Source organism: Mauremys mutica, chromosome 1, assembly GCF_020497125.1.
Source record: "Mauremys mutica isolate MM-2020 ecotype Southern chromosome 1, ASM2049712v1, whole genome shotgun sequence".
NCBI lineage: Eukaryota > Metazoa > Chordata > Testudines > Geoemydidae > Mauremys > Mauremys mutica.
Window position 1 is genome coordinate 254,621,033 of NC_059072.1, and position 288,358 is coordinate 254,909,390.

Here is a 288,358-nt window from a genome sequence, read left to right on the forward strand (position 1 = left end):
GAAATACCTTTAAGGAGGACCAGGCCTGACAGAAGAGAAGACTGTGGATAAGGCAGAGTGAAAATATGCTCCAGCAAGATCAGGGATTCAGTCCTTCCTGGAGCTTGCAGAGGATCCCACTCAGAGAGTGTGCTGGGACCACTGAATGGGGGTCCAACATGGAGCTCCCAGATGGGACTGGTGGGCACTGATCTTTTGGCCTGCGGGATGCAGCTAGAACTATGGGCTCCTTCTTCATCCGCACCTTACCTTTTTAGACAGGTGGTTTATCCAGATCTAATTCCTTAGGACCTGTGCACGAGGATTCACCTGACTTGGACCAAAATGAGGAAGGATCCTTTTCATTTATTTATTTTACAGGCAGATCTGTACTGGGATCTGCCCTTATTGCTATGGTCACCCCCCTACTCTCATGAGAAAGTTTCTTAGACTTAACTGTTTTGGTGTCTACTCCAGAGCTTGTGCTCAGAAGGGTACTACTCACAGTCTGAGGCCACTGTACTGGGTAATCTCTCTGGCCTGGTTCCAACTGGGGTCTTGGGGCTTTCTTCATGAGATGCTTCTGCAGGTGGAGCTCTCATCCCTCAAGGGTTTGAGGCAAGAAGGAGTGGCAGATGCTGCACTTGGTGGCAGTGTGAGCTCTCCAAGGCAGTAAAGGCAGCGGTGGTGTTCATCACAGATGGAGAAGGAACAGGGGCAGGAGATACAGTCTTGGCATGATCCTCCATGGGGAGAGGCTCCCTGAGGCAGGGAGAACTAACTATACTAACTATAAAAACACAAAGTTTAAACTTACTAAAAACTATTTACAGGTATTAAAAGCAGAGGAAGATCGAAATGGACACACAGAATCCTCGGACCAGGTGGTGGTAAGAAGGGACTGAAGAGGCATCAGTCTGTGCCACTGTTTATGCCCTTGGTTCAGAGAGCAACTGCAGATGCACAGACCAACAGACACTATTTGCTACAAATCTCTGGTCTCAGGTGCATGAAGCACATGCGTACCAACGTGTGGAATACATGACCAGCAGTCCAACAAACCACATTTTGAAGGATGAAGTTATAATTCCATCTAGCTTATGCACGAGTCTTTACTGAAGCCCCCAACATCCCTATTTGCTGCAGTTTGTTATATCCTTATACAACCATTTTTAGTTTGTGATACCTGCAGGAGGAGGAGTTAATATTTTGCTCTTTCCTCTTGAGCTTCTATGTTAAACATACTCCAGCAAAGCACAAAATGTATCTATTCTGGAGTGCAGTTATGTAGCAGTGGAAGCTCCTTCATTTACACACTGTGATGATCTCTTCCCTCTTCCTATGGAGTAAACCCCTTTGGTTAGAGGTTTAAAAGCAATTGAACCGCTAAGTAGATATACCTCATCATCCCCAATAGTCAGAACACTATCAAAGCAGTAAAATGCATTTCAGATGTCTGGCAGAAACAAATACAGGTTGTAGCCAAGTAATTTAGCACATGGATGGCAGAAAATGCTGATCTGTTGAAACTTTTCATAGAAAATGTTGGTGGCAGGTTTCTTAGGTCCAGGATGGAACTTCTGGTCAGAGAAAAATTATCTGCCACCAGGGGCCCCAGTGCTCAAGGGGAAAAATTTTGAAATCTCAAAAATATTCATGGGACAGGAAAACCACATGTATCTTAACTAAGCATACCATACCTTTATATTTTTTTTAATAATTTCTTTCAGGTTTAACCTTAACTCTGAATTTCCTAGGCTTCTAATGCTTTGTTATGGGATAATTAAAATACTCTACTCTGGTGTTGTATTCTAAAATATGAACATGTGCCCTCAACCATAACTCTATCTTAACATACTTTTTGTCTGGGACTCCAGTGTTATGTTTATGAATTTAAATACACAGAAATGTGGAAATGAAGAAATTCTCATAGTAATGTTACCTCTGCTGTATTCTGCATCCTATAATTTAGGGATTTAAAATATAAACAATATATTAAGATACATATGTAAGAACTATCGGCCTATAAAATACCACAAATTAGCCAAAGTAACATTACAAAGAAAATTTTAACTTTTTGTATTTCAATTTCCAACTTCCCCTAGCTCAGTGTGCATAAATACTGAAACAAAGACTAGGCAGATTAGACATTATTAAACAATATTGTATCTTATGCAATATTAATACTTATGGAAAATTTAGGTATTGTTTTGAGAATTACAGTTTTTAGACAGCTCTTCTACTTCTTTTCTGTTGTTCTGATATTAAATATTGATCTTTAGAATGTTTCAGTAAGAATTCTGTTTAGCTGGGTATTTAATTAATTCTTACCAAGATTTCATTTTGAAGAAAGGAGTGGGATATCTATAATCTAAAGTACCGTCAGATGAAGTCTTATGATGTAGCTTTTCTTTAAAACTTGGGTCAGCAACAGAAACAGTTCAGTTAAACTAATGAATATTTCTGAATGATTGTGTCTTACAATAAAACTTTTATGGGATTTCTTGACCTCACATTTTCTGATGGGGTTGAGGGAAATCTTCAGCTTTCATAAAAATCTCTAATTTTTACTGTCCAGGATTATGACTAAATGTTATGCAGAAGTAAAATCTGATCAAAAGAGAAAAAATGGTCCTAACAATATCCTCTGACATGATAAATAAATCAATAAAAATAAGTTTTCCTGAACACAGGATGTGACCCATACATTCTGCTATGGGCTCATTAATCATTGTCTTTCAGACTTCCAATGAGCTATTTTGACGTCATGGCTATAATAATAATATACCTATTTTAACACTAGCAGTCTACAAACATATTATCTACCTTACACTACGATGGTGCATACAAATATTTGGTGGTCCTGGGTAGGAACTTCAAGTCCCTGCTGTTGTCTGCCCTAGGAGCATTTTGCAGAGGAGTCCTTGACAAGCCAGACAATGGCCTGGGACTTCAGGGGTTAATTCCCAACCATAGTTCAGAAACAGCTCAGGGAGGAACTATTATTTGAGAGTTAATTAAGTGCAGCTGATCTAGGGCCCTACCAAATTCCATGCCATGAAAAACGCCTCACGGACCATGAAATCTGGTGGTGTGTGCGCTTTTACCCTATACTATACAGATTTCACGGAGGAGACCAGCGTTTCTCAAACTGGGGGTCCTGACCCAAAAGAGGGTTGTGGGGGTTCACAAGATTATTTTAGGGGGGAGTCAGTATTACCACCCTTACTTCTGCACTGTTTTTGGAGCTGGGCAGCTGGAGAGTGGCAGCTGTTAGCTGGGTACCCAGGTCTGAAGGCAGCCTCTGCCAGCAGCAGCACAGAAGTAAAGGTGGCATTACCATACCATGCCACTCTTACTTCTGCGCTCCTGCCTTCAGAGTTGGGTCAGGACCCCTACACTTATAACACAGTGAAATTTCAGATTTAAATATCTAAAATCATGAAATTTATGATTTTTAAAATCCTATGACTGTGAAATTGACCAAAATGGACCATGAATTTGGTAGTACCCTACCTATCTTAAAAGAAGGGTTTTACTCATGGGGTAGAAAACTGGCGTTTTCCAGGGCAAGGAATTCTAGGGAAAAATATATGCTACATGGTGTGGGGTTTATAGTTTTTGTTGGTTTCAAATATTTTTTAAGCTTGCTGGCTGTAAAACTGCATGGAAGGAACGAAGCTTTGCCAAACTGGTGCCAATTTGTATTAACCCAGAACCTCTCCAATAAAACCAATCCAGAGTGAGTGATTTTGTGTTTAAACCTAAGCCTCGAGTGAACTCTCACTTTTATCACTCTGCTCCTCCTCTGGCTACATACACTTCCTAAAAATGTAACACCTTTTTCAAACTACTGTGAAAGAAAAAAGTCTTGGTCGTGATGAACAAAGCTCACTGAAGCTGGCACAATCAGACGACTAAAATAAAATGTGAGTACAAACATATCAGTAACAGATTCAAACACTACTTTATTATTCTATTATCTACTTACAGTTTATTACAGGTTAATAAGAAATCATTTCATATTGACCCTTAAATGATTTTAATTGCTTATCAACAAGCTAAACCAGTCTTTAATTTTTATTTTATTGCAAACAGATTTGTATCTCCTGCTTATATAGTCTATGGAAATGTCCAAAATATGAATGAGTATACATAAACAAGTTATGTGTCGGTATCTATAGAAATGAAAGTTAAAAATAGCATTGAAAATAAACTTTACAGTAATGTATGATTATTTGACTGTTTAGGTCAGGTGAATGAAGTGTTATAGGATAATCTAAACGTTAGATTTGAAGGTTGATTTATTTTCAGATAAATGCACCTATCGTTGTACAATTAAAAATAAATGTCAGTATTTGGTGCAGATAACTACAGACATCTTTAATGTTTAATGCACTGATAACTCCCCCCATTCCCAACAGCACTTTTGCAGATTCTACTTTACATTATATAATGAGGACATTTTAAGTGACAGTATATGCATACAATATAACAAGTCAGAACACCACATTTTAAAGTCTGTATATTTTCATATGGTAAAAAAATTAAAGCTACATAAACTGATTTTTAGATTATTCTGCAAAGTAGAATTCTGTATACTTACACTTTCATAATACTTTGACAAATTTCCATTAAAGCTTTGTTAACAGACAATAGCATGATCACAATGATCCCACTGGCTTTCCAAAATAGTGCAGTTCCTCAATTTAACTTGTTTCCTTTTATACTTGCAGCCAGTGGGATCAAGACAAACAGGCTAATGCAAGCAAGAAAGTAAACTGCAAGCTTTTATGTTAAGCGGTTGAACAAACAATATTAATTATTGTGTGCCATACAATGAAAATGATTCCAGTATTTTGCTACTACTCACTGCAGGAATACATGAACTTCAGTAGCTAAGAAGCTTGAAATACTTTCTTTAAGTCTTCACAAACATTTGATTGGTGCCTACCAATTCCAATACATTTATAAAAGCAGTTATGGAGATATTTTGTTGTTAAAGCTGCAACAATTTAAACAAGGCAAGTGAAGAAGTTATATAGATTGTTCTTATTTTCTTCCTGAAATTTCTTTCATCATACAAAAGTCCATAAAATGACCATGTCCCATTAATAATACAACTTTCTAATGTTATTTAGATATAACTTACATTTACATGTGTGTGTCCTATCTGATCCATTTACAATGAAACTCTTGAGTTTAACATCTGCTGCACTGGAGTAGGTTGGCAATAGTAACAAGGGACTGAAGCAAAGATGTATCAAGTGTCAATTAATTTTGAGAACATGCCTTTTTCATTTAGATGGCTTATTTTTGCAGATAAATATAGTACAATTATTTAATTAAAAGTTTTAAATAGATATTTCTGCTTTGACTTAGTAAATGCAAAACATCTCTCTCTCTCCTGAAAATGACATATTTAAATAAAACTATTTTGTCCTTTAAACAACTCCCCAAACACAACGTGTTTCAGCCTATATAAAATCTCTGTCAATGATTTCTAGGTAAGATTTGGGCTGTAAGAAGGTTGCTAAACTGTTTTGTTAGTAGGCAGTGCAGGAATGAAGCATTTTCAAGATCAAGCAAGAGTCTTCTTATTTAAGGCTGAAGGATGGAAATGAGAAAAATATCAAAAAGGATGAGGCTTTACAGAATAAAAAAAGTGAGAGTAATAGTATATAAGCAGAAAATGTATCACACTAATCACTACTATAATAAATAGCATCAGTAGTTTGGGTGAGACTGATAGAGCAAGAGACCTAAATTTCTAATTTAAACATTCTTTAGAATTTTAACATTCAGTCACAATTCCTCTGTCAGTTAAAATTTAAGTGGCCAAAACTCATAAATATAAAAGATCCTTCAAAACAGATATTTAAAAATAATAAAAATGGTGTGTTAACAGATGTATGCATAAACCAGATCTATAAATAGCTACAGTATGAAAAATATTTCAGTGCAAAGGCAATTTTAAGATTTCTAAAAAATACATTACAAATAATTTGTTAACTGCACACAGGAAATTTGTCACTACTACTGGTATAAAACTTATACCCATATAAGATTATTTAAAAATATATATACACCAGTGTTTTATGTAGGGGACAGTTCTAACTGACCGACATTCAAGAATGCAATGGCAAATATAAATATATTTATATTTATTAATATTACAGTATGTGACCAATATGATGGCATTGTTTGAAACCGAAAACTGCTACATATTAAATGGTAAAGATGCCCTAATATCATTCTTTAGGACAATGAATGAGGTTGTCAGACTTTTCTCTAATCTTTGGTATAATGAAGTTTTCACAATTCACTTTTTAAAAATTCTAGCTGTTTTTCCTAGTGTTTCTTAACAGTAGGTAACTGGTTCTTATGAAGAGTTCATTGGAAATGTTTGTGTGAAACGTTTCCTAGTGAATTGATTTTATTTTTATTTTAAAAAACATGTACTTCTAAGTTATTTTACAGAAAAATGAAAGCCTCCCCTTTCCCCCCATACCTACAGCATTACAAAGTCTGCAAACAATGCCTTGGCCAAGTTTTCTAATAAAGGCAGCAGCTCTCATCCCACAAACTTAGTTTCCATTTAGAAATAAACTTTTAACTAATGGCCTGCCAGAAGCATTCATGGAAATGCTTATTAATCTGTTATTAACTATGGGTACATTAAAATTTATCAGTGTTAGATTAAACCTTGAGGCATTTTTACACCCCAAATAAAACACTGGACAAAAAACAAGCAAGTACATATCTAAGTAAAACCAGTGCAAGGTAAAATTAATGCTGCAGAGAAACTGGAAGCACAAGCTGGCTGTAATGCTTTAAATAATTCATACATCTTGTAGTCAGACTCATTTCTACCAGAAATATGTTTTAACCCACAGTAATAGACACATGCCATCTAGTGGTTATGTCTCAAAAGACTAACAAACGTATACTGGCTTCTTCATAATAAGATACATATAGTGGATCTATTAGCCATTAAGTTAAAATAAGAATCAAAGACCAAAAATGGAGATATTAAAAAAAATCCTATTTGAGTAGCATAAAAGATTGGTTATGAACAACTATTTCCTATCATTGACAGGAAAAAGCTTAACCCATCAATCCTTTCTAATATTTATACTTTAGAATCATGCACATACACTTTTCCGGAGAGGTAGCTAGGTGATAGGAGCACTGGTTAATTTATTCTTAAATTCAGACATTTTAGGCTAACTTCTTAAATTCAGTAACTGAGTAAATATCAATAATGATGGTTTTATGTATTTGACAGCCAGCTTGACTCCATATGGTGTGTATCTAGTCTAAGTAAAATGTATTTTGTCTACCTTTCTACAGGGGAAACTAACTTAAAACCATATTAGCCCTGATTTGGCCACTTACAAGGAAGTGAATAGTAGAGTGTGTTTCTTGAAAGCAGATTTGCGCAGATTTGCTCAGTTTGTTCTACAGAAAGAGCAAAGAAAGAAAAAAGTACAGAGGAAAATCAGAAGCAGCACTTGTTAAATATTCTTTAAGTGACTGTCACTGGAGTTATCTGAGGTCATTGCTTCTGGCTGAAAATTGAAACTGTTGATCTCAAAATGTAGGTCATTGACTTAAACTATACACTTCAAGTAATACAAAAAATGACTAATGACAACAGAAGCAACAAACGTACAAACATCTTGACACAGCATGAAGAGAATTTCTAGAGCTATCAGTCTCACAGTACCAGACTGTGCGGATTGTTCATTGCTGCAGCAGTTCAAAACATAAAAAAGGGGCCAACAGGCCTGGAAAGATTCATACTTATAGCTCTTGAACCTATTTGTCTGAACATTATTTCAGACAGGAAAACCCAAGTGTATTGTAGTACAGTTCTGTGACATGTTTCCTGTTTTTGCAAAAAAGAAAGAAAAATGCAGTTCTTAAAGGCTTGAATTGGTGATCTGTCATACGGATGTTTCCAAACCTGACCCACTGTAGCAGTATCTTGCACTGGAATTGCAACGGTTATTTGAATAGCCAAAGATAGATGGAAGTATTGAATAATCATTGCCTCTCCAGTGCGTAAACATCCTTTTTTTAGAATGAGAATTAGACCTCCTGGCTGGGGAACTGCTGCAGTCATTGCTCCTATATCTTGGGTTTTTCAGAGAGGCAAGAGGTGTGAATTCTGAAGTGTGGTCCTGACAGTGCCTGGACATAATCTGTCAAGAAAACAAAGAAATAATACACAGTAAGTGGACAATAAAATAGCTAAATATCCTAAAAAAAATTTCAGAGAGGCACTATGCCTTTGGCACACACATACTGCTCACGAGAGCACCATTGTCTGGCTTGTTTGTTTCAATCAAAGAGGCAATCCCAAAGTGATGAGCAATTAGCCAATTTCTACATGATTAATTTTACATTAGATTTAGAGATTAGAGAGCCAGCTATTCTTCATACATTAAGTTGATAATGTGTTCATTAAAGAACAGAGTATGGATTAGAAGGATCATTTTCATTTTGAGAATTATTACCAGTTTACATTATATTTTGCTATATTGCTTTAAATATCTTTTAATCCTTGGCCTTTTATCAGTGTAGCAGGAATTTTAAAAAGGCCAGAATAATTTCATATATTTTGTCCAGCATTTTCCAAAGAGAGAGAATTCTCCTCAACTAGTTTATGTTAATTGATGAGAATGCACAGTGGGGTTAAATGCACTAGCTCTTTACTTCTGCAGATCTAAATTCAGATCTTGCTTGGGTTACATATGGATCTATTAAGGCAATTTATACCACACATCACAATATTATCTTAGTCTAATCTTCCATTAACATTTATCTATGCTACAAAATCACCCCAAAACCTAGCACAATGGGTAATATCTACCCAGGAAATACTCAGGACTACAATAGCAGTATCGCATGACGAGACTGAAGTACATGTGCCCTGACTGAGGAGAAATTTGCTTTGGGCCTTCCCAAAGCAGTGATCTGTTCTCCTCTGCAAATACACATATAACTAATATTTATGGGTTAAAGAAGCTATATGATAGAGAGGAAAATAAACCTTAAGTATTATTCAAGCCAATGCGATCAGTCACTTTCTAATGAGTAACGAATAAATCATTAATAAATTAATAAACCATTAATAAAACCTACCTCTGGCAAAAGGAGGTAAAAAACATCAATGTTAGTCAGTTCAGCCCCTTTCTGTTTATAAATGCTGCCTGAGACATTATTTCTTTCATAACAATCACATCCCTCAAATACTACTTGTATAGGCTCAAGGGCAGCAATAAGGGTCTCTTTTTAACTCCACAGTATAATCACTCTCTGAAGACAAACGGTGAGATAAATACAGGGAATTATTCAGCAGAGGGGTATTTAATATAGCCCAGAATCTTTTTAACATATATAGACCAAATACAGGCACTAATTAAGAAGGAAAAAAAACCAGATAAGTATACATTGCATCTTATGGGAAAGCATTTTATAAATGTTTTTAAAGGATTAAAAAAAAAAAATGTGTACAGGAACTATATTTTATATCCCTCAACCCGCAAAGCCAGTTACCCTAAATACCTCTAAAAATGATGGGTTCTTCTATACATAAAATGTCATGAGCTCAAGGTCTATTTTGGGATTGTCCAGGGCTAGAAACAAGTTGTGTGTGTCCACAGTGCAAAACTGGGAAACTCTGCAGGCCTACAAGATATCTAAACACACAGCTGACTCCCTCTCCCCCCCCAGCCCACTTCCCTGCATCCTTCCCCTTGGCTCACCCACACCCCTATCACTCTCTTCACACACTGTCACTCTGATCTCCCCTTGATTACCCATACTGTTGTTTTCTGGTGTCAGGAAATGGTGAGGTGACCATGGGAAGAGGTAAAGTGGGAAGCAAGGTGTATTCATGGGTCCAGGTGGGAGTTTGTTTGGATAAGACAGCGGGTATCAATGAGAATGGAGATACTGGAGACCCAGGTGCTGAGTCTCAATGTCTTTGTACTTGAAGAGCTCATGACCTTATGCTGCTTTTTCAGTAGTACCATGGGAAAAAACACTGGCCCTGAGCACACAGGAATTCTGTCCCCACTCCAGGTTCCTGCTTGATACATAGCCCTGGTCTCCTCAAAACAAGATCCTGTATCCCTCCTGGGGGGACGGATAGCTCAGTGGTTTGAGCATTGGCCTGCTAAACCCAAAGTTGTGAGTTCAATCCTTGAGGGGGCCACTTAGGGATCTGGGGAAAACTCAGTACTTGGTCCTGCTAGTGAAGGCAGGAGGCTGGACTTGATGACCTTTCAAAGTCCCTTCCAGTTCTAGGAGATAGGGTATCTCCATTAATAAAAAATTAAAAAAATCCTTCTCATACATAACACTCTCTCCCACAACTATCTTTGAAGACCAGTGAACACCCCAGCACCCTCTATATTTCCACTCAGCCTTCCTGACCCCCCTCACAGGTTTCACATGGTGACTTCTGTAGTGACACAGGGAAAGAAAAAAACCTGAAAAGCAGTTTAATCTAATTAGGGACCCCAGACACTAGAATAATGCATTAATTGTAACTATATCATTATTGCATAGTGTCACCACAGGGTAGAATTAAGGTTCTTCCCATGCTTTAACTATGCTTTTCTGTACCTTAACCTTAAAAGAAATCGAAACATGTTAAATTCCAAATTTTCTGGGTTCATAATGCCTGTTTTCAAGATAATTACAAAATCCCTGTGTGAATTTTTTTACCATAAAATTACTGCTATGTACTTTCAGTCTTAATGCCATTCTAATGCAGTTTTTCATCCAAGAATAAATATCACACAAGAGACATAATACATGGAACTCCATGTTTGAGTTTTCAGTAATACCTAGAGCATTTTAAGACTCTGTATGTCTAACATCTTGTTTTGTCTGCATTTGGTCTATACATGTGTTTGAGAAGAACCTGGACTATGACGAATAAACTGCTAATGGATTAGTATTGTTTCTCTGTATACTATGTATTCAGCACCCAAGATATAGCCTGAGAACAAGTAGTTTATAAATATAAAAGCAACTGTCATACAATACTTAATCTCTTAAACCCAATCCTCTTCAATGGGACCCCCTGTGGGTGTATGGATCCATGCAGGCAGATTGCTTTGCAGGATCAGGGCCTTTTACTGTTATGTGTCTGACACAAAAAGTCCTTATCTGTGATATGACATACATCATACAAAAACTTGGATCTCCAAGAAAATGGCCATGATATTACATCTCAAAACTGGTAAGGCACAACAAAAACTCTGGAGGAAATAGTTTTAGTTGTAAATAGCACAGCACACCAATAGAAATGACTCCAAACTGGCAACATGTGCAATACTGTTACCTAGCATTGATCTAATTATGCCTCGGAAGCTGAAAGAGTTCCTTCAAGAAGTGGCCCATCGCTGTTCGCCAGTGCATTTAGAGTTGTTTTATGTCTCATACTCTTCTGCAAGGATGAGGAAAAACACTGAGACTACTACTGAATACATGAGGGAATTTCTCAAGATACAAAGAATAAAAATCTGACTGTTGTATCAAGGTCATATAATGCAACAAATTTTCCAATATAGATTTTTTTAAAAGTTAGGTTTAAATCAAAATGTATATTCCTAATCCTGGGGTTAATTCCTTGAGCCATACTGCCCACTCAGAATGGCTTTAATCCCATTCTGAACTCCATTGATAGAATACTAATCACTCTCTCAGAGATCTATACAGTGTACCATAACTAACTAGTAATGTGTATATGTTCTGCCACACTCTTTTGACTATTAGTTACAGCAGAAAAAGTTCTTTGTATTAACAAATGACTTGAGAGCACAGTGCCTATAAGAATGTCAAAACTGTCCTGGAACAAGGCTATTAGCTATGCTGGTAGAATGTTTATTTATGAGTAAGGCTAAGATTTTGTCATGGATATTTTTAGAAAAAGTCACGGACAGGTCACGGGCAATAAAGACAAATTCACGGAAACCAATAATCTGTCCATGACTTTTACTAAAAACATCGGTGACAAAATGGGGAGCTGCGGAGTCCCCACACCATCTGTGGCAGCTGGACAACTGCAGGGGCTCTGGCTGGAGCTGCGGGGGTCTCCCCACCACCCATGGTGACCAGGAGCTGAGGGGGTTCCCCCGCCACCCGTGGCTCTGATGGCCAGGAGCTCCCAAGGGCTCCCGCTGCTCAGGAGCTGCAGGATACCCCAACCACCTGCAGTGGCTCAGCACTCAGACAAATCCCGTAGCTCCCAGCTGCCGCACGCTGAAGTCATGGAGGCCCCTGGAAGTCATGGATTCTGTGACTTCCATGACCTCTGTGACAAAAAGCGTAGCCTTATTTATGAGATGTCAGCTCAAAGTGCTCAGCCACCAAAATTAAGGAGCAAATGGTCCCCTTTACTAATTTGCAGAATGATTCTGTACTGAAGAAGTAGGCAGTTGCACTTGAAACTGATGAGGGTTGGTGCTACAGGAGGTCAACTTGAAGACTACTCATTACAACACAGGGAAAGGGTCAGTAGTTGTCATGGGATTCAAGTTCTTCAAAAGCAGAATCCTGTCCTCTTTTTTTTCCAAAAGAGAAGAAGCCAACGACTCGACAAAGATAATAGTTTATTGGTCATTGACGTAATAAAAACACTCTAGTTCAACAGGCTCTACTCATAGGAAAGTGGAAGTATGCAGAGTCCCTATTATTCCTTTCTAAAGCAAAGTACCATTTTTGGCTCCTTTAGAAACAACAAAGGACAAAGATTTCATAACAAGGTGGATGACCTGAGATTGGGACTGAGGCAAAATACTAAAGAGAAAATATCTGTAGCAACCAAATGGAAGGGAAAAGGTGTTTTTTTAAATGGGTTAAAAATGTAAAATTACAGAGCGAATAAAAAGTGGGAAGAAGATCATTTGAAGTGCTTTTGCATTTTTCAAATGAATGTTGCCAGATATTAGACGTCTCTGCTGTTAGTTAGAGAGAAGGAGGAATAATGGTAGTGGAAATGTAATAAATTAATGCAATTTGGGTATAACACAGGACTACAGTGTATGACAGATAACAGAGAAAACACCATACACGTGTAACTTCAAATTAAAGGGCCAAATTCAGCTTGCCTCACACTGGCAATAGTCTCACTGTAATTATTGAGCCTACTTGTCTGAGAGGTGCATGACGGTTTTGGCCTAAAGTTACTCATAGCAATAGATTCCTCCAAAGCTTTTGCAGAAGTATTGATTGTTTTATCCCAACGAAGGAAGGTAGCTTGAATAAACAACACCCCTCTGGTACTGAACTTCAAATGGTGACAGACTTTAAATTATGTTTTTTAATGGCAATGGATGGTAAATAGCTGTTCACCCACACAAATAATCTCTAGGTTAGAAATACAAAGTTCTGTAGAGCCAGAACTGGTTCAGTATATTTTCAGCTGTTGCAGAAGCCCTCTAAACTATATTCTAAAGAAGGCTTTATCATTTTAAGGGATGCAAAAACTAAAAATCACTGCTGTTCAAGCTGCTAGTTCAAACCAATTCTAGCATATTTAGAAGAGAATTTTAGCCAAAAATTTGAACTTCGACATTAATTTCATATGTCCTCCCTGTGACTTATGCAACAACTCATTTTTAAATGACAACACTTTTTTTTAAAAAAAAAAAAGAAAAATTCTATTTATTATGTTGGTCAGTCAGAAAATATGAATATGAAATCTGCAATAGAGACTGGCCCCACTGAAGTTAATTAGAACTTTGCTATTGACTTTAATGGGGATATGATTTCACCTTAAATTGTTCTATAAAAGGGCATCTCTCACTAATCTATTTCCTACATTTTTGTTAATTTAAATATTTTTAATTCAACAGTTATTTCTGATCTTATAGATTTTTTTTCTCTCTAGAAAGCAGCATAAGATTTCATGAAATAGAATACAAGGAAAATTTCCTTTAAAAAATGAAATATGTTTGCTGGAAATAATGGCTGCAAAACAAATGATCAGAATTGCAGCATTTTCCCCCACGGTAGTGGAGTAGACACATTACAAAAGAGCCATTAAATGGCTTAATACCATCATTTCTGTATTAAGTTAGAAATAATGGTAAAACCACTATCATCTTGCTTAAGGGCTTTATCACTTCTTTGTGTGGTGAGCAGTCAACTTAGTCAGTTACAATGCAAGCACTATGTGCATTCATCTACAGAAACATCGGTGCTTCAAAAAGGAGGGAAACAGTCACAGATCTTTGATTCCTGAAGCAGAAATATTACTGCATAAAATTTGAATGACTGTGACAAAGATCGGTTTCAGAGTAGCAGCCGTGTTAGTCTGTATCCGCAAAAAGAACAGGAGTACTTGTGGCACCTTAGAGACTAACAAATTTATTTGAGCATAAGCTTTTTTGGGCTACAGCACACTTCATCGGATGCATGCAGTGGAAAATACAGTAGGAGGATATATATACACACAGAGAACATAAAACAATGGGTGTAACCATACACACTCTAATGAGAGTGATCAGTTAAGGTGAGCTATTACCAGCAGGAGAGAAAAAAACGTTTTGTAGTGGTAATCAAAATGGTCCATTTGCAGCAGTTGACAAGAAGTTGTGAGGAACAGTGGGGTGGTGGTGGGAGGGGATAAACATGGGGAAATAGTTTTACTTTGTGTAATGACCCATCCACTCCCAATCTTTATTCAAGCCTAATTTAATGGTGTCCATTTTGCAAATTGATTCCAATTCAGCAGTCTCTCATTGTAGTCTGTTTTTGAAGGTTTTTTTGGTTGTAATATTGCTATAGTCCACAAAAGCTTATACTCAAATAAATTTATTAGTCTCTAAGGTGCCACAAGTACTTCTGTTCTTTTTGTGACAAAGATGACTCAGATAACCACTAATGATATGTAAACACTTTAGGATAAACATGAGGAGGAAAAAGCTATTCTGAAAAGTATTTTTCTCTAAAGTATAGTAGTTTATATGTGAGTCAGAAGTGGAGACAATGATAACAGTAAACAGGTTTTGATGATAATTAAGCTTTCTACTGTCTTTTGAATGAAATGGCCAAGCATGCAGAAAGGCAGAAAAAAAATATCACCTTTTATTCCATTAGAAACTTAGACTGCTTGAAGTCTGAGAAAGCATAAAGATGGTGGACTGCTCAACAGAAAGGCACTGATGTTTAGTCTGATTTCCCCAGAAGATTGTAGGAAGTAATCGTGTACATCATGTATGTTTAAAGCAAGGTAGTGGTTATTTAGGCAAAAGCAGGTTGGAAGATAGGAGGAAAGAGAGAGAGAGAGAGAGAGAGAGAAGAAAGAAATAAAAGGGATAAATCTGGTTAAAAGCTAAAGATTTTCTAGTGATATTAGAGCTTATTAAAAATGAACATTACCAGTGTTAAGCCCACATTCTGCTTTCCAGCTGGTTCATTTTCCAACATTAACACAAAATGGCACTGAGAAATGGCACTAATGCCATTAGATATACATCCTCCCCCCACCCTCTTTTTATTTTTTTGTTTTATAACCCATCCTCATTCTCTCTCTTTAGAGTTTTTAGCCCGAGCACCCACAGCCTACATAGAGATCAGAGAATTGATGATATAGTGAGCTTCTGTAAGTAGCAGTCATGTACCGAAGAGTCCTATCTTCAAAGGTCCAAATGGAAAAATTCTACAATCTGATCTGTGCAGAAATCTTGTTCCAATATTCTGCTATTCCTACAAGCTTGGTTTTCCTATTGAAATGGGTCAGTTATAGTTTTATACATACAGGGAATGCAGAATAATGGCACTGAGAGTTGCCTTACAGATATGAGAGTTTTAAGGTTGGAACTGGCCTGATGGCCCTCGGCAGTAGTGCTGTGGGCTACCATCCAAACAACCTGAGTTTGGCTCCATTCTCATTCATCAGTAAGGGAATTTTGTACTGACACTATACAGTAGTTTCTCCTGTTGGCTGATCAAAGGAATGGGGAAATTAGAAATCTGAAAACAGGCTTGTCTTTCAATGATGTGACTACAGTGCATGTCAGTGTGTTTGTAATTTAGTATGTTGTGAATATATGCATCTCATATATGTGACTATTAATTCTAGAAAGAGTATTGAAAGAAACAAAAATAAAGATAAGTTTAACTATAGATGAAAAGAGCTAACAGCATTATGAATTAGTAATATTTAAATCAGTGGTTCTCAACCCATGGCCCGCAGGCCACTTGCAGCCCAATTATCACACAGCTGCGGCCCATGTGATATTCTCTGCATTATATGGGTAGTATATATATTGTATGGATGCAGCCCACATAACAGAGAGAGCTGAATATGGTAAATACGTTGAGAACAACTGGTTTAAATGCATGAATTTTTGTAAAAGCCACAGCCTCACCAGAGACAGCAAACAAGAGTAATATAATTTCCTAGGAAATGATTAGATTACATGGGTCACGTAACATGATATTTTAGCAGTATTAAACTACTTAGTCATCATATGCATATTAATTTTTAAATTTACAAATCCTGGATTAAACAAACAAACATTCATATAGTCTTCTCTTGATATTGGAGTGGAACTGCTTTTGCCAAGAGTTACTTTGGATTTGGTTACAAAAAACTTGCCTTCTTGCTATTGGCTTTATTTTGTGCTCAGGAAATGCCTTTACATGGTTTTCCACTGTATACAGCTGTAATGAACTGCCTGGATCAGTACCATCAACTATTTCTTAACAGTCTTATAATTTATGAAGAGTTGATCAAAAAGCGCTCTCAGTGAAATTTCAACACTGCAGAAAATGACTAACACAAACTTATCACTAAACATAAACATGATTTCTATTCTCTCCATTTATTGTTTCTAAAATGCTAGAGGGCTCTAACTTTTAAGGATTCATAGTAAATATCACTAAATCTACTAAGGAAGATATTTTTACCTGGGTTCTTTCTGTTGCTGTGGGCCACAACTGTCTGCATAAAACCTTCTTGAGTACATCTGGAAGAAGGCTGACAGTTATGAGCAAAATGATACCCAGCCATGCAGGACCACTAGACAGCATCTGCATGAAAACATAGTACATCCTCTGATAATTGAGAAAAGGCCTAGTGGGAAAAAGAAAAAAGAAATTAAACCTCAATGGACCATCTAAGAAAAAAATTCCCAACATTGTTAAATATAAAAACTGGAGTAGCGGAGTTGTGTGAAACGGTTTCCAATTTGCACAGAGTTCACTTTTCAGTTTGTGAGAGTTCATCCATTGGCGTTTCACTTCGTATTTCACATTCATACAAACCAGAAAACTCAGACGAGCTTAGTTCGAATGGCCTCCACCTTTTGCCTGGCTTAGGCCTTGTCTACACTACCGGGAAAAGTGGATCTAAGCTACGCAATTTGAGTTACGTGAATAGCGTAACTCAAGTTGACATAGCTTAGATCTACTTACCGTGGGGTCCACACTACATGATGTCGATGGGAGATGCTCTCCTGTTGACTCCACTTACTCTTCTCGATGTGGTGGAGTACAGGAGTCAACAGGAGAGCAATCTGTGGTCGATTTAGCGGGTCCCCCCGTAAGTGTAGACAAGCCCTTAGTGTCAAAACCACTGTAGTTTGTACAATATTTTAGCCTAAATCATTCTTCCTCTGGACATTGAAGGAGAATGATTATCAGCAACTCCAGCCCCCAAATTAACCACAGAATAGACTTCAGCCTGGTCTGGGATACTCAACAGGTCTCCCTTCCCCCTCCAAATGTTCCAGACTCATCCTCAATATTGCCAACTCCAAATGTTCAAGAATCATGAGTCAGACCCCTAATGCCCCCAAAACACCCCACTCATGATTGGCTTAAACATTAGGATATAAAAACATATAACATTTTCACATGCCTTTTGATTTTTTTCATCTCTAGGGGGAAGAACACCTCCCCTCCACGACTTGTATGTTATCTCAGGGTCAAAATTCAACCTCCCTGTTCACTAATCGGAGAGAGCTCCACTTACCCTCGTCTATCTGCTGGTGCATGGAGAACTTGCCTTTCTATCCCCTTCCCTCCTTTGAAAGGCTAGGGAACAGTCCCATTCTTATTCTCCCTGTATGCTCCTGTACCCTATCTATTCCCTACATTCATTTGCCTCCCATATTTCCCTCTTTCTCCTCACAGTCTCCTCATCACATTCTCCTGCATTCCTTTGCAGTCTGCCTGCTGCCTCCCACATTCCCCCCAAATCCATCTCATGCCTTCTACATCCCCAGACTTGACATATTTCCTTGTCCAGCTCCCCAATACATTCATTTTCTCTGCTGCCCTCAGAGACCCATTCTTTGTACCTCCACATTTTCCTGTCTCGAGCATGGCCATGATTATATGGTGACTAAGGAACAATTGTCACTTTTATCAACAAAGGTTTGTGAGAGTTCATCCATTGGCGTTTCACTTCGTATTTCACATTCATACAAACCAGAAAACTCAGACGAGCTTAGTTTGAATGGCCTCCACCTTTTGCCTGGCTTAGGCCTTGTCTACACTACCGGGAAAAGTGGATCTAAGCTACGCAATTTGAGTTACGTGAATAGCATAACTCAAGTTGACATAGCTTAGATCTACTTACCGTGGGGTCCACACTACATGATGTCGATGGGAGATGCTCTCCTGTTGACTCCACTTACTCTTCTCGATGTGGTGGAGATGGCGATCCAGCCCCCTTTTGAAAACCTCCAGTGAAGGAGCTTCCACTACGTCCCTAGGCAGCCCGTTCCATTGCCCTACCGTTCTTACAGTTAGAAAGTTCCCCCTGAGATTTACTCAAAATCTGCTATGCTGTAGTTTGAACCCATTGCCTCTTGTCCTGCCCTCTGGGGTAAGAAAGAACAGCTTTTTCCTGTCTTTTTTATGGCAGCCTTTCCAGTATTTGAAGACCGCTATCATGTCTCCTCCCACAATCTCCTCTTTTCCAAACAGAATATTCCCAGTCCCTTCAGCCTTTGCTCATATGGCTTGCATTTCATCCCTTTGATCATCTTTGTCGCTCGCCTCTGGATCCTTTCCAGTTTCTCTATATCCTTTCTGTACACTGGTGACCAAAATCAGACACAGTACTCCAGCTGAGGCATAATCTCCCATGACTTGCAAGCTATGCCTCTGTTAATGCAATCTAAAATTGCATTTGCTTTTTTTGCAACAGCAACACATTGCGGACTCATGTTGAGGTTGTGATCCACCACAACTCCCAGATCCTTCTCAGCAGTGCTGATGCCAAGCCAGTTATCCCCTATTCTGCATATTTTTTCTTCCCTAAGTGTAGCACCTTACATTTATCTTTTTTGAATTTCATTTTGTTGTCTATTGCCCAGTTCTTCAATTTATCAAGATCCCTCTGAATTTTAGCTCTATTCACCAAAGTGTTGGCAACCCCCCTCCCAGCTTTGTATCATCTGCAAATATACCTTATATTTCTACATCCAGGTCATTAACCTGGGGAACCTCAGTCAGGGCGGCTCCAGGCACCAGTGCAGCAAGCAGGTGCTTGGGGCGGCCAACGGAAAGGGGCGGCATACCCAGCTCTTTGGCGGTGGGTCCCTCAGTCCCTCTTGGAGGGAAGGACCTGCTGCCAAATTGCCGCTGAAGAACAAAGCTGCCGCCGAGCGCGGCTTTTTTTTTTTTTTTTTTGCTGCTTGGGGCGGCAAAAACGGTGGAGCTGGCCCTGACCTCAGTCATATAGACCCAGTTCAAAAGGGAGGAACAGGGTCAACGGGAACCTTGAGCTCTGCTTTTGCAGAAATGAGAACTGGATAGGCTGCCTCCCAGAAGATTCTTCCTGATCTGCGGGGAGAGGGGAGCAGGCCTCCCTTCCCAGCTTTTCCAGCCCCAAACTGGTATGCAAGATGCAAGCTAGCAACAGTTCCCTTCTCTACTTATAGATTGCAACGGGAACCAGCTGGCTCACTCAGTTAAGAAAACAAAGGAATAAGAGGGTCAGAATGTGCATGTGTTGGAGATAAATGACACAGGTCTCCTGTCCAGAAGGTAGTCAAAAGTTCATTGGGCATGGGAATCCCATGGGATGTATGTGGGTGGAAAATGAGAAAAGACGGTTACTCACCATTGTAACTGTTGTTCTTCGAGATGTGTTGCTCCTATCCATTCCAGTTAGGTGTGTGCGCGCCGCGTGCACGTTCGTCGGAAGATTTTTACCCTAGCAACACTCGGTGGGTCGGCTGGGCGCCCCCTGGAGTGGCGCTGCTATGGCGCCGGATATATACCCCTGCCGACCCATCCGCCCCTCAGTTCCTTCTTGCCGGCTACTCCGACATTGGGGAAGGAGGGCGGGTCTGGAATGGATAGGAGCAACACATCTCGAAGAACAACAGTTACAACGGTGAGTAACCGTCTTTTCTTCGAGTGATTGCTCCTATGCATTCCAGTTAGGTGATTCCCAAGCCTTACGTAGGCGGTGGGGTCGGAGTGAGATGTTGCAGAATGCAAAACTGCTGAGCCAAAGGCTGCATCATCTCTGGACAGTAGACCAAAGAAGCAGAGGTCCAGATCGAGGACCAGGTAGTAGCACGACATAGCCCCTGGAAGGGTATGAGAGTCGGAAAGGCAGCAGAAGAAGCCTGAGCCCTGGTGAAACGAGCAGTAAGGTGGCTTGACGGAACATGGGCCAAGTCACAGGAGGTGCAAATGCATGACGTCATCCAAGATGAAAAGCCTTGGGAGGAGACAGGTAGGCCCTTTATTCGGTCTGCCAATACAACGAAGAGTTGGGGGCGTACAAAAAGGCTTGTCCGCTCGACATAAAAAGCGAGCACCCTACGGACGTCTAGGGAGGGCAAATGCGCTCCCGTCGGAATGAATGGGGCTTCGGAAAGAAGACCGGAAGGAAGATATCCCGGATGATATGAAAGGTCAACAGCACCTTAGGGAGGAAGGCCGGACATGGTCCCAACCGCCCCTTGTCCTCACGCAACATAGTGCACCATGGGTCCACTGTGAGAGCCCGAAGCTCGGAGACTTGTCCAGCCGATGCAAAGGCTACAAGGAAAAAACTGTCCCTCAGGACAGGTATCTCAACGAGCATGTTGTCAGTGGCTCGAATGGAGCAGGCATAAGTCTGCTTATAACCAGGTTGAAGACCCAGGAGTTGGTGGGGCGGCGAACCTGGGGGCATAAATGCCCCAAGCCCTTGAGGAACCTAGAAACCACAGAGTGTGAGAACATGAAGCGACCACTCTCCCTTGGGAGGGAGGTAGAGACGGCTGGCAAGTGCACCCTTAATGATGAACTGCGCCAGGCGCTGCTGTTAGAAGATCATGGGCAATCCAAGAGGAAATGGATCGGAACCTCTGTGGGGGAAACCTTGTGTTTCGTAGCAGCAAAAGAAAAAACTGCCAGTTGGGCAGATGCGTTAACCGAGTGGAAGGCTTCCTACCACCCAGGAGAATCCTGTAGAACCGAGGCAGAACAACGTAACTCGGCTCGGTTTAGGCCCGCAGCAGGCATGCGGCGATGTGCAGGGATTGCAGGTCTAGGTGGTAAAGTTTGCCGTGATCCAGCGTTATGAGGTCTGGGCAAAGAGGCAGGGGAATCGGTTGGCTACCGACCGGTCTAGTAACATGGTGTATCAGTGCTGCCTGGACCATACTGGAGCGATCATGATCAGATACGCTCTGTCCCTGCGGAGTGTTAGCAGGACCTTGCGAACCAGCGGGAGCGGTGGGAAAGCGGACAGCAGACGGCTCGTCCACGGCATCAGAAAAGCAGCCAAGATCGAGCCCGGGGAGAGGCCTTGGCATGAGCAGAACTTCTCTCTCGTTCTGTTCCCGCGAGAGCGAAGTTCCGGAAACGTAATGGATAACATCCGGAGGAATCAACCACTTGAGAGACAGGAAGGAACTGCTGAGGCGATTCGCCAGAGTGTTCCGGACCCCTAGGAGAAAGGACGCTACCAGGTCCGTCGATTGAGCTGTGCAGGAGTCCCGGCGCTGGATAGCTCCCTGGAAAGAGAGGAAGACCATGCTCCTGCGTGCTTGTTTATGCAACGGGTGTCCGTTGTGTTGTCTGTGAACACCGAGACACAACAGCCTTGTAGGTGCTGCTGAAACGCCTGGCATACAAGGCAGACTGCTCCCAACTCCCGGACATTGATGTGCAAGGGCAGCTGTTGAGCCAACCAAAGGTCTGGAGTGGGAAACTGACCCAAGTAAGCACCCCAGCCAAGAGATGGGGGTGTCCATCATGAGGGACACCGAGGGTGAGGTGGATGGAACAGCACCCCTGCACACATCAGGGAGGGCGTCGACTCCCAGTCAGGGGAGCCTAGGACGCTCGGGGGGATCGAGGCGACCATGACCATGCTGTCTCTGGCCGGGTGGTACACCGATGTGAGTCCCGATTAAAGTGTATGGAGGCGAAGCCTGGCATGTTCGGTTACGCACGTGCAGGCAGCCATGTGGCTCAGGAAACCTAGGCCAGTTCAACGCAAAGTTGCCGGGAAGGTCTGTAGACCTTGTACAATGGTTACCCTCGCGTGAAATCAAGGCGTAGGTAAGCAGGCTGTGCGATACTGAAGTCCGGGGTTGCCTCAGTTAAGCCTACTCCCTGAGTGGGAATCAGGGTGGATTTCGCTATATGGATCATGAGGCCTAAACGCAGGAATAGGACCTAGTCGACGCCCACACGAGAGGTAACTTGGGCCCCGGTGGCCCCTGGAATGAGCCAATCATCCAGATACGGAGCAGGTGTATCCGACGGTGGCGGAGAGGGCGGCGATTACAGCTAGACACTATGAATACACAGGGGGCTGCATAGAGGCCGACCGGGAGGACCGTAAACTGGAATGACAGTTACATCATTACTTGTTGAGCTCCCGCAGGTGTAGGATAGATCTGAGACCTCCCTTCACCTTGGGGATCAGAAACTAGTGGGCTAGAACCTTTTGTCCCTTCGTCCTTGGAACCTCCTCTATAGCTCCGATGGTGAGGGGCACCCGCACCTCTTGCAAGAGGAATTGCTCGTGAGAGGGGTCCCTAAGATGGATGAGGAGGGATAGGCTTTTGCCCGATTGGTATTAGGAGGACCCTGATTTTGGCCCCTTGGGGTCCCGACCAATGCCTAAGACTGCCTCAGCGTCGCCTGCTGGCAAAGCCCTGTTCTTGTCTAGGCGCAGGGTAAGGGCGGTGAGGGTGGCGCAGAGGTCAGCAGTGAGACATCGGCATGTAGATGCCGAGAGGGAGTAGTGACATCGCTGTCCTTTGGGCCTTGCAGCCTAGAGTCAGTTTGAGAACAGGCCTTTGTCATTGAAGGACAAGTCCTGTATAGTGTGCAGCAGCTGCGAGGGAAGGCTCGATAACTGGAGCCATGAAATGCGCCTCATGGCAACACCCGCGGCCAGAGTCGTGGCTGTGGAGACCGCTACATCCAACAAGGTCTGGAGGTAAGCTTTCGCCACTTCGGCCCTTTTTCCAGGAGGGCATCAAACTCTTGACGGGAGATTTGAGAAACTGATTCCGTAAATTCTCTCACCGCCGCCCATAGTAACGGCTAAGCAGGGCTTGCTGGTTCGCTACGCGAAGTTGCAGGGTGCCTGCCGAGTACATCTTATGGCCCAGGAAGTTCATTTGCCTAGCCCCCTTGGACTTAGGGGCTGGTACCTGTAGGCCATGGCGTTGCGTCTGATTGATGGACTAGATAACAAGGGAGCAGGGGGAAAGACGTACATATAGGAGCCCGTCGCCCCTGGAGGATACCATGCACATGCATTCGACTCCCGTGCCTACGGGCGGGATAGTGGCCACTTGGAGATTCATAGTGAATGCCACCCCTCTCGGGAGGTCCTCAGGAGTACGCTTCTGCCACCGCCTCATCTGGGGAGGAGGCCGGGGGGCAAGTGGGTCCTGTGTGGGCTCACGCTCCTGGTGATCCGGTGGGATGTGGGAATCCGGTGGCAGAACCGGACTTCCTCCGTACCGGTCGGAGGGGGACGGCTAACTGTCGCCCCGGTACCCAGTGCTCTGACGGAACAGAGCGGGATGGGATCACAGGTAGGCCTTTGGCCTGATGGCATGCCCAAGATGTACAGTGCAGCCACTGATGGGGGTCAGGGTCCTGGCCTGGAGCACCCGGAAGACTCTGGTGTGCACATCCGAATGGATGGCCATGGAGAAGTTAAAGCCCTGGGCAGAGTCTCCCTCTCCAGCTCATGGCGCTGGACGCGGCACCGGGGATCGGTACCGTGAGGCCTACCGGTACCGGGAGCGAGAATGGGACCTGCGACCGGAGCGATGCCGGGAGGCTGACCGAGATCTCGAGCTGGATCGGCACCGAGTGTACCAGGTCGGGGAACGGGACGCTGATCGGTGCTGCGGGTACGACCGGTACCGATATGGGGAACGGTGCCAGGACCGTGAACGGTGCCGGCACCGGGCTTGGCGACAGGACTGAGAACATCTGCGGGACTGCGATCGTGAACGTTGCCGCTCTGTGGTGCCGACGCAGGGTGGTGAGCAAGACAGGCTCGCCGATAGACAATATAACCCGCACTGGCGGTGCCGGGGGTTAAAGCAGCGCAGGCTCTGCCCTTGCTATCAACTCCCTCGCTGTGGAAATGTTTCCGGCGTGGAGGGAATAGTGAGCTCAACCACAGCTCGCACCGGGGAGCGTTCAGGTGCTGGACTCGACGGCTCTTGCGTGGCCGGAGTCGACGGTGCTGATACTGTCGGTGCCGCAGCAGGTACAGGTGCTGGGCAGTGCGACGTAGTAGAGCGGTCGGGCTGCGGAGCAGGCGGCTCAGACGCAGCTTAATAGCGAGCTCGACCACGGTTCGTACCGGGGAGCTTTCCAGCACCGGACTCAACGGCTCTTGCCTGGCCGGAGTTAACGGTGCGGATATTGTCGGTGCCGCGGCAGACATTGGTGCCGGGCGATCCGACTGAGCATAGCGCTCGGCTGCGGAGCAGGCGGCTCGGACGCAGCAAGGATATTGTGCCTCTTCATCCTCCAGGAGAGGGATCCATGCCGAGTGGACGTTGGAGCCAGCGACGGCCGGTGCCAGGAGGCCTTGGCAGTACCGGCGATCCGGTGCCGAGGGAGCGCTCCTTGAAGACTAACCAGCGCTCGGTGCCGAGAGCGGAGGAGCAAGAGCTGCCTCCCTCGGGAGGTGTTTGAGACGAAAGTCCCGCTCCCCTTTGTTCTCGGATTAAAGGCCTCACAAATGCAGCACTTATCTGTGAGGTGAGATTCCTCGAGGCACTTAGGAGAGGATCTCTTGTCGGCATCGGCTTGTGGCCGGCCGAGCATTATAAAACCCTGTGGACCGGGCATCGGACCCGGCACCGGGTGGGGGGAAGGGGATAAACCCCGAACCCCTGTGAAATAAATACACTATACTATACTACAAACAAATAAAGTTAACTACAACTATAAACATCTGAACTATATACTTAACGAGAGAAACTACGAGTAGCTAGGGAAGTGGAGGCCAGCTAAGCCGCGCTCCACTGTTCCAACGACCGACACGGGCAGTAAGAAGGAACTGAGGGGCGGATGGGTCGGCAGGGGTATATATCCTGCGCCATAGCGGCGCCACTCCAGGGGGCGCCCAGCCGACCCACCGCGTGTTGCTAGGGTAAAAATCTTCCGACGAACGTGCACGCGGCGCGCACACCCCTAACTGGAATGCATAGGAGCAATCACTCGAAGAAGAATCAAGATATTTATAACATGCATGTTTATTCTCCTCCCCACAAACTTTAATAATGTAATTAAGTTTATAATGATTTTTCAATTATATAAAAACTGATTTAATCCTGTTAAAATTTAAAGGTGGATAAAGCTTAAGCCACTTTATAGCTTTTAAAAATGTATTTAATCTAAAGCCATACGCCTTTCTAGTCTGTTTGCAGCCAAAAGCCTGAAACCAGACAAGTCTCTTGACAAACAGTCTCTCCTATATACATCCAATAGTTTTGTAATATGAATTTTCCTTTCCATTTTCCTTGCCGGGATGGATACTAAATCTTGCCAGAATGTATTTATAAAAATACACAAATAAGGTAACAAAAGTCCCAGTAGGTGGCGCACAAATTCTGCAATAATAATATATATATTTTAAGAAAAGAAGACGGAAAGGAAAAACATTTACTAAAATGTTATTCACATCTGGTGAATAGCAGGAATATTTAGCTATCATAACAAATGTAGTACTCACTAACACATTTAGCTAGTGTCAGAAATTCAGCATAACTCCTTACCTTTTAACATGAACTCATTTTACAAATGAGTAGAAAATGTACTGCAGTATGCATATTAACACAATAGGGGACCTCTTCAATATGTACTTAAGCCTTTATTAAAAATAGAGTTTTTGGTTTCTTAAAACAATAGAAGCACCAAAAACTCAGGTGCTTACTGACTCAGTCTGAGTGCTATTACTCTTCTCTTCTTTAAGAACATTTTTAGCAGCTATTAACCTAAAGAAAAGCCAACTATTCATTAATCGCCATGACTGACATGTTTAAGTTGGTAACTTATATTGTAAATTATAGTACAGATAAAAGCTGAAATGAATTTTATTTAGAAAAAAAACCAGTTGAACATATAAACTTATTTTAAGCTTGTGAAAATAACATTTGCAATACAATTCACACTAGGTTCCTACCAGATAATTCCTCCCCAGAGGAGGGAAAAGATAATGTAGAACAGCAGCGATCCCCAGATCACAAAGTGGTTTATCCATGTCCAGTAGTGTGTATCTAGTGCAAGCTGAAAGAAAACAGGTCATCTTGGTGTTTATATTATTTTTTAGAAGTGATAAAAGACTCAACAGGAGATGAGGTACACAGAAAATCAATGAACTATTTAAAGAATTAATCTGAGAACTCTATGCAGAACTGTAGGGAACAATGATACCTTTCTATTTCTATCATAGTTAAGAAAGTTCCCATACCTAAGCACTAATCTTTGTATTCTGTATTGAGATCTAGTATATGTCATGACAAAGGCTTGACTATTCATTAGGAAATTATAACATTGCAATATTACTAGCGCAGCCCCAGACGATTGTTTCACCGTCCTCCCTCTTGTTCCTCTTTATAATTAGGCTGTAACTGTCCTAGTTTATAACAGTTACAAACTTACGTATATAATTACTGAAAATTGGCAATAATAAACTGCTTCAACCATTAAAAGAAGTCTCTCCCCCCTTATAACAAATAATTACATAGCGATGCTCATTATTGATGCTCTCTTTTAATCTAATAGGCTATACTTATCGAATGATAGAAATACAAGTCATGAACTCCCAACGCTTCTCTCTTTTGACAGTGAAAATCTACTGGAGAAAGTATTCCAACAATGAACTCAGTAAAACTAGCTATTTTGAATACCCTGGCTAAAATGTCACGTAAAAGGAATCCAAACAAACTATAAGCATATGTGCATTTCTGTACAGAAATTTCCATTTCATTATACAGAATATGTAAGAAATCAGTGTATTTAAACATAAACCAACTTTGATAAGGCATCTGAAAAGGGATACATCACCATACCAACCTAAAAAGCTGAACTTAAAAAAACAAAACAAAACAAAACAAAACAAACCACAAACAGGAAAAATCTGGCAATTCATTGGTAACAATGTGATATCATGTCAAGATCCAACTTTGGAACTCCAGCTAAATCCTTCACTCTTGAGCTGACAGTAACCCTGCACAGATTCAATCAATGTACAGAGTTTTTTATAGCTTCACATGCCAACAGCTCTGGACAGGAGCAGAATCGACAAACTCCAACGGAAACCGTGTTTAGTTCTCCGTAAGTAGAAGGATTATATCAAAATACCACATGGGGAGAGTTGGTTTTAGTAAACAGGATAGGGGAGAACTGTAGTTATTGATGGGGATCCCAAAGAGTCTCAGTAGATGAAATATTAATATAGAATATCTTACCTTCAATGTAACTGTAAATACTAGCACAGTAAACACCAGTGTTCCAAAGGTCCAGTTTCCAAACATCTATAAAAAAAGGTCAAAAGTCATTATAGGTAATGTACTTCATTGTATCATGATCCATCTAGAACAAACTATTTGGATATCAGTTCATTTTGCTCATGAGCACATATTTCAGACTGCACACAAGCAAAATACACATAATCAGAACACTCAGCCCAAAAGCTCATTAGTACTTTTCTTTGTGTAAAGAAAAACTGCAGCACAGTTAGTGTGTCACTGTACTGTTTCCCATGAGAGCATTGATGCTATCTTCAGAGTCTTCTCAATTGCCATCTTTCTGACCTCCCTCCTCTCTAGTTCTTGGAGTCATATGTCTTCAGGGAGACTGATGAATGCATCAGGTTGGTAATAGGACAAGTAAGAATGGGATATCCATCATGGAAACGTAGGTATGTATAAACTTCACTGATTTTTTTTTAAAATAATACCTTTGAGTAGTTGATACTAGATTTTTTTCCTTTGATTCCTCACTACATGCACCTTGAAATAAAATCACCTCAACTACCCTAAATGAACATTGCTTTATGTAGCATACAATATTTATGGTTCAGGATACCAACATCATACCTTTTAATACCTACACATATATCCATTTTAAAAGCTGTGGTAATGATGCAATATCTGAAGTATCTCATGCTCTTGAGATTTTTCAGATAGATGGCACAGAGAAGAGAACTGGAAAATGATGTGAAGGGGATCTGAGAGATGAACACAGACAAAACACGAGAGAGCAGCTGCTGCTTACTCAGTAAGAGACAGCATACAGCTCAGGAGCAGATGAGCTGAAGTTTCTTATTCAAATGTAGTGACAATAGACTTCCAGAATGCTGCACCAGAGGCTGCTGGTTGGTTGCATGAGGGAAGGGCAGACATGCAAAGATTAAATGAGCTACAATATGGATATATGGATACCTTCAACCATATATTATCCCACAGTGTTGATTTCTCATTTAGCTTAAGTTAATTCCATTGAAATGAAGATCACCTGCTGCTGTATTTTTAACTTCTTGGTATTACATTTAAATACATTTCAACAGTTCATCCAAATTTATCTGTGTGCAAGAAACATTAAACCAATGAATGATTGAAATATTAAAGTGATTGTTCCTCCATAATCAGGACTTTCACATCCATCTAATTTCTTTATATAAACCTGTGAGAAACTTTTCATTCACTAGTCAGATCTTCTGCATTTAATCCTCTTACCTGTACAATCTGAAGGATTTTGATTTACTGAGGTTTTGTTTTGGTGATCAACTTGATTGTGATATAGCCCTGGTCATGGCTGTGTGCCACTTCTGAAAAATTCAGTTCACTTCTTGATTAGAGAGGCTAGGCTGGACTCTGAAACCCAGGACTTGGGGGTCATGCCAACACATGCTGACTTTCTTCCAGCAATTAGATCTTCAAGTAATTAGAAGACTTTATGGGATGGCAAGTCCAGATTCCCAGTAAAAGCAAACCCAGATGGTGAACATTTTACTTGAAATTCTGGGTATTGTGTTTTGTTTGCTGATTTGCTATGATATGCTCCTACCGTCTTGGCCCTCACTTTCATTCTGCTTCTGACCTCATTGTCCCTGTCCTCCATTATCCTCTCCAACTTTCCCTCCTACCTCCCCCATCTCTTCTTCTCCTCTTTTCTTTCAATGTCCCTATTCCCTTCTTCTGGCTTTCCCACACCCTTGCTCCTATTAACCCAGCCTCCCTCCTGCCTTTTTCCCACTTTTCTGACCCCAATAATACAACTTAAAAAAATCTTACAACAAAACACCAAATCAAGCACACACAAAACACACTGTGAAAGTTATATGACATTTACCACCTGCAATCACTCTGCTTCTATGTTGCATTCCTTTCCTTACTCTTGGCCTTCTCTGTTTAGATTGCAAACTCTTTGGGGAACATCCCTACTCTGTGTTTGTACAGTGCCTAACACAACGGGGTCCACAATTCAGTTGGGACATCTAGGAACTGCTGTAGTAAATTGACTACTATTATTATTGACAGATCTTGGACACCTGAATTTTACTTGTCAGGCAATTGCTCTGGGCCAGCCATTTTGTGGTCCGCTGGCCAAGAGAAATGAAAGACGATGGTTGATAAAGATCACCCAAAATTCTAACAGTATATCACTTTAGAGATTGTAGTGGACCTTCAATAAGATTTCTAAATAAAGTTAGATGCTTTGGGTTTCTGATTTATTTTTAAGCTGAATGTCATGCCATACTCTGGCCTGTCATGTTGGAGTTTTTCACTACAGTAAAGGACATTAGCTTGCCTCGCATTTTTAATAGCCTTGGCAGCAGCAGAGATTTGAGGTGAAAAGCTGAAGAAAAAAAAAGAAAAGAATACTCTCTTGATGCAATAACCTAGAAGTTGTCTGTTTTAACAACTTGGAACCTAAGGTGGATCATCTAGTGTAGCTTCATGAGACTGTCACACTTGTCTCTCCTCACCCCTTCACTTGTTTTTGACTGACTTGTTGTGAGATACTGAATAGATATTGTAAGCCATTCAAAGCTTTCTTTTGTGAGGCACTTAGCACATACTGGATACTCAGTCATTGTTTAGAGTTGATGCTGGTGTCCACGTTTCAGTTGATAACTTATCCCTGACAGCCAACATTTTCAGGCACCCAAAATCCATGCTGAACACTGAAATAAAAGGTCAGAGTTTCAAAAGGTGCTGAACTTCCCTTAAATTTTGACTTTAAATGGAATTCAGGATACTCAGCATCTCTGTCATTAGGCTACTTATTTAGGTACCTAAACATTAATATAGGTACCTAACTGTAAGCACCTAACTTTGAACATTTTGGGATGAGGCTTTAATGTGATTTGGGAACATGGTTAAAAACAATCTGGTTGATCTACACAAGAAGACTCAACTAAAAGCTTAAAATGGACTCTGAATCAATGCATCTGGCAACAACAAGGGGCTATGCGACTCCCACAGCTGTGAAAGAGACAATTTTATGATTACGAAAAACTGAAACTATATAGAGTTTTCAATATCAGATTGAAAACATAATTACAGGAGAAACAGAACTACTGTAGCATACTGCACTGCCCAAAAGCAATTCTTTCAATGTACAGGCAAACTTAAAAAGAAGATTTCTGTCTTTTTCACACAGTGATTTAGTTTATTACATTCCATGATGTCACAATATCCATTCTACTCAAATATTACTTCTCTAGTAAACATAGAATTACATCTGACATTTCTGGACAGATATGTTTCACTTAAAATTGGGTAAAAAATTACACTGTTGTATTCTCACAGTAATTCAATGAATCTTTTCTAAAGTTGTGGAAATGTCAGATATTATAAATCACCTAGAGTAGAGATTTTCAATAAGACAAAAGAGCTGAGTGGGAAGCACTGATGAAAACACAACAAAATGCAAAGGAAAGCAGAACATTAATATTGTCAAAAATTATGGTCTTTCTAATACAACTTCCTGGCCGTAACAATTTTTAAAGAAACTAATAAGGCAGCAATTGCTAATATTTCTATAAAAGGACAGAAGTCATGAAAATATTTGTAGGAAATATTTTAACTGTTCTTTAGTTCAAGAACAGGGAAAGAGAAAATGCACATCATGACAAAACCACAATAGTCTTACCATATGAGTGTTGGTTGTCATTAGCTGAGGTTAGGAAGAGAAGCAAGTAGCAAAAAAGAAAAAAAAGCAAGACACAAATAAAATAGACCAAAAAATGTTAATGTGTAAATAACTAAAATGCAAAAGGCCCTTAAAAATTTATATTCATGTCACTGTACCGTAAGTAGAAACAGAATGTTTTAAATGATGTAAAATATATAAATGTTAAACATGTAATTCTAGTCTGTTCTATTTAGGCTCTTGCATGGTGCCCATCACAAGGCTATCCAGGTGTCTATCTTTTTAAAATACGCACAAAAGAATTAAATGACTCAAATTATCAATATATTGATGCCGTAGGTGTTAATTATGAAATAGCAAAGTTATAATGTAAATTCTTACCGGATATTTGGAGTTCAGGTTATAAACTCCCTCCCCTAAACTCCGAACCTCAAAGTAGCATGCAGCCACATGCTGATTACTGATACATGGTATTTTAGCTAAATAATTTTGTTTCTGTTAAACACAGTGTTACATATCACTCCTATCTCACTGCCACCCATAAAACAGTTCTCTCTACAGGAAGCCTTTATGACAATCGTTGGTTATTTTTAATGAATTACGCCTCTGTAAATGATAATTGAACATGTGGGATTTTAAAAGTTACAATTTCTTCATTTCCCAAGTCTAACTTTGATCAAACTAAATACTAACCTGTCCATTGCTGGTCACAGTTGTGTTGTCAAACAAGAAATAGGCACCAAAAAAAAATACCACAGCATCAAACAGTCCCAAGAACGTCCAATAAATAAATACACGCCAGCGCAGAAGAGCATTCTTGGCAATATCCCTGAATAAAACAAGACATATGCACTCAGACTAGCATGCTAAAAAGATCCAAGAAATATGAACTCAACAAATTATTTTGTGAGAAGAAATATTAAAAAATATTGTATTTGGAACAGTTAAACATTTCCCAGGTGACAAGTGTCTACCAGATCCACATTCATGTCTTTCCATAAGATCTACAACTTTTGTCTAGCCTTCTCCACTACTCATTGACTATAATTCTACCAGTTCCCACTCTGATGGTAAATTCTGTATTTGTACTGTACCAGTCCAAGTTAGATTTCAATCTCTTCAGGGAAGGGACCTAAAAGATATGTAATAAATTGAAATACTAGAGGTCTCTGGAGACTTTGCTTTCTTTTCCAGGCGGTGCTCTTTGTAAACAAAAAGAGCACAAGACAAACTTATTACTACGATATGGAATGTTAACAACATAGGTGGAGTCACACTTACCAGAATCGAAGAGTATATTAACATAAAGAGTATTACTACAGTGCTTTCCTTTAGAAAATGTGATTGATTGTTTGCTGGACAAAAGTGTTTGGCTATAGTAAATTTTCCACAGTACATATGAATCTGAATGGTACTGGTTTAATTCTCATACATGGAAAATTGGGACATAGCCTATCATAAAATGGGTCAGAGCAAAACTGAAATGAAAAATGTGAATTATAAAGATGTAAACAGTATTTGGAAACAAAAGCACTTATACACAGTCTTCCTTTCCAACACTGATCATATCAATCAATATTTTCACACAAATATCTTTTTAAAAAAACTGGGCTCAGGACTGTCTTAAATTATTTTTCATTGTGAGTAAATTACCCCATTCATTTAACAGCAATTTGTTCAAAAGAATACATCACTATAAATGGCTAAAATAGCATCATGTCTCATGTGGCCTACAATAATTTTGTGCTATTGACTGACAAAATAAGTTCAGAAAATCAGTGGGCATTAAATATGCTATGCTCTCAAAAGCCAAACAAAAATGTCACTCTCCAAAATGAGCATTTTTAACATATATTTTTTTAAATTGTAAGGTGTAATAAAAATGAGTTTTCAATAGCAGTATGTAATATTGCCCTTAGGATCTAAGAGTTCACCCAACTGTGAAATAAATACCTGGAGCCATATCACACTTTTCAAGTTTATGCTTTGGGCATCTATGATTACTCTAAAAATAAGGCACTGGTTTTGCAGCTACAGCAATCCAAACCAGGAACTCATCCTAATGTGGACTGCCAAATGCAGTTTATTGGCAGAGACAGTCATCCAACTGGCAGCAAAGAGTAATCTAAAATAGTTTTAGCATTATTGACCTGCAAGCTAGTCAACATTTTGCCATTGACTATTTTGGTTTCCCATGCAAAAGGATCTTGGGACATGTAAAACTGATGGATGTTTCAGGGAAACACTATGGCAGATTGCAAGCAGGCTTGAGGTATTAACAAGCAGCAACAATATGCTTATGGGGCTTCAAAGAAACTTCTTCACATGGTGTCAAGTATCAGAGGGGTAGCCGTGTTAGTCTGGATCTGTAAAAGCAGCAAAGAATCCTGTGGCACCTTATAGACTAACAGACGTTTTAGAGCATGAGCTTTAGTGGGTGAATACCCACTTCGTCAGATGCAAGACCCACAAAAGCTCATGCTCTAAAACGTCTGTTAGTCTATAAGGTACCACAGGATTCTTTGCTGCTTCTTCACATGGTGTCTATTTTGAAAAACATGTTGCTGCATAAAAGATACCTTTGACTATACCAACATCACTCACCTCTGCAAGAAGCAAGGAACTCTGATGGAATTAGATCCAGCAAAGAAAAGATTTAAGGAAAAAGGAGGGAGAAACTGCAGCTTTCAGTCTCTCTTTCCCCTCAAAAGAAAATATTATACATAGATATATAGTGTGTTTTGTTTCTAGGAATCGGCTGTCCTCCACAGATGGAGGCATTAAACGATACTAAATGAATACATTTTTTTCACTCTGTAGGGCAATAATTTTCTATTATAATTCTGAACTTTTGTCTAAGATTGTACACGATCTATAGAGTTTATACAGCTATTGAAATTATTCAATCACGTGATTAAAAATATTCATCACAATTAATCACACTGTTAAACAATAATAGAATACCATTTATTTAAATATTTTTGGATGTTTTCCACATTTTCAAATATATTGATTTCAATTATAACACAGAATACAAAGTGTACAGTGCTCACTTTATATTTGTTTTTATTAAAAACATTTGTACTGTAAAAAAAACAAAAAAATGGTATTTTTAAATTCACCTAATAGAAGTACTGTAGTGCAATCTCTTTATCATGACAACTGAACTTACAAATGTAGAATTATGTACAAAAAATAACTGCTTTCAAAAATAAAACAATGTAAAACTTTAGAGACTACAAGTCCACTCAGTCCTACATCTTGTTCAATTGCTCAAACAAGTTTGTTTACATTTGCAGGCGATAACGCTGCCCACTTCTTATTCACAATGTTGTCTGAAAGTGAGAACAGGTGTTCACATGGCACTGTTGTAGCTGGAGTTGCAAGGTATTTACATGCCAGATGCGCTAAAGATTTCCTTCATGCTTCAACCACCATTCCAGAGGACATGCGTCCATGCTGATGACGGGTTCTGCTCGATAACAATCCAAAGTAGTGTGGACCAACACATGTTCATTTTGATCATCAGAGTCAAATGCCACCCATAAAAGTTTGATTTTCTTTTTTGGTGGTTCGGGTTCTGTAGTTTCCGCGTTAGAGTGCTGCTCTTTTAAGACTTCTGAAAGCATGCTCCACACCTCATCCCTCTCAGATTTTGGAAAGCACTTCAGATTCTTAAACCTTGGGTCGAGTGCTGCAGCTATTTTTAGAAATCTCATATTGGTACTTTCTTTGCATTTTGTAATGTCTGCAGTAAAAGTGTTCTTAAAATGAACATGTGCTGAGTCATCATCCAAGACTACTATAACATGAAATATGTGGCAGAATGTGGGTAAAACAGAACAGGAGACATACAATTCTCCCCCAAGGAGTTCAGTCCCAAATTTAATTAACACATTTTTTTAATGAGCGCCATCAGCATGGAAGCATGTCCTCTGGAATGGTGGTCAAAGCATAAGGGGGCATATGAATGTTTAGCATATCTGGCACGTACATATCTTGCAATCCTGGCTACAAAAGTGCTATGCGAATGCCCGTTCTCACTTTCTGATGACATTATAAATAAGAAGTGGGCAGCATTATCTCCCATAAATGTAAACAAACTTGTTTGTCTTAGCGATTGGCTGAACGAGAAGTAGGACCGAGTGGATTTGTATGCAGTAAAGTTTCACAGTTTTGTTTTTGTGTGCAGTTACGTAACAAAAAAAAATCTACATTTGTAAGTTGTACTTTCACAATAAAGAGATTGCACTACAGTATTATATGAGGTAAATTGAAAAATACTGTTTCTTTTGTTTATCATTTTTATAGTGCAAATATCTGTAATAAAAATAATATAAAGTGAGCAGTGTATACTTTGTGTTGTAATTGAAATCAATATATTTGAAAAACATCTAGAATATTTAATAAATTTCAATTGGTATTCTGTTTAACGGTGCAATTAAAACTGCGATTAATCATGATTAATTTTTTTGAGTTAATTGCATGAGTTAACTGCAATTAATCGACAGCCATAGTATGCTATATACATCTGGTCATTTCCAAACTATTTCCAGAAGTACCATCTCAGGTGCAGTGCATCTAATTGCTAGAGGATGTTGCACTTCTTATATCGTGCACAATGAGTCACTAATGGTATTTTAGAGGAACATTCCAAAAAAGACTGTCTACAAATGGATAGCCAAACATTTTGGGCTAAATGATTACCTTTACCTGTACAGTGAAGGTTCTCTCTTGAGCATCTCTGTACTGACATGTTGTTCCATTAAACTGTACAAGAGGATAGGAAGAGATGTGAAGCTGATATTGTATAGTGTTAGATACGCAGTATCATATAAAGGCTGCAGATGGAAAAAAAGAGTTATATTATCCAGTTATATTTTCAAACGCAATACACCATACTATGCTTGATTTAACAGGAGAATGTCGTCTTGTTTAGAGACACAAAAGCACATTCTTTAAAACGAAGACAAATTCCACACAGCATCCTTGGATGACTGTTTTTGAGATAGGATAAAAGTCAGTTTTCACCCAGGTTCCTCTGGGCAAACAAGTCAATCAAAATTTGACTTGACAATAGTCCGTGGCCCCCTCACAACGTTTCAGCTGTGCAAAGGGGCTGTAAAGCTGCCCTAGCTGGGCAACTGATTCCCCTGGTGGGGGAAATCTCTGTCAGGCATAGCCAGCTCCACTCCACCCCCTTTTCACCCACCCAGCGTAGGGCAGCGTTCAGGTGTAATAGCTGGAGTGTTGCTACAGTCCAGTAACCCTCAGATGACATAGTGGTCACGTGTGGGGCTATAGCTAGCATGTTTAAGCTAAAGCAGCTCTAGAGAACAGCTTGAATAGGGGGATCAAATCAGCTGCTTGACAGCACAAGGGACTGGGCATAAACCAATCTTTTTCTCCCCTTCTCCCTGTTCTGGGTCTTATTCTAGATACATAATGTTTATCATCATTAACGAACCTATTCCTTACCCCTATAAAGTGAGGGTTTTTTCCAGATCCTGCCTCATGATCAGCCTATGCCTTGAAACACGTGTCATGAAAATCCTTACTACAAAGGCTTCTCTCTTTTTTCTTTTTCTTTCTTTCTTTTTTTTTTTTTAAGTAGTGTTATTTTTCATGAAAAAAAGAGTGGCAAATTTTGCAGCCAAAGCTCATCAACACATGCTTTAACATCTAGCATTAGCCAGAGAGTGCTTCACAAAATGCTAGATAGGTTTCAGTGCATCCCTAAAATTGAAAATAGTTTCACACTCAATTTTTTAAACTCATTGGAGCTTTACTGTGAAAATCTTTTCTTCCAAGTTCCTGAATTTGTTTTTATCTCCCTCACTTCATGGGAGGAGTGACAAGGAGCCTTCCATACAACTTAGATAGCTGAGAACAGCTGAGGAAGAGCAAAGAAACAAGAACTTAAAAGAAAGAGGACCTGGCCCTCCCCCAAGAATGCCTTTCCTTTTTCCTTTTGGAGTGTGTTTATTTTCCCTTCTCCCAGCCCTGATTTCCATGCAGGGGCGGCTCCAGGCACCAGCACGCCAAGCTGGGGCACTCTGCTGGTCACCGCGAGGGCGACAGGCAGGCTGCCGTGCTTGGGATGGCAAAATACCTAGAGCCGCCCCTGTTTCCATGGTATGGGCATCTGCATGCTCAGCCTTAGAGAGCCCCAGATCAGGCCAGCTGCCTTCTGCACTTTCACCCCTGCCTCAAAAGACAAACTGCTTATTCACACCCACACCTTTTAGATTTTCTTCTATCCATGCTCTGTGAGCAAAAAATCAATGGAAAGATTGAACTGCATGTTTTCCATGGAGATTTTGCTTTCCACAGCTAACTCTCAGTTTTGTGTTTTCCATTAAGTCTTTGACTCAGAAAATAATGTGGCTTTTCTGATAATTCATCAAATTCATTTCAGTAACAGTCATGAGAGCTCTTGAAAGCCACACTAACCAAAGGTAATAGCCTTCTTTAGAGAGAGCTGTAAGCTAAACGAATCGCTTTTTCAGCCTACCGGGTCCAGTAAGATTATACAGCATCCCAAAGCTTTTAGTTAAAAAAGGTTGAAGAGAAGGTTTTACAATAAGCAGAAAAATTAAAATGCCTGACTAACCTGTTGTGAAAACCCACAGAAGAACTGGTATAAAAACTGAGGAAAAATGAAGCAGACATTCTGGAAGACAAAGTAAGAGTTATCAAGTGATGCACAATCAATAACATGTATCACGCATTATTATAACCATGTATATTATAATATCGTATAATACCAATTGTACTGTACACAGAATACAGAAAAGGCTGTGATAGATTTATAGAAATAGGGCATTCACATTCTCATTTTACATTAGCACAGACGAACACAATTTTGAAATAAAAATTATAACTACTCTGTCAAGTTGGAGGGAAATGAGATACTACCCAGGAGTGGGTAGGCACAGAAGACAGAAAGAGGAAAGTAAGGTCATATCAACAATGGGATTCAAGTAAACTAGTTTCTGATATACTGTGGCCAGTCAGTGTGAACATAAATAGTAAAATGGGTTTCTCCATCCACATTGGTCAACTGAACTTAGAAACTGATTTAAGTTAGAATTACGTTAACTTTTAAACCACTGTTCCTCAGACTTGATTTAAAAGGCACTGTAGATGGAGCCTAGAACTTGGGTGTGTGGGGGGCACGGGAGGAGGGAGCTGCTGGAATACATAAAGGAATAAAGATTAAAGACAAAATGAAAATTTTATTTTGAACCATATTAACGATCACACACTGCATACAAATAAAAGCTGTCCTGCCTCAGAGTTTGGTGACAACGATACTCCTGAGAGCATTCTGCACAAAAAAATTAAAAATCCTGTGTCAAAATAATTAAAATTCTGCAAAATTTTGCGAATTTTATTTGACAAATAAACGTGGATGCTCCAGCATGGCATTGGGGCGCACAGACCACTGGCTGCACTTACGTGGGAGATGACTCTGCAGCCTCCCCTGCCTGGGACACAGACTCAGCGGTGAGGCTGCACCCAATCCTGACACAGCCTGCCCCAGAAACATCCTAGGGCCCTGCCCCTCCATGCCAGGTACACCAGGTGTGGGTGGGCAGGCAGGCTCAGCAAGGCAGGATCCAAGAGTGGAGGGGCTTAATGTGGGGGAATCCAGGTATAGGTTGAGAGGGTTGTGTGTGCGGATGGCTCAGTGGGGGATCCGGCTGCTGGGAGCGAGGGGGAGAGATCTGGATGCACAGGGGCTTGTTGGGGGGGTGGGTATGGGTACAATGGTAATCGGACTCTGCAGGGGGTCCAGGTGAAGGTGGTTGGGACTCAGTGGGGCAGGGTGTCATCTGGGTGTGGGGGTACAAATGCTGGGGGAATGGGGCTCAGTTAGATGAGGATCCAGGTACAACTGGTTGGGGCTTGGTGGGGTGAAGATCCGAGTGGCTTATCGGGGTGATCCAGGTGCAGGGGAGTGGGGCTCATCAGTGGGGGTTCTGAGTGTGTGGAGGCTCGGTGGGAGGGTCTGGGTACGAGGGGGTCTGGATACATGGGGGTTGGGTGGACGAAGGAGCAGCTCCCTGTACAGAGATCCCTCCCCTTGCAGCTGAGGAGTGAAGGGTGCACGAAGTGGGGTGGTGGTGGGAGGAGGGGGAGTTTGCAGCACTTCCTGCAGCCAGGAAAGAAATCTGTGAGTTGGTCTGACCCAGCCCTGGATGCCATGCAGGGGAAGAGGAAGTCCTGTTCTCCCCAGCCCAGCCGGGACTAGCACCTGAGTCCAGTGCAGGGTAGGAGCCACCCATTGGGTCTTCCCCAGTCCCACCTCTTGCCCCACAGTGATTTACCTCTCTGCTGGCTGCTCTGGGCACCAGAAACACTGCTGAGGAGGGTCGCATGACCGCATGTGGCTTCCCTTTGCTTCCCCATCAGAAAGTCATTTTTCTGCGGGGAAGCAAAGAAATATGCGGGGGACATAAATTCTGCGCATGTGCAGTGGCACAGAATTCCCCCAGGAGTACAATGAGCAAACCCACCTGGGGATTTGTATCTAGGAGTCAACAGCATTTTCTACAGTTGAGGGTATCTATTATATATAGTTAGTTAATACTATATGCATATTCACAGATTACATGATGCTATCCTACCTTATAAAAGAAGTATTGCACAAGCTCTGATATTCTAACATAATAAAAATGCCCATGAACAAGCAACATTTTTTTCAAATGTTTAAATTTAGGTATTGCATAGTCACTATTTCTTGCAGCTTGACGGCCTTCTTTTCCAGTGATTCCTAGAAGAAAGAGTTGTTAGAAGCTGTTCAGAAAGCTACCGAATTATTTAAAGCATATAAACAAACACTGGAAAAGTTGCAGGGCATGCGGTGATGTTAATTTATCATTATTAGATTTCACTATGTCTTATAATTAGCTGGAGTGTATAAAATATAAACATTATCTAAGAAAACGGGTAATTAATTCTTTGAAACAACCTCTTTTTAAAAAAAATATATTTGTTATTTCCTTTTAAATTAAAATCTAGACCGCATACTTACCTATACCAACGTGTGCTTCTAGAATCATACTGACATCATTTGCTCCATCACCAATTGCTAATGTGATAGGGTGTTCCTTTGATAATTTAATCAATTTTACGATCTGAAAAAGAATGAGCATTTTCAGTAAAATCCTTAAAAATAAGTTTTTACTTTCTCAAATGCTTCCAAAGCCAGTAAAGTTGCTTTTCTTTTCTTATTGCTCAAGGAGAATAGTTTTCTTGAATATTAATCTCATGATCTATTCCATGACTGGTAAAATGAATATCAAACTTGGCAATGAACAAAGATAATAGGGTCCTGTATGTCTTTCTGAATATAGAAGACCAAATATGGGAGAACAGATCCATCCACTTTAACTAGCAAGCATTATAATTTTAATAAACTGATATTCAAACTAAATACTTATACAAACTTCCCCAAGATGAAAAGAAGAGTGACTAAATAGATTAATTAGACTAAATGAATGTGCATGTGTACTGTACATGAGCACTAAAACAAAGATATGGGGATTCAAGATATTTATGTTCCCATGTTTTATGTCTTAAATATTAACATACTTTAAAATTTCCTCCCCTGGAGTTATTAATATTGTTTACAACTTAACTCCAGGTAAAAGAGAGTTTTTAATCTGGGAATATCTACAGCAAATTTATATGTTTATGTTAATATCAATGAGAAAACAGGAGTCAGACAGTATTTCAAACAATTTACACCATCTATCTAGTCTATCTGGATTTTATTTGTATTTAAAAAACAAGAACTAACACCCCACAATAATAGGTAACTCATTCTTCCAATAGTATCATGTAGTATGAATAGAAGATGAAGCAATTAGTTCATTAAATACGTTTCATTTACCAGTATGTATCAACCATAAAAGTTAATCATATACATAAATCAAAATCAGGTGCACAGCAGGGTTCTCTTTTAATGTGCCATTACCTAATTGCTTTCTAGCAAAAATTCTCCTCTCATTCTTTTTCTAATTTTTTGCTTCCATTTTATAGGATAGAAAAGTGAAAGACAACATTTTAAATTACCATAATATGTCACAAACAGTAATGACTTTCAATATTTACACAGATGCGTAGTTAACAAGTAATTGATCATGAAACACAAACCTGTGCTTTCTGCAAAGGTGCCATTCGACAGCATAACACTGCACTGCAGTTCCTGCAAATTTCAAGAAAGCGCTCTCTATAGTTACCAGAGCTCCCATCTTCTCTAGGTTTCATTATTAATGATAATGCTGCTCCATCAATAATTAAACCATAATCTTGCATATCAGTTGAAAGTCTGTTGAGGAAGAAAATGCAAGTGAAGAGCTACTGTAAAAAAAAAAGATAGATAGATATGAGAGAGAGAGAGAGAGAGAGAGAGAGAGAGAGTTTTGATTTGGAAAGAGAAGGCGAGAAATTTATTTACCAAAAAGCAACATTAAAAGGGACGTTACCAAGGTAAATATATTTGAAGTGAAAATCCTTCTATGCTGTTCCTAGCAAAATATTTTTAAATTCTAGTTTACTTTTGACTCATTCTGCTTATGTACTTTTGCATTTCACCACCTAGCTTGGACAATGAAACTAGATTGATTCCGTTTCATTTATGCTTTGACTTCCATGCACTAGTATAATGCTATTGTGTTTGGATTTCCAACACTGCTGGGGAATGTTTACAACAAAAATGGAAAAAGAAATGCAGCATTTTTCAAAACTCTGTAAACGTTTACATTTCATAGAATCATAGAATCATAGAATCTCAGGGTTGGAAGGGACCTCAGGAGGTCATCTAGTCCAACCCCCTGCTCAAAGCAGGACCAAACCCAACTAAATCATCCCAGCCAGGGCTTTGTCAAGCCTGACCTTAAAAACCTCTAAGGAAGGAGATTCCACTACCTCCCTAGGTAACCCATTCCAGTTCTTCACCACCCTACTAGTGAAAAAGTTTTTCCTAATATCCAACCTAAACCTCCCCCTCTGCAACTTGAGACCATTACTCCTTGTTCTGTCATCTTCTACCACTGAGAACAGTCTAGATCCATCCTCTTTGGAACCCCCTTTCAGGTAGTTGAAAGCATCTATCAAATCCCCCCTCATTCTTCTCTTCTGCAGACTAAACAATCCCAGTTCCCTCAGCCTCTCCTCATAAGTCATGTGCTCCAGCCCCCTAATCATTTTTGTTGCCCTCCGCTGGACTCTCTCCAATTTATCCACATCCTTCTTGTAGTGTGGGGCCCAAAACTGGACACAGTACTCCAAATGAGGCCTCACCAGTGCTGAGTAGAGGGGGATGATCACATCCCTTGATCTGCTGGAAATGCCCCTACTTATACAACCCAAAATGCCATTAGCCTTCTTGGCAACAAGGGCACACTGTTGACTCATATTCAGCTTTTCGTCCACCGTAACCCCTAGGTCCTTTTCTGCAGAACTGCTACCCAGCCATTCGGTCCCTAGTCTGTAGCAGTGCATGGGATTCTTCCGTCCTAAGTGCAGGACTCTGCACTTGTCCTTGTTGAACCTCATCATATTTCTTTTGGCCCAATCCTCTAATTTGTCTAGGTCCCTCTGTATCCTATCCCTACCCTCCAGCGTATCAACCACTCCTCCCAGTTTAGTGTCATCTGCAAACTTGCTAAGGGTGCAGTCCACACCATCCTCCAGATCGTTAATGAAGATATTGAACAAAACCGGCCCCAGCACCGACCCTTGGGGCACTCCACTTGATACCGGCTGCCATCTAGACATGGAACCATTGATCACTACCCGTTGAGCCCGACCATCTAGCCAGTTTTCTATCCACCTTACCGTCCATTCATCCAGCCCAGACTTCTTTAACTTGCTGGCAAGAATACTGTGGGAGACTGTATCAAAAGCTTTGCTAAAATCCAGAAATAGTACATCCACTGCTTTCCCCTCATCCACAGAGCCGGTTATCTCGTCATAGAAGGCAATTAGGTTAGTCAGGCATGACTTGCCCTTGGTGAATCCATGCTGACTGTTCCTGATCACTTTCCCCTCCTTTAAGTGGTTCAGGATTGATTCCTTGAGGACCTGTTCCATGATTTTTCCAGGGACTGAGGTGAGACTGACTGGCCTGTAGTTCCCTGGATCTTCCTTCTTCCCTTTTTTAAAGATGGGCACTACATTAGCTTTTTTCCAGTCATCCGGGACCTCCCCCGATCGCCATGATTTTTCAAAGATAATGGCCAATGGCTCTGCAATCTCATCGGCCAACTCCTTTAGCACCCTCGGATGCAGCGCATCCGGCCCCATGGACTTGTGCTCGTCCAGCTTTCCTAAATAGCCCCGAACTACTTCTTTCTCCACAGAGAGCTGGTCACCTCCTCCCCATACCGTGCTGCAGAGTGCAGCTGTCTGGGAGCTGACCTTGTCTGTGAAGACAGAGGCAAAAAAAGCATTGAGTACACTAGCTTTCTCCACATCCTCTGTCACTAGGTTCCCTCCCTCATTCAGCAAGGGGCCCACACTTTCCTTGACTTTCTTCCTGTTGCTAACATACCTGAAGAAACCCTTTTTGTTACTCCTAACATCTCCGGCTAGCTGCAACTCCAAGTGTGATTTGGCCTTCCTGATTTCACACCTGCATGCCTGAACAATACTTTTATACTCCTCCCTGGTTATTTGTCCAATCTTCCACTTCTTGTAAGCTGTTCTTTTGTGTTTAAGACGAGCAAGGATTTCACCGTTAAGCCAAGCTGGTCGCCTGCCATATTTACTTCTCTTCCTACACATCGGGATGGTTTGTTCCTGCAACCTCAATAAGGTTTCTTTGAAATACAGCCAGCTTTCCTCGACTCCTTTCCCCGTCATGTTATTCTCCCAGGGGACCTTGCCCATCAGTTCCCTGAGGGAGTCAAAGTCTGCTTTTCTGAAGTCCAGGGTCTCTGTTCTACTGCTTTCCCTTTTTCCTTGTGTCAGGATCCTGAACTCGACCATCTCATGGTCACTGCCCCCCAGGTTCCCATCCACTATTGCTTCCTCTACTATTTCTTCCCTGTTTGTGAGCAGCAGGTCAAGAAGAGCTTTTCCCCTAGTTGGTTCCTCCAGCACTTGCACCATTTATAATAGTTTTTTCCCCCAACACCTCCTTCTGTCTCCACTGCCAACACACAACCTTTTGTTTATTTTTGACAAAAATAGACTGCCTAACTACCCCATGATAATGATACATTATTGACATATTAAAAATTTCCCTCACAGGTGTAGCACCTTGCTACAAGTGACACCTTGAAAACGGCAGCAGCATTAAAGTAGCACGCTATTAAGTCAGAATTAACTAGAAAATGAGGTACGCTATTTATTAAGAGCTGACAATGAGCTTGAATGGACAATTAAATATATTTATTCTAGTCTTACACACACAGAATCCCTACAACTAAAATAAAATAAAAAAATAATGTATTTGATTCATATTCATTGCAAAGGTCTTCGTATATTGGACAAGGTTAAAAAGATATACGTAACTGAACACACCCAAACTCTTGACAAGAGAGACAGAGAGAGAATTAATATCTAGAAAGTGAGAGCCAGGGAAAACCACTGACCATCAACTCCAAGCAACAAGACCTACATCTGTGCAATACTCTGCCAAAACATAACAATGCTTGCTAACTGATGCTGTTCCTTTATTGCAAACTTATCACTAGGGTGAAATTGCTATTTGTTTTCATATTAACAAAAAGAACAAAGCAAATACACATACTACTAAGTCCAAAAATCCCAGAAACTGATTTTCCCCCCAAATTTTCAGACAAAAAATCTTTTAGTTTTAACCTTTTGAAGTTTTATTCAGACTTTTACACCTATTTTCTGATTCCAAATCTCATTTTTCTTTCTAACCATCCTCTCCCTCCATGCCACATTCTAAACTGATGAAATCAACTACTTTTCCCCAGTTCATCTGCAGCTGCCACTCAACAAGCATAACTCATTATTCTCTGGTTCTTAGTATCTTTTAAAAATAAAAATATGTTTTTCATAACCATGATCTTTGTCCATGATCTATTTTTTAGCAGTGGAATGCTTAAAATAATGCAAGTCATATGACAAGCCAGAGGATGAAGAGTGTAAAGATTTTTTGCACGTAACAAGCCTACATGAGGTATTAGTTGCTATAGAGTAATCCACACTCTGGCAACATAAATTGAGCTACAGTATATTGCTGCCATTGCTGTTCTAACAAGCATTTAATTAATTGTGAAATGCCCACCAATTCTTTTCTTGGCTTGAAAGCTGAACTTTCTACATACCCGGAGAAGTTGTCCCTGGTTAAGCTGCCACTGTGCTTTAGTACAGTTTTGCTTAGGTCAAACAATACATCATGTAAACTCTGTTCCTCAATTTTCTTTGTGGTTAGCTCAAGTAGCTGGGTGTTTCTTCTGAAGAGTTTGCAGGCATAGCATGTGGCAGCAGCAGTCTCCATTTTGTCTCCAGTCAGAACCCAAACTTTAATGCCAGCTTTCTGGAGTGCTTCAATCGTGTCAGCAGCTTTTTCTTGCAGCCTGTAGATATCAATTGACAATAAATATTGATAGACTGACTGGAAATGAGAAATTCAGGGTCCTTACTAAAAGGTTTCCATGACACTAACAGTATTTCAGTAAAAGGTTTTAGACACAAGACGTTTCTAATGTGATGAAAATCATAGCTGGGAATCTGAAAATGCTTAAAGACAAAGATCAGCATGTTATAAGTAATGTGTCTTGCCATTTTCAAGCTACTCAAAGGTTTCTGCTTTCATCTTTATTACTTAAAGACTAGGATGTTTCATCTCACCAGCTCCAGGGCACGTACAGACACAAAACATATCCAGTATCTTCAATTAGTTGTGTTAAAAAAATGAAATATCTAAGTTGCTGGGTGATAAAAGTCAGACACACACATGCCCCTCACAGCACCCAGTAAGTGTATCTTTTGCTCCCCTCACAAACCCTAAAGATTCTCCCTTCATTTCCTCAGACTGCCCATCTCAGAGACTTGCTTCTCCATGATCTTCCCTCCAGCAGATGAAGGGTACAGAGGAATACCACCGAGCCCCATCACACATCAGTGCTGTCCCCAGAAGTGTGAGATTGGCTTTTTTGTTCCCCTGGGGCTCCACAGCCGTCACAACCAGAACTAGTGACAAATGAAGACGTCCAAGCAATGTTTTCTGAGCAGACCTAATCTTGCTGAGTTTTGTATGCGCTTTTCTGCATGGAGTGAGAGATTTTATATAAACTCCATAAAAAGCAAATTAAAAGAACATTATTATTGCAAAGCTAAGCACTCCAAACTCAGGAAATGCCAGAATTAAGGTAGATCATGCAACCTTAATTATGGTCTGTGTGTGAATATATAGTACAGTCTGATTAAACAATTCTAGGAATATGCTGACTTTGATATAAACCAAAATGTTCATTACCATTTGTGACTCAAATAAAATGACTATAGAAATACTTGGGTAATATTCACGACATGTTATTCTTCTAAGTTTTAGTTTAGTATGGTGTCTATGACTGAAGAAATAAGCCATACTTAACATTTTTATTTGTAGTAGGTCTTAGTCAGAAACATAGTAGTAAAAATAATAATTTGCAACAATGATTATCTGAAAATACTGATTTCTGTGTATTTATTATGCATAACTGAGAATGTAGTTAGCTAATTTGTAGGAGATTGATACAAATGAAGAGATTTGTGCCTAATACAAAAAAGGAGGTATAATTATTGCACCTCTGGTTCAATGCCTCTGATAATAGGCACATCTTCCCATTTATCACATCATTCAACATAGTCAAAGCAACATACTTACTGGTCCTCAACAGCTGTAGCACCAAGCAAAATCAGATCTTTCTCTATCTGCTCATATGCCTCTGCCAGTTTCTTTTCCCGATCATGAAGGGCTAGCTTTGCATTCTGAAGCAGCTTGCACACACTATCATACTCTTTGCGTGTGAACTTTTTATATGCAACACACAATGTTCGCAGTCCCTCCTAAAAAATATGATAAAAACAAAGAATGTTTATATTATAAAAGTCTTAAACACCATTAAGAAAATTTCTGAAAATAGAAGCAATTAATATTATCTAATATTTATGATTAATGTGAAGAGTCCCTCTTTGGTTCCTCTATATCAGTTTAGGGCTCTATTATGACTATATGATCTGCCAGAGCAAGAGGCATCAGAATGTTATGCTGCCCTGAGAGCAGCCTGGGAGAGACACAGTGACCCTCCAAGTAGGGAGTAAATTGTACTGGGTCTATATTGACTGCAGCACATGCTGCCTGACGTGCTAAGGCAGCTATCCTGCTGAGTCCGTAGGATAGGTGGGTGGAAAAGCGTGGGAAACCAAGGCTATATGTTCCCCTCTCTGACCTCTCCTACCTACCTGCACGGAGTGGGAAACGTACTTGCTTTGCGGAGCCTGCTGCCCCTTCTCAGCTGCTACCAGCAACAAAGGGGTGCTTCTCACTCTTAATCCCTTGTGCTGCTGCACAAGCAGGGCTAGAATTTGGCTCTTTGCTGGTCCTTACATTATATGCACAAATATTTAATTTATAGGCAAGCATTTTTGGTCTGTTAGAAATGTCAATTTAAAAGGAATTCAAGTTTATAATTTTTTCAGCTGATTTTACTCATATATTTTCCATATTAAAAAGATCAGTTTTAAAATTTGATTGATTTGTATAAATTATCTTTAAATATGTACAAATGAAAAAAATACTAAAACTGTACAAAAACAGACCTCACTTTTGAGAGCTATAAACAATTGTATAATCTAAAACAATGCATGTTTCTCGGTAACTCCTTATACACGGAAAGGGCAGGCATCATCCAATTTTGAGATAACTAAATATTACAGTTATATTATTTTGTGAAGTTAAGCCCAAAATAACTCAATGTCATGATAATCTCAATCCTATATTTACTGCACATATCATTTCTTAATTTATAATAGTTTAATTCTAACAGAAGAAGAGAAAGCAAGCACATACGAAATAAAGCAGGATGTCAAGTATCGCATTAACAAAAGGAAACCAAATAAGAAGGTACTTTCTTTCTTGTATGCACTGGTCTGGTGAACGATCTAGTTCAGTATCTTTTTCACCATAATGTTACACTTCAGCAAATGCACCAAAGTAACTGGACTGAAAGTCAGGTGGAATGACAAGTCAGAAGGCTATACAACAAGAACATTTTCCTTTGATCATTTTCGATGCGAGTATGATCAATTATTTTCTTGCTGGTGTCAGATATTGTTAAATATTTATGTAGTACCAAAACTTTGACTGGTACTTTACTGAAAATCATAAATGGCACAGTCCTCAAGGAGTTTGCATACTTATTTAGAGAAACAAAGAAAATGAAGATAAAGGAAGAAGCAGTGAAAGCAGGGCCAAGGATTAAGACCAAATGATAACATGAGCCATGTTATGTTGTGGTTGAATTATATAACCGGTGATTTTTTAAATGAGACTGATTTAGTGAAAGAAGGATGGAGTGGATAGAACAGGAGTGGAAGTCAGTGACAGAAATCAGGGTGAAAGAAATGGGTTTTGAGGAGGCATTTGAAGATGACTGAAGGTGCTTGATACATTACAGAGGGACGTCATTTTAGTTTGAGGAATGAGTGGGTAGGAACAATCAGCAGTTACGAGTAGGCAGATTGCAAAGTACAAGGTGGAGAGGGTCAAGAAGATAAGTAAGTTCTCAGGAGTTCTCTCAAGCTTTCAGTGACAAAAGTTTTTAACTTTACACAGAAAGAGACAAAGAACAATTAAGGGACATGGTAAAAATAGCAAGAAAAGTTAATTACAGTTGTAGATTGCTGGACAGTCTGAGAGTTGAAGAGAGAAATAAGGAAGTGCCAAAAAACCGCCAACATTTCCAGTTAGAGAGATGGGGAGGACAGTGGAGTTATAATGGAAACAGAGAAAGGTGGGAAGTGTTGAGGGAATGATGAAAAATTCAGTTTTTGCCATACTTAATTTAAAATAAGTACTACAACATTCAAGAGAAGATATCAGGATGAGAGGAAAAAATATATGAACCTAGACAAAGGGGTGAGGTCTGGAATAAACAGGTAGATCTGACAGTCATCAGCATAGAGGTGATAAGACATCATAGGAGTCAACAAGATCACTGAGAGAGTAAGGGTAGAAGGAGAAAAGGAGGGAACCTATGGCAGATTCTGGTCAGCACTTATAGAAATGGAGAGGGAAGGGAAGATGATCCTCTGAAAAAAACATCAGTGAGGCAGGAGAGCCAAGAAAGGACAGAATAACAGAAGCCCATGTTAGAGAGGGTGGTGATCACAGAGTGAAAAGGCAGGAGAGAGAGCGAGAGCATTCCATTTTAATTTCAATTCAGTATTGGAACTTGAAAAGAGCCCTGCTGCAATGCCACAATTGAATTTCAGGACTAGCAGTAAAGCATTTCACTGTGTGTAAATATCATGCATTCACCTTCATACTGCACTACTACAGGGGTTGGGTACTACTTTATTTTTGTATTGGCTCACAATGGCTTGTGGCTTCTATTGCTGATGTATAGTACTGTAAGCATCCTGATGACTGCCCACAACACCTAGATCAATGGTTCTCAACTGCGGGTCTGTAGACCCCTGGGGGATCGCGAGGCAGTTTCAGGGGGTCCATGAAGCAAAGCTGGCATTAGACTGACCGGGGCCTATGGTTGAAGCTTGGAGCCCTGAGTCCTGGCACCCACTGGGGTGGAAGTTCTGAACCCCCCCTGGCTCAGTGGCCGAAGCCCGGAGCTCAGAGGTCCCCCTCTGCCCCCAGCTGGGCCTTGGAGTTTTTGCATGTTGGTGGGGGCCTCCGAAAGAAAAAGGTTGACAACCCCGACCTAGATCACATCCTCCCACTCCCTGAAATAGCAGAGCACAGTGCCAAGGATAAAAACAAGCAACAATCACCAAAAATGAGTTGGAAATTTTAAGGCAACAGGATTTCACTTGATCACCAACACTTCCAGTCTTGAGATATGGATATTGCTCTCCACAGAACAGTACTGCAAGAGTAGTAATTATCATACTCCTAGTAATTTGGTGTTTCCACTTTCTATCTTGATCACTTTCTATCTTGATCATCAGGAAGCACAGATTTGAGTATATTATTTTGGTCTGGATTACTTTGGATTTGATCTGAACTGGTTTACATATCCTTAGAAACAATAGTGCTATTTATGACAAACTATCATTGTAAGTTCCCTTTGTACTGTTAAATAGTACCTTTAATGTAACCTGAACATTTAAAGGAATTTCCCATGAATCTAACTGACAAATAAATACAAACAAGTCTCTTACAGTTTGATAGGCATTACCGGACGATTCTGCTCTATAACATAACCTACCACTGTTACCATTTTGGCTTTATATATTTAATCCATGAGTAGAATTTACTGAAACAGAAGGTAGGTAGCCTATGTATAAATCAGAAGGGCAATGTGCTCTTTTTAAATTATGACCATAAGGAGCCATGAGGAACAAAGCCAAGAATGTTTATTAATAAAGTGATTAACTCATCTGAGCCAGTGCCCAGAACCCAGTTGCCAAAGATGACTGAATTCAGTTCTTGAAGAGGAAACAACATTATTCCATTTTTGGAAGGGAACATATACATAAGAGGATGAAATTCCTCCCTGTGAAGATGATCAGAACAAGGCCAATGCATTACATGCCACATAACCCATGTACAGGTCTTGATGCTGGCTCTCTGCACAAAGGTGAATTTTACCTAAAAATGAACATAATGCATAAACAGAAGAAAATGAATTTTATTTTTTGCTTTGTTAGATCAACAGGACTGTCTTGTTTGGACAGAAGAGCAAGTCAGTTAATTGGAAATGGAAGGACAGCAGGTCTTGCCCTTGGTGTTACTGTACTTTGCTTTAGTAAATCAGAAAATCCTAGCTCCTAATCTGAATGTTTTAGGCTAATCTTCCCCTGGCTAAAGCCTGGGCAGTTTGTGGGCTGTAGCGCTTTGCCCATCAACTTAGATTATAAATTTGTACTGATCATAGAATCCTCTTTATTTTTTGTACTTTTGGTATTTAGCAATTGACAACTACAACCAACTCTCAATTTAGTTCTCCACTTTGAGACAGAACACATTAATAGACGCTGCTTGAAGAAGTTAGCTTTAGACGAGGCTCTAATAATTTTACTCCTTCCAGTCACAACAATTTGGGCAACTAATTTTGTGATTATATTGATAAATTGCTCTTGCTTCTTGTAAAAAGTGAATTCCATTTTCCCTAGCAGTATATTGTCCTGGACACAGAATCTGAAGTGTTAGTCAGTAAAGTCTACATGACAAAATGAATAATATAGTTTTAGTAATCTTTCAAAAGAGAGGGAAAGGACCAGATCAATATTGAAAACATGATTCAATCTAACTGTTCCAGTTTAGTTGACTGCTAAGACTAGATTCTAGCAATGACCTTTCATGTTGGTTCAAACTTTTGTACTATGGACTATATTAGAATAAGGAAGCGTTTTATTTCCCAGTTAAATGATGTTGTCAGAGGGAATATATTTTAAGTGGCATTTAATGTTATTATGGAAGATTAATCAAGCAAAATAAAGATAGACCCCAGCTCTCTACAAAGTTACTTATACACAATCCAAAAAGGACAATCATCAGGACATCTATGAGATACCTATCATTTATCATAGCATGTGAGCCAATTTGCTGCCTGTATGCTCTTGCAGAAGCTTCTATATTTAAGAATTTGGCATAAATGCAATTATCCAGGATGAAGAAATATTGAGGCTGAGGGTCTTGATTCTCTCTCAGACTCTGCCAGAATTTGGATGGATATAGTATATTAAATTGCTCTTTCAGTTCTATTAGCTTCTTCTACCTCCAAACAACCATCCTCTCACAGAGGAGAAAGCTATTTTATATAGTAAAGCTTAGTAATGTGCTCTGGGAAAGAGTTTTAAAGAGGAAATCCAGTTTTCCTCTAAAACAGCAGATAACATTGATGTACATTTCTTCACTTTCTGTAGTAATACCTGTTTTCAGTCTGAGTATTTGATGCCAATCGATGCTATCTTATTTTAAAAGAGATAATAATATTTCATTTAAATGGCTTTTGTTGTTTTTTTAATGGCATATGAGACAAGTATTTATAACCCCTAATCCTATCTTTCAAGTAACCAAGTTAGATATTTTCCCCAAAGGAATCAAGCAAGCTCATACTTCCTTTTTAGTGAGCAAAAAATGTATGTTGTTGTATTGCTTCCTCATAACAAGAACATTTACAGCTAAATTATGTTCTAATGGTTTCTCTCTCAGGAGATCTTGTGAAGTAATCTAAAGCCAGTAAAACTATCAGATGCCAAGGCTGGAGACTGAAAGTGGGGGTGGGATTTTCAATAGGAGTTTTACCACTGACTTCAATGGGGAAGAGTTAGGCCAAAGCTCAGAACTTTTTAAAAACCTCACCTTACACTGCTAATTAACTAGTTCTAGATAACTACTAGTTAGATTAGCCTCACCACATCAGGGCCGCCCAGAGGATTCCGGGGGCCCGGGGTCTTCGGCGGCGGGGGGCCCTTCCGTTCCGGGACCCGCCGCCAAAGTGCCCCGAAGACCCGCGGCGGGAGCCCCCCGCCGCCGAATTACCACCGAAGCCGGACCCGCCGCCCGGTCTTCGGCGGTAATTCGGTGGCGGGGGGGGGGGTCCCCGCCGCGGGCCTTCGGGGCACTTTGGCGGCGGGTCCCGGAACAGAAGGGGCCCCCCGCCGCCGAAGACCGGGCTGCGCTTCGACGGCGGCGGGTCCCGCTTCTCCCCCCCCGCCCGGCCCCGGCCGCCGCTTCTCGCCCGCCCGCCCGCCGCTTCTCCCGGCCCCGGCCCCGGCTTCTCCCCCCGGCCCCGGCCTCGGCCTCTTACCGAGCGCGTAGCCAGCAGGGCCTGAGCTCCGTCCCGCTCAGAGCCGCGTGGTGAGGGGGCGGGGCTGTGAGCTCCACGCCTAGCGGAGCCGTTGGAGCTCCCAGCCCCGCCCCCTCACCACGCGGCTCAGATCGGGGCGGAGCTCAGGGGTTCGGCCGGAGTCTCGGCGCTTGATGCGCCGAGGCTCCAGGAGAGGGGCGGAGACGGGAGCCTCCGCTCTTCTCTTGGGGGCCCCTGCGGAGCCCGGGGCAAATTGCCCCCTTTGCCCCCCCCTCTGGGCGGCCCTGCACCACATAATTAGCTTGAAAACATCCTTCAGAATAGGGGTTCCTAGTGTTTATTAGGCATTGGGGCAAAATCACCTCTCAGAGGAAAGGGGGCAGAGGAGAGAGGGGGCTCACTTTTGTCGGCAGCTACTGCTACAGGGGCTATGATGAAGAGTAATCCTTGCACTCAGAAGGGCAAAAGGACTGTAGCTGCGTCCAGGTCTGGCACAGCGGTGGAGGCTCCCTTGAGCCCTCCTCCCCATTTTGCTACACAACGCAGGACCAGGAAATACCATTTAATATTTAATCTTACCACTGCATTGCGCTCAACTCTTGATCGTATTTGGTCTATTTTGCCTTCTGTAACTCTAGGAAATATAGACGAATCTGCTCCCTTACAAAAGAGAAAAATTTCACCTAAAAGAGACAAAATACAAAGTTTAAAATGGTTACAATGTATTTTCTCAATTTTTTTTTAAAAACAGGTTAAATATCTTTAAAGACAGTTTCTTCAGACATACATTGTTCTGAGAGTGCTAATTACCACCGTAAAATTCCAAAGCATCACTGAAAGAACAGAAAAGAGCAAAGCATAAAGAAAAGAACACTCTGGTGAGACCCAGTTGAATTCAAAATCAAGACAAAGATCACAAACCACTAACCCCCTCTCCCAAAAGCAAACCAAATTCAGGATATAATATTTCTACCTGCCACTGATCGGACAATCACACTCATTCGCCTCCTTACAGAATCAAAACTCAACATCTCTAACAATTCAAACCTGAAAGAGAAAAAAAAAACCTTTTTAAGTAAGCCTATTTTTTCACATAGCTAAACTGATCCTAGATAATAATTTGTAAGTTCTGCCACATGGAACAAAGTAAGATGCAGTCAGTTAAGGAAAAACGGGTGAGCCCCCTGGCAACTAGACCAGGAGTTTTGGCTGGATAATGACTGCATAATGGAGTCCAGTATCCAGTCACTGACAGCAGCCAGTACCAGAGGAAGATGAAAGAAATCCTGTAACACAGGGATATGGAATATACTACTCACAGGGTAAGTTTCCTTCTAGTCTTCAATAGCTAGAGGTCGTCTTATGCCTTGAAGTATGAGGGTTTATATCCATCAGATGTTTTAGGATTTTTAAAATTTATTATAACACTGAATATTCTTCTTTTCCCCAAAGGGAAATGACACTCCTACCCCTAATAAATCCCCATCCAACACCAATATTCCCCTCGACCCAATGATTCCCCTCTACCTTCTTCATACCATTCATTTAATTTATTTTATCAGGTCCCTTCTTACTATTTTTTTTATAAAGTAAAGAGTCCCAATTTTTTTTCAATATAAACATATCTTTAACCCAAGTTCTGATCTCTGAAAGGCCCTTCTCCGTAAATATTTTACTCAAGAAAAATGCTCTAATCATTAGACAGACCACATCATATTGTTTTCACTTGTTTAATCAGAGAATTTACTCAGCTCTATGTTATTACAGTCTGGACTTTAAAAAAATCATCTACATAAGGCCACAATACTACTTTTGTTTGAAGTCAATGGTACAAATCTAGCAAGAAATTGAATCAGGCTTATGATTGCAAAATGCAATGAAAATTGGAGTAAGTTCCAAGTATTTTTTAGTACTTCCATACTTCAGCTGCCAAATTATTACTGTGCCTCCATTTGCTTATGAATTTAGCTATAAATATCAGAGTCCTATATTACTTAACAGGAATGAAACCAATGGGGTACTATACAAATATAGATTAACATTTTCAAAAGCACTTAAATCCCACAGAAAGTTAATAGGATGTAAGTGCTTTTGAAAATTTTACTCAAAAAAAAGGTTCTACAGAATTTACTCTATAGTCCCAGAGAATTTAACAAAGTAGAGTATCCTTTCTGTAAATTACTTGAACCATCTAAATGATTTTCCAACAGGGATATAATTCTCAGTTAAATTAAATAGGATTGTTTAAAAAAAAATGGAAACAGATGAAGCCATATTAATTTTCTATACCACAGAAATACCATTTTGCCTTGGACTATCTTGTTATACCTTTGCTGTTTTCCCATTTTTCTCATTACATAGTTTCTCAAACTGTCAGAGTAAGTGAAAACAGAAAACGAGAATTCCTGTAAATTATAACTATCAGTAAAGCATTAACCTTCTTCAACTAAGTGGTTTATTATTTCTCACAGTTTTTGGTTTACAAATGAATATACTTAAGGAAAGAAAAAATTGCTGTATACACTATTGATAAAATTCATTTCCTCAGTCACAACCAGTTCACATTTCCACAACCACTCACCTCTCAATATCATTTTTTGGATTTAAAATTTCCATAAAGTTGTCCTTCAGCCTTAAATATGTGTAACCAAGCCTGCAAATTTAAATGCAAATTCAGACAAGAAGAGATTACAAGTAATACATTTATAATTACGCAGCTTAGCATGTTGTAAGTACTTAAGAATTAACTTTAGCTTCTGAAATAGAAATATCCTGTTTTGATTTCATTCATGGCTAAGGAATTACTACTGTATGCTGAGAAGATACTAAACATCACATTTATATGATTCTGTAAATTTGCCTATTAACAATATTTCTCTGCTGAAATATATTTTCAGCTTTAATTAACTGAATATCCATATTCAAAATTATTTTGGAGACCTAAAAACTATCAAATTACACACATACCTCTGTATTCCTTCAACTAACGCAACTTCATCAGGTGATGATGATATATACACACAAGATCTTCCGGACAATTGGGCTTTCTTTAATCCATCTATATTGTCATCCTCTTTCACTTGAACAGTGTGACAAAGACAAAGAGCCCGAAAAAATAGCTCCTCTCTCTCCTAACAAATAAAAAGGAAAGTATTGTCATTATATAGTATTACTCTGAAAAGGGATAAGAAAAATGAAAACAAAAACAAAAGAAAACCCAATCTTCCTTCTAAATTATTCTGTTTTGTAGGAGATTGGAACCACTTATTTGATTTGGGCTTGTACCTAAAACCAATTATGAATATTTTTGATAGGTAATACAGTCTCACATGGCGGCTTAATTCTTTACTGGGAATTGGAAGCTAGCCCTACCTGTGACTAATCAAGCTTCCTCCTAAATGATGTTATAAAGCCAGGATCAGGTGACAGCTTGAAGATTACCTGGTCCTCCTAAAAGCCAGCAAGCAGCTCAGGAGAGCAGCAGGGAGTAAGGCAATTCCTGTAAGAATCCTTGGATCAAGGGAAATGGCCCATTTCATATGCAACTCTCAGTTAGAAGTGTAATCTTAAAAGGAGCAGGATGAATAGGTGCAGGTTGTAGGAAGGTTCCTGCGGGAGTCCCTGGGACAGGGGAAGGAACACAGATTATATATGATTCTCAGGGTAATGGCCTGCAGGCAGCAAGCTAAAGGTAAGGGGAGTAGAGAGAGGCTCACCCTGATTCTCAGGCAGATGCCTGTGGAATATAATCCTGTAGGGAGTAGACAGGCTCTTGCAGAAGGCCCTGGGTTACAGAGAAAGGACATGAGTGACATGATAAACTTTCTCTCAGCACCCAGGTCTTTCTGAGGGGTGAGTTTCTGACTGTTCTGTTGCAACTCTGACAGGTGTTTACTGCACAATAGTAGAGCATGTTTTTAGGGGCCTTAAATCCAAGCTGAGAGCCAGAAAAGCATTAGGTCTGGACCTTTGATGTTGTCAGATGGGTGTGTGGACTTCAGTGTCCTGCATAGCTTGAAACAGCCCCTTTCTGGTTGCTCATACAAAGGATGCTTTGGTAGGGGATTTTGGGAGCTGGGGCTAAACCTTTAAAGCCAGTTGCAGGGATTGACTAAAGACAGCCTCTCTTTATGTATGTCAGGCCTCTCTGAGAGCAGCTTGGAAACCACACCAAAGAGGTAACTGCTAGTTCCTGGGCAGTTGGTTGGGGTTCTGTTTTATCCCAATGAAGGTTGCTAAGTTAAGCCAAAGAAGAATTGCAGCCTGTGCTCTAATCACACTTTGGCGTCTGTCTCTCTTTCCTGCAAAGCAAAAACTGCAGCTGTGCAGAGAATTGAGTCGCCCAGAAAAAAGCATCACAACCAACAGTGAGGTCACAACTTCAAGGATGAAAACCTCTAGGCTACAGAATTACAGCAAATAAAACTTAAAAAGGCATCATTTTGCACTACTTTAAATTTATGAAGGCTATATAATATGCTTTTAGCACCCATTTTTCCCTTTTGTCATAGTTTTTGTCTTATACTATCATGACTGATTTCTACTTTAATCAGTCAACTAACTTATTATAGATGTTTAGCTATTAACTTGGTAAAGTTTCATATTTTAGTTTTCATTTAATGATATTTTACAATTTTATAAAGTGGATTCTCTTGGACATTACTTGGTAAGCAAATAAATCCCTTAGGGCTTGTCTACATTTACATTTTATAGTCCTCTACCTTGCTGGCTCGGGGGGTGAAAAATCACCCCCCCTTAGCACAGCAAGTCTGAGCGCTTTAAAGCGCTAGTGTAGACAGGCTCCGAGTGCTGGGAGACACGCTCCCAGCACTCGAAGCTAATCCCCTCATGGGGGTGGATTACCAGGAGCGCTGAGAGATCTCTCTCCTAGTGCTCACGCGCGACCACACTTGCACTTTAAAGTGCTGCCGGGGGAGCGTTCCCCCAGCAGTGCTTTGAAGTTTCCAGTTTCCTTAGAGTAAACTACAAGAGGAAAATATTTATGCTGTGATACAATTCCACCAGAAACCCACTTAGTTTACTAAAATCTCTGGGACATTATATTTATAGCTTTCTTTCCAACATAAAGATCAGTTCATTTTCATATTTTTTTTTAAAGGAGCATCGTACTTTCCCGCTTCCTCCTGGAGAAGAGTCGATCATATCAATGCCTGTACAATCATGGAGGATTTGCCCATTACAGATGACATGAGGTATATAAACATGCCCTTCAATGCAGCATTCTATGAATTCCATATTGTTCTCAGTTAATGTTCCCGTTTTATCTGTGAAGACATACTCAACCTGAAAAGAAATAAATTAATTAAAGAGAACTGGATATATTGTCAGACACTGAGAATGTCTCTGTTCATAACTCAAGTTGTATAATTTTCAAGCCCTAAGCTGCTGGTCCTCAACAAAGAAGAACACAATAGCGTCCTCTGGGGTGTCAACTTTTGTCAAAATACAGGCAGCACCTGAAAGGTTCTGCAGTACACGAGATAGCTGCAGAACTAAGTTTCACCTGACAAAGAATGTATGTGAGACAGCAGTGAAGCACTTAATCCATTTTTCTCACTTCCATCCTCCTCCTTTCCCGTGTTAAATCCCTTATCTGCAAGAGCTATTTCTGGAAACAGGTTGCACATGGCTTACACCTGTCAATGACTTGATATCTGATGCATAAGCCCAGGTTTTGATTATAGTTATACCAATGTAAATCCAGAGTGACTACAATGATGTCAACAGAATTACTCAAGCATTACATACTAACGTGTATGTAAGTGACTAGTAAGATCAGAATCTGGACCATAGCAATTATGCAAAAACAGACAAAACATAGTTACAGTGTAGGTCTAGCAACTGCACTCTTCACCTGAACATTAGTTTTTATTTCACCTTCCATAGAGCTTCATGGAATTCAAAACCCACAGTGGTAAAAAGAAAATGAAATGTGACCTCTAGCAGGGACAACTGATATGTCAGACTACTATAACAGCTCAAAATTGGGGTTTTTTTTTTTTTTTTTTGAGTAACTGACAGCAAGCCATGCCAAATACATCATTTAAACTAATGATGTTAATAATTTGTAAAGCAATACTTCTCCCAATTACTATTAATCATAATGTTTAAAAGCCTTTGAAATTATCACACACGTTAAAAGAAATAAGTTGATCCAATAGAAGGTATTACCTCACCCACCTTGTCTCTCTAATACCCTGGAACCGACATGGCTACAACAACACTGCATACAACTAAGTCCACTAAGTTTGGATGCACAACTTGACAAACCTCAGGCCTGATCTTCAGAGGCTCTGAGCACCTACAATTCTCACCAACTTCCCACTGACTTGGGTGGTCAGCACCTCTGAAAATCGAGCCTTATGGGTATCAAGTTGGACATCTAAAACTGAAGAACACTTTTGAAAATCCAGACCAAATCTTGAACAGCACATTTTGAAGTGACAAAAATTAATTATAAAAGCCAAAAATGACCATAATTAGGTTATTTTTCTTGAAGTGTTAGAAACTATTGATACATTTTTATCATAAATTAGAACTTCTATGAGGAATTTACCTGTCCTAATTCCTCATTGAGGTCAGAAGTATTCACCAGAGGTCCTTCACCTGTGTCCTCATCAAACATTTCTTCATCCCAAGTGAGGAAATAAGAACCAAGAAACTTCTGCATTTCCACTGTGACATACATTGATACAGGAATAATGTAGTTGAAAAGAACCATGAACGCAAGGAAGTCTGTAAATGCTCTAAGTATCTGCCAAAGAAACAAAACCAAAACATTGATTTTTCATTAATCAGTGGAAATTAAAAGATTAAAATGGTTATTTACGCGTTTATCTTTCAAATGTCTTTCAAACATTAAGTGGAACCATTTAAAAGAAAAATCTTCTCAGTTACTGTCAACCCTAAGCTTACATTTCTGCATTTCTCCATCACCGTCATTTTCTCTCCATGCTTCACTATACAGTGAAGTCAGAAACTGGCACATTTGTATACATCTGTTATGATTCCAACTTCACTACTAATCAAGCATGAGGAAGAAAGAGCTTTGAAGGAGAAACAAACTTTGTAATTCTCATAATTAAGTTACATATCAATGTATTACAAAGTTCTAGAGTTTCGAATGAATGACTACCTATGAATGATGAAAAATTAATATTCACAGAATATCATAAAAGAAAAACCAAAACAGCAAGAAAAGGTGGCAAGGTTTGCTGATTTGTACAGATTACAGGCATTTCCCATATTTCAAATAAAGGGCCTCCCTGTCTCAATGAAATAGCAAGGTATTCACATGTATATATTATTACTTTAATGTTTTCTCCATAGATAATAAATTACAGATTTTAAGCAATTTAGAAATAAAGGACTGAATTGTGCAACCTTTACTCCCATTAGTAAGCCTAGAAATCACAGTTACTAAGATCATACAAGTATTACTTGTGGGAGTAAAGGTTGCAAAATCCAATCTTATTGGTAAGAAAAATTATTTATGTGAAGAAAGGCTGCAAAATGATGCCCAAAATTAAGAGCTAAGAGTTTAATACTGATTTCTCAATAACTAATACCAGCAACAAGAAAACATAAACTTTCAATTTAGGTGGATTTTTAATACTGTACCAACTGAATACTAAACACTATTACTATATAGTCTCTTTAAGCTGGATGTTCGTTCAAACATAATTTTAAAGTGCAGAAAGACAAAATACAAGCTTTTCCAAACTGCACTGCCAGTAGTCTCAGCAAGGACCAGGAGAAATAATTCATGACTGATAATCACTCTTCACTAGGGGATCACTGGAAACATATGTGAATTTAGGGTGTTCTGAAACTATTTTGGTATTTCAAGTGTTTTCTTCACAAGATAAATTTTCATTAAAATATTCTGCAAATTATGGTTGCACAGATCTACTTCTGAAAGAACAATGACAGTGTTGTATTTATCAATCTACAGGAACAGATAAGACAGACATGGTGGGGCATGATATAAAAGTCCCACTTATGGTACATTTTTACAGCATGAGGGGCTAACAGGTGTAAACTGCCTCATTCACCTCGGGGTCATTAACTTTGTATATGATCATACCAATTTAAAATGTCAATACTGTTTACTATTTTACTGCTGTTCATTTTAGTATAAAAACTTAGCTAATGTGCTTTATGCAGTATAGTTGGATTAATTCAAAAGGACATGCTCCACGAAGCAGGTTCCATTGGAATGTGGTATCAAATATTTGAATTTTGTTTTGGTCCTTATGGGGGAATAGAAGGGAGAAGAGAGAGACAGGTGATGATATGGGAAGACCTCTGGAAAGAGATTGTGGTGAGAAGTCACAAAGAAAGGACTCCAAAAAAATATCCAACAAGTTCATTTGATTTGTTCTAAATGCCATTGAATTTTATAAATTTTCCTGTAGATATCCAGTGGCTCTAGTAATCCCCTAAGTGATTCTCAAAAGTCCTGAAATGGTTTCCCCTCAGACAGTCAAAATTACTTCTAATCAATAGAAGCTCATCCCCAACTTCAGAGACCTATTCATAAGCTACCATATAAAAATATATCATATCCCACACTTTGCCAATAGCTTCTAACATTCCATCATCTATTTTATTAATATGTTTACTTTAGACAAACATCTACAATTTATTCAATATTTATTTTTTAAAGTAATTAGATACCATGCCAAGGGGATTTGCTTTCCTTTAAATGATATAGAAATTTTAGCCTCTCAACTTTTCAGTTTTACTATTATCTATATACTATTTAAAAATCACTACTTAAAAGGTTTTCATGAAACAAGTGTTAACGAAACAGAAAATGTATAAAGCCAAAAAGATTGCAGGATACCTCCATTTGAATTTAGGATAGTATGGAAATATGTTATCCAAAGACTTAAAATTAAAAAAACAAACAAACAGAACAAAAACAACAGATCAGCATAGTATGGTTAAGTGTTGTATCTGCACTTAAAATTCAGAAATATATTTTAACTAGTGTGTGCTAAATGCAAAAAGAACAAGGGGGCAAAGAGACGTTCAAAAAGTAACAGAGTGACTTCTTAAAGTCATGTCAGCCAGTTTGTCTCCATTGTGATGTCACACATACCATGAAGCATCATTAACTAATAGAGCCAGTCAATATCGGTCTGGTAAGTGACACTGTTTCAGTAATATGGTGTCCTTTTGAAAAAATATTTCATATACTTTTTAAAAAATAGCTTTTAAAAATGTTATAGAATAGCTTTTAAAAATATTTTAAAAATAAAACATTTCTCTAACTCTACACCAACTCATCATACACTTCAACAGCAGGGCTTCCTGTTATCCGTAACGTCATACAATCATGTATTCTGGGATTACAGTGGAATGGAACTGTAACAATCTCAGGGGGACTAAAATAAAAACGGTAAGTTTACACTTTCCTAGTTACTATATGTCCCGCCACACTTTTCTATTTAGAACACTATAAAGAAAATGTTTTACATGTGTCACTTCTGAATATCTTGAGAGAAAATTAAATGTTACACAAACACACAGTAATTTTCCATACCAGGTTTCTTTTCCTTTCTGACTCTGTTTTCTGATTATACCACGGTTCATCACGAAATGGATCACTCTGCCAGACATACTTCAGGGTAGTATTTATTATTGCTTTACTGATTAGAATACAGAGGTATACAATAAGGAATACATTCATTGATCTAAAACAAACAAAAGAAAACAACTCTTTCATTAGTATATAAAAATGTACAGAGTTTATGAAAACTTTATACTGAAGCTCCTTAAATCTAATTAGTATTAATTAACAAATCTAATAATGTTATGATGTTAAATCAGTTCTCTACAGTATTTCTCCAGCGGAGAATAATATCACTAAAACCTGGTCTAAACTTAAAAATTTACCAGCATAACTTGATCACAGATTTTATACAAAAAGAACAGGAGTACTTGTGGCACTTTAGAGAGTCTCTAAGGTGCCACAAGTACTCCTGTTCCTTTTGCAGATACAGACTAACACAGCTGCTACTCTGAAACCAGATTTTATACACATATTTTACCAACATTACTATGCTGGTAAATGCACTAGTGTAGATGCAATTACATTGGCATAACTATCCTTATACCAGGAGAGCTTATATTAGTTCCCTGAACCAGCACAAACTACACTGGTATAAGCACTTTTATACTGATATAACTGCATCCATACTCAAGATTTTGCTCGTATAACTATATCAATATAATGGCAAAAACCTCCTCGTGCAGATGAGGCCTAACTTTCATCACAAAGCGTAAGAAAACAAAAATATTGTTATTAACATCAGTGATAGGCATGAACTGAAAGCTCTGACCTGTACACCTTTAACAATAAGAAGAGCTCCTTCACCACTTCCCAGCAGTTGTGAAAGGAAACAGGAGGTACACAGGCTGATCACCATAGCTTGCTTAAGCAATGGCATCCTATCTGCCACTCAGACACCAGGGTAAGGTTTGGGGCTGATAGTACGAGACTATATAATAATCCCCGATATCTCTGATAACTGACAACCAGTATCAGCCCACTAGCTGCTACTCCCCTTATAGATGACAGTGTGTTCAGAAAGCAACAGGCTTCCTTTTCAATCAAAATGGTTACTCACCTTTCTGTAACTGTTGTTCTTCGAGATGTGTTGCTCATATCTATTCCAGTTAGGTGTGTGCGCGCGCCGTGTGCACGGACGTCGGAAACTTTTTCCCTAGCAGCTACCCGTTGGGCTGGCTGGGGAGCCCCCTGGAGTGGCGCCGATATCGCATTCTATATAAGACCCTGCCGGCCCGACCCCACTTCAGTTCCTTCTTACCGGCTACTCCGACAGAGGGGAAGGTGCGGGGGAATGGAAGAGATATGAGCAACACATCTTGAAGAACAACAGTTGCAGAAAAGGTAGGTAACCATTTTTTCTTCGAGTGATTGCTCATATCAATTCCAGTTAGGTGACTCCCAAGCCTTACCTTGGAGGTGGGGTCAGAGTCAAGGAACTGCAGATTGAAGAATCGTTCTGCCAAAGGCCACATCATCCCTAGAGTGCTGAACGATGGCATAGTGGGATGTGCACCGAGGCCCACACGGCAGCCCTGCAGATTTCCTGGAGGGGAACGCATGCTAGAAAGGCTGCTGACGATGCCTGAGCTCTCGTGGAGTGAGCCGTGACCGCAGGCAGAGGGACGTTTGCCAAGTTGTAGCAGGTACGAATGCACTCGGTGATCCACGAAGATATTCACTGAGAGGAAACCGGAGTGCCTTTCATCCGCTCCGCGATGGCGACAAATAACTGGGTTGTTTTATGGAATGGCTTTGTTTGGTCTATATAGAAGGTGAGCGCCCTTCTAACAGAGAATGGAGGCGCTATTCCCGAAGGTCAGCATGCGGTTTTGGGTAGAAAACCGGCAGGAAGATATCCTGACTCACATGAAACGGGACACCACTTTTGGCAGAAAAGCTCGATGAGGTCTTAGTTGAACTTTATCTTTATGAAAAATGGTATAGGGCAGTTCACACGTGAGAGCCTGTAGTTTGGACACCCGATGTGCGGAAGTGATGGCCACTAGGAAGGCGACCTTCCAGGACAGAGAGAGGAGTGAGCAGGAGGCCAGCGGCTTGAAAGGGAGGCCCATAAGGCAGGAGAGGCCCAAGTTAAGGTCCCATGCAGGCACGGGCGGCTTAGTTGGAGGATGAATTTTTTCCAAACCTTTGAGGAAACGCTGCATGACTGGGTGTGCAAACACCGAGCGCCCGGCCATGCCTGGGTGGAACGCAGAGATGGCCGCGAGGTGAACCCTAAGGGATCCAAAGACTAGGTGCTGGTCCTTCAAGAACATCAGGTAGTCCAAGATGCACGGGATCGAAACATAGAGCGGGGGCACCTGCTGCTGAGTGCACCAGCTGTAAAATCTCTTCCACTTAGCCTCGTAGGTAAGCCTAGTTGACGGCTTGCGATATTCCAGGAGCACCCACCTTACCGAGTCTGAACAGGAACGATCAGCCTGGTTCAGCCACGGATCCTCCAGGCCGTGAGGTGGAGCGACTGAAGGTCCAGGTGTAGCAGATGACTGTGGTTCTCTGAGATGAGGTCGGGGCTGAGAGGTAGGTGTAGGGGAGCCCGAATTGACAGGTCCAGCAGGACCCGGTACCAACACTTGCGCGGCCAGGCAGGGGCCACCAGTATGACGTCTGTCTTCTCCCAGCGGACCTTGAGGACCTTGTGGACCAGCGGGAATGGTGGGACGGCATAAAGCAGTTAGTCCGACCACGTGATCAGGAAGGCGTCAGCTATCAAGCCCGGGCTGTGACCCCGGAAGGAACAGAAGGCTGGGCACTTCCTGTTGGTCCGTGAAGTGAACAAGTCAACTCGGGGAAACCCCTAGATGTGGAAAACAGAGTGAATGATGTCCGAGCAGATCGACCATTTGTGTGTGAGAAAACGCCTGCTCAAGCTGTCCGCCAGTACGTTCTGGACACATGGCAGGTACGAGGCTTGAAGGGTGATTGAGTGGGCTAAACAGAATTCCCACAGAAGGATGGCTTCTTGGCCTTGTTTGTTCAGATAGAACATGGCCGTGGTGTTGTCCGTTAGGACTGCTACGCAGTGGCCTTGTAAGTGGGGAAGGAACGCTTGGCATGCAAGGCGAATCGCCCTGAGCTCTTTGATGTTGACGTGTAATGACAGCTTGCTTTCGTGCCATAAGCCCTACATTATCAGGCTCCCGAGGTGGGCCCCCCATCCCAGGGCAGATGTGTCTGTAACCAGGGTCAGGCTGGGTTGAGGGGGATGGAATGGGACCCCGGCACCCACCATACGGGGATCCAGCCACCAACGTAGGGAGTCGAGTGTGCACTTTGGGATCGTGAGCGCCATATCTAGACTGTCGATAAGCTGACGCCAACCACATCTGTAGAATCCTGAGTCTTAGCCTGGCGTGTTGCACCATGTAGGTACAGGATGCCATTTGACCCAGCAACCTGAGACACTGTCTTGCTGTGGTGGTGGTAAACTTGCAGAAGCTGGTAATTATGCTTGCTATGGCCAGGCGCCGGGCCTCTGGGAGGAAAGCCCTCGCTTGGTTTGCATCCAGGACTGCACCAATGAACTCTATTGTTTGAGTAGGGGAGAGGACAGATTTGCTGACATTCAGCATGATGCCCAAGCGACTGAACCTGTCCATGACCAGTTGTACTCGAGACTGGACTTGTTGGTGAGACTGGCCCGTATAAGGCAGTTGTCGAAGTACGGGAAGATGTGCACGTGGTGTCAGCGAAGAAAAGCTGCCACGACCGCCATGAACTTGGTAAAGACGCGAGGGGCTGTGCACAAGCCAAACAGGAGGGCTGTGAACTGATAGTGCGTCTTGTTCACCACGAAACGGAGGAAATGTCTGTGAGGCGGAGTAACTGAAATGTGAAAGTACGCGTCTTTCATACTGAGGGCGGCATACCAGTCTCCTGGATCCAGTGAGGGAATAATTGTGGCTAAGGAGACCATGCGGAACTTCAGGTTGACGATGTACTTGTTGAGCTCCCTGAGGTCCAGAATAGGTCTTAGGCCTCCCTTTGCCTTGGGGACAAGGAAATAACAGGAGTAGAAACCCTTGCCCCTGAGCTCCTGAGGCACTTCCTCCACTGCCCCTAGGGCAAGGAGGGATTGTACCTCCTGGACGAGGAGCTGCTCGTGAGAAGGGTCCCTGAAGAGGGAAAGGGGGGTGGGAGGGCAGGATGGAATGGAAATGGATAGAATATCCCGTCTGCACCATGCGGAGGACCCAATGGTCAAATGTAATAAGGGACCAGGCATGGTAGAAACGGGATAGACGGTTCAGAAAGGGATAATTGTCCGGGGTGTGAGTTGATAGTCCGTCCTTCAGCGCACCTTCAAAATGGGCGCTTAGGGCCTGGAGGTGGCTTGGATTGTCCTTGAACCTGTCCGCAGGGGGGACGTAATGGCCTACGTCGAGAGTACCTGCTTCTCCGACGGGAGAAGTCCTGCCTGGGTCTAGGTGGGAAGGGGCGTTGTTGGGTGGTCTGGGGCTTAAACGGCTTTCTTTGGGTAGCCAGGGTATGCATGCCCAAGGATTTAATAGTGTTTCTTGTGTCCTTTAAGGTATGCAGATGGGAATCTATTTGCTCTGCAAACAGGCCCTGACCATCAAAAAGGAGGATCACCTCAGGAGGCCGGGTCTCTGACCGTGATGATGGCCGGGCAACCGGGGGGGCGCCTTGGGCCTAATGATATGCCTAGGGAGTCCAAAATTGCCACTGGGTTTGCCAGTTGGGCGCCAGGGGGTCATGACCGAGGCTTCCCAGGCCAGACTGGGGAATGTCAGAAACCCCTGAAGCTCTCCCCAATCTGCTGGATGGGGACTGGGATCGCGTCGGCCAAGGAGGAGCGGTGCATGAAAGGAGCAAGGGGGACACTGAGTCCCTTGACAGACAAGGGTCATACAGAGATCGGCATCATAGAGCTTTTTGTGACCATGACCTGGTGACCGGTGCCGCGATGGAGAGCGGTGCCACGAAGAGGATTGGCAACGAGTTGCGGGCCGGTGCCGTGACGACAGCCAGCGTGGGGATCGGCGCTCTGAACGGCGTCAGTCCGAACGGTGCCGTGAGGTTGCCGAATGTGACCTGGACCTCGAGCGAGACCATGTTCCAGCAGTCGGCAGAGACCTCGAGTGTGAACGGCTCCGAGGGTCGTGGCTGCGGGATCAGCGCCGTGAGTCTAACTGATGCCGTGAGTCAGACTTAACACTAAGATAAACTATCAACAATTAACTAAGGCCTGGTCTATACTACGAGTTTAGGTTGAATTTAGCAGCGCTAAATTGAATTAACCCTGCACCTGTCCACACAACGAAGCCATTTACTTCGACATAAAGGGCTCTTAAAATCAATTTCAGTACTCCTCGATGAGGGGAGCAGCACTGAAATCGACATTGCTGGTTCGAATTAGGGTTAGTGTGGACGCAATTCGATGTTATTGGCCGGGAGCTATCCCACAGTGCACCATTGTGACCGCCCTGGACAGCAATTTGAACTCGGATGCACTGGTCAAGTAGACAGGAAAAGCCCCGTGAACTTTTGAATTTCATTTCCTGTTTGCCCAGCGTGGAGAGCTGATCAGCACAGGTAACCATGCAGTCCGAGAATTGAAAAAGAGTTCCAGCATGGACTGTATGGGAGATACTTGATCTGATCGCTGTATGGGGAGAGGATTCCGTGCTAGCAGAACTACATTCCAAAAGATGAAATGCCAAAACATTTGAAAAAGTCTCCAAGGGCATGATGGAGAGAGGACACAATAGGGACTCACTACAGTGCCGCGTGAAAGTTAAGGAGCTCAGGCAAGCGTACCCGAAAACCAAAGCAGCAAACAGATGGTCCGGTGCAAAGCTGCAGACATGCTGCTTCTACGCTTAGCTGCATGCAATTCTAGGGGGGGCTGCCACCACTACCCCACCCCTGACTGTGGATTCCAAGGAGGGGGTACTCTCAGCCATGCCTGAGGATTTTGCGGACGGGGAAGATGATGATGAGGAGAGGACGAGCTTGCGGAGAGCACACAGCACACCATTCTCCCCAACAGCCAGGATCTTTTTCTCAGCTTGACTGAAGTAGCCTCCCAACCCTCCCAAGGTGGTATCCCGGACCATGAAGCCATAGAAGGCACCTCTGGTGAGTGTACCTTTGTAAATATTACACATGGTTTAAAAGCAAGCGTTTTTTAATGATTAATTTGCCCTGAGGACTTGGGATGCATTCGCGGCCAGTATAGCTAGTGGAAAAGTCTGTTAACGTGTCTGGGGGTGGAGCGGAAATCCTCTAGGGACATCTCCATGAAGCTCTCCTGGAGGTACTCCAAAAGCCTTTGCAGAAGGTTTCTGGGCAGAGCAGCCTTATTCCGTCCTCCATGGTAGGACACTTTACCACGTCATGCTAGTAGCAAGTAATCTGGTATCATTGCATGACAAAGCCTAGCAGCGTATGGTCCCGGTGTTTGCTGGCATTCAAGCAACATCCATTCTTTATCTCGCTGTGTTATCCTCAGGAGAGTGATATCATTCATGGTAAGCTGGTTGAAATACGGGAATTTAATTAAAGGGACAGAGGTGGCCGGTCCTACGGGGCTGTTTGCCTGTGGCTGAAAAGAAATCCTTCCCTGCAGTTAGCCAAGTGGTGCGGGGGATGGGGGGCACTGGTGCTGAGCTGTTTGCATTTGGCTAGCAGGGATCTTCCCTGATACCAGCCTCGCAGTGGGGGGAGGGGTAAAGTGATCATCCCAGATAATTGGATGAGGGGGCGGGAAGTTTGGTTTCTGCTGCTGCACGTTAACACAAAAAACGCAGCACTCAATGGGCTTTGCTTGGTATGGGAAAGGAGGGCGCTGCTTTTATGAAGGTTGCAGAAGCCGAAAGACAATGGCTTACCATGGCCGTATGCAAGCTGAATTCTGTTGCCCGTCCCTGCGTCTGTGATCTCTAACACCAAAGCCGCAGGCACTCAATATTAAGATGCAAAATGCGACCTTGTACTGAAATCACATGTGCTGTGTAATGTGAATAGTGTTGTTCACCATGAAAGAGTACACATTGTTCTGCAAAATGTATCTTTTTAAATACTTCTCTCCCTTTTTTCCCTCCCGCAGCTGCAATTTTTTCAAGCCTCCCTCCTTCGTCCCGAAGGCTATCTCAGATAAGGCGGCGAAAAAAACGCACGCAAGATGAAATGTTCTCTGAAATCATGCATTCAACCCACAGTGAAAGAGCTCATTTGAATGAGTGGAAGGACACAGTATCACAGTACAGGAAAGCGGCCAATGAACATGAGGACAGGAGGAACTCTCGAGATGAGAGGTGGCGGCAGGAAGATCAGAGGAGGCAGGATGCAACGCTGCAGCTACTGCAGGATCAAACGGACATGCTCCAGCGTCTAGTGGAATTTCAGGAACTGCAGCAGGATCACAGAGTGCCACTGCAGCCCCTGTATAACCGCCCTCCCCATGTTCCATAGCCCCCTCACCCAGATGCCCAAGAACGCGGGGGGAGGGGGGAGGGGAGGGAGGCTCCATGCACCCTGCCACTCCACCCCAGTGGAAAGCCCAAGCAAAAGGTTGTCATTCAACAAGATTTGAAGTGGCCTTTTCCTTCCTTCCCTCTTCCCACACCCCACCCGGGCTACCTTCTCAGTTCTCTCCCTATTTTTATAATCAATTAATAAAGATTACATGGGTTTTAAACTATAGTGACTTTATTTCCTTTGAAAGCAAGCTGTGATTGAAGGGGGGAGGGTGGGTGGCTTACAGGGAATGAGTCAATCAAGGGGGCAGGTTTTCATCAAGGAAAAACAAACAGAACTCTCACACCATAGCCTGGCCAGTCATGAAACTGGTTTTCAAAGCTTCTCTGATGCGTAGCACTTCCTGGTGTGCTCTTCTAACTGCCCTTGTGTCTGGCTGCGTGTAATCAGCAGCCAGGCGATTTGCCTCAACCTCCCACCCCACCATAAATGTCTCCCACTTACTCTCACAGAGATTGTGGAGCACACAGCAAGCAGCAATAATAATGGGAATATTTATTTGGCTGAGGTCTGAGTGTGTCAGTAAAGTGGGCCAGCCAGGGGCGGCTCTAGGTATTTTGCCGCCCCAAGCATGGCAGGCAGGCTGCCTTCGGTGGCTTGCCTGCGGGAGGCCCCCGGGCCTGCAGATTTGGCGGCACGCCTGCGGGAGGTCCGCCAAAGCCGTGGGACCAGAGGACCCTCCGCAGGCATGCCACCGAAGGCAACCTGCCTGCCGCCCTCACGGCGACCGGCAGAGCGCCCCCCCGTGGCTTGCTGCCCCAGGTACCCGCTTGGTGTGCTTGGAGCCGCCCCTGGCGCCAGCAACCCTTTAAACGTCCAAATGCACATTCTACCACCATTCTGCACTTGATCAGCCTATAGTTTAGCAACTCCTTACTACTGTCCAAGGCTGCCTGTGTATGGCTTCATGAGCCATGGCATTAAGGGGTAGGCTGGGTCCCCAAGGATAACTATAGGCATTTCAACATCCCCAACGGTTATTTTCTGGTCTGGGAAGTAAATCCCTTGCTGCAGCCATTTAAACAGATTAGTGTTCCTGAAGACGCAAACAATATTCTCATTGTTATTAGTGTTCCTGAACCCTTCCCGACCATCCCACTTTGATGTTGGTGAACCGTCCCTTGTGATCCACCAGTGCTTGAAGCACCATGGAAAAGTACCCCTTGCGGTTTATGTACTGGCTGCCCTGGCGCTCCGGTGCCAAGATAGGGATATGGGTTCCATCTATTGCCCCAACACAGTTAGGGAACCCCATTGCAGCAAAGCCATCACACATGTCCCAGAGTCACTACCTTTGGTAGCAGCAGCTCAGTGATTGCTTTGGCTACTTGCATCACAGCAGCCCCCATAGTAGATTTGCCCACTCCAAATTGATTTCCGACCGACCAGTAGCTGTCTGGCGTTGCAAGTTTCCTCAGGGCTATCACCACTCGCTTCTCAACTGTGAGGGCTGCTCTCATTTTGTTGTCTTTGTGCTTCAGGGCAGGGGAAAGCAAGTCACAAAGTTCCATGAAAGTGGCCCTACGCATATGAAAGTTTCGCAGCCACGGCGAATCGTCCCACACCTGCAACACTATGCGGTCCCACAAGTCTGTGCTTGTTTCCCGGGCCCAAAATTGGCGTTCCACGGCATGGACCTGCCCCATTAACACCATGTTCTCCAATGCGCTGGGGCCCGCAGTTTGAGAGAATTCTGTGTCCATGTCCTCCTCACTCTCGTCGCCGCGCTGCTGCCTCCACCTCGCCTGGTTTTGCAGGTTCTGGTTCAGCATAAAGTACACAATAATGTGCAAGGTGTTTACAACGTTCATGGCTGCTGCGTTGAGCTGAGCGGGCTCCATGCTTGCCGTGGTATGGCATCCGCACAGGTAACCCAGGAAAAAAGGCGCGAAACAGTTGTCTGCTGTTGCTTTCACAGAGGGAGGGAGGGAGAAGGGGGCCTGACGACATGTACCCAGAACCACCCGCGACAATGTTTTTTGCCCCATCAGGTATTGGGATTTTAACCTAGAATTCCAATGGGCGGGGGAGACTGCGGGAACTATGGGATAGCTACCCACAGTGCAACGCTCTGGAAGTCGATGCTAGCCTCGGTACTATGGATGCACACCGCCGAATTAATGTGTTTAGTGTGGCCGCATGCACACGACTTTATACAATCTGTTTCCAAAAATCGATTTCTGTAAAATTGGAGTAATCCCGTAGTGTAGACATACCCTAACAAAGGTAACTACTAAGAGAAAGCTAGAGATTAGTGGAGCACTTGAGAAACAAGACACCACTGTTCCAACAACCGACACAGGCGGTAAGAAGGAACTGAAGTGGGGTTGGACTGGCAGGGTCTTATCTAGAACGCCATATTGGCGCCACTCCAGGGGGCTCCCCAGTCGGCCCGAAAGGTAGCTGCTAGGGAAAAAGTTTCCGACCTCCGTGTACATGGCGCGCACACACACCTAACTGGAATTGATATGAGCAATCACTCGAAGAAGAACCATTCATTTTGCTTGTGTAGACCATCATTCATTTTAGATAAAACACAGAAACCCTGCCAGAGACAGACTGGTAGTACAATGTTTCTGCAGTTTGGTTCCATTTTACTGTATTTTAGTATGCTGTTCCAGACTGAAGTGCCTCAAAGGAGTTTTGTCTATTGAACTCAACATTTAAATGCTAAAAATGTGGAATTGTAAGGGTACTGGAACATGGCATAATCTGGTGATTCTGTCAGTGGATCTATTCTAAGCAGCAAAAGTTACGATACTCTAGAATGGTAAAGTACAGCTGATTTCTAAAAGGTATCTAGCATTAAGAAGTGTTGTTGTTTCTAAAATATAGTCATCTGTTCAATAAGAGGAACAAACATCTAACAGGAGCCCATAGTGACACACAGAAAGATGCAACTTTTACTAAGACTTTCTTCCACTTATATTCTAGTTAATGAAATGTATAGTTTTAGCATAAACAAAAATGTGTCTGATTATTTTTTTAAATCCAAACATTCTTTTTGCCCCAAAATAAATATTAAAAAAGGATAATAGAAGCTTTACTTTTCAACAGCAGATCGTTTCTGTGATTTTGACTGGTAATTTAATGCCATCTTAGTTTCCATGCCAGTGTATATAGCAACACCTGAAATAAGAAAAACTATTTTAGTAAAGATTGTGATTGAAGATTGTGAATGCAAGTGTTCTTGATCTTGTGCTGTTCACTGAGGATATACAATCCTGACATGAATAAAAAACATCTCTGATTGCCCTGCTATTTACATACCCTACCATTACATCCTGCCTTGGCCATATGAAGAAAAAAATACTGGTTCAGATGATATTCAGAAATTACAAACAGTTGTAACATCATGGTTAGTACAGGCAAACTTTAAGAAAGAGAGGTTGTTCACTTTGTATAATAACTGGAGGTTCTTTGAGATGTGTGGTCCTATCTGTATTCCACTGTGGGTACACATGCACTTCATGCGCCTGAGATTGAAATTTTTTTGCTAGTAGTGTCCATTGGTCTCCACCTGTGGTCCAGATGAAAAGCATAAGGGGTAGTGAAGACTGACTACTTCTCCTGTCCCTTCCCTACCACAAATCATGTGAGAACCCAAGCAGAGGGCAAGATGGACAGATAGGGGAATACAGCTAGAGACTACACATCTCAAAGAACTCCAGTTACTATACAAGATAATTAGCCTCTCTTTCTTCAGGTAATAGTCCTTATGTGTATTCCACTGCACATTGATGAGGAAGGAAGAGTATGCGAGGACCTACACAGTATGGATAACTGAAGGACTGCAGATCCAAATGAAGCATCAGCTGCAGAGGCTTGTATTAGAGCATAATGTCTTGTGAAGGTATGTATAGAACTCCATCTTGCGCTTTGCAGATGTCTGTCAGTGGCAGATGAAGTGATGCTTGATGGGCCCTCACATTTTGCAGAGGAGGATATCAACTAACTGATAAAACAGGATACAGCCTGAAATCCACTTGGAAAGCCTCTGAGAAGATATCACTTTGTCCCTTCATCCATTCTGCCAACAAACAAAACAAACGACGTAGGTGATTTCCTAAAAGTCAACATGTTCTTTGTTGGAGGAGTGCCAGTGCCTGGCATATATCCAGGGAATAAAGTCTCCTCTCCTCATTAGCAGCATGCAGCTTCAGAAAAAACAAACAGGTAGATGTATAGTCTGTTTTAGGCAAAAGCCCCAGAGGACTTTGGGGGTGAATTCTGGGTGTAGCCTCAGCATAACTATCGTTATGGAAAATTGCATAAGGTGGATAATCCATAATGGCACCTAGTTCACCAACCCTTCTTGCTGATGGGATGGCCATTAACATGGCAACCTTCACAGAGAGATGGGAGGAGCATGTCACTAAAACAGTCATCAAAATGGTCATCAAAATGGTGTGAAGACGACCAGATTAAGGTCTCATGCTGGAGTGGGTTTAGTTACTGGAGGGAAGGTTCTAACTAGACCGGGGTCGGCAACCTTCGGCACGCAGCCCATCAGGGTAATCCGCTGGTAGGCTGTGAGACATTTTATTTGCATTGACGGTCCACACACATGCCCCCACACAGCTCCCAGTGGCCGCAGTTCACCGTTCCTAGCCAATGGGAGCTGCGGGAAGTGGCAGCCAGAGAATGGTGAACCATGGCCACTGGGAGCTGCGGGGAGCTGTGCCTATGGACGATCAGTGTAAACAAAATGTCTCGCGGCCTGCCAGCGGATTACCCTGATGGGCCGTGAGCCAAAGGTTGCCGACCCCTGAACTAGACCTTTTAGAAAATGTAATTACTGGATGGGTGAAAATAGAGTGGTCATTGACTGGAGGGTGGCAGGCACTAATTGCCACCATGTGAACTCATAGGGAGCTGAGGACTTCAGGGTGAGCAGATAATATAAAATAATGGGCATGTCCGGTAATTTGTGGCCATATGGCAATGTCAGGCCCAAATAGAAAATCTCTTCCACTTAGCCACTTTCTGATGGATTCCTTCCTGCTCTTGTTAAGGATGGCTTGAACTGCTAACAAACATGTCTGTTCTAGATTTGATGTCCATCCAAATACCAGGCTGTGAGGTGGAGACACTCTGGATTGGGATGTCCAATCTTACCATTGTCCTATATCAGAAGGTCCAGAAAGATCAGAGGCTGATGGGGTCAAGCTGACAGCTGGAGAATGTTGGGCAACCAAAACTGTCTAGGCCATCGGGAAGCAATGAGGATGATCACCACTCTATCTTGCTGGACCTTCCTGAGGACTCGAGGTAAGAGAGGAATGCAGAGAAAGGGGTACACAAGGGATTAGGATGGTATCTCCTTTGGAGTCCTGACCTTTAATTCCTCTGGAGCAGTATGTCTTGCATTTACTGTTTTCTTGTCCTACTAATAGATCCCAAGAAGGGAATCCCAATTGCCTGAATATGCTCTGCACCACAGGGTCATGTAGCTCTCATCTGTGGTTGATCATGACATCTATGCTGTGCCACTAATGTTCTGTGTATCCTGGGAGATGTACTGATGATAGGGTGATTTTATGACTAATACACCAATTCCATAGGTTGACCATGTCTATGTACAGGGATATGCACCTCGCGCCCCCTTTCTTCTTGTTGTAGCACACTATTGTGATACTGTTTGATATCACCTCAATACACTGGGATTGTACAAGCAGTAAGAATTGCTTGCAGGCCTCTCAGACAGCTCTCTGTGCCAGTACATTCATGTGCATCCTGGACTCTCAGGGAGTCCACGTCCCTTGTGCTGTGTGTTTGTCCAGATGGGAGCCCCATCCTAGGAGGGAGGTGTCTAATAATCCTCTTCTGGGAGGTGGAACAAAGAAAACTCCTGTGCACATCTACTTGTTGCACTGCCACTGCCTGCTTGGCACAGATACCATCTGAAGCCAGGCTTGTGGGCAGCGAAGCCGAAGTCTCACAAATGGTATCAAGTAGGTAGAATGCCATGTGACACAGGAGAATAAAACATGTACAACTCAATGACTGAGGGCTCTGAGTTGATTGATTAAATTATTCAGTGACTGAAATCTGTCCAGAGGTGCGCCGATAAATTCTGTGGTCTACAATGGAACTAAAATGGACTTTTCTGTGTTCATGCAGATTTCCCAGTGGCACTAGAAAACTGAGGAGAGATGAGGTTGATGTCAGTGCCTCCTCCTGATGAGCTCTCTCTCTCAATAGCTAATCATCCAGGTAAGGAAAGACTATTGAGCTGTGGTGTCAGACATGCTGCCATGACAGAAAGTACCTTTGTAAACACTCTGGACACTGTTGCTAGTCCAAAAGGGAGCACCCTGAACTGATAATGATTGGACCTACAGTGAATCTCAGCAATCTTCAGTTAGAGGGTTAGATGTTGATATGAAAATAGATATCCTTCATGCTGAGACCCATGATCCATTTGTCTCTGTTTAGGGACATAATTATTGATGCCAGGATAACCATCCACAATTAGGGTTGCCAACCCCCCAGGATTGGCCTGGAATCTCCTGGAATTGGCATTGATCTCCCAGTGACTATTGAAAGCAATCCAGGACATTTTAATAGGATATTTTAAGAAAATTACATTACGCCATGTTGGGGAAAAAATATTCCTGGAACAGCTACAGTCAGACTTGGCAACCCTATCCACAGTCTCAATTTGCAGATAAAGACATTGAGTTATTGGAGGTCTAAAATGGATCTCCACCCTCCTTTTCTTGGATATGAGGAAATATTTGGATAAAATCCTCCCCCCTCATATTGAGATGGTACCAGCTCTACAGTTCCCTGCTGAAGTAGGAGTCTACCTCCTGAATTAGTATCTTCTTATGAAAGTGGCCCCTAAAAGGGAATAGGGTTTTGAATGGGGAGGATAGAGGAACTCTTTGTGTATCTGAACTGGATGATGTTAAGAACCCATTTGTCTGTTATCTACTAGGCATGGAAAAATTCGGCTATTCAGCCACCAAAATGGATGTCTGGGTCAGAAGGAAATGGCGTCTCAGTTGGTTAGCAGCTCTTGACGGTCTTGTCAAATTACCTCTTGATATGAAGTTGTTGCTGAAAAGAGGAGGAAGGAGGATGAGTGTTGTGTTTAGTTTTCTGGATCCTCTATTGCTTCTGTGGTGGTTTGTATCCCCTTTGGGGGTTGTGGTCTTGGTTCATAAGGCTGTTTAGGACACTTCCTCTTCAGTGCTAGTGTATATAAAGTTAGGGACCATACTGTTGCCTTGGAATTCTTCAGTGAGTGTAAAACTCATCTGTCTTTTCACTAAATAAATTATTCCCATCAAATGGCAAATCCTCTACAGCTGATTGAACCTCCCTGAGAAATCTCAAGAAGTGCTGCCAGGATTTGTAACACAACGGCAGTTGCTATTAACCTTGAGGACATGTCAGCTGCATCAACTGCAGCCTGTAGAGATGTTCTAGCCACTAATCTACCCTCCTCAATAAGGACCTCAAATTATGTCCCATTCGCTGGAGGGAACTTATCTCTGAATTCAGAAATTGTTGAATAGTTGACAAATTGTATTTCGATAGCAAGACCTGGTAGTTGGCTATTCGGAATCGCATGCTGGTGGACGTAAATACCTTTTTTCCAAAGAGGTCTAAACTTTTGGTTTCTTTACCTGGGGGGGACGGACCTTGGGTGCTGTTACCTACTTGTTCAGTGGCTGCCCGAACCCCCAAAAAATTCAGGCAGGATGAGTAAATAAAAATGCTGTTACCTTGTCTGGGAATAAGTACCTCTTTTCTACCCTCTGAGGAGCAAGGTGCACTTGTAGCTGGAGCATGCCACACAAGCCTGGCATGCTCAAGGATGGCACTGTTAATGGAGAGTGCCACTCTGCTAGGTCCTGCACTCTAAACTATCCAAGAGTCAGTAAGGTGTCTCCTGAATTTGCTCCAGAAGAATCTGGAGCTTATCCATAACGTCAACAGATCTTGAAACCGTTTTTGGTCATCTGGTGCAGACCAATGGACACTACTAGCAAAAAATTTCCAGACTCAAGCACACTGACAGCGAAATGCACATAGGGACCTGCATTAGAAGCAGTAATATTCACATTCCATTTCTAATTCACATTTTTTCATCTTGAATCTACACCATGTTCTTCACAATTCTTGCGTTGAAGTGCCTTTTGACATGTTGTTACCCAATGCAACTGAACAAAGTATTTGTGAATAGTCCACATTGTAATTCTAGGTTATTTGTCCAGCTTCAATTTTAGAAACTAAATGATAGGTTATAAGAAATATTCTAAACAAGCCTAAACTACATGATGTATCCAAGAATAAAAGAAATCCACAGATTTTGCTCTCTTCAGCAGAACCTACTCATTCATTAAAAAAACTATTATAGTTTTGCACAGCCCCATTAATAACAGCTTCAGAGACTAAAAAAATAGATTAAATACAGCAATTATAATCAGCTGTAAACAAAAAAAAATGTATCCAAGGTACACATTAAATCAGATCTAATGTATCCTGGGTCATAACTCATTACTAAAAATAAGACACACAGGCATGTGTGCTGTGCTGGGATAATTCCATATGTTGGGTATGTTATTAACAAGGTCAACAGCAACTGCTCAAGAAGTGGCAGTATCTCAGCTTGACACACATCTTCATTGAGTTTATAAAATAGTCCTATGAAATTTAAAATAGTAATAAAAATACATATTAATTATACTAATTACATTGTTCTTTATTCCAAGTAAGGAAGGGAAATTTGACAACATCTCTCCTCTAGTCATTTCCTGCTGGGTTCTTCTGGAGAGAAAAGGTTGCAAATTTTTTCTAGATATCTTGCCATTCATAGTCTCCCCTCTTGGAAAGAGAAGGTGGTGCATCATGGGACATGTAGTCTAGTCAAGGAGCCTGACCCATAGAGGAGAATGGGGACATGAAGCAACTGAACTACAACTTCCATGATGCACCGTGGCAGCATTTCCAAATAAAAATATTTCAATTTTTTGGTGATTGGTTTGTAAACATAAAACTGAAATTTTCTGCAGAAAGCAGACCCTTTATGGAGGGGAAAAAATGTTGAGATGAAAATCCAACTCTCTGCTGAAGAACAGTTTTAAGAGAAAATGTTGGCCAGCCCTACGTATATTAGGTTGGGGTAACAATTCATTTGCCCTAATGATTCAGCAACAGAGACTCAACATTTTCCAATGGCTCATTAACAGCTAACACAATTGAGCATTTGAGCACACACTGCTAGCCTGCCACATCCACACCAAACCAACAAATTTGTGGATTAAAATCACACATTTATGTGCAGAATTTAAGGAACATTTCCTTCCAAGGTCTATTGTTGATAGCTAGTACTTATTGATTACTACATACTAAATCAATTGTTATTTAAAAAAAAAAAGGGGGGGTGTCATTGCTACTGTATGTCAGTTGTGATTATCTCAGTTCTCTTAATAATGACAAAAATGCACTCTGTGGTGCAGATGTAGTTCAGGCAATGCAAGGGAAGATTTATGCTCAAGTGATTGTAATTATAGATTTTTAACTTGATTTAACGTTTACATTTTAACTGAAAATGCATTTTCATCATTTATTAATTTAAATATTTACCAAAGATTCTCTCTGTGTTCTTTAAAGTAGCTCCTCTAAGAAGCAGATTTTCAGATCCTAATGGCCTACAAAAGATAAAGGATTATCAAAAATATATTAAGTGTTCAGAAATAGAAAACAGATTGTTATGAAAGTCACATGAAACATAACAGGCAGTATTAGCTACAGAAAATAAAGTATTGCTCATTTGGTTAAGTGAAAGTCTACATTTAACAAGCAACCAACATTTACAGTTTGCATTTGGGATTTTTTATTAAAGTATTATGGTCAAGATTTTTAGATATAGGAATACCTAAAGTTAAGCTCTTAAATTCATACTTAGACACCTGTAACCTGATTTACAGAAGCACTGAGAATCCAACAGCTACCACTGACTTCAGATTGAATTTGGACCATAAACCTCAATATACAAAGATAACTGAAAAATGCATTACGGAGTTTGTCCCACCAGCATTGTCCAAGACATACATGCCATATCGTAACCAACTTATCTTGCTTTAGTTCTCACCCCTGAAAATTGTACAGTCTAATTTTGTTCACTGATTAGGATGGGAAACTCATTAGGATGGGAAAGATGGCTGCTTTCCAGCTCTCTTTCTCCCTCCCTTTTCAAGTTAGCTGTAAAGAAATTTGATGGAACAAAAGTTTTAGACTCAGATTGGTATAAACTAAGCTTTAAGTCATCCAAAGTTTTGAGAATGTATACAGTACTTCAAATATATCTTATGAGAAGCAAGTATTTTTATACAGCATGCTGGGAATATGTGTGCTAAATATCAGCAATGAATTGAAAACTATTTTGCAATCTTGTTGAATTTAAAGATATGTTTTGCTTGGTCCTTCATGGAAAGGAAGTTTGGATATCAAAAAAGTAGTGTTTTTAATTTGAGTCAGCACTGAACTAGAAGAGTGCTTCAGCACTGTGCTAAAAGGTGCTGTGTTTTAGAAAAGATGTAAAGCCTGGACCTGACCACTTGTAGACATTTCATGACACTGTAAGGTATCGGCTGTTAATGCCAATTTGTATAAGGGAAGGTTATTCCCAGTAATCTTGTTTATCATCTTTCTCTTTTCTCCTATCCTTCCTGGCCACAAGTCTTATGGACAGCATTCAGACTCCACCAAATCAGGAAGCAGGAGGAAAATGTGTCAGTCATAGTCTGTACATAAGGCCCAATCCATCCCTAAATAGCCTGAGGGGAGGTGGGGGAGATGTAGAATGGGAGAAGACTATAAAAATAGGATTACTAATGTCATATGTCCCTCTTCTCCCATCCCAATTGGCAAAAGCCCTTAGAGATAGTGGATGTAGTATATGGTGTCATCCCAAAGGACGGTTCACGTGTAGTGAAGCTTGGAAAACCAACTAGCCAAACTAAGTGTCAGTGGCAAAAGACAACCAGCTGGTAGTGACAATTGAAAGTATACAGCTATGAACAGATGAAATATAGAAGAGGCAAATAGAAGAGGCAGATATCTCAACTCTGTATGCACCAGAGTTTGCTATACCATACCATACCATACCACACCACAAGAACAGCGACACTTACGATGCAAGGACAAGCTTTTCATAGTTTGGCTATAGACACAAAATACAGTCTTTCATCTATAGTATTTTTACTGGTGGCCTTGCTTTTATTGCAACTCTCAAAACAAAGAGAATAGTTGCTTAGAGTCTGAATTTTAGCCATGAACTTTATTGGAGAAATATTACTGAATTAGGACCTTCTTGAAATCTGCCTGTAAAATGCTGAGGATGCACTAAAAGAAGCATCGTTATACATCCTCCCCTTTCTCCAATATCCAGTGAATGAAGATACACTAACCTAAGAGAATGCTGTCATGCTCACAAAGGCTTCAGCTCACAAAGGCCACTCAGCAATTTCCTCCAAGAAATCAAAGTTAAATAGCTCTACTCAATCTCCAGGCCATCCCTCAAGGCTAGGTGTTGTAAGTTGGGGAAGCTGGCTGGTCTCAGTTAGCAGTTCTGGCCTATTAGATAGTATCTACGGAGAAGTATACAGTGATGCTCTTGAGGTCAGAAAACCAAAGACGATGGGGCCACCAAGAAGCCAGCAGGATCATTTATATATAGCCTAATTTCTCTTGCAGCTCTACAGAACAGGATTAGGCCAGGGAAACAATATCCCAGTTCCTTGCTTCAGTCTCAGGCCAATGTATCTTCCCCATGGTTTGGGGACAGAAGTACTTTCCAAAATGTGGTTAGTGTAGCTTGTTGGAGTCAAGCCAATTGACTGTTCTGGACTCAGCTGCTGGCACACCTCCTGGAAGAATTGAGGTGCAGGCTCCACTTTCCCACTGTCCTGGACAGGAGCTCCCCAGCTTAAGAGAGAGACTGTTCTGAGGGGGCAGGGAAAGGCTAAATCCAAACACAGATGGGGCAAGTGGGGAAGGAAAAGAACATGGAGCTACATGTTCCTATTGCCTGTTCATATATACTACTGCAGTCTGGCTGTTATTTCCCTAGGGCCCCACTGTGCTCAGCGCTGTATACAGAGAGCAAGAGGCAGTCCTTGCCCCAAAGGTGCTTATAATCTAAATAAACAAAACAAACACACACAAAAAGGACAGGGGAACAGCAATAACATCCAAGCAGAGTGAACTGAGTTTTCATTTGCAAACATCAAGCTAGTTCCGTGATCTGGCGGTATTGGGGGGAGGGGTCAGGTGAGGTGTTCTGGTGGGAAAGGATTAGCTAAATGGAAAGGACAGGGGCTATTGAAGGAAGGAATAGAGAGAAGAAAAAATGGAAGGCACGTAGCGTTAAACTGAGGTGAAGAGATTATGCGTAAAGGGATTTAAGCAAATAGCCAGTCAGCTCAGGGGAGAGAATGTCCCCCATAAGAGCCATAGAAATTAGCCAACAGTGCTTGCAGGAGCTACCTGAGTTTGCTCGAGGGTAACTGTTTGGTTGGCTCCACCCAGGAATTTTTCTTCTTCCTCAACCCCACATAGTACAGAGAGGTATGGAAGCAGGATGTTCCCCAGGTCACAAATGATAATACCAACATGCTGGAGCTTTGGGTTGAGACAACAAGGAAAGTCTCATTTCCTAGACTCAAAAGAAGTCTGAGTGCAAGAGGCAAGTATCATGGCAAGAATGAGGATGGTGCAGTACATACCTCAGACCCAGTGTATGCAGAGAGGAGGAAGCACCATATAGGACTGACTCCTTGACAGACAGAGTGAGGGGAGAAAAGGTCAGTGCCACTAAAGGAGTGGGAACCTCTGAAGATGGAAATGAGCCCAGAGTGGTGGGGAAGGCCAGGGTCTGCCTTGGAATCTACGCTATGTTTGAAGGGATTACCCTCCGAAGCAAGCAAACGGTAAAATGGGGTCATAAGTGGAGGACAGACCTTGGTCTTACAGCACTATACTGCCTTTATTAAAATGGCATTGCAAGGTTCTATAATTCACTGACTCACTGATTTGCATTTCAAATTTGCTCAAGTTGCAATGGTTTGCTCTGCTGCCTGAATTAGGCTTCTCAGATATACCTGTGCAATCCTGTTTTCAGATGTTATCAGTTAGACCTGTGCAAGCACTTACAGCTAATGGGGTACACAGGTTTCCTGAGGGAGCCAGAACACCTTGACAAACTAAGCAGGGAGGGCCAGGAAGATCTGGAATAGCAGGAATTCTCCTCACCGACTGGGCTCACTGGTAAGAGAACTGACACCCTGCAGTCTCTTACTGAGGTTAAGCAGAGGCTTAACAGGAGCCACTCTGAGAATGCAGAGCCCTGGCTGGCTCCTTGGTTACTGGGCCCCTGCAAGTAGCTACAAAAGGAAAAGCTTGAGCCCAGTGCTTTTCTTCTCTTTGGGTTGAGACCTGGACAGAAGCACATACAGGAGGGGGATCTTCTTTCCCTCTGTAGATGAGGTCCTTGATAGTGCAGACAGGAGAAATGGTGCCTCCTTGTGCTTCTTTGTTCATCTTTGCTTTTCCTCTCTAGCTTTGCTTCTGTGGTTCTTCATTCTCTTCTCTTGCAGAAGAATAGTAACAAATAAGAAAGTACACAGAAAAAGAGAGAATTGCTCTTCCATGCTTCCAATGTGCAGGCGACAACAAACAGAGGAAGTGGGCAAATTAGAGTTTATAATCTGCAGATAAATTGATCTGTGGAAAATGAATGCTGTGTATATGGGCTCTTGCCAGACAGAACAGGAGATGTACTGCCAGTATATTTTGTTTCTCCAAGTTTCCCCAATAGTTTCAGTTGAAAATTTCTTCACTTCCTGTTCCAAACTGTTGAGTGGTATTGCTGTGCACAATTATATGCTGCCACGTTTCACTCTAGTGGCGAGTTGTCTCTCTCTCTCTGGAATTTTTCATTCTATATTTTAAGAAGCCTTATTATAAGAAACACTAAATTTGTGACTGCTCAGTGTTGTCTGCAATGTTAGACCCCTATCCTGCAAAGCAATCTGCCTGCCTGTGTGGAGTCTTGTGAACTCTGACAGCACTCTGTCTATGAGGCAGGATCACAGCCCTCAGCTGTGCACCCTGCATATTGTTTGCAATACACTGAAGTATGAAGGATAAGAGCATATGACTACTGTTCTCTCAGGTTCCTCAGAATAGTGAGTCACATTCAAGGTTGAGGTCCTGATCTTCAAGGCGTTCAATGGCCTAGGCCCAGTATATCTAAAAACTCCTTAGATGAGGACCGTGGTTGACAACTCAATTCCTCAGGCAGAATGGAACTTTCTACCATATGGTTGAAGCTTGTCTGAGCAGGAGACAGACTGGAATGAACTCAGTACCATTACCTTCTATTCCATGAAGAAGTTGTACTTCTTTGACTTGCCTTCTCTAACAAACACAGCAATATGTATATTTAAAACAAACACACACACCCCCAAACCGCTATCAAAACAAAAAACACTACACTGCACACACAATTCTTCCCCTGCAGAGAAGATGAGAAAGAATTAACTACATGTGACAGACAGTCATGTTGCTTAATGTACTACTGGAAAGTGCTGAGATCCTACAGTGAGAAGGGTAGCGTAAGAACCTATGTAGAACAATACAAGTAGAACAGAATGAAGCTATTCAAGGAAGCAATGTCTGAAATAGCTATATACTGTGCATGCAAAGCAATTTGGGATTGTAAACAATACTATATAAATGTAGTAAATCAATTGTTAACCCTTACATTCAGACATCTATGATACAGACAACCACAAAGTGCTATCAAAACAGATCACAAACCTAATATTAAAAACAAAATGTAACATAAAAAAAGCTGATTTAATAGATGAAGCATAAAATATTCGCTATACACAAACCTGAATTTTGTAAACTTTTAAAACAAAAATTCCTACTATAAAACCAAGACAACATACTTCTCCCTCAAGATCACCACATATTCAGGGACAAAAGAAACCTAGGTATTGTACATTAAAAACCCTCTCTCTGATTTACCTTGCAATAGGTTCATTCCTATCATGGTAAACATTTATTCGACCAGCAAATCTGTAAGAGGAAAAGTACTTTAGTATTAATGCCAGATATTAATTTTTTTTATATAGAACATATGCACACAAACATAACTTGAGAAATATTTGTTAAACATTTTTAATATCTGAATTATGACTATCTGAAATTTTATATACTCAGACACTGCATCTCACTTCTAAAAAAACTTGCAAAAATACATTAAGATGAAGATTATTTTTTAAATTATCTATGAAGGTTCTATATGGTATAAAAGTTCATTAAATATTATATGGACTACATATAATCAAAATAATAGAGAAGGAAGCCTGAAAATTTGGATTTATTTAAAACATATTAAACTTTTTATAAACTTCACTTTTATAAGCCAGCATTTGAAGACATCAGTTATAACAGTGAGTCAATAAAAGGTTGTGTGTAACAAAGGCGAATGTGGTTCTAAGGTTACTTGCAGACCTCCTAATTAGAGCACATTTATCCACTCATTTTCAATTCCTAAAAGATATGGTTACTTACCATAACTGTCGTTCTTCAAGAAGTGATGCAGCTGTGTATTCCATTTAGATGTGTGCATGCCCAGAACACCAGAGCTGAACAATTTTGCCTAGCAGTACCCATAGCAGGCGGCGCTTGTGCCTCATGGCCATAGCCCTCCCCTGGCTACAATGAGGCGGCGCTACCACCACCCCCGGTGAGTTCCTTCTTACTAATGGTGGCTGGAGTCAGAACTGTGTGTGGTTCTTAACCTTGCAGTCCCTTGGTTTTAGACTTAATTGTTCTAGTTGCATACAGTTAGTACGTACCCTTAATATTAATATTAGTTAGCTTAGTTAAGTATTTTCCCTGGTGATGCCCTCACCAGGGCTCTAACATTGTGTGTCAGGGGTGGAGGCAGGCAATCTCTAGTAACAACCTTCACACAAGAGCTTGCTCTGCTTAGGCAAGGCTCACATCAAAGAGGTGTTCGTTCACAAAATGGACTCAGGTGGCTAGACACCTTTGCCTAAAGCAGCATCTTCTCAAGCAGGCCAGGAAGTCTGTCTCAGCACCAAGGCCTACAGAGGATCGGAAGTCGTCCTCGACCTCGGTGAGTGGTACTGACTTGCACTCTGGAACTGGCCCCTCTCTGAAGAGGTGAAGAAGACACTCCCCATTGAGTGTGCCAAGGAAAAGGTGTTAAGACCAATCAAGACCGCTCCAGGCTTTGTGGAGACTCTTCTTCCTCTTCCAGGAAGAGTACGGTTATTGCCCCCCAGCATGCAGGAAGAAGCAGGTCCTTCCAACTGCTCCCCAGTCTTATGAAGGGGTGTGTGAGACCACATACCATTGACTCCAGTTCCAGTCCCGGGGCACCCACTGAGTCTGGTATCAAGGGTGATGCCGGCACTGGTTGTTTCCACACTAGTGGCATATCAGAAGGTGGCAGACCTCCTTTGCCTTTCCATCCCAAGCTCACCATTGGTCCAGGACTTTGCCAGGGCTATGGCATTCTCAGCCTCACTGCCTGGATGGGCAGCTGAACCTTGAGGTGTATGGGCACCGCAGACTGTCGAAGTGAGGCCATTGCTGGGCTCAGCACAAGGGATCTCCTTAACACTGGGTAACTCCTTTGCGGTGCCAATGTTACTGTGGCAGCATTTCCTGCCCTCTACCTCAGCACCATTAGCAGCATTGGTATCACCACTGACTTTAGTACTGACACCATTGCCAGCGCCAGAGACAACTGAGGCATACTCTGTGCTGGCTATGCTGTTTCCACCATTGCACCAGTCCTTCCCTTGCTGTGGGTGACAGACGAGTCAGGCCGGTTGCTTGTGCCTTCAGGGCTGGCTCCACTTTTATGCCCTGAAACCCGTCTCCTCGGCATCCAGGTCAGGATCCTCTTCCACTCTCCATCACCTGGCCCATATACAGGACTGTTCAGGGAGCAGCACTGGTACTGAGTTCAGCATTCTTCCTGCCATAGGGACGGAGTCCGTAGCGACTGGCCACCAATGTTTTATCCTTATGCTCTGTAGCCCCCATAGAATCTGTGGGATGCTCCTCAATCGTGGAGGTTGCCCTCCCCATCCCACTTTAAGGCAACATCAATGGGTGCTTCAGTGGCTGGGGCTGTTGACCTGTCGAAAGTTCAGGCACCAGTTGTCCTTCCCCATGTGGAGCCTCCAGAGTTGTCCCATCGGGGTCCGTGACCCATCACTGGCACAGTTAACTGCCTCTTCATTGTCCCTGGACAAATTCAGCAGTGCCCAGCTCTCCTTTAGTGCCTGAGGATTTCAAGGCCTTCAAGGACCCTTTGCGGTGTGTGGCTGCTTCCTTGAGCATCCAGGTGGAGTTCTTGCAGGAGAACATCTGTAATTTGCTAGACTCCATGGAAAGTGACTCTCCCCATTAATGATGCGCACCTGGAACCTGGAAAGGTTCTTTGGAGCATGCCAGCTTTGGTGCCACCTAGGGGAATGTGTTTGCAGAAATGCTACTTTGTACTGATGCTGGGATTTGAGGGGTTTTACTTCCACCCGGCCCCTATATCCCTGGTCATAACTGCTGGGAACGACATAGCTCAGCTGGGCAAATTTAAGTACACTCCTCAGGACAAGGACTCTAAATGGCTGGACTAAATGGTAGAAAAATCTACACCTCTTCCCTGCCAATGTTGTTTGCTAACCAGCAGTAATTGTTGTCCAAGTACAACTTTGTAAATTGGACAGTTATGTCTAAGTTTACAAACCACCTGCCTGAAGCCTCCAAGGAGAAATTTTGGGTGATTATTGCCAAAGGCTCCTTTGTAGCAAAGATGTTGCTGCAGTGTGCACTTGACGTGGCTGACACTTTGGCCAGAGTGATGGTCTCAGCTATGACCATGAGAAGGGCACTCTGGCTGCACAATTTGGGCATTTCTCCTGTGGTGTAGCAGGCAGTAGACGACTTGCCCTTCGACAGTCAGGTACTTTTTCAGACAAAACCAATGAAACTTTGCACTCCCCTTCAAGGATTCTAGGGCTACTCTATGTTCTTTGGGGGTATATATGCTGCTGGCCAAAACATGCCATTACAGTGCCCAGCAACAGTGCCAGCAGCAGCACTGTCCTCAACACCCCTTTAGGCAATCTTTTTCTCCCCTGAGACAGCGGGACTACCTAGAAAAGGACATAGGTCCCAAATGGCGGCATTTGGGCTCTGGGTTTTACCAGTCAACACGACCTACTCCAGCACCCCCAAGCACCAAGTTTGACTCCTTTGTCCAGTTGGGACTTCTACTATCTCATTCTCCCCGCCATTTGGGGACAGACTAGCCTGCTTTCTCAATGTTTGGGGCTTGATTACCACCAACAGCTGGGTCCTAAGCATTGTCAGATCAGGCTATGCTATCCAGTTCCTCTTCGCTCCTCCTCCCCACACTCTCTCCCAGTCTCTCTTCAGGGATCCCTCTCAGGGGATACTGCTCCTCAAGCAGGTCCAATCTCTACTGATTCTGGGTGCAGTGGAAGAAGTTCATCTGGTGCACCAGCATTAAGGTTTTTATTTCTGGTACTTTCTGGTTCCCAAATCCAAAAGGAGGGGCAAGATCCATTTTTGACCTAAGCAGCTTCATCAAATATATAGGATGCATGAATCTCTGAATGGTAACCTTGTCAACTATCCTCCTGGGTTGACTTAATGACTGGTTTGCTGCTCTGGACCTTCAGGATGCTTATTTTCATGTGGTGATCCTCCTGAGCCACAGAAGATTCCTCCAGTTCATTGTGGCAAACCACCATTTTCAATATGTAGTCCTCCCTTTCAGTCTGTCTTCTGTCCTTGGGTTTTTAACCAAGTGTATGATCGTGGTGATGGCAGACCTCAGGAACAAGGAACCTATGTCTTCCTGTATCTTGACAACTGGTTACTAAGGGACTGGTCCAGAGAAAATATTCTCATGTACCCATTATGCTGTGCTTGCCTAACCATCTAGGTCTCATCCTAAACAGTGGGAAGTCAACACTGGTCCCCACTCAGAAAACTGAGTTCACTAGAGCCCTAATAGACTCTACACATTTGAGAGTTTTTTTGATGACTGACCATTTTCAGACGTCTCACTTTTGTCTTGGGTTCTACAGTTTCAACCTTCCAAAACAGTTTGCACGTGTCTGAGGCTCTTGAACAACATATCCGCATGCACTCAGGTGGTTCAATTTGCTTTCTTCCAATTCAAATGCGGCTCAGGACAGTTTACTGTCCAACCCGTCACCTCCTAATCCACCTCCCTCTGTTGATCCTGGCCTCCTTCCAGTGGTGAATTGTTCAAAGGAATGTATGTCAGGGCATTCCCTTTGTCTGGCTATTAACAACCAGGACTATGGTCACCAACACTTCTCTGATGGGTTGGGGAGTACATCTGGTGTTGCTGAATGTTCAGCGTCTGTGATCGAAGCAGAGTGCTCCCCTGCATATCAACATAACGCATGTCACAGTCTTCTAGATCTAGACTGTGACATGCGTTTGTTAAGAAAATGTGTGTTTTATTTCTTTAGTATATGTTTTAGATCTGCTGTTTTTTCCTAATATTATTATGTGTTTTAGAGTTGTTGTATTAGGAAATATAGCATTAAATAAAGGTTACTTTTGTTTTTGAAGAATAACTGCCTGAGTGTAAATCCTTTCAGTGGAAGGCTGTATCTGTCTCCTCCCAGGGGTTAACAGAGCTAGTCTGTTATGGTGGGGTCCTCCAAAGGTCGGAGAGAAACCCTCTGGTAAAACCCTGGCAATTCCCTGAGGGTGAGCAACCCGCTTTCACCTACTAAAACCCCCTTTCACCTACTAAAACCAGACTAATTGAATTCTGAGTTACAAATGTAGGCTGGCCATTATAAGGGAGCCTGGAGTCTGCTCTTGGGGGCAACAGAGGGGGCCCTCAGTCTGGCCTCTCTGATCAACACCTTCCAACTCAGGTGGCAATCAGCTCTCCTCTATGCTTTACCTCTGATCCCTATCATTCCACAGGTCATCCTCAAGCTGAAAGTGGATTGGGTTAAGCTTATCCCCATTGCCCTGGCATGACCGAGGAGGTAGTGTTGGTTTTCTGACCTTCTCACGTTGTCATTCAGCCTCCCATATCTTTTTCTCTCCATCCTGACCTGCTCACACAGAATCACAGTTGCAATTTGCATCCTGTGCCCAGTTCCCTGCATCTCACTGCATAGCTGCTCAGTGGTTGAATGAAGAGGAAGAGCAATGTTTGCCAGCTGCTCAACGGGTCCTACTCAATAGTAGAAAGCCCTCTACCTGAATGGCCTATTAGGCAAAATGGAAGTGGTTTTCAGTGTGACCTTGGCCCATGAAATTCAGCTGATGTTGGCTTGCATCCAGGACATCTTGGAGAATTTGCTGCATCCTCAGTCATGGGGCCTTATGCTTAGCTCTGACGGGACCTCTGGTCAAGCCAGTCAGTCATCTTGTCACTTTCCTTTCCTGTGTAAAAATAACTGCATTCCTGGTGGCGATAACATCTGCAAGGAGAGTCTGAGTGTTACAGGCTTTGATGGCAGAGCCTCCTTATGCGCAGGTGTCCAAAGACTAAGTGACATTGCAGCTGTAACCAACACTTATGTCTAAAGAAGTCTCTCAGTTTCATTTGAACCAGGTGGTGTATTTACCTGTTTTATTTCCTAAGCCACATTCATCCCTGGAAGAGCAGCACCTTCACAGGTTAGACATCAGATGACATCTAGCCTTCTAGACTAAACCCTGTCATGCTTTGCCTCGTCTACTTGTGTTGTATGTGGACTGTGTGAAGGGCCAGGCAGTCTCTTTACAAATTACTAAGTGGATAACATCCTATATCAAGGCTGCATACAAAATAGGTGAGGCTATGCCCCCTCCACGGGTGTGAGCTCTTTCTATGAGAGCACAAGCTACGTCAATGGCTTTCTTAAGTGACATCTCAATTGGACATTTGCAGGGCTGCCAAATGATCATCCATACATACACTTACAAACCATTTAGGAATCACCTCTCTGCATCATGGACAACGTTTGAACCCTGGTGAGGGCATCACCAGGGAAAACACTTAACTAAGCTAACACTAATACTAAGAGTACTAACTATACACAACTAGAACACCTAAGTAAAATACTGAGGGATTGTGAGGTTGCAAACACACATTTCTTAACCCATGTTTTGAACATCTTAAAAATGTAGGAAAAAAGATTTTAAAAATCAAATTTACATGTCACTATTTATGCTCCTTACTTGCCTTTGAATTGCCTGTCTGCTTGGATAGGACAATGAAAATCCGTTTCACTATGAAGTTCTTAGATTGCAATGCTTAGGTTTCAAATACTGCAGGAGACCGTTTCTTTAAAAAATCAGCCACTTCACTGGATTTTTATTTAGTTGTCTTAAATTTAAATTTTGGGCTAAGTTTGAATTGATAACATCCCTTCAATAATTAATTACATTATTTTATAGTTTGTTTACAGGATACCTTAGTAGCATACACTAAAGCTATAAAAATACAAATCATTTTCTTACTTATAAAGGTCAGGCTGAGGTTGTTCACATTCAATGGTAGCATTCAGTGCATCGATATCTTGTTCATTATGAAATGCCTTGGTATCTTGAACAGCATAGTAAGTCTAGAATGAAGGAGAAAGGTGTAACAAAAAAACAGAAGCCAGAACACATGCGATGACCAAGTTATTTATGTAATTGAAAGAAGAGCCCTGAAGTAGGTAAATTTTTCATATTTTGTGTTAAGACTGTCAAGAACCATGTAATAATGATTCTCATTAAAAAATAAGCACTACCAAATACAGATCTGGAATTTTCCTCTGCCTGTCATAACTCACATATAGTTCATACTGCAAAGAAAACTGAATCACTCTTTTCTTCTAATCTAAGCAGCCTAAATTCTAAGTGGAATATTTTTGCTTTTTCTTAACCTTTTACATAAAAGATTCACATTTCCAAATGGGTGCATGCCTCGGTGCCCCCAATCTTGCACAAACCAGGGTTTCACATATGTATATGCATACACAACTCTAGCTCATGCTTCACCTCTGGGTGCCCATGTTTGGCGCATACAAAAGTGCAAGTATACATAAGCCAAGCACCAGTTAGAAAATTCCTCATAAAATGGTTCAATGGTATGGAAATAAGTTAATGACAGTGTAAATGAAAAAAAAATCACACAAACCAGTATCTTTGCTTGCACTATTATATAGGATGTTACTGTGCACTGTATGCAAAAAAGTTTGTTATAGCGTTTTTAAAATAAAAAAATATAGTATTTTATTACTTTATGACTAGATTCACCATCCAAACTAGCTGTTGTAACAAAACATGTCCCATCCCCTCTGCTGCTTGATAGAAATATTAAGTCACATGGGAATGTTTCATCTTCTTTTACCATCACAATGTCTCCAACCTAAAAAAAAATAGAAAAGAAAATATGTTTATCATTAGTTAAATAGCCTAAAGATCAGATTCCAAGGATGAAATCCTTGTTCTATCAAAGTCTATGCAAAAATTTTCATTGGCTTTAATAGGGCTGAGATTTCATCACAAGACTAAGGAACTGCAGATACAATTCTCAAAAGGAGTACTACATCCTGTAAGACAAATAATACTTAGCACTTGTATAGTATCTACCCTCTGAGGATCTCAAAGCATTTCACATTCTTTTATTAAGCCTTACAACATCCCTTATAGATTTGCATGTGTGTGGTATCATCCCTATTTTACAGATAAAAACATTGATGCACAGTGGAGCTGGGAACGGCGAACCACGGCCACTGGGAGCTGCGGGGGGCCGGGGCTGTGGATACTCAACATAAACCAAATGTCTCACGGCCTGCTGCTTATAGTGTGCCATCATACAACAAAGTAGCTCCCACAGTCAGAGATTACTTTAAAGATTTTTTCCCCCGCATAGGCAGCTTCTGATATATTTTTTTAAACTCAAATTTAAGTACAGCAGGTCACAGGTAAAAAAACTGCAAGAATTTAGTCATGGGGGGTGTCAAAATATCAAAGTTCCAGTGAAAAATGTAAAAAAAAATAAATTTTGGAATTTTGATGAGCTGAACATTTGATTAATATGGATTTCTTGGGTTGCCTACTTTATCATGCTAAGATCATAGAATATCAGGGTTGGAAAGGACCTAAGAAGGTCATCTAGTCCAATCCCCTGCTCAAGGAAGGACCAATCCCCAACTAAATCCCCAAATAGCTCCCTCAAGGATTGAATTCACAACCCTGGGTTTAGCAGGTCAATGCTCAAACTACTGAGCTATCCCTCCCCCCAAGTATGCCCTTATCTAAATAGTTTTTTAGTTAATCATTGTGCTCTTGACAGAAGGATTCCGTGTGGTCACCATGAATTTCATAACAGAAAACTATGACATTAAACACTGAATTTTGACATCACCAAAACAAACTTTTAGGAGGTGAGCAATTCTAATGATGCACAATATTTTGGTAATTGACAATGACCAATTATAAAAGTAAAAATCAAGACAGTTTAGGTAGGACTTGGTAAAATGTATTTTTACATTTCCCAGATTGTGGAAGGAATTCCAAATGAATTAGCTCAGCCATCAACCCAACGTCCATATCTGCATACTTTCAGATAATTTGGGTATTTTTGCTTACATTAGATTTTTCATGTTAACATTTGCATTTGAGAAAACTACAATGGGGGGGGGGGAAAACCTTGACTGAAGTGACATTATTTCAACCATAACTTCATTTAAGATTTTTTTTCCTATAAGTTTCCTTTGGGTTTTAAAATGTTTCAGGAGTTGCTCAGGTTCCTACAGTTCCTACAGATCTGACAAGCTTGGCAGGGATGGATCCTATTCTTTTCCAGACAGCCTCCGACACTCATATGTTGTTTCCTTCCTCCTTTTCGCAATACCAGATATTTTCTCCTCTACGTTTCTTTCCTTCATGTGCTCCTCCTATACTATGTGGTTTCCTGCCTTTCATTCCTCTCCTAATGAGCACCCATATCTGGGCTATGCAAAATATATCATGCTCTGTAAAGCACTTGTCAGGCCAAACACAGCTTGACAAGTATTACTGGGGCCTTGCATGCTTTATAAAGCACACAGTGTCATGCATTGTCATGTTAACATGATTGCAGCCCCATGGTTGTGTTCCCTTGCCCCCCCTAAAAGGCACAAATAAAGATGAAACTACTTAACAAAAAACACACATTTTGATAGTCTAGGTCAAGAAGTTTTGCAGATTAAAATAGACCAAAAAAGCATTAGTAACATTTCTGTGAATGAAAGGATTAATTCTTCAACCTTAGCCTCAAAAATGCATTTGTGGTTTTAAGTTTGGGATAAATTGTACCAAAAAACCCAAGTGTCAATCTTGGATTAAGACCTGACAATGTGAAGTTTCAGGTAGTCAGATCCTTACAGGGAGTGAGAGTAAAAATCAGGTTTCTACTGGAAAGATATATTCTTCCATAGATATGGTTGAAACTAACACACAACACAACAAGACCAAGTCATTTTTGCTACAGAAAACATACATGCATTTAAATTCTCAGCCATAATATTGTATTAATAGTTTTGTGGGTTGAATTTTCTTCTTTTTAAGAATCGAAAACAAGAAAAAAAAATTCAGAGCATGATACCAGTGAATATATTCAAATCACATTTCTTAAAATTATAATATAGTAATTCAGAGGCACACTGGTGCCATAAAATGTCCAAACTGCCTAGAGGCACTGGGATTAAGAAACAACAAAAGGAATCCAAGATGGTTTGTCATCTAGTGGATACGGGTAAAACAGACTTGTCACTAGAGAATGGGAATGAAAGGCTTCAGATCTGTCACAGGGAACGATGGTGCAGGGGAATACAAGAGGTCAGTAAGATTATTTGAGTGTGTGCTTCTAACAATTAGCCTGTGGCATTAACACTCCACTTTGCTTACATGTTTGTGCAGAAACAAGGAAACATTATATTACTACAAACTTATAAACAAACTTGGGAAATGCAACCTAGATGCAGCTACTATAAGGTGGGTGCAAAACTGGTTGGAAAACCATTCCCAGAGAGTAGTTATCAGTCGTTCACAGTCATGCTGGAAAGACATAACAAGTGGGGTCCCACAGGGATCAGTTCTGGGTCCAGTTCTGTTCAATATCTTCATCAATGATTTAGATAATGGCACAGAGAGTACACTTATAAAGTTTATGGATGATACCAAGCTGGGAAGGGTTGCAAGTGCTTTGGAAGATAGGATTAAAATTTAAAATGATCTGGACAAACTGGAGAAATGGTCTGAAGTAAACAGAATGAAATTCAGTAAGGACAAATGCAAAGTACTCCATTTAGGAAGGAACAATCAGGTGCACACATACAAAATGGGAAATGACTGCCTAGGAAGGAGTACTGCAGAAAGTGGTCAGGGGATCATAGAGGACCACAAGCTAAATATGAGTTAACAATGTAAAGCTGTTGCAAAAAAGCGAACAATGTAAAACTTTAGAGCCTACTAGTCCACTCAGTCCTACTTCTTGTTCAGCCAATCGCTAAGACAAACAAGTTTGTTCATATTTACGGGAGATAATGCTGCCCACTTCTTAGTTACAATGTTATCTGAAAATGAGAACAGGCGTTCACATGGCACTTTTGTAGCCAGCATTACAAGGTATTTAAATGCCAGATATGCTCAACATTTGTATGCCCCTTCATGCTTCGGCCACCATTCCAGAGGAAATGCTTCCATTCTGATGTTGCTCGTTAAAAAAATAATACGTTCATTAAATTTGTGACTCGACTCCTTGTATGTCTCCTGCTTTGTTTCACCCAAATTCTGCCATATATTTCATGTAACAGCAGTCTCGGATGATGACCCAACACATGTTGTTCATTTTAAGAACACTTTCATCACAGATGTGACAAAATGCAAAGAAGGTATCAATGTGAGATTTCTAAAGATAGCTACAGCACTTGATCTAAGGTTTAAGAATCTGAAGTGCCTTCCAAAATCTGAGAGGGATGAGGTATGGAGCATGCTTTCAGAAGTCTTAAAAGAGCAACACTCCAATTTGAAAATTACAGAACCCGCACCACCAGAATTAAATGTGCTTATGTTTACAAGAAACAAACAGTGAATTATATTTATATTGAAAATGGTGGCAAGAGTAATTTTTTTGACAGTGAGGATTTAAGAATACCTGACTGGCAGTAGAACTACAGCTGCTTGTTTGAAAAGGTAAAGATAAAGGGACCCAAAAAAACTGTGTCATAAGTATAAATGGTCTTAAAAAAAAATACTGGGCTAGTGAAGAGATCAGAACACCAAATGGAAGAGTCACAAGGAATTTTGCCAAGAGCTCTGACAAGAGAATTCTGGCAAAACAGGAGGCACCAGGGGGAAAAAAAAAAAGGTATTTCAAAGAAATGCCCATCAGTGGTTTCAAACTGTTGACATTCTGAAAATTGAACCAGGTAGGCAAGTTGTTTTGCTTATGACAATTAACAGACATTAGTTTCTAAAAATAACCCCCAAAATATCAGGGATGCAGGTACAAATGTAGAAATCTAAAGAAGAGGCTTTATGATGCTGAAAAGGTACAAAGCAAGGATTGTATTCTGATTGGGCTGTGTCCTCTTTGCCAGGAGAGGAATTAGTTAATGGATTTTGCATCAAAACTGGATTAAAAGAGGCTATCTTGCTGGAGACAGACAGACAGACAGAGATATGAAAACAGAAGAAAAACCATGAGTGAAGAGCTAGAAGTTAAGAAAGATATAATGAAAGGAAAAGAGAGTAGAGAGACAACCCAGCATAGAGAATGGATAGGGGAGAGCCTAGCAAAGCAATGATGAGGAAGGAAATGCTATAGCTTTTTACAATATTTTATTTAATCAGTTTTAAATTATTTTTCTAAAATTTTATTTTCCATATTGATGTAGTGAATACTGTAATCTTGAGTGCACTACATTTTTGTCTAATTTGTTTTGCAAGTGGAGGGAGTGGGGGAGAGTTAAGCCTGATCCCTAAAAGAAAACCCAGTGTTAGATGTTACTTACTCTTAATTTTCGGCTTTGCTTTCTAACCAGTTTGCCATGCTGAATGAAATGAACAGGGCATTGGTTCATTGCATTGTCTGCTTTATGTCGAAGCCAATCTTCATAACCCTATAAAACAGCGAAGTGGAATGGAATAAAGTTAAGGAAATGCAGCTAGCCACACTCTACATTGCAGTTGTAGATCAAAGCTTTCTTACAAAAATAGTTAAAGAATTTTCCATTACAAGATAATTAAAAGTAAAGCATATCACTAAAATCTTTATAATAGTTTATTATTTAGCAAATCAGATGTGCTTAAATAACATAAAAGTGAAGGTAATCTGATGGTGTGAGTAGGGTTTGTGAAAAAATGCAGAGCCACTTCTTGATCTCTGGTAAATAATGGGCAAAATCCAGCTCAACTTCCACCACTCCTTGCCCAAGTGCTCTGAAGGGTTTCTATAAGAGTGGCTGCTTAAGAGACAAAGTATTAAGAATGTATTTGGTAAGGTTGGGCTCAACATTAAGTGATTACAGGGCTGGAATGAACTACAAACCGGGGAGTTTTCCTCTTTGTTTTCTGATTACACTGAACTATTATTTGGTGTACACAGTACACCAACCCTCCAGAATAAGTTTGGAGAAAGTGACCTTGCTGATGCTTATTTTGGTTGATGAATTATTCCACCAATTTATAAGGTTACATTAGAGAGGAACAAATACAAATATAGTTGAAGATCTCATCAATACAATGATAACTCTGCTTTCAAATTTGTATAGCCATATTATAAAAATTTTAAAAATTAGTTTTACTATTTTATTAGTTTTTTTAAAAAAATGAATAGATACTTTTTTTTGGAGGTGCAAGTTCCTCCTTCTTCCCATCCTCCCCAAATCTCTCTTGCATTAACTCCATGGAAACCCCTAATGTACACAAAGACCAGATGCTACAACTGATATTTAAATAGAGAGCCGACCTAAGCAGCTCTTTTGCTTTAAATTCCCTGGAAATTCCTAGAAACAAAGCAATACATGCCATATATCCAGGGGCAGAATTCAGCATATTGCTTATGATTAATGACAACTGGAAGATGCAACAACAGCTGCTAACAATATCAGTGACAGTTCACCCCACAGGTTTTCCATTCTTTTTAGGAGAAAGTGTAACTTCAAGCTTATAAAGGATTTTCTATGGCTGTATTTTTTTTTTATTTTTAGAGATGCACCCATTACATGTGTGCAGGAGCATACACACAAATTAAAATGCAATTTGACCTGTCAACCAAATATGAAAAGGTAACTCCAAAATCCAACTGAAGACACAAATATACCCCAGCAATGGGAGGAATCAAAATGCTGCTGTTTGTAATTCTTTTAATAACTAATGAATGAGAAAAGCCCAGATGACCTTTGCATCATGCCACTGAAGGTCATGCTCCAGTCCACAGGCTATTGGACCAGCAGGAAAAGCAAATTCCAGAGGCTACAGCCATCAATTTAAGACATCCTGCCCTAGTCCTCAGAAATTCCAATCAGCTAATCTCAATTGTTGTGGTAAAGAAATACAGTAGAACCTCAGAGGTAAGAACACCAGAGTTATGAACTGATCGGTCAACCACACACCTCATTTGGAACCAGAAGTTCGCAATCAGGCAGCAGCAGAGAGGAAAAAAAGAAAGCAAATCCAGTACAGTACTGTGTTAAATGTAAATTATTAAAAAATAAAGTTTTAAAAAAATTGACAAAATAAGGAAACTGTTTCTGTGCTTGTTTCATTTAAATTAAGATGATGAAAAGCAGCATTTTTCTTCTATATAGTAAAGTTTCAAAGCTGTATTAAGTCAATGTTCAGTTGTAAACTTTTGAAAGAACAACCATAACGTTCTGTTCAGAGTTATGAATGTTTCAGAGTTATGAACAGCCTCCATTCCCAAGATGTTCGTAACTCTGAGGTTCTACTGTAGGTGATTCCCCAGGCACACAGAGCCTAAAAAACAGTGGGTTTAAAGGCTGTGATTTCAAATCTTATTGGAATTCAATGCTTTTAGTTCCCTTAGGCATGTTTGAAACTCCTTGCCTAAGAGATCAATATCACCACTTTGAATTACACCCAGAAATGAATAGAGAACCAGTATAGTCTTTGAAGCACTGTGTAACATGCTCCCAGCAGCTAACACTGGTATGCAAGCAGCCCACCAAAGTCCACACCAGCTGTAGCTTCTGAGGCCACGTCTATACTTACCCGCCGGGTCGACGCGGCGAGTTCGACTTTTCGGAGTTCGAACTATCGCGTCTGATCTAGACGCGATAGTTCGAACTCCGGAAGCGCCGCGGTCGACTCCGGTACTCCACCGCGGCAGGAGGAGTTGCCGGAGTCGACCTTGGAGCCGCGGAGTTCGCTTCTGCGGCGTCTGGACGGTAAGTCATTCGAACTAGGGTAGTTCGAATTCAGCTACGTTATTCACGTAGCTGAATTCGCGTACCCTAGTTCGAACCAGGGGCTGTGTGTAGACCAGGGCTGAGAGTAGTCACAAGGGGATACAAGTGTAGTCTTATGTGGAACACTTTGTAATAATCCAGTCTTTGTTTGACTGTCGTCAAACCACAACAACAGATTGTTAAAAATAATCCCCCAAATCTTAAAGTGGGAAAGCCACCCGTAAAAAGGTAGCTGTTGTGCTTCCCATAACCACCTAGAGTCAGCAAATACTGAATTTGACTGCAAAGTATAGTCAGTCATGCAGCGTGAAGGAATGAAAATGCTGCTGTTTGTAATTTCCATTACAACTAATGAATGAGAAATGTGTAGAATGAGTATTCTCTGCATTCATCACTGCCAAGTGACTTGAAACAACTATAGTGGTAGCCAGTTATCCCAGTACAACACAATGGAAATAAGTTTCTTTCTAGGGACCAGAACTGGGGCAAGCCCAAATGGAGGGATGGAATATTGGAATAAAGAGGCCACATTGCAAGCCAAAAAGTTTTGAACTGAAGTCTGTCATATTAATTTCTCTTGGTGTCCTATAATCTCCTCAACTTTTTCTCTGAGCACAGAATACTTTTATCTGAAGAAGTTAAGAAAAATAATAACTGGCTAATGTCTGTATAAAGAGTGTTGACTCCTGGCACTGAGCAGATAGCATCACACAATTTTGAGCACTAAAATGTTAATAGAGAGTCTAAAACAATTGTACCCTCTGTTGTATCACATTAGATGGAATATATTGGACCAAAGAATTAAAGGTGTCAACACGATCCTGTCACTGTCCAATATTAAACAATGTTAAACAAGGCTTGGTAGACAGAGATCTTAGCCTGCTTAGTACCATGGCAAACGCACTAATTTTTTTAACCTTTTAATAAAGATGCAGAAAAGAAGGAAACAGTTAAAGTTTTGAAATGTGAAGTATTAAGTAGGGCTTTCATTTTAACAACATCTTTTGTTTTTTCCCTTTTGCTGGAGAAAGTTTTAAGAAAGACACCCCACTAAAACACACCATCCCTATCTGACAGTGTCTTAGAGGTATTAAAGTAGTAATAACAGCCCTTTTGGGGGAAAGAGAAGTAGTTAGTTGAGGTGGTCTGGAGGTGGTGGTAGTGGTGGTGTTAAAGTCTGATTCTGTTTCTTAGAAGACAAACCAAAAAACACACACTCAAAAGGGGATAGAAAAGAACAATGAAGACAGAAAATGAAGGCTTCTGTCTCGTGTTGACTCTCACTTGCACCTCACTGCTGAAAAAACAAAAGCATGGCGTATTGTCTTATTAGCTACTCCAAGACTTGGCAAACTTGTACCAGGGCTGTTTAGGGTATTGCTTTTAGCTGCCTCCTTCTGGTCACAGGGTTATAGCAGTGCTGTAAAACACAGTTTTGGCCAGCTAACCCAGACTCTTATTAGATAGAAGAAAGAGGGAGGATAGGAAAGAGAAGAAATAAGGTAGCGAAGGGAAAAAAACACAATGTGGGGAGAGGCATCCCAGCAAGTGATGGCTGGGATTTAGTCAGTCTCGATGGAAGGAGTGATGTCATTTGGGTCCCACTCTCTGGCCTGATCTGGTCAGGACTTCTCTCAGGGTCAAGATAAAGGCCCAACTGTGTTAAAGTGGATCTTGAGGTCTCAGGAAATGGATTAGCCATGATGGTAAAGCTCACTCCTTTCCTGATCTTCTGTCTCTTAGTCAATGGTTGTTGGCAGCCCACTTTCGCTAATTCTCCCCCAAAGTCTTTCTGAAGACCTCAAAAGGTAGTGATGGGTGAAACAGCTTTTCCCTTCACTATTTTATCCACCAATTAGGCCTAATTTCCTATACACTAATTCTGGTTACATTGATTTCTGGTCCAACATTTTCCTTGTTTACCAGACATGATTTTAACACAGTCCTTTCTGTTTAGACTAATTCAGACGGTCTCCCTTTCCTGCCTTTTCCCAGCAACATATGTTGTTCTAGGTTATTGTGACATTTCATGAACTTTCAATCACTTTTCACATCTGAGCTCATAATTAGGGTAAATTTGTATGCCCAATTATCACACTTCTTTACTCTCTTCCCTTTCCATATTGTGTGAATGAAACTGTTGGTGTCCTGATCCATGGCAGAATGCAGACTGGAGTCTGAATGGGAACAAGTTGAGCCAGTGTAATTGAAGATATGAAATTCTTACACAGGTAAGTCATAGCATATATTCTGTGTAGAGTCCCCCACTGATTTTATTGGGATTCTACACAGGTGTACCAATCCACTCTAGCAGATACCATTGCAGTACTGGGGTCACAGAGTTACAAACTGCTGTAATCCACTCTCTATGGTAATATTAATCTACAAAATAGAAAGGAAGGCTAACACAGTTCCATACTCTTATAGTATTATTTTATTTAGATTAGGGGAACCTTTATTAAGATCTTCCAAGCTACACTGATATGGGAAGTATTGACTTACTTGAATTTTATTATTTAATTTTTATAGATAATTTTAAAATATATTTGAAGCATTATTATATAGTATACTCAATTTGTAAGATCCATTAAGTGTCTTTATAAACTGTTCATAGTTTAAGTAAAAATTAATGTGATTCATATACTTAAAAAGTCCATCTTGTGGATACTGTCTAGAAGTTGTCCATACATATCACAACAACTGTATGTTGGAAATTTCCTCACAGAGAAGACCAGTAATTTTATCCCATAACCTACTGCTATAATTCTTCCTATGCATATTTTCAATTTTTTGAAAAGGTAGGTGGATAAATATTTAGGAACAAAAAGAAACAAACATCTGGATACTTTTTATAAATACAACTGTATAAACTATTCTTTGGAGCACAGTTACAGAAAGTACAAACTAATATTATAAAATAATTCTGAAAGTTCTTTTGAATAAATGAAAGCCAGCATAATTTAACAACCAATAAAATTCTACTTAAAAGAGAGGCAAATAAAAAGTAAAGCCTTCAAAGTAAAGAAAGGATAACCTCTCTCTTGAATCCCCAAGAACAAACAAAAGTAACATTGCCAGTTAATAAAAAAAGGAAAAATAAAACAAATTTACATTTTCATACAATCTTCAGTTTTACTCCCCCGCCTCCCCCCCGACCCTAAAGAAACTCTCACCTGTTTGATAGCTGTTACAGTGATGACAAAGAAAAGCGGAAGTCCACTTGTTACTGGACTGGTTGGTGTATCAATAATTAACTGCAACACAAGAATAATCGTACCATTTCCTGAATATTGTTTTGTGAATTTAATGCAATCATTTTCCAAGTATGAAATTTATATTAGGATTTTAAAAAAGCTCACAGTGCAGCCATACACAAAGCAACTTATTAAAAGAAGGGAAGTAAGTGCAATAAGAAATCTAGGTTATTTCTATTGACAATACCACTCCCTGACACCATCTGTAATTGCAAATACATATAAGCCCTATCCACCAAGTCATGATCTTGCACTCTGTCAGAATGGAGGTTGCTTACTGTAACTGGAGATTCTTTGAGATATGTGGTCCCTATCTGTATTCCACACATGAGTATGCATGTGCGCCATGTGCTCAAGTCTGGAAATTCTTCAAAGCAGTGTCAGTTGACCTGCACTTGTGCAGTAGCTCCCCGTGCGCTCCCAACAAAGGAATAAAAGGCAGTGTGGGTCAACACCTCTCCAGTTCCTCTTCTTCCTACAATCCAACTGGATCTGAAGCAGAAGGGATGGAGGACGAAAAGCAGCAACTACAGATGCAGCCATAGGAAAGGCAGCACTACAAGCATCTCTGTGCCACCTTTCTCACACCCTCCTCCAGTCTGAACACTGCCTGCCAATCAACCATGTGTGGAATACACATAGGGACCATCACTCAAAGAAGAATTGGAGGTTACTTACTGTAACTGGATGTTCTTTGAGATCTGTGGTCCCTATCTAGAGAAGGGTGCAAGAAGGTGGCAGCAGAACTGCTTGTAGTTATGCCCTTCCTACAGCTGCATCTGCAATTGTTGCTTGGTCTAGAGTGTAATGTGTTATGAACCTGTCAACAGAACCCCAAGATGCTGCCCTGCAAATGTCCTGCAATAGAACGTCAGATAGGGATGCCATGGACCCAGCATGTGCTTGCATGGAGTGATCTGTAATACCCCCTGGAGGGGAATATTTGCTATTTTGTAGCATTCTAAGATGCATTCCAAAACCCACTTAGAAATCCTCTGGGAGGATATGGCTTGCCCATGCAATCTTTCTGCTATGGCAATAAAGTCTCAGAGATTTTCTAATTGGTTTGATTCTTTGCAGGCAGAATGCCAATTGAGCCTAATGTTGAGGAAGTGAAGTCTCTTGTCTTAGGAAGAAGCATGGGGTTTTGAGAAAAATATAGGCAATGGTGTTGTCCTACTGATGAGGAACTCAAACAATCTTGGGGAAGAAGTTTGGGGTATAACCTAAGGGAAACCTCTTTGTGAAACATTGTTTAGGGAGGATCTGCCATAATGGCTCCTAGCTCCCCGATCCTTCTGGTGGAAGTGATGGTCACTAAGAATGCCGCCTTCATGGATTGGTGTGTGTGGGGGGTGTCATAGCGCAAGTTGCCATAGGTCAGAAGGGTGGATCTTTAAATGTCGACAAGACAAGGTTAATGTCCCATTGAGCCATAGATTTAATGACCAGTGGAAAGATCCTGATCAGCCCTTCATAAATCATACAGTCGCGGGGTGAGCAAAGACAGAATGTTCTTCTAATGGAGGGAAGAAAGCACTAATCACTGCTAAGTGTACCCAAAGCAAACTAAGGGCTAGACCTGCAGTCTTTATGGAGAGGAGATAGTATAGGATAACTGGAATGCTCACGGTATTTAGTGGAAGTTGGTGGAGGTGTATCCAGGCTGAAAAGTGTCTCCATTTAGCTAGATAACTAGCTTGTAGAGAATCCTTTCTACTTCGGTTAAGGATTTCCTAAACCGGGGTGGTGCATGAGCATTCTATTTCTGATGCCCATCCAAACAGCAGGCCATCCATCTCCACCCTCTGACAAACAGAGGCTAGGGACACCATTCCTTACCCATCCTGGCTAATAGCCATTAATGGACTTAGCCTCCATGAATTTATCCAGTATCAGAGGGGTAGCCGTGTTAGTCTGGATCTGTAAAAGCAGCAAAGAGTCCTGTGGCACCTTATAGACTAACAGACGTATTGGAGCATGAGCTTTTGTGGGTGAATACCCACTTCGTCAGATGCATTATAGACAAACTATAGACAAATAGACAAACTATTTACAAGTATTTTATGTTACAGTTTAAAGATGGAGTGAAGGACACAATTCTGACTCTGCAACAGTAATCAGTCTTCAACAAGTTAGATATCTGTAAATGTCTGAATCTTTATTCTCTGCTTTCAAACCTATGAGACATTTCTATGAAAAAATATTTTGTGGAAAAAAAAGCTGAGCGCATTCTTGTTGAAAAACCCTTGAACTATCTGGTTAAGGTCCCCGCCATTAAAAAAAATCAAATGGAGCGGGATTCCAATATTCCTTTTTTGTTGTTGTTGTTGGACCTTCAAATCTATCACTCTAGTTCTAGATTAATAAAAAATAATAATTCTGGATAAATATAGTGAAACTTGCACTAAGGACCATTTTCAAATGGTTTGTCTATTTAATAGTACCACAGGGGACTATTTTTTCTGATCTCTGATGTTCTCTTGAAGCAGGCTTCATTGCACAAGAAAAAAAATCCAAAAGGACTCACTCACTCTTTTTTTATTGGTTTAATGTTAAGAGGAATAAGTGTAGGGTTGTGAATGAGGAACTCAAAATTCTAATCAGAGTTCTGCCACTTGCTTGCTGTGTGACTTTGACCAAGTCAATTAATATTTTATTCTATATGCCCATTTCTAAAATGGGAATAACATTTACATACCTACTTTATAGAGGTGCTGTGATGATTAGTTAATGATTGCACAGTACTTGGAGCATATAACGTATCCTCTAAGTTTTAGAGATCAGAATCTGCTAAATATGTGGATGTTCTTTCAAATGGTACCCTTTAAAATACCATATAAAACTCATTTCAAAGATTAGTAGGAACCTAACGGAATGAATCCTTGTTTTAATTGGGTAAAAGTTAATGTTCTATCTTTTGGAAATATCCAAGTCTGTCTCCATAGTGAAAGTAGTTAATTAGGGTAAATGCTTGCTATGGTGAAGGTGGTCAGGAACTTCGGAGGAAGGGATCTGGATCTGATAGAATTCAAGATGCTAAGGAAAAGAGGACACAAGAACAGCAAAACAAGACACTGGACTTCAGAAAGGTGGATTTCAACCAACTCAGAGAAATAGTAGGCAAGGTCCCATGGAAAGACCAATTAGGAAGTACAGGAGTTAAAGGGGGCTAGCAGTTCCTATAAGATGTAATACTAGAGGCTCAACATCATGCTATTCCAATGCAGAGGAAAGTTAAGAGCTATAGAAGGCCAATGTGGTTGCACAAGAACCTTTTTAGCTATCTAAAAACCAAAATTGATACATACAGGGAATGGAAAGAGGTCCAAATCATCAAGGAAGTATATGTAGGAATAGCGCAAGTGTGTATGGACGAAATCAGGAAAGCAAAGGCAAAGAATGAATTATAGCTGGCAAGAAATGTTAGAGACAACAAGAAGGGGGTTCTTCAAATAAATCAGACATAATAGAAAGATCAGGGATGGTGTGGGTCTGCTTAATGGAGAAGGTAATTTGTTAACCGAAGATGATAGGAAGTCAGAGCTGCTCAATGCCTACTTTGCTTCAGTCTTCTCGCAAAAAACAACATGTGACTGGACAACTAGTCAAATTACTACAGACAAGAAAGGGGAAGGGATGCAGATTAGGATAAGTAAAGAACATGTCAGATCTTCTGACCAATTTGAATTAGTTCAAGTCAGCAGGGCCTGATGCTATTCTCCCCAGGGTACTGAAGGAGTTAGCTGAGGAAATCTCAGAGCCACTGGCAATAATATTTGGGAACTCATGGATGACAGGACTGGTCCTGGAAGACTGGAGAAGGGCTAACATAGTGTCCATCTTTAAAGAGGGGAAAAAGAAGGAGTCAAGAAACTATAGACCAGTCAGCCTGACCTCGATACCTGGGAATCTACGAGAACAATGTATAAAACATTAAATTTGTGAATACCTGGAGGATGAAGGGGTAATCACTAGCAGCCAGCATGGATTTACTAAGAATAAATCATGCAAAACCAGCTTGATTTCCTTCTTTGGTAAGATAACTGGTTTGGTGGACATAAAATATCTGGACTTCAGCAAGGCTTTTGAGACAGTCCCATATGGCATTCTGATAAGCAAGCTGGAGAAATGCAGGTTCAGCTATATAACTGGTTAAACAACCGCAAACAAAGAGTAACTATTAACGTCAGATTGTTGGGAGGTCTCAAGTGATGTTCCACAGGTATCTGTTCTGGGTCTGGTGTTGTTTAACGTCTTTATTAATTACCTGGATGTAGGAATAGAGCATACTGATCAAGTCTGTAGATGACAAAGCTAGGAGGACTTGCCAACACTTTGGAGGGTAGAGCTAAAGTTCAGAGGGATCTTGATAAATTAGAGAATTGGGCAATAGACAATAAAATGAAATTCAGCATAGACAAATGCAAGGTGCTACACGTAGGGAAGGAAAACCAAATGCAGAATGGGGGATAACTGGCTTTGCAGCAGCACTGCTGTGAAGGATTTGGCAGTTGTGGTGGATCACAACCTCAATATGATTCAGCAATGTGATGCTATTGCAAAAAAAGCTAATGCATGTTTAGGTTGCATTAAGAGAGGCACAACATGCAAGTCATGGGAGGCGATAGTACCACTCTACTCAGCGTTGGTTAGGTCTCCGCTGGAGTGCTGTGTCCAATTTTGTTCACCAAAGTATAGAAAGGATGTTTGTAGATAAACTGGAAAGGATCCAGAGGCCGAGCAACAAAGATGATTAAAGGGATAGAATGCAAGCCATATGAGCAAAGGCTGAAGGAACTGGGTATGTTTAGTTTGGAAAAGAAGAGATTAAGGGGAGACATGATAGCAATCTTCAAATACTTGAAAGGCTTCCATAAAAAGATGGAGAAAACGTGTTCTCTCTTGCCACAGAGGGCAGGACAAGAGACAATGGGTTTAAACTATAGCATAGCGGATTAGATTAAATCTCAGGAAAAACAGTAGGACAATAGAACAGACTGCTTAGGGAGGTAGCGGAAGTTCCTTCTCTGCAGCTTTTAAAAAGGAGGCTAGATAGACATCTGTCTTGGATGGTTTAGACAACAAATCCTGCTTCTTGCCAAAGAGTTAAGACTAGACGACCCTTGCGGTCCCTTCTAACCCTATAATTCTGTAAATTTTCTTCAAACATAATACCTGTTTGTATTTTGGAAGGATTTTTAAGTGCAAAATAAACACTTAATTAATCAAGTGTTAAAACATGTGGGTTGGAATGCTCACTCCTCCTTCTAGTCGTCAAGGAGTAAAAGGCAACAAGAACTGGAAATCAGACTTCACTAATTGTTAGCTGCAAAGTGGCAGCAAAAGGGCTTTCTTCATAGCCCTCATGACACTGCTATTCTTGTCCTAAGAGAAAATGCAAAAATACCAAACTGTAACTATTGCATTTAGATGGTAAGCAGGCAGAACACAGACTCGAGTCCCAGTGCAATGAGAAAAGTCAAAAATGTTCTAAGAACCTACATAACTATTGCTTGCTACTGTCTAGACCAGTGGTTTTCAAACTTTTTTCCTGGGGACCCAGTTGAAAAAAACTGTTGATACCCACGACCCAATGGAGCTGAGAATGAGGGGTTTGGGGTGTGGGAGGGGCTCAGGGCTGGTGCAGAGGGTTGGGGTGTGCAGGTGAGGGCTGCAGGGTTGGGCTGGGAATGAGGGGTTCAGGGCGTGGGAGGGGGCTCTGGACTGGGACAAGGAGTTGGGGTGCAGGAGAGGGTGCAGGTTCTGGGGTGGGGCCAGGGATGAGGCGCTTGGGGTGCAGGAGGGGGTTCCGGGTTTCAGAGGGCTCAGGACTGGGGTGGGGGATTGGGGTGTGGGGTTGTGGCGTGAACTTACCTTCAGAGGCTCCCAGTCAGTGGTGCAGCCAGGGTGCAAAGGCAGGCTTCCTGCCTGTCCTGGCACTGTGGACTGCACTGTGCTGGAAGTGGCCAGCAGCAGGTCCGGCTCCTAGGCGGAGGTGCGCAAGTGGCTCTGCACAGCTGTCGCCTGCAGGCATCGCCCGCCCCCTCCAGCGGAGTGGTGCTTGGGGCGGGGACAGCGCAGGGAGCCCCATGACCCCCCTGCCTAGAAGCCGGGCCCGCTGCTGGCCGCTTCTGGGGCGCAGCACGTTGTCGGAACAGGTAGGCACTAGCATGCCTTAGCTGGGCAGCACCGGCAACAGGATTTTTAACATCCTGGTCAGTGGTGCTGACCAGACCGACCCAGTGCCTTACATGCCGTGACCCAGTACTGGGTCGTGACCTGAACTTTGAAAAATGGTGGTCTAGACAAGCAAAGAAATAGAAAAGGCCTTTCATTCCAAACCAGTGAATTTTCATTACATTTAGTGTATTTCAGTGCAAAATTAAGGGACTTAAAAAGTGACAATCTATAATTACTCAAACATGTCAACATGCACAGTGACAGTGAAAGCTTACCCACTCTACCCTGTCAGTGTGCCTTGACCCTGGCCTGGAGGGACTACCTTTGGCTGATGGAGGATAATCCAATTTCCATGCCCATTTAGACTATACCATTTATCCTGAGTATTATCAACATGGATGCCAGTTAGTGCCAATTATGATGGTGGGTTTAATGAGGTGAAAATCTGTTTATTACAACATAAAAACCATTCATTTAATACATACTAATCATCAGCTATAAGTAATTGCCATTTCCCACCATGATTGGATTCACACCAGCTCTAGAAACAGTTGATTCACACTAGAAACAGTTGAAAAAAAGTTCTTTAGCATGTCACCACCCAATCTTTAAACCAATCAATATCAAACATCCAATTTCTTCTGCTATCAAAATTGGTGGATTGGAGGATGGAGGTGTTTGTTTTTTAAATCTTTCAAGCTTTATCTGAATTTTACAAGTTCTATTTTTTCAACGTGTATATGAATCTATTTAAGAAATGGGAATGGCTTACCTGAACAAGAAAAATGATGAGAAAATAAAAGTTTGCTATCCTTCTGAATTGCTCAAACAAGTTCTTCGGTACAAAGTTCCAAAATGTGTACTAAAAAAAAAATGTAAAGAGCATTTAAGTATTTCTGATGATAATACTGTTTTCTCTAATATTGCATGCCCTGCTACATCACTAATAGCACCAAAATACATACAAGTTCTTTTAAGAATCAAACAAGCTTAAAATTCACAAACTAAGTTTAAATATTAAATGCAAATTAGAATAAATTTTTGTTAATTTATTTAGGCAAATATACTTATATGCAGTTGGCATTCGTGCATTCTTGAAATCATTCAGTTAATAACTGAAATTCTATCTAACATGGATACCTAAAGCAGAAGTCTAGCACTCCACAGTTTCATTCAGAAATATTTGACCTCTGGACATCTTGATACTCTGGACTAAAATACGTTTTTATGGCAATGATACCCAGATATTTAGTTAAGGCATATTAAAACAATTGCTTCTAATGCTGTATTTAATTAATCTCCATTTTGTTTTTTTCATTTATGCTAAACCTGCTTTGACAGCAAGTCAGGGACGAAACCAAAAGATATCAGCCCCCTTTATGTTCTTTGGTTGTGTTACACATGCATCCCTCAGAACAATCAAGAGCACTAACACTTTATGGTTGTAAAACCTTTATTTAACTGTGTTATATATAGCAAAACTGTAATGAATATAATAATGTGACATACAAATTACAGAATATGAAAATGCAAATAAAGACTATATAAACTTGGAGATCCAGAGTGGAGAGAAGTGGAGGCAAAAGAGGGAAATGATTTGAGGAGGGAGTCAAAAGCGGCAAAAAACGTCTGTGACTGTACATGTGGGATTCAATTAAGTTGGAGAAGTAGAGCCGTTTATCTAAGAAGATGGCAGAACTGAAGGAGAGAACTAATTTGTAATTAAGTCAATAAGCCTGGTCATGAGATTTCTGCCAGAGATTCTCTTCAGCACAAAAGCTGGCACACAGGAGCATTTGTCAGCATCAGCCCTGGTGAAGACATCAACCCTGGTGAATTGGAAGTCATGAAATGGCCAAGTGATAGGGTGTAAGGGAGGAGGGAAGAGATTGATGGGTGATGCTGAAAAGGAGACCAGCTGGTAGCTGGGTTAGATAGAGGGAACTCAGCAACAGAAAGAGCAGTGCTTGGTGAAGATCAAGTCAAGTGAATGACCATCCTGGGGAGTGGAAATGTGGATACAGGACTGCAGGTCAAGTGAAGATGTGATGGTAAGGAAACGTTCAGGTAAGGGATTGGATAGGTCATCTACATGGGGGCAAAATCACAAAGGGTGAGTGTGGGAGACTGTAAGGAAAGTGAGAGAGAGTGTCAGAAGTCAAAATCAGAGAGGTAGGTTGATGGGGAGGAGTTGAGTGAATGGTAGACTGCAACATGAAGGGGAAGAAGAGTTGGATGCAGTGCTGTTCAAGAGAGAATGTGTGGGAAGGGGGGAGGGAGAGGTTGGAAATGGCAGAAATGGGAGAAGAGAAGCCCAACACCCCCACTATTGTCTGATCCAGCCAAGGGAAAGCCAGGAGAGGCCTTCATAAAAGAAGACAGCTGCAGTGGCAATCTCAGATGAAGGGATCCAGGAGCTAGAGGGAGGGAGATATGAGGACACTGTATACGGCTGAGATCTTTTTAGAGATCGAGTAGGGGTTCCAGAGATAGCAAGAGAAAAGGAAGGGGAAGATGGGTAGTAGGTGCATAGGCGTGAGGTTAGAAATGGTGGCACAAGAGGGGAAAAGGTGATGGAGAGGTTTTGTGTGACGGGAAGGCCAGGGTTGGGAAAATGTCACAAGAGGTGAGGAGGCAAAGGAGAATATGGATGTGGGATCTGAGATCTGGATCTGTATTGGTGGGAGACTGGGTAAGATGGGGATGGAGAAGGGAAGAAGAGCAAGGAGAGCTGGTGGGAACTTTATAAGGGTGAGGGTAACATGGACGGGGAAATGGAGCCAGTATGGAAGAGGAGTAAGGGGGAAGAGGATGGTAAGTGCAATGATGCAGAAGAGGGATGCAGAGACAGGTGAATTGTGGAGATGAATGCCTGGCTGCGAAGATGGTGTCCCAGGAGTGCTTTGGCTTCCTCAACCACGGGATGCTATCACAGGAAGGACTGCTAGGCAGAGATGGCGTTCACCTTTCAAGGAGGGGAAATATCTTATTTGGATACAAACTGGCTAACCTAGTGAGGAGGGCTTTAAACTAGGTTCGACGGGGACAGGTGAGCAACATGGAGACCTGGGAGATGGGTCAGAAATAGAAGGGAGTGTGGACTATAATGGCAGAGAGAAAGGAGGGTCAGGGCAAAACTGGGAGGCAAGATCAAAACAATATCTTAGATGCCTATATATAAATGCGAGAAGTATGGGTAATAAGCAGGAAGAACTGGAAGTGTTAATAAACAAATACAACTATGACACTGTTGGCATCACCGATACTTGGTGGGATAATACACATGGATTGGAATGTTGGCGTGGATGGGTACAGCTTGCTCAGGAAGGACAGACAGGGGAAAAAGGGAGGAGGTATTGCCTTATACACCTCTACCTCGATATAACGCGACCCGAAACAACACGAATTCGGATATAATGCAGTAAAGCAGTTCTCTAGGGGGACAGGGCTGCGCACTCTGGTGGATCAAAGCAAGTTTGATATAACGCGGTTTCACCTATAACGCGGTAAGATTTTTTGGCTCTCAAGAACAGCGTTATATCGAGGTAGAGGTGTACATTAAAAATGTGCACACTTGGACTGAGGTGGAGATGGACATAGGAAATGGAAGTCTTGAGAGTCTCTGGGTTAGGCTAAAAGGGGTAAAACAACAAGGGTGATGTCATGCTAGGAGTCTACTACAGGCCACCTAACCAGGTGGATGAGGCTTTTTTAATCAACTAACAAAATCATCCAAAGTCCAAGATTTGGTGGCGATGGGGGACTTCAAGTATCCAGATATATGTTGGGAAAATAACACAGCGGGGCACAGACTATCCAGAAAGTTCTTGGACTGCATTGCAGACAACTTTTTATTTCGGAAGGTTGAAAAAGCTACTAGGAGGGAAGCTGTTCTAGATTTGATTTTAGCAAATAGGGAGGAACTCGTTGATAATTTGAAAGTGGAAGGCAGCTTGGGTGAAACTGATCATGAAATCATAGAGTTCACATTTCTAAGGAAGGATAGAAGGGAGTACAGCAAAATAGAGAAAATGGATTTCAGGAAGGTGAATTTTGGTAAGCTCAGAGAGCTGATAGGTAAGGTCCCATGGGAATCAAGACTGAGGGCAGGTCTACACTAAGGGCGGGGGTCGAACTAAGGTACGCAAGTTCAGCTACGTGAATAGCGTAGCTGAATTCGAAGTACCCTAGTTCGAACTACTCACCCGTCCAGATGCCGCGGAATCAAAGTCCGCGGCTCCAAGGTCGACTCCGCCACAGCCTTTTGCAGTGGTGGAGTACCGGAGTCAACCGCGGCGCTTCCGGAGTTCGAACTATCGCGTCCAGATTAGACGCGATAGTTCGAACTCCGAGAAGTCGAACTCACCACGTCGACCCGGCTGGTAAGTGTAGACTAGCCCCAAAGGGAAAAACAACTGAGCAGAGTTTTCCAAGGGACACTATTAAGGGCCCAAAAGCAAGCTATTCCACTGGGTAGGAAAGATAGAAAATGTGGCAAAAGACCATCTTGGCTTAACCATGAGGTCTTGCATGATCTAAAATATAAAAAGGAGTCATATAAAAATGGAAACTAGGACAAATTACAAAGGATGAATATAGACAAACAGCAGAGGAATGCAGGGGCAAGATTAGAAAGGCAAAGGCACAAAATGAGCTCAAACTAGCTATGGGAATAAAAGGAAAACAAAAAGACTTTTTATCAATACATTAGAAGCAAGAGGAAGACCAAGGACAGGGCAGGCCCACTGCTCAGTGAGGAGGGAGAAACAGTAACAGGAAACTTGGAAATGGCAGAGATGCTTAATGACTTCTTTGTTTCGGTCTTCACCGAGAAGTCTGAAGGAATACCTAATATAGTGAATGCTAATGGGAAGGGGGTAGGTTTAGAAGAGAAAATAAAAAAAGAACAAGTTAAAAATCTCTTAGAAAAGTTAGATGCCTACAAGTCACCAGGGCCTGATGAAATGCATCCTAGAATACTCAAGGAGCTAACAGAGGAGGTATCTGAGCCTCTAGCTATTATCTTTGGAAAATCATGGGAGACAGGAGAAATTCCAGAAGAATGGAAAAGGGCAAATATAGTGCCCATATACAAAAAGGGAAATAAAAACAACCCAGGAAACTACAGACCAGTTAGTTTAACTTCCGTGCCAGGAAAGATAATGGAGCAAGTAATTAAGGAAATCTGCAAATACTTGGAAGGTGGTAAGGTGATAGGAAATAGCCAGCATGGATTTGTAAAGAACAAATCATGTCAAACCAATCTGATAGTTTTCTTCGATACGATAACGAGTCTTGTGGATAAGGGAGAAGCGGTGCATGTGGTATATCTAGATTTTAGTAAGTCATTTGATATGGTCTCGCATCATATTCTTATAGATAAACTAGGCAAATACAACTTAGATGGGGCTACTATAAGGTGGGTGCATAACTGACTGGATAACCGTACTCGGAGAGTAGTTATTAATGGTTCCCAATCCTGCTGGAAAGGTATAACAAGTGGGGTTCTGCAGGGGTCTGTTTTGGGACCGGCTCTGTTCAATATCTTCATCAACGACTTAGATATTGGCATAGAAAGTACGCTTATTAAGTTTGCAGATAATACCAAACTGGGAGGGATTGCAACTGCTTTGGAGGATAGGGTCATAATTCAAAATGATCTGGACAAATTGGAGAAATAGTCTGAGGTAAATAGGATGAAGTTTAATAAAGACAAATGCGAAGTGCTCCACTTAGGAAGGAACAATCAGTTTCACACATACAAAATGGGAAGAGACTGTCTAGGAAGGAGTACGGCAGAAAGGGATCCAGGGGTTATAGTGGACCACAAGCTAAATATGAGTCAACAGTGTGATGCTGTTGCAAAAAAAGCAAACGTGATTCTGGGATGCATTAACAGGTGTGTTGTGAGCAAGACACGAGAAGTCATTCTTCCGCTCTACTCTGCACTGGTTAGGCCTCAACTGGAGTATTGTGTCCAGTTCTCGGCACCGCATTTCAAGAAAGATGTGGGGAAATTGGAGAGGGTCCAGAGAAGAGCAACAAGAATGATTAAAGGTCTAGAGAACATGACCTATGAAGGAAGGCTGAAAGAATTGGGTTTGTTTAGTTTGCAAAAGAGAAGACTGAGAGGGGACATGATAGCAGTTTTCAGGTATCTAAAAGGGTGTCATAAGGAGGAGGGAGAAAACTTGTTCACCTTGGCCTCTAAGGATAGATCAAGAAGCAACGGGCTTAAACTGCAGCAAGGGAGGTTTAGGTCGGACATCAGGAAAAAGTTCCTAACTGTCAGGGTGGTTAAACACTGGAATAAATTGCCTAGGGAGGTTGTGGAATCTCCATCTCTGGAGGTATTTAAGAGTAGGTTAGATAAATGTCTATCACGGATGGTCTAGACAGTATTTGGTCCTGCCATGGCAGGGGACTGGACTCAATGACCTCTCGAGGTCCCTTCCAGTCCTAGAGTCTATGAATTTATGAATCTAAGAGCCATGGGTAATTGGAAGATGGACAAGATTACAAAAAGGTGTTATCTTGTTTTGAAATTGTCAGATGAAGGAGCTACAATTACAGGTGTATTAGATTATCTGGGATTCTGATTTTCTGTTTAAAATTAAATAGAAAAAAAACTGATTGAGAAATAAAACCAGAGTGACAAGTTTCCAGCTAAGTTCAAGTCCTGTTCATACTTTTGAGTTAAACTCAGCCTGCATCACTTTGCTTTTTGTGCTTTCAGCAGCACACTTGGTTGCACATAGCAACACAGTGGTAAATGGTGATTCCTTTATATGTGGTTACACTCAGAATGGGAATGTAGACTGCAAAAATAATTGAGACTTCAAAAAAGCTTATGTTTTTTATTTCATTGCTAACAAAACACCAATTTCTAATCAAATCTGTGAAATCACAATTCAAATAAACCTATAAAAATTTCTAGTCTGTTACAAGGCTCTAATGTAGCTACAAACACAGAAAATGAATAAAAATAAAAACTGAAAATCAAAGTCTACTGCAACCAAGTGTAATGTGAAGTTAAAATTCCAGTTAAGGACAAAGAGTAACAAAAATAGAGGAGAAAGTCACTGCTTGAAAAGAAGCTACTGATGCCAGTTCTGATGATAATAGTTATAACCTGCTGAGGACTGAAAGTGATGAGGAGGCAGCGATGGGGGCATTCAGTTAGATTAATAAAATGATATATCAGAGACTGGGGGGGAGAATATAAATCTTTCTCCACCTTTGCAGCTTTTATCTTTAGTCTTTTCATCTCTTAGGTGACATTTTTAAAGAGAGGAGAGCAAGAAGATTTATTACCAACTCTTTAGTAACACTTAAAGAGGAGGGATTGCTAAAGAGAGGTTCTTTGGATTCCTGATCTCTGTTATTGTCATCTTTGGTCACTGTTTCTCTGCAAGTGGCAAAATCTGCAGCTAAGTCATATATTCGAAAATGTAGTCTCAGGTAGGCCACCCGAAGTTTTACTTGAAACTCTATTTTCTACTATTTAAGCACTAAAACCTGAATAAAGAACAGGAGTACTTGTGGCACCTTAGAGACTAACAAATTTATTTCAGCATAAGCTTTTGTGGGCTACAGCTCACTTCTTCGGATGCATAGAATGGAACTCACAGACAGAAGATATTTATACATACAGAGAACATGAAAAGATGGAAGGATGCATACCAACTAAGAGGCCAATCAACTGAGATGAGCTATCAGCAGCAGGAGAAAAAAAACCTTTGAAGTGATAAATCGAGATGACCCATAGATGGTGTGAGGAGAACTTAACATGGGGAAATAGATTCAATTAGTGTAATGACCCAACCATTCCCAATCTCTGTTTAAACCTAAGTTAATTGTATCTAATTTGCATATTAATTCGAGTTCAGCAGTCTCTCTTTGGAGTCTGTTTCTGAAGTTTTTTTGTTGCAAAATTGCCACCTTCAAGTCTGTCACTGAGCGGTTAGAGAGGTTGAAGAGTTCTCCCACTGGTTTTTGAATGTTATGATTCCTGATGTCAGATTTGTGTCTGTTTATTCTTTTGCGTAGAGACTGTCCGGTTTGGCCAATGTACATGGCAGAGGGACATTGCTGGCACATGATGGCATATATCACGTTGGTAGATGTGCCGGTGAACTAGCCCCTGATGGCATGGCTGATGTGGTTAGGTCCTATGATGGTGTCACTTGAATAGATATGTGGACAGAGCTGGCATCGGGCTTTGTTGCAAGGATAGGTCCCTGGGTTAGTGTTTATGTTGTATGATGTGCGGTTGCTGGTGAGTATTTGCTTCAGGCTGGGAGGCTGTCTGTAAGCGAGGACTGGTCTGTCTCCCAAGATCTGTGAGAGTGAGGGATCATCTTTCAGGATAGGTTGTAGATCTTTGATGATGCACTGGACAGGCCCAACAAAGAAAATAACAGAACGCCACTAGCCATCACTTTCAGCCCCCAACTAAAACCTCTCCAGAGCAACATCAAATATATGGTATTTAATTTTTTGGCACATAATCCCCCCAGGAGTAATAGAATCCTTTTGATGACAGCTGATTCCTCAACTTCCCACAGCCCATTTGTCCAAGCAGCTACCACCCCATCCTCATCTTTTTCCAAATTTCTCCTACTTCACACAATCAGATTCTAACCTCTCCCAATCTTACTGGATTCTTACTGCTGCCTCCTGTAACTATTTATATACCCATTCACCCACATGCCCAAGAATCTCCAGGCTGTTGTGCCACCCTCAACCCTGTGATCTCTCTTTCTAACCCTCTAATGGTAAACCTCCAGCCACATCCTGAATTCTAGCCACCACCATGATGGATTCAATCTCTTTTTATTTATTAAATTTTTCAAATAATTTTTTCTTATAACAAGCCAAACAAATGCTAGGTACCAACATCTAAAATAAGTATAACTATACGTCAGAAAGGACCAAGATATTTAAACAATATTTGGATTCCTACATATTAACAGCAATATTCCCAGCACATGGATTTTTATGACACAAACAAAATGTAAAGAAAATGTTTACAATTTCTTATGTAAGGTTCCCATGTTGCCAAAATAGCAAATGACATTTTCTTTTTTTAAAACAAGATGTCTGCCTTCAGCAGGATAGCTCAAATGCCAGCTGCAATTATACAGTTTATATTCAATATACTTTATCCATAAAGAGAAAGTGGTTCTGTTTTCAGAACTTCTGAATTTACACTTTTCAGAAATGGAACTTGTCAAATGAAGTTTTGTCAAAGTAGAAAACAGGCTGCAACAGCTATAGTGAAGGTTGCATAACTATTTCCATTGCAATCCATAATTTTCTGACTTTCAACTTTCAGTCTCAGTTCTGCTTCGTCTCGGCTCAACTGAATTTTTTTTTGTATAGTTTGAGCAAAAATGGATTACTGTTTTGAAATGAGGGCAACAGTTTGGGAGAAAAACAGACTATTTAAAAAAAATCCTACTAGCTAATTTTGAATATCCTTATAATCTAAACAGCTGGGAGTTCTTACTTGCCAAGAAAATAATCTTCACAGAGAACACTGTTGCAGTTCACATCTTTATTCTGGAAGATGTATTTCAAATGCTCACCGCTTGGACAAGTCAAAATCACATACTGAACATATGCAGTAGAGATTTTCTGCCAAAAATTTTAAGCCCACCTATAGAAGGGTGCACTGCCAATCTAGTAAATACGCATGCACAGTTAAATTAAGTACCCACTGAACTGCTCATTCTTAAATTTATGCGAACTAGCCAGGATGCATTTTTCAAATGTTGGGGGAGACACACCAAAATGCTGCCCACAATCAAAAGAAATGTGCACAGACAGGGCTTGGAGATTTAATCCCACCTCTTCCTCCAATATTTTATGTCTGTGCTTCACAAACCTTCTTAGAAAGTCCTCACGCTAACAGTCAAAGAGGGACAACATCCACTGCTCCCATTTTTCTAGAAATCAGACATTAAGTGACTTGCCATACAGGAAGTTTGTGGCAGAACTGAACTCTGATCTTTAATGTGTTAGACTTACGTCTTAGCCCCCAAACTAAAGTGTCTGAAGCAATTTGTTTGAGACCTCTAAACTTAGCTATGCTACAAATAAAACTGAGCTAATAATGCCTTAGCAATTGTGTAAAGTGCTTTGCAAGAGACAAATAAAAATGTATGAATGTGCAAATATCTTAGCCACATTTTAAAAAGGAAGTAACAAAGAACAAGTATCAGAGGGGTAGCCATATTAGTCTGGATCTGTAAAAGCAGCAAAGAGTTCTGTGGCACCTTTGTTAGTCTAACAAAGAACAGAGACTGTCTAGCCATCTGGAGGGCACAATGGTGGTTGATAAACAGTTTCCATTATAACTTACCTTAGCTTCCCACCAAACTGGTTAGTTCCAAGAATGGCTCCAAACCAACATGGAGCTGTCCAAATGTTTCTAAAAACCTTCCCCTGCCTCCTGCTTTATTCACAGAAGAACTCCTCTTCATAATAGGGAATGCACACAAAGCTGGAGTCGAGGAGTCCTGTGTTCCCTCCTCCTAAAGGACCTTCATAACCCTCTGCACTTCACAGCCCTTTTTTTAATCTTTAAGTGAGGCTTGAATAGGCGTCTACTTGAAAAGTCTGGTTTTCAAAAGCTGCAGTTTGTCCCAGAAAGAGTCCTCACTGAGGATCAGAACATGACCTTGTTTCAGAAGAAAATTCATTTTATTTGACTAAGTTATGAAGGTCTGAAAACACCTACTGACCATGCGTAGTGCTGGCTTTTAGCGTACGTTCATTAAGTGTGCTCCTAATACAGAATGAACTACACATGCATTCATCACTAGCTGCTCTCTTAGGTGCACACTTTTGAACACTGGTCACAAGTGACAATGGCATTAAGGAGAGGGTTATGATGAGCACCCTGCGAGATGGGAGGGTCCCAGAGTTCAGGCTCCAGCCTGAACCTGGAAATCTACAAAGCAATGAAACAGCCCCACAGCCCAAGGCCTGCGAGCCCAAGTCAGCTGGCACAGGCCAGTCATGACTGTCTAGTTGCTGTGTAGACATACCCTGCAACGGTGATAGGGTAACTGCACCTGTATCCCCTCTCCATGGTCCACTCCAGGAGTTCCCAGTCAGGTCTCCGGCCACATCTGTCTCCGGGCAGGGACCCTTGTCCCACTTCCTTCTGACCCAGGGTTTTAAGGCTGCACAGATCCCTGCCTTACACTGTGATAGCCTTAGCAAGCTAGTCTGCCTAAAGGCCAGAGTCTCCTTTTCTTTCTCGCCAAAGGCTATAAATAATGTATCACCAGAAATTACAAGTTACCTCCTGGTACTTTATAAGGAAGCACATTTATTATTAAAATAAAAGCATTACAGAGAAAAACTTAAAAAATAGAAGTCCCTGTACACATGCTAAAAACTCACTAGAGGTCACCCACCAACCATATGGGGCCCTAGTAACCTAAAGTCATTCCACACCTTCCACATGGGTTGCCTCCCATTGGTCCTGACTGTTTGTTGGATCAGAAGGAAGACACTGGATCAGTTCAAGCTCATCCTTTTATGCCAAAAGCCCTTTCTTTGTCCCCTAGTCTCTGGAAAACCCAGTATAAATAGTATATGCAAGCCACTCCAAGGGGGTGGTACCTCCCTAGACTTTTTCATGCTCGGTGATTCACCTTAATCATCTTCCACTGTTTTTAGTTTCTGGAGGCGCTGTGGTAACCCCCCCGCCCCCCATGTAGAGCACAATCATACATAAGCTATTCATAGATTTAATACAATATGATTCCCAAAGATACTCCATGTAATTGTAATATCTGTCACAGTGACATCTTAAAATTATTTACTGAGAACAGAGACCTCTTTAGCTACAAGAAAAGATAGATATTCATTGTGACTTTGAAGGTCTGAGATGACTCACAAATAACTAGTATCTTCAAAAAAACCTATAATTTAGTTTTAATGCAGAATGCAATTGAGGACTCATTTGCAGAATAAGGATATTTGGAGGACTTTCAAACTAGCTTAGGCTACGTCTCCTAAGATCAACAGCTGTGTCAATATTTGGACGGTAATCCTTCAGGGAAAGCCCAGGTACTACAAGAAATGGTGGCAGTGGAGGTACAGTGATTCTACTCGAGGTAACATCTTCCAGCTGAGACATAAACAGAAGTTGTGAGCACTTGTGGTCATTGAAGACACAATTGCACATTTTGCTGGTGCTCTTCTGTCCACCTCAATTCCCTTCAGAGTGTCACTATGAGAACATATTTACTTAGCACAGGAAATGAAGTTGCTGTATACTACAATTTCAGCATTCCACCCCAGAAATGTTAATTGTACACTACATAAGTGTAGAGTATATGTAATTTATTATATCCCCAAAAATGTTAAAAAGAATAATAAGGTTGTTAAAGTTGTGAAGTCAGACGCTCTAATGTTCAGAAATGCTGGAACTGCCCATATAACCTTAGTTTGGTTTCCTTGTGCATATGCATTATGATATGGTCTTTATTACAAGACACTTCTGCCCCTGAACACCCAGCCTGTCCTAACCCACCTCGCCCCAAAGTCCTGTCTCTCTCTCTCCTCTCCACAACCTGCCCACTCTCCAGTTCCTGCCTCCTTGCTTCTTTCTCCTATCCGCCCTCACATCCCCTAGCTCATGCCCCCCTCCCTTTTGCACCTTTATCCCCTTAGTCATGTTTTAGCCTAAGATTATAAATTTGGCTAACAATAGTAACCGCATTGATATAATATTTTTAGACTTTTGTGAGTTAGTATTGCATGCATATTATTTTGATAATAAAAAAGCACGTGACAAATTAATGAAGCAACATTCTATGAGGATTTAAAACTGGTGAATAAATTTCAAAATGAGTAATCATCATTCCAGGAGGGGGACGGGTTTCTAGTGGGATCCTGCATAGATCTCTTCTTGGCCCAATATAATTTGCATATTTTTATCAATGAAGTACAAAAATTGCTGATTAGATGACAAAAAAAGGTGGAGTGATAAAGAGTGATAAGAACAGGACAGTTTTCAGCATGATCTGGATTGCTTGGTAAGATGGGCTCATTTGGAACAATAACCATTTTAATATCGCCAAATGCATGGTCATTAATTTAGGATCAACTAATTAGATCACACTTGCAGGATGGCATAGGTGGTGGGTATAATAGGCCAGGGTGCCTCGGGGCTTCAGCTGGTCCGAGGCTCCTCTGGCTGAAGTGGGGGTGGGCAACATGTGCTCGGGCCTCCGTCTGGCCCTGGGCTCCTCCAGCCCGGGCGGGGGAGGGGGAGGTGGCATCCGGGGCTCCTGGGGGGGGGGAAACGGGTGCAGATGGGAGGGGCAGAGCTAGAGGCTAGCCTCCCTGAAGGGCAGCTCCACCCGCCGCCCAGGCAGGATGGGGGACAATATCCTAGAATGCATCAACTCTGAAAGGGACTTATAGGGATCATAGCCATGGGCGGCAGGTATAATAGGCCGGGGAAGGCTTAGCCTTCCCTGGCGCTGCCGCCCACCCACCGCCGGACCCCTGGGCCCCATTACTTCCCCAAGGCCCCCACTGTCTGCTGCTGCTCCTGCCTGCCTGCCATGTCTCCTCCACTCCACGCCCACTCTGGAGGGCCCTGCTGCTCACAGTGTCCCTCTTCCTCGGGGATGGGGGAATGAGGAGAGACACAGAGAGTCAGCAGTGGGTGGGGGAGTAAAGAGGCTTGGCCAGGGAGGGGTGCTGGCCTGGCATTGGGGTGGGCCTGGCACTCAGGGGGCCAGTGGCTCACTGCAGAGCTGGGGGCCAGTGGCTCGGCTGGGGGATAGCATTCAGGGGCGGTGGCTCAGCCGGGCACGGGCCCTGGGGCCAGACCTGTCTGTGTGTGTGTGTGCGCGCGCGCGCATGCGCGCAGTGTGTCGGGCAGCTCAGCCCAGCAGCTCGGAGGGGTTGGGGGCTCAGCCCGGTGTGGCTGGTGCAGGCCAGGGCTCCTCCGGTCGCGGGGGGCCCCCTCAGGGCTTCTCCTGTTGGGGGGGAGTGTTTTGGGGCTGTGGTGTGCAGGCATCGGGGCCTTGGGCGGAAGCAGGGGCGGTGGGCTAGCCTCTCCAAAGCAGGGGTTCGTCTGCTGCCCATAATCATAGTTTATACCAACTGAGCACAAGCTCCCAGTCCAATGCTGTAGCTAAGAAAGCTAACACTATTCTTGGATATGTAGCAGGGGAATAGAAAGTAAGAGAAGGAAGATTTATTCCTCCATTTTTCCCAACTTGTCTCCACACTAATATTTGCCTTTTTTTTTTAAATAAAAAAAGACCACATTTTTGATGAATCACGTGGAGTCATATTACTGGCTTAATGTACATCACTGATATTAACACAGAATGAATCATTTTATTCCCCTTCAAGCCAGAGGCAATTTGGTGAAGGAAACTTGCAGCGATTTTCATTTTACCTTTTCCAGAAGCTGTCACAGTAAAGATGATGATGAATTAAGAAGCAAAAAAGATTTTTGTGGTAACAAAAAATGAACAGAATAAAGCAGAAAATGACGTGTTTTCTAACACTGAACGAAAGGAAATACTTCTACCTTTGATGAGACTATCCTGTTATCTGGATACCTCTGTGGAATGTATGCTTCAGTGCCTGAAGGAGGTTCACGATGCCCAACATAAATAGTCCGATTGTCCACCCAATTCTCTTCCCCAGCACACTGCAAAAGGAAGAAAGAAAGAGTCGTCCTCAGTTCACCCAGTATTTCTGTATAAAAATAGTCAAACTGAGTCTGCTAGTCCTGTCATTTTTCAACACAGATGCCATGTTCACACAGTCATCAATGTACTGTCCCTAAATCTCTGCCTATAGTCCTCCCAAAAACCCTAAATGACAAATAGGAGAAAGCTATCAAAACTCTGCCTTTAAATTGTCTTCAGTAATGTTTTCCCCCATAACAATAAGGGAGCATCCTTGAAACGCTAGCCCAGGGGTCGGCAACCTCTGGCACGCGGCTCACCAGGGTAAGCACCTGGGTGGGCCGGGCCAGTTTGTTTACCTGCCGCGTCGGTAGGTTCGGCCGATCGCGGCTCCCACTCAGCGTGGTTCGCTGTCCCAGGCCAATGGGGGCAGCAGGAAGCACCGTGGGCCAAGGGACGTACTGGCCTTGGCTTCCCGCCGCCCCCATTGGCCTGGGCCGGCAACCCGCGGCTGGTGGGAGCCGCGGTCCGCCGAATCTGCCGACCCCTGCGCTAGCCTTTGAAACAAAAGAAGAGATGGTTTACAATTTTGCCATTAAATCAGGTTTAAAAAAAAGTTTCCACATGGCCAGTGCTCATCTCACTACTCTGATAAAATTACTGATAATATTAACATTTCACTCATATGACAAGAACAATCTGGATTGGATGAATAGCCAGCTACAGCTCCATTTTTACCCAACACTAAAGCAAATATAATAGAAAAGTGCTTTACTTTTTACACAGAACCCACCCTGAATTACTGTCTGAAATACTAGTAATGGTGAATCCCACAGGCAGCAAGCCACAGTAGCATATCTAGAAATCCCAGAATATTTTCCATAATCCAGACACTGGGGCTATGCGGTACACCAGGGCAGTGCATTAGCTTTTCATCTTTGAATATACTATCTGGGTTCAAAGCCTATGATCGTGAAAAAAGAGGAGTATGAGTGGGGCCCACATTTAGTCCCTACGCACCCACATCACAAAGCTTCTATATAATTGGTTCAAATTAGCATTTATGTATTCACAGTTTTTAAGAACTACTGTCTGAGGACACAGATCCCTTTCCCTTGGGATTATGATTTGTGGGGTTGGAGCAGAGAGTTTAGAATAGAAAGTACTTGTCTCTTAGGAAAAAAATAACTTTTAATAGTTCCCACATATCATATCTAAAATTTATCCTAGAGCACCAACTCTTCAGTATTTGCACAGGGTGTAGTATTTGTTATCTTTAGGTAGGAGTTTCACTGTATTGTAAGTGCAACTGGATTAAGTTTACATTTATTTATTTATTTATGTAAAGAGTTTCAATCTGTTTTAAACACAAATAATGCCTTATATTGAAATGTTGTATTTTATACATACTTGTGTTTAGCATATGAGAACATTAGCTCTCCTCTGCCTCCTCAATAACCCCAGAATTCTGAAAATAGAATTTTATTCTCACATTTAAGCAAAAGAGACTTGCCCTTAGACTGCCTACACTTAGACTTTCCTGTAGACTTGCCTACATTGGTTCACTAGCACAGCAAGTTAATGACTTAAATGCTACATTTATATTAAGAAAAACTTTCAGTTCAACAGTTTGTTAATGCAGCATTACAAAAAGGAAAAAAGGAAAGAAAAACCTGAAGTAGTTGTGTGTAGAAAAATCAGTAAATGTCTAATTGCAAATGTGTAGATTTGAAGTGAAAAGTTTAAGACTATGAAAATTAAATCTATATACCATTAAGTTTTAATTGTACCTTTATATAATTAATCTATACATTTCAATATGTGTGTACTGGAAACAGTCAACAAAAAAGTTACATCAGTATTCATTCTTGAAATCATACAAACATATGAAGAGATGGCAGTCAGATACCAAAATAGTGAGTTTGGTATACAAAACTAAAGAAGATAAAAAGATAAGAAGAGAAAGTGTTTCTTGGCATTTTTGTCATCCTATTCTTCTATTTCTATCCTACTCAGTACATTGAGAGGGACATCTTAAGAATAACTACTTTGACAGTGTATTTACAGATGGAAAGACTGTAGAAATGAAGACTACCCTCAAGACAGAGGAAGACCATGATCCTGAGAAGTACTGTGTACCTGCAACTCCTATTGACTTCAAATAGATATTGTAGGTGCTCAGCATCTTTTAAAATCAAGCCCCAAATGTGTGGATCTAAAAACATTTAGCACATCCCTTTTGAAAAGTGCAATAAGGGGAAGGGAAGAACGTTTAATTGCCAACAAGCCTAATCCTCCAACAAGTCAACTCCCTGTGTCTTTAATGTGAGTTGCCACAATTTAAAAAGCTTGTTGCCATTCCAAATATTCAACCCTAGTATAGCTATAGTTCATACCACTTCCCCCAATCAGGTACCCAGGATTTTGTGGCAAGTCAAATAATTTTGAGGGAAAAGAAAATTGTACTGAAAACATTTCTGTATTATACTGAGCTTCTGTGGCAACAGAAACAAATATCTAGGTTCAAAAAATGTATGTTTTATACCTCAATTGCCATACATATCACCTTTTCAGTACATGCGGATGTACAAAACACTTGAAGGATTTATGGATATTTGCGTCAAATAATACTGCTGAAAACAAAGAGTACAGTACAGGCCTGGATAGTCTATTAAGTTATACAGTACATTGCACTCATTTTTACACTAAGATGGACTTAAAAAAATAGGAACAATTCTTTGTGGTGTTGTACCATTTTTAAGATACACAGGGGATGCAAGCAGGAATCTTCCATTAGCGCTAATGGGAATTCAATGCATAAATCCTTGAACATCAAGAACTGACTATTTAGCTTCTTCCTTCTACCCCGAGCAAGACTGACGAACATATTCCTTGTGTTTATGAGCCCACATAAAGGGATTTGGAGAGAACATTAGTAGGTGACGTAACCAATTCCTTCATCTTGCAATATAAACTGGTCTTTGCCATGAGTCAATTACAAGTGCACAACCCTCCCCCATTAAATGTATTATCAATAGGAGCTCTCATAATATTGCAATATTATTTATTTAAAGTCCTTTAAAGAGCTGAAGTTCCCCCACAGTACTTTGTTGACTTGAAAGCTAGTATTTTTCTGTCAGGCTGCCAGTCAAGTATTATGACCAACATTTGTCTGCCTACACAGAGGTACAATACAATTAATTGTACATAGGAATATAGATTAAGACAGACTAATTTACTCAGTCCATCAGATTTATTTTTGTTCTTAAAATTAATTCACCATAGAGAATGGATTAAAAACAAGTCAACTGTAACTTTTTACATACAGTTTTAACCACTTGTCACAGCAGAATTCATCTGATTTTTCCATGTGTTTGTAGAAATGATGAATTAATGTACATCACTGGTCTACTCCAAACAATCCAAACAAAAAGACATTCACAACATATACATGGAATATTTTGCATAAAATGTGCAACTGCATTGTTCAGTGAAGTAATACTGTAATAAAAAAGGAAGCATCATGCATTATTCAATAACACTGCAATACAATTATCCCACTACGGCACTCATCTCTACTAATCAGGAAAAGGTATATGGAGGAAAATGGCACAGTGAAGCTCTAATATATGCCACTTGCAAAGATCAAAAGACCATGTTTTAATTAACAGTAATAGTGTCCTACAAAGAGAACACTTTGAACAAGGAATTCTTTTGATGTCCAGGTACTATATATTAAACATCATTTGCAGAGTGACACCAGGATAATAGAAAAAAGGAGCGCTGCACTGTGGCCAGTGCAATGAAGTGTATTCAATGTTTTATATTCTGTTGCTTAAGCCCATTACAGATATGTCCAAGAAACCATAAATAAACCTAAAGCATTATGTGTTTCTATTAATAGTACAAAGCTCAATGTACTGAAACCTAGTTTCATTGGCACATAAATGAAGCAGCATTACTTATGTTCTACGCTCTCTTCAGCATAGTCAGCAACACAGAAACCAAAGACTGGTGAAAAATCCATCAAATTGTCTGTACTTCACATAAAAGAAGGCTGATGATCTTCATAAAATCTGAACATTTAGGAAGTCACACAAAATACACTAAGCATTTTTTCTAAGTTTAAATTCCAAACTATGACAAACTTCTGAATCACTTTTATGCTACTCTGCTAGTTTTTAGCTAGATACACTTAGAGATTGACCAGACCAGGTATAAATATTCAACAGGTGGTGGGGATTGGAGTGAAGAGGTAGAAGTTAACAGTCTGAGCTAAAAAACAATGCTTTCTGAGAATTAAGTTACATAGACATTTTCATATTAATAACAGAGAGAAATAAAAGCAATTTGATAAAATCCAGGGGTATAACAAATCAGCTTATTCACCACATCTAATTTTAGCTCTTCCAGTCCAAAGGCAACTTTATTTCATTAATTAAGGTACTGACAACTCTGTTAGCTTGCAACAGCAGATTTTGAAAAAGTAACTGATTTTGAAAGATTCAGAATCTTAGACCATTTTAAGGAACACGGTTTTGAGCTATAATCTGGAAAAATCAAAGACTGACATTTCCAGGAATCTCAAATAAAAAAAATACCGGTTTGGAACAGAGTCAAAAGTAACAATCTAAAAGGTGATTACATACCTGTAAATAGAAGTTCTTCAAGATGTGTAGTCCCTATGTGTAGTCCACACATGGATATGCATGCACACCATGCACCTGAGTCTGGAGATTCTGAACAAGCAGCGCCCATTGGCTCGCACATGGCTCCAAACCAAGGGCATAAGAGGCAGTGTGGGTCAATGCCTCTCTTTACAGTGAATCCAATAGGATCCAAAGCAGAGAAGACAGAGGACAGGTAGTGGAATACAGACTGGGATCATACATCTCAAAAATACTTCCAGTTACAGGTAAGTAACCTCCACTTTTTCAAGTGCTGGTCCCTACGTATATTCCACACATGGGCAACTGACAAGCAGTGCTCAGACCAGAGGGGGGTGTAAGGATGCTGGCAGTAAAGATGCTTGAAGAACTGCAGTCCCCACCACTGCATCCTCAGTGCAGGCCTGAACTAGCACATAATGTTTTGTAAACTTGTGAATGGAACTCCAGGTACCTGCTCTGAATATGTCCAGTGTCTGTACCTCCTGCAGAGATGCTGTAGAAGCAGCTTGCGCTCTTGTGGAGTGTGCCCTTACTCCACCCGGAGGAAGGGTACCTGCTAATTGGTAGCACGTGATGATGGAACCAGAAATCCATTCAGAGATTCTCTGAGAAGATATTGCTTGTCCTCGCAACCTCTTTGCTATAGTGAGAAACAGCCTTGGTGATTTTCTAATTGGTTTGGTCCTTTGCAGGTAGAATGCCAGGACATATCTGACATCCAGGAAATGAAGTCTTTTCTCTTCAGTGGAAGCATGATAAGCATGGACAGGTCGGTTGACATGAAATTCAGAGGTTACCTTAGGGAGGAATTTTGGATGAAGGTGAAGGAAGACCTTCTCTTGTGAAAAATGGTATATGATAGGTCAGTCAGAAGCGCCCCCATCTAGCTCACCGTTCTGACTGAACTAATATCAACTAAGAATGCAACTATCATGGAAAGGTGGGACATAGAACATTGGCAAAGGTTGACATGGTGGTCTGGTGAGCACTGACAGGAGAGTCTGAGGTCCTATTGAGGTACAGACTTGACCACTGGTGGAAAGGTCCTGACTAGGCTCCTCATGAATCTAACCGTTCCTGGGTGAGTAAAAAAATGCAACGTCCCCCTACTGGAAGAAAAAAGGCAGTGAATGCTGCAAGAAGTACCCACAGTAAGCTCAGGGAAAGACCTAAGTTCTTCAACAACAGGAGATAGTCTAAAATGACTGGGATATCTGCGGAGTTTGAGGAAGACCCATTGCACCACACTCAGGTAAAGAATCATCCCCATTAAGCTAAGTAGCAGTTCCTAGTTGAATCTTTTCTACTGTGTGTAAGAATGGCTTAGACAGCTTCAGAACATGAGTGTTGTAGGTCTGATGTCCATCCAAACACCAGGCCATGAGGTGAAGTGGGTCTGAATTGGGGTGACTGATTTTACCAACTTCTTGAATTAGCAGATATGGGAAGGGACAAATCCTGATGGAGGATGGACTGAGAGTCTCAGAAGTTCTGGGAACTGTTGGGTACTGTGAGAAAGATCTGGCTCAACAGGGCCAGAGCCACTCTCAAAACCTGTGGTAGCAGGGGAATGGGCTAAAATGGATCTCTCAGTTGGTCTGTACCTGACAGCAGTAGAGTGTAAACCTGGGCGTAGTGGACCATAGCTTCTCTGGAGCAGTACAAGGGAAGCTTCCTATTCATCTGGGACACAAAGAGATCCTATTGAAGTTTTTCCCACTGAGTAAATATCTCACTCAGGACAAAGCTGTGTATTTTCCACTTGAGATCTGCAGAGAGGTGCCTGCTTACATTGTCCACCAAAGAATTCTGAACACCTGGAAGGTATGTGGCTTGGATAGCAATGTGGTTGCTAATGCACCAATTCCAATGCCTGACTACTTCCAGGCAGAGGGGAAGAGATCTTGCTTGATCCTCCTTGTTTATATAAAAGACCACGGTGATGTTGTCCAACATTACTTGGATATGGAGTGAACATGAGTGGGGGAAAGGGCCCCACAAGCCAGGCGCACTGCTCTCAGTTCTAGCAGGTTGATGTGAAGTCTGGCCTCCTGTGGGGTTCAAATCCCTTCTACGGTATGGTCGTTCAGGTGAGCACCTCAACTCAGAAGGGATGCGTCTGTGATGACAGTGGCACAGGGGGAGGTTGCGAGTGTTGAAGGGAACTTCCATTCACACTTGTGCCAGGTTTGACCACCAGGTAAGAGGTGATTACGCTCGTGTGAAGAGTCAGGCTGGTGTTCATGTGGTCCTTGTCTGGTGAGTAGACTGACTGGAGCCAAGCATGTAGGCAGCATAGATGAAATCTGGTACACGTAAGTGCACAAGGCCATGAGGCCTAGAAGAGAAAGACACACTAGAACCATAATCTTTGGTCTGCGAGTAATTTATGATATCAGATTGCCCATTAATTGAAATCTTTCCTTGGGGAGGAAATCTCCTGCTGAGATGGAATCTAGAGTCACTTACATAAAGTTTATTGCCCCTATGGTAATCAAAACTGACTTTTCTTTGTTCATGCAGACATCCAGCGCTACTAGAAGATGGAGCAGGAAAAAGTTGCTGACCTGACCACATGGTTGGAGTGACCCACTAATAGCCAATCATCCAAATATGAGAAAACTGTGTGACCATGACATCTGTTAGTATGTTAGTAAATATTAACCCTTTTAATACTTCTTCTTGTATATTAAATTCATTTGTATATTAACTATTGCCCCAGAATCTTTTACAATATAAGCAAATTGTGTGTCTGAATTATAAGGCCCAAAGTAACCTGAACTCAGGAATTCATAAACTAAAAGTTACTTGTACTCAGGAATTTTTATTTTATTTTTTTCTGATTGAGTGTTGGCATGTATCTAATTATCCTGAGCATCTCCTGGTCTTTGGGAATCTAGATATTCAGGGAAAAGACCCCTCGAACTAATAAAAATGTCTGTTATAAACCAAACTGAGTGACTGATGAGGAATAATTGTTATTACTGATGGGTTCTGTAACGAAGGAAATAACCTACTGAAAGATGATTTTAACTCACTGAAAACTGTTGGTTATCACAGCTGTTAGTAATCATGACTGGTTTAGAGATTCCCTTTTACTCAATCAGGTAAACTGGAATTTTTTCTGGTTGTCATCAGTAATTAGGAAAACAGAACATGTGATAACATTAATTTTGTGAAAGTATTTGCACTTTGAGAAGGCATTATCGTCACACACCTTAGTGAAGGACAGAGGTTTTTAGAGTTAGATTGTGAATGAGCCCTGTCAGTATACCACCAGGTGCAGAAGAAAAGACTAAACTACCTTCTCTTCACTATCTACAGGGTGTGATAATGCATCTATTCTTTCTGTATTTTGGATAGTGCTGTATTAATCTTTCATTAATAATATTTGATTAAATAATTCCATTTATTGTTATTTGATAATCTCAAATTGTTATTACATTCAAACAGGAAACTTGTCTAATTTGAAAGAAAACCTTTATGAATACCTGGACACTGTTGCTAGTCCAAAGGGAAGGACTCTGCACTGGTAATGTTCCTGAACTACCAGGAACTGAACAAACTTTTTGTGGAACAGATAAATATCTACATGAAAACAGATGTCCATGTCAAGAGCCACAAACCACATTCCCTCCTGTAGGGAGGGGATTACTAATGCTAGTGTAATCATCCTGAATTCTGACTTTCTAATAAAGATGTTCGGTTGTCAAAAGTCCAAAATGGGTGTCCACACTCTGTCTTTTTGGGGGGACTATGTAGTATAGGGACTAGAATCCTCTCCCTTGATACTGAGGTGGGAATCATTCTATTGTCTGTGTTGAAGAAGAGAATCCACCTCCTTATGAAGAAGAGGGAAATAAAATCTACAGATGTACTGGAGAGAGAGTCTAGGGGGAAAACCAAAAGGAAATATAAGTGGTGAAAAAGGGAATTGATCAAAAAGCTTGTTCAATGAAAACAGATCCTGAAAACAGTAAATGAGAAGCCCATCCACAAAGAACCTAAAATGTATGAACAGAGAGAATGACTGTTTGAACAACTATTGAAGGAATACACTTCAAAAAGATGCCTAATGGACAAGTGAGGGCCCACAAGGTGAAGATAAACCCGTGGATAAACTCAGTGAACAGAGGTACAGCCATAGGCACATCAAATCTAAGGAGCACTTCAAGCTGAAAGAAAGCAAAGAACAGGACAGCAAGAGTAGAGCGGGACTTGCCGCCCAGGAGAGGAAAAGTTGTTTCTTCTCTGAAGTGACACAGTGTATTGTTGAGTAATCACTTTTATTTTTGTTAACAACAATGCATTTGGTATTGATTGCGCAGTGTAAGGATGAGTAGCATGTATAAGCTCACAAAGGTTAATATGTTGGTAACCTATAGTTTATTATAAGTAGTACATAATTGGTAATGTTCTATATTATTTATGCTCCTTATAACCAGGAGAGTATCCCCTGCACTCATGCAAAGCCTTGGTTGAGGAGTCCTTGACCTAGGCAGCTCTAGGTGCTACTTCCAAGCTCATACTCAGAAGGGTGCTACTTGTTCATTAGGGCCAATGTACTGGGGGATCTTCATGGACCAGATCAGAGTGAGGTCTCAGAGCCTTCTCCATAAGGAGTTTTCCTGAACTGAAGCTCATGAGCACCACATGTTTGTGGGGAAAATGAGTAACAGATGCTGCACTATACAGAGATCTGTATCTCAACCGAAGAGTAGAGGCAGTGCTGGCGGTCATCATTCATGAAGAAAGAATGAGGGCAAGAGATATAAATCTTGAACCCCAGGCCTGAGAAAAACAGGCTATACTAACCATACTAGAAAACTAACTGTGCTAATAACAAAAGCAATTTACTGTATCTGTTTACATGCTTAACAAGAAAGAAGCTGAAGAAATGTGGATGCAGAGGATTCCGACTCGGGCCATGCGGCAGTAAGAAGGAAATACCTGTGACTAAATCGTAACCTTAATCATGATTCAGACACAGACACCCCCCCCTTACATTACTTTTTAGGGGTGATGAGTTACAGATATACATATTAAAAAACTTGATCACTTATATGAATGATTGATATATGCAAAATGTCACCGTAAAAACAATACAGGATTGTTTTAGCCTTCTGCAAGCAGATGTACTTCCCTGATTCCCTCCCAGCAATTTCTCTGCCTGGAACTGGGAAGCACTCCCCCACCTACTCCATCCCTGCCTTCTGTTGCTCTGAATCCCCCTCCCCATCCCCATTCATGCCCTGCTTCTCAGTGCTCTGGACCCTCATCTCCTCCACTCTCTTCCCCACCCTCATTTCCCTTGCACCTCATTCCCCTGTAGCCCCTAAGTCTTCCTCCCGCTCCCCCTCATTCTTTGCATCCACCTTTCACAGTGTCTCCTGCTCCTCACAGTCCCTGTATACTGTCTAGCCCCCAGACCATGGAGTGGCAGACATTACGCCTGTGGACATGGCTTCAGTATCATTGAAGTTAGTGGGAGTTGGCAACCAATTTTTATTAAGGGCAGCCTCACTTCTACGTGCAGATAGAAGGTAGGAAAATGGCAGCCATCTTCCTAGTTTCAGCCACAGTGACAATAATGGGAGATGGTGGACATTTTGAATAAGGAGAAATTTGTGAGTTGGCAACCTTTCATCATGTTTCCAAGAGATATCGAAAAAAAACCCCACAACACCCATCTCCCTAAATTGCTGGTAAATCCCTGATAAAAATCTCAAGAGTTGGCAACACTGAGTTCTAAAGCAGACACTTTAGAGAACATAAGGTAATTTACTTCTACTGATTGTTTTCCATATTCTGGGGCAAGACATCTACACTTGACTGCTATTTAACTCAGTGAGAGTTCCAGGTAAATATCTGATAGTTGTGTATATTTAAAGACTTATTTCTAGAAAAAGAAATCTTTACCGGGTCTTACCTCATTTTTATCACCTAATGCATGGGCAGAGGGGGAAGGAGGTAAGGAAGAGTTGTTAGGTATCCACAATAAATCAATTACTAGTAAAACAATCATTATACTGCTTTGTGTAAACCCCACTGTATCTTTGCTCATTAAAGCAGAAGGTTTCATTTGTTTGGTTTAACAGTGTTTATCTGGTGGTGGAATTATAAATAGAAACAACTGAACTATAGAATTACTTAAGATAAAGTTCTTTTATTATAGTTTTTTTCCCCTCTTCTCAGAAAAAAGTCAAGAGTACTCAGTTACAAGAGATATAAAGTTAAAATAATTTTGCATGCAAGACTTCAAAATTATATATTGGGATTAAGAAAAAGTTATTTTATCAAAGTCCACATGAGCCATATGACAGGCATGTGGATGGCTGAATTTGACCATGTAAACTTCAGATACTTTAAAGTAGGTTATCATATGATTAAGTCTTTACCTAATTTATAGATGCAAAATACCTTAAATTCCTTAAATCAATGGTTACTTACAAAAAAATCAGTAAAATGAAGAATTATGTTTATATTTATTATCTTGGACAAAAACCAGTGGAGCAAAGTGTAAATAGATTCTTTAGCAGTCTACAACAAGCCAGAGGGATTATGTGCTTAGAAAGCATGCAGACTTTGCTATCATCAGTTACTAATTAATCAAGCACAGCGGAGGCCATCAAAACAAAGTTCCCAGCACTAAGGAACTCCAATGACTTTAATGAGCATATTCCTTTAGACAATGTTAGTATCACAGGATCTGTTGTCTCATTCTGTCATTATAGCATATTGCTAGAAACAAACACTGAAACATTTTTAAAATCTCCAAGAATAACTTTCTTAATTGAGAATATTTGAAAATCTCTCTTCCCAACATTGTAAGAAATTAATTTAATCATAACAGAATGTTTCACCAAGATTAAAAAAAAAAAGAGAGAGAGAGAGTATGCTCAATTTGTTTATGGATCACTATTTTACTATAACCCTTTCTAGGTTAAGGCTCTCTTCTGGGATATGGGAGATCCAGAATTCACCCCACTGCCTGATGCGGGGAAGAGATTTGAACTTCACTCCCCACATTGCAGGAGAGTACCCTAGCCGTTATAGGATATTCTGGTATGGCTCTTACTCACCTGCTGAAGCTGTTACAATTTGTATTAATAATTAGTCAGTCACTGGAGCAATGACTTGAACTTGGGTCTTCCATATTTCAGGAGAATGCCCTAATTACCAGACTATGGAGTCATTCTCATGCTTTCCCTGGCCTGATGACTATGAATGACTACACTAAGTCACTTAGGGCATGGCTACACTTGCAGATGTAGAACACTTTGAGTTAAACCAGCCTTCGTAGAGCGCAGTAGAGAAAGCGCTGCAATCTGTCCACACTGACAGCTACAAGCACACTGGCGTGGCCACATTAGCAGCTCTTGCAACAGCCACAGAGAGCAGTGCATTGTGGTAGCTATCCCAGCATGCAAGTGGCTGCAACGTGCTTTTCAAATGAGGGGGGTGGGGTGGAGTGCAACAGGGAGTGTGTTGTGTGTATGTGGGGGGAGTGAGAGAGTTTTTGGGGGTTTAGAGCATGTCAGCATGCTGTCTTGTAAGTTGAGACAGCAACAGACCTCCCTCCCCTCCTACCTCCTTCTCTCACACACAGCATTGCACAGTAATGGTTGCTTTGTTTTGGGGCAGATAAGCATGCCGGCTGTCAGCAACGGAGTTTTCAAAGGGTATATCAGCATGCCTGCAGTGATTCCAAAACAATTACAAGAGTGGCCACTTGATTTAAGGGGATTATGGGACGTTTCTGGAGGCTGATCAGAGCACAGTAATGAAACACTCAGGGCCGGCTCCAGACCCCAGCACGCCAAGCGCGCGCTTGGGGCGGCATTTTACCGGCAGGGTGGCAGCCGGCTCCGGCGGACCTTCCGCAGTCATGCCTGCGGGAGGTCCACCGGAGCCGCGGGACCAGTGGACCTCCCGCAGGCATGACTGCGGAGGGTCTGGTGGTACCGCGGCTTCCGGGGACCTCCCACAGGCATGACTGCAGAGGGTTCACTGGTCCCGCGGCTCGGGTGGACCTCCCGCAGGCGTGCCTGCGGATGCTCCACCGGAGCCACGGGACCAGCAGACCCTCCGCAGGCACGTCTGCCAGAGGTCCCCCGGAGCCGCGGGACCGGCGACCGCCAGAGCGTGCCCCGCGGCGCGCCGCCCTGCTTGGGGCGGCGGGATTCCTAGAGCCGCCCCTGGAAACACTTCCTCCACACTGATGCCTGGGCCTTTCAGCCAATGCACACCAAGTGTTAATCTTCTCACACAGGTGGAGTACCAGGAGCGCTCTAGCCCTGGAGTCAGAGCGCTCTACGTGCCTTGCCAGTGTGGACGAGTAGTGATCTAGGGTGCCTGGGGCTGCTTTAATGCGCTCTAATTTGCAAGTGTAGCCAAGCCCTTAGAGAGACAAGGTGGGGGAAGTAATATCTTTTATGGGTCCAACTTCTGTTGGTGAGAGAAAGCAGCTTTCAAGCTACACAGAGCTCTTCAATATTTTCTATAAAGCTTTTCTCTCTCACTAACAGAAGTTGGTCCCATAAAAGATATTCTCTCTCCCCCCTGGTCTCACTAATATCCTGGAACCTACATGGCTATAACAACACTGCATATTGCAATGGCAAGTCACTGGTGCTCCAGCAGAGTGAAAAGAACTCTGGTCAGATCCACAGACTTATTATAATGGTAGACAATGTCAGGGCACTGATTAAACTTTTGGCACAGGAGATACAAAAAACATTACATAATGCAACTACTTTCTGTCACACCTGTTGGCACATATATCCTGACAAACAAGCAAACATTCTAGTTTCTGCAAAAAGCCTACTGTTTCTGAGAATGTACTGAAAATGTATTTCTGACTGCATTCTCCTTCCCTTTTGGGGCTATTGTGATGGGCTCCCTACACTAGCCCTGAAAGGGTTGAATTAGGCCAGGCAGGCCCAATCATTTGACCAATTAAGAGGAGAGATTTAGGCTACAAGGAGGCTGCTAATTGGAAGCACGGTCACCCATGAGGGATCAGGCAGGGCTTACATAAAATCAAGAGACTGGAACCAGAGAAATGGCTACAGGGTGAAGAGTGACAGTCACGCTCCCTGAAGGAAGGAGGGATAGGAATCCCTGAGGTCTAGTAAACCCTAGGAGAGAGAGGTCTGACTAGAATGGGTGGAAGCAAGGTAGGAAGTAGTCCAGTGGTGAGAGCAGTAAGGTTAGGGATGTTGCAGACCGTGACAGCTTGGTAAAGGGCCCCGGACTGGAACCCAGAGTAGATGACGGGTGTGGGTTCCCCTACCAACCACTGCAGAGTGGTACTGCTTGGGGCAGTAAACTAGAAGACTGCTCAGGTCACCGCAGGAGTGACAGGGTCAGGGCAGCAGGCATGAGGACTGCCTGACACTGCTTGGGGAGGAAGACTTTGAAGGGCTGCACCCTGAAAGGGGAAACTGCATAGTGACCTGGCAAGAAGGCTGAGTCACAAAGAGGAAGTAGCAGCTCCTGGAGTGAGAGAGGGGCCAGAGAGAGAGAGAGAGAGCGCAACAGCAGGAAGGGGTGTTGGCCTGTCAGAGATAATCCCCAGATAGCCAGGAGGAGGCACCTTTGAGCAGTAAGTAGGAAGTCCTGTCACAGCCATATGCTCAGAAGAATGATTTCTGAATATCGTCTAATAGATCTAGTTAAAATCTATTTTACATCAGATTACTCATCAAGCACAGTGATATCCAGCACAACACCACATGGCAGATCTAGTTCTGCCTACTCATAGAAACATAGAAGATTAGGGTTGGAAGAGACCACAGGAGGTCATCTAGTCCAACCCTCTGCTCAAAGTAGGACCAACCCCAACTGAATTGCAACAGAAAATTATCAGTGCATCTCCAGTAAATTAATAAGCAGAATCCATCATTTCTAATTTCCAATCTAATCCAAAAAATTGAGATGCTTTTCTCACCTCATGTTTGCTGTGGCATCACTAGAGTATTATTATGCACTAATATGATGAAATTATTCAATCAAGTCATTATCTTATCTTTTAGCAGGGATACTTGCACCTCAGACCACTTTCACTTTATATTCACAAATTTAAAAAATCTACACTTAAATTGCAGTTCCATGCTGTCCATACTTAATTCCAGATGATTGAACTGACAAGGTTAGTTCATCGATTTTCTTGTTCAGCAAGGTTTACAGTAATTTGTTTCGGATCATAAACAAATCTAAATTATTGGAACAAGAAGCAGATTGTTAATATGTGGTCATCTTTAACTCCAAACAAAGTACAACTATATTAAAGGCTTAGAATTGACCAACCTGTGATGCTTCTGATGGCTGAGTGTGTGTTCCCGATTTCTCCCCCCTCCCCCCTATAAAGGAGTAGCGATGGACATGGTACAGAGAAGCAGAATCTTATTCCAACTCTCCCCCAGATCAAGGAAATGTGGGGAAAACAGCAGGAAGTAAATGTCTGGGGAACGTGGGAGTGATGAGGCATCTAAGGGAGTGCTTTGGGCCTCACTTTTTTCCCTCTTGCTTGCTCCATATTGTGCTCCATGGTGGCTGTAAGCCAGCAGAAAGAGCTGAGGCAGAGAGGCTGCCTGGCCCCCAACAGTTAGGAGGAGTCACTGCAGAGTAACCTTTCCTGCCTGTCTGCAAACCAGATGGATGCATGAGACTCCAACTGCACTGTGGGCAGGAGTGACAAGGGCGGCTGGCAGGCATAAGATGTCACATGAGATGTGTGCTACTTGGCAGCCCTGGCATCTAAATTAATTATAAGTCAAGTTTATACCTAGCTAGCCCTTAGACAATGACAACAGCTGAAACTTGAGTTTATGAAGAGGATGGGGAGTTCCTGCTCCTGGAGCTAATGAAGACTAGAGAGTATCAAGAAACCATTTCAGTTTTTACAAGATAACTGATAGCGGTGCTAAGAATTACATGCAGTAGTGGCTAAACTAAGAGAACTTGCATAAGATGCCTCAGAGGACTGGCAATTTCATCCTCTTGGTTGCAAGGGGAACACTGAATTTACAATTGTTCATCAAAAGAAAGTAAGGAGACAATGTCAAGCTACGAAATTAAACATTTCAATTTTTTATATGTATTGCTGTTATTTGCAGCATATCAAATTCAAATGGAGTACCACTAGACTAATAAGGATTAGGTTTTTAATCAATAAATGTCAGCAAATGTCAATTTCACTGTACATACAAACCAATGAAAAATATTTTGATTATCAAATTTTACAGATAGACAAAAAAAATGCTGCTTGAGAAGTTAGTCTCACCTTAATGTATATAAAACGTGTTACGATGGCATGTAGTGGACCTGGAACAGAGGCGCCATTTAGGTAGCTTCAACTTTTGGAAATTCAGCAACTGTCATTAAATATTTATTAGCTGATGTCCCCTTAATTTCCCCACAACTGACAATTTAAATTGATAAAAACAGAAAAAAATGCTTAAACCCCATAATTTCACACAACTGTAAACATTTAAATCAATAAAATAATTAAAATGCTTAAATAAACATTGATCTGTAATTATAAAAAAAATTAATTCTGCAAGCCTAATTTTCATATGGCTAATGAGCTGTGGACAAGCAGGAGGCATTTACCTCCAGTTGTGCTATCTGTCCACCACCTGGGGCCACTGTGATGCCTGCTTCCCATCTCGCCGCTCTTCCTGCTGGATCTTAACCAGGGAGGAGATTGCAGCAGCACAGGGAGAGGAGTCCAGTACTGGTCCAGGGTTCCTCACAGTATAAGCTACCACAGGATCCCCCCTCACTCCCCAGCAGCCCCACATAACTAACAAACTTCTACTACCCAACTACTCCAGATGCCTAGACATGCAACACACAAGGCTACTCAACCAGCTGACCCAGACACCTCCATGTAATGGTCTTCCTCAATGACCCAGGAGATAAAGGTCCCTGGCAGCATGCAGAAGCAAGTGCTTCTAGGCATTGTGGGGAGGAACAGGCAATCAGACACCTCTCTGCCCCGTCCATTGCTAGCTAACTGCCTAGGAGAAAAGAAGAGCCAGTGGGGCAGGAAGAAGAGGTGGCTGCTGTGGTCTCTCTTGCTGTGGGCTGTTTGTGGAAGGGGGTGTTGGGGGAAACAGTTGGGGAGAGGGAGCACAACTGGGGAGAGAGGAATTAAGGGGATACAAGACAGATTCTTTCTACTAAGTATCAGAGGGGTAGCCGTGTTAGTCTGGTTCTGTAGAAGCAGCAAAGAATCCTGTGGCACCTTATAGACTAACAGACGTTTTGCAGCATGAGCTTTCGTGGGTGAATACCCACTTCTTCGGATGCAAGTAGTGGAAATTTCCAGGGGCAGGTTTATATATGCAAGCAAGAAGCAAGCTGGAGATAACAAGGTAGTTCAATCAGGGAGGATGAGGCCCTGTTCTAGCAGTTGAGTGAAAACCAAGGGAGGAGAAACTACTTTCTTTCTACTGAGGCTTTTCCCACCCATAGGAATATGCTGGAAGTTAGCTTAAATTCTGCCTCAAGGATCAATTACAATAGTCTAATTATTTTCCTAGTCATTACATCCCAGAGAGGATGTAACTCAATGACCTGTAAGACTTTTTTTTTTTTTTTAAAAAGATCCCCCCTAAACTTCTTAGCAAGACCTAGGCCTATATCACAAACTACTCCTCCCTGCTCCCTGACAGAATCAAGGCCCAGTGATTATGATTACAGTTATGCAGTTAGGAAAGACAGTTTCATTTAATGAGGGCAACCAATCACATAGCAATAACAATTAATATTTCAACTCACAAAGTAATTAATTGGCTAAAATTTGTTCAGTTGAAGCCTTCCAATACTTTCTAACAGTAATATAAATCTAAAAATGCCCCAATTAGTCAAAGTGTTCAATATGTAAAATCCTAATGCTTTAGTGTTTGTGTTGACCATTTCCATTATAAAAGTTAGCCGCCCCCCCCCCAAACACACACACCCCTCTACCTTGATATAACGCTGTCCTCGGGAGCCAAAAAAATCTTGCTGCATTATAGGTGAAACCACGTTATATTGAACTTGCTTTGATCCACCAGAGTGCACAGCCCTGCCCCCCCAGAGCACTGCTTTACCACGTTATATCTGAATTTGTGTTATATCGGGTCACATTATATCGAGGTAGAGGTGTATATGCCCAATAAGATATTTTGTAGAATTATGAGGTTGACCTTATGCTAAGGACACTTACCACAAAATGAACTGGACCAATTCTGAAATGAACAGTTCATCATTTAATACATCTACATTTTCTTTACTATTCAGACATTGCTTTCTTGTAAGCATATTCAAACATTAGCCTGTCTCAGAAATTCAAAAGACAACTGAATATGCTGAATGAATCTTGGCGGACAAATTGTTATTTATGCAGTTTTACATGACTAAAACTGCCAGAATCCCACAACTCAGACTGTAAACCATCATATCTGTTTTGGCACCAAGCTTCATCAGAATGCGTCAAGTATTGTTTGTTCCAGATATATAAATATTATAGAATGAACACTGAAATGTGATGTATTTATTACAGTTGGCAATATATTTGTAGAATTTAATGCATACAGAAGTCAAGTTATATAGTCATTCATCTAACCTAAAAAATATTTATATATAAGCAAGATAAGTGCCACTATCGAATAATCTGTGTAACAATGCACTGTTGCAACAAACCCTCACACCTTAAACCTCCTCTTTTGAACAAAATAGTGGTGTTCAAATTTCTCCTGATTAATTGCATAGCCATACCAACTTGGGCAGCAAGTTCATCACATCTCCTAAACTAAGGAAAGATAGTACACTAATGGGAGGTCTCTAAAGCAACCCAAGTGCTTCTGGTGTGGTGTTATTGACTGAGTAGCTGGTACTCTTCACTATCAGTCAGTATAAACCAAATGCCCTAGCAAAACATTAGGCACTTTGTTGCTTGGGCTGCCTTTTTCAGATAAAGATTAAAACCAACATCCTGATCACTTGTAATAGTTCCTGTCCTTTCCTTTAGGCAAAATTATGTCAAAATTACGTCCTGGCCAAATTCTAATATGGATTATTACATTTTCCTATTTAAATTTCCGCTGCAGGGTCAGTTGGATAGCATATAATTATTTAGCAACTCTGAAACATTAGACAACTGTCATGTTCCAACACAAGGGTAGCTATACTTCAGCCTGCACACAGTTATTCCTGTACATATAGCTTTAAAATCTCTTGTCTCTTTAGGATAAGTGATAAATAGTATCTTACAATGTATTATTAAATAGTTCCCTGTATTTCCAGACTATCTCCAGTAGACTGGCAGCAAATCCTTGGTTATGTAATGTCTGGTTTAGAAAATGCTAACCCACATTTGATCTGCTATGAAAGTTATAAAAGTTAGATGAGAAATTTGTTCAGAGCTATACAAAAACCAGACTGTCCTCTGACTGAATTTCACATATCTACAAAAACAATACTCCTCTGCAATTTTGCCATGATAAAGGAACCTAAAATACCAATCAGACCCTTTAATATAAAGGAAGAACTCAGATTTTAAATATATCAGCAGAAAAATACTAAAGTTCTAATAACACTCACAAATTACATTTTATAGTTTTACTTACCATTATATATATAAGTTGCTGATGATATGTCCCTCTTTGATCCTTGAGTGTAATTGTGGGGATCTTTAATATACACCTCAAACTAACAGCATCTGGATCACAGACTTCATGTAATATCTATACTGGTGAATGTCTCATGCTGACAGAGTGGCAAATTCATGTTTGACACCTTTAGTGTGTGTGAACGTCAGGAATATGAAGAAACATACTCATAATAAATAAAAAGGTTTACAATACTGTTAATCACAGCATTTGTAGAATAAGTTTGATTTTCACAGTAATTGAAGAAACAATTCAATTAAAGATTAAATATTTAAGAAATTCCTTTGATGTACTAAGCTTTTAAGTCATGTTTACTTTTCATTCTTTCAAAGAGTATAGTTTTTTCCATCTACAACCGAATACCAAATCAAAGTATGAATATTTCACAATGTATTGCATTTAATGACATCAAAAGATTCATTTAAAGGATAAGCACTTATCCACTAGCCAGTCAAATATTTAACATAGTAAACATTGACTATTTACATTTCAGAAGTTTGTTGGATATTCACACAAAGATTTTCAATTTCACATCCCAAACTTTCCTTTGCATTCTTAATCTTTGACATTCATATTCTCAAAGCAATGAAAGTATAATTTAAAAAAAATAGTAACATGAGAGCAGAAGAAATCAGATGCAAACCCTTATTTTGTCTATTTAGGAAGGAGTTCCATCACAATTCAGAAAAGCTAAAAAATCCCAAATGTGAATATATTTGCAGAAGTATGAACTGATATTCAGCACAAAATATCAAACCTATATTTGTAATATAATTAAACACTGAACTGTGGGTCAGGATAGCCTGTTTACTTCATATCCACAAAAAGGTAGTTCAGAACCTAACACCGATTTCAATATATCTTACCACAGGTAGGTAAAGAAAATCCAATATATAATTCATCTGCTGCTGAGAATTACACTCCAAAAGTGTACATAGGCAAAATAAGGAGGATAGAACATCCATCTTATCTTTGAATGTACCTACATGAGAGTATAAACAATACCCTAAATCAGGGGTCGGCAGCCTCTGGCACACAGCTCGCCAGGGTAAGCACCCTGGCGGGCCAGGCCACTTTGTTCACCTGCCGCGTTGGCAGGTTCGTTTGGCCAATCGTGGCTCCCACTGGTTGCAGTTCGCTGTCCCAGGCCAATGGGGGCTGCGGGAAGCGGCGCGGAATGTGCTGGCTGCGGCTTCCTGCCGCCCCCATTGGCCTGGGACGGCGAACTGCGGTCAGTGGGAGCTGCGATGGGCCGAACCTGCTGATGTGGCAGGTAAACAAACTGGCCCGGCCCGCCAGGGTGCTTACCCTGGCGAGCCACATGCTAGAGGTTGCCGACCCCTACTCTAAATGTTTGTTGGTGCAGTTTTTGGTACAAACACTGAACATCAGAAGTTTACCATATTTCACATTAAAGAACTTCTCCTACTGACAATGAAATTGAGGGGCACTTGAGAAATTCAACTTTTGAGAAATAGGCCCAAAGCATGAAACCAAAAAAGAATGAAATCATGAGAAAGAAGAGTTACTGTGTTAAACTTGTAGTGATCCTTCTTCAAAATACCAGTGTTCGCTTATTTAAGGTTTGGGCTAAAGTAACAGAAATAAGACATGATTAATTGGGTACCAGGTACAGTAAATAATTGCCTACCATCTACCATCATCATCCATTTACAAACTAGGATAACAAAAGTGTCTTTTCTCGCACATGGTATTCAGTGTCTCTCTTTTTTCAGGTAGAAGACACAGCAGCTACTATGGGAGATCAATCGCTCTGGTGCATTCTGAATAAATAATTAGCCCATAAACCCAATTTATAGCTATATTTATGGCTTTCTAAAATGGATTAAAGTGATACTTGCTTTGTAATCTGCCAGCACTGTTGCCACCCAATATGGCCTGCGTTATGCGACTAAGGAAGAATAGCTACCCTTTTTCCCAAGGGGTGAAAGAGTAGTTCTTGTTACTAATACACAGCCACTAATCCAATGTTTCATGCCCTGACCTACAAAGGCACATGCATACTTGGGCTAGAGACCCATGGAATTCATGGTGCATATGTATTCTATTGCTATGATGGTGTGACAAAGGTGTCTTCTTGCAATGGGGCTGTATTTAATGGCAGAGAAAGAGAGTGTTCTATTCTAATTGAGATATTGGGTAGGAATCTGAGATCACACAACTTCCAGGTGGGGAGGGGGAATATATGGGCCCTACCATCATCCCTCCCCTGAAAGGATTTAAACCCAAAACATGAGGTGTTTTCAGAAAGGTTCATTGAGGCTAATTACCATCAATGTTGAATAATGCTTAAGGGCTTGTGGTTAGGCATTTAAAACTGAAAGGATAACAGTACCTGCCTGTGACAATATGGTAATTGCCTGGACAAACCTTATTGGATTAAGTTAAATCTTTCAGTACCTTAGGAGTTCATGGTATTAAAAAAATGCAAATGTGTATGTATTATTGTGGGATTGTATGTAGTGACTCAAGGGAGGGGCATGGCTAATGTAAATCCTGGTAAGCATTGTAAGCTTCAAACTGTAACACATCAAACTGTGTTATAAACTGTGACTGTCATCTTAGCGGCTGATGGGGTTCAACTACTTTTCTTTATTTTAATGAAACAGTAGCCACTTCCCACTCTAAATATAAACCATACATAATATCATTCAGGCATGTGTTCAGAGTAACAGACCTTTGAATATCACAGTGTGGATGACACCAATATAATTACACAACATGGGGAATGGAGATGGGAAAAACACTTTTGACGTACCATGTACCTTAATTTATATTTGGATAGAGACTTAATATATGTCTGTATTTCAAGAGCATTTAACATATGAAAAAACTGTTGTCTCTCATCTAGGAAAGCCAAGATATTGTTAGAAAAAGATTTTTCTATAAAGTCATGTATGGAACTGTACTTTAATATTAGTACATTTTGAGTTTCCATGATTTTGATAATGGCAAGGGAGGTTAGGTACTTTTGTCTGGGGTGAAAAGATAAGTGTAATCACAGCCTCCAGATGTGTCTGTTGTTCAATTATATAGAAGAAGGTTAAACAACATTTTGATGTAGCAGTTTCCTATTCAAACAGCAAAAGCATACATAAACAATACATGAGATAGCATACGCCTCCAGTCTCTGATTTGCTGCCATGCACTGTTTGATTAGGAGAGGGGAGGAGAATCGTGGTTATAGAAGAGGATGAGAAGCTGTAGAGAGAAGCTTGTCATGGAATGGTGGTCTCTTCTTACTGTATCTCCCCATGTGCTCCACTCTTAACCAAAAGGTCTTCCAAAACTCTTTAACCCACATCCTTAATATCCTTTTTTGCCCACTCCCTAAAGAAACCTTTAAAAACTGAGCCTCCCTTCAGGAACATGTAACCAATCTCAACCCATTATGTTAGCAGGGCAGCACAGGAAAAACTTGCATTGCGATTGTGCTGCACCCCACACTCGGCTACCCTACTGTAAAAGAGATTCAGGAGGGAATGCGCCTGTTGAGAGGCAAGACCTTCTTTCAAATAAGGAACTTTACATAAGAGTATGAAATGCTACAAACCTTTCAGAGCCCAAAATGGAGCTTCAAAGTTATGAGTTTTACATATTCAAATTTCTCTTATGAAGACAGAGGAGAGGGAATCTAGGACTCAGAGTTGCTTCCTCAAATGCCCAAGAATAAGATGATGAAATTTATAGATTTTTCAGACCAGATGGGAAGACTATGATCATAAGGTCTGATTTTTTGCATATCACAGGCCAAATAACCTACAAGCTGGTGTAGCTGAATCCCATTAGTAAGCACAAATATTAAAATCTATGTATTTTATATATATAAAAATACATAATACAATTAAAAATGATGGAAATTCAGCAGAAAGGGGCTTTTAATCTAATGAAAGAATTATTTTATAATCATTTGCTTTCTGTTCTGAGTAAACAAATGTTTTTGTTTTTAAGTTTTACTGAGCGTAAGATCTGCCTCTTCCCACACCAGGATGTTTCCCTGGCCATATAGTCTGCTCCTGGTGTCTAAGTGGGGTTCTGGAACTAAGCCAAATCACAGAAACCATAACAGCAAAGGCTCAGCTGCTGTAAAGAGGAGCCACAAAAAGCAGTGAGGAAAAACTCAAGCTACCTTTATAAGACTGACTACAAAATAAATTAGTATAAATTAAGTTTACATTGAATATCCAAGAAAACTTGTTATATATTACACTCAACGCCCTCTTCTGAGAATATATGCCCCTGAAAGTTCAGTACCTTGTTCCACACTTGTCTAGTTATAGGTCTTTTCAGAAGAGTCCAGGTTTACTGAGCATCTGGTTGTATAAACCTCTTGTTTAACATGTACAGCTTGGATTTTCTTTGGCATTTTTGAGGATTAGTCTAGACTAGAGTTTAACATGAATTCATTGACTACCAATTATTCAGCAAATGTGTTTCTAAATGCTAGCCTTGACACTTATCCTAAGACACAAATGTTTGTGCTTCACCCTATTCAAAATATTGATATTTAGGGGGATAACCTAGGATAAACCACAAACATGCATGCTGTGGAACAAATGTTTGCCAAGTGTCCTGACTAGCATGTTTAAGCATGTTACTTAGTTCAAGTCCATCATAATAAACTAACTCAAGGTAAAAAAAAACGTTAGTCTAGTCATCCCCCCTGCAAGCAATGGCACTGAATGAAGCAGTATGTTGGGCTTCAGCAACTGAAGCATTTGATCAGTTAAAAAGCAAGCATTCATATAAAAAGCTGTAAATTTGTAAGTGGTTGTAGATGCATGCTACCTAAGCCAAAACACTTACCCTGGCACATATTTGTTCTGCAGCAGAGAATGGGGCAAGACATCAGAACTATAGTGCCAAAAATAAAAATTCAAAACATAGCCCAAAGGATATTAATACAAATGAGATTATTTTACAGTTTGTATTTTGCCACATCTGTCTTATTTTTGTCTACTTCTGCATAAAAGAATTGCAAAGAAAAAGAGGTTTCATCTACATAAACTGTAGAGTGTAGCCATCTGATAAGAAAAAAAATATTATGCTCTAACTTGCAGCGGCAATTACCCCTTCTTGTTATTAGAAAGAGTTCCCATTTGGCACTGATTTGGAAATAAAAAATAACTACATTTGGTAAGTGCAGATTCAACATGCTCCAAAGGGTTGCGCACGGAACTGTTCTTGAGAATCTCAGACTGATTCCCAGTGCTACTGGTCAAATCAGGACTGAAGAAAACAGCTGTGATCACAAAGAGGTTTCCAGTTTCACCTACAGCTAAGAGAGAGGAAACACACTGACTAAATTATTATTACATGGCCCCTCTTCTCTGAGCTCTCTTCAACCACCTCAGCCCCACAAGGGATTATATTAACAAGGGGAAAAAAGGAGTGGATTTAGGTTTCAGCTTGAGCTATGACAAATAAATTAATACAAGTTAGATTGTAGAAACAGACCTCAAGGTGGTTCATGGACCATATTTAAAAATATTTACATGCCTTCTTCTGATTCCTGGATAATTGACCATTATATAAAATAAACAGCAGTGTTACAATCCTATCCTACTTTTTGGTTCATAAAGGAATTTAAAATTTAGTTTACATGTATCTGCTTGTGTCTTTTATTGCATTGCCCTCTGCTCCGCTCCACTCTACCAATAACCTCAGCCTCAGCTGCCTGTTTTATACACTTCTCCCACAGCCATCTTACCAATTTCTATCATGCAATTTCCCATGCAAAGAGTATCCTCCCTGAATGGACACATATGGCCACTATCCTCTACTCCTTCAAATCATGCCTCAATAGCCTACCTTCTGCTATGATGTCTACACCTATCAACCAAATAGCAATGGCTAGATCAGAGGCAACAAGTACTAAAAAATTTTAAGAGAAATTATTTACCACCATCAAGGTGATCAGATAATTAACATATGTAACCAAGTGGCTTTGATATCATTACCCTGGTCCTTCCTCCCATGTTCTTCCTACTCTTTTGTCCACAGTCATTGCATCTTTTCCTAAATTAGATGAGCTCTTCAGGGTAGGCACTGTGCATTCTGGTGTGTTTGGACAGCTTCTAGCACACTGGGGCCCCCAGTACCAACGGGGATATTTGGCAATTACTGTAATACATGTTAAAAAGATTAAAATCAGACTGTTTAGCCATGATTTTATTAAAGGAATATCCATTATGTAAATTTGTAACATGACTGTGAATATGGATATGTGGGTGTATAAATGTTTCCTCCCCCGTTTGCCTTTTACTGGCCAAAGACCTGTTTGTTTTGTAATCCTGAGAAGTACAAATATTTTCCAAGGGGAAAAAAGAGCAGGGCTGACCTCATGGGTAGGTTACACACAGGTGGCTGGCTAAAGCATCTAATTTTTAGAGAGGGTCCTCCTCAGCCTTCCCGCTCTACCAGCCAGGACAGTTTTTGGAAAGTCTGCCCCCTTAAGGGAATCCCCTGAACCACAAGAAACACCAGTGGCAACTGGGGCCAGGAGCCACTGAACCTGCATGGCTCCATCTTGACCACCTTCTGCGTAGCAGCCAGAATTTTTTCTTTTTTGGTGGGGTGGGGTGGGGTGAGAGGCTGTCTGCTGTTAAGGGTCCTGAATACACAACCAACCAGGCCAATGGCAGCCAGGAACATTAATATTAAAATTGGGGGGGGGACCCTCTCCATTTATTCAGTCTCACATCTCTATATAGACATATAAACAAGGCACAAATATATTGATAGACAATGCTGTACATACCTACAATATTTATATGTATAACCAGGAATAGTGAGGAGAAGTAGGGAGGTGATTTTACCTCTGTATATGGCATTGGTGAGAGTGATACTGGAATAATGTATACAATTCTGGTGTCCATATTTTAAAAAGGATTTTGAAAAAGCGGAGAGGATGCAGAGAAGAGCCACAGAAATTGAGGGCTAGAAAAAATGGCTTACAGTGAGAGACCTAAAGGACTCAATCTGCTTAGCCCTAGGGTGACCAGACAGCAAATGTGAAAAATCGGGACAAGGGGTGGGAGGTAATAGGAGCCTATATAAGAAAAAGATCAAAAAATCGGGACTGTCCCTATAAAATCAGGACATCTGGTCACCCTATTTAGCCCATCCAAGATTACTCTGTACAAGTACCTTCATGGAGAGAAAAATATTAGGTTCTAAAGGCATTGTAATCTAGGTGAAAATGGTATAACAGGACCAAATGGCTAGAAGTTAAAGCCAAACAAATTAGAAATAAGACACATTTATAACAGTGAGGGAACAAACTACCAAGAGAAGTGCTGGATTCTTTATCTATTGAAATCTTCAAAATTGAGACTGGATGCCTTCTTGGAAAATATGCTTAAGTCAAACACAAGTTACTGGGCTTAATACAGGAGTAACTGGATGAAGTTCTCTAGTTTGTGTTATAGAAGACATCAGACTACATGACCAAATGATCCCCTCTGGCCTTAGTCTATGAATACACAGAATTAAATTATTTTCATATCTGAAGGCAAGAAGAATGCTGAGCCACTGCATGGATGAGTCCAATGTCTATTCAAGTGAAATCTGACATTGCAGTGAAAAATGTGGGAGTTCCCACATAATGATTTGGAAAATAAACTAATTATTATAATGGGTTGTAATTTAAATAGTATTTCCAGAGTTACAGTAAGTCTTCAGAACAGTATTTTAAAAATGCGTGATAATGAAAAAATATACTAAATGTCTGAAGTAGCATGTACTAAAGATGTTGAAAATATTTGGACTAACTACGATTAAAGAAATTTAGTTTTGTGTTTTGATATAATGGCATGCATGCCCTTGAAAGTACTAAGTACTTGAAATCCACTAAGCAAACAGAGCTTTTGGTTTGTCTTGCATTGTGTAGTTTTCCTCCTTGCCCAGTTTCTATCACTTGATTTTTTTTTTTATGCAATTGATTAGCTAACCTCTTGTTTTTTAACGTTTGTTTCCCACACCTGTCCTGGCAAGAGGGTGGTGCTTGTCCAACAATATTGATTGCATTGACTGAATTAGTTGTTTGAAGGGGAGACACATGTGATGGGAGAATCTCAAAGTATTGATTTTAACAGACACACTATCATGAAGTACAATGTGAACTCTAGTACATTTCCTTAAATTAGCCTTCTATGAAGTAGAATAAAATATAGTTACTGTTGAACATATGACTTCATATCACAATAATCCAGTTGCCTACCAAAAGATTTTGTTAATCTACCTATATATTGAACTGACTTCCCTAGGTTGACAGTAACTTGGAAGATAATTTTCTGGTCATTGATCAAGTCCAGTCGTCTTAAGGCATTTAGAACCTTAAAGGGATCAGCAGCACAGTTTCAGAGTGTTTGGGGATACTGAAAAAAGGTGTCCTGTAGAACTGTCATAACATTTATCAGAATTGGAATACCATATTTTAATTTTTTGGTATCTTCAGCTTTACAAGTCCACAAGGATGGAATTTCCCTCTATGAACATGATCAACAGGTAATATTACCATCAATAAAACTCTAGCCTCTTTCTAAGAGACAAATTCAGTATAATCAGGCCCTGCATAGTGCGGCTCCTGCTTTCTGCCCTGGGCCTCAGCAAGTCTAGTGCTGGTCCTGCTTGGTGGACTCCCTGAAACCTGCTTGCAGCCCCCGAGGGGGCCCAGGACCCCTGGTTGAAAAATGGTGACTTAAATCACCAAGTGCAAAACCTCAATTTTATATAATTGATTTTAGTCAATTTCAGTTATTTTCTAAAGAAAGATGCATTATCCTTGGTTGATGGTGAATGATACAAGGTTTGTTTAATAGATAATTAACTTTTTGTCCATGATTTGTGTCAAGCTGTATTCGGATGGTAACTGGAATTTAATTAGACACAGAACAGCATATCAAATTTATTTTTATTAAACAAAACAACCTTCAATGTTTTGGATGCATACATTTTTTATCAAAACATGTTTCACATTTACAACTAAATTATAGTTAATCCCTCTGTTTAATAAAGAGTGCGTTAAACTGATTCTTTCAGCCAGGGGACATTTTCAAATATGCCTAAGTGAAAGTGACTGGAGGTTAAGTTCCTATTTGCCTAAGTCTCTTGAAACTGAGACAGTCTAAGCTATGTTTTTACCTCAAAAGTTAGATTTGTCCTCCACCCGCAATTTTCTATATAGGAAAGCAGCCTTTAACGCCAAAGTTTTGATAGTGGCTCATGGATTCAGAGTATTTATTTATTTTTTAAAATATTCTAAACAATTATAGTAAGTTAAGTCTAACATAATTTGTATTCAGATTTCATTTCAAACAGCTTTTCTTTTTAAAAATAATTAATGTAAATGTAAGCAGAGTCAGGATGAGCGCTACCCTGACATCTGGGGGTGAATTATGGTGAGTGTGGAAAAGAACTTCAGGTGCTGATTTTGTTTGCATAGGCACACCCACCCCGCCTAGCATGAATCCACAGCAGCCCAAAATGGTCACTTTGGCAGCTGTGGGATCCCCCGTTTCTCTGTTATTGAGGCAGGAGCAATAAAGTGTTCTTACCCTGGTTATGTGAATCAAGGACAATGAAACTGTTTTATGACAGAGGGTCTCACCATCACCTAAGTAGCAAATGCTAGACAAGGACCATGGGTTCCACAACCCAGTGAATGGAGAGAGAGGTTGGGAACAGGTATGTATACCTGATGCTATGGGCCCGGAACATCCATTACATCTCCTCCTCTCTCCACTGTTGAATAGCAGAGCTAATTTTGATTCCATTAGGAGTCTATCTAGAGGCTGCTGAGCTAAATTCACTTTGGGCCAATGATGCACCAGCACTAGGGCTCCCCTACTACAAGCTGAAATCACTAAAAGAGCTGAAATTACTAAGCTGAGATCATTGAGTGCTGTGTTAACTAGTAGGGGAGCCTGAAAATATATTGCTAAGCAGCTGGCAGAGCGGAGCAGTTTGCGGGATGGTTGAAGCGGCCCACGGAACAGTGAGCGGAGCAGAGCAGAGCAGTTTGCAGGGATGGCTGGAGGAGCAGAGTGGCTGGTAGAGCTGAGCTGTTCGTCGTGAAGGCTGCAGCAGAATTCCACGGAGAGGCAGTCGGCCCTGGACCACGCAAGGTGCCCCTTAACACCCTGTGTGCCCCCGCCCCATTTCCACCCAGGCTGGGGAGTTAAAACTCTGAAGAAAAACTTTTGAACTCTGGGGCGGCACTGACCAGGGACAGAGACTTTTGGGTTGTTGGACTTTGGGGTGACTGGACTTAAGACCCTGAGGGAAAAAGGACACTGCCAAAACTTACTTGGACGTGGGGCTTTTGCTCATGGTTTGTGTTATGAATCCTGTTTGTGGTGTTTCCCCAACATAATGCTGCATTGTTTCCCTCCTTTATTAAAAGGCTTTTGCTACACTCAGACTCTGTGCTTGCAAGAGGGGAAGTATTGCCTCCTAGAGGCGCCCGGGGAGTGGTATGTAATTGTCCCAAGTCACTGGGTGGGGGCTCGAGCCAGTTTTGCATTGCGCTATTGAAACTCAGAGGGGCAGAAGAGTTGCATAAACAATATCTGATTTGTTGTTTTAAAACATTTTCAAAAAAATCATTGAGTTTTATCCACCCTGCCCCACCCCCATGTTAACACACTGATCAGTGTGTTGCAGCAAGAGAGAGAAGGGATGTCTTTCGGGGCTGCCTTTGCTATCTTTGCCCCTATCCCACAAGAGGGGAAGAGGGAATGGTTGTATCCTACATATGTGGTTCAAATGGTTGATCATTTTACCTAAAGCAAGCTGCTTCATAATAGTGCACAAGATAGATTTGCAGTGATACAGAAACCCTGTCTTCAAAACAAAGCATGATTTATTTTGCCCCAAAGGTTCACACTCATGAAAGCTTATGCTCAAGTAAATTTGTTAGTCTCTAAGGTGCCACAAGTACTCGTGTTCTTTTTGCGGATACAGATTAACATGGCTGCTACGCTGAAACTAGCACTTATAGAAGTAGATTTAAAAATAACAGACGTGCCCACACATTTCCTTACCTAAACTTAACCGGTCTATCCATAGCTTGAGGTGAGGGAAAGGCAGATCTCGCCTATTCCCCTCTTTGAGTTGGGACAACCTACCTATGCTGCTTGCAGCCTTCTCCCTATGTGTGTTTTTAGTCAGACTCTCAGCCTACTCACTGACACATCCTGGCCACCCTCTGATCATTTCCCTTCTTCCCTCCTTCCAGGAGCACCAGTCAGGTCTTTTGATCTTTAGGCTCTCAGCCTTGACAAAATCAAAACTTGTTAATTTTGCTGGCATCTGGGAAGTTGCATTTTCCAGTAATGGCCACATGGTTCTCATGACTACTTCCAAGGTGTGTACCTGAAGCTGGGTTTTCTCTGTCGTTGCTTTTCCTTTCCTGGGTTCTTTAGCAACCCATTTACATCCCTCTTTGATTTTAATGCTAAGTATTCAGGCAGGCAGCACTACAAAATTGAACAAGGAAGTAACACCTAACATGCCTGAGAAATAATAGACATTTCTCCATTTCATCCCAATTACCTTTGTGGAAAGCCTAAGAATGTTCTAAAACTTCACTGCAATTTATATATGGGCCCCCTTACTATTGTAGCTCTTAAATCCAAGGCATGGCCAACCTTCTCTCTTAAAGACCGAAGAAGTGGGTATTCACCCACGAAAGCTCATGCTGCAAAACGTCTGTTAGTCTATAAGGTGCCACAGGATTCTTTGCTGCTTTTACAGAACCAGACTAACACGGCTACCCCTCTGATACTTCTCTCTTAAAGGTATCTCCTGACTCTCCCAACCTTGCCACCATGGTATTCTACCAAAAGTGTGCAGTTTCGTGTTTATGTAAGATTCCTTAGCAACACTCTAAAGCCTGTAATTTTCCTTTAAAGGACCAAACCTCCTCTTATGCCCAATGCTAAGTGTTTGTTTTACCTTCACCTTTTGATTTGTAGTATCTGTGAGGGAAAATGTAGATTGTTGATGTATCTGATTTATTTTGTCTTACCTAAGAACATTATTTTGTTTTTAATTTTGAGGCACAAAGAAACAGAGAAAGAATGTCCTCTTGGATTCTTGTGCTAAAGTGAAATACTTGAGATTCTCTGATCTGGAGCATCTACTCCATTACTAGAGGCAGCAAGACTGAGAGGATGAAGTACATGAGCTATTAGTTATATGTATGTATGCACTGAATCTGTTCAAAACTTGTGTCCAGGAATAGTAATTTCAAAATACTTTAAAAATATGATAACTTAAATGATGTAGCAAAATTAATTGCCTGCTATAATTGTTGTAGGAGTTTAGAATTGTCTGTTAAAGAGCTTGGGAAGGTTTAAATTAAACAAACCTCAAAAGCACTAAAAACATTAAAAAGGGAAAATGTAAAAAAATACTAGAGACCCAGGGCTATTAAAAAAGACCCATTGCTACCCATTTTAAAGTGTAATATCTTTGATACATCACAAACTATCAGGAAAGCTTGCATCCCAAATATTTATAACTGGAATCAGGTTTCTCCCTACTCATGGTACATCCAGCAGTGCTACCCATGAGTGAGACCCTCTATCTTTTTAGCCAGACATTGTCCACAATCCACCACCTGAAAATCAAAATCTCCCCTTCTAATTAAAAACCCAAACCCAGTTATCTTGCTTGTGATTCAAAAAGCCAGATAACTTCCTAAGCATCTACATGTCCCAAACCAGAGTGAACACCTCATTCACTGCTATAACAAAAAATAGTTCCGGAAGTTGTTTCCATTACATGTAGCTCCTAACTACATGTGATGGCTCAGGGTAAGTCAAATGTTCCAAGTCTCACTGGCTATCCCCTTACATAAGCACATAATCAACTTACATTAACCAGCAAAGTAGGTAATTACCTCTTACACTCAGAACATAGTTCATCACCCCCATTTGAATTGTTATAATGTATAATTGACCTCTTGAGATGCTTGCATACTAGCAGAATTAGCAGGTTTTAAATGATGTGCTTGTATAGACTCATGGCCCCTATAAAATCATAGAGTTAGAAGGGACTGCAAGGGTCATCTAGTCTAACCCTCCTGGCAAGATGCAGGATTTGTTGTCTAAACCAGCAGAGACAGATGGCGATCCAGACTCCTTTTGAAAATCTCCAGTGAAGGAGCTTCTACAACCTCCGTAAGCAGTCTGTTCCATTGTCCTACCATTCTTACAGTTAGGAAGTTTTTTCCTGAGATTTAATCTAACTCTGCTATGCTGTAGTTTGAACCCATAGCCTCTTAGCCTGCCATTTGTGGCAAGAGAGAACAGCTTCTCTCCATCTTCTTTATGGCAGCATTTCAAGGCCTCTGTCATGTCCCTCCCCCCCAATCTCCTCTTTTCCAAACAGAACATACCCAGTTACTTCAGCATTTGCTCATTTGGCTTGCATTCCATCCCGTTGACCATCTTCATCACTTGCCTCTTGATCCCTTCCAGTTTCTCTACATCCTTGATGCAGGGGCGGCTCTAGACATTTTGCTGCCCCAAGCAGGGCGGCATGCCGCGGGAGGCGCTCTGCCGGTCGCTGGTCCTGCAGCTCCGGTGGACCTCCCGCAGGCGTGCCTGCGGAGGGTGCACTGGTCCCGTGCGGCCACCGAAGCCGCGCGGGACCAGCGGACCCTCCGCAGGAACACCTGCGGGAGGTCCACCGAAGCCGCGCGGGACCAGCGGACCCTCCACAGGCATGCCTGCGGGAGGTCCACCGGAGCCGCCTGCCGCCCTCCCGGCGACCGGCAGAGCGCTCCCCGCGGCATGCCGCCCCAAACACGTGCTTGGCGTGCTGGGGTCTGGAGCCGCCCCTGCCCTGATGCCACCTTAAACCAGGACATGATAAAGTTAGCGGACTCTACTGTAAGACTTGGTGCCTCCAACAGTCTTCAGTTTCTTCCATCTTCAACAACCCGAGAACTGAATGTTTATCTGAATGGTCTGAAGGTGAAGCATGAAGTAGAACCAGTGTATCTAGGTCTGACCTTAGACAGCACACTAAGTTACCATGCCCACCTGAAAAAGACAGCCGCTAAAGTTAAGCCATGCAACATTCTTCTTAACAAACTGGCAGGTTCGTCATGGGGTGCTCGTGCTCCAACTTTGCCGATGTCAGCTCTTCCCACCTCATATTTGGTTGTGGAGTACTGCGCACCAGTTTAGAGTCTATTGTCACACACCAAACTGGTGGATATGCAGTTACATGCCGCCATGCGTATCATCTCCGGCACCCTGCATCCGACTCCACTCCCATGGCTTCCAGTTCTGAGCAATGCTGCTACTCTTCATATCAGATGAGAGATTGCTACTGGCAAGCTACTGGAGAAGGTACGTGCCAACTCAAGCCTGCTGCTGCACAATGACCTTTTTAAACCACCAGATGCATGTTTGTCGTCACGTCGTCCATTATGGTCTCAACCACCATGCCAGGATGTTAGGGCAGAAACGCTCTGGCGAGAGGAATGGATACGTTATAATCCCCAACCAGTCCCTTGTTGCTGACCCCAAAATTTGCCCACCTGGTTTTGACCTACCCCATCACCAATGGCCCCTGTTGAACAGGTTCTGGACCAGGCAAAGTGTCTCTGCAGCCAACCAGTATCGCTGGGGCCTTCGTGACAGCCCTTTGTGCAGCAGCGGCGCAACTCACAGGATGATGCACATTGTCGAGGAATGCCTGCTGACTAGGTTCAGCGGTGGCCTAGAACTGCATCATGCCACTGAAGATGCCACTGAAGATGCTAGATGACTGTGCACACGCTAAGTAAATATACAGTGGTGACCAAAATGGTACACAGTATTCCAGCTGAGGCCTAACCAGCACCAAGTACAGCAGTGCTATCACCTCCTGTGACTACGCCTCTGTTAAAGCAACCTACAGTTGTTTTCTCTTTTTTTGCAACAGCATCACACTCCTGACTCATGCTGAGGTTGTGATCATGCACTACTCCCAGATCCTTCTCAGCAGTGCTGCTGCCAAACCAGTTATCCCCCATTCTGTATTTGTGCATATGGTTTTTCTTCCCTAAGTGTAGCACCTTACCTTTATCTGTGTTTAATTTTATTTTGTCATCTATAGCCCCGTTCTCAAATTATTCAAGATCGCTCTGAATTTTAGCTCTATCCTCCAAAGTATTGGCAACTCCCTCTAGCTTTGTGTCATCTAAATATTTGATCAGTATGCTCTATTCCTAAATCCAGGTCATTAATAAAGATGTTAAACAACCCTGTGGAACCTCACTTGAGATTTCCCTACAATCTGACATCACTCCATTAATAGTTACTCTTTGTTACGGCTTTTTAACCAGTTATGTAGCCACTTAATGGTAGTTCCACTGAGCCCACATTTCTCCAGCTTACTTATCAGAATGTCATGTGGGACTGTTAAAAGCCTTGCTGAAGTCCAGGTATGTCCACCATATTTCCCCCACTAAACCAGTTACCCTGTCAGTAAAGGAAATCAAGCTGCTTTGGAATGATTTGTTCTTAGTAAATCCATGCTGGCTGCTAGTAATTACCCCTTCAACCTCCAGGTATTCACAAATTGAATGTTTTACAGTATACATTGCTCTAGTAGATTCCCAGGTATTGAGATCAGGCTGACTGGTCTATAGTTCCTTGGCTCCGCCTTTTTCCCCCCTCTTTAAACATGGGCACTATGTTAGTCCTTCTCCAGTCTCCCAGGACCTCTCCTGCCATCCATGAGTTTGCAAATACAGTGGAATCCTGTTTATCAGATCCTCCATTATCCAGCTCTCCACATGAACCAAACAACCAGGACGCCAGGGCCAAAAGTGGGCAATTTCATCTGTGATTGCTAAATGGCACTGGAGCATCTCACTTACTCGTTTTATGGATTATCTAGTTTTTTTATTATCTGATCTGGCCCCGATCCCGACTAGATTGAATAAATGGGGTTCTGCTGTATTATTGCCAATGGCTCCAAGATTTCTTAAACTAATTCCTTCAGTACCCTGGGGTGAATAGTATCAGGCTCTGTTGACTTGAATTCATTCTAATTGGTCAGAAGATCTCTGATGTGTTCTTTACTTATCCTGATTTGCATTCCTTCCCCTTTGTTGTCTAGGGTAATTTTGCTATCTTTTAGCACTTAGCATGGAGGTTACCTCTGTTGCAGCTGCACAGCTGCTGAATATAGTAATGGTTTTGCTAGTGTAAACAAGGCGTCAAAGTGAAGTCTTAGTTTTAAAGTGAATGTGTGGAAAAATCACTATCTTAACAGATTTGCTGTGTGTGTATTCAGTCATAGCTGTTTACTTTGACAAATATTTTTTTTCCGATTTTCACTCCAGTTAGTTCTGCAGAGCAAACAGAGACAAGTGAGGTATATTTGATTCTATTCCCTTCTTGAGTATCACAAAGAGAATTGTTTGTGAATTTCCAATCAGATTCACCTGTGCAAATATACTGACTGTAGTGAAGTTGCACAGATGTAACTGAGGGCATAATTAGGCATGGAGAACATGGTCAGTTCCTGGGGATGATACATAAGATGGGAATACTCCAGCTTGACTTTCACATTGAGTTTGCAGGGCTGGCAGGTAAGATAACAAAAAGCAAACCATACTACTACCGCCTGTGAACAGAGTGCATTTGGTTCATTATTGTTGAGATGCAAAGACTGAAAACTGAACTCCACTGTACCATTCCTAAACTCTCTTCAGATTAGCATCACACTTTGAGTATTTACTTCTCTCTAGAAAAAATATTTTTCTACTTGGAATTCCTTTTAAAAGTACTGGACCTTTTTAAAAGACAACTCTCTTACACAGCATCGGTATGGGACAATTTGCATTCTATATTGCTAATAACCAAGCTCCCCCTCTCTAAGATGGCCTGGCTGGTGTGGAGAGGGGTAGTTAACTGGAGCTGCATTGATAAGGTGGTTTCCAGTTAAAGGGGAAAATATTTGTTTATTAATACTTCAGTTCCAGAAATGTCAAATCTGGCACCTTCCCTAACAATTAAACTCCCTTAAACCTTCCTCCCTTTCATCAGCCTCTTTTCAGAAAGGAAAGAACCTCTTTATGGAGACCTCCAAACCTGAAGAGAAAGTTCAAGTATTTTAAAGTAGAACTCTGTGTTTAGCTTTGCCAAACATTTTATTATAATAAATGCAGTTTTACACAGGGACCCTGTAATGTAAGTGGACAGCAATCAAAACAATCTTGAGATAATATAAGAGACTTTCAAACACAGTTCCAATTTGTTTTGTGAAATTCTTCAGTATAACAGAGTGAGTTATCTACATCCTGTACTTCACCTAATTTAGCTGTGACCGTCCGTGTTAAGTAACTGACATTAAAGAGCCAGGCGTTAACTGGTGAAAGGAGGGAAGAGTCGGTGCATATGGTTAGGTATAGGAAGAATTTAGGCCCATTAAAAAGTCTCCTGGGGCTAAAAGGTTTCCCCCCCCCCCAAAGAGGAATGCTTTCTCTAATACTAAGAACAGGTAAGAACTGCTAGGACACCCTAGAGACTAAACAATACACAGATGTCTGTAGATGCAGATTTATGGCTTCAGAGAGCTAGTTACACATTAATCTGTCAAGCCAGGACATTTACAGAAGGCTGGCAGTCACTAATCCCCTCTGTACTGACCTCTGGAGACCACCCGTTAGCTCACATGAGGAGAAAAAAGGGTTCTTACCATAGTGACTGTGGTTCTGCGAGATGAAGGCTGCCCATATGGAGCCACGCTTTTAGAGTACGAGCATCTCTGCATGTCTGGCCCACCATCTCAGAATCTTCTAGAAAGTGCTGCCCGTTAGAGTCACTTCCCTCAACCCTTTGCGTCCTGCAGGGTTCCAGGAATGTCAGAGCGGGAGTGGCCCAGCCACCTCCTGGTTCCTGCCACTAACTCGGGAATCCTTATCTTGAGGCTCCAAAGCAGTGGGGGCAGAGCGTGGAGCCATCTAGGCTTTCACCTTTGAAAACTGCCCACGTGGATACTCACAGGTGGAAGATTAAACATACAGGAAAGGACTGAGTATTACCAGTTAGAAGTGACCACGAGGTTGTGCTTCCAAGTTGGACACTGAACAAAAACAAAAGATAGCACACAAAAGGGGCAGAGAAAGGGGAGGAGAAGCTAGGGAAGTGTTGAGGACACAGCATTTGAACATGCTGCATTGTTGGTGAAAAGGAAATGGAGGGTGGCTGGTGTCGCTCCCTGATTTATATCATCGGAACTCTGCAAAAAGGTTCCAACGGACACAGCTTTCAAGAAACTCAGAGGGACTGCTTATTCCAACAGCAGTAGATCCATACATGGGCAGTTTTCATATGAGAAGGGTTAATTTATTTTGCTTTCAGCATACTGGAAAAACCTAGCTGTAAGATGTAGCAGATGATATATTAAACCTGCAGTGGGAGCTCAACCCATAATTTTAGAAAGAACTTCCCGATTTAACAACATTTTAAAATGCATAATTCTGGATGAAGGAAATCTCTCAAACAACTAAGAGAATTTAAAGAAAGCCTTAAGAAAAATAAGGCATCAATCCATGATGTAATAAAGCACTTACCATCTTGTTTGGCAAGTCAAGAATCAGCACAACTGACATAATCCAGACACTGCTACAAGCCCATGGATGTGTGTCCAGGACAGCATGTACATATATGTGCATTTTAGCGATCTACAGACCTTAGGAGAAGGGCCACGCCTTTAATACTGAATTGCTGCCAGTCTCGGGAGTTCTCATGAACTACAACACCCTAGCCACCTGAAAGCCAACAGACACTGGACAGCCAGTTGCAGCAAAGAAAGGCCACATCCAGGACAAGCTAGCTGCCACCACCACTGAAAAGCCTCCATGGAGGTGCTGGGGAGCAGAAGGCAAAGAGGTGTGGGGGATAGTCATGAAGACTGGGATTGGAAGGATTGATGAATTTTAGGGGATGGAGATAAGAGCGCTGAATATATGTGCAAGGTATTTCACCCATGGAGTGTCATACACATCACCCCATGAAGTGGAAAGTTTTGAGGGAACACCTTGCTAAAATGTTGGCAACACATTACTTGTTCTATCATTCAGTTTCAGGACTCTGCCACTGCAAGTAGGAAAGAAATGCTGGTGAAAGATTTTGCAAGGAGGTTTCTTCTTCTCTGTAATTCAAGGCTCCAGAGAGAAAAGTGTAACCCATTTGGTGGATTAAGAATGAAATCTTCTAACCCCATTTCACAAAAGCAGACTTCTCTTCCTCCAACTTGAACATGTGTGTACACGTAAGTAGATTATATGTTTAACCATGCAGATCTCAAACAAAAATATATTAATTGTAAGTGCATGATTTTTTAAGAAGTTTTGTGCACTGTAATTAAGAACAAAAAACCCACAAAATGTTTAAAATCATCATGTGGCAAATGAGAAGTATATTACAGAAGCCTTCTCAGGTTCAAAGGAATACATTAATGTAACTGAAGTGAGCATTTTTCTAACTCCTAATGGGAGTTGCCTGTAATGGACCAAATTCTGCACTAGGTGACATTATTTCATTCGAGTTACTCCAGATTTACAGACAGGTAGCTGAGAACAGTCATCCATTATTCCCAGAAACTTTGCAACTTCTTTCAATATTTTCAGGTCCAAATTTTCCAAAAATCAACAGGACACACTACATCTTTGAAGCAATTACTATATGTCACAATGCTGTAATTACACATTACAAGAAACAATGCAAATCTTCTCAACCTCTAAAAGTGATGCAGCAAATACTAGATGTCCCAGGGACTGCATCAGTCATACTATAGATGTCACAGAGCATGCCTGGAAGAAGTTTAGCAGCCACTGTAGTACAGCTATTGGCAATAATTCTGCTTTAAACAAAACTTTAGTCAAGCCAACTGACTATACCTCTGGACAGCTTTCCAATTTAAACAATAAGGGAAACCTACTTTGCATGAACTTACAGCCCCCCCGGATGTTCAAGTATTCATTTAAGAGCCACATCCAGCATTCTGTACTATTGCTGAGGAGAGTCTTCCTAGGAGTCAGCATATTTACTTTTGCAATGCCCAGGAATTCACTAATGCATGGCTCTTTCTATTAAGTTTCTATTTTCAAAAGTTTGAAAGTCTCCATTTCTATATTTCATTGTACAGGTACAAAAGCTTACTGAAAATAGCTTCATTGATCATCTAGCCCAAGATGTCTCCTTTTCCATTTCTTGTAGAGCCAGCATTTCACTAGCTTTCTGTTTTTCACTTTGCAAGCAGCAGTTAAGTAGTTTCAGCATCTCTCAAATGACTACATATTGAATCATCTGAGAACATGGTTCCGCTTTTGAAACCTCTCCAAAAAGGCTATTTTGCTTTTATCGCTATCTTGTCATTATTGGCTGGTGCAATTTCTTCTAAAGCAAATCATGCTAAATCCTATTGTTTCAGAAGTTAGACTACAGGGGTTTACATTAAACTTAGATCAATTTTTTTAGGTTGCCCAAACTATTGCTCAGGCTCAGACACACTCTGTGTTACACAACAATGCTAAGTAAATCAATTGCCTGGGTGATTTAAAAAAAAATTGAGCAAACCTATCTATATCAATACTGTGAACTTAGTTTGGGAGCAGACACTAAATGATGAACTGACAAAAAAAAAGAGCTGATTATAAATTGGTCACATTTGTTTGCTATTAACCCCAGTGATGCCTAACAATTTTTTTATCTGCCTTTCTGTATTAGATGAAAAGAGATTACAACTTTGTAAACAAGCTCTGTACCTAAAGCTATCATCACCAGTAGTGTAAGACCAAATTTAAAGTAAAATGAGTATGGTTTTGAGTAAGAAGTTATATTACTAATAATTCCAGAAGCAAGCCCAAAATTTTCAGAAGTGATTAGGAATTTTAAGTGCCCAACACTGAAATCCAGACGTCCCCCTCCCCCTTAGGGGTGCTCAACATTTCTGGAGAAAATCAGACCCTTTAAGATGTCCCCTAAAATGAGCACCCAAAAATTAAAAACACTCAAAAATTACCAGTCACTTTAGAATAGCTCAGCCAAACTATCTTATAAATAGAAAACGGCTTCTAAATCCTATGGTGGCTGCCTTTTCTCCCCACAAAGTAATTGGTGATGGTGGTTAGGAGATGCTTCAGTTAGATCATAATTAAATTAAGATCCAATAGACACTTTATAGTTGCTTTCTACTGAAATTTTTTTTAAACATTTACTTTAGCTTTTGGGATTTTAGTTACTACTGCTATTGACTGCAAAGATAAAAATTATTGCCACCAAATATAGCCAGCCAATCCATTGTCACTCACTAGGCTGTTATTTGACTAAATTTCTCCCAATATCTTAAGTGAACAGCCAGATATAATCAACAAATCCACACAAAACGTCCAATTTGTATTATGTAGTATCTATAACAAAATAATGGTAGAACAGAATTCAACTCAGTCAGTCCAGCCCTTTATGGAAACTCGCCTGGCCACATCCAATATCCAATTACCCAGAAGAGAAATCAAAAGTCAAAATGAAACATACAAAGTTTTCATGCTGAGCAGACAAACCTTACAGCATGATCTAAAGACTCTGAAGAACAGTTGGGGATCAAGTTCCAAAGGTCAGGAGACCTTGGTTAGTCAAGAGCCATGCACTGCAGTTGTATAACACTTAAGTAAACTTCTACTGTGTAGTTGTCTATAAACATTATTTTCATAGACTGTCTGAAACAGTACTACCTTACCAGATGCTACACTTCTGTAGCAAAATTCTTAAGGGAAAAAAAGGTAGGATACTGTTTTTCAGTATAAGTGTATGTGATCAAATACTTGTGATAATATATATTTTATTGTACACTTTAAATAACTAACCATAATATAGGTTTACAATAAATTTATTTAAGCATGTCATCTAACAAACCAAATCTTTATCCCACTGGAAAAAAGTTGCTGTCGAGATACTGGTTTTAGTGTGGCAAATTCTGCCTACACTGATAGAAGTATGTAGTCTATGAATTTATGGGTTTTTTTTTACCTATTAACAGCACAACTATGCGTTGCTGCCTTTTTATCAATTACTTCTTTAGGCCTATTAGCATAGATAAAGGCTTTAATTCATGGCTAGAACAATCTGAAAGAATCTGTTACTGCACTCTATATATTCATTGTAATAGTGTAGAAACAAAACAACTTTCTTTCTCTAAAGGCTTGTTCAAAATCTCACGCAGATCCATTCTTTACCTCTCAACAAAATGGTGCTGTAGTAGGGGTCAAAATGTAGCAAACGGGATTTTTTGGGGGAAAAAAATCTTAAGTACTAAGCAAGACAGGAAATATTCTGTATATAATCTATTGATACTGTTTGTTAAAAAAGATTGAGAATACAAGTTTGCCTTTATATTTCTACACATACAAACAAAAAACTGTTGTGTTACAAGATTATGCTGCTTTCTTTGTTCTTGAAAACCTGAAGCAGACAGAAGTTGAAACCTGAGCTCCTAAACTGTGTTGGTAAACCACATAAGAGATTGGACATTAACAATGCACCAATTGTTACACATAAGACTTATTCATTAGAGCAAAACAAAATTTCTACAAACATTATGTATAAATCTAGTGTTAAGACATTTCCAAAGAGAGGAAAAAAAACTAGCTTTGCTTTTGTAAAAATAAAGCTTATAAACTAAGCATTACTTGAGAGTTTCTGAGGGAGATCTTTTCAATTAGATCACAACAGAGACACTACTACAAAATGTCAAATTAAAAAAAAAAAAGATTGTTTTAAATTTCAGTTTCATTTCTAACTGCGTTAAAAGCAATATGATGTAAGCAGCTGCAACAGGAATTTTATTCAGCATTATTCTAGAAGAAAAAGCCTTTAATAAAGTAGTTAAACTTTCATGAAAGAAAAGTAAACTATAGCATAAGCTGTTAAGTCACAACACAATACAGTAAGAAACAGCCTCTAATGTTACATGTCCTTATTAAATCTTCATTATAGCTGTTGTCACCATAACCTTTGTATACTGGAGGAAAAATACCACAGTAAATAACACATATCCTGTACTACTTAAAGCCATTTCTTTTTTGTAAAGTGCGTATAAGGGACAAGTAATGCTGCAATAGTTCCATTTATACATTTCTGATGCTCTCATAACCATGGTATCTATGTGCCATGTGGGAAACTACCTTAAAAAAAATGAGTAGTCTAATAAGGTATCCTTAGTTCTATCACTGTTCAAGTTGCCACTGCCTCAACTACAGACTGAAAGTTTTTTCCTTTGCCTTTTTTGTTCTTTCTCCTATGAAAACATTTCCTCTCCCCCGGTTCACCCTCCGAGGAAAGGCTTCTGCCAAAGAATCAGTCTTCCACTGTGTTCTTATGACTGTCAGAGCCATCCTGTTCTTCAGTGGTAAGGCACTTATTAACAAAAGACCAAGAATGCCTCACCCCTAGATAACAAATGATTCACCAACAAGTCACCCAAGAGCCCACTCCTTAGCGTGAGTCAGAGAAAAGGCATTCTAAGATAGCACTTTAAAAATGAATAAAAACCTTGAGTTGGATCCTGAACAAAATTGGGTGCCTATAGAGCACACTGGGAACTGAGTGTGATGTACTCCATTGGCCCTCAGGTCTTCAAAAGTGACTAGTAGATCCATGTGAGGAAAAAGATCTTCCATTCCATGAAAAAAATCTCAAGATTGAGAGGATTTTGTTCTGAATAGGAATGGGGGTGGGTGGGTGTTTTGTTTTGTTTTTTAAACAGGAAGGAAAAAGAGGAGAAAAAAATCCATTTCAGAAAAATCAGCATGAAGGTTTCTGGCTTGCCAGCTACCTGCCCAGCCTCCAAACTGCTGGGCAGGAGGCCCAGTTGCCCAGCTAGCTGGCTTCCCAGGTTGCCTGCCAAGTGGACAGGCCAAGGAGCCAGACTACCCAAGGAGACATCTGCTCAAAAACCCTGGGAGCAGGGATCCTGCTAGCTGGGAAGCCAGTCACCTCCACAGTCTGGGACCCCAGGATCTAGGAATTGGCCACCCACAAAGCCAGGAAGCCCAGGAATTCAACCAGTTGGGGAACTGGCCATCCCTGAAGCCCCAACTCCGGCAGCCACATGGGCTGCTAGGGAGTCTCAGAGTCCAGATTGCTGCAGCCTGCAGGCAGGGTGCCCAGGAATCAGGGAGGGAGTCCATCTTGTCTAGTCTGCAGCGGTGGCTCCAGGCACCAGCGCTCCAAGTGCGTGCCTGGGGCGGCAAGCCGCGGGGGACACCTTGCCGGTGGCTGTGAGGGCGGCAGTCAGGCTGCCTTCGGCGGCTTGCCTGCAGGAGGTCCCCGGTCTCACGGAGGGTACGCCAAAGCCGCAGGACTGGCGAACCGCCCGCAGGCAAGGCGCCGAAGGCAGCCTGACTGCCGTGCTTGGGATGGCAAAAAAGCTAGAGCCGCCCCTGCTAGGCTGTCTCTGTTGGGTTGATATGCTCACTTCAACTACCCCTGTAGTGGACAAAGGTGAAGTCCACTATGCTGTGTGACAAACGTGTATGACAAAATGTCACAGAAGCTTCAGACAGGTTCTCACTGATGTTGAGGGCTGCACTTGGAGCTGCTGTATGCGGGTCTGCCACTGTTTCGAATCTCTCAGGTAGATATGCTTTTCCCAATCTGGAATCTAATACTGCTTCTATTAATTTGACGCTTTGCACTGGGGTCAGTGTGGATTTGTCCTTGTTGACCTTGAGACCTTTAGATGATGTCAAGAGTCTTTTGAAGAGAGAGTCTGACCTGCTGTTGGAAGGAGCTCTGTATTAGGCAGTCATCTAGTAAGGACACACCTAGACTCCTCCTTGTCTTCTTAGCCGAGCTGCCATAATAGCAATACCTGATGCGGTGTTTGTGGAGCAAAACCGGACACGTCGGCTGTGTGGAGATGGCTGTGTGGATGCTAATTTGGTCATTTGCACCATCCAGCTATGCAAGCATCCAGCTGAGGTACTTGAATGCAGAAGAGCCTTATCTGTGGGCACTAGCCTCATCAACAAAGCATCCTCTCTGTTTGAGCTGGTAGAAGCCTGTGCTAGCCTTTTCTGAGATGGAAACTGCAGTGGCTTTATAAGCTAAGGCAGGGCTTATATCTTTTTTTATGCCACCTTGAGTATTCTGTTAGCACTCAATGACAGTGACATACAATGACTATCTCAGAGCTGCCCTAATATCAACACACCAGGCCTTCGTAAGTCCTGGCCTCATTTGCTTAACTTTTTGAAGAAGAGGCACAATGGACTCATTTTTACAGACAGTATCTGCATCAACCTCCAGCAGCGAGTCTAGTGACGCAGTTATGAACGAGAAACTAGAATCCAAGAAATGTGCTTGCAAATATGACGAGGCTTTCTTTGATTATGCTTCACCAGTGTTTTGGTCAAGAATGAAGAAAGGCTAAAATGCCTGCTGTATCACATTGTGTTCCATAATGCCACATTAGAGAGCATCAAATAGTGTACTTAATGTGTAAGTTCCTTGGTTGCTACATTGCTCTGCTGCTGTCTAGGGTCACAGGAAACAGTAAGTCTCAAAATGGGAGGTCACAGGCAAAAGGTAGGGTCTATACCAAAACCCCTGGTCTACACTATGGACACTGCAGCAGCGTAGCTATGCCAGCATAGCCCTGTAGTATAGACACAGCCCACATCGCCAGAAAAGGTTTTTCTGTTGATGTAGGAATCCCACCAGCTTTCAATTGTTTTATTCCAAGCAGGGGAACATTTCTCCTCCTGCCCCCGAGAACTCTCATACGCATCATGAATTGAATGAAACAAAATTATTATATTTTTACATATTTAGACAGGGTTAGGGTTTTTGTTTTATTGTTTTTTTGTTTTTTACATTCCCAATATTTAGGGAAAAGTTTTTTAAAGTTACTTTATTTTTAAAATTTTCTTTTTAAAGAGAACATGAAAGAACCAAACCGTCCTCTAATAAGTTACAATGTATAAATCCCTGTACATGGCTCAAAATAACTTAGGCAGCAGAACTGACTGCATATTATATTAACTTGCGGTTTATGGTGCAATTGATTCAAAATAAAAGTGTGCATTATCTCCCAAAAAATAAGTGTATGTCATTAATACTGTGCCACACTTTATATTTTTTAAAAGAGTACACTTAAATGTTGGGGGATGACGACATCTGCACATGGACTTTTTTTTTTTTTAAACAAATAAAAATCTCTCACTAGCCCACAGTCAAATCAAGAAGTTATTGACTTAAGAATATCAATTCACTACAAACAAAGATTCAAAATAATTTTCCCTTGGCATTCTGTAACTACTACAAAAAATGCAGCTTTTAATAAAACACACACTCCAAACCATTAGATCTAAACATAACCTCAGCAGAAATAAGACTGGCAGTAATTGCTGTATAGGAAACAAAGAACAAGCCCAAACTCTGTCTTTTCCCCCATAAATTTTACAGACTTGATTGTAAATTAATTGATTGCAAAAAAAAGTTGAAGTTTTGAAATTTAAAGAACAGCAAACCCTGGTAGATTCACAGATAAAGGCACACTGCCTACAGTGGATGTGAAGTTTTATTTGACAATATAAAAACCTAGAGGCATTAAATAATTTGCTCATATCCATCCTTGCCTACACACACAACCTGTCACTAAGAATTTTCTGGAAACCAGGTTAAACTCTGATCACCCACAGCAAGATCTGCCGAGATATTCTTCAGTTCTTTTAGAAAAAATTTCATGTATACTGGATAAAAAACAGTATTTCAAGTTATAGTTGTACACAATTTTAAATGTAAATGAAAGGCTAGAAACAGCTGTTCAGAAAAATGCTTTAAATGGAGTTCACTGAGCAAGCATACTTTTGTAGGTAGGAATTTTGCTTTCAGTTTGATATAAATCCTCTAACAATCAAAGATAAACCCAATTTCTCAGCTATCCTTTTCCATTGCTTAAAATGTTCCTGTGCCACAATATGTATTCAGTCATATTTGTTGAATGAACCTGGTATATCATTATGCAGTCAAGTAGTTAAACAGCACTGGCAAATACATCATAATAAGGTTTCAAAATTAGTACCCCATTTAGATGAATGAAAGCATTTCACACCTCTCATTACTATTATCTCAGTTTGGCAGGCTGCAAGCAATATAACAGTATATCTGTTTACATTCTGAAGGTCATCTGAACAATTAGAAGGGCCTTTTTTTTAAAATAAATAAAAGCTTTGGATTCTGAGAATTCAGCAAACTACAAGGGGAGAGCATGACGCCCACAGGTTCCTTAGTTTTCTCTGTAATGCACGTCTGGATTAGCTGAAGAATAAGATTCTATGCAAACTGCAAAAATAACTATAATTAATAAAGTGATACACTGATGTGTGCAGGAATATTGCTGGCTTCAGACAATGAATCCTTAGCTAAAAGTAACAGTCACAGAAAAATATTTGGTGGTAACTAGTGGAGTGATGATATATAGATCCTTTCAACCTTGTGCTATCTGGCTCAAATTAAGTACAAGATAAAATCCAGTCCAGTTCCTTGTTCTCAGAGAAAGAACAATTCCCTACACATCCCACTTGGCAAAACTTCAATTTAGCATGGCCAAACCTGTTTTTCAAGCCCTGGTTATGCCAATACTAAGCTTTCTACTGTTGACTATACTACCACTCTACCTCATTTTCTGACTCGCCCCCCCCAATAAACAAAGTGTCTTACTTGGCACAACTATAAACTAGGGCTGTCAAACGATTTAAAAAAAATAATCAGTTAATCGCAAGATTTAAAAAGTTGTGATTAATTGCAGTTTTAATCACACTGTTAAACAGTAACATAATACCATTTATTTAAATATTTTTTGATGTTACGTACTTTTGAGCTACTGCTGCAGCTCGTGGTGCCTGGCACTCGGCCTGCAGCTCTCAAGGCAGGCTTCATGCTTTCACACAGGGGATGCATCTTGCCAGAGCCCATGGCCATTCCGCAGCCCCTCCGGCCATTCCTGGCTCACCAGGGGCGCCATTTCAGATTTTGGCTGGTTAATCACATGCATTAACTGCGATTGACAACCCTACTATAAACATAGACATTAATGTGGTTTACACAGTATCAAGTAGACTGTAGTAATTGTTAAAAGTTTACATCGTGCTGCCTAACTTGATTAGCATTGTTAAATATATTTCAGACATGATTTTTCAGAGATATCCACCAGACAAAGACTGATCTCTTCTGGAACATGGAGATATAGATCTGATACCGAAATCAGAAATCAAAATAAATTCTAAAATTCAGAGAAAAGATATGGGTGAGTGAGAATGAGAAAAGAACTGATGTGTAGAATTAGACAAAGAAATTAATGTCTATAAAATAATTTGCTGAGAAGGTAGAGCGCTCTGTTTGTATGCAAGGATTAGTAAAACTGGTGTCCTCATTTTCTATGTGATGGACAACTGTGGGGCCACAGTACTGCCTGTTGGTAAGCATAGTGGACTGGGAGACCGCAAACCTGAATTTTCCACCCAACTCTACCACAGATTTGGTATAGAATCACTGAACTGGAAAGGACCTCGAGAGGTCATCTAGTCCAGTCCCCTACACTCAAGGCAGGACTAAGTATTATCTATTCTAGACCATCCCTGACAGGTGTTTGTCCAACCTGCTCTTAAAAATCCCCAATGATGGAGGTTCCACAACTTCCCTAAGCAATTTATTCTAGCGCTTAACCACTCTGATAGTTAGGCAGTTTTTCCTAATGTCCGATCTAAACTGTGTCTGCTGCAATTTAAGCCCATTGTTTCTTGTCCTATTCTCAGAGGTTAAGAAAAACAAATTTTCTCCCTCCTTCTTGTAACAACCTTTTATGTACTTAAAAACTGTTATGTCCCCTCTCACTCTTCTCTTCTCCAGACTAAACAAACCCAATTTTTTCAGTCTTCTCTCATAGGTCATGTTTTCTGGACCTTTAATCATTTGTTTTGCTCTTCTCTGGATTGTCTCCAATTTGTCCACATCTTTTCTGAAATGTGGCACCCAGAATTGGACACAATACTCCAGTTGAGGCCTAATCTGCATGGAGTAGAGCAGAAGAATTACTCCTCATGTCTTGCTTACAATACTCTTGCTAATACATCCCAGGATGATGTCTGCTTTTTTTGCAAGTGTTACACTGTTGACTCATATTGAGTCAACTATGACCCCCAGATCCCTTTCCGCAGTACTCCTTCCTAGACAGTCATTGTCCATTTTTGTGCCACCAGTCAAGACATTTAACCTCTGTTTACCTGTGTGTTAAAAAGGGATAACACTTGTCCACTCATTCAGTTCCATTACTCCAGAAAGAGATACATTTCCCCAAGGAAAGAAAAAAAATGAGTATCTTGAGAAATGTGTTAGTTTCATTGGAACTGATCATGACAGATGCTAGGCACATTCAGCTCCCCTTGATGTAAAGTTCCTTGGACAGTAAACATCAGTTCTAAAGGGAATTTAACAACAACAAAAAAATCCTATTGTAAGCCTGATAGGAATCCCAAGAGGGTCTCTGGTTAACTGTGATGCACTCTCTACTAGGTATTTGAAAATTACAATGAGACAGCAACAATAGTCATGTGGGGTCTTAATGTTGTCTTAAGCCATTTTCATCAAAATAATAGGAGAGATTTTCTATTATGTACATTGCCACAAATGCTCAGATGCATTTTACAATGATGTTTCTATATCTGGATTTAACAAAGTGAACAGTATCCTTGGAAATTTTCTCCCTTCTCAAACAAAGCATAAGTGAGAGTACCCTCAGGTTTTAATGGAGGAGAGATTCCCAATTCTGAAGGATCTTTCAGTGAGCCATACTATATTTCAGATAGTAATTCCCACTACACTGGTATCCTGTAGGAATGATATGGCAAAGGCCACTCTTACTTAAGATAAATATTTACATAAGACATTGGCAGAATTTCAAAGACTTCTTCTGAGATGGACAGAAGGAAATATTCCAAGGACTGTCTTTACAACCAGCTACGTATTTTGTTTTTAAGTCTCATGAACATTTCAATACATTCTGTAACTTAAGGTAAAGGGGAAAAGGCACAAAGAAAGCAAAAACTGATGGTAATCTACTTTTGGAAAGGCATAATGATGTTAACCCATAAGGAAAGTAAAATGGTTCCTTCAGTTAGAATGACAGAGTTAAAAATGTATAAATCACTTTAGCCAGGTGTCGACATGACACACTATTAATTGCTCAAGCAATAACTTCCCTCAGATAAGAAAGTAAACAACAGGATAGTGTGGGGAAGATTGCATTATCAGCAGCCATGTTCCAAATCAGATAAACTTGGCAGTAAACCTGATGTCACAGGTGGTGTTTCTGACATCAGGAAGGAAAAAACCCAACACACTGACTAGAAAGGAGACAGTATTTTTACATGTAAAAAGAAAAAAGTGATAAACCACAATGAAGGGCAGAAAATACAGAAAAATCTAATGGTCTCCTTTTGATAAATTATTTTGTTCTAGTTTGGTTAAATATGACTGTCAAGGCTGAATCTCCACTCTGTCACTTTGAGTACAGAAGGTGGAGGCCCGCAAGGATTCTAAAAAATTAATACTTGCCACTCCAGGCTTGTATTAAACTCCCAAGGTTACAGCTTTTCTCTGACCTTGGCTTGGTAAACATTGCCACCACCCAAATGCAAAAAAAACCCCAAAAAACAAAAACAAAAAAACCTTGGACCCAGGAAGGAACACTTGGGAATTCCGCCCTGTGGGGTACCCTGAAGCCCTTTCACCCACCTTTCGGGGAAGAGCTGAAGAAAGAAAACAAAAGAAATTAGCTGTAGCCACCAGCTAATCAAGCAGCATGTGTACAAACCTCTTAGGATACCAAAAATCCAATCCTGTTCTTAAAAAAGGTAAATTTTATTAAAAACAAAAAGGAAGAAAATACATCTGGAACTTAAGCTTTTGCTAGATTTTAGAAGAGCAATTCCAAAAATTAAGCACCCAAACTAGCTTTCTTGGAGGTTCAACTTAAAGGTTACAAGCAAACAAAAGCATCAGGGGTTAGCACAGAGGAGATCCACAAGCCAAAATAAGAAATAAACCTGATAGTGTCTAACGAAACATTCCCTATCTAAATTATTTTTTCTAGGTATGGAAGATACTTTCTCATACCTGGTTCAAATCTTACACAGCATTCCTGCTTATAGCATTGCTGCTCCATGTCCCTCAGCCCAGAGAACAGATAGACAAAGGGAAAGTTTCCTTCCCAATTTTAAAAAGTTCTAGCCTTCCCATTGGCTCTCTTGGTCAGGTGCTCACTTTTTTATTTCTTTACCTGGGGAACTTTTTAACCCTTTACAGGTAAAGCAAGTAAAGATCAGCTACCAAGAGAGATTTTACTGCTGGCTGGCTAGGTGTCCATCAAAGGGAGCTACCCCTCCCCCCTTCATCATCACAATGACTTTTTTTAACTTGATGGGACTGCTAATTACAAAAGCCATTTCATTTCAACATTTCACATCAGATGAGACATTAGGATGCATTTCATGTAAGATTTCAGCCTAGAAACAAGATTTACTCACACACAAAATAAGGCCAAATAATATCTTGCCTTTAAATAAAATCTTTCCAACAGTCACAGTCCCTAAAGACAGACTTGTTCCAGACCTCTGCAATGTTAATCCTGTCAGAGCCATTTCCACAAGAATTTGTTCAAGGACGAAGTCTGCATAAAAGAAGAACTTCTTAACATCATCCATGCAACGAAAGCACAGCTATGAATACTGAACCAGGAAAATATTTCAAAACACTTATCCACCAAGATTGTATTACCACAGTTGCAAACAAAACACAAAAAAGCAGCTAGAAGTTTTAAATTTAAAATGCAAACTAGTCCATACTAGATCCAGATCCTTCAATGAAATATTTAAACTGGAGAGCTAACCTCTCTCTTTTAAAGACAAGGCAAGGAATACTACATGGCAACTAGGTCTACAAACAATACTATTAAAATGTTATTTCACGACTCAATAACTCCCCTCATGGATGTGATGAGAAAACATTTATTAAGCTTTTGAAATAATTTCAAGTATGCAGTCGAACAAGAAATATATCAAATCTGCTAGAAGAGTCCTCAAAAATGAGACCCATACAAATAGTTAAATATAAAAATAAAAAAGTTGAGGGGTTTTTGTTTTTTTAAGCTAACACGACATGACTGATATTCAGGGAACAAAAATATATCAGACCTGACATCTGAATCCAGATCTTCACATACGAAAACAAAGTTCTCTCTCAGCTTAAAAAATAGATTTATAGTATAAAATAGACATTTTTAATTTGATTAAATTTAGTGGGGAAATATTGAGATTTGGAAACACGAGAAGAGAATTCAGATAATGTAGTTACTTTTCTGCCATTATGAGTTATTTTAGCAATATCAGGGAAGTGATATTTCAATGAAAAAATGGTTGCCTCCCTTTTGTAACTACTGTTCTTTGAGATGTATTGCTCTTGTCCATTCCAGTCTAGGTGTGCACGCACCCACATGCGCAGTCGGACATTTTTTTCCTTAGCGGTATCCATAGGGTCAGCACTGGCACCCCCTTGAGTGCTGTGCTCGTGTGCCTGTACATCAGGTGCTGCCGACCCTTCGCCCTCTCACAGTTTCTTCTTGCCGACAATTCCGACAGAGTGGCAGGAGGGTGGATATTGGAATGGACATGAGCAACATATCTCGAAGGACAATATAGTTACAAAAGGTAGGTAACCGTTTTTTCTTCTTTGAGTGATTGCTCATGTCATCAATTCCATTCTAGGTGACTCACAAGCAGTGCTAATGGAGGTGGGCTCAGAGTTCTTGGTCTGGCAGCTTGCAGCATTCACTGTCCTGCTGAAGCTAGCATTGTCCTGGATCAGCGCATAATAGGATTGTGCTGGATCAGCGCATAATAGGATGTAGACCTGTGGACAGACAACCAGGTATGCTCTCCTGAATGAGCACCTGAGCCAAGAAGAGTGTCGATGACGCTTGTGCTCTAGTTGAGTGCACTTTGACTAATGCCAGTGGAGGCACACTCACCAGATCGTAGCAGTATTGGATGCAGGCTGTGATCCAGCACAAAATCCTGTGAGCAGACACCGGGTGACATTTCATCCTGACTACTGCTGCAACAAACAGCTGCGTTGACTTATGGAATGGCTGTGTCCTATTGAGGTAGAAGGCCAGTGCCCTCCAGATGTCCAGGGCATGTAAGCCGTGCTCTTTGGATTTACGGGGCTTTGGAAAGATGACTGATAAGAAAATGTCCTGGCCAGTATGAAACAAGGAAACTACCTTGGGCAGGAACGCCAGGTGCAGCTGCAACTGGACCTTATCTTTATAGAACACTATATGGGGTGGTTCTGACATAAATGCTCTGATCTCAGACACGCTGTGGGCAGATGTGACTGCCACCAGGAACACAACCTTCCAGGAGAAAAGGAGAAGAGAGCAGGAAGCCAGAGGTTTGAAGGGAGGACCCATGAGCCTTGACAGCATGACACTCAAATCCCAGGGAAGGACAGGATCCCGGATATGACGGTAAAGACTGGGCCATCATGTCATGAGTGAAGACCGACCTGCTTTGGAACAGGGGGTGGAAAGTCAAAATAGTGGCCAGTGATCGACGACAGGAACAAGCCCTGAAGTTTGAGGTGCAGAAGATAATCCAGGATCACCTGCAGCGAAGGCCGGATGCGCTGATCTGAAACCCAGCGCATGAATCTTTTCCTGGTAAGTTGCTCTGGTGGAGGGCTTTCTGCTGCCCAGCAAGACCTGTTGCACCCGGGTTGAGCATTCCTGCTTGTCCACATTCAGCCATGCAGCAGCCATGCTGTCAAGTGCACCGCCTCCAGGTTCGAGTGCAGGAGACTGCTGTGGTTCTGGGACAGCAGGTCTGAGTAGACCGGGTCCAGCAAAAGGTCCAGCAGCATGCTGAACCGGTGGTGGTGAGGCCATTCGGGGGCTATCAGGATAACTCTTGCCCTGTCCCGCTTGATCTTCGTGGAGGACTCTGTGGATCAATGGCACTGATGGAAAGGCATACACCAGGGCTCCCAACCATGGAAGCAGAAAAGCATCTGACAGAGAGCGCCTGTCCATCCCCTGGAGTGAACAGAACATGTGGCATTTCCTGTTCTGGTGGGACATGAACAAGTCCACCTGGGGAGTCCCCCACTTTCAGAAGATCATACTGGCCACCTCCAGATGGAGTGACCACTTGTGGCGAGATAAGGTCCTGCTGAGGCAACTTGCTAGTGCATTCTTGGTCCCAGGAAGGTGCACAGCTACCAGATGAATGACACACAGAAGTCCCAAAGGCTGAGAACTTTTGGGCAAAGGGGTGACTACCTGGCTCCGCCCTGCCTGTTGATGTAATAAATCGCAGCAGTATTGTCCATGAGGACCTGCACCATCTTGCCCCTCCAGTTGGGCAAGATGGCCTGGCGAACCGCCTGTAGCTTCCTGATACTGATGTGAAGGGCCAGATTGTCCCGCAGCCACCGGCCCTAAGCTCACCCAGGTGGGCTCCCCAGCCCAGGTCCGAAGCATCTGAGACCAGGGTCAATGATGGGGACAGGGCTACAAAGGGAACTCTCTGTGTCACTACTCCAGGGATGACAGGATGTGATCTAGATCAGCGGTCCCCAACCTTTTTGGCACCAGGGACCGGTTTCGTAGAAAAAAAAATTTCCGCGGACCTGTGGGATGGTTTTGGGACAATTCAAGCGCATTACATTTATTTTTGTACTTTTATTTCTATTATTATTGTAATATATAATGAAATAATTATACAACTGACCATAATGGAGAATTAGTGGGAGCCCTGCCCCCTATCTGACCCCCACCCACTTCCTGCCCCCCCGACTGCCCGCCCCCCTCAGAATCCCCGACCCATCCTGCTCCTTGTCCCCTCACCATCCCCCAGAGACCCCCACCACCCTGGGACCCCACCCCTGCTCCCTGTCCCCTGACTGCCCCAACCCTTATCACCCCCTCGCTGAGTCCTGACAGACCACCCCCCGGAACACCCACAATCCAACCCCCCCCATTCCCTGCCCCCTGACCGCCCCCCCAACCTCCGCCCCCTGTCTGTGCCCTGACTGTCCCCAGGACTCCCTGCCCCTTAGCCAACCCCGCTGGCCCCAGCCTCTTACCCCCGGCTCCCTCCTCACTCGGAGCCTCAGCGCCTCGCCCGACAGCTGCAGCATGTCCCCGGTGGGGCCTGAGCTCCATCCCGCTCAGAGCCGCGTGGTGAGGGGGCGGGGCTGGGAGCTCCACGCCAAGCGGAGGCAGCTGAGCTCAGCCCGGAGCTCGCAGCCCCGCCCCCTCACCACGCGGCTCTGAGGGGGCGGGGCTCAGGGGCCCCGCCGGAGACACGCCGCTTGATGTGCTAGGGGTCGGTTCGCGGCCCGGTTCCTAACAGGCCGCGAACCGGTACCGGTCCGCGGCCCGGGGGTTGGGGACCCCTGATCTAGATAGTGTGCGTTGGGGGTGTAAACCGCCACCAGCCATACTTGCAGAGGCTGAAGGTGGAGCCGGGCATGACTGACCATGTATGTACATGCAGCCATGTGGCCCAGCAACTGCAGGCAGGTGTGAGCTGTGGTGAGCGGGTGGTTCTTCACATGGGAGATCAGATCCGACATGGCCTGAAAATGGGCCTCCGGGAGGAAATCCCTGGCTCACGTGGAGTCGAGAATCACCCCCTATGAACTCTATGTGTTGAACTGGCCTTAAGGTTGATTTTTTCTTGTTTATCAAGAGGCCCAGGTCATGGCAGATGGAATACACCAGATCGAGGGCTCTCTGCACTTGATCCTGAGACTTGCCCTTGATGAGCCAATCGTCAAGATACGGAAAGACCTGAACCGCTCAGGTAAGCGGCCACTGGTACCATATATTTTGTGAAGAACCTTGGGGCTGATGAGAGCCCACAGGGGAGCGCTGTAAATTGGAAATAAGGTTCGCTCACAATAAAATAGAGGAAACATCTATGACCTTAGAATATGAAAATAGGTGTCCTTCAACTCGAGGGTGGCATACCAGTCTCCCGGATCCAGGGAGGGGATGATAGAGGCCAGGGAAACCATGAGAAACTTCTACTTTTTGAGAGAGACTTTTTGAGGCATTGCAAGTCCAAAATGGGTCTAAGGCCCCCTTCTGCTTTCTGGATTAGAAAATAACAAGAGTAGAAACCTTTCCCTGCCATGTCCTGGGGGACCTACTCCACAGCCTCCATGAACAAGGAATTACTTATGAGAATGGTCCCTGAAGAGGGACAGGAAGGGGTGGGGGGAAGGAGAGGCAACCGTAAACTGTAGAGTGTAACCTTGAGACACTATGTCCAGCACCCAATGGTCTGAGGTGACTTGGGACTAGGCTGAACAGAAGGGACAAAGACGGTTGAGGAAAGAGCACAATTGATCCTGGAAGGTGACCAGGGCATTGCTCTCGACCAAACCCTCAAAACGAGCACTTCTGGCCCCCAGGGTGTTTTGCGTGGCCAGGCTGCACAGGTTAGCAGGTGGAGGAAAGGCAACGGTGGCTGAAACTAAAGTCTTGGTCCCTTCTCCTTGCAGACCCTGAACAAGACTGCCAAGCTTAGGTAGTGGGGGCAACCGGAACTGCTTCCTCACAGGCTGCAGTGTATGCATTCCCAGCGAGTGAAGGATGGCCCTGTTGTCCTTTAGCCCATGCAGCACTGCATCTGTCTGGTCAGAAAAGAGACTGTTCCCATCAAATGGGACCTCCTGAATAGAGGTCTGCATTTCTTGGGAGAGTCCGGCAGTCTGACGCCAGGAACTGCGTCTCATTACCACCACCAAAGCAACCACCCTGGCTGCCAAATCCATCGCATCTCATGCCATCTGGAGGGAGCAACTTGCAGCTGCATTGCCCTCCTCCACCAGGTTGCCAAATTCTTGGACCATACCCTGTGGGAGGGACTCCATGAATTTATGGAGGAAGTTCCAGAAGTTAAAATAGTAATGGCCCAAGAGGGGTTGATGGTTTGCCACCCGGAAGTGAAAACTGGCCATCAAATAGATTTTCCTCCCAAATAGGTCCAACCGTTTGGGCCTCTTTATTTTTGGGGGTCGAGCTGGTATGCCCATTCGGCCAATGAAAGGGACACAGAGGCCACCAGCAAGTCAGGGGGAGGGTGGGTGTAGAGGTATTCAACCCTTTGGCCGGGACAAAATATTTATTTTTGGTCCTTTTTCAGGTGGGAGGAATGGAGGAAGGAGTTTGCCAGAGGGCCTTGGCAATCTTAAGGACACTATCATGCACCATAGTGCGACACAGGTTGGGATAGAGGCTGACAGGACATTAAACAAGACGTCCACCTGCTCAGCCATTTTGTCCACCTCCAGACCCAAGTTCTCAGGCACCCGACGCAGCAGGGCCTGATGCTCTTTGAAATTGTCTGGTGGACTGACCCTTGATAGTATAGGTGCAGAAAGTAGGTGTGTGGAGGGTGCTGCAGCACCCCCAGGTTTTATGTAGGGTCCCAACTGCGCATGCATGGTCCCAGCTGCCGGCCCTGCTCCCGGCCTCGCATGCAGGGCTCCACTACTGGCCCTGTGCCTGCCCCCAGCCTCGGCCCCCTTATCCCTGTTCCCCGCTCCCTCCTGGAGACACGGCCCTGCTCCTGGCCTCAGATCTGGGAGAGGGGGCACGAAGTAAAAAGTTTAGGGATAGTTTTGCTGGCTTTCAGCACCCTACTATAAAAAACGTTCTAGCGCCAATGCTCGAGGGTCCTACCACTGCCTCATCCAGGGAGCCATGCTTTTTGGGTCTTCTTTTTGGGCACTGGCAACTGGTAACGGTACCAGGCGGAGCCTGGTGCTGGGGACACACTGTGCACCAAGGCCGAGGTACTTGGGGATTCCTGGCGGGGCTGCACGGAGGCCAGACTCCATGATGAGAACCTATAACTGAATATCCCACTCCTTTTGCATGCTGGGCAAGAAGTTTTTACAAATTCGGCACTTGTCTCTAATGTGTGATTCCCCCAAGCACTTGAGGCAGCTGCTTTGCGGGATCACTTACAGGAATAGGCCTGTTGCAGTCCACGCAGAGCTAAAACCCAGGAGACCAGGGCATACCCTGCCTGGGGTGAAGTCCCCACTAGGACCTTAACTGCTAACTACTAACTACACTTAACTACTTAACACTAACTACTATGAGCAAACTATTTACAAGGCCCTAAGGCTTGATGTCAGTATTCGAAAAACCACTAGCCCTTACAATGCAGGGAAAGGGACTCCGACTAATCGCCATGGGTGGTAGGAGGAACAGAGAGGTGTAGGGTGGGTGGCGCCTGATCTACCGTTGCATGAGCATGGCATTCGAGGGGGCGCCACTGCTGACCCTACGGATACTGCTAAGGCAAAAATAACCAACAACTGCACACGTGGGTGCACACACACCTAGAATGGAATTGACATGAGCAAGCACTCAAAGGAAAACTTCAGATTCTCTTTTCATTTCCAGACCTCTCTCATTAACAGATTGTTGGCGGGTGATATTACAAAATTGACTAAAATAGATACTACTAATGGAACTTGAATTATTAAAATGGAGAATTTCTTTCAAGACATATATGAGATACACTTTTAGTGTGTTTAAAGAAGGGTCAGTTACTATCAGTGAAGTTAAAAAAGAGTTTTATATGCAACTAACAGATCCCTCAACAGCAATATATTTGGGAATACCAAAAATCTCAGTGATGGTTTTAATACAGTTTTCCATTAGTTTTAATATCAAGTCAACACGCACATTATTTTTTATAAGTGTTCCAGCTAGAATTGCAATGCTACCACCACAAGAAGAGGCTGGCACACCATGAAGAGAAATCCTTGGTCTTATCAATTTTTCCTTCCCCCTCTCTTACACAATGCTAAATTTAGAATTGTGTATTTGAAAAACAATATCTAACAAACTCCAAATGTGTCATTTTTAGTTTGTAGTGGTTTTATTGCATTCAAAAAACTCATCTCCAATGAAATGTAAGGAGCAGGATGTGGTGAAGAACTGGACTTAGATTTCTGTTCAGCTAATTCAAAATGTTTCTAAAACAGATGCAATTAAAGGTGATTGTGAAGGATACTAAGAGGAAGGAAACAGCTATTCCCTATATTATCAGTTCCAGAAAGGTCATAAGAAAATGAATAGTGATAGACATATAAAAAAAAAAATCCAACCCAACGTCTTACCCTCCTGTCATTTTTAGTGGGCAAATCATGAAAAGATGCCAAAAGAGTTTCCTTTAAAGTTGATTAAATGTTGGCATTTAATACCTCAGTAGTTTTCTGTATATGTTCAGTTTTATTTTGTTTTTGATATTCCATGTACGATAGCTATTGAACATATTTTGTTTGTACTGGTTACCTTGACTCCAGCTCTGCATGTTAGGGCAAACTGCTTTTTGCTTGTAGGTTTCTGAAATGTGTTTACTTGTCTCTTAAACAATTAAAGGATTTGGGCATGTGGTGCAAAGAAACCAAACATCTATTTATATACTCATTGTCCTCAGGTTACTTTGCTTAACCAGAAGCAGTCACACACCTACTCTCTGGAGAGAACAGACCATCAGCTCCATCTCAGTCAAATAAAAATCATTGCAAAGATATATTCCTACCCTAACAAGAAAGAAGTGGATAGGAGTGGAAAAAATAGTACGTGATTGTGTAACTAAAGACTATCATAATGCATACACACAAAGCGGCTGAATTAAGGTTGAATGAGTAACTTTAATTTTGGCACTTCTTAAATTTGCAAGTCTTATACGTACTGAAATTCTCAAAAGGGACAATCCACAGAATTAAAGTTTATTAGAGAATATTTGAAAATAAACGATACAAAGTGTTTGAAGCGTCAGTTATTGTGTCATTGGAGGTAACATACAGGTTGTAGGGGGATATTAGCGTTTTAGTATTGGACAGCATATACCATATACAGTCTGTCATGTCCTCAATGTGGGGTGTATGGTGGGTGGGATCAAAATGAATTTCCCCTCCACGCAGGTACACACCATCCAAAGAGATTTGTGGCCAATGAAGTTTAAAGATTTGGCTAAATCTTTTCAAGTTTAGGTGACTTAAGCACCTAACTAAAAGCTACCTGACTTTCAAAGACTTTGCAGCTGTATCTGCATCTCTGAATGTCAGGCTGCTCATTATTTAAAGTGCTAAGATGCAAGTTTAGGTGGTTTAAGCTTTAGGTTCTCATATTGACCTATATCCCTATTTTTAAATATTGGTAAAGATTAAGTTCTGGAAATTTCCTTTTCCATAGTGTTAAACTTCTGGAACTTCGTGGGTTTCAGAATTACAAGTTTAAACATTTTTTTTAAAAAAGATATAAATCTATTTGAGGGAGATGTTACAGTATTTTGTCTTTTAGAGACCCCTATTTTTGGAGAGAGTTGTAAAATATCTGGAAAAACAAAATATAGAGCTTTGATCAAAAATATTTCTGGGATATCCAGAACCTAGTATCTTGAAACATTTTAATTTAGATTCTAATTCTTGATCTTACATTCAAATTCATTTTAAAATGTACAGTGTATGACCGAACTGAAAAAGTCCTCTTCAATTTCTACCAGCAGTCAAAAGTTTCATTGACTCAGCTGGCTTTGCACCAGGCCCCCATCTGAGGTGAATGGTGGTTTCGTACTCTGATTCTCTAGAGCAGAGGTTGGCAACCTTTCAGAAGTGGTGTGCCGAGTCTTCATTTATTCACTCTAATTTAAGGTTTCGCGTGCTGGTAATACATGTTAACGTTTTTAGAAAGTCTCTCTCTATAAGTCTAAACTATTGTTGTATGTAAAAGTAAACAAGTTTTTTAAAATGTTTAAGCTTAATTTAAAATTAAATTAAAATGCAGATCTTATCAGTTTAGTGCAGTGGTTCTTAACCTGGGGTGCACACACCCCCTGGGGCAGAGCCGGTGCAAGGATATTTTGCCACCTAGGCGAAACTTCCACCTTACACATCGGTTCATTGAGGGGCAAATCCCCAAATGAGCTTTTATAGACCCCAAGGGCCAGCCATGCCCAGGGGCTGCTCCCCAGATCAGGTTCCCCCCTCCCTGCCCCCTGAACTCCCCTGGAGGGTGCACAGCCCCACTGCGAGCCCTCCCAAACCCACCCAGGTGGCTCCTGCCCCGAGTCCACTCACTGGCTTTGCCGGGCTTGGGCCACTGCAGCAGCTCGGCAGGGAGAAGCCACCTTCTGGAGGCACCAGAGAGCCAGAGTGTCCCGCTTGTGGCAGCAGCGAGCCCCAGCTGTGGAGGAGCCGGCGTGGTGCAGGGGGGAAGCAGCCCTGCAAAGGCAGTGGTGGCACCGCTAGCAGGGAGCAGCTGCACCCCCCCGTGGGTGCCTGCAGGCTGCAGTGGATGTATGCGGGAGCCAGCCCCCATGCGCCCCCTGACTCCCCGCTCGCCTAGGGTTACCATATTTCAACAATCAAAAAAAGAGGGGAGAGCCCTGCCCTAGCCCCCATCCACTCCCTCCCACTTCCCACCCCAATTGCCCCAGTCAGAACCCCCAACCCCTCCCGCTCCTTGTCCCCTGACTGCCCCCTCCTGAGACCCTCCCACCCTAACTGCCTCCCTAGGATCCTACCTGTCCCCTGACTGCCCCAACCCTTATGAAGACCCACGCCCCCATCCAACCACTCTCCACCCTGACAGGACCCCCAGAATCACTGACCCATCCAACCCTGCCCCCTGACTCCCCCCCCCCCCGGGACTCTCCTTACCAGGCCCATGCCGGTGAGACGCTGGGTCCATGTGGAGGCAAAACTCCACGGGAGTGGCAGCAGCAGCTCACACTTCTGAGAGCCGCAGAACCCGAGCGCGGTGAGGGGGGAGCCAGGGGGCGTGCCTGCCTGGGCTGCGGAGGGTGGGCTCCTGCAGTGGATACATGCGGGTGGGGGGCCGCATGTACCCCCCAGCTTCCCTCTTGCTGCACTCGGGCTCTGCTGCTCCCGGGAGCGTGAGCTGCCACCGCCCCTCCCACAGCAGGCTCAGGGCCCCGTGCCCCGGTGGCTCACACTCCTGGGAGCCACAGAACCCAAGCGCAGTGAGGGGGGAGCCAGGGGGTGCGCCTGCCACCAGTCTGGGGTCCTGGCCACCAGCCCCGCTTCACTCAACCGGCCGTGCGTGCTGAGCGGGGCCGGCGGCTGGGACCCCGGCTGGCAGCTGCGTGCCAGGCAAAATCAGCTCGCGTGCCAAAGGTGGCATGCGTGCCGTAGGTTGCCGATCCCTGCTCTAGAGGTTGTATATAAAAATCAAGAAGTAGTAACATTTTCTCCAAAAGATTTCCAAGAAAAATTGTTAAACGAAATATATTTACAATATATAATTCTCGTGACTGCAATAAGTATTTACATCTGCGTGTGTGTTCTACCACGGAAAAATGATAAACAGAGACCTTGGCCTACGCTGCAATTTCAAAAGCACTGTAAAGATAAACATCAAAGGAGAACTGAGTCTCCAATCTGCTAATAACCCACCCGACCTTGACAGTAATCTTGAGTCTTTCTTGTTTCCTTACAGGAAAGAGATTCCAGATCTCTGCCACTCTCAAAGAAGTCTCCTGGGATAGAGGTATTGATTAGAATAGAGGAGAATGAGGACAGAAAATATTTAACTTACTTGAACAGCTCACTGGGAACAAAGCTTTACCTTCATTACAGTTCTTGGAATCACCCCCTCTTGTCCCACATACATCTCAGGCCAATCACATGGATGAACCTCCACTCACAAGTATCCATTGGCTAGGTCAAGTGTAGTAAAACAGGAAGCTTTGAACAACAGATTAAGTGTAGGCATGTGTCCATCTGAAACTTTATTCAGCCACCCATTGTCCCCACACCTTCTCATTCCCCCATCCCTCTTCACAAGGACCATTAGAGGACTCTATAGATTTGGCTATGCTCCTTCATCAGTGGCTCTTAACCTTTGCTGTATGACAATTTGATGTCCCACCTTGACTTGCTAGCCTTTCAAGTGTCTGTGTGGTGAACTAATCCTGTACATCCCAACTTGTCATCCCCTGTGTTGAATACATTTAAGTACTTCAATCAGATTTCCGTTCTGACTTAGCTGTTCTTACAAAGCTTCAGCCCTTCGGTAAGATCTTCCGGCTTCACCATATTTCTGTCTTAGATGATTCTTGACTCTTCCTGGTCAAAAGAAGTTTTTTCTGTGGCTTGCACTTTGGCCATCTCATTCATATCAGACCTTTTCAACTTACATGAATGTTAACAGTTATAATGGTACTTGGAACTGCTGCAGTTACTGAGGGTCTGTCATTCTTTACATATTTAATAAAAATTACTGAACACTTTAACACCTACTAGCTTTTAAGTACAACTTCTGTTTCAAGATTTAAATTGGTTTAATTTTATTATAAAACCCAGGGCCATGTGCTCCTATAATGTTCAGTGTATGATGGAAATTCATTGTTTTAAGATAAAAAACATGACAGGGGGCCTTTGATCAGGACAGGACACTGCCATAGCAGCATGAGCCAATCTTGGTGTTGTGAAAGGAAACACACAGATGACACTAACTTTTTTTTCCAGTTAAAAAAGGGAAAAATAATATAAGCATGGTATCAGTCCAAATCAGTGTCACTAAATAGAAAAACTGGTTAATTAGTTAAGGTTCCATAGGTATCAGTAATTTTACCTAGCTGGCCATACACATAGTATATACATGATAAAACATTTCTACAGTATTGCATGTTGCTCTCTGTGATGAAGATTCCTGGAGACATTACTACCTTGTGAGTTTATGACAAACCTAGATCATGAACACGCTCAGGTACAGCTACAATGAAACGACACTTACTGAAGTGTATGCCTACATACTAAATTAATTTCTTCTACATTAGCAGGCATACTATTGGTAAGACTTTGCTCATCGGTTGGCACAATGTTCAACATGACTATCGCTGACTTTGTACCTTTCCATTTTGTAATTACATCCCCTACGAGGAAAGGCATGACAATTTTAGTGTGCTTTTGAAGTAATGTTGTGATACAGCTTATGCTGTTGGTTATCTACAGAATTTTAACTTGGGGAGAATGGTGCAAGATAGCATCAGTGTTGGATAAACTTTTTCTGAAGTAGAGAAGTTCACTTTCTAAATGATCTTCTAGAGAAAAGGGAAAAATTAAATCAACACAAGTGTCTGGTGTTTCTCTTTTTTGGTTAAAGGACATTTGTAAGCACATAATGCTTCTGTATAAATAAAGTGACTAAATAATTAGCTATTTTGTAGTCTATTAAATTCTCTGATATAAACTGAGTTGCTTCAGATAATTTTAGAATGCACATGTTCAAAATCTTGTCCACATTTGTGGTGCTAAACCTCAACAGTGGTGTGATTTCTTTAAAAGTATTTTGATCAAAGAAGTTTGCAAACCAATACTATAAGATTAGTGTTTATTCCACGTATTCCTGAATTTTCCTACAAGAAAATATAAAAAGTAACCCCCCCCCCAAATCTTCAGATACTTTAGAGTTTAGCTTTTCCTTAAATTTCCTTCACTAGCTATGCAACAAAGCAAACCTGTTTCCTCCCTTTTTCTATGGAGGAGTCAAGAAGGGTTTTGCCAAATTGATTTCCATGTTTATATTACATTACCACCTCTCCTTTCTTCCCTGTTAACATTTTTATGTGAGTAAAGAATCCACTTCTAAGCCGTGTTATAGTTGCAAGATAATATGGTATTTACCATGTGATTAAAATAAGATGTTCCTTCGTGAAAGGTAGTTGATTGAAGTTTTAATTTTATGAGAAATCCTTATACACAGTAGGATTTCCTGGTATGACCCTAAATATTCCCTTCACTGATGTAGTCCACAGAGAATAATAATTGATTTTATAAAAAGGTACTATATGTTGTGAGAGCATCCTGTGGGGAAAAAAATTATAGAGCTAAGTCTTGATAAATTATTTCAGTGCTGTACTTGCTTTGCATAATGCAATGAAATAAAATAATGGGGCATTCTTCTGAGGAGAATTATTCTCTTACAAATACATTTGTATACATAGTAAGGGCATGACCTGTTCAGCTGAGAGGTATACATTGGAGACCATAAACCTGTCAACTGTTGAACTAAAGCCTATTTAAAATCTGTAATTTTGTGAAAAATGCATTTCCAATTTGGTTTTTGTAAGAGCAGGCTGCCAACACATGATATAATCAAAAGATCTGTGTAACATAATATGATAAAATCCCAACCCCATGTTAAACTTTATAATGCTAAATCAGGTAGCATTTCCATAATCTAATAAATTAGTTTGTATTCTGCCTTTCAGTATCGCATCAAATCAAATAATCTGGTGCGATGTTTCAATAGTCAGATGTTTTTGACACTGCCTAGTAGTTTTGGGTTACATTATGGTAATGGTTTGTTTTGTAGGCTTGAAAGACTCTGATCTTGAAATGCCAAGGTTTCATAACCTGCAGCTGTGCTGTCATACTATTTGACCTGGCATATGAAATAATGCAGTAGGAGTTAGATCAATGAACTGAGCCTGCTTCAATGTGCATGGATTTTTAAGTCATGTTCAGACACCAAGGAATCTAATGGGGATGTCTCTTAGTAGTAGGAAACCAAACAGAAAATGGAATAGTTTTAGACCAATAATCATTTAGGGGAGAGGGAGAGAGCGCACGCACACGCATGTTGGGGGAGGGGGTTCCAAACTACTGTAAAGTTTGAGAATTTAGGTTCCATTTTTTTATCTGAAGTTTAGGCAAGACCAAAAAAACCCAAAACAAACCTCAGCAGAATTTTCAATGTTTTTGGTACAGAATCAGTTTCAGCAATTTACACGAGTGTAAGCAGAGCTTCAATGGTGTTCTCTTAACTGCATATTTTCTACTCTTCCTCTTCTACCCCACCACCCCACTGTTCACATACACTTAATCCTTTAATTAAAAAAAAAATTCTTTAACATGTTTTGGGAGAACATTACTGAGTTTCTTTTGGGTACTGATCTAAATGAATGCTGCTGTAATTGGATTAGTACTGAAACTCAAATAGAACCTCCATCTTTAAAATTAGAGCAATTCAATCCCATTCTCTTCTCTCTGGCCATTCTCCAGGCCCAATTCTGGAATGGTTGGATTCCCCTCTTGGTGGCCTTGTTCTCCTATTCACCAGCATGTTTCCCTGTGCACTACTTCCCCCTGCACGGTTGTTAGAACTTATCTATATAGCAATGCTAGAGAGGAGGCAAGATCAAGCCACTCCCTATCTTCAGGTCACCAGCAAACTTGCACGACTCCTAGCCCAGTTTCCTTGTGGTGAAGGATGAAGTCCTGGTGTAACGCTGACAAATCCCAGTCGGAGGGACCCCTGGAGTTTAATGCATGAGCTTCTACCGCATGGGTGGGGAACCTGTGGCCCGCAAACTGGATCCGGCCTGCTGCTTAATTTAATCCAGCCCACAGCAAGTCTCTATGCCGCAGGCCAGAAGCCCCAAGCCTGGGCATCCCTCCTCCCCCAGCAGTTCCTGGGCAGACTGGCGATCAGGGAAGCTCCACACACTGCCCCAGCCCCCAGCGCTGGCTCTGCAGCTCCCATTGGCTGGGAACCGCAGCCAATGGGAGCTGTGGGGGTGGCACCTGCAGGCGCAGGCAGCATGCACTGCATAGACACACCTGGCTGCGCTTCTGCCTAGGGGCTGGCCAGGCCAGCTGCTTCCAGGAGCAGCACAGGGCCAGGGCAGGCAGGGAGCCTACCTTATCCCCGGTGCGCTGCTGCCCGGGAGCCACCTCAGGTAAGTGCCACACCACCGGAGTCTGCACCTCGCATCCCCTGCTGCACCCTAACTCTCTCCCAGACCTAGCACCCCTATCTGCACCCAAACCCCCTGCTGCAGTTCAACCCCCACCCCCAACTCCTTCCCAGAGCCCGCACCCCCGCCCACACACCAACCCCCAGATCTGACCCGGCTCCTGCACCCAAACTCCCTCCCCCACCTGCACCCAACCCTCTGCCCCGGTCAGAACCCCCTCCCACACCCCAAATTCCTCATCCCTAACCCCACCTCAGAGCCTTCACTCCCCAGCCAGAACCCTCACTTCCCCTGCACCCCAAACCTCTCATTTCTGTCCCCACCCCAGAGCCCAGGGGAAGCCTGGAGACTCTGCATCTCCCTGCGGAGCTGGAGCTGTAAGCACTGTCTCATCCCACTGTGGGGGGGAAGTACTGAGCCTCCATGCTCCCCTACGGAGCTGTGTGGGGCCCACAACTGATTTTTTCTGTGGGTCAGTGGCCCCCTGATAGAAAAAAAGGTTCCCCACCCCTGTTCTACTGCATGAGCTAAAAGACAGCTCTCTTTTAGCCAAGGCTGTAGCAGCCTCATCAATCTCTAGCTGGTCGAGCTGCCACTAGAGGGGAACAAAGTGCCACACCAAGCAGGCATGGCCTAGGTTACACTTGCACTCATCTTCAAAGATCCAATAGGGTTGCAGCACATTCACCTCAGTCTTTTGCACAGAGACTGTTTCAGTTAGTTATTATTGGAGACCAGCAAAAAGACATCAGGTCTGCTTTTCCTCTCCTATAGAGTTCGGCTAGTCTAGATGTTAAGCCAAAGCACCGAGTGGGGGTGAACCCAGGACACATACCCAGCAACAGGTCCAGACACTCAACTGATAGACGGTCAACGTGCAAAGGTGGTTTTAGTCTTGTGACTGGAAAACCAATTATTTCTTGGTTTAAATCTCTTTAAACTCTTGATTCAAGTCATTGCATTGTCGTCAGCTCTCAACTTACCAAAAAACAAACAAACAAACAAAAAAACAACACCCACACACAAGAGCCTCACAGTACTTTGTTTTTCTTAAAGCTCTAGGCCCTGGCTTTATGTGAATATACCAGAACCTCAGCTATAGTTGAGTTTGTTTTTTTGATTGTTTTTTAAAAGTTTCTAACCTGCACTGTTGTGGAGATATGTTTGAGAACGTTAACCCTGAAGGTGCAAAAACTAGAAGGTAAATAAACTCCAAATGTATCTTAAAAAAACCTCATGGTTTTCAAGCCAATATCATCATGGGGGGTGAGGGGGAAGTCTCATGATTTTTCAGTGCTCTTGGGTGACAATACTGGGATTCATCTGTTTGTTGATTTATTTTTCTAAATGAACTGTATGTGGAGTGTTGAAGCTAAATACTTACTGCTTGTTAGATTAAATTTTATAAACCAGTTAAATTGCATCTTATGTGAATATAAATGAACACTTCTGAAAGGTACAAGAAAAAATAGTTGTTTTAGTAAAGCAGGAGGAGAATGGTGTGTTGAAGGCAGATGTTATTTACTTGTGTATTGTAGAAGTGACCAAATGCACCAGGTACTGCACCTACATAGAGTAAAACAGACCATACCCTGAAGCGCACATGATCTATACAGTTCCTCTGCTCATCTGTTGATAGACAAACTAGCAAAATCTCAAAGGTGATGCTAGTTACACGACTTGCTAGTATGTCCTCCCTTTTTTCAAGTGCCACATCCAATCTTCACCATTGTTCTTCTAATGATGTGCTACCTCATGGCATAGGTACAAGCTCAGCATGACACACAGAGAAAGAACAAACAAGCCTGTCCCCATTTCCGCCCCCCTCCCCAAGAAAAACACCATCCCCAGCCTCCTCTGCTTCCCACAGCTCCCAGTCTCCTTGCTCTGCCAATCCAGTTTCTCCCCTACCTCCAACCCCAAACTCACTACATTCCTTTGTCCGTGCCCCTTCCCCTCCCCTCCACAAAAAATAGACTTTGCGCCTTCCTCATTCAAAAATCAGGCTGCTGCTTCCTCCTCCATACTGCCTGGATGTCAGTAGGATGGTCATTGAGAACACAGGAGAGAGAGGCTCCCTGCTCTCCACTCTGGTGCCTGGCCCTACCAGTCTTTAGAGGAAAAAAGTTCTTCTGAGCTCCTGTAGCCCTGGATTGGAGCATACTCAGTGGCTTTGTGATGGGGTAGCACATGTGCAATCTGGCACTAGGAGCTGAGAGAGGATGGTATATGCTCAGCAAGGAGGGAATCTCTGGAAGTTTTAGCTGCTAAAAATCTAAGGCGTCTATACTGAGCATGTGCAAACTGCTATATTTCAGAGGCTTACAACCTGGGTGGATTTTCATAGGGACAGCAAAAGGCACATCCTTGATACAAAAACCACACCTGCCCAATTCCAGGTCAGTATTCCAGAGCATGGGTTGTTAGAGCTTCTCAGTTCACCCTGATCTAGTTGTTGGTATATGGATGCCTAGGGATCTGAGCATCGTTCTGGAATCCTTCAGGGTGTGCAGCACCTCACTGGACTTCTCACCATCAAAGGGGAGATCCCTCCATGGTGTTTTGTATCTGTGTGGGAAAGAAGAGGTAAAACCATGAAGCCCAATGCATCACTACAGCCATCGCAGTGAACCTGGCAGCTGTGTCTGCAGCATTGAGGGCAGCCTGCAATGATGTGCAGGAAATCTGCCCTTCACAGACTACTGCTTTGAATTGTCGTCTCTTGCCCTCTGGGATGTAATTAATAAAGTCCATGAGTTTCCCATAATTTCTGTGACCATATTTGGCCAGTAGGGCCACGTAGTTTGCAACTCAAAATTGTAGCATGGATTATGCATAAACTTTGTGGCTGAATGGGTCCATTCTTTTGCTGTCCTTCTCAGCAGCATTTCCGGTCCACTCCCTCTGTTTGTTCTTTTGGTTGGCTGCTTCTACCACCAGTGAATTTGGTGCTGGGTGTGTGAACAGGAACTCAGTGCCTGGAGGGGACATGGTATTTTCAGTCTGCCCTTTTGCAGGTGGGGGGGGGTATGGTGACTGGGGTTTACCAGGTATTCTTGGCAGAGTCCCTAATGGCTCCATTAATGGAAGAGGTCGAAGATTGTAATATGTGAGACAGCTCATGTTGAGTCTCTGACTCCTCCTCCAGAGTGATCTTGAGCTCATTACTCATTTTCAGGACCTCTCAAAAGAGTGGCTAAAATCCTCTGCTGTTGTTGGGGGTGAGGGGCATAACAGCCTCTTCTAGTGAGGTGGATGAATTATTATTATTTGGGGAGGATTCAGGTGCCTCCTCGTCTGCATGCACCATTGCAGGTGCCTGCTGTAGGACTCCCACAGGTTCCAATAATGCCATTGTCCGGGGAAGGGCCTGGGTGGTCCCATCCATGGGTGTCCATACCAGGGTGGTAAGTCCCTGGAATATGAGGACCTTGGTCCCATGCTAGCAGAAGTGTGAAGGGGGAGGAATGGTATGGTGAAAAAACTCCCTCCACTTCATCATCCTCATCACTAGAAAAAGAGAGGGGGAATAGAGGATAGCTGTTGGTGCTGTGCTGACAATCTCGGTGAGGGATCAGTACCAAGTAATGGGGAATCTAGAGCTGGTGAGATTAGCAAATTGCTGCAATGAGTAAATTGTCATGCCAAGGCAGAAGGAGCTGGAATATATAGCGCTGGGTGTGGCGGTGATGCCGTAGGGTCAGCCAGTGCCGATTGGTGCGGCGCCGTATGCGGAGTCATAGGTGGTTGAGGTGTCGGTACCAGGACAGCAACTGCACTTGTACACGGCACAGGCAGGCTCAGCTCAGTAGGCACAGAGTCCTTTGCGGTGTTTTGCGGTGCCATATTAGAAGAGGCAGGCAACTTTAAGCCCATAGCTTTGGCACCGGAGGAGTGTGTACTGGCAGCAGCTGGGGTACAGACGGTGCTGGAGGTGCCCGGAGCGTTGTATATGTTGAGCCGCGGAACAGTCGACACAGGCGAGACAGACCTGATTGGAGAGTGTTTGGATGCCGGCTGGTCTCCGTGAGGTGAAGCAGCTACCTAGTTTTTTGTTGTTTTCTTGTCCCTAATGGACTTAGGGGGGCTCTGTTTCAAGTAGGACTCCTGACGTGGGTCAGAGGCAGGTCTAAGGGACTTCTCCATTAGAATTAACTTGAGTCTCGGGTCTCTGTCCTTTCGTGTTGTAACCTTCAGTTTACTGCAGTGTGCACATTTTAGGGGGATGTGGGACTTCCCTAAACAGCAAACACATTCAGAATGGCCATCAGAGATAGGGATGGCCTCTCTGCACGTAGTGCATCTCTTAAAACCTGGTGAGCCAGGCATAGTATAAACTGTCTGACAGAAAAAAACTGGGAAGGAAAAATCATCATCATCATCATCATCTTAAAGAGAAGGGGGAAATTAAACATCTGACTTAAAAAAAAAGCTAGATAAGCTGCATAAACAACTAACTATCTAAAGCAAGAAATAATTGAGTGAGACTGCTGAGCTCCGTCTTGGGCTGGAGACAATAGAGAAGGAACTGAGGAGTCTGGGCCGCGCGCTATTGAGGTACAGTCAGTGCGTGAGGCAGGCACTGCGCGTGTACTGCTGTAAAAATCTCCGAGCGAAGGCGGAGGGGCGCACTAACACGTGGAGTGGAGCACCCACAGGGACATCTTTTGAAGCAGCATCAGTTATTACAGAAGTAGTATCTGTAGTGTTGAAAGAGAGGAATACTGTTAGACACCTCGTGACAAGCCATTTTCTGGAACAATAGTAATATGCATCAAGCTGTCCTCCAGCAACTCAAGAGCATGAGTACCAATCTCAGGGCAGACTATTAAGAAGCAAGACACACTCCAAACTGACTGTGAATTGCAGACTATGATTTAATGAATCATTTATTAAGTGTAAACTCCTCAGGCACTGTAACAGCTTAACCATGGAGTCGCAGACAGTCCCCTTGGGTACTCTGGTTTACCTTGCCACCCAGGTAAGCTTACCTTTATGAGAGGTGGTCCCTCTTGGGTGATCTACATAGTTAAAGAGGCTTACAAGGTAAAATGTACATATTTTGCATTGTAACATGGGATATAGATGTTATAAGTGAGATTAATGAATGCAGCAATTTACAAGCATTCAATAAAGTCTAAACATTAAGCACATTTTTATAATTCTAATATCTATTTTAACAATACTGACACGAGTCAGATTAATTCCAGCTATGTATCTGTCAGTATCCAAATGAGGCATGGGCACCTGGGCATACGTTGCAGCTGGTTTGCCAGCGTCACATAGTGGCTTTGCAAAAAGGCTGTACAGTAGAATCTCAGAGTTACAAACAGACCGGTTCCAAATGAGGTGTGTGGTTGACTGATGTACGCAATCAGGCAGTAGCAGAGGGGAAAAAAGAAAATAGAGCAAAGTACTGAGTTAAACGTAAACTACTAAAAAATAAGGGAAAGTTTAAAAAAAGATTTGAAAAGGGAAGGAAACTGTTTCTGTGCTTGTTTCATTTAAATTAAGATGGTTAAAAGCAGCATTTTTCTTTTGCATACTAAAGTTTCAAGCTGTATTAAGTCAATGTTCAGATGTAAACTTTTGAAAGAATCATGATCATGTTTTGTTCAGAGAAACGAACAACATCCATTCTACTTGGAGTTTGCAACTCTGAGGTTCTAGTCTATATTCAATTGTTTCAGCAATGGGAAGAATGCTGAAATTTGAGAGTGGGCAGGAGCAAGGAGTTTTTCAAAATAACTACCTTAGAATGAAGGCCAACTATGCTATTGTCATTTATCTCTTTAAACGACAGCTATCTTAAACGTGGTACATAAATTGTCAGCCTGGATGCAACATGACTTTCAAAAGCAATAATTATAGATATTTAAAGTTACATACACACTTGACTAGTTCTAGCTTTAAAAAAAGCAAAATTGTAAACATCGATATGGCCTACTACATGGCAAAGTCTATAATGTTAACAGAGCAAGACATTTTGGTATGGTATTTTTCAATGATTTTTTGTCTTAAATGTTAAAGCTATACTTAACTTAACTTCAATATATCAGCTGATACTCAATATGCCATTAACATTTTTAACTGTTGAAACAGCTGCTACCAACATTTCCTGACAGATTCTCATAAATATGCTGAAGAAAAATCTCTGCAGCCTTTTTATTGTTTTAGAATCCTAATGATTGTTTTATAAATAGCCTCCACTCTAAAAATATGTTTAAAGTTAAAATTAAGCTTTAACATCTCCAAAACTGGGATTTGCTTCTCAAAAGAAACTTAGTATTTGAGAAAAAGGGAAGGGTGCCACTGGTGTGGAACACACAAACACCTAGAATATCCAGTTATAGACTATATCCTAATTAACCCTTTAAATATACGACTACAGCCTTTTAAACATATGAACACTGCAAAACAAGAAAATTCAACTTTAGAGTGGTATATCATAAAACCCCAGAGTCCTCTCTCTGAAACAATACCTGTCTTTCACAGTTAATATATTTTGAGGACAATTTGTTTTAAAACATAACTGAAAACATTAAATATTTTACAGGACTGTCAAAAATATAGCGCTGTTTTATTTGTCAGAAAGGGAAGATGTGTAAAACACATCGTATTCCTGCTCAAACAGACTTACAAATATTTTACAAGATACTGCATATGCTCTGACAGCAATTCACTTGTGTTTACATTTTATTTTTAAAATATTTACTAAAGTATTAAAATATCTTATTTGATATTCACAGCTTGCATCTGTTTTAGTTCAAAAACAAACCATATACACAAAAACCTAAAGTTCCAAAAACATATGAAATTAATTGAATAGGCTGTAGCAGTCGACAACTTTACCTTAGAATTCCTAACCGCCTGATCCAACATGATACCAAGTTTCAGGGGGTAGATATTAACTTCTCATGCACATGTTTTTAAGAGGTTGCCAGAAAGTTTATTAAGCATACAAACGCTTTATAATTTCACACAGCCCTTTATCTGAAGCAAAAGCACTTAGCAGTCCCTCTTTCCTTTATAGAACAAGTTGAATACAACCATTGTTAGTGATCTGGTGCATTAGATTTACCTACAACATGCATGGTTATTTACCCACTTAACCAATTACAAGATCACCACCAATGCACATATGGTCTAACAGCCAAACTACAGTACCTTTAGCCAGCTTATCTTTAAGGGCTTGAGTACAAGGGGTAAGTTATTGCAGAGGCTGCCAGAATACCTAATACAACAGGATTCACAGATTACATTTATCAGAGTTTATGCTGAGAAGCGAAACTAAAACCAACATTCCATATCCTCTTGTCTGAGGAGACAATGAGTGGGATTGAACACACATCACATGATCAGTCAGCAGCTGAAAGTCATAGGAAAGGTAACTGTTCTTACAACTGAGCTGTAGCATCACCATTGTGAAGTGTTTTATTGACACTATTAAGCAAATTTTGAACTGAGTCGAAAGCCAGTCAACCAACCAGTGTTAACCTCTTACCACAATGTAGCTATTTACAGCCTCAAAAAGCTACGCCACCAGGCTAAAACCAAACTCAATTACATGTAACTGATCTGCAGTCTAAAACAGATAGAAGGCATTAAACTACTGCTCTGTTTTCAATGTTTAAAATTAATCCTAAATGATAAGACTATGCTTCAAAAAACCAAATTACTGGGATAATCTAAACTCAAAAGACCAGTTTCTTGTCCTGAATATATTGGAAAAGCACACAAATGTACCAGTAATCTGCTATGGGGAGAAGATTATATCCACACATTTGCAAACATGCCCAACGTGCACTTCTTTCTAGATCACCATCTTCATTTTAAAGAACGAAGAGTACTTGTGGCACCTTAGAGACTAACAAATTTATTTCAGCATAAGCTTTCATGGGCTAAAGCCCACTTCATCAGATGCATACAGTGGAAAATACAGTAGGAAGATACACATATACTGAAAAAATTGGTGTTGCCATAGCAACTCTAATGCGCCTAATCAATTAAGGTGGGCTATTATCAGCAGGAGAAAACAAAACAAAAAACTTAACAGCTACCACTCTGAAACTTATCTTCATTTTAGTTACTTACAGTTCTATTGGGAAGCGTTGTTGCCTAGTTGGTAGGGTGCTGGCTTGGGACTTGAGAAATATCTGTGCCTCTTGCAATGGCTTGCTGTGTGACCCTGGCCAAATCACTTTATCTTTGTGCCTCAGTTTCCCTATCTGCATAAAATGGAGATACTTACTTCCTCTGCAAAGTGCTTTGAAATCTATAGATTTCAAAAACGTTAGATGAGAGACAGGTATCCTGACAGTTCTGAACCTCTGTTGCATGTGGAGTACACATCCTACACAGAGGCAGTTTTAGAAAACACTCTATTTCCATTTAATTATTCAGGGTGAGATTTTCAAAAGTGCTCATTGACCTAACTCTGCCCTCACTGAAGTCAGTAGTAAAACTCCCATTGGCATCCATATGAGCAATTAGGATATTATAGAGAGCTTATAGAAAATTGCATCCTGAACAGCCCCCCCAAAATTGAGGATTTTTAAGAGTTTAAATTCATCCAAGCCTAACAGAACACTAGTTATACACTCATCTCCTCTTGAGAGCTGGAAGCTGCCATGCTTGTATTTCTGTAATCGCTAGCAAAACTGTGGCACAGTACAACAGACTTTCTGTTGAGATGTCTTGGCCTGGAATGGCTGGCTGGACAGTGCAGATCAGGAATTAAGGACATTCAGAGAGCTTAAAATGGCCTGTTTTATAATATAAACCAATTTCAGTTTCCCCATCTCACATTTAAAGACTGCATGGGTTTGTTTGGCAGTTTGTTCTTTTACTCATCCAATAACTCGTTTTTGGAAGCCTAACAATAAACAATCCTCAGGCCCATCAGTTTTGTCCTCCATTTTGGAAGTATTCTGCTGAGATTCTAGGATACGTTAACGCCATCTTCTGGGTCTCACTACATCTTGCTTTGCCTGCATATAATGACCAAAGCCTTCATAAACTTGCTACTGCCATTAGCAGTTACCGTAACAGGCAACCGCAAGTGGAGGGCCTTGGATTGTAAACTCTCCGAAACATGGACAGTGCCACATTTGCCTATAATGAGCTTGGTGCTGTTCGCTGTACACAGTATTTGTTTTCTTCTGTTCTCTAGGTGGTTTTTTGTTTGTTTAAATTGCCACATCAAATTACAATGCACTTCTATTTTTAAAAAATAGTTTTGCATTTTGTTTGGTTTTTCAAGTACAGTTTATCAAACATTTTTCCTAGTTTAATTAGTTTTAAGGCAGATTTACACATTTAATGCGTTGTTCACACAGCAACCCTGATTCTGCTACAGTAGTTTTGGCACATCCACAAAGCACCCCTTACAAATCATTGATGTACTTGTGCATTCTCGGATTCATGAAGTACCAGTCGCCAAGTACTTACACCAGCACTTATGCAAGAAGTGTACTGGCAGTTTACAAATTTAAGGCATGATGAGCTAAAGAAAACAGTTCAACTGATGCAGGTATAATTTTTGTGGCTGCCAGGTCCATACTTGGCTAAAATTGTAGACTGCACTGGTTCAGTTGGACTCAAGGTTAAACAGAATTCCAGGTGTTGCAAAGCATTGTGAGGCCAACACATCAAAATCCCCCACACAACAAGTCACAGCATTTCAGTGCAACAGTGATGCTGGAGTTCTATAAATATAGAAGGAAAAAAAAAAAGTACAGATGTTGCAAGTTCAAGTTATTCCAAATATGTTTATTTTGCCTCCAGTATGAACACGCTTTCAGAATGATGCAAAGTCATAGTGAATACAGGACTATAGACACTTGGAGTAAAAGGAGTTAAGATCTGCAGCGGAGGCTAGGGACCAGAGTTAAATGCATGTTCGAGTCTCAGGCCTGGTCTACACTATGCGTTTAAACCGGTTTTAGGAGCGTAAAACCGATTTAACGCCACACCTGTCCACACTAAGAGGCCCTTTATATCGGTATAAAGGACTCTTTAAACCGGTTTCTGTACTCCTCCCTAATGAGAGGAGTAGCGCTAATATCGGTATTACCATATCGGATTGGGGTTAGTGTGGCCGCAGATCGACTGTATTGGCCTCCGGGCGGTATCCCACAGTGCACTACTGACCGCTCTGGACAGCAATCTGAACTCGGATGCAGTGGCCAGGTAGACAGGAAAAGCCCCGCGAACTTTTGAATATTTCCTGTTTGCCCAGCGTGGAGCTCCGATCAGCACAGGTGGTGATGCAGTTAAAAATCAAAATAAAGAAAGAGCTCCCGCATGGACGATGCGGACGTGATCGCTGTAAGGGCAGGCAAATCTGTTCTATCAGCGCTCAAAATCATTTTTTAAATATCTCCAGACAGATGCCATAGCAGGGACTCAGCGCACTGCTGCGTGACAAGCCTAACGGAAAGCCAAAGAATCAAATGGACGCTCATGGACTGGAGGACTCAAGCTATCCCACAGTTCCTGCAGTCTCTGAAAAGCATTTGCATTCTTGGCTGAGCTCCAAATGCTTCTAGGGTCAAAAACAGTGTCCGCGGTGGGTCAGGGCATAGCTAGGCAATTTACGCACACCCCCAGAAGTGAAAGGGAAAACAATCCTCTCTTGACTCTTTTACATGTCACCCTATCTTTACTGAATGCTGCAGATAGACGCGATGGTGCAGCACTCAACACCAACATCCTTGTTCACCCCACGCTATGGATGGCTGATGGTACAAAACGACTGGTATCCGTCCTCATCATCAGCCTATTGGCACATGGGGCAGTGCAAAAGGACTGGTAACCATGCTGACTAGCATCTGTTAGGTCGATCAAGGGCACCTGGCCCTAATTTTTCCTGGTAGATGGTACAATATGGCTGATAACCATCGTCATCATAGCAACAGGGGGCTGAGCTCCATCAGCCCCCACCCTTCATGTGTAAAGAAAAGATTCAATTGCCCCTGAACTAGCAGAGGGATGCTGGGCTCCTCTCCTACACACTCCTTACTGTCCTGTCTGGACTATCATAGCAGCTGGAGGCTGCCTTCCACTCATCTCACTAACAAGTCACTGTGTCTTATTCCTGCATTCTTTATTACTTCATCACACAAGTGGGGGACAATGCTATGGTAGCCCAGGAAGGCTGAGGGAAGAACGGAATCAACAGGTGGGGTTGTTGCAGGAGCACCCCCTGTGAATAGAATACAGCTCATAATTTCTGCAGGATCTGACACAGAGCAGCTGTGCTCTCTGGTTCTCTGATACAGTGGTTCTCTAGTACACTTGCCCATATTCTAGGCAGGACTGATTCTATTTTTAGATACCAAAAAGGAGGGATTGACTCAGGGAGTCATTCCCAATTTTGGCTTTTGCGCCCCTGGCTAAGAGCAGCCAGGGGCACTTATGACAGCAGCAAATGGCACAGTGCAAAAGGACTGGTAGCCACGATCATCTTATTACCAATTTATGGTATGGTAGATGGTACAATATGGCTGATAACCATCTCTGCTATCATGCAAAAGCAAAAGCATGCTGCTGTGTAGCGCTGCTGAATCGCCTCTGTGAGCGGCATCTAGTACACATACGGTGACAGTCACAAAAGGCGAAACAGGCTCCATGATTGCCATGCTATGGCATCTTCCAGGGCAATCCAGGGAAAAAAGGCATGAAATGCTTGTCTGCCGTTGCTTTCCCAGCGGAAGGAGTGACTGACGACATTTACCCAGAACCACCCGCAACAATGATTTTTGCCACATCAGGCACTGGGATCTCAACCCGGAAATTCAAAGGGGCGGGGGAGGCTGCGGGAACAATGGGATAGCTACGGAATAGCTACCCACAGTGCAATGCTCCAGAAATCGACGCTAGCCTCGGACCGTGGACGCACACCACCGATTTAATGTGTTTAGTGTGGCCGCGCACACTCGATTTTATACAATGTTTTGTTAAACCGGTTTATGTAAATTCGGAATAATCCCGTAGTGTAGACGTACCCTCAGGCCTACTTACACCCGCATAAGGCAACTGAGGTTGATGCAATTTACATGTCAAGTTATACCACCTTCTGGCTCCTTAACACCAATTCAGATTCCCTTACATATTAGCAGAATTGATATAAGCAAGCCTAAAGGAGTTTAAATTAGTATAAATCCAAATTATCTGCCACTTCTAGATTTGTTCCAGAGATTCCAGCTGCTTTTCTACTGTTTGGGTGCAGTGTACCAGAATCTGCATTTGAAAAAGAAAGCAATACTACAGTGATTCAATTTAGTCAGGTAAGTAAGTATATGAATGACTATCACAATGTAAAGGGATATTTTGTACAGTTTTGCAGTGCAAGTTAGTAAAATTCTTCACAAACAATGGAAGTTCCTCACAAGTTTTATAGGTTGTTTCCCCATGTTTCTCCTACTTCTATCCAAGCACAATCAATAATAGATCAACAGGAACGTCATCTCTCTTTGGATTCTATATTTTCTGGATCACAAAGTTGTTCCCTACATAGCTTAAGATCCATAACATTAACGATGCCACCAGGGTAACTATTTGTCATTCCCTATTTGTTTGGTTAAAGCACCCTATCCCAACCCACCATGTGAAAATAATATCTTGTGTTTTCAAGTTCCTCTAGTGTTTTCATTGCTTCTTTCATACATATATACATTTCCTGTTACTAGTAAATATGCTGTTTATCTGCTTAAAGTACTACTCTAATCACCAGACTCTTAGCACTTACTCATCTTCTAAACACTTGTCTCTCAACATTCATAGTTCCACTGGAAAGGATCTCAGTTCCACTTTCCACAGAGTTTAAAAATCAACATTTAAGTGTCAGGATCATTTGTTTTTTAAATTTACACCTCATGGAGAAATAAAATCTGATTAGTAGAGAGACTTCAGATTCAGTTTAACAGAGTCTGCACAGAGTACACTGAAGCTAAAGGAAACCTGTTTTAGGAAGTCCTATTTTGTAGGATTTATTTTTTGCCTTTGATAGTTTTAAAGAGAAGAGATCTGATCTCAGTGTCCAAAGATAAGTTCAGACATTATTCAAGGCCAGGTTAATTCTGGTATGCCTGTCAATGTACAGCCTTTAATTATTTAACAGAGGCAGACTGTATCTTAAAGTGGAATTGCTAAGCCTCAGGCATTAGGAGGGATAGACTCACACTTCAACTTTCTCAACAGTAGGTTAGTACTCTGGAGAAGAAATAAAAGAGCTACTTCCCCCTTGTAACAGAATCTAGTTCTAGCTGCTACTATTAGTCCATTACAGTATTCAATTCTGTTAAAAGGAATGATGCTTTATAGCCAGCACGTCTCCTATGAGTTCTAGAACGCATTAGGAAGCTACTGAGGCGTTACAACATGGGCACTTCCAATACATATAAAAGAAAGCAGAGATTATATTGTGCGTGCATGTGTGTAGGTACGTACGTACACTAATGGAGATCTCTAGTGTTTAAAAAAAGAAAAGGTGAGGCTTACATGTATCAAGCAAATTCTTGTAAAATTCTTTCCTTTAACATGTTTCAATACGCTGTGGGGCTGAGTCGTCCAATGTGAACGATGCTACCTTTTGAGGATTGTGCAGTGTTGGATTATGTCCTAAGGGAGGCAGTTACTGCCAAGATGTTGAATATCATTATACCTTCAAATAAAAGTGACTTGAAAACATGTTTTGTGAGACATATAAGTCTTCATGTGGCACAGTGGTGTGGCTCCATCATATCCAGAGGCTGAAAACAGTCTCATGGCCTTTTCTTCATCAGAGTAACATAAGAGATTGCATCCTGCATCTTTCTGAATTTATCCTTTTTTTTTTTTAAACTGACTTCTCTCTCTCCTGTTTATTTCACCTCCATTGTCTCAGTATCTGAGTAACAGCCAATTTGTTCTTGGCTATGTTGATGTTCTAAATACATGGCATAGGGAGGAGAAAAAAGTCTCCACTGCTATTTCCTCTGACTGTGCATTTACCAACATACCATCTACTATGATACACAGCTTAATCCCTTGAGCCCAGGTATCCTATGGATATTGTTAATAGTGAAAACTGAAGATACCTGCCCAGAGCATGGTGTAGGTTAAGCATCACTAAATAATCCTCTGATGAAACAGCTAGTATCTTCATCAAGGATTTCTGTACAAATTGCCAGAGAGCAATACTACACACATACTTACTTGTTCACACAGTCTTTGGTATTGAGTGATGTATTGACCCTAGGAAATAAGATTTCTTCTTATGCAGGAAAGAGTATCCTTGGATGAAAATGCCACACCTCTATCTAATCATTAGACACTTTTGGACCTGTGTCTACGCAGTTTTTTAGAGTTAGTAACTGATTTTATGCTTACTAAAAACAAGGTGGGGGGAGGGAATGAAATATCAAGTTGAGTTCATTGATTCTTGTAGAATTTCACATCCTGCCCATGTAGTGGGCAGGGAGGTCCATCCTACTGTAGACAGACAGATTGCAAAAAGTATTAGGAGGTTCTCTGCTGCAGGCTTAGGGAGTGAAAGATATAGGAGACCTAGAAACAGGCAGAGAGCCATGGAGGTGTGAAGCAACAGGTGGAATACAAGGTACCCTGTACAGCCACAGGATCTCTGCTACAGGGTCTCTGAAGTGAAACCCAGAGCAGAGGGAGGGCCTGGGTTTCCCTACAAGTTCACAGAAAAAGGTGGTGTGAAAACCCCTAAGAGGGACAGAAAACTAGTGAGCATAGAGTTGGGTTGTAGGCCCAGCATGAGGTCGGTGGATGCTGGTTTGCTGGGCTTGTTGCTTACTCATCAGGGACAGGGAGGGGATGAACTGTATGATTTGGCTGGAGTGCTAAACCATTCATTAACACTAGAATTAGTGCATCTAAGCAAGGGAGATTGAAGTGCCTTGAGCTATAGGATGACTGGGGAAAGACTGCAAGTCACAATGGAGAAACTGATGAGCTGCATGACTGGAAGCTGAACAACTAAGATGATCTTGTCACAGGCCCATAGAAGTGGAAGGAATTGATTTGCTTCCCTCTGGAGTCTTTGGGTCTGTAAGCATCTAAATTTTTAATTTCTAATCTAGACTGTTAGCATTTCATAATAACGTATGGGTCACATTTATTCCTAACAACTGTCTGAAAGTACTACCTTAAATATAAGACTAGGTGCTCCTTCTCCAGACTTTCATGCTGGACCATCTTAAATTCTGTGACATACCCAGGCTAGGAAAGAGAATATGGTGGCTACATTTATTATGAATATAGCATTGCCCAACCATTGCTAGAACCTTTTGGCTTATTTCAGTTTCTATTTTGAGATATACCAATAGAGGCTGAAAGGTTGCATGTGGTTGTGGTAAACATGTTTGGCTGCTAACAGCCGTGAAGGATTATCTCCTTGAAAAGAGTCTTTAACGTAAGTCTACGCTAAGCCCCCTTCTGCACCCCAAACCGCTCAGCCCCAGCCCCACCCCAGAACCTGCACCTCCAGCCAGAGCCCTCATCCCCTCACACACACACATCCACCCACCCCAGCCTGGTGAAAGTGAGTGTCAAACAGATAGTTAAGGGTTAATGCCTCTTACCTGTAAAGGGTTAAGAAGTTCACCTAGCCTAGCTGACACCTGACCAGAGGAACAAGATGTTTCAAAAGGAAGGAGGGAAGTTTTCCTTTGTTTAGTCAGTTTTCAGTTTCAGCCGGAGTGAAAAAGATCAAGGAACCAGCCTCTTATCAGAGTAGTAAGTTTTAGAAAGGAATAAATAGGTTTGTGTTTATTTCTTTGTAACCTGTCTTGTGCAATTAGAGATAGAATCAAATTGGGTATTGGGGTATTTTCATTGGTGTACTAAGTTTTGCCCAGGGGAACATCCTCTGTGTTTTGAATCTGTTGTCTGTGAGAGTAGCTGGTATGCTAATCTCTCCCAGAGGGTTTTCTTTTACCTTTCTTTTCTTTAATTAAAAGCCTTTTTTCTTAATACCGGATTGATTTTTCCTTGTTTTTTAGATCCAAGGGGGTTGGATCTGTGTTCACCAGGAAATTGGTGAAGTCTCTCAAGACTACTCAGGGAAGAAAAGTAGTGCTTGGGGGTGGTGGCAGCGATACCAGATCTAAGCTGGTAATTAAGCTTAGAAGTGTCCATGCAGGTCCCCACATCTGTACCCTAAAGTTCAGAGTGGGGAAGGAACCTTGACAATGAGCGAGCAAGCAAGCGAGGGAGGATGAGAGAGAGTGAGCAATGGGGGGGGGGGAGAAATGGATTGAACAGAGGCAGGGTCTCAGACAAGGGGCGGGGCGGGGCAGGGCAGGGGTGTTCAGTTTGTGTGATTAGGAAAATTGGCAACCTTAAGTGGAGTCCTTGCACTGGCCCCTTCCTATCAACAGCTCTGTTCTCCTCTGGTCCTCTTCATCCCTCCTATTTCCCCCCTTACCCCCAGAAGTCTTGTACATGGCCTGCTGCCCCCACACCACACATCCATATATTAGGTCACACTACACGTGCATAGCTCAACCTAACATTAGCCATGGAGCGGCTACAAATGCCTCCAGAATATTTCAGTGACCTAGACTAGATTGCTGGCACTCACATTCCCTGCCAGTTACTAAGTGATATTTTAACTTCTGATAGGTGTCTTTACTGTAAAGAAATTACTCACCTGCTCCAAGGAGGACTTTAATACCTGGGAAATAATGCAGTTTACAAGTCTTATGAGAACAATAATATACCCTGGCAACCCCACCTTGAATTTTAAATTGCTCATCTTTTTCTATAATTTCATATAAACCTTATTGATAATCAGCATCTGAAAGGGCATTGAAACCACTATAGCAAGATCCTAAATATCCTCCACCAAATATTTTTTCTTCTTTTAGGTAAGGTTGAGCTCTATATTTTAACTAGAAATTCCCTTGTTTGTACTGTGCAAAAATTTAGAGAGAGTTTTTGTGGGCTTTCCTCCCCTATTACATTTTTATTCAGTTCTAACTTTAGTTTAAAAGGTTACTTCAACTCCAAAATCAAAACGAATTTTGTGGTGTTCCATATTTTAAATTGCAGTAAATTAAAGAGATGTAACATTCCCTAGAGAGCTGAGGCCACTCCTAAAGCAAGTGACAATTCCACTGTTAAACTCTAAAAAAGTCTTTCAAACTGGAATTACCACCATTCAAGTTCTATTAAGTTTGAGATGAGTCATTTATTTGATCCATGTTTTGTTTTCTAGGTTTCAGATGGCCATGAGATCACCTACTGTACCATGACCCACCATCCTGGATATGGAACTACATCACCTTGAACTGGCATCGTTAAAAGATCCACTGCTTACAATGGAAAAAGAACAGGAGTACTTGTGGCACCTTAGAGACTAACAAATTTATTTGAGCATAAGCTTTCGTGGGCTATAGCCCACTTCATTGGATGCACAGAATGGAACATACAGTAAGAAGATATTTATACATACAGAGAACATGAAAAGGTGGAAGTACCCATACCAACTGTAAGAGGCTAATTTAATTAAGAGAAGCTATTATCAGCAGGGGAGAAAATTTTTTGAAGTGATAATCAAGATGGCCCATTTTGGACAGTTGACACAAAGGTGAGGATACTTTAACATGGGGAAATAGATTCAATTAGTGTAATGACCGAGCCATTCCCAGTCTCTGTTCTAATTTGCATATTAATTCAAGTTCAGCAGCTTCTCGTTGGAGTCTGTTTTTGAAGCTTTTCTGTTGCAAAATTGCCACCTTAAGGTCTGTCACTGGGTGATTAGAGAGGTTGAAGTGTTCTCCTACTGGTTTTTGAATGTTTCCTGATGTCAGATTTGTGTCCGTTTATTCTTTTGCATAGAGACTGTCCGGTTTGGCCAATGTACATGGCAGAGGGGCACTGCTGGCACATGATGGCATATATCACATTGGTAGATGTGCAGGTGAACGAGCCCCTGATGGCGTGGCTGATGTGATTAGATCCTATGATGGTGTCACTTGACTAGATATGTGGACAGAGTTGGCATCGGGCTTTGTTGCAAGGATAGGTTCCTGAGTTAGTGTTTATGTTGTATGGTGTGTGGTTGCTGCTGAGTATTTGCTTCAGGTTGGCAGGCTGTCACTGGCTTACAGTGGGTCTATTTAGATTTTTATTATGCTTAAAAGAAAGCTCACATGCACCATTTATGTCTTAACAAAGCTGAAAGCATTAGGATACACAGATGACATGAGTAAACTGAACAATAAAGCCAACCATCTTGTTATATACAGCATTTCATAAATAATTTCAAAAGTCTGTTTCATTTCCTTTTGGACTGGACTCCAGCCTGCTGAGAACAAGAAGTCTTTACTACTCTTATTAAATATTTACCATATGGTTGTTCTGGCGGCCTCTCTGAAACACTGCATAGAAATATTATAAGTTAGAAATAGATATAAGAACTACATTTAGATGGTAAGGTAGTGGTAAATGGTCTGGATAATAGCCAGAAAATGCAAAGTGAAAGTCAACATTCTGGCTTTCACTAAAAAAATTGTCCCAGACAAAGACACCATAAAAAGAAGCTTAAAGTTAAAATATAACTCTTCCTTTGAAGTCACTTTGTGTCAAACAAATATATACTGTTCAACACTTGTGGAAGAAAATAAAAGGAAAATCTTTCAGTAACATACAAATGCAGTAGACCACTGGCTCTCTCTGACAGAGTTTGGCACTATCACACCCAATGAACCTTTAAAAGCAACAAGAAACATTTACATTACTACTTGAGAAAAAGATAAATACCTCACTTTTCTGGTGAGAGCCACAGAAGAACAGCTATGCCCACTGCTAATGGAAATCTTTAACACCTTCAGAGAAGCTCACACACCAACCCACTGAAACACACAATACTCAGTCTGATTCTCCAACAGACAAATACCATATACAGAAAGTCTCACCAACTTTGACCTTGTCTCCAACCTCCTATTTCTAGGCAAAGTCAGTGAGAAAGTTCTAATATGTGAAATCTGATATTTAAAATGCCTCATAGTTGAGCTTCAGATCAGCACATAGGTAGTGCGGCTAGCATTGACATACAATGATCTCATGGCAATGGATGGACACTATCTCAATGCCCAGAGTAGTCAACCTGCCTGCAACTTTTAACCCAGGTTGACCAAACTATTGCTGACAAGCCTACATGACAGAGGGAGTAGAGAGGGCAGCAAATGTGTGCCTTGTTTCCAGTACAATTTTGTTTAGCTTCAACTTTCAGTCATTGGGTCATATTATACCTTTCTCTGGTAGACTGAAGAGCCCATTACTAAATATTTGTTCCCCATATAGGTATGTACAGACTAATCAAGTCACCCCTTTTCTGTCTCTGTGTTAAACTAAGTGGATTGAGCTCCTTAAGTCTACACTACAAGGCATTTTTTCCTAATACATTACTCATTCCCATGGGTCTTCTTTGAACCCGCCCCAATGAATCAACATCTTTCAAACTGTGGGCACCAGAACTGGACATTGTATTCCAGCAGCTGTTGTACCACTTCCAAATACAGAGATAAAATAACCTCTCTACTTCTACTCAAGATTTGCATTAGCCCTCTTAACCACAGCATTGCACTGGGAGCTCATATTCAGCTGATTATTCACCACGGCCCCCAAATCCCCTTTTAGAGTCACTACTTCCCAGGACAGAGTTGCCCCATCCTGCAAGTATGGCCTACATTCTTTGTTCCTTGCTGTATACATTTAGCTTTATTAAAATTCATAGTTTGCTTGAGGCCAGCTTACCACACAGTCCAGTTTGCTCTGTATCAGCAACCTCAGTGTAAAAATACATGTTCTCAAAACACATACCACAACCTGATCTTCCAACCCCCCCCCAAAAGAACAAAGAGCAGAATCCTTTATTACATGCATTATGCAGTTACAATTGAAGACTAATTTACCTGTGCAGCACTTATACTGAAGGAGCTACAGAAAACCATTAGATTTTCAACACATTACAGTCTACTAAGAAGGTGACACAGATTACTAATACTATATCACACAACACGTGTATCAACAGCTTTTCACAATTTAATCTAAAAATGAATCCAGGAATCAAAGTAATCATTGGCCGGGGAGTGAGCAGTATCCAGAGAGGTGGTGAACTCCATCAGAAACAGAGAAGTCAGCCCAACCCTCCTCCACGTTGTTGGATTAATTTTATTAAAAGGTTCCTTCAAGTGCCAATTTACCAATGTCACAGCAGAATAGAAAAATATTTGTTATGGCAGAAAACATGTCAAGGTCTCTCACCAACACCAGCTCACAGATCTCAGAAAGGGAGGTCACCTGGTCCCAACAGCATGGGTATCAAATCTCAAGGTATGTCTCAGCCAAGAGCCTTACCTATTTATGTGGAAAAAATCCTTCTTCACATTACATCATCTGCTACCTTGTAACAAAAGCAAGAGGCTCTACCTTAAAAATACTGTCTAGAAACAGCAAAGAGTCTTGTGGCACCTTGTAGACTAACAGACGTTTTGGAGCATGAGCTTTTGTGGGTGAATACCCACTTTGCCGGATGCATGTAGTGGAAATTTCCAGGGGCAGGTATATATAAGCAAGCAAGAAGCAGGCTAGAGATAAAGTTAGTTCAATCAGGGAGGATGAGGCCCTGTTCTAGCAGCTGAGGTGTGAAAGCCAAGGGGGGAGAGAAACTGGTTCTGTAATTGGCAAGCCATTCACAGTCTTTGTTTAATCCTGAGCTGATGGTGTCAAATTTGCAGATGAACTGAAGCTCAGCAGTTTCTCTTTGAAGTCTGGTCCTGAAGTTTTTTTGCTGCAGGATGGCCACCTTAAGATCTGCTATTGTGTGGCCAGGGAGGTTGAAGTGTTCTCCTACAGGTTTTTGTATATTGCCATTCCTAATATCTGATTTGTGTCCATTTATCCTTTTCCTTAGAGACTGTCCAGTTTGGCCAATGTACATAGCAGAGGGGCATTGCTGGCATCTGATGGCGTATATTACATTGGTGGACGTGCAGGTGAATGAACCGGTGATGGTGTGGCTGATCTGGTTAGGTCCTGTGATGGTGTCGCTGGTGTAGAAATGTGGGCAGAATTGGCATTGAGGTTTGTTGCATGGATTGGTTCCTGAGCTAGAGTTACTATGGTGCAGTGTGCACAGTTACTGGTGAGAATATGCTTCAGGTTGGCAGGTTGTCTGTGGGCGAGAACTGGCCTACCACCCAAGGTCTGTGAAAGTGTGGGATCATTGTCCAGGATGGGTTGTAGATCCCCGATGATACGTTGGAGGGATTTTAGCTGGGGACTGTATGTGATGGCCAGTGGAGTCCTGTTGGTTTCTTTCTTGGGTTTGTCTTGCAGTAGGAGGCTTCTGGGTACATGACTGGCTCTGTTGATCTGTTTTCTTATTTCCTCATGTGGGTACTGTAGTTTTGAGAATGCTTGGTGGAGATTTTGTAGGTGTTGGTCTCTGTCTGAGGGGTTAGAGCAGATACGGTTGTACCTCAGTGCTTGGGTGTAGACAATGGATCGTGTGGTGTGCCCGGGATGGAAGCTGGAGGCATGAAGGTAGGTATAGCGGTCGGTAGGTTTTCGGTATAGGGTGGTGTTAACGTGACCATCACTTATTTGCACCATGGTGTCTAGGAAGTGGACCTCCCGTGTAGAGGTCCACAAACTACCTTATATAATCTTGTACTGTCTAGAAACAGTACAAGATTATATAAGGTAGTTTGAAACCAGTTTGACTAGTCTGACCCAGTTCAACTGACTCATGCCTCCAAGTACTCACTTCCAAAATTGCAGTCTTTTCTAAAATCTAATGACTCAATACAAACATGTCTCAGGACTGTTTGGGCAAGTCCACGGTCAGTTTGGGCTGGAACTTGCATACCAATTAATTAGTTATATATAGTACAATTAACAGCCTGAACTTTAAGTCTTTGAACGACTTGAAATTTAACTCTCAAATATTTTTATTCCTATTTCCATAAAAGAAACAAGTGAAAATCCTATATAGGTTTGTATTATTCCTGACCATCTCCACAAAGTCAACCCTGCGCTCTCTCCTCAAACGGCTAAGAAAACTGCAACCATATCAGTTCACTAAAAACAGTGGAGCCCAGATTCATTTTCAGATCACAGGCCCAGTACCTTATAAAAGATAACACAGGTATTCATCTGCCACCAATCCCAAAAGTTTTCTATGAGAAGTGTTGCCTTCTTTTCCTTATAACCAGAGTTGAGATTGGGTTTAGAGGTGTAAAATGAATGGGGTGAGAATAAGTGAAGATTTATGTCATGTGTGAAGTGCTTGCATCCCCTATTTGTTCACTTCCATCCTCTTTAGGGTGATTTCCTACATTTTCCTGTATTTCCTAATAAGTTTTTTGGTTAGTCTGTCCCTGTGTCATTTACCTAACTGATGTTTCTGTATTTAGAAGCAGCAATAATCTCAGGGTAAAACGGGTGATTCAGTGTAAATTTAAGGTAGTTTTCATAGTGCAAAGATCTATACACAAATCACTGCCATAATAAAAGGCCCACAATCTTCAGGCATGGGACTGAGAGCGCCACCAAGTAGTAGAGTCATTGGTAATTTGAATGACCTTTTATATTCTGTATGGCTATAACAGAGCACATATTTTGCGAATTATTAAAAATATTATGCTTCTCTCTACCCAGAGTCAGTTTTAAACACCTCTCAGGATCTTTTATTACCATTGTTTGGCCAGATGATAAAACAAGATGTCTTCTGAAGAGGCAGGAGGGACCATTTTCTTTTTAATTTAATGGGAAATAGGACCCAACTGTTTTTATGGAAATAGACTGAAAGGGGTATAAATAGCTTTGGGTTTCTTGAATAGCACCATGAACAGCTCAAATATCACTCTCAGAAGTTTGATGTGTCAAGGGAAAGCCACTAAAGATATATATATATATATATATATATATATATATATAGTGGTTTTCTCTTGACACGTCAAACTTCTGATTCTGATATTGGGTGTTTCTCTACCCAGCTGCATTACCAGAATTTTGTAAAGGGTGGGGATAGTTTGTCTGCTGAAACCTTTCAAATCTTTCCCACCTGCCGAATACACCCTGTAGGGCTTGATTTAATGACAAAGAACCAATGTCCGTGAGGATGACAAGAGACAGTTGGAAAGCTGGGAGTGAAGGAGACCAGCCTTTTGCAGCATCTGTAGGGACTGTGAGCACCACTGTCAGTGACCACTTGGATATGACAGGTGCAGGGCGAGTGGCCAGAGGGAGCCAGCAAAGATTCTAGTTCTAATTTTATTTTGTTCACCTACATGCTTCAGACTCTGCTTGCCAGCTGACCCACAACTGCTATTTGAATAACTCCTAAGGGCTTTACAAAGGAAAGTTACATCAATACTTCCACAGAGTTTTGAGATTGCTTCCTGCAAGAGCGAAAGAACAAGACATTCTTGTTAATACTTCTGGAAAGAAATCTTGCCTCACATGCAATTTCAGATTAACAGGAACTATTGTAAAAAAGTCAATGCAGATTTTAGAAAGATACTAGTTATTCAACTACTTGGACATGGTTGTTTTCAAGTAAAATTTGAAAGAATTACAAAGATTTGCAGCCCTTATTTTAAAATATCCAGCCTCGGGGTGCCAATTTACATAATCTATATTTGTAACATCCAAACTAGTTTAAGATAACCATTAGGTATTGAATAGATCAATCTTATGAAAGACAAAAAGGGGAGAAATCCTGTTAATTTCTTAATGGAATAAGGAAACTTGAGAAATGATTTTGTTGTATAACTGCACACATTTTGATAACTGAATATCCTAATGATTTAAATTCCACGTAAAGAGAAGGGGGAATGTATAGGTTATTTGAATTATAACTTTTATATTGGTTATTTAATTAGCAATGAAATCCACAGAAGTTAAATATTCAAGAGTTTTTAAAATTCATTTACATCCTACCTTACCACACTACACTCACCCCTTACCGTGCTGCTAGTATGAGCAAAAAAAAAGACTACAGAGTATGAACAAGATGCAGTTCAAGCTGCAATACATACAGATCAGTCTGATGTTTACTGAGAGTCCCTTTCATCCCCTGAAGTCCTGTATATATTTTTAAAAGACAAGTTCTTGAGAAGTTACTGTATTTTATCAATTGCTTGCAGAATAAAATGAAAAGTGAAATCCCAAATACCTTTGAAGAAAAACCAAAGGATATAACAAGGCTCAATTAAGAGAACAATTGCCTCCAAGCCAGATACTCCACTACTGAGATTATTTGGATGCTGTATTGTTAGAAATTGGCTTTAGATCAAAAAGTTCCCCGCTATCAGTCTCTCGTGGTTGTCTGGGGAAGAGTTAAAGAAGATATAACTGCTTACCAAGGACAAGAGTAAGGGATAACTCTAGCGAACTGACCAATATTCATCTTCAATAAAAGATGTTCTAATGTATGTGTGGAAGTAATTGCTAAGCACATAATGGACCCTCCATTTTCCTGTAGTCCTTACACTTGCAGTTGATATTTCATGAAGGTCACACATGCATGAAGAATGAAAGGCATTAAAGAAATAACTCCACATCACAACATTCTCTCACATTCCCACTGCCATGCCACCCCCCATTCTTCTCTATTATTCTGGATTTGTGAAAATTAGATAATGTTCTGGTCATTTATTCCCTCCTTTCCAATACTGGATAGTCCGTAAGCGGTATTCAGTACCTCACAGGATGTCAGCAAGTTGCTGGATTAGGCCTCAATTTATGGGACAAACTCTCATTAGGCCATTGGTGCATCCAGTTAGAAGTGCTCTTACCAAGAACCCATGCACTTGGCAACAGTGGAAGTTAATACATATACTTTGCCTTTTTGCTCATGCTATAAGAAGGGGAGCAAAGCCAGTGAAGTAGACACCATCTGAGGAATGCACCCCTTACACTTACACACACACACACACACACACACCCCTTTCCCCTCTTCGCTGAGCTGCCACGTGAGGAAATGAGCAGAGCATGAGCTCCACAGAACAGGCAGCCATTGTTACACAGCAACAAAGCGCTTCCAGGGAGGAAAGGAGAAAGTAAACATTTGATGGGATGAATAGGAAATAACTTCTCCCCACCTCTGGCAAGGATGTTCGCCAATCCTAGCCTCCCTTCAAATATTTGTCAGTAGTTTCCTTTGGTATTTCTACCCCAGTCGTCATTTGGCCACACTGTTTCTGTCATTTTAAATAATTAGCAGGGCACAGAGAACTGATGTACAGGAACTTTTTATTATAAACAAAAATATAATATATTTAGACTTTTCCATTATGCAAACAATGACAAATGTGTATGGACATCTCAGTCATACATACTCATGTGAGCACAAGTCTCAAGAGATAAGTGTTTGAGCACAGTATTGCAGTCAGTTACTGGCTAAGGTAACTCACCCCTTAAAAAGAAACTCAAATGGCTGGAACCCCCCTTTGGGGAAAGAACACCCCAAATTTAAGAGCTCAAATCTTCTAAAAATGAATATAGTATGTCACACATTTAAGTCTGTGTGCTCACTGGAATCCCCACCCCCTGCAACAGAAAGTATCTCAAGCTTTCCTTCCCTGTTAAATCACATGGTTCAAGAGTAGCATGGCCTTTCAAAAACAAAATCAACATATTTGCACACCCAATGACAGCTGTGGGTGCACTAAAACAGTCACAGCTTTCTTCATCACATCTCCCCTTCTCTTCCTCCAAAACACAGATAAAAGAGAATCTTCCTGCCAGATACAGGAATAAAGTAACCAGATGGCCTAGTGTAACTCTCAATTAATCTCTTAAATGGTGTTAAGTGGTAAACACTACTTCAACATTCACTTCTAGTGTTATGAAGCTATAAGTCATTCATTTTAAGTGAATAATGGGTTTTTTTTGGTTTTGTTTTTTTTAACAGGAACAGCTTACAAGATTTTCCTTGAACATTTTGTTTAAAATGAACGCATGGAAATTGAAACAAGGTGATTATCTAGATGCACAAATGAACATTCCCCCCCCCAAAAAAAGTCAAGCTATAATAATACAAAGATGTTTAATGTATTTGTCAAGCACCAGCAATGTGGTCTTAGTGGCACAACAGAGAATACACACTCTTCCCCAAAGAGCATATAAAGTAAACAAGACAGAAAAGATTCAGTAACAAATGAGTGAATGACAATTAGACTTTTTGTTGATTTTTTTCTAAAGAGGGAATAGCTGCAAGCACTGTAATATATAAACCAGGGTGGCCAAACTGGCTAGCGAGCCACATGTGGCTCTTTTACCGTTAAAGTGCGGCTTGCAAGCCACACTTTTCCCTCCCATTCTCCGCCTACCAGACTGAGGAGGTGGGAGCTCGGAACATATGCCTTGCAGTGGTGTAGTGGCATAGGAGCTTCTGTCCAGTGGGGAGGAGGGTCTTGAGGCTTCAGCCCTCCAGGGCACACCAGGGCTCACAGCTTCAGCAGGAGTCAGGCTGAAGCCCTGAGCCCCAGTTCCCCGCAGGTGTGCTTTGGCTCTCAAACTTCTGATGATTGTTGTATGTGGCTCGGATGGCCAGTGAGTTTGGCTACCCCTGATATATACTTATACTGTTTTATAGAAATTTATCAGTAAGGAGATATAAAGTTTATATTGGATTAAAAATGTAAATTTAGCTTCAAGTGTTATAATTTTGTCCATTTGTCTGAAAAATGTTTTTTCCCCTGTTTTTAACTGTCCCATCTTAGCAGAAGTTGTTTAACGATGCAAGAAAAGTTGCCACATAGGGGGTCTAGAGTCTGGAAGTTGGTTTAAACCTATATTCACTCCTAGCACAACTTCACTGATGAGTTTCAGTCAAAACAACAAAATGAAAACAAAAATCCCAAAGCTAGAGAGTCCTTCTAGATAAAACTGGTCTTTAGAAAACACAAAAAAGTTAGTTAATGCATAACTGCTATTTGTTATATAGAAGATACAGGAAATCCCAGTAAACATGAACAGCATTTTCAATTTTTGTATTCCAGGTTTACAAGGAAAATGCTCATCATTACTTAAGAACAATAAATGAAGTATTTTAGTAAAAACTAAATGCTAACTCTAAACATTTAGATTATATATCTGCTAACTGCAGCATAACAGTTATTGACAAAGCCATAAATAAAAGAATAATTAAGTTAAACTGCTTAAGTCTCAACTTGCAGTATTCTCATCCTCTTCATGTATCATATTTCCAATAATAAAATAGCATTATTTATACCTAAGCACATTTTGTATTAAGATTAAACAGCAGCGTGGTTTGTAAGAGCTTTCATGGCACTGTTTCATTTAAAATAATGGCTTACACAACTCTAAAAAGGAGAGAGAACAGAATGTTAGGTACATCTCCGTATTAGCTATCGCATAGCACTGGAAGGGACCTTGAAAGGTCATCGAGTCCAGTCCCCTGCCTTCACAGCAGGACCAAGTACTGTCCCGGACAGATTTTTGCCCCAGATCCCTAAATGGCCCCCTCAATGACTGAACTCACAACCCTTGGTTTAGCAGGCCAACGCTCAAATCACTGAGCTATTCCTCCCTCAAACTTTTCCAGCAATTAGTTTCCTCCTCATTTTCCATGCCCTCAGGGGGTGGGGGGGAAAAACTACAGAAAGTAGTCAACACGCATTTTCCTTTTCTATGTGGGTTAGGTCCAGTCTCTGATGAGTTTATAATTCGAAGCATTTATTTGGTTGCCAGCCCTAAATATGCCAGGGTTAAACAGCACCTGAATACAGAGATAATACCGTAGTGTAATCCAAGAGAACAAACTAGTCCCTGCACTCAGAACTAACGTTCTTGTTATAAACAAAACTAAAGAAAATACAAGTTATGATAACCGACAATTATTCGATTTAGAGATGAAATTGTAAAAACAAACATTTTGGGTTTTTTTCCCCTCAGGGGCAAGTGTCATTCTAGTATTACCCAACTAGTCATACTTCACGGTTACAGAACCAATTTACTTTCATCTGTCTTTTAAACAGTCATGTTCTCTACAACTAATCCATCACATTTCAAAAAACAAAAACAATAAGTCATTTCTTTTACCTTCACACGTGATTAAGTATTTTACATCTATTTGTTTAAATAATTATAATTCATGTACATTCAAACACTGCAATATCCATTTTTACTTGTATGACTACCTCCTGAGAGCATTCTATTAATTAGGTACAGTGTAAACACACTCATACATGCAAAGTTAGTGTATATTTGTGTCTGCACTTAATTGTTATAATTGCTTTATAAAACAATTAAAAGTACTTTGAAAAACTATAAAGGGCTGCATAAAGTGCTAAGCATATTATTTGAATTGCATTAGCCACCATACATGTCAAAAAATCCATTCCAGTTGATCTACATGTTCACTAGTGTAAATTACAAATGATAGATACAGGATACATTCTGCATGGTTTATGATACTTTATACACTTAACCCTATGAAGAACAGTGTACAAACAGTACATGTTATATTTAGCAAAGGCGTTGAAACAATTTTTATGATGGGGGTGCTGAAAGCCACATAAACAAAACTGTAAACCCTGTATATGATGGAAATCACTTCAAGCCCGGGGGTGGACCCCCAGCATTCCTAGTTCCAGCACCCCTGGTATTTAGTACATTTTATCTGCATACAATTCATTTCTATTTTTAAAGAGAAAGATTATGTATGTGTTTTATTAATTTACCAACACTTTTCTGGTGCTTTAGCAGATGTGCATTTCAGGGGATTTCATGAAAATATCTTAGTAGTAATCTAGAGGAGGAACCTAATTGTCCTTAATCCGCTATTTAAAATAGGTTAGATTAAATCCTCTTTCAACTGAAGCAAGGAGATTAGTCAGTGCCACCAGGAAACAGAATTGCTACTTCTTTTGTATTTAAGTATTAGTCTCTTCTGGATGCAGTGAAGGAAACAACTTAACTGGTTACAAGTTTCAGCAAGGGAAATCAGTCTACATAAAACAGAGGACGGTGCCTGTATATATGAATTATACATATACACACACTAAACCTGAATAAAGTCACTTCCACCTCTTGAGTCTGTGATATTTGTAGCTTCAGGATAATGAAACAAATACAACAAATATCCTAAAGAATGGCTATGCAATTTCAGTGAGATTTAATGGAAACACTATCAGAGCCCTTTACTATCAAGTAAATCAAGGTAGGAGATGCTTTCAGAAATCCAGATCAAGGCTATTGTAAATTATGTATAATCTGAAAGCAAGTAGTGCTGAGGGAGATGCGGGGGAGGAAAGAGAACCCCCCCCCCCAATCTGTAGTACTTACATGACCGCCATTACCGCAGTATGTGAACACCTCATAGGATTTACTGTACACAGGCTTTTCCCTACACTTCTATACGGTAGGGACGTGTTACTGTCCCCATTTGGGGGATGGGGGACTGAGGCACAAAGAAACAGTTACTTGCCCAAAATCACATAAGAAGTCTGTGGGAGAGCAGGCAATTAATCTGGGTCTCCCAGGTGCCGGCTCAACTACTGGACCATCCTTCCCCTCTAAAATAATCCAGTATAGAATGCCATCTTCTGCTAGAAAATACACATTTGCTTTTTAAATAATATTTCAAAATGCTTTTGTGGTGACAAACCTTAATATGGAACATTTCTGATACTAGACATCCAATTCAAACACCTTCCACAGGGACTTAGAGTACAGCTATACAACAGACTCCTTATAGTCATTATGGTTAAAATGAAAAACTGGTGACTTTCTGTCAGAGAAAGATGACTTGGTTCACTTCCCTACCTGCAATTGTTGCTATGGCAATTATAGCAGAGGAGAGAACAGCATTCCAGTGTTCTGCCTTGTAATTCAGGCTGAATTTCAACTGAGATGTCCCTTGACAATTATACCAATGGAAATGTTACTTTATCCCATATAATGGTAAACCAATGGGTTCAGAAATGGTACTCAGGAAAAATACAATTTGACTAAAAGATTTAAATGGGAAGATAGCAAGCTATTTTGTTCATGAAATACAGTTAAGTCAAATCCAGTTACATAATACCTGCTATAACATCTGCCCAGCCATTCTCTAAGGCACCATTTCATCTTTTAAGTGGGCGAGACGGAGGGGAGAATAATCAGTTTGTGTTGTCTCAAAACTCCCTCCATTTCCCCAATTACATTCAAACCTGTTTAAACTGTGCTTGGGTTATCTATCTTGCTATTTTAAATAGTAGCTAATTACAGCATTTATGTACAGTAACTTTTACCCACTAACCTAGAGTTATTGCATTCAGAATGCAGGTTACAATCCAATTTGAGATATTTCTATTTGAATGTACCATAAAATCAAGTAATAAAAAAAACCAAGACTTTCCCCTTTTGTTTTTCTTGTTTCAATTACTTTTGTATGACAAGGGGCAAAAGGTGGAAAAATGATGGGCGTATATATTTTAGTCTATAATGTGCTGTTTGGAGTCTTGTCCTTTTTCATTCCCAAACAGCCTTTTTAAAATGTTTCTTACCTTTCACACTGTTTTGTGGTTATTTAGTAATGGTACAAATCACCTTTCCTGAGAAAACAAAATAAATACAAACCTATCAGAAAACAAAATCTATACAGTTCTTGTCTTATAAGACAGGAAGAGGTCAAAATAAAAATTTCTGGTGCTAAAAATGTCAGTGACATGTTCTTGTAGGAAATTGTCACTGACATAAAAATTAGAACAATCCAGAGTCTCCACAAGAAATAGGTTTTCTAGAACTACAGAGCACTTGGTGAGCACAGAAGAGCAATGCTTTGTAACCAATAGCAACCAGCTTGTAATGTGGGTTCAAGTTTACTGTAACTGAAGTGGTTTACAACCACAATCCTACTTTCATTTGTATGTTCAAAGAAAAAAAAAAAGGAAAAGCATATCTTTCCTTATGATTAACCTGTTGACCAATCCTGGAGGGGGGTGGGGAAGAACCCACATAGCTCTTCACATATTTATTGTTCACTTAGGCTTCTTGAGCCTCAGATTTAGGCCTTAAAATACTTAGCATTTAAAGTATCAGAGGGGTAGCCGTGTTAGTCTAGATCTGTAAAAGCAACAAAGAATCCTGTGGCACCTTATAGACTAACAGACGTTTTGCAGCATGAGCTTTCGTGGGTGAATACCCACTTCTTCAGATGCAAGTGATGCACTTGCATCTGAAGAAGTGGGTATTCACCCACGAAAGCTCATGCTGCAAAACGTCTGTTAGTCTATAAGGTGCCACAGGATTCTTTGTTGCTTTAGCATTTAAAGAATCTGGAGACAAAACAAACACCACAAGAATAGAGTGAAAGTTACAATAGTTCTCTACTGCATGAGAAACTAATTAGATTTAGCAATACCTCAGGAATTCATATTTACCCCCATATCATTAAAGGCAGGCTGAGACAGATTAACGACACTTATAAAAAAGTGAAGTTATTAGGCTTGACCAACAAGTAAATGGCCTTTGGAGTGGACAATGTTTAATTGGAAATAAAGTGCAAAGATAGGCTGGGGAACAGCTCTTGTGTTCATAAAGAGGACAGAGTATTCCATCCCTCCAATGACACATCTAAACTAACATTACATTGCTGAAATGTTAAGCCTGTAGGCTAATAGGACAGTAAATTTTGTCACACCTTCAACATCAAAAAGGATCTGTCTATGAAGGACTACAGTTCCAGGGAGCAGGAAAACACCTGAGATGAAATACTCAAGAAAGGTACACCAGGGAAAGCTAACTGATCATGAGGAAAAGCAGAAATGGAGGTGCAAGAGTTACCACAGCAGAATGTGTGTAGATAGCAATATGAATAATCACAAGATAAAGTATGGATGTACTTGAGCACCTTGCCACTGAAACAGTACAAATCTTTCAGGGAAGAATATCTATCTCAAGGAGAATTTCAAAATAATGGGGCGGGGGGGAAAACCAACAACTGTGCTGCATGAACATACATTTTCAGTTTGCGCTGCATGAATACTTGATTCTAGATCAAGTGAAAACTAGAATACTGAACATGAAATTCATGTTTCAGAAAGTTATATTACTTTCTCCCACCACCACCACCCAAGTCTCTGAATTAACTTTGACATTCTTCAAATTCAACTGTCCTTTAGTCATTAAAAATAATAATCTCTGCCTTTCAGAATTTGATTTTTAAAAAGGGACACTGAGTCATACTGCCATATTTAACTTACTATTGTTATACCTAAAAACTAATAAAAAAATAAAATATATGGAGATCTCATACAACTGGAAGGGACCCTGAAAGGTCATTGAGTCCAGCCCCTGGCTTCACTAGCAGGACCAAGTACTGATTTTGCCTCAGATCCTAAGTGCCCCCCTCCAGGATTGAACTCACAACCCTGGTTTAGCAGGCCAATGCTCAAACCACTGAACTATCTGTCCCCCACAGCTGAAATTAGAGAAATATTTTTCCAGTTTGCTTTGTACATTTGATATCAATTTATATAAAGTAAGTTTCACTGTTTCCCCAATATGGTCAACCAGTCTTTCCTGTTTGTGTGAACCTTCTAGCAGGAAGATAAAAAACTAGGTATTTTAAATATAAATGTGTGACTCTAAACCCACAAATACTGCCTGGAGATAAGTGTAGCGCCTGAGACAACTTAAGTTTGTTGGGTGTGGGTTTTTTTGTTTGTTTGTGTTTTTTAAAGTTGACCTTGTCCCTTTAAGCAAAATAATCCCAGACCAGCAGGGCTAAAGCATCTGTCTCCAAGTTTCACATTAAAGCTATATTTTACTTTATTTTATACACTTCTAGTGCAACAAATATTCAGTTTTAAATTTTTCTCCTCACTGTGTCATTAAAAAACAAAACTAGTAAAGTGTTTAAGGCATTCAACAGAAATTTTAGCATTATAGTCAACTTAAATGGTACACCCTTTATGTCAATGACTACAAATACTGCACAGGAACACTTGTATGAAATTCCACACATAGGGAATATGATGAAATTCTTTATGTACATTTTCAGAGGAGATCATTGTTATACAATTCACTACTATAGTTCTACCTAACCAAGGCTGCACTTTCCACCCACTTCTGTTAAAGTAGGGCAAAGCATACATTTATGAAATCACTTAATTTGCTGAACTTTTCAAATATCTTAAAGGACTATCTTAACCACCCTGGAAGTTCTTCAGGAACCAAAGATTGAGAGAGATTTCCTTTGTAGGAAATCAATAATTTATCAGATACAATACTGAAAACAAAAGTATCTGTACTTCCAGTAAAGACAAGATTTAACATACCAGATTTGTCATTCTGAAGTAATGGGAACAAATGGAAGAGCAAAAGCAATGAAGCAGCAGTGACACTTATTTTATTTAATATATAAACAAAAAAGCAGAGCAGTTTGTTACTGTGATTCTCTAACCTAACTAGTCCTGCCAAGAATCAAAGCACTTAACCTATCTACAGATCAGGGTCAGCTGTCCCATGTATACACATCAGGCAGTCGCCATGGGCTGCAAGATGTTTATTGATCATTTAGTATCTGAGCAAATGTGTGCTGTGAGTGACATTTACCAGATTGCCTGGAGAAGCAAGTAACTTCAAGCTTGTCCAGCTCTATAGCCAGCGTAGTAACATCCACTTATAAATGAATAGTTATGATTATACCCAAAATTCAAGTAAACAAAGAAATTATTCATTTTACAAAAAGTCAACACTTGTGTATTTCATTTCAAGAATGTGAGCCACCTCTCACCTCATTTAAAAAAAAAAGGAGAGAAAGAAAGTAAGTGGAGCAGGAACTTCAAAAGTTTTAAGATTAATAATTCAGGTTGTTATCCCTGACAAACGGATGCAGCTGCAGCTGACAATGTCAGCAAGATATACTTGCTTTACGGCATCTGAGCAATGCCTTGCATATCATAACCTGTTTTACAAGAGATTTTTCTAAAGACAGTTTTAATCGTCACAGCATGTTTAATTCCTCTCTAAAAGTGACAGCACTGTTAACATTGACTAATATTTTTCCATGTAACTGATTATCCAATTTGAAATACTTACATTACCCCAAAACAAGATCAGGGCCCCATGGTGCTAGACCCCCAACATACACAGGACTTGAGAGATCATTACTACTCAGAGCAATCTTCTGCACCAGTCCACAGCCAACTGGTGGCCTTGGATAATTCTCCCACAACCCCCGTTTCTAACAAATGCTTATTTTACAGGAGGCCTAGGCTATTTGGGGGAAATGGAGTTATTTTTAAGGGAAGATGTGGTGACCAAGTTCAGAGAACTTTATTAAATACACATGGAACATGATTTTTTCCCTCCCATTATGATCAATTTAACTGAAGTGTTCTTTTCTAATGAAACAGAGCAAGTCTTTTCCTAGCCTAATTAATTACCCAGTCAATCCACTGAAATTTCTTAAGATGTCCAAGCTGTATAAGAAAGATTATAGTTGCGTAACAGAAATCACTGACATGTTTGTGAAACTAGCTTAATAGGATAAGAAAAGCAATGAAAATTCAAAATGTGCTTTTATTTTTTTTATGGTTATTAAATAGAAAGACTTTAAAAGCCAAACGTGGAACATGAAATAACAGTGTTGGCTATCAAACAAGTATTTTAATTACATGTTACTTGTAACACTGAACTTGGTGAAGGAAATAAGGCGGCAACATGGGATACATAGAACAGTTCAGAAGGGGGATGAATTAGAACAGATTACAAGAGCAAGAAGGTGAGAGGAGAAGCATGAAAAACCACCACAGAAGAATGAGGTCAGGTTTTCCCCCCCCCACCACTAGCAGGGCTTGAAAAATATTCTCAACTATTCACCAGAGAAAGGCACATAATATATCAACCAATATTTTAAAAATAAAGTTTCAGGGGGCTTAACTAAGTTTCTAGCCCTTGGGGGAAAAAGACAACTCTTTCAAGTATTATCTGATGCAATGCTATCTTCCCAAATCTGCACATGGACAGCTCCGGGACTTCTGCTGTAGCTTGGGCAAGCTAACAAAACTGGCCATTTTCACTGAGGCTATTTAGACCCGATGGGTAGCAATGAGACTAATACCTGTTATTAGTAAGTATTTTCAAGCCCTGACCTTCAAGTTGACCTGCCTCCAAATACAGGAGTCACCTCTAACCCATTCACAAAAGATTCTGTTTACACAGTTATGCTGTATCTGTCAAAGCATACACGCAGAATGCTTTTTTTTTTTTGGGGGGGGGGGGGGGGGGAAGACATCAAATCAAATAAACCCACCAATAAAAGCATCAAGATTTAGTGAGTTTTCAGTATTGGTGTGGCAATATACCCAATTATAATAAGTATTACATATAGTTGTTAATGCCAAAGCTATCTGTTTACAGTTAACTATAGCTACATATTACAAAAGTTGACTTTACAGTAGGGAATACACCTTTCAGGTTATTTGAAGATGTGCAGCCATCTCAAATTCAAAGTTGGATTCTAAAATGCAAAGAAATGAAGTCATGTCTACTACAGTTAATAGCAATAGTAAACTTCTGTGAGTTTAGAGAAAAAGATTCTTTATTACTACCAGTTTCGGTTTGTGTATAATCAGTTTCCCTGTTTCTCCTGTAGAGTATGATTTCCAGTTTGCTTTAAATCATTCACACAGCAACGGAGGAAAAACTTTTTTTTTTTTTTTTTAAACAAAATGTGATTGTAAAACCAGAAAAATTACCAGGGATATGGTGCTTGGAAGGCTGGGTTTGCTAGTAGGTAGTGCACCTGACCCAAGGGGGTTTTGTGAGGGTGGAAATGTTTGTGCCTTCCCTCTGCATCTGGGCCTTGGCCATAAGTGGGGCATGGTACAGAACACAGGCCCTCCTGTCTCCACCAGGTCCTGGCCCAGGGCCCTGTGGGAAGGAACATCAGCAGATTCCTTCCTACAGAGTGTGTAAGTCTGTTGCAGCAAGTAACATCCAACTTATGTGCACCTTCAGTTTGGAGCATGGCTCCTTTGGGCCCAGTGTGGGGTTTGTATACCCCCATCACAGACACAGAAGTTACTTTAACTTCATTGTAAAAAATCGGCCAAAATTCAAGTCTATTTCCACTTCTAAAAAGTCAGTCTAACTTGAAAAAAAAATTTTTTTGATACAAGCTGTATTGATTTTTAATCCTGTATATATTTGTTAAATTTCAGTGAAACTTTTCATTGGGAAATCAGTTTTCATTGTTTTCCATAAGAATCAAAAGAAGACTTCAGGGAACTGAATGGTTTAAACTTAAATAACTGTATAAATTTAGTCAGAAACTTCTGTGCTATATTACAGAAAAACTATGAATAATAAAGTACAAATATTCAATAAAAGACCCATGTACTATGCTCAAACTGAAACCCACTAAAGCACTACTTTCAGTAAACAAAACACACTGAAATATTCCATTTTAAACTTAATATTAAAAATGTATATTCTTATCTAACCGTTTATCCTCAAGGATCCCAAAACATTTACAAACTGTTCACATATTGAGATCTCGCATATAAATTATTCTCTTACCCACAGCCCTATAGGGGTGTACAGGACAGGGTATGTGTGGAAGCAGAGAATAAATTGCAGAAAGGAGGCAGAACGCATTTGGACTTGACTACACTGTTACTATTAACACCTCTACTCTTCCAGAGTGTTCCCCCACCACTCAGGAAGATGGTATGGACACAGTATGATATTTGGAAGTGCTCAGCATACTGGTTAAAGTCTGGTTTGCCAACGCAGCCCATGTCATTATCAAGGGTCCTCATGCCTGGAACAAATAAGCAAACAAAGGACAAAATTCAGGTAAAACACTAGACAAACAGTTGAAGATACTAGCCAAAACAAACTTCACCCTGAACTAAGAGCATCAGATCTCTTAGTTTTTGCATAACCTTGAAGGTATGCTGAACTTCACACTGCTTTTGGACATAGATGGCAACTGTAGTGAGGACAACAACCTCCCACCTTTGGGAAGCCAGGAGACCGACCTTTCCTTTTGAATAAAGGATCCCGATGTTTTAACTCTTTCCTTTATCACCTAAAAACTACACAACTGGAAGCTATCTGGGACTGATGGACACCACCTCACAGAAGCTACAACTAATTCAACATGCAGCATTTGTTTACTAGCCAGAGACTGAAAAGATCATATCACTCAGCCCAGTTTAGTCTGGAGTTGGCCAAGGAAACACTATTCATCTGCAAAGACTCTAGTAGGCTAGCACCCACAAACCTTAGAAACCATTTATCCATCCACAATCCACCAAGACAACTACACACCACAAAACCATTGTAGCCAAAATGATTCAGGAGAAGACTCAGGGCAGAGAATTCTTAGTGGCAGGATCTCAACTTACCATACGAAGTCAGACTAAGTCTGAGCTTGACATTTATGTAGGCAAACATAAAACTCGTCTTTTCTCTATAGCTTTCCTCCAGCAGTATCATTCCCTCCAATCACCAGCCTTTTTAAAAACTTCTGGTATAAGGAGAAAGATGAGATGAGTGCTTGTGTCATCATCTATGCAATAATAGTGATAAAGATACACTGCTATGGCACTGACATCTACTAATCATTCACACCAATCAATTTCAGGGATGGTATTTAATATTGCAAGAGTATGTTTACTGCCATGGTTAAACAGAACAGTTCAACCACTGAGTTGGGAAAACTAACTGTCTAGACATCTACTTGCAGAGTTTTCTGAAGTGGTAAACCTTACTGTGTCCACAGCAGCTTCTTCCATGAGTTTTCCTCATTTAAAATAATAAATTCAAAATTTAAGAAACCAACAAGACATACACAGAAAATAGGAAAGATAGTTTACCTGCTCCAAGCAATGTAACAAGCAACTGATGAAGGAATGCCATGCATAGAAGCCAGTCTAGAAAATCTGGTGAATTATAAAGATCTTTTCAATTCTCCCACATATCTTGACTTTATTCTAAAACAGAAAGTTCTGAGAAATGGGAAATATGAACACTCCAAAATTCAGCTTATGAAGTTGTTGCATTTAATTTTTAGCCTGTTTAATCATCAAAATTAAAAAGAAAGATAGTCCATCCTCCCACAAGTACATGATGATTGTTACATGCTCTCTCGCTTCTTAGAATAGTTTCTAGCATATTCTCTAGCCTGCTTTTACCAAAGTTGTTTGCAGCACATCCTCTGAAAGACTATTCATTAGAACTTAGAAATCATTTTTCAAAACACAGCTATATCCAAAATTGTCCTTTGCTTAGGTCGGATCTTCTAATTGGATCCACGCTGACAAATTACTACACCCAAATGGAGACTTGCTGCCTACAATGGGGCTCTGCATGGGCATAAGAGTACACCTGAGCTGAATCCTCCACCATGCAGATCCAACTGAAGGACTGAGACTTAAAGTTGTACAATACTTAGCAATAGATTCATAGTCTCTAGGACTGGAAGGGACCTCGAGAGGTCATCGAGTCCAGTCCCCTGCCCTCATGGCAGGACCAAATACTGTCTAGACCATCCCTGATAGACATTTATCTAACCTACTCTTAAATACCTCCAGAGATGGAGATTCTACAACCTCCCTAGGCAATTTATTCCAGTGTTTAACCACCCTGACAGTTAGGAACTTTTTCCTGATGTCCGACCTAAACCTCCCTTACTGCTGTTTAAGCCCATTGCTTCTTGTTCTATCCTTAGAGGCTAAGATGAACAAGTTTTCTCCCTCCTCCTTATGACACCCTTTTAGATACCTGAAAACTGCTATCATGTCCCCAATCAGTCTTCTCTTTTGCAAACTAAACAAACCCAGTTCTTTCAGGCTTCCTTCATAGGTCATGTTCTCTAGACCTTTAATCATTCTTGTTGCTCTTCTCTGGACCCTCTCCAATTTCTCCACATCTTTCTTGAAATGCAGTGCCCAGAACTGGACACAATACTCCAGCTGAGGCCTGACGAGCGCAGAGTAGAGCGGAAGAATGACTTCTCGTGTCTTGCTCACAACACACCTGTTAATGCATCCCAGAATCACGTTTGCTTTTTTTCGCAACAGCATCACACTGTTGACTCATATTTAGCTTGTGGTCCACTATAACCCCTAGATCCCTTTCTGCCGTACTCCTTCCTAGATAGTCTCTTCCCATTTTGTATGTGTGAAATGGATTGTTCCTTCCTAAGTGGAGCACTTTGCATTTGTCTTTATTAAACTTCATCCTGTTCACCTCAGACAATTTCTTCAATTTGTCCAGATCATTTTGAATTTTGACCCTATCCTCCAAAGCCGCTGCAATCCCTCCCAGTTTGGTATCATCTGCAAACTTAATAAGCATACTTTCTATGCCAATATCTAAGTCATTGATGAAGATATTGAACAGAGCCGGTCCCAAAACAGACCCCTGTGGAACCCCACTCGTTATACTTTTCCAGCAGGATTGGGAACCATTAATAACTACTCTCCGAGTACGGTTATCCAGCCAGTTATGCACCCACCTTATAGTAGCCCCATCTAAGTTCTATTTGCCTAGTTTATCTATAAGAATATCATACGAGACTGTATCAAATGCCTTACTAAAGTCTAGGTATACCACATCCACCACTTCTCCCTTATCCACAAGACTCGTTATCCTATCAAAGAAAGCTATCAGATTAGTTTGACATGATTTGTTCTTTACAAATCCATGCTGGCTATTCCCTATCACCTTACCACCTTCCAAGTGTTTGCAGATGATTTCCTTAATTACTTGCTCCATTATCTTCCCTGGCACGGAAGTTAAACTAACTGGTCTGTAGTTTCCTGGGTTGTTTTTATTTCCCTTTTTGTAGATGGGCACTATATTTGCCCCTTTTCCAGTCTTCTGGAATCTCTCCTGTCTCCCATGATTTCCCAAAGATAATAGCTAGAGGCTCAGATACCTCCTCTGTTAGCTCGTTGAGTATTCTAGGATGCATTTCATCAGGCCCTGATGACTTGTAGGCATCTAACTTTTCTAAGAGATTTTTAACTTGTTCTTTTTTAAATTTTCTCTTCTAAACCTACCCCCTTCCCATTAGCATTCACTATGTTAGGCATTCCTTCAGACTTCTTGGTGAAGACCGAAACAAAGAAGTCATTAAGCATCTCTGCCATTTCCAAGTTTCCTGTTACTGTTTCTCCCTCCTCACTGAGCAGTGGGCCTACCCTGTCTATGGTCTTCCTCTTGCTTCCAACGTATTGATAAAAAGTCTTCTTGTTTCCCTTTATTCCCGTAGCTAGTTTGAGCTCATTTTGTGCCTTTGCCTTTCTAATCTTTCATTCCTCTCCTATTTGCCTATACTCATCCTTTGTAATTTGTCCTAGTTTCCATTTTTTAAATGACTGACTCCTTTTTATTTTTTAGGCCATGCAAGATCTCATGATTAAGCCAAGGTGGTCTTTTGCCACATTTTTTCATCTTTCCTACCCAGCGGAATAGCTTGCTTTTGGGCCCTTAATAGTGTCCCTTTGAAAAACTGCCAAGTCTCCTCAGTCGTTTTCCCCTCAGTTTTGATTCCCATGGGACCTTACCTATCAGCTCTCTGAGCTTACCAAAATCCACCTTCCTGAAATCTATTGTCTCTATTTTGCTGTACTCCCTTCTACCCTTTCTTAGAATTGCAAACTCTATGATTTCATGATCACTTACACCCAAGCTACCTTCCACTTTCAAATTCTCGAGTTCCTCCCTATTTGTTAAAATCAAATCTAGAACAGCTTCCCCCCTAGTAGCTTTTTCAACCTTCTGAAATAAAAAGTTGTCTGCAATGCAGTCCAAGAATGTATTGGATAGTCTGTGCCCAACTGTGTTATTCCCCCCCGCCCCATATATCTGGATAGTTGAAGTCCCCCATCACCACCAGTGCCTCTCCTTCCTTCAGGGTTACATTCTAAAGGTGTTCAGAGTAGCAGCTGTGTTAGTCTGTATCTGCAAAAAGAACAGGAGTACTTGTGGTACCCTAGAGACTAACAAATTTATCTGCGCATAAGCTTTCGTTGGCTACAGCCCACTTCATCGGATGCATGCAGTGGAAAATACAGAAGGAACACATATATATGAACACATACACACACAGAACATAAGACAATGGGTGTTACCATACACACTAACGAGAGTGATCAGTTAAGGTGAGCTATTACCAGCAGGAGAGAAAAAAATTTTTTAGTGGTAATCAAAATGGTCCATTTGCAGCAGTTGACAAGAAGGTGTGAGGAATGGGGGGGGTGTAGTATATATGTGATGGCATGTATCACATTGGCAGATGTGCAGGTGAACAAGCCTCTGATAGTGTGGCCGATGTGATTAGGTCCTATGATGGTGTCCCCTGAATAGATAAGTAGGCAGAGTTGGCAACGGGCTCTGTTGCAAGGATAGGTTCCTGGGTTAGCGTTTTTGTGTGGTCTGTGGTTGCTGGTAAGTATTTGCTTCAGGTTGGGGGGCTGTCTGTAAGCAAGGACTGGCCTGTCTCCCAAGATACAGTTACCTACATTGCCATCCCACCCACCTCACTTAGCTGAAGCATACAGTTTTATAAGTCTTTCCATGAGGAAATCTCTTCAACACCTGTCATTTTAATCTCTTCATTTCCCCCCCCCCCCCGCCAACTCTTCTCATTTCTCTCCAATTTGTCCATATCTTTCTGACTGAGGAGCTTAGAAAGAAACTGGGTACTTTAGCTACTGTTTCACCAGAGAGTGAAAATCATCTCCCTGATTTAGGACAAGATGCTTCTGAATATGGAGCCCAAAAAAATCACGCATGCATTGAACACCCCAAGGTCTCTTAGCATTTCCTGCATCCCATAAAATATTTATGGTTTGGCTTCCCCCACTCCATCCCCAAATGTACTGATTTGCATTAGTTCACATTTAGTTTCAATTTCCTGTCCATATTTCTAATCTCTCTGTATTGTTTCTGTTTTTAGTAGTAACTTCGTAAGCATGTTGTTTACCCTCTCTTCCCCAATCACTGGTGAGGATGAAAATGAAAGCCAGATTTAGCACTAATTCTTTTGTGTCTCAATATACACTTTTCTCCAACTTAATACAACACTAATTTTGGTATCATCTGTTTGTCCTTTTATACAGAATTGAAAACCATGGACTTTGTTCATCTCAAAGTCAATTCATTTTTCCTCATATGAAGTAATGGCCATACTGTGTGAAACCAGAGGTACATCTAGCCCAATATCCTGTCTTCCAACAGTGGCCAGGACTGGATGCTCCAGAAGGAATGAACAGAAGGGCCAGTTCTGGACTGATCCATCCCCTGTCATCCAGCCCCAATTTCTGATGGTCAGAGGTTTAGGGACACCCAGAGCTTGGGATCACCCTGACCATCTTGGTTAATAGCCATTAATGGACCTATCTTCCGTGAACTGCTCTAATTTTTTTTAACCCAGTTATAATTTTGGCTTTCACAACATCCCGTGGCAATGAGTTCCACAGGCTGTCCACTGTGTGAAGAAGTACTTCCTTATGTTTTAGGCCTGCAACCTATTAATTTCATTGGGTGACCCCGGATCTTGTGTTACATGAAGTGTTAAAGAACACTTCCCTATTCACTTCCTCCACATCATTCATGGTCTGATAGACCTCTATCATATACCCTTTAGTCATCTCTTTTCTCAGATGAACAGTCCAGGTCTTCTTAATCTCTTCTCATATGGAAGCTGTTCTATACCTCTACTCATTTTTGTTGCCCTTCTCTGTACTTTTTTCCCCCCCCAATTCTAATGCATCTTTTTGAGACAGGGTGACCCAGAACTGCATGCAGTATTCAAGGTGTGGGCATATTATGGCTTTATGGTATTTTCTGTCTCATTATGTATCCCTTTCCTAACAGTGACTAACATTATTAGCTTTTTGACTGCCACTGCACATTGAGCCGATGTTTTCGGAAAGCTATCTGCAATGACTCCAAGATCTCTTTCTTGAGTGATAACTGCTAATTTAGAACCCATCATTTTGTATATATGGTTGTGATTATTTTTTCTAATGTGCATTACTTTGCACTTATTAACAGCGAATGTCACCTTAGTTTTGTGAGAAATACTGGTTAGTTCAATCCTAAAAAAAAATCTAAATTAAATATGATTTGCTATTAATTGCTAATTCTGGTCCACTCTGGTAACATTACTTATTTTTGTGTACAGTAAATTGTCCCTGTTTTAGGTAGGAAAGCTGACTTTTCCTTTAGTAAGAGTGCACAACAATACCGATACATGTTTGGGGAACACTAACAACTGTGTAAACCATATCCTGCTTTCTGTCATGTGCTATGATAAGCCCTGAAGGCTTCTCCTGACCTCCCTGCAAATCATGAGACTATCAAACTCATGACTGATCACTTACTGTCAGCCTTCAACAGAAGAGAGAGTCACTGTCTGAACAGATTTTATCTGGTTCGTTGTAATCAATCAGACAAAAATAACTATATTGTCTTTGAGTGCTACCTTAAGGGTTTGTATTTCACTAGGTTTGGAGAGATATAGGGTGTCAAGCGTTTTATTTCAGATGTAAAGGCTTCCAAAAGCAGAAGACAGACTTAGTAAACACAGCCATCCATCTCTCGGTGGATTTCTTACCGTCGAGCAACAATATTCATCATTGCATAAAATCTATTTTTCACTTACTGAATAGCCGGAAACGCTGTACTATTCAACTACTGAGCAGCGAATAGTTAGCCCATTAACTAGCCGAAAATATTGTATGGACGCAACGCATTATGGCAATTAGAGCCAGAACAAATGTTTATACTTCGCTCCGTAAGCGCGTTCACATGAGAGGCACCTGCTGGTCCAGCCTGGAGAGTTGAAACCTCTCACGTCCTACAATCAACTAGCGGCCGATACTGACCCAGCGGCGCCGCGCTCTGCAGAAGAAAACGGGCCGGCGGAGAAGCGGGAAGCGAGAGGGGCAGAGCTGGAAAGTGCGGGAGGTCCCGGGAATAAGTGGTTTGTCCGTGAGCGCAACGGGGTGTGCAAGTGCTCTCAGCCGGACGCGCCCGCGCCCGCCACCGCTTCCACTGCAACCTGCTGCCCGGCGAGTTCCCGCCCCGCAGGGAGCCGAGCGGCGGCTCCGAAAGGGGACCAAGCGGTGCACCCGCCTCCCGGGAAGGGGCTGCGGTCCCAGGGAGGGAGGGAGGACGGGGGCTTCGCAGCGCCCTGGGAGTTACGGGGGGCGCTTCCCTGGGCCAGCGTGGGTGGGTCTAACGCGGGCACTTCGCTTCCCCCGCCCGCCAGGGAGAAGCGGCTCCCGGGAGCGCCCCGCCGGGTGCCTCCGGCCGGCCGGGGAGTTCACGGCGCGGCCCAGGGAGCCGGGTACTTACATATCTGTTGATGAGCGTGCGGATGAGGCTGCAATCCATGGTGAGCCAGAGCCGCTCAGGCACTCGGCCGGCTGGGCTGCCTAGCTCGCCTCGCTTCCACGTTCCGCCTCCATGGAGCAGCGGCTGCTCCGCCTCAGCCGCTCACACGCTCACTCAGGGACGCGGAGAGCGACTCCCCTGCTCCGCCCGCCTCCTCCGCTGCCCCGGCTAAATCATGCGTGCGCCGGGCACGGCCGGCTACCCATGTGTGCGCCGCGGCTCCTGCCGGCGCCTCATCCCCAGCGCAGGGAGCTCGGCTCCAGATGCTGCCCCTGGACACTTTGCAAGGAGGAAACAGCCGCGGGGGCGGGTCCCTGCCGCTGCCCTTTGCTCTGGCTCCTAGCGGCCAGAGCGTGTTTTATTGAGCGTGCAGTTACCTCTGCTCCCGAGCGCTGCCCCCTCCCGCTTTGATCTTTGCCTGCTGTTCAGGCGGTGCACGTCATAAAGGGCGTGAGAGCATGCGCGTTCCCCCTCCCCCAAATAACGCCCCCTCCCCTTCCAGCCCGCGCAGGGTGCCGAGCTCCGCCCCTTTTACTCCGGTTCTGCGCTTCACTCTGCGCCTGGCAGCGAGTGGGGCGCTCGCGGGGCCCGGTTGACACACGCTCGGCTCGCCGAAGCTTGGAGGTTTCGGACTGAAGCGTTTGCATCTTGCTTCCCTCCCCCTGACCCTGTGTCTTAACTCCAGGGGAGAACTCCCCGCGTCCCAGCTGGTTTTCCAGTCCTCTTTGACTCTTCCGCTATAGCTTCAAGGAGGCTTCTCCTGCACATTTTGCACACCCAGACCGCTCCTTGAAGTCAGACGTGGGGGGGCAAAGAATGCAGGCTGATGCCGCAGAGGGTGAGTGTTTTATTCCGGGTAACGCACACGTATTTTTTACAACCCTTCCTTGTCCTTATCTCTGCAGCTTTTGTCCTGGCTTCGTATGGGTTGTGAGTGACAAACTCAGAAAGTGCTATCGACCATCACCATCTGCTCACACGAGTTTGCAACAGAAAATCCGAAAAGTAGAGGAAGGTTCCCGCCTGTTGAAAGAGCGCATCCCATAAGTGCAGCAAAGAGAAAAGAGCGGGAAGCCCCTTTAATCACCTACTGAAAAGCCCTAACTCCCAACTATCGAGATACTGACGCTACCTAGCAGGCAGTGGAGGGAGTGATAGCAGCTAGAGCCCTCCCCGGAGCGGGGCGAACTTGGAGAAGCAGTGGGACAACCCCAGAGCGCTGCTGCGGCTGGGAGCTCAAGGGCAGCAGAGCACCAAGCCAGTGATAAGCACTCCTCCGTTGTTTCCTTTGCTGTTGAGGATGGGAAGTCGAGGAAAGGGAACTTTAGATGGAGCAGATGTTCAGTTTTCTCCTTTCAGGACTTTATTTGTAAAATTCCTAGGGGTGAAACCACACATAGGTCCCAACAGTTGCAAATCGAGGTAAATAGCATGTCTCACACACAAGGATACTGTAAACATGGAAAAATATACAGGGACTGGGAGTATATTCCCTGTGTGTTAAATACTCCTTATTGGTAATATTTGGGGAGGGGGGCAGGCAGGTTAAGGCCCATTCCTGCAAACAGATTACCCATGAGTTCTATGTGGCACCTTAGAGACTAACAAATTTATTTGAGCATAAGCTTTTGTGGGCTACAGTTATTGAATGCACTATCCACTTATTGAATGCATAGAATGGAACATATAGTAAGGAGATATATATACAGAGAACATGAAAAGGTGGGAGTTGCCCTACCAACTGTAAGAGGTTAATTAATTAAGAGAAAAAACTTTTGTAGTGATAATCAAGATGGCCCATTTCAGACAGTTTGACAAGAAGGTGTGAGGATACTTAACGTGGGGAAATAGATTCAATGTGTGTAATGGCTCAGCCATTTCCAGTCTCTATTCAAGCCTAAATTGATGGTATTTAGTTTGCATATTAATTCAAGTTCAGCAGTTTCTCGTTGGAGTCTGCTTTTGAAGCTTTTCTGTTGCAAAATTGCCACCTTTAAGTCTGTTATGGAGTGACCAGAGAGGCTGAAGTGTTCTCCTACTCGTTTTTGAATGTTATGATTCCTGATGTCAGATTTGTGTCCATTTATTCTTTTGCATAGAGACTGTCTGGTTTGGCCAATGTACATGGCAGAGGGGCATTGCTGGCATATATCACATTGGTAGATATGCAGGTGAACGAGCTCCTGATGGCATGGCTGATGTGATTAGGTTCTATGATGATGTCACTCGAATCGCTGTGTGGACAGAGTTGGCATCGGGCTTTGTTGCAAGGATAGGTTCTACACACCACAGAACAAAAACACTAACCCAGGATCATTTTGAATTTTAATCCTATCCTCCGAAGCACTTGCAACCCCTCCCAACTTGGTATCATCCACAAACTTTATAAGTGTACTCACTATACTATTATCTAAATCATTGATGAAAATATTGAACAGAACTGGATTCAGAACCGATCCCTGTGGAACCCCACTAGTTATGCCCTTCCAGCATTACTGTGAACCACTGATAACTACTCTCTGGGAACGGTTTTCCAACCAGTTTTTCACCCACCTTATAATAGCTCCATCTAGGTTGCATTTCCCTGGTTTGTTTATGAGAAGGTCATGCAAGACAGTATCAAAAGCTTTACTTAAGTCAAGATATACCACATCTACCGCTTCCCCTCCTATCCACAAGACTTGTTACTCTGTCAAAGGCCTGGTCTATACTAGGGTGGGGGGTCGAACTAAGGTACGCGACTTCAGCTACGCGAATAGCGTAGCTGAAGTCGAACTACCTTAGTTCGAACTTCTTACCTGTCCAGACACCGCGGGATCGAAGTCCGCGGCTCCCCCGTCGACTCCGCCACTGCCGTTCGCGGTGGTGGAGTTCCGGAGTCGACGGGAGCGCGTTTGGAGTTCGAACTATTGCGTCTAGATTAGACGCGATAGTTCGAACTCCGAGAAGTCGAACGCTACGCGTCGACCCGGCAGGTAAGTATAGACCTACCCAAAGAAAGCTATCAGGTTGGTTTGACACGATTTGTTTTTGACAAATCCATGCTGACTGTCACTTATCACCTTATTATCTTCTAGATATTTGCAAACTGATTGCTTAATTATTTGCTCCATTATCTTTCTGGGTATAGAAGTTAAGCTGACTGGTCCTGTAATTTCCTGGGTTGTCCTTATTTCTCTTTTTATAGAAGAGCACTATATTTACCCTTTTCCAGTCTTCTGGAAAATCTCCTGTCTTCCATGACTTCTCAAAGATAATCGTTAATGGCTCAGATATCTCCTGAGTTAGCTCTTGAGTATTCTAGGATGCATTTCACTGGACCCTGGGTGACTTGAAGACATCTAATTTTTCCAAGTAATGTTTAATTTGTTCTTTCCCTATTTTAGCCTCTTCTGTTCCTACATCATTTTCATTGGCATTAGACTTCCAATCACCACCAACCTTCTTGGTGAAAACTGAAACAAAAGTCATTTAGCACCTCTGCCGTTTCCACATTTTCTGTTGTTATTTTTCTCCCCTTATTGAGTAATGGGCCTACCCTGTCCTTGGTCTTCCTCTTGCTTCTAATGTATTTATAGAATGTTTTCTTGTTACCCGTTATGTCTCTGGCTAGTTTGATCTTTATTTACCGTTGTTCTGATCAGCATGTCACACCACCTAGTATATCATAAATTCTGATAGCATCACATCTATATGACTTGCAGACTGTCTCTGGCTGCCTGTGTGGTGGTGGGTGGGGAGGGGGAAGGATTATAAAAAAGTGACCAGTTTATCCTGGGGGTCAGATAGCAGAACAGTGACTCTCAGCTATGTGAAAATAACTGGATGGACTGGTACTATTTAGCATGCACCATAAGATACTTATCACATTGGGTATTTTACTTTTAAAAATCTTTTCTCGTTACTGAAATGGATAACTGATTCCAAATCAGCAAAGTAAATAAAATTCCTTTTTAACATCATCTGTGATTACCATTCTTCCGTTTCAGTACTCAAAAAAGACCCCTTTTAGTGGCTTGTTCTTTCCCACCAAATAAAGCACTCAAATTAGTAGTGTCAGCATTTTTGGTTTCAAAAAGGTTGTGGGTTCATGTTTCTGAACAATATCTGCATTTTTTTTTCCTGACTTGGTCTTCAATCTTTTCACAGCCTTTTACTTAGGAAGCATGAGTGATTTTGGAAATCAATACCATAAAGTAAATACATTCATTTTTGTAATGTTAATATTGTATCACTTTTTTTGGTTCAGAGAAAAAGTATGCAATAATACAGTCATCAAGTTTCCCTATTTGGAAAGGTTAATGCAAATTAGAGGACAATGGTCTCTATGAAATCTAGGACATGTAGCTTTTTTTTTCTGGGTATTTTCTTCAGTTGAAAGAGCATTCTGTCTTCAGCTCATATTAACAAACCAATGACAAATCTATTATACTTTTCAGTAGTCGAAGAAATTTTGTCAAATGCAATTTTCTGAAGTTCTTCAATATTGAAAAACCCACAAAAGTTTTTGATATGCTTGTAGCATGTGTCCAAACTTGTTGCCAATGTTACAAGCTTGTTTGATGGAAAACTGGTTCTTAAAGCTGGTGCTATGCTTTTCCCTTAGCACTGCTATGTCTGGTTGATCGTCTTGAGTATTAGAGGCTTGACATTGTGAGCATTGTCCGTACTGGGAATCTTGCTTTGAGGGAACATAGTGTGATGCAGCACTTTGTAGGCAGGCTCATTGAGGTGTATGAGGTCCCTGAAGCCTTCACCCATGACCACATTCAATTCCATCATGTCACTTGCTGTGTAATGGCTACAGTCATTGAGTCTCTTTTTCCTTGGGGACCTTGTCTGCAATTGCAGTAAAGTTACTGATCTAAGTTTACTTCAACTTGTTGATATATGAATAGAAATCAGTTCAATTAAGCAGGCAATAATTTATCCTAGGCTTCTCCTGATTGGACATACCAATGGAAATCTTGCACCCTAAATGAGGGGAAAGAATGGGAGAAATGCAGACATAAACTGAAAAAAAATTGCTTAGATATACAAGAATAAAAATTATATTCACAACATTTCATCACCTTAACTTTAATGTGTAACTTCTTTTGTATATGAACACAGACTAGAATTCCACCTTGTCCTGAGGCAGACCATTCATTTGAGACTCAGTGGAAGCAGGAAGATGATGATGGCGTCAAAAATCTTGGACATGTACACTGGAAAGGGAAGAATTAACCAGCAGGTAAGAACATAAGAATGGCCGTACCGGGTCAGACCAAAGGTCCATCTAGCCCAGTATCCTGTCTACCGACAGTGGCCAAAGCCAGGTGCCCCTGAGGGAGTCACCCTAACAGGCTATGATCAAGTGATCTCTCTCCTGCCATCCATCTCCATCCTCTGACAGACAGGCTAGGGACACCATTCCTTACCCATTCTGGCTAATAGCCATTTATGGACTTAACCCCCATGAATTTATCCAGTTCTCTTTTAAACGCTGTTATAGTCCTAGCCTTCACAACCTCCTCAGGCAAGGAGTTCCACAAGTTGACTGTGCGCTGCATGAAGAAGAACTTCCTTTTATTTGTTTTAAACCTGCTGCCCATTAATTTCATTTGGTGACCCCTAGTTGTTATGGGAATAAGTAAATAATTTTTCTTTCTCCACTTTCTCCACATCACTCATGATTTTATATAGGTACTACTGGTTAGCCACCACATCCAGGGAATGGCTGGAATCTGTTAGTCTTCCTGGAGTTTTTATAAGGACGAGGAAGGAAGGGCTAAATCCATAAAGGAACTTGGGTGCCTTGCCACCCAATGGAATCCATAGGCTTGAGTTAGGTGCCTAGAGTCCCTATATGACAGGGTTTCTCAAACAGAGGTCGCCGCTTGTGTAGGGAAAGCCCCTGGCGGGCCAGGCCAGTGTGTTTACCTGCCCCGTCCGCAGGTCCGGCCAATCGTGGCTCCCACTGGGAGCCCCATTGGCCCGAAGCAGCGATCCGCGGCCATTGGGAGCCACAATTGGCCGGACCTGTGGACAGGGCAGGTAAATACACCGGCCCGGCCCGCCAGGGGCTTTCCCTACACAAGCGGTGGCCCCTGTTTGAGAAACCTTGCTATATGATCATGGAGAGAAATAGGGCCCCTAACCACTGGGCTATAGAGTTATTCTCACGCTCCTTCTGGACCAATGCACATTTCATTTATTTATACACCGTAGTACAGCTTCAACAGGAGAGACTGACAAAGACCCACTCCTCAGTATCCCATAGCCCAGCGATTAGAACACACACACCAGAGAACATTTAAGTTCAAAGCCCTCAGCCTCATCAAGCAGAGGGGAGAACTTAACCAGGGTCCCACATACCAGGTGAGTCTCCTAACCAATGGGATTTATGGGTTATAAAGGAAGCCTCTTATTCCTGCCTCCCCTTGGACGTTTTATGTGGACTTAGGCATACTCAGAGCACACCTAACAAACGGGGGGGCGCCTACCTTAAGGATTCCAGTGACATGTAGGTGTGAGACAAGCCCTATCTGCCAGGACTGAGGTGGTGTATGCATGCCCAGCAGCATAAATGTAGCTGTCTCAGGGATTTTAATGGCAGAAATTCAGGCACATCCAGAGCTAGGCAGCAGCTGAGCAGGGATTTTGAGGATCTTGGTGATGCCAGAATGTTGAAATTGAGCTCTTAAGTCCTTTTGTGAATCTTGGCCAAAGTTGCTACGGGTTGCTCGGAGTGGGGAAGCAGTTCTGTGTGGACTGCCTGGCAAAAAGCATGATTCCTCACAGGATAAGTACTATGAAAAGACTTTGTGTTTGTCTTTTCTATGTTTGACTAGCTAGCCTGGAGGAAGGGAAAGAGTTGCAAAGCGACTGTTTTTTTGATGGTTTGCATTTGAGTCTTTCTTTTCTTTGCAGGGGAGAAAAAACTTCAAAAGATTGTTTACCAGCAATCTGCCTGCAAGCCTTGCTTTCTTTGTTTTGTGTAAAGAAGGAACTCCCCAAAATAGTCTGAGAAATAACTGCCCTACCCTCTTTTGAGGAGGGAAGATATCCCAAAGATTTTATTTCTATTTTTTAATATGTTGGCTACAGCCTTCATTTACTTTGTACCGAGAGAGAGAAGTGATCTCAGGAAATAGGTTGGTCATAGAGGAGCAGGCGTAAAGTGTTATCATCTTCAGGATCCAAAACTGGATGTTCCAGATGCAGGGTGGGTGTCCCGTGTGGATACACGGATGCTCACTCAGTAGAGACTCTTGGAACCCTGACATGTGCAATGAAACTATATTTGTTCTGCTGTGTCTGGGACTCTACTGCTCATGGTAGAGAAAAGAGGATTTGACCCTTCAGTGTTCAGATACTTAGATAGAATACAGTTTACTCAGGGATAGCAGTCTTATTGGGAACTGTTCCAGGGAACTGATGCTTAATGCTAGTGGGCGCTAATGATTAATGCTAAAGTAAGACAATAGTAACAGTCTCTGTAATGGGGATGTATTTGGGCAGTAGTTTAAGTAATGTTAAATACTGTGATTAAATGCCACCAACAATGCTCACCATTAGAAGCTACAAATAGATGTGTATACTAGTGTGCTCCCACAGCAGTCACTGTTGGCCCACTTAAAAACCAGTATGATTGGTGCTGTTCTGCCCCCTCCATATCCTATTGATTCAGTACAACTGGCTAGTGCTGGGGTGGAAGAATGGGAGTATGACAAGGGCATGGGGGCGGGTAGAGGTTAACCCGTGTGATCTTTAGATAAAAGGAACTCTAAGTACTAATTACCCTAATTCTTGGCTCTGTTCCTTTTTATCTGCTTCCTGAAATCACTGCTTACTGACATCTAACTAGATAAAAATCTCAATTTTCAAATTATGCTATTATTACAAAAGAGGTATTATAGGCTACAGCCCTAAAGACTAATGACTGCAACAATAGTTTACTGTTCAGAGTCACAGTAACAACTTAAAACCAGTTTGAAGCAAACTACCTTTGAAATGTGGGGGATTGCCCTGGCAAAATCTAAAACAGCAACTTTGAGGTGGGTGGGTGTTTTCAGAGCTAATCATGCCGACAGAGCAATCATTTTAATGGATATGATTTATATTCAAAATAAAAAGAATTGTCATACTTCTCTTGAAGCCAAGTACAGTAAATTAAGGGGCGTCCTTTCCCGTGCACCTGGAAGTATGTATGCAAAGGAGGACTGCTGGAACTCCAAATTTCTACTTCCCAATTTTCCAACAAATTGCTCTGAGGAGAAAGGAGTGTTTGCTCCCTCCACCTTCCCACCTTGAAAAGAGAAGTGGTTCTGGCCCCCAAAGCAAACTGAGGATACTAAGGGGCAAAACTGGCACCATGTGAAGTGATTTATGAAGATTTCCATGCTTTGAAGTCATAAAGTAGGAATTCTTTCTTTGAGACAACTGGCCCTTAGGCTGCATTTCTGTCTTCATTTACAACTATGCAGCCCCATTAAACATCAATGAAATTACTTGGGTGTGACTGAAATTACTTCCCCTCCCATCCTCTCTTTAAAAAACAAACCAAAAAAACCCCTCAATGTACATTAATTTAATGTATTAATAAAAATGTAATGGAGCTGTGGATTTTTATGAGGATCTGCTCTCAGGCTTTAAAAAGTGGCATGAGAGAAGGTATGAAGCTGCTTGTGGGAAAATTTGACTAATGGAAAACTGAGTCTGGCATAATTGGATGGGCAAAGGTGGGGGCAATGGCTCGATATCACGTAAGAGTGAATAAAACTATGGCATGATTATCTGTTTACAAACACATGTTGCAAAACATCAGGAATGGTTTATCTGCCCACTGCCAATCATCTGTTTCTGTTTAATCTCAGTATTACAGCTGTGCTTGGCCCTATACAAATATATATGAAGATGCAGTCATTAATCTAAAGAGATCTTTGATCTCTTGAGCAGACCTTTAGCCAATGCTCTATGCCGTAAGGGACTGATGAAAAGGTAGCTAGCTAGCCCCTCTGCCTCCCCTGCTCTCTCCAGGAGAGAGAAAAGGGCTAGGTTGAAAAATAGGACCTAGTTATATTGCATGCACTATATAAATGAAAAGGAACTTGCTGTAGACAGACTTGCATTGGAACTCATGAAATATGATATCTAGAACTGTATACGTTTCCTATCGCTACTGTTGATCTCTACAGTGTTTAGATTTATGTGAGAAGTATGGTAAACTTAGTCTCTGCTTTGAGTGGTGCTGTGGTCCTACAGAAAATGATGGCCCTGCCTCAGGCATAGAAAAGGTGTGTTGCTGATTGGTCTGCTAGATGACTTGATTTCACAAAGGCTAATGACTCTTTCACCAAGGAGGACCCATGGACAAGAAGGCAAATATTTTACCTCTCCCACAAGTTCCCTCCCACAAACACCTACAGGAAGAGGTAATAGAACTCAAATCCACTTCTTGCCTCAGTTACCAACCCTTCCCAGTTCCTGCTACCTCACATACCCTCTATCGCTAATACAGCCTTCTTTTAAGAACCCAAAACCTCCTGCGAGCCAAGTCTTTGGCTTATTTTTCTCCATCCCCCCACTACCCTATGGTCAGTACAAAATATGATGACAGATTTATTTTACCCTGCTGCAAAAATTTCAATGGAAAAATATCTTAAAGGATTTTCATTGCATTAAAATGAACATCAATACTGCATTGATTGTGTAGTTAATTTTAATATTCAACAAAAATCTGATTACTTTTTTCATTTATTTCATGCTGCTACAGTTTGCCATAGAATCCAGTATATGTGAGCAAATAAAATCAAGACGTTTTTGCTGCAGAATTTGTCAGCATCCAACAATATGAATGTTTCCCAAACTTTTGAAACCTGAGTGTCGTCTCTCCCCTTTCAGGCAAATGAAATGCATCATGCTCCATGTGGTGCTAAAGGCCTACCCATCTTCATTCATACATCTTTCCCTCCCATTCCCCCTCTCCACCTGCAATTTTTGGAAACACTCTTGCAGATCTTCATAATAAACTTCCTCTCCTTTCTTACATGCTTCGACAAGCGGTGAAATTGTCAACGTTGACAATTTCAGTGTGACCTCTGTCATCTGAATTAGCAAGTGTTAAGATTAATGGTGCTGTTCTCGTCTCAGAGCTCTTGTTTCAGGCTCTCAGCAGATTCAGGAGCAGCCTGTGCACCAGTTACGCACACTTCACATTTTGAAGGCTATCTGTGCAAGAGCAACTACTTGCTAGAGGCTTTTTTATTTTTTAGTTAGTGAAAGCTGAGACTGTCGAGAATAATTAAGACATCTGTTCTCACAGACATCTAATGGGGTACATACTAGGCTTTAGGAAACACTAAGGTATGCCAAGACTACTGTCTATCATGTTAATCAATATTATCTAATTGTTTCCTTGTGCTTCCTAGTCTGTCTGTGTATATTTACTTGTGGTCTTTTATCTTATACTTAGGCCAGGTCTACAGTACAGATTTTTATCATCATGGCTAAGAGTATGTCTACACTAGAAATGATACAGCGGCAGAGCTGCAGTAGCATCACTGTAGTGTAGATGTTTACTATAATGGTGGAAAGGGTCTTTCCATCACTGTAGTAATACACTTCCCTGAGCGGAGGCAGCTAGGTTGATGGAAGAGTTCTTCCATTGATCTAATGCTGTCTACACGGGGACTTAGTTAAGCTGACTTATGTCTCAAGGGTGTGTGAATTTTTCACACCCCTGAATAACGTAGCTAGGTTGGCCTAAGTTTTAGGTGTAGATCAGGCCTAAGTCAGTTAGAGGTGTGATTTGCTACTGACAGAGCTGTGCCAGCAAAAGCCCCTAGGGTAGATGCATTATACCAGCAAAACTGCACATTTGCTGATATGGCTTTATTTCGCTGGGAGGGGTGGGGGGCTGAAGTAAGCTATAACCACAAAAGCACCATTTTTCCAGGGTGAGCTGTGCTTACATTAGGAGGGCTTTGCCAGTACAGAATACTGGTCTAGCTATTCCATCAAAGCATTTCTAGTGTAGACCTGGCCTTAGACTGTTAGTTCTTTAGGGCAGGCGTTGTTGTTCTGTTTTTTGTACAATGCCTACCACAATGGAGTCCTGGTTTGTGGCTGGGGCTCCTAGGTGCTCTTGCTGTACAATTATTTAATAATGAGTCATGAATTGCACAGCTATGCTGCTATTAATAAGTATGAACCTATGCTATTTTTAATCGGGTGTAAATCCTGCTTGGAGGGTTCTTCAGAATTAAGTATTTGTTCAGGGGCAGAACTCAGCACCAACCAGAGAAGAGCAGCTTCAGCTGGAACACAGTTTGCCAAATATGGCACATACGTAATTTTCCCCCTCCGAACAGGTGAAGAAGGGCTTTGTTTGACCCAGTTTTAAGAGTGAGCAAAAAAGGGAGGGAAAGTAAGGGGAAATCAAACAGCTCAGAATTATATGAAGCCAGCCAGCAGCTCCATCTTAACCACTAGTTAAATACAAGCTCAAATAAAAGGGGACTGAAAGATAATTTTAGTCCTTCACATTAAGATGGACTGTTAATAAAAATCTGCCTCCTTTGTAGGGAAAAAATAGAGTAGTTTTCTGAGAAGTTGTTAATTTAAGATCCAAGAGATTTTACTACTGAGCAGCGTTAGGCTGTATGGACTCTGAGCTCAAAAAAACTTCAAGAAAATTACAAAATTGCTTTAAAAAGTTCTTTGCTGGAAAGAAAAGTGGAAACATTGAAGCACCAAGTCAGGGTTTAAAATATCTCTGTCCTCAGAATTCTAGAAGATATTGATTATGAATCCCAGACCATTAAAATAAGCTCTAACACCCTGACATTGAACAACAAACACCATATTTTAGAAGGAGTTACAGGATCCTGTGATGGAGTATACAAACCCCACACTGGGCAACAAGGGATTAAGCCCCAGCCTGCCACCCCTGCAAGAGATGTCAAGACTGCAGGAGGTGCTAAAAGGGAACAGAACAACTCACGTGTGGGCAGACCAGGGATGAGAAAGGACTTGTACCTTGCAGCTCATGAGAAAAAGGCTGAGGGAAGGCAGGATCTCTTCCTCAACAATTGTCTGAAGACCCCTCCCTGAGGAAAGGGAGGACCTGCTTCTATTATACTTGGAGAGGGAGGTATTTCCCCCTCTCACCTATTAACCCAGTTTATCCATTGATTCCCCATGTTTTGTTTATGTCTCCCCTGGAAGGGAAGAGACTTGGAATCACCTGCCGGAGGGCCAAGACATGAGGCGGCAGGAGGCAGCCATTGCCCCAAGAGCGAGACAACAATCACACCATGCCTGGCCAAGAAAAGATGTCAAGTGATGAGCTGACCCCCTTCACAGCCTCCGCTGATAGACTGCAAACTTTGGACAATAGCAGAGTGATAGGAAGTGGCCCAGGGAGAGCAGCTTTAAGATACTCCTGGGTATGAGACCCTTGTGTTGCCCTCACGGGGCCCTGGGCTGGAGCCTGGAGGAGTGGGAGGTCTCAGCCCCTACTCCCCGCATGTTGAAAGGTCAAAGCCTTGACCACTAGTAGCAGAGGCAGCTCTAGAAATTCCGCCGCCCAAAGCAGGGCGGCGCGCCGCACCGCTCGCACCGCCCTTCCCTGGTCCCGTGGCTGGGGCAGACGTGCCTGCGGACGGTCCCGTGGCTCCTGTGGAGCATCCGCAGTCATGCCTGCGGGAGCTCCATCCGAGCCGCGGGACCAGCGCACCTGCCGCAGTCATGCCTGCGGGAGCTCAAGCGGAGCCGCAGGAAGAGGGGACCCTTTGCAGTCATGCCTGCGGCAGGTCCGCTCCTCCCGGGGCTCCAGTGGACCTCCCGCAGGCATAACTGCGGAAGGTCCACCGGAGCCAAATGCCGCCCTGCCAGGACAATGCCGCCCCACGCACCTGCTTGGCGCACTGGGGTCTGGAGCCAGCCCTGACTAGTAGTGCCCCCCCACCCATCCCCACAAGTGAAAACCACCACAGATCCACATGCTCAAAACCTAAGAGGCTAATAAGTCATGGCTATTGTTACTGACTCTGATTGTTACAACGTCTGAAAATAGCTAAACAAATGTGATAATTCATCATGGCCATGTTGTTTGTTTCCCTGAGCTCAGTCCTCATGGGCACATTAGAAAGAGTGCCTCTTAAATGGGCAGTTGAAAAAGCAGGAATAAGAACAGCGATATTATTCCCAGCAAAGTTTCAGCATATCAGTGACGAAAAAGTCTAATACATCTGGGCCATTAATTCAGCTAAGAGCCCTGCTGGAAAGAAGTTTTAAAGCAAATCAGTCCAGCTCCCTTAAGTTCTAAGAAGAATAGGACTAAAATACTTGTATCTAGGGCCCTTCCAATTTCACAGCCGTGGAAAATGTGTCACAGACTGTTAAATCAGCCGTTCCCCGTGAAATCTGATCTCCCCTGCTGCTGGGAGCACGGGGCTCCTAGCTGCTATTCTGGACATGCTGGGGAGGGACTGGAATTGTCCTTCACCTGCATGGCCACTCTTGGTGGGGAGATCAGATCCACCTCCAGAGGTAGCGCAGAAATGAGGGTGTTACACCTTCACTTCTGCGCTGCAGCAGCCTAGAATCTGGGCTCCGGGCTTCCATCCCCCCCTTTCCCCTCCCCCGCAGCTCTGGGTGCCGAGCTCGGGGCTTCCTCCCAGGACGACTCCTGCTGGGGCTTGGGGCTTCCACTCCTAGTGGCTGTAGATGGATCTCAGGACAGCCTGGGCTGGAGGCTTCCACCCCCACTCCCTAGCCACTCCACCTGAGGCAGCCCAGGCTCTAGGCTTCCATGCCCCCCTACCCCACACCAGGTGGGATAACCCAGGCTTGGGGCTTCTGCCCCCTGCCACTTCAGCTAGAGTTTGGGGCAGCCCAGGCTCAGGACTTCTGACCCCTCCCCCCCGCTAGCCGGAGCAGCCCAGGCTTAGGGCTTCAGGCCCACGGCTGCAGCCGGGGCTTGGGGCACCTGGGCTTGAGGCTTCTTCCCCCATGGCTACTGCTGGGGCTCAGGGTGACCTGGTCAGGGCTTTTGCCCTAGGGCTTCTTCCATGGCTGGGGCACAGGGGCCCAAATTGGCTGGGGTCCCCTGCTTTATTCTGTCACTGGCCTGGATTAGCAGCTAGGAGCCCCCAGCTGGGGTGCTTGCAGCAGCATAGGGTAGATCCTATGCACCTCCAGGAACCTCCTCTAACTGCAGGAAGCTGGGAGGGTTAGGGTGGCCCCTCCTATAACAACTTTGCAACCCTTCCCCCTCCCCCTCGCCCCCTTCCCATTTTGGGTCAGGACCCCCAGGGTTACAGCACTGTGAAATTTCACATGTAAACATCTGAAATCTTGAAATTGATCAGTTTTAAAACCCTCTGGCTATGAAATTAACCAGAATGGACTGTGAATTTGGTAGGACCCTACCTGTATCTTAATTGTTGCCCTACTAAGACAGGTGGACTTTAGTCTGTCAGTACATATCTGGTCAAATTAAACTATACAAAAATTGCAAATCCTGCTGCTTCAAAAACCATGAGTTTGATTCAATCCAACTCTTCCAGCCATGGACAATTAACATGCAAATCTGGGCCCAATCATGCTGTTCCTTTGGACTCACTCAGGTGCAGGCAAGATCAAAGGCATCTGAAATATTTGCTGTTGAAAAAAGAAACTGGGAAATACTCCAGCACTAGAATAAGGGCAGTCACACGCTGTGGTGGGGAGGTAGGAGAATGTTGTTACAAGACAGAGAAAACAAAAGTGGTTGTACAGAAAACAGGGACTATTACCATCTCTCCCCCACTCTAGATGATCAATAAGAACATAAGAATGGCCGTACCAAAGGTCCATCTAGCCCAGTATACTGTCTTCTAACAGTGGCCAATGCCAGGTGCCCCAGAGGGAGTGAACCTAACAGGCAATGATCAAGTGATCTCTCTCCTGCCATCCATCTCCTTCCTCTGACAAACAGAGGCTAGGGACACCCTTCCTTACCCATCCTGGCTAATAGCCATTTATGGACTTAACCCCCATGAATTTATCCAGTTCCCTTTTAAACCCTGTTATAGTCCTAGCCTTCACAACCTCCTCAGGTAAGGAGTTCCACAAGTTGACTGTGCGCTGTGTGAAGAAGAACTTCCTTTTATTTGTTTTAAACCTGCTGCCCATTAATTTCATTTGTTGACCCCTCGTTCTTGCTTTATGGGAATAAGTAAATAACTTCTCCTTATTCACTTTCTCCACATCACTCATGATTTTATATACTTCTATCATATCCTCCCTTAGTCTCCTCTTTTCCAAACTGAAAAGTCCCAGTCTTTTTTTGTTGTTGCCCTTTTCTGAACCTTTTCCAATTCCAATATATCTTTTTTGAGAAGGGGTGACCACATCTGCATGCAGTATTCAAAATGTGGGTGTACCATCGATTTATACAGAGGCAATATAATATTTTCTGTCTTATTATCTATCCCTTTCTTAATGATTCCCAACATCCTGTTAGTTTTTTTGACTGCCTCTGCACATTGAGTGCATGTTTTCAGAGAACTATCCACAATAACTCCAAGATCTTTTTCTTGAGTGGTAATAGCTAATTTAGACCCCATCATTTTATATGTGTAGTTAGGATTATGTTTTCCAATGTGCATGACTTTCCATTTATCAACATTGAATTTCATCTGCCATTATATTGCAGTCACCCAGTTTTGTGAGATCCTTTTGTAGCTCTTCGCAGTCTGTTGGGACTTAACTATCTTGAGTAGTTTTGTATCATCTGCAAATTTTGCCACATGTTTACCCCTTTTTCCAGCTCATTTATGAATATGTTGAATAGTACTATTCCCAGTACAGATTAAGAAGTAATCTTGGGTATGTCTTCACTGCAGTTAGCTCAGGTGATCAATCCCTAAATTAGCCTAGTCTGGGTGTCAGCAGCCACACCGCAAAGCCCTACTCACGTTACTCTGTTCTCACTAGTGCTGCACTCCCCATTTGTGAGGTCAGCACTTCTGGGGGCACATCACATGTTTTTTTGTACTGAAGTAAGCTGATTTTTTCCCAGTGAATGATAAGAGAACTTTTCTGTCCTGAGCATATAGGGGGAATTGTGGGAAGGCACTGGAGGACTATTAGCACTTGAGTGATTTAGCCTGTGTCCTCACTGTGAAATCGGTTGGCTACCAGCTCAGGTGAAAGGGGCACCCAACCTCCAGCCTAGCTCTTGATGGGCCAGTTAGCTTGGGTTGAAAGCAACACCTGATTTGAGTGAGGAGGTTTTATGTGTGGATGGAAGTGGAGTTAGGGGCCACACCTGAGTTAACTCTGCAGCAAAGACATACCCAGAGTGTGTTGCTTGTGGGGCTGTAGTCTGAAGGACACATAGACAATGCTTAATGAGTACTGATGAGAAATGAGTTAACAAATGACATAGTCAAGAAATGTTTGGGATTTGAATTCTCCCATTTATCAGAGTCTATTGGCTCTGAGAATGACCCACTGGCACTGGTGGGAGATGTCCTGAAAACTGCCAGTGGAAATAAAGTCTTGCAAAGTATGGAATCTAAAGGGACCACCGCATTGTCAATCTGATTTTGCACTTTATAATGGAAAAAATGACAATAGCAAAAATATTGTACAGCAAATATTATACAATATGTCTTTCAGTTGTCTAATTGGAACAGCATTAGAACACAAGGTAGCAAAAGACCTCTTAAAGTACCTCCGGAGGTACTTATATGGCTTACATTACCTTTATCTCAGCACTACACAATCTATAATGTATCCTCTCAACATCCCTGTGAGTGCTATTGTCCACATTTTACAAATGAAGCACAGAGTGACTAAGTGACTTGGTCACGGTCATATAGGAAGTCTCTTGTGAAGCAGATAATTGAATGCACATCTCCCAAGTTTCAGGCTAATGCTTTAACCACGGTGTCATCCAGATTGAATTATTTTATAAATAGGTTTTATTTTCCAGAAAATAAAACTTAATTTGATGCAGTAACATGAGAATTTTAAATAAACTTGAAACAGCTCCCAACTGCTTCCTTCCATTTTTAATTTAAAAAAATGTTGAGCATGACATGATGTTCAATATTGAATATTTGTGGCCCCTTTTAAATTTAGACCAAGATTTTCCAAAGTGACTAGTTATTTTAGGTGTGTCCATTTTTTGAGTATCCAGCTTGAGATGCTTTAACTGAGCCTGATTTTCAGAAAGTGCTCAGTGCTAGCCTTTGCAAATCAGGCTTCTGTAAGGGGTGAGAAGGGGGCCCCAAAACCAAGGCACTCAAAATCACTTGACACTTTTGAAAATCTTGGCCATAACTTCTAATTTGAATCGACCTGCATGAGTTCCCAAGACAGTCTTTTCGTTCCCCAGTTGCATAACTTAAAATTCCTGTTTTGTTGTGGCTTTGTTCAGTGTGTATAACTCTAGGTCCCAGTATAGTAAGGTACCTCAGCACATACCTAACTTTAACTACATGAGTAGTTCTTCACTGGGATTACTTAAGTGATTAAAGCTAGGCATGTCCTTTAGTATCTTCCTGAATTGAGGTCTGAAAGACTTTTTTTTTTTTAAATCTGCTATTCCTTCTCCTTTTCTCCTGCCTTCTCCTTTCTTTCTGTTTATTCTCCTCCTCACTCTACTTTTCCTTCCTCTTTTCTACTTTTCCCATCTTCTTCACTTTTTCCTCTTCCTTCTCCCCCCACTCTCCACGTTTTTCTTCTGTTAAAAATATAAAAGAGCATTAACCAGTGTCTCCAAAAAATAGGACTGGAGATGGGAAGAGGAGTCAATTAATATTGCTTCCAGTTTTCAATTAATTTCTGCCAGAAGGATGCCTGTATGTTGTATGCTAAGAGATTTCTGGTTAGACACATGTAAAAGTTAGGAGAGAAGAGGAGTGGAATTCATCAATAATTCCTAAGTGCTCCATAATATGGGAACCTTTTACCTCATTAGCTGATCAAATCAGTCTTAAGCTCAGTTTTTGTAAATGGATTTCCGGGTTGGAAACTGGGGAAGCTCTGCTGTCCTGCACTTAGAATAATCTGAGCATCAGTGTCCACGTGGTTCTCTCTGCAGAATCAAGGCCTTAATATGTGTGTTTATAATTTTAAACTGAGTCTTTATTTGAATGTGAAAGTGGTGATACTTCCTGGAAATTATTTGTTTTTATGTCGTGTAAAATTTGGACCGATATAATGGGTTTCTAGCCTGTGTGGGATGGGAGAAAGGGGCAAATGGAGTTTTTACCTCATAAAAGTAGTAGATGACAGGAAGGGTGCTATTTCTCTATTATATATGATGAGATATGTTTTTTTTGTGTGTGTGTTCTCTTGACCACTGGGGATTATTGGATGGAACAGGGTCATGTTTCTGACCTGGTGTCCCCATGCCTCAGTGGGTCACAGCTGAGAATGCCAGATTCAGGACAAACGGCTGAAAAATAGGGCAGACTTACCTCAAACTGGTGGTTATTCTCTCATTAGCTTATGTGGGGGAGGGATAGCTCAGTGGTTTGAGCATTGACCTGCTAAACCCAGGGTTGTGAGCTCAATCCTTGAGGGGGCCACTTAGGGATCTGAGGCAAAATCAGTACTTGGTCCTGCTAGTGAAGGCAGGGGGCTGGACTCAGTGACCTTTTGGGTCCCTTCCAGCTCTATGAGATAGGTATATCTTTGTGTGTGTGTGTGTATATCTATCTATATCTCAACCCAGTAGCAAAAATAAACTTCTTTCTCTCCACAATGGTTAACAAGAAGTCAGAAATACAGTCCCCTTCGGTATTCCAGCTGTTTTCTCACCATCCAGACACTAGATGAGTGAGTGGTTATTGAAAACCAATTTAATCAAATCCATCTAATCCCAAGAGATCAGCCACTTGGCCAAGTCAATATATAACTCAGATCTTACCCAATAATCACATGGCTGCCAACTAAACTAAAATCTAAAGGTTTATTAAGAAAAGAAGAGAGTTAAAATGGTTATTAGGTCATTGTGATGGGGTGCCTTCCCCACACTGGCCCATAACGGGTTAATAGATCCCTAGGGAGGCTGCCTAGGAGGCAGCCAATTAGAGAGGGGCTGTGAGGAGCAGCCAATCAGGGCCATGCTGGCCCATCTAAGAAGGGCTGCAGAGCAGAGTCAGTAGCTGCCTGGAGCTTGCAGAGGGAAAACCAGGCTCCTAGCAGGAAGAAGGAGTGACAGCACCTTGGTCAGCACAGTATTACCAGCAGGGATCAGGGGAGCTAGAGAGAGCTCCTGCCTAGCTGCTAAGACTGGCAGGCTGAAGCCTTGAGGCAAGGGTAAAGAAGGTGCTGGGAGCCATGGGGAAGTAACCCAGGGAAATGAACTGAGGAGTCAGAGGGGGCACATCAAGTGGTGGCCATCTACAGGGTCCCTGGGCCAAGACCCAGAGTAGTGGGCAGTCCTGGGTTGTCTCTCCCCCCACCCCCACCCCCCATTGCCACTGAGGAAGTGGCCAGACAATGGGCTGCAGTCACAACTGAGGGAAGTGGCTGGATGGCAGACTGCAGGTCACCTGGAAAGGGGAGCACAGAGTGTGGCACAGGCTGTGTCATGAAGAGTATGCTGTGGTCCTGGGAGTGATGTGGGTCCTGGAGCAGAAGTGATTGTGGTGAGACACCACCAGAAGAGGGCACACTGGCTAGCAGAGCTAATCCCCAGGACAGCCAGCAGGAGGTGCTGCATTGGTGAGTCACATCCACATTAGTTATATACATACAATAATTGCAGGGTCCTTATATCAGGTTTATAGCAGTAATGGAATAGACTGCTGGCTTGTAAATAGAGTTGCCAATTTTGGTTGGACATATTTGTGGAGGTTTCATCACATGACATAATATTTAATTAAAGATTAATCTTTAAGTCCTGGAGACTCCAGGACAATCCTGGAGGCTTGGCAACCCTACTTGTAAAGTCTCTCTGGTAACTTCCAAAAGATTGAACTGTGGACTAAGGACCTTCCAATATGCTCCTTTTAGTTGTAAATCCACAGTCCAGAGAATGAGAGCAGGAAAGATGCAAAATGAAGTCATCCCAGGGGCCTTTTATACCCTTTGCTATGTGCCTGGAAATTTTCTGTTTCAAACAAAGCTCACAATCCAGTTTCAGAAAGTTATTGGCACAAGATGAAGTCCAGGGTCAAATGAGGATATCGCATGTCCTTACGAGGTTTGATGACTCACCAGGGGTAGCCATTGGCCCTTTGGAGGCTGATGCGTCAGCAGGAAGAGATATCTGGGCAGAATGAGTTTCTTCTATGGCCCACTGTTAGAGTGAAGTGTCGTTAATGGGTCATCAAGCTTGAGTAGCCCATTCACAATGGGCGGCTAGTGTGGATATGTAAACTACTTTGTGAGTGTTTCCCCAGGAACAAATACATTTGTGAGACATATCTCCAATATTCATAACTTTAGCTACCATGATGATACATGGATTTAAACAGGATAATCTTATTTAGCAAATCATAACATTTTTTAGTGACACCTTATATGACATGCTTTATACAAGATTTGTTGCAATTGTCTAACAGTGGCATTATTGTAAGAACAAAAATATGGCCATACTGGATCAGATCAGTGGTCCATCTAGCCCAGTATCCTGTCTTCTGACAGTGGCCAATGACAGAGGGAATGAACAGAACAGGTAATCATCAAGTGATCCATCCCCTGTCGCCCAATATATGATGAATGATATACATGGTCATATCTCAATCATACAGCATCACACCTGGATATAGAGAGAAAAGAGGGAAGATGATGGTGTCTGTCACTATTTGAGGCAACTGCATTTGTGTTTCCCCTTAGTGGTTCAGCCAGGGCACCCACTCTCAGGCTTTTGGCTCCCTAGCTGTTGTGTTTCTTGGGTGGAGACCTGTGTCTCTCCCTTCTGACCAGGGTATTTCCAGGCCGAACATTTCCCTGCCTTTACTTTGTTATTCCCAGCACAAGACCATCTGCCTAAACAGGTGTGGTTGCTTTCTCTTCAGAGACTAATAACAGAGTAATTGCAAACAGGTATAGGTTACCACACAGCACTTCCAAAGGTGTAAGCATTATAGAGAAAACATATTAAAAACAGTAAAAGAACCTACACACATGTGAATAAGCTTACCAGAGATCACCCAAACTGTTTCCAACCTGGGCTCTGGCAAGTAAGTCCCTAAACCCCCCCTTCCCCAAAGGGGCTTCTTGTGCTCACAAGTTCATAATATACTTAGCTCAGAATTAGCACCCACTCTTATGGGGCCTCAGTAGTCCAAGTCCTTCCAACCGTTCCCTAAGGATTGGGGCTCACCTTGGACCAGAAGTCCTGTCCGCTTGCTGGATCAGGAAGGAGGCCCTGAGCCAGTTTAAAACAAGGCTATTTATCCAAAAATACTCCCTTTATCTGTTGGTTCCTGGAGAATCTAGTCTGAACTAGTCTATGCAGACCTCTCCAGGGGGAGGTGTTTCTCTGGAGATGTTACAACCCAAGTGAATTTGCCTAATCACTCTTTGCTATTCTCCTGTTTACTCTTCCCATGGCAATGCATACAATCACGCAATAACACCAAAGACAATTGCAGTTTTAATATGGTGAACTCCAAAATATTAAACTCAATTCAATTTGTTTTAACTCAGTTCAGTAAAACTGAAGTCCGGTGGCACATTAAAGACTAACAGATTTACTTGGCATAAGCTTTCCTGGGTAAAACACCCACTTCTTCAGATGCATGGAGTGAAAATTACAGATGCAGGCATAAATATACAGACACATGAAGAGAAGGGAGTTACCTTACAAGTGGCGAACCAGTGTTAACAAGGCCAATTCAGTCAGGGTGGATATGGTTCACTCCCTATAATCGATGAGGAGATGTTAATACCAAGAGAGGTAACATTGCTTTTGTAGTGAGCCAGCCGCGCCCAGTCCCTATTCAAGCCCAAATTAATGGGGTTAAATTTGCAAATGAATTGTAGCTCTGCAGTTTCTCTTTGAAGTCTGTTTTTGAAGTTTTTTTGTTGAAGGGTGGCTACTTTTAAATCTGTTATTGAATGTCCAGGGAAATTGAAGTGTTCTCCTACTGGCTTTTGTATGTTACCATTCCTGTCGTCTGATTTGTGTCCATTTATTCTTTTATGTAGAGTCTGTCCAGTTTGGCCAATGTACATAGCAGAGGGGCATTGCTGGCACATGATGACATATATCACATTAGTAGATGTGCAGGTGAATGAGCCCCTGGTGGTATGGCTGGTGTGGTCAGGGATGGTCTAGATAATACTTAATTCTGCCACTAGCTCAGGGTTCTGGACTAGATGACTTCTTGAGGTTTCTTCCAGGCCTATGATTCTATAAATTCAAATCTGTTGAGTTTGGATTGAAAATCACTGTAACACGATGTAAGCCTTACAGTATTGATAACTCTGCATTGGAATAGTTTGGAGAATCCTGGGGAAAGTCCTCTTGATTTTTATCTGCTACGTTCATCATTAATCTCTTTTACAGGAGAATAGTGCATGTATATCGTTATTTTGGTGATGTGCAAATCACTCCACTGTTAAGATTGAAACTAGCCAAGTGTTTTTGGCACCATCCAGAGAAGATTACTTTTCCTAATGTTTGCAAAGAATTATTTAAGTAACAAGCCTTAATAGTTGGTGTAACAGCAAATTATTATATCTACAGTTATGTATTGTGCAATTAGTTTTCAATTAAGTCTTAAAGGTAATGCTTCACTGATTATATGTTAATGCTAAACTAACAAATATGAATTGCCATTTGTAAGGCTATGTTATTTTTGTTATTTGTTTAGGATAAATAAGCAAGGCTGTTCTCTGTGTTGTTGTCGTCATTTTCAACAAAGAGTAACAGGATTTAAACTCTAATCCTATAGAGAAACTGCTCTCATTTGCTCAGTTTTTCTTCCTTTGGGTACTTGGCTAAAAGAATTGACATGCAAATTCCAAAAAATATTGCACTGCTGCAATCCGATACTGTGGCAGATGCTCAGACAATTAATGAAAAAATGTGCTATTAATAAAATGTAATCATATGCATTTTTAATAATTGTTCCATGGATTGCGGCAGATACCCATCTACCCAACATGAACAATATTTCATGGGTATCTGCCACAGTCCAGAGAACCAGACCTGGGAACCTATGCTATGTTATTGAGTCCAGTCTGTAGTGTCCCCTTTGTGTGGAGCTAGTAATGGTTAGCGTTTTTCACAAATGATCTGCAGTTGGGCCTGCTATTCAAAGACACATTCAACTCAGACACATGAATTGCTTACCTGTGTAAAAGTAAATAAAATTGAGTAATTTTCCCCCCCCCAATATTTAAATCAAAGCACTACACAGAGCATTCTTTAAGCCTCTTGAAAGTATTTTGCTCCACACAACCTGTATTTTGATTTTTTCCCTCCCTTTTTTGGAGAGAGGGGAGAAGGAATATTTTACTTTGCATTTTCAATTGTTTATTTGTAAATGTCAATCTCTTATTTGGTATTTTGTTTGACACTTTGAAATTTCATTTATAAAACATCTGAACCTAAAATTAATTTTCTCCATATAAAGACATTCTACTGTTCTTAACAAAAGTGAAGTTATTGTTTGTTTCTCATGTAAATATCCTTCCATGATTCTGGATTCAGTACAGTCCACTGTTGATAAAATCAGTGCTCATGTTATTTCTTTCTATTCCAGAGGTCTAATGCAGTTCTTAAATCTTAACAGTGAATAACTCCTTTGATACTGGTTAGAGCTTAAATATTTACACCATTGAAGTACCCGTATTGTTCCGAGTATAGGCCGCTCCTGATTATAAGCCGCACCCTTAAAGTTTGGTGCTATTTTAAAAAAATTAAATTTTTAACTTTTTTTAACTTAAAGAAAATATACACATGCAATTTGTAAAAGCCTATTTTTCTCACTAAAATCTTAGGCTGTGTGCAAACTCACCAAAAAATTCATATTTTCAAATTATAGTTTAAAAACCTGGATTAGATTGGTGCGATGGGGCTTAATCCCCATCACCTGCAAGATAAGGGACAAACACTCCAGTTAGTCATGCTCTGCATCTGTAGGGTGGCTGATTAATTAACTGCCTCCTGGCCAGAAGAGGCAGAGCAAGGCCTAATAAGTTAACTGAGGGAGCTCAGTTGTGGAGGGAAGACCCATGAGAGAGGAGGTAAGGAGTTCCCTCCCCGGGAAAGGCCTGGGGTAGGCAGACTAAGGAAGGCCAGAGGGACAGGATTGGTACCCGTGGTGGGCCCTGGAAAAAATGGGGGCAAGATCTAGGGAGAGACTGGGGGAAGGCAGGACTTTTCTACAGAGGGAAATTCACAGCGGGAGTAATGTAGGCTCCTGTGGGAGGGAGCCCTGAGACAGGATTTTTAAGTAGAGAAGAGAACGGTAGCCCAAGAGGGCAGAAGAATTATTAATTTGGACTTTTCTTTGGACTTGTTTCTGCTACCCTGGAATGGGTCTGAATGTAGGTGACTTGGGTGGAGCCACAGAAAACCTGGGACTCTGATTCGTCGCCGCGGCTGGGATTTAAAGGGCTCTGGGCTCCCCGCCGCGGCGGGCAGCCCGGAGCCCTCTGATTCCCCGCCGCGGCTGGGATTTAAAGAGCTCTGGGCTCCCCGCCACGGCGGGCAGCCCGGAGCCCTCTGAGTCCCGGCCGCGGCTGGGATTTAAAGGGCTCTGGGCTCCCCGCCGCGGCGGGCAGCCCGGAGCCCTCTGAGTCCCGGCCGCGGCTGGGATTGAAAGCGCTCTGGGCTCCCCGCCGCGGCAGGCAGCCCGGAGCGCTCTGATTCCCCGCCGCGGCGGGCAGCCCGGAGCGCTCTGATTCCCCGCCGCGGCGGGCAGCCCGGAGCGCTCTGATTCCCCGCCGCGGCGGGCAGCCCGGAGCGCTCTGATTCCCCGCCGCGGCGGGCAGCCCGGAGCGCTCTGATTCCCCGCCGCGGCGGGCAGCCCGGAGCGCTCTGATTCCCCGCCGCGGCGGGGATTGAAAGGGCTCTGGGCTCCCCGCCGCGGCGGGCAGCCCAGAGCCCTCTGATTCCCCGCCGCGGCTGGGATTTAAAGGGCTCTGGGCTCCCCGCCGCGGCGGGAAGCCCAGAGCCCTCTGATTCCCCGCCGCGGCTGGGATTTAAAGTATTTTTATTGGTTTTTTTTTTTTTTGCAAGATCCCGCTTATAGGCCGCACCCCTAGTTTAAAGACTTAAATTAGGGGAAAAAAGTGCGGCCTATACTCGGGACAATACGGTATTCCCATATACCATTCTAAATCTTGAAGGTAATGCTGGGACATCCAGATTAGACACAATACTATTAGCAGTAATAAAATGCTAGAACAGCCAGAATATTAGCAATGCTATATTCACTACAGTAATATATCTGTTCCATAGACCACCCAAATCATCACAGTTGGCCCTCATGAGGCCTTTGTGTGTACAATACCAGAGAGATGAAGAATGCAAAATATAATCCAATGCAAAAAGTGGATTATTTCTATAAAACCAACAAAAAATAATCCTGCCTAACAATTAAACTGTTAAATTTATCGTGGCAGATTATTGTGGGAGGACACTAATGGTTTGAATATAAGTGAATTTTCATGTTAATTTAGACAGGGCCGCCCAAAGGATTCAGGGGGCCTGGGGCAAAGCGAGGGAGCTGCGGCACTTGTACTCACCCGGCGGCGGTCCAGGTCTTCGGCATTTCGGCGGCGGGGGGCCCTTCAGTCCCTCCAGTGGTATTTCGGCAGCGGGGGGCCCTTCAGTGCTGCCGAAGACGTGAAGACCTGGACTGCCGCCAGGCCAGGACTTACAGGGCATTTCAGCGGCAGGGGGCCCTTCAGTCGTTCCGCGTCTTCAGCGGCACTGAAGGGCCCCCCCGCCGTCAAAATGCCGGCTGAAGACCCAGACCGCCGCCGGGCCAGGGCTCGCGGGGCCCCTGCAGGGCCTGGGGAAAATTGCCCCACTTACCCCCCATCTGGGCAGCCCTGAATTTAGAAAGTTATTAATGTTAATTTATTATTGTCACCCTCTTCCTCTCTCCCCCTTCTATGCTGCTATTTGTAACCCACACCTCTTGTGTCTTGTCTTACATTAGGCCAGGGGTCAGCAACCTTTCAGAAGTGGTGTGCCGAGTCTTCATTTATTCACTCTGATTTAAGTTTTTGCATGCTGGTAATACATTTTAATGTTTTTTAGGTCTCTTTATAAGCCTATAATATATAACTAAACTATTGTTGTATGTAAAGTAAATAAAATTTTCAAAATGTTTAAGAAGCTTCATTTAAAATTAAATTAAAATGCAGACCCCCCTGGACCGGGGGCCAGGACCCGGGCAGTGTGAGTGCCACTGAAAATCAGCTCGTGTGCCGCCTTCGGCACCTGTGCCATAGGTTGCCTACCCCTGCATTAGGCCATGATACTGCAAAGATTTACAGGTGTGCTTAACTTTACCCAGGTGAGTAGTGCCATTAAATTTGTGTGTGTAAAGTTAAGCATATGCATAACTCTGCAGGATCAAGGACCTAGGTTGTAGGGGCATGGACTCATAACTGTTAAGCTGTGTAGTGATTTTTGGAAGTATTGTTTTAAAGCCTAAAAAAAGATAACCAACAGTCTGAAATCCAGCCAGGGTGGGTTAGCTATCCTGATCAGGTGGCTAGTGATCATTCAAAATCACACAGTTTTTAACAGCTATGAGTGAGTGCCCATATAGCCCTGGGGCCCTGATCCTGCAGAGATTTATGCATGTGCTTAACTTTACACACACTAATTCAATGGGAGTATTTAAGTGGGTAAAGTTAACCTTCAAAGAATTCTAATAGATTGGTGAGGCATGATTTCCCTTTACAAAAGCCATGTTGACTCTTCCCCAGCATTTTGTGGTCATCTAAGTATCTGATAATTCTGTTCTTTGCTGTAGTTTCAACCAATTTGCCTGATACTGAAATTAGACTTACTAGCCTGCATTTGCCAGGATCACCTCTGGGACTTAAAATCAGTGTTACATTAGCTACCCTCCAGTCATCTGGTAGTACCAGGGGTGAAAGTAACTTACAGGACTTACCATTACTGCTGGAGTCCTGAGGGGGTGGGGCCTCTCAAGATTTAAAGGCCCTGGGGAACCAGCTGTGGCTGGGAGACCCAGAGCCTTTAAATCAACCAGGGGCTCCCAGCTGCAGAGGTGGCTGGGAGCCCCCCGGGGCTCAGGGGCAAATTAAAGGGCCCAGGGCTCTGGCTGCCAGGGGGAACCCCGAGCTTTGCAGGACTGGGGCAGGGATTTAAAGGGCCCAGAGCTCCTGCTGCTGAGGGAAGCCCGGAGCCCTTTAAATCCTGGCCCCAGCCCAGCCGCCGGAGCCGTGGCCGGGATTCAAAGAGCTCTGGGCTGCCCGCAGCGGCGGGGAGCTCTGAGCCCTTTAAATCTCAGCTGTGGCCAGGATTTAACGGGCGCTGGGCTTCCTGCAGCCGCGGGGAGCTCTGAGCCCTTTAAATACCGGCCCCAGCCCTGCCGCCGGAGCCGCAGCCGGGATTTAAAGGGCTCTGGGCTGCCCGCAGCCATGGGCAGCCCAGAGCCCTTTCAGTCCCCGCCATGGAAGTCAATGCGGTCCAGCATGGCATACTGGCTCTTGCCAGTACGCCGTACCGGACTGCACTGGCTTACTTTCACCTCTGTCTGGTACAGAGGCTGTTTTAAAGCAATAGGTTACATACCACAGTTAGTTGTTCTGCAATTTCACATTTGAGTTCCTTCAGGACTCTTGGATGAATACCACCTGGTCCTGGGGACTTATTGCTATTTTATCAGTTTGTTCCAAAATCATCTCTATGGACATCTCAGTGTGGGACAATTCCTCAGATTGGTCCCCTAAAAAGAATGGCTCAGGGAATCTCCCTCATATCCTCTGCAGTGAAGACCAATGCAAATAATTAATTTAGTTTCTCTGCAATGGCCTTGTTTTCCTTGAGTGCTCCTTTAGCACCTCAATCATCCAGTGGCCCCACTGAATGTTTTTGCAGGCTTCCTGGCTCTGACATACTTTAAAAAAAAATTCTTGTTAGTCTTTTGGTAGTTGCTCTTCAAATTATTTTTTGGCCTGCTTAATTATACTTCTATACCTGACTTGCCAGAATGTATGTGCCTTTCTGTTTTCTTCAGTAGGATTTGACTTCCATTTTTTAAAGGATATCTTTGTGTGTAACTGTCTCCTTAACTCTGTTTATCAATGGTGTCATTTTTGGGGGGATCTCTTGGGGGTTTTTAATTTTTATTTGGAGTATATGTTTACTTTAAGCCTCTTTATGGTGCCATATAGTTTGCAGGCATTTCACTCCTGTGGCTGTTCCTTTTAAGTTCCATTGGAATAGCTTCCTCATGTTTGTATAGTTCCCCTTTCTGAAGTTAAATACTATGGTGGTGGATTTCTGTGGTATCCCTCCCCTGCCCCAGTTACTTAATTTAATTACATTATGGTTGCTATTAGTGGACCAGATCCTGTGCGCCACTTAGGACTAAATCAAGAATTGCCTCTCTCTTTGTGGTTTCTAGAAATTTTATCTCTGCATCCCATCCTGAGGTGGCATGTACCCAGTCAATATGGGGATAGTTGAAATCCCCCATTATTACTGGGTTTTCTGTTTATTCTAGCCTCTCTAATCTCCCTGGGCATTTCACAGTCACTGTCACCATCCTGGTCAGGTGGTCTGTAATATATCCCTACTGCTATATTCTTATTATTAGGGCATAGAATTACTATCCAAAGAGATTCTATGGTACAGTTTTACATTCAAGATTTTTATTCTATTTGACTCTATGCTTTTGTCATAAATAAACAGTTAGTTAAGGGTTAAGGTCTCTTTTACCTGTAAAGGGTTAACATGCAGTACCTGAGGAACACCTGACCAGAGGACCAATCAGGGACAAGATAATTTCAAATCTCTGTGGAGGGAAGCTTTTGTCTGTGTTTCTTTGTATGTCTCTGAGTGCTCTCTTTGGATCTAAGAGAGGCCAGACATGTCTCCAAGTTCTCCTAGAGTATTTCCTACTATCCAGTATAGTGAGTATTAGAAAGGCGAATTAGTCTTATAATTTGATTTCTACATTTGCAATTGTGTGTTTGCTGAAGGAAATTCTTTATTTCTGTTTGCTGTTACTTTGCTTTTACTGAGAAAGAAAGGGGGAGGGGGAATTCTCTCCAGGTTTATAGGTTAGACTCTGTGTATTGTTCCATCTTGGTATTACAGAGACAGTTTACTTTCTTTTTGTTCTTTTAATTCTTTTCTTTGGACTTGGTTAATTCCTTCTCTTGTGGAAATTCAGGGGAAGGGGAGGGGGGAAGAGTAAGTTCCTCCTGGGTTTGATTCAAGGAGTTTGAATCAAGGTATCTCTCTCCAGGACTAGGAAAGGGGAGGAGGAAGGCATCCCTCTGTAGTTGAATCCCAGTATCTCTCCTAGGAGAAGGGAGGAAGCAGGGGAGAATGGTTTACTTCTCCTAGGTGTAAGAACTCCATGGATTTGGGGCTCTTGGGATCCCCAAGGATTTTGGGGAAGGACTGTGTCCCAATACATGTACATTATTGGGTGGTGGCAGCTTTTACCAGATCTAAACTAGGATTTTAGTTTAGGGGAGTCCATGCAGGTCCCCATCTTGTGAACCCAAAAGCTCCAAGTGGAGGAGAAACCTATGACAGCTGTCTTCCACATATAGTACCACTCCTATACCAGTGCAACCTACTCAGTCGTTCTTATATATTGTGACAAAGTTCCTCCTCTGTCTTGGTGGGTCCTGCACTTATTGGCAGATTTGCTCACCTCAGTGATCTTCCCCACAGTCTGGGTCAACTTCTCCTGTGTCTGATCAGGAGTTGGGAGGTTTGGGGGGAACCCGGGCCCGCCCTCTACTCTGGGTTCCAGCCCAGGGCCCTGTGGATTGCAGCTGTCTATAGTGCCTCTTGTAACAGCTGCATGACAGCTACAATTCCCTGGGCTACTTCCCCATGGCCTCCTCCAAACACCTTCTTTATCCTCACCACAGGACCTTCCTCCTGGTGTCTGATAATGCTTGTACTCCTCAGTCCTCCAGCAGTACATCCTCTCACTCTCAGCTCCTTGTGCCTCTTGTTCCCAGCTCCTCACACGCACTTCCTCTCCTCTGGCCTGACTGGAGTGAGCTCCTTTTTAAACCCAGGTGCCTTGATTAGCCTGCCTTGATTGGCTGCAGGTGTTCTAATCAGCCTGTCTGCCTTAATTGGTTCTAGCAGGTTCCTGATTACTCTAGTGCAGCCCCTGCTCTGGTCACTCAGGGAACAGAAAACTACTCATCCAGTGACCAGTATATTTGCCCTCTACCCAGACTCCTGTACCCCACTGGTTTGGGTCTGTCACAATATATATTGTACCCCAGTATTACCGTGTCCTACTGATTATCATTGTTTCACCAAATTTCTGCCATGCCTATTATATCAATAGCCTCATTTAATACCAGGCACTCAAGTTCACCCATCTTAGTATTTATACTTGTAGCATTTGTATACCAGCACTTATAAAATTGTCAGTATTTAGTTGCCCGCCTTCATGTGATGTAATTGAATGAGACTCATTTTAGTTTTACTGTTTCTCTTCAGTTCCTATCTGTACTTTATCAATGTCTATCCTCTCCTCTTTACTAGGCTATAGAGCAGAGTTTCTCAACCCACGGGTCGGGACCCAAAATTGAGTGGCCAGAATATTTCAAAGGGCCACATGGCAGCTTTCGTGGCTCCTGTCCCACAGGGCTGGCTGGGCTCACCTCCCTGCTCCAGGCATTGCAGCCTCTGGGGTCCCAGTACCACTCAGGTTTGGCCCAGCTGTCATGATGAAGGGAGCCTGGTTAGGCCAAATTTGAGTGTGTGGCACTTCAACCCCATGAGCCAGGTCACAACTCCATTCACACAGATTTGGTTCAGTCAAGATGATGGGGCCAAACCTGAGCGGAGCTGCAACCCAGAAGATTGCAACATCCAGAGCAGAGAGCCAAGCCCAGCCAGCCTCACAGCACAAGAGCTGCAGGAGCCATCACTGTGGGGTGAGTGTCAGGCAGGACTCAATCCTCCCAGGGGGCAGGATGCGACTGAAACCACTCCAGAGCAGAGCCTTAATCAGGGTGGGGCAAGTGAGGCAGCCATCCAAGGCGCAAAGCCGTGGGGCTGGTTCAAGCTGGTGATGCCAAGTGGCTTGAGCCAACCCCGCATTGTGGGGCTCCATGGGGCCAGCCCCGCGTGGTGGAGCTCAGGGAGGAAGTGCCACCTCCGACTCACCTCAGTGGGACCCCCAAGCCTCTCTGGGTAGGGGGAAGGACAACGCTATCAAAAGTCTAGGGTGGGCATGGGACCCCGCATGCTCCCGCCATGCGTCGTCTCTGGTAAGGGATGCAAATATGCTTGTTTGCCCTGGATGTTGAAAATGCCTAGTTACGTCTCTGCCCCAGGGCCTCCACCCCCAGACTATTTACCGGGTCATGACAGACCATAAACATTTATAAATGGGTTGTAAGTTTGAAAAGGTTGAGAACCATGGATATAGAGTATCCCCCTTTAATAAATCCTCCCCTACCTAGGGGATGACTCTGTCTGAACTGTGTGGTACTCCACGCTTGTCAGCTTTCCCCCAGCCCTTAGTTTAAAAACTCCTCTACGACCTTCTTAATTTTACATGTCAGCAATCTGATTCCATTCGTTTTAGGTGGAGCCAATGCTTCCTGTATAGGCTCCTCCTTTCCCAAAAGGTTCCCCAGTTCCTAATAAACTTAAATCCCTCCTCTGAATACCATTATCTCATCCATGCATTGAGATGCTGCAGTTCTGCCAGTCTAACTGGCCCTGTGCGTGGAACTGGAAGCATTTCAAAGGTTGCACATGAAGGGGACCCTCTGTGCAAAGACCCCCCTCTTCTCTTGTGAAGGGGTGGGGTGCAGCTTCCTCTATGGCAAAACTTCCCCTTCATGCAGATCCAATGGAGGGCCCTGCTTCTTTGCATCTGCATGGAGGGGAGAGGATATGTATCAGGGGAAATGAGTGGGGATGTGGGAGGGAAAGGATGTGCTTAATTTCCTCCCTGACACACAGTGGAAATTAGTCAGAAGTGTTAGCAAAGACTGTCAAAAAATTTCTATGGCACCCCCTCCATGCTGGCAAGCCTCCCTTTGTGCCTTGCAAGTGTGGCTCCATTAGAGCTGTACTTTCAGGAAACCGGGGTAGAGCTTCTATGGACAGACAGGGCCTTCAGGCAGACGGCTTCATGCTCTCCACAGATTCCTATAGATATGAGATTTGTGGGTAAGATCTTTGCTTCCTTCCCCAGGGAGCTATTCTGGCAGGATAGAAGAATGGAGGGGAAACTCATGGCATTTCCTGGCCCTATGCAGAGGATGAATATGGCCCTTTATTTAAGGCTGGTAATTATTCTAGGAAATTATCTGGCACTTGAATTGGCAACCAGTTTCACCACTCTTATAACAGCGCGTTAAATATGCTGTTTCCGAGCAAGAAATATTCTTTGCCCGCTTGCTGATTTAGATCAGCTCTGATGTGTTAAATATTAAAATATTACCCATTTAAGAACTATTGTTACTTCTGTCTTTAAAGTTAAGGTAGGAGGCCTGAAATAGCTGCCAGATAATAAGGCAGGAAGAACTAAGCAAATACCAATTTTTTTCCTTCTAGACTTGCATTGTAAAACACAATGACTGCTGCTCCCATCATTAAATTTTGTCCTACATATTTTTAAACCACTATGTAAGTATCTTTGTGTAATGACCCTGGGTTGGAGGTGTGGAGGCGGAATGTATCTTTTAAAAAGATCAGTATAGATAAGACAGATTTTTTTTCATAGAAGTCTTGGAGAGATGATCAAAATTAATATATTTTAAGCCAAACTCTTTTCATTAATTTCACACCTTTAACAGCCATATCAGAACATGTTCATTTTATAGGAGTAATTCTCATTCTAAATTAATGGAATGTAGATCAGTGTTTCCATATTAAGAACTGGTTCTATCAAGGCTCATCTTGCCCATCAATAATAAATACTTGTCACCTAGGGGAGGTAAGAAGCCGTAGCAGCTAGCTAAGCTTTTCAGGTCTGACTGAAAATTAGACTAGAAGTCAAGATTCTCAGTTAGTCATTTGGGTCAATATTTGCCTATCCTCACCTTCGATTTTCATGCAGGGCATATAGTCAACTAGATACAGAAATGTGTTCACAATGTGACTCAAACTGCTGTCCTTTGACTTATACAGTTAATCAACAGTAACATTTTCTTCATTTATTGAAGAACTTTTTTACTCTGGAGCAAACTTGCATACACGCACTCTGTTTTAGTTCTGGCAAAACATGTAGTGTGGCTGTATTATAAATTCATCAGTCAGCTAGCATTCTGGATTCCCCAATAGCACACTGCATGATTGCTTTGGATACTTCTCAAGTCTTTTGATTGTTCCAGGTGTTATAGCTAAGGATTTTTGTTAGTTAAAACTTCTGCTGGGTACAATTGTTCATGGTATTCAAAATCAATTTTGAAAACACTTATGCTATTCTGGGAATGGTATTGAAATGCGTCTGTAATGCTGGACCATACTTAATCGGAGTAAAGTAGATGATTTCGGCATTCTTCCTCCGTGATGGTGTCCTTAGGAGGCCACAGAGAAGACAGAGGACCTAAGTTGTGTACATTTCTTTAGATGTTCCTGTCATATGAGGACTGAGTTTGGCAAGACAAAATAGTGTCGTGTTCTGATGCTGGTAGACCAGGTGCCAGTTCATGCCAAAGCCCCAGGACTATTCACTCGTGTATTAGTATAGATCAAAGTGATTTTTTAAATGTATAAGAGTGTATTTGGAGTTTAAACTTCATGAAAACTAATGGGATGTAACTAGCATTGTTTTCATTTATCTGTATGCCATTATAATGTACTAGCAAACATTTACATTGTGTTTACTCCTGTAACTAAATAACCCATCAAATTTGAAAGAAGCCTTGTGGAATGCAAACAAAGAACTTTAACAGAAAAGTGCTAATTGCAAAGCAAGTGGTCATTGTGTGTGATGATCGGAGGTCAAAGTCTCAAATTGCATTCCTCACTCTCTATCATTAAAGGAAAAACCCATGTGGGTAGTGACCCTGTCAGCTTGTTTTCTGTGAGAAGAAGCTATGAGTATGGATTGAGGGAAAGATCCTGCACCTCTGAACTGTTCGGATTCTAACAGGGTGGAATAGCTGAATGAGAAGATGGAGATCCTGGGTATTCTGGGTAGCCCTGAGAAACTTTTGAGAAACTGGCAGATTACTACATCTCTGCTACCATGTGGAATTATAGACTGTGACTCACTTGTAGATATATTTTACCTGCTTTAACCTCCCAATAACTCTCATTTCCTTTTCTTAGCTAATAAACCTTCAGTTAACTATCAGACTGGCTACCATCATTGTCTTTGGTACCAATTGATCTGGAGTAAATCACTGATCTCTTGGGACTGGGAGTAACCTGAATGTGTTGTGATTTTGTGTGTGTGTAAGTTACCTTTTATTACAAAGTTCAGTTTGTCTGAGTGGTAAGATAGACTGGAGAGCCTAAGGGGACTGCCTGTGACTCTATGGTAAGACTGGTACAGTGATCCAGGAATTCACATTCATTACCGGCTTGGTAAAAGCTAATTATAGAACACACCACCAGTTGGAGCTGTCTGCCCTGTTTTCTGACAATGTGCCCTGAGGTAGGCGCACTCAGTTGTGAGACACTCCAGCCAGCGTGACACATGTGTTGTGAAAAATAGGGCAGCAGCAGAATTTGAAGTAGATGGCCTGGGCCAAAATCGTCCCTGGTGTAAATGAGGAAAAACTTCACTGAAGTGCATGGATTTGCCTCAGGACTGAATTTGGACAAATGGAAACAATTATGAGAGTTCCTGATGCACTAGGAGACATGTGGCAGCACATATTTAATCCCAGTACTGTGGCTGTGGGGTTTATGAAGTGAGCTGTCAACTATGCACAAATGATAAGAACCCTCTCCTTAATGGTAAATAAACTTGCTCATATGTGCCTTGTCAAAAATTGTTCATCAAGTTATCTTGAGTTAGATGTCGGAAAATAACTTACCTCTGTGCCCTTCCCCTCCCTCATTTTTTCTTACCTGTGAAAGTTGCCATATGTATATGTCAACCAGTAAAATAATACAAACCCAGAAAATGACATCTTATAGCTCTGACAGACACGAACTGACAAGCATTGTTCCTTTTAGCGCTTCCGGCTGCAGTGATAGTGTCGCCAGTCAGCCTTTCTGAGCTCGTTCTTCTGTGTGTATATCACTGTTCAGTTAGAGCTTGATGATTTCACATCTTAAAAGAAAATTGCACCCATTTTTTCTTAGCACAGTAGTCTGGAAAGTCACATAGCAAGCACCACTTTTTCAGTGTCATCAGACTCTGAGATATCTAGGGCGTGTGGGCAATGCTTATTTTAGAAGATGAGTTTCTACAAGTGCTGGCACTGTACCCACTATACTGCTGAAAAAATATCATTTGTGACACTTAGTTTGCAGCCTATATACCAGGCTCCTTTATCTTCCATCCTTAAATATGCATGTATATCCCAGGAAACATTAGTTCAGTTACAGGGAATGAGGGAGTGTGTGTGTGGGGAGGGGCAGTGGTGGTTGTGGGGAGGAAGCTGGATGATGGACTGGAAGAATATATTTCTAGGTCCTCTGCAACACCTTATGAGAAAACATTGATGCATTACTTTATTGTTACAGAGACACAGTAATCTCTCTCTAAATTAATAAATATTTTAGTTTGTCCCCAGTCCAGGTGGATATGTTTTTCCCACAGGGACCCATCAAATAGAATAAATTATGGGCCTGCATAACCACTGAAAGCTCTAGGGACATAATCTTTGCTATAACTGTTGAAACGTAATGGTTTGGAAAAAACAACTGCTCACTGAAATTTCTTTTTTGTCTGATCACTAGGGCTGTCAAGCGATTTAAAAAAAATTGTGACTAATCGCACTGTTAATAGAATACTACTTATTTAAATATTTTTGGATGTTTTCTACATTTTCAAATATATTGATTTTCATTACAACACAGAATACAAAGTGTACAGTGCTCACTTTATATTTATTTTTTATTACAAGTATTTGCACTGTAAAAAAAACAAACCAAAAAAACACCCGTTACCTACCTTTTAGTAACTGGTGTTCTTATAGATGTGTTGCTCATGTCCATTCCATTTTAGGTGACTCACAAGCAATATCCACAGAGGTAGGCTTGGAGTTCACAGCTTAGCGGCTTGCAGTACTGCCCTACCAAAGCCAGCATCATCCCGGGCCTGCTCAGTCAGTGCATAGTGAGATGTAAAAGTGTGGACAGATGACCAGGTGGCTGCTCTACAGATGTCTCCACAGTCCTGTGGGAGGGCCTCCGTGAACTTATTAAGGGAGTCCCACAGGTTATAGTTATAATATCCCAGCAGAACCTGGTGGTTAGAGACCCTAAACTGTAAGCTGTCCATCGAATAAACCTTCCTGCCGAATAAGTAGAGTCTCTTGGCCTCCTTATTTTTCGGCATTGCTCTGGGGTGGCTTTGCCTGCCCCTTTCGTTCACCGTGGACACAACCAATGATGCTGCAGGGGGGGATGGGTACACAGATACTCGAAGCCCTTTGCAGGGACATGGTATTTTTTTCCACTTTCTTTGATATTGGCAGAATAGATGAGGGGGTTTGCCACACCGATTTGGCTATTTTGAGCACCCTTGGGTGGATGGGCAATGCAATTTTTGCTGGTGTGGGTAAGGAATGGTGTCCCTAGCCGCTGTTTGTCAGAGGGTGGAGATGGATGGCAGGAGAGAGATCACTTATGTGGTGGCCGAGATGACATTGAAGAGGTCATCTGCCTCCTCAGCTACCTCCTCAATCTGCAGGCCAAGCTTTTCAGCCACTCGTTTAAGGAGGGTCTGGTGCTCCTTAAAATCATCTGGGGGACTGCTGGTGTGCGAGGGTCTGGCCATTACAATTGTCCTCGTCGTCCCCGCACGAGGCATCACCTGAGGGATGGTGTCATCCCCTCCCTTGTTGGGGGAAGGCTCCCTCGGTGCCGGGGTATGGTGCGCGGGCTCTGCTTCCACCGCAGTGCTGCGTTCCAATTGCCGTACCAGTGGTACCTCTGCTGGTTTGTCCGAGAGAGGGCTGGGAGTACTAGACCAGAGTCACCAGCACCCCCCCCCCAAGTTCCAGTATGGCCACTGGGGGGGCCCACAGCCCCTGCTGCGTCGGCACCATGGCTGGAGCCGCCTCAGTCTCCCATGTAGGCAACAGGCTAAAGTCATGGTCCGACCACTGTCCCTCCAGTGACCACAAGGGGCCATTGAGGCTTGTGTCTGCCTACTGACCGTGGTAGGCGATCAATGAGGGCATGGGGAGTAGCATCGCCTGACAGAGGAACGGTACCAGGGTGAGCACAAACAACACTGAGATCGTGAACGAGCCCTCCAGGACAGAGACCAACAACGAGGAGACCTTCTGGGAGAGGGTGTTCAGTGTCTAGGTGACCTATGGCCAGATAGTCACCGGTACCAGCAGTATGGGGAGTGGCGTTGCGAGTCTGGAGTCCCTTGCCTTGTAGGTGGGGATCTCAATGGAGATCTAGGTCTTTTGGCCGACAAGCTAGGCTGCGGTGCCGGGTCCCGAGGTCGCAGAGCCTTGCTCATCGGCCAGACTTGTGCCTGTGATCCGGCGACCTGGGGTGTTCCGCCAGTCTATGCTGCAGCACCCTGGTGGCTTTCCCCTTCGGTGCTGCAAGCGGAGCTGTATTGGTAACCTGGCATGGCACTTCTGGAGCCGGTTGGCCTTGCTCCTTAGCTGCCGGGACCACTTCAGGCATTGAAGGCCCCATCACTAGCTGGGAGCCCCTTCCACTGCCTGGGGTGGGGGGCAGGTTCCTGGTGGGGCTGGTGAGTCTGACCTCTGCGATACCCCCATGAACCATGTAGTGGACATATGGCCTAACACAGGTCCTTTATCTGAGGCCCCTCTCTTCTTTGATGCCCAGGGGCTTTTTTTCTTCAGCCTCTTCTTCGGCATAGGTGAAATGGAACGGTGCCAGGCTGAAGTGCTGGGTGTGGGTGCCACGGTGGAGGGTTCCGATGCCGGATGAAGAGCAGCCTTCATCAGTAACACCCTCAAGCGGATATCCACTCTTTCTGGGTCCTCAGGGAAAATTTATTACAGATGCGGCACCTGTCTTTGCAATGGCCTTCCCCCAGACACTTAAAACAGCTATCGTGCAGATCACTGATAGGCATCGGCCTGCTGCATGATCCGCACCACTTGAAGCCGGGGGAGCGGGGCATTCCCCGCTCAGCGCAAAGTCCCAACTGGGACTCCATCGACTAACAAACACTATCAACTACCTACCTATGAAACTATGTAAAACAACAATGAAACCAGTCAATGGATAACTGCTACTGCTCTTGCAAAGCAAGACAAGGCACTCCAACCAACTATCACAGGTGGTAAGAAGGAACTGAGAGGGCACAGGGCCGGCGGCACCTGATATACTGCCTCATGGGAGTGCTACTCCAGAGGGCGCCATATATGGCCCTACAGATACCGCTATGGCAGAAATCTCCTTCAAGTGTGCACATGGGTGCGCACACACCTAAAATGGAATCATCATGAACAAGCACATGAAGAAGAATAGTATATTTCAATTCACCTAATACAAGTACTGTAGTGCAATCTCTTTATCATGGAAGTTGAACTTACAAATGTGGAATTATGTACCAAAAAAGCTGCATGGAAAAATGTCAAATTTTAGAGCCTGCAAGTCCACTCAGTCCTACTTCTTGTTCAGCAAATTGCTCAGACGAACAAGTTTGTTTACATTTGCAGGAGATAATGCTACCCACTTCTTGTTTACAATGTCACTGGAAAGTGAGAACAGGTGTTCTCATGGCACTGTTGTAGCCAGCGTTGCAAGATATTTACGTGCCAGATGCGCTAAAGAGTCCTATGTCCCTTCATGCTTCAACCACCATTCCAGGGGACATGCATCCACTGATGATGGGTTCTGCTCGATAACAATATAAAGCAGTGCGGACTGACTCATGTTCATTTTCATTATCTGAGTCAGATGCCACCAGCAGAAGGTTGATATACAGAACCCGAACCAGCACACAAAAAGATGGGAGTTGCCTTATCAAGTGCGTGTGGGGGAGTCATTACTGAAGCTGTACTACTGTATCTAGCAAAACTGAAAGTGCTATAACAAAAGAGTGAGTTTGGTTGAAGCAGCAGCAGGGATTACACTGATGAGAGAAAGGTCAGTGAATGCTGAACTTTATAAACTGTAAACTAAATCCTGTAGATCAATATTTCTCAACCTTTTTGATGCCGGGGACTGGCTTGCTGCCTTCCTAAACTGGTGTTGGGCAGATCTCGGGGACCGGTGCCAGTCCATGGACTGGTCATTGACAAACACTGCTGTAGATAATGTTGGTTCTTTTAGTTAGTCTACATCGCTACTTGAGCATGGTCTAAAGGGCACTGCTGTAAGACATTTTAAAGGGCATGTAACTCGTGCAAGTTTAATTTTGTTAATACTGTGCAGTTTAAGACATTTGCAACACTCCAAAATTCAAGAGTTGGGCTGACTGAATTTATTATTGTAGTAACATCCATCCCCCTTTTCTACATGCAAGTTGTGTATGGACTGATTATTCTACAAATGTATTCCTTGACCCTGATCCTGCAATGAGCTCTGGGTGGATGGATCCTTGTGCTTCTGTAGACTTCACTGCAGTATTGAGGACTTTCTTTGTAAATATTTGTGGACTAGCTTTCCTCTACCATAGGTGCTGACTCCATGGATGCTCCAGGGCTGGAGCACCCATGGAAAAAAAATAAGCGGGTGCTTAGCACCCACCGGCAGCCAAGCTCCCTCCCTCCCTGCAGCGCCTCCCGTCTACTGGTGGCCCTGCTGATCAACTCCTCCCCCTCTCTCCCAGCACCTCCCACCCCATGGATCAGCTGTTCCTTGGCGTGCAGGAGGCACTAGGAAGGATGGGAGGAGCGGGGACGGAGCGCACTTGGGAGAGGGGCTGGGAACGGGCAGGAGTGGGCCCTTGGAGGAAAGGGTAGAATGGGGGCAGAGCGGGGACGGAAAGGGATGGGGTGGGGGCTAGGAGAAAGGGATGGGGTGGGGGCAGGGTCTAGGGGTTTTCCGCGGGGAAAATTGGAAACCAGCACCACTGACTTCTACCACAAAAACTTCAGCACGTGGGTGTCCACAAACTGTTCGCTTTGACTTCATTATTTGTTAAGCCACATGGTGTTTCTGATCTGTAATCAGATGACATATTTTTAAAATAGGAAAAAAGACAAATAATGTGTGGTGAATAATGTATTTCCAGTATTAACTTTTTGATAAATTAATCACTTGTGCTAAACTTCACAAATTACAAAAGTTTTATGAACATTTTGAATACTCATGAACTAATAAATGATACAAATTAAAAACCAAAGTCACAAGTTGTATTTAATCAAGCTCCTTTTGCTGACAAAAATATTCATAGATCGTTCTATGTATGATTCTACCAACTCTACTCCAGAGTGTTACCAAAGATATTAGGTCAGCTCCAGAATTGTTCATGTTTCTATTAGGTATTGTGACAGGGTCAGGCCAGATTGCTACAAGAGAGTGGTCGAAGGTAGATACATTAGCTCCAGGTTAATCAGATCCCTTTTCCCTGGGGAAAATCAGATAACAGGGACTATTCCAGAACACTCAGGAACTTTCTAGAACTAATTAAGGCAGACAGACTAATTAGGACACCTGTAGCCAATTGGGAAGTTACTAGAATTAATTAAGGCTAATCAGGACACCTGGTATAAAAAGGCTCTCACTCCAGTTAGTGGTGTGTGTGTGTGTAAGGAGCTGGGAGTGAGAGGATATGCTGCTGGAGGACTGAGGAGTACAAGCGTTAACAGACATCAGGAGGAAGGTCCTGTGGTGAGGACAAAGAAGGTGTTGGGAGGAGGCCATGGGGAAGTAGCCCAGGGAATTGTAGCTGTTATGTAGCTGTTCCAGAAGGCACTCTAGACAGCTACAGTCCACAGGCCCTGGGCTGGAACCCAGGGTAGAGGTCAGGCCCAGGTTCTTCCTAAAACCTCCCAACTCCTGATCCAACACAGGAAGATCTCTTAGGCTAGCAAAATCTGCCAATAAGCGCAGGACCCACCAAGGTAGAGGAGGAACTTTGTCACAGTATTTATTTAAAAATGTACTAACATTAACTCCCAACAGCTAAAAACATTTCTTTCTAATATAGATCTTCTCCTCCCTTTAAATGAAGACAAATTGCTATAGATGACAAGATGGAATTTATCCTCTGAAGGAAATTAGTTATTTAGATTTATGTGCTTATTTCATACTTTAGGTTCATTACACATGAAAAACACAAACTTCAAAAAAGTAGATCCAATAAATCTTAAGTCTTCTTCCCTAGTGTGACAATCAGGGTCCAGAAACCCCAAGAGGAGAACAGAAGGTTTAAATCCCAAATATGATCAGTTGAACCAACTGATTTGCATACTGTATTATTATATTATAAAAGAATATCAGGAAAGGTCTTTTACAAAAGCTTGTAATATTCTGAACTTGATGGCTATTATGAGAGACTTGTATGTATGGAGACTTGTCTTTATGAATCTGTGTATTTATGTATATAGAACACTGTTCATAACCTCTACTACAACTTTAACTACACCTCCTCAGTTGCTAGGTAGTGCTCATGTTTCTTGTCCTTGTTGAAATCTTTCAGCTCTGTACAAATCTTTGACCTGTTTGGTTTTATTCTAATAACTGAATTATTAACATAGTCAGTATCTGAATTTGCTCAATAGCGTCTATGGTCAAGTAGAGCTTTTTCTTTATCTCTCAGTTCTATGAGACTTTACATTATCTACATATTTTGGTGCCACACTAAGATCTATATCTGTGTGATATATTACTGTATATCCTTAATTCATCCTAATTATTTAAACTCCTTATCAAATCCTTTAAGAAATTCTTTTGCATTTTTGTTCAGTAGACAAGTTATGCACTCATTTTATCACCTGCATTTGCAGATTACTCTTCAGCTCAAGCACACATGGGACTTCCTGTTTCAATATTTCAAACTGAGTGGTATGTGTCCTTATATAGACATGCGGATAATTGGACTCCTCAGACAAGACAGACACTCGACCACAGTACCTGCAACATGTACAAGAGCACCACTCACAGCTACCTGCACTTGGGACTGACATGTTAGGAGGGTTAACAGAACAACTAGAGTCATGCCAATAGACTGTGAGTGGTTGTGTTAAGTGACCAAAAAGGGGGAGGAGGGAAGTTTATGGCATCCTCTGTAGATGGTTCTGGATCAGGGCCGGCTTTATTAACTGTGCGGCCCAATTTGAATACCTGGCGACGGTCCGGAGCTTCGGTGGCACTTCGGTGGCAGGGGATCTGCTCCAGGTCTTCCATGGCACCGAAGGATCCCCTGCCACTGAAATGCCACCGAAGCCCCAGACCACCGCCGTGTAAGTTTAAAAAAAAAAAATTAAAAAGGTGCCTAAGGTGCCGGGCCCTGGCACGGGGCCCGATTCCAGGGAATTGGGCAAATCAGCCTAAAGCCAGCCCTGCTTTGGATATATATATTAAAAATCTAGCCATATTTGTATTAATTTAGTGTAACTTGTTCTAGCATTTTTGTGTTCATAATTTCTATTGTTTGTATAAGAACGGCCATACTGGGTCAGACAAAAGGTCCATCAGGCCCAGTATCTTGTCTTCCGACAGTGGCCAATGCCAGGTGTCCCAGAGGGAGTGAACCTAACAGGTAATAATCAAGTGATCTCTCTCCTGCCATCCATCTCCATCCTCTGACAAACAGAGGCTAGGGACACCATTCCTTACCCATCCTGGCTAATAGCCATTAATGGACTTAACCTCCATGAATTTATCTAGTATAAAGTTTATTGGAGTTATTTGATAACTCGAGAACTGTGTACTTATTTATGAAGGGGGTATGGTAACCACTGTTAAGGTGGATTATCCATCATTTCCCAGGAGGCACCACTATTACAGTAGCAGTCTGAGTAATCCAGATCACGGTGGGGAGGATTGTCATAAATTCAGCAGGGAGACGTACACTGGCAGAATGACCCAGGACACAGAGCACATTCCCAACCATCTGAGTTTGTACCCTCAGAGGCACCCTGTGGGTGTGGGGACGGGTTACACAAATCTGTCTTGCTGGGAATAACACAGGCCTGGTCTACACTACGCGTTTAAACCGATTTTAGGACCGTTAAACCGATTTAACGCCGCACCCGTCCACACTGAGGCCCTTTATATCGATATAAAGGACTCTTTAAACCGGTTTCTGTACTCCTCCCTAATGAGAGGAGTAGCGCTAATATCGGTATTACCATATCGGATTAGGGTTAGTGTGGCCGCAAATCGACGGTATTGGCCTCTGGGCAGTATCCCACAGTGCACCACTGTGACCGCTCTGGACAGCAATCTGAACTCGGATGCAGTGGCCAGGTAGACAGGAAAAGCCCCACGAACTTTTGAATATCATTTCCTGTTTGCCCAGCGTGGAACTCCGATCAGCACGGGTGGCGATGCAGTCCCAAATCCAAATCCAAAAAGAGCTCCTGCATGACCATACGGATGTGATCGCTGTATGGGCAGAGAAATCTGTTCTATCACAGCTCCGTTACAGAAGATGAAATTCCAAAGCATTTTTTAAAAATCTCCAGACAGAGGCCACAGCAGGGACTCAGCACACTGCTGCGTGACAAGCGTAACGGAAAGCCAAAGAATCAAATGGACGCTCATGGAGGGAGGGAGGGAGGGAGGGGGGACTGAGGACTCAAGCTATCCCACAGTTCTGCGGTCTCCGAAAAGCATTTGCATTCTTGGCTGAGCTCCCAATACCTGTAGGGTCAAACACATTGTCCGGGGTGGTTCAGGGCATAGCTCGTCAATTTACCCCCCACCCCCACCCCCAGAAGTAAAAGGGAAAAAAATCGTCTCTTGACTCTTTTAAATGTCACCCTATGTCTACTGAATGCTGCTGGTAGACGCGATGCTGCGGCAGTGAACTGCAGCATCCTTGCCCCCGCTCCTTGGTGGCTGATGGTACAATATGAATGATATCCATCAGCAGCAGCCTTGTGGCAGATGGTACAGTACAGAAGGACTGGTATCCATCAGTAGATGGTACAGAACGGCTGGTAACTGTCTTCATCATAGCCACAGGGGGCTGAGCTCCATCAGCCCCCGCCCTTCATGTGTAAAGAAAAGATTCTGTACTGCCTGGACTATCATAGCAGCGGGATGCTGGGCTCCTCTCCCCCACACTGCTTAATGTCCTGTCTGGACTATCATAGCAGCTGGAGGCTGCCTTCCCCTCATTTTATCTCACTAACAAGTCACTGTTTCTTATTCCTGCATTCTTTATTACTTCATCACACAAATGGGGGGACACTGCAACAGTAGCCCAGGAAGGCTGGGGGAGGAGGGAAGCAACAGGTGGGGTTGTTGCAGGGGCACCCCCCGTGAATGGCATGTAGCTCATCATTTCAGGGGGATCTGACACGGAGCGGCTGTGCTCTCTGGTTCTCTGATACACTGGTTCTCTAGTACACTTGCCCCATATTCTAGGCAGGACTGATTCTATTTTTAGATACCATAAAGGAGGGATTGACTCTGGGAGTCATTCCCATTTTTGTCTTTTGCGCCTCCGGCCGACCTCAGCCAGGGGCACCCATGACAGCAGCAGAGAGTACAGTACAGAAGGACTGGTAACCGTCATCTCATTGCCAATTTACAATGGCAGCAGACGGTACAGAATGGCTGATAACCGTCTCTGCTATCATGCAAAAGCAAATGAATGCTGCTGTGTAGCGCTGCTGAATCGCCTATGTCAGCGGCATCTAGTACACATACGGTGACAGTGACAAAAGGCAAAACAGGCTCCATGGTTGCCATGCTATGGCGTCTGCCAGGGCAATCCAGGGAAAAAGGGCGCAAAATGATTGTCTGCCGTTGCTTTCCCAGAGGAAGGAGTGACTGACGACATTTACCCAGAACCACCCGCGACAATGATTTTTGCCCCATCAGGCACTGGGATCTCAACCCAGAATTCCAAGGGGCGGGGGAGACTGCGGGAACTATGGGATAGCTACGGAATAGCTACCCACAGTGCAACGCTCCAGAAATCGATGCTAGCCTTGGGCCGTGGACGCACACCACCGAATTAATGTGCTTAGTGTGGCCGCGTGCACTCAACTTTATACAATCTGTTTTACTAAACCGGTTTATGTAAAATCGGAATAATCCCGTAGTGTAGACGTACCCACAGTGAAGACAGGAAACTGTTCAGCAAGGAGACAGATGCAGGTCTCCACCCAACAGAGGTGATGACAAGGGGAGCCGGAAGCCTAGACTGGGTGCCCTTCCTGGACCACTGAGGGGAAATACAGGTGTCGTTGTCCTGAACTGTGACAATCTGCACCACGTTTTCTGAGAATCTGCCCATGGTTTGATGTCTCTTCATTCCCTGAGTGCCTGCGGGTAACCACTCTAGTGGTTGGAGCACTATCTAACTCCAGTTTTGAAGAGGGAACAACAGACTTTCACAGGAAGAGTTTCTGATTCATACTCATCTGTCATAGGTTTCTCCAGTAAAAACCTTTTTTTGCCTCTGGGCTCTTTGAATGCATCAGCAAAAAGATTTGTGTAACTCCCCACAGCACCTCTGAAGGTAGAAACTCAAGAGGTATGGGGTGTTCTCTGCCTCCTGAGGTCCTAGGTCATTTTGCTCATGTGAGACAGAGGAGTCTATTTTCCATATTTCTTAATTTCAAAGAAGGGAGGTTGGCATCCTATTCTGGACCTCAGGTGGCTCAACAAGTTTATTCACTGCATCAAGTTCTGATCATTGAAAGAGGCAGGCTTTCCACATACTATTTTCCATAAGAACAGAAGAATGACTTTGGGTATAAACTTTGGGCAAAATCTTAAAGTAGTTTCAGACTTTCACCTGAACCATTATATACATTTACCAGTGATTTTTTTCCCCTCTAAGCCCCATTCATCTTCTGGTGAGGCAAAACTCTCTACTTGAGATGTTCCGAGAGCTCTTTCTTATTCCTTAATTGAAACCGTTGTGCACATCACTCAGACTTTTTTGTAGCTTTTGGAATTAAGTCTAGAGGTCAGCCATTTCCACACAAAGACTTTGTAATAGATCTCAGATTGCATTAGGATCTTATATGAACAAATTGGCTCCCCCCACTCTCAAATCTCACTAGTAGCTGAAAGCCTGTGCTGTGGCACAGGTGCAATTCACATACACCGGCATGTAAAAAAGCTGAAAATGGTTGAGAACTTAAAAATTGGGTGGTAACAGACCATGAGTCCTAGTGATGACTGAACCTGCTAATATTCTAAACAAAAAAGAGCTCTCAGCCATGCTTGTAGCTGTTTCTGACACTTCATACTGACTCAACAGACATTCTAGGCTTCAAAGTGATGTTTGGAATTATTGTGTGATGGTTGTATTGATTTGTGTGGGGATTGTGTTGTTCTGGGAGAGTTGTGTTCATTTATGTAGGTAGCGAATGAGGGGTGTGTGCTGCTCTGAGAGACTGTGTGTTTGAGGTTATTGCGTGTGCTGGTTGTGTTGTTTTTGGCAGTTTTGAAGAACTGTGGCAGCTGGGTCAAGCATTCCACCATCTATGCAGGCTCTTTCAATGAAGTTGTTGCATGCAAATTAGCTGTAGAGTAAGTGTAGTGATTGGTTGAGATACCTCTGATATCACAATGGTCTAAGATTCTTGGCATGGTGTTGATACATGCCTTGCTGTTGCATGGGTGTAATTTGTAAAGTCAAAATGGACAAGAACTTAAAAATTGAATGGTAACAGATCATGCAATCCAGTTAAAATTGAACCTAAACAAAAAGAGCTCTCAGCCACACTTGTAGTTGTTTCCATCACTTCACAGTGACCCAGACATTCTAGGCTTCAGCATGACACAGAGAATGACCATCCCAGACTCTTATTATATAGATGAGTAGCTAAAAGTCTGTGCTGTCACAGGGGTGTGCCACCAATAAAATTGTTGCATGCAAATTAGCTGTAGAGTAAGGAAGGTGATTGGTTGAGTCACCTCTGATCTCACTATGGTCTAGGACAGGGTCTCTCAGACCATGGAGAGTTGTGTAGATTTGTGTGGGTGGCAATTGGGAGCACAGATTTGGGGATTATAGTGGGTTATTTAGATATTCTTTCCACATGGATCCCACAACGCACCCTCCTTTCTCACTGCTATGGAGTCCTGTTGTTCTGGATTGTGTGTGGCAAAGTAGCTGAATGGCAGTGTGAACAGCCCCCAAAACCACTGCTGGTTAAAAGATTCCAATCTCATATGGATTGGGTGCATGCACACCAAGAATGGGATCTATGTGGACTGAACATCTCGAAGAACCAGAGTTACTTTGAGGTAAGTAATTGTTCTTTGTACATTTATGTTGTAAAAAAACTCCAGTGAACTTTGCATCATCCATCCTCCTCATCAGAGGTTTGTCCAGCAGCTGTACTTTCATGAATGTATTTTTTGTTCTTAATTTACAATATGTCCTGTGAATGATAAAGGGTTTGCTTTTATTGCATTCATGGAAGTGCACCCCTTGTCATGAACACGTTTTTGCAATGTGTTGTGATTATTGCCACATTTATCATTAACAAATCTTGTCTCTGCAGTTTTATTTACCTTTGAATTCTCTCCTTTGCTTTAGGAGGTGGAATTGTCTTGGCTGGTGTAGGAAAATGCAGAGGCTCCAACAATCTGTGCAAACTGAGAGCCCATTTCTCTTGCATAGCAAGGGTACATGTGTTGGGAGCACTTGTGGCCGATATACTCTTCTTTGGCTTTTTAGAAGGTCTCTTCTTGACCTTTTGCTAGCTCTATTTGGCCTGTTCTGGAGGAGGGGAAAGGAGCTTGGCAAATGGGCCTGTTTGAGGAATACCACCTCCCTTCCCAAATTTCATCTCATAGATGAAAGACAGGGGAGAGGGAAGGAATACTACAATGCTGCCCCAAAAAGCTGAAATAGTAGCATGTGAGGCTGGAGAGCTGAGCTGCTACTACATTGTTTGTCTGACAAGAAGCAGAGAAGCTGGAATAAAGGCAGAAAGGGTGTGCGCAAACTCTGGAATTTTGAGTACAAGTCTGCTCAGGTACTTGCAGGAAGAGAAGCACAACATAAAATGTCTACATTGTTGGCAGAGGTTGTGATTCAGAAATATGTGTTGTGCACATTCTGTCACAAAAAAAGTCTTATTCCTGATCAGAGAAAACAAACATATTTAAAAATTCATATATACATTTACCACAGCATAGTATGTGCCAGCCTCTTCATCTTTTAGACCCGGGTCTGTAGCAGCCATGTGGGACAAACAATATTGTCACTGATAGTGATGCCATCATTTTAGTGCAACCAAAATAATATTTTAGCAAGAGGGGAAAGTAGGCTTAAGGCTGCTTGAGCACCATTTGTTGAATTGCTTTAAATTTGCTACGTTTTTCTTAGCTTTAGCACTGCCATCTGGTGCTTTTACTTGGAATTGCAAGCTATTTCAACCACAGAGATCATTTTTCCGAATTTCATAGATAATGTACCTTCCTGCCAGGTTTGAAGTACACACAGCTTCTTTTCCTAAGATTGTTGCAGAATTGAAGAATGCAACTTGCAAAATCACCAGTAAGTCTCACAGAGGCAGGTTGCCCTGCTGCTGTGGCCAACTCGTCTCTGGCATCTACTCACTTCGTGTATTCTTTGAGACTCCAAACTCTAGTATCAATAGTAGCTGCATAACACTGATTGCATATAATCCTCCATGTAGACAAGCACTATCTTCTGCGTGATCCAATTCATTGAGCTTTCCTCAAAAGCAAAATATCATGAATATCAGAATCTGATGCTTGGAGTCACTTTTGTCAGCTCTCATGCTTCATAGTTTCTTTTCATTGCTTACATATCCCCCTCTCTATCTTTGTTCTGGTACTCCTTACATTCCTACTTTGCTTCAAAATCAGCAGCCCAAGTAGAGTAATCTAGTTCAGTGATACAATCCAATGAGCCCAGCACTTCAGCTCTTTCCCAGCAATCTGTAACCTGTTCTGATCATTCAGCCAGTTATCTTAGTGTCTTCATTAAATTTCGTTACAGAGATTAATATTAGTTAGTTACTAATAGTCCAATCTTTACCCTAGACTTCCACATGGGAGTCTCTCTTTTGAAGCTAAAACCTCCAAAAGTCCATATCTTTCTTAGTCAAATATAAGAACATAAGAACAGCCACACTGGGTCAGACCAAAGGTCCATTTAGCCCAGTATCCTGTCTTCCAACAGTGGCCAATGCCAGGTGCCCCAGAGGGGATGAACAGAACAGGTAATCATCAAGTGATCCATCCTCTGTCACCCATTCCCAGCTTCTGGCAAACAGAGGCTAGGGACATCATCCCTGCCTATCCTGGCTAATAGCCATTGATGGACCTATACTCCATTAACTTATCTAGTTCTTTTTTTAACCTTCTTATAGTCTTTGCCTTCCCAACATCCTCTGGCAAGAAGTCCCATGGGTTGATTGTGCGTTATGTGAAAAAATACTTCCTTTTGTTTGTTTTAAATCTGCCGCCTAATTTCATTTGGTGACTCCTACTTCTTGTGTTATGAGAAGGAGTAAACAACACATCCTTATTTACTTTCTTCACACCAGTCATGATTTTATAGACTTCTGTCATATTCCCCTTACTTGTCTCTTTTCCAGGCTGAAAAGTCTCAGTCTTATTAATCTCTCCTCCTATGGAAGCCGTTCCATACCCCTAATCATTTTTCTTGCCCTTTTCCAATTCCAATATATCTTTTTTGAGATGGGGCGACCACATCTGCATGCAGTATTCAAGATGTGGGCGTACCATGGATTTATAGAGGCAATATTTTCTTAATGATTCCCAACATTCTGCTCGCTTTTTTGACTGCCACTGCACATTGAGTGGATGTTTCCAGAGAAATCTTGGAGTCACTGTGGATAGTTCTTTCTTGAGTGGTAACAGCTAATTTAGACCCTGTAACAGGCCGGTGTGGCTCCCCTCCTTCCCAGGGAGGGTTGAGCCCCGGATGCCGGAAGGGGCGGGGCTACAGAGCAGTGAGCCCGCCCCTCAGAGGGTCAGGCGGCGACCCGGAAGCATAAAAGCCGGCCATCAAAGCTCAGTCAGGCCCCAGCCACCATCGGGAGCAGACCGGCCCGAGAGGGCTCGGGACTGGGAAGCCGCTGCGGCCCAGAGCAGTTGCCCGGACTGGCCGGAGCTTCCCCTCGCTCGCTACTGGGAGGACCCGCCGGAGCTTCCCCAGGCCACCTACCAAGAGGAGCCGCCGGGGACCTCCCCTCTCCCTTGTTGATACCCCGAGGAACCCCCGGGGCAGAACTGGCCGGACTTCCCCAAGGAACTGCCGGATCTACCCCCCAGCCCGGGCTGTGAGGAGCCCATGTTGTTGGACTTCCCGGGAGCGGACGCCACGGACCAGGTAGGCCCAGAGGGGGAAATTGGAAGTGGCCCGGGGGCAGCCGACCTCAGTCAGGCTGCAGATCAAACAATGCCCATGTCAGTGTGTTGCGGCCAGGATCCCCACTGACCGTCAGCGGTGGTAGCCGCTGCCTAGGGCCCTGGGCCGGGACGCAGTGGAGTGGGTGGGCCTGCGTCCACCCTGCCACCCCACTCACGGGTGGCAGTCTTCCCCCTCACCTCAGTGCTCAGCTCCTGCACCCAAGGGCCTGAGCCACTTTGTACTGTTTGCTGCTCAGCCCCTGCACCCAAGGGCCTGAGCCACTTTGTACTGTTTGCTGCTCAGCCCCTGCACCAAAGGGCCTGAGCCACTTTGTACTGTTTGCTGCTCAGCCCCTGCACCCAAGGGCCTGAGCCTTCCCGAACTGTTTATATTGTTGCTCAGCCTTGCAGCAGAAGGCCTGAGCCCAAACTGTCTTTTTGTTACTGTTGCTCAGCCTTGAAGAAACAGGGCAGGAACTGAGTAAGAACCACAGGCCGGTGTGGCTCCCCTCCTCCCCAGGGAGGGTTGAGCCCCGGACCCAGACGTTTACAGACCCCATCATTTTATATGTATAGTTGGGATTATGTTTTCCAATGTGCATGACTTTCCATTTATCAACATTGAATTTCATCTTCCATTTTAATGCAGTCACCCAGTTTTGTGAGATCCTTTTGTAGCTCTTTGCAGTCTGCTTGGGGCTTAACTATCTTGAGTAGTTTTGTGTCATCTGCAAATTTTGCCACCTCACTGTTTACTCCTTTTTCCAGATCATTTATGAATATGTTGAATAGTACTATTCCCAGTACGGACCCCTGGCGGACACCACTATTTACCACTCTTCCATCTGAAAACTGACCATTTATTCCTGTCCTTTGTTTCCTAACTTTTAACCAGTTACCAGTCCATGAGAGGCCCTTCCCTCTTATCCCATGACAGCTTACTTTGCTTAAGAGCCTTTGGTGAGGGACCTTGTCACAGGATTTCTGAAAATTTAACTACACTATAGCCACTGGATCCCCCTCAGAGAATTCTAGTAGATCGATGAGGCATGATTTCCCTTTACAAAAACCATGTTGACTCTTCCCCCAAAAATTATGTTAATCTATATGTCTGACAGTTTAGTTCTTTAATATAGTTTCAACAATTTGCCCAGTACTGAAGTCAGGTTTACCGGCCTATACTTGTCAGGGTCACCTCTGGAGCCCTTTTAAAAAATTGGTGTCGCATTATCTATCCTCCAATCATTTGGTACAGAAGCTGATTTAAATGATAGGTTACAAACTATAGTTAGTAGTTCTGTAATTTCACATTTGAGCTCCTCAGAACTCTTGAGTGAATACTATCTGGTCCTGGTGACTTATTACAGCTTAGTTTATCAATTTGTTTCAAAACCTCCTCTACTGACACCTCAATCTGGGACAGTTCCTCAGATTTGTCACCTAAAAAGAATGGTTCAGGTTTGGGATGTTCTTTCACATCATCAGCCGTGAAGACCAATGCAAAGACCTCATTTAGTTTCTCTGCAATGGCCTTATCGTCCTTGAGTGCTCCTTTAGCATCTCGATCGTCCAGTGGCCCCACTGGATGTTTAGCAGGCTTCCTGCCTCTTAGTACTTAAAAATGTTTTTTGCTATTACATTTTGAGTCTTTGGCTAACTATTCTTCAATTTCTTTTTTAGCCTTCCTAATTATATTTTTACACTTCATTTGCCAGAGTTTATGCTCCTTTCTATTTTCCTCAATAGGATTTAACTTTCACTTTTTAAAGGATGCTTTTTTGCCTCTAACTGCTTCTTTTACTTTGTTGTTTTACCATGGTGGCATTTTTTGGTTCTCTTACTATGTTTTTAAATTTGGGGTATACATTTAAGTTGAGCCTCTATTGTGGTGTCTTTAAAAAGTTTCCATGCAGCTTGAAGGGATTTCACTTTTGGCACTGTACCTTTTAATTTCTGTCTAACTTCTCATTTTTGTGTAGTTCCCCTTTCTGAAATTAAATGCTACAGTGTTGGGCTGCTGTGGTATTTTCCCTGCTACAGGGATGTTAAATTTATTTATATTATGGTCACTATTACCAAGCGGTCCAGCTATATTCATCTCTTGGACCAGATCCTGTGCTGCACTTAGGACTAAATCAAGAATTGCCTCTCCTCTTGTGGGTTCCAGGACTAGCTGCTTCAAGAGGCAGTCATTTAGGGTGTCAAGAAACTTGATCTCTGCATCCCGTCCTGAGGTGACATGTATCCAGTCAATGTGGGGTTAGTTAAAATCCCCCATTATTACTGAGGTTTTTTTATTTTTATAGCCTCTCTAATCTCCCTGAGCATTTTACTGTCACTATCACCATCCTGGTCAGGTGGTCGATAATATATCCCTACTGTTATATTCTTACTATTAGAGCATGGAATTACTATCCATAGAGATTCTGTGGGACAGTTTGGTTCATTTCAAATTTTTACTTCATTTGATTCTACGCTTTCTTTCACATAATACCACTCCCCCACCAACGTGACCTGTTTTCATCAACTGGGAAAACTGATCATTATTTTTATTTGATTATTTGTATGGTACTGAAAGTATAAAGACTCGGGTCTCTTCAATGTAAGGAAACATAATAAA

The 288,358-nt window shown here is 42.1% G+C and overlaps 1 protein-coding gene across 1 annotated transcript; it reads right to left on the bottom strand.

Moving 5' to 3' along the window:
- Positions 1-8,052: 8,052 nt before the first annotated feature.
- On the bottom strand, positions 8,053-161,777 carry ATP11A (ATPase phospholipid transporting 11A). The gene is made up of 30 exons (XM_045007544.1): positions 161,432-161,777; positions 124,266-124,388; positions 110,463-110,552; positions 103,427-103,507; positions 97,836-97,943; positions 93,074-93,202; positions 92,308-92,411; positions 85,762-85,812; positions 80,311-80,375; positions 73,758-73,839; positions 63,157-63,307; positions 60,163-60,360; positions 58,716-58,889; positions 56,553-56,716; positions 56,167-56,238; positions 54,559-54,632; positions 54,165-54,268; positions 47,477-47,658; positions 45,933-46,184; positions 41,782-41,956; positions 40,658-40,760; positions 40,251-40,396; positions 38,231-38,290; positions 36,331-36,458; positions 32,311-32,446; positions 27,927-27,992; positions 26,639-26,742; positions 16,918-17,083; positions 11,342-11,446; positions 8,053-8,186 (listed from the first exon to the last, which is right to left on the bottom strand). The coding sequence occupies exons 1-29, from the start codon at positions 161,504-161,506 to the stop codon at positions 11,357-11,359; spliced, it is 3,453 nt and encodes a 1,150-aa protein (XP_044863479.1). The 5' UTR covers positions 161,507-161,777; the 3' UTR covers positions 8,053-8,186; positions 11,342-11,356.
- Positions 161,778-288,358: the final 126,581 nt, after the last annotated feature.

What these genes read in the sequence shown, in the direction of transcription:
- ATP11A (XM_045007544.1), bottom strand. Translation starts at nt 161,506, where the DNA reads ATGCAGAGATGCTCGTACTCTAAAAGCGTGGCTCCATATGGGCAGCCT. An exon ending in AGGAATGAACCTATTGCAAG is followed by an intron (nt 80,376 to 85,761) that starts GTAAATCAGAGA and finishes TATCTTTTGTAG; the next exon opens with GCCATTAGGATCTGAAAATC. An exon ending in GATTGTCCGATCAGTGGCAG is followed by an intron (nt 54,269 to 54,558) that starts GTAGAAATATTA and finishes TGTCTCTTTTAG; the next exon opens with GTGAAATTTTTCTCTTTTGT.